This window comes from Zalophus californianus, chromosome 7 (assembly GCF_009762305.2).
Source record: "Zalophus californianus isolate mZalCal1 chromosome 7, mZalCal1.pri.v2, whole genome shotgun sequence".
Classification (NCBI taxonomy): Eukaryota; Metazoa; Chordata; class Mammalia; order Carnivora; family Otariidae; genus Zalophus; species Zalophus californianus.
This window is the reverse complement of record NC_045601.1, coordinates 44,994,511-45,282,868: the sequence shown is the minus strand read 5'-3', so window position 1 is coordinate 45,282,868 and position 288,358 is coordinate 44,994,511. Positions and strand designations below refer to the sequence as shown.

The window sequence follows — 288,358 nt, the reverse complement described above, 5'->3', positions numbered from 1 at the left end:
AAAAGTCTACTAGAAGGATACAAGGGAATCTCATGGAACCTAATTGCAGCATTACAATCTGGGTTTAGAGAAGAATCAATGTTTTCATTAAGCTCCTTTCTGCATTCCTCTCTTCCTGTGACTCTGTGGTTCTTTCCAGCATATCTGCAGTCTCTTCCCTCCTTGTTTGCAGACCCCTCAAGGCTGTTTCTGCTCCCTCCTCCATAAACTTATGTGCTGTATTACCTTGCTGTGAGGCAAACTCTGGTCCCAACTCGATGCCATCTTATAATCCAGGATTTCCCATCTTTTTACTAACTATAGTTTCTCTAAGTCCTTAAAAGTTGTCAAGGGAAAGAATATGATTGCCATTGGCTAGCTGTGGTCAGATTAAGACACTTAGGCATTTTAAACACTGAAAAGATTATTATGCTCCACATATATAATGAAAATTATTCTAAACAGATAAGTGTGAGAAAGTCTATAATATTCTGATTTTTTCCCCAATGGCTACTTCAATTTAAAAAAATTTCCAATAATAAATTTCCATAAGAAATGTGGTTTCCTCCATTTTCTTGGAAGCCCAATCATTACCTGCTGGGTAATCTGCCTTGGAGTCTATTCAATACTTTGTCTCCTCTGGCTCAGGCTTGCATCTGTGCTTCAATCAGCCTTGACCAAGAGACAGGGCCACGTAGTGAGGAGGGCTGCCCCTCCAAAGGCTGTGAATCAGGGATGTTCATTTAAAATTTTTTTAATTTAATTTAATTTATTTATTTATTTTTAGAGAGAGAGTGAGAAAGTAAGAGCATGTGAGCAGGAGGGGAAGGGTAGAAGGAGGAGGAGAGAATCTTAAGCAGGTTCCATGCCCTGTGAGGAGCCCAATGTGGGGCTCAATCCAACAACCCTGAGATCATAACCTGATCCAAAATCAAGAGTCCCACACTTAGCTGACTGAGCCACCCAGGTACCCCAGGGAAGTTCATTTAAAAGGCAATCAACTGAGACAAACAAGAACAACACATGCACCACATCAAGTGGTTCTTACTGAAGAAGGATGTGTGCCTTAACCTCAGTTTCCTCCCTCTGATTACACAATTCATGGGTAAAATAATTATGTTCATTCCTTTATCAGGTATTCCAAAAATTAAGTACCTTCTTGGCATCATCTGTTCATGTTATGGAATAGGATGCACTTTTGTCTACTGAAAAATATCATCATCAGTTATAATCTAATTTTTTGTATTTATCATAGTGCTTTACAAACTAATCCAAAGGTTATTACTGACTTCTCCTTATGCTTTATATCTGTAACCTTCAAATTGACCTCCATGAACACTAGTCTTCACATTTTCAGACTAGACTTTCATTGCTTACATTATCCTCCCAGTTTATAAATGTTATTTCTCTCTATATTTTTAACTAAACAGAAGCAAAACCTGTCCTATCTCTACTGCAAATATGATATTCCTGGGATATGAAATCCCTCAACAAATATTTTTGGAAACAATGAGTATAATGCTATAGATTTGAAAGATCATGATAATAGGTGTGGTAGGCAAAAATTATAAGATTCATGGTCTCTCTCATTCAATTAAACACTAACTTAGGTGCTCTTGTGAAGGGATTTTACAGATGTAATTAAGTCCCTAATTGGCTGTCCTTAAAATAGGAATATATGCTGGGTGGGCCTGACTTAATCAGTGGAATCCCTGTAAAAGAAGGCTTAGGTATTTCCTGAGCCAGATTCCAAATAGCAGCTAGGTCTACAAGAGCTGGGTTTCTCCTTTATCTTGATATCACTTTTGGACTAATGCCTATGGACAACAGCTTTGACCTGTGCGTCCATGGCACTCCATCCTGCCTGTGATCTTCCCTTCCTATCTGCTGCCAGTCCTATCAAATGCAGACTTGCTTAGCCAGCTCCCATAGTTATTTAAGCCAATTCTTTATAATAAGTGAATGAATAGATATATGGATATATGAAAATATATATACATATATGTATATATATTTCTCTATTGCTGGAGAGAGCCACATGATGTGTCAAGGAATTAAGACAGAGTCTAGGAGCTAAAAGCAGCAAGCAAATGAGTGTCACAACCACAAATAACTGAATTCAGCTAATGACTTGACTGAGTTTGGAAGCAGGCTCTTCCTTAGAGCGTCCAGATAAAAACTCAGCCCATCCGACACCTTTATTTCATCATGTGATACCCCAAGCTAAGAAGCCAACCATGCTTCTGACATGTATACCCTTGAGCTTATAAATGGGGTGGTTTTAAGATGCCACATTTGTGGCAATTTATATCATATCAGTAGAAAACTAATACAGAAATACTACAAATACTGTGTTTGATCATCATGATTAAAGTTCAAGAACAGTTCCAGCATGTAGTAAACAAGTGTGTTTTTGTTTGTCCACCATCCATTTCTTCTTTTTATGGTTATCCTAAAAGATTGGCCCTTCCGCGGGCATTGTGATTGGTATGGAGTTGACCCCACCCTTTACCTCCAAAAGCTAGCACATGACCCAAGTCTGGCTAAAAAGATTCCACTGGAGCTTTCTTTGGAACTATTGGAAAAGAGAAATTCATTCAAGGAGAAAGTCCAATAGATAATAAAGCTATCACCAGAAAGTAAAGACTAAGATATGGAAAGAGTCCTAATCCTAATAATATCATTTGCCCCAATATCTAGCCATACAAGCAAGTAGAGTCCCAGAGTTATTCAGTTATGTAAATCAATACATTTCCCGCTTTGCTTAAATCAACACTGAGACCCAAAAGAAGCAACCAAGTGAAGTCTGCAACGAGAAGAAGTCTGGGGAAAGCACAGCTTATTACCAGAAAACTCAAATCCTACATTTTCTAGTGTACAGGTGTCTGAAAGAGCACTATAAACCACAGTTCAAAAATAAAAGCCACACTGAAAAACAAACTGAGGGTTCTAGAGGGGAGGAGGGGAGGGGGATGGGTTAGCCTGGTGATGGGTATTAAAGAGGGCACATTCTGCATGGAGCACTGGGTGTTATGAAACAAACAATGAATCATGGAACACTACATCAAAAACTAATGATGTAATATATGGTGATTAACATAACAATAAAAAAATAAAAAAAATAAAAGCCACAGTCCCAAACCAAAGGTAAGCATGGGTGGCTTCTGTTCTAGGAATATCTGAACATGACTTCTTCAGGGAAGCCTTGGTGACATCTCCCACTTGGTCGGGTACACCTGTTACAAGCTTTCAGGGCACGTATACTTCCCCTTCTGTGGCACATTGCTATCATAATTATCAGATATTTACTTACATAATTGCCTACTTGATGTCTTCCCTTCTGAGGCAGTCTAAAGTTCCTTGAGGGAAAGAACTATGTCTTGTTCATCACTCTATTCCTGGGGCTGCTGCAAGACAGGTGCCCAGTGGTAATACTGGTTGAATGAATGAGAGGGCAATAATGTGACTAGAGCTCATAAAGGAAAACTTTTTTTAACCTATTTGAGAGGTTTTGTGTATATTGTATATGTTTGAAGTATGAATCGGTTGTGCTTAATGTAAGTGAATTTTGTTTCATCACCATTCTTGAGATAATCTTATACAGATTAGCTTCAGATTTTGTTCCAGAGACTTAATTGAAAGTAAGAGCTAACACGTGTAAACCATTTTTACAAATTACAAAGTACTTTTCATATACACTAGCTTCCTTAATCCTTACAAAAGTCCTAGGAGTGAGGACCTCAGGCTCAAGGAGGCTAAGTGCCTTGCCCAGGGTCACACGCATATGGTGACATGGAGTCAGGCACAAACCCCAGTCTCTGGACTCCAAATTTAGTGTAATTCTTCTGAAGATAATGAGCATGTGAGTCCACATTAATTCTTTCTTAACATTAGCCATTTCAACATTATTTTAAGCTGTGTGTGTTAAGTAAAATATGACAGAAAGCTGAAAAAACAGGGAGCACACTGAAATTCAGTTATTGTAAATGATATATTTTATATATCATATCATAAAGATAAGTATTATATTTTATATTTTAGCCAAATGCGTGAAGCCAATATGCATTCAAGTGTGAGTGAGTGTGTGTGTGTGTTGTCTTAAAGTGGAAGAAAAAGTCTGCTTAGTTGTTGAGATCGGTCAGAATTTCCCAGTCATATTTAGTCTTATCGCCATGAAAATATTTATTTTTATTTTGCTTTTGTAAAGACTAATGAATTTACTTTCTATGTTATGGGAAAAGTAAATTATCTTCTAGGATGGAATTACTTTTGGATAATAAGCCATTGCTTCCTTGAGGTTGCATGGTTAAAAAAAATTGTTTATGGGGGTGGGACCTGTTTTCTTCCTCTTATAATCATCATAATCCACCAGAAATAATATGTAATTCCATGTAGCTCTACGGCTGTCCCACAGATGGATGGTATAATATGTCTCTGTTTCCTCCAACTCTAATCACAATCCCCTACTTCTGTTTTCTGCACTCACTCACGGTCCCTGTAAATATCACTTGGTAATGTATATGACTGTGCATGGGCAGAGAGGTAACGGCATGCTCATATTCTCCTGCCAGTGATGCACTGCCTTATGTCATAAACAGTAAATCCTTTATGCTGAAAGCCTGTTCATTTTCACACCGTTCGCTTGTTCACTAACAGTTGTCCAGATTTTTAAATTCAGCCTCTTACACTAATCCTGCAACTGCTGGTCCCAGACAGGTGCAGGGATCAGACCGGCTCAGTTAAGTAAAACATCTGGCCTGAAAATGATAACAGGCTCTTTTTACTCCCTCATGTCATAGGAGGAATGTGAAGTTTTCAAATATTAAATCACACAATTAGGCTTTAATATTCACATAAACATACACATTCCCCTCCCCTCTGTTCTGTCTCTCTCTCTCTCTCTCTCTCTCACACACACACACACACACACACACACATGCATGAGAACAGCAATATTCCACCACTTATTTTATAAAACAAGACTTTTAAAGGACAACCAAGGAAACATGAGGATCTAACGCTGGATGGACAACCTTACATAAGCTTTGTCTCTAGGTTTCAGCAGGTATTGTGGTACTGTTCTCATAAAGGCCTAAAGATAACTTTTTGCAAGAAGCACATCATAAGTTTCAATGACATTCTCAAGTTTTATGACTTTATGAGTTCAAAGCAAATTATGGATGATTCAAGATGAGAAAGATGATACCTGAGGATGGGGTTATTTGACAGAGGCCTTTTACCTCACCGCTCCCACTTAGAATCCAGGCATGGGCTGTAGGATAAACTCCTGACATTTACTATTCCTCCCAGCTCTAAATGTGTGTGGCTTTTATGATTCCACTGCTGGATGGTGGCAGGCATGCTGTCTAGTTTTCAACAGGAAAATGTAAGTATCATAAGGATTCCTGGCTTTCAGCAAAGTTGAGAATTCTTCAGAAAACATAAGGTGATATCCCCAGGTATACTTTCAGGGCTGAAAACAAAATTTCTGCATTCCTGCCCAGAGCCACCCGCTAGAATTTTTACCACCATCTTTGCCTAGTGAAGAACAGTGTTTTTTTTTTTTTTTATGAATCCAGGTTAGCAAAGTTTGATTAGGCTCAATTGTCAGGGAAACGTTGGATAAGGCATTAAGATGAAAGCTCTGAGCAGGGTCAGTGTGAGGGCAATAGAAACTGAAAAAGTAAATTTGCCTAGGGCTGGACTTCCTGACACCAAGGACTGGTATCTAACTGTGGGTCCCAGTGCAAAATGAGAAGACAAGAGTTTCAAGATGGCAAGAGCAGAGCATTAAACCAAGCATGGGGCCCATGTGAATGCGTAAGTCACATGCCATGGAAGCTGGCCTTCTGCCACCTACAACCCCATGGCATAGCCACCAGATTGTACACTTGGAGGTAATGAGAGTTACTTTTCATCTCTGAATCCACAATATCACCCAGTGCAGGTCCTGCCTCACTTTCATTCTCTGTAAATGGAGGATGAGTTAGATATTGGTAGGGAACTTAGATTTTAATGGTTAAGTAATTGGTTAACTATTCTGAAGAGTATGTGGCTCTTTGGACAAGCAACCTCAGCATCACCTAAGAATTTGATAAAAATGTAAAATTTGCTGGCCTCACTCTAGACTTACAGTATCAGAAACTCTGGGGGTGAGACCCAAGAATCTGTGTTTTAACAAAGCCTTGAGGTGATTCTGATCACAGCATCATTTGAGAATCATTGGATCAAGGAACAGATGAAGGCAACTTTTAACAGGGCAGTGGTAGGAAAAGGTAGGAGAAGGGCTGGAGGAGAAAGAAAATATCCAGAAACATTTAGGAGGCATGACTGTCCAGATATAATGACTAATTGTTGGCAAGGAAAGGACAATGTAAGAAAACGCCCAAGTTTCTAGCTGTAGTGACTGCTTACTGACAGGAGAGGAGAAAAGTCAGGTCTTTGGAAATAGGAGGAATTTAGTTTGGGAATAATTGAAGACCTAGAGTGGGATCCTCCCTCTCCATTTAGACCACTTGATTATTTCAATTGGATATAATAAGGTTAGTACTACCTCAATCTACATAGACACCCTCATTGCTTTTGGGGTACCTAATCCCCTACCACACAAGGAAATAAAACACCTAGAGTGGCAAGTGTTGAGAAACGTTGGTTGGAACCAACTGTAACTGGAGGGGAAAGAAGTCAAGAAGACAGACTAGGCTGGGGTGTAAGTGAAGAGGAGACAGGAACTCTGTAGGCAAGGTGAACAGAGTATATCATCATATATCATATTGCATCATACCATAAGTTATTTATATATGTTCTATATAATATGAATAAAAATAGAAAACAAAAATGAAATAGTAGACTAAGAGAAAATATTTGCAAATATATATCAAATAAAGAATTTGCATCAAAAACATAAAGAACTTTCAAAATAAAATAATAGAATAAACAATCCATTTCAAAAATGGGCAGAAAAATACTTCAAGAGAAGAGATACAGATGACAAATAAGCACATGTTCAGCAGTGCTAGTTACTAGTAAAATGCAATTAAAATACATTTAGATATCACTACAGACCTAATAAAATGGCTAAAAATAAAAAGACTAATAATACCAGATGATGAGGTGATAATACCAAATATTGATGCAGAATAAGTGAAGTTCTCATAAATTACTGATGGAAATGCAAAATGGTAGGGAAAATACCACTACTTTGGAAAATAGTTTGCTAAAGTCCTAAAAAGCTAAACATACAACCCAGAAATCCCACTCCTAGATATTACCCAAGAGAAATGAAAATGTGTATCCACACAAAGACTTGCATGTGACTACAGCAGCTTTATTCATAATTACCCCAAACTTCAACCAACCTAACTGTCGATCAACCAGTGAATGTATAAACAAATTGTAATACATTCACACAATGGAGTACTACTCAGCAATATACAGGAGCACATCTACTGATACAACAGAGATGATGCTCAAAAACATTTTGTACTGGCAAAAGCCTGCTCTCTTTAGACAAAGGGCCAAGAAAGGGGAAGCCTAATAAGACAGAAAGACTTTAGACAATAAATGTTCTACTCCAGCCCAACACCCAGAAAAAACCTTGGTCCCATCTCCACCCATGCTAGCAAAGGTCGAGTAAAGAGCCTACACTTTGACCTTCACCAGACTGTAATGAAGTACTCCCTCCAACACTCTATTAGAGTGGCATCAGAGAAGGCCAAGACTCTCACCTCCACCAGGTAGTATTGTGGTGACCCCTGCCCATGGTGTCAGTGGAGACCACATGGAGAACCTGGACTTCTATCCTTAGAGGGCATTACTGAGGTATTCTTCCCTCTTCCTGCTAAGGTATTGTAAGAGAAGGCTTGGTGGTGAGTCAGGACTTCACCATCACAGGTGACAAGGCCACCCCCATCATGGGATCAATCAAGACCAAATAGGGAGGCAGAACTCCCACTCCCACCCAGCAATAGTGAGGAGACTTCCCCTTGGAGGCCAAGTGGGAAACCTGAAATTCTACCTCCACCTGACAGTAACAAAGTGGTGAGCCCTGTTTTCCTGGCAAAAGAGTGTCAGAGAATGCCAACTAAAACAGAAGATCCAAAGTCTCATAACACTATACAAAAAAGTCAAAGTTTTAATTTCAAAAACCATTTGTTATACCAAAACCCAGAAATATATCTAAGAGAATGAAAAAAAGACAATTCATAGATGCCAACACCAAGGTGACATAGATGTTAGGGTTATTAATGACTATATACACATGTTTAAGTTCATCAAGCTATAAGGAAACGGAGTGAATTTTATATAAATTTTACCTCAAATTGGACTTAAAAAGGCAAACTCGAAATGCACGATATTTAAAATTATTTTATTTAACAGTTTAAAAAAAAACTTTTGCTTTCCTAGTAAGAACTAGCTGATTGAATATATTTCATTACCTTTGAAAAATTTTGGTTTAATACTTTGTGATGTAACAATTCAATGCATTTTATTGAAATCTCTAGTTTTTATGATGGTTAACATTTGTCAAAACTAAATATAATCATCAACTCTACCACTTCACACTTGTACTTGCATTGTCAGTATCATCTTCCCCCCATAGTTGGGGTTTTTTATTGGAAGCAAGGACCTTTTACGACCATTTTATTTACTGACAATTCATTAATACAGTCACTACATCCACTTAATGCAACTATAGCTAAATGACCTACTAGTGAATAATTGAATGAGAGAAGCTCTACTCTCAGCCTCTCTGTTGATGGAACTCTGGTCTTTCCCTTGGGATAACCTTGCATACCTAATATAACATAGAGACTGAGCAAGTGTACGGGTGCCATTTTGTGCATTAAATACTAGTAAAGCATATTTCTTGTTTTTAAATAAGATTTTAACATAAATACAATATGTTTTTTCCACACCTCAATGGACTGTCTTACACACCCCCTAGGTACACGCACTGCCACACTGGAAACTACTAGATTAAACCATAAAAACAAAACAAAAACCAGATATTGGTCACTCTCCGACTTACTAGAACATTGATCAGTTTGAATTGGATGAGATTATGTTTTGAAGGGGAGGACTTTCTGTCCATCTCTTTTCGCTTTGAAAATTTATTTCTTTGAACACTCTTCCATGGGGACCTGAGGTGTCTGTGTGATAGATTATGAGATGAATCTTTACAGCATCTCTTTCCACATTTAGTTGTATTCTATTAAGACTCATCACTTCTTCAGTCAGAAGAATATGGCCTCATATTATATCTTCCTGAATGATGTGTGCATATTCTGTTCCACAAAACACATTGAAGCCATACAATATTCGTAGCCATGAAACAGCAGTAGAATCCTGGAATCCCCAAGCATTTAGAACTGGAACTAAATTTAGGGGTCAGGAGTTTATAGCACTTTGTCATTGTCCATGTCCAAATTCTAAATGATGATTTTGAGGTGAAAGGCCCTTGTTTAAAGGAAAGTTCTCAAATAACCCAATCCTCACACATCATGAACTTTTAAATCATCCACAATCTATGCATAATAAGTAGTCTAATATTGTACATTTGTCTCTGTTCCTGTATTTATTTCCATGAAATCAGAATATATGGATTTTTCCCCTTTGGCAAGTCAGAAATTGAGAAAAAGAGAAAAGGCAGTCAGGGGATTCCAACCTCTTAGTGTTATGAAGTATTTTAACTGGAATGTTTCAGTTGTGGCACCCTGGGGAAAGCTGGTCTCCAACTTGAGAGTGTGAAGTATTTTATGAACAGTGTAAAGAAAGCAGATGTATTGGCAAGAAAGCTTCTGCTTCTCCCAGCTGTGTTTTTTTTATTCCAAAACAAGAGAGATACCCCAAAAGCAACTGAATTTTTCAATGTGAGATATAATATTATTCATCTATTAATTAATATACACTTTATATATTTTCAACAAATATAATACTTATTACATATTTCAAACAAATAAATATGTTATTTCTAATGGTGGGCATATTTTTTTTTCATTTTCATGTGTATTTACCTTAACAATAAAAGATAAACTCCTACTAAACAATAGTAACATAAAATGATCACATGTATACGACCAAGGCAATCCTCTAAATCTCTGATTTTACAAATTGGTAGTCCAATTTTTCTGTTATACATAATTTATTTACCTCATATCATAATGTATATGTGATTCTGAGTTCCATTTTTTAAGTGTAAGTTATTTCATTCATCTACAAATTGATATTTTTAATGAGAACATGGTGGTCCATTGTCTCAACACCAACAGTTTACCCGAAAAACTCTTTACTTTTGGGTATTTAGATTACAAATCCCTTTGTTTCCTACTAAATACAATTATAAGCAACATTCAAATATTCCTTTACTGCTTCCAGTCTTCTTCTAAGGTGGAAGTCTTCAATTTCCAATCAGCTCCAGGCCTTCCACCAACATGGATCTGCTGGTGAGGGGAAAACCCAGTGTGTATAGCCACAAGCCAAGTTCTGTAAGGGAGACCTGACAATTGTCCCAGTTCCTTTGTTTTTACCCCCTTAAGGTAGACATTATGGATTCTAGGTATCAATCTAATTTTGTTTAAGAAAACAGCACAATCCACACATATCTTTTGATTAGCCTGCCACTACCAGCCTTTATCTCTCGGTTGGGTCACTGCCTACCACCACCCATCCCTTTCTCCTGGGTGGGCAATGAGATTCCTCAAGCCAGCTGAGGATTGTGCATTATTTTGGCATGTTTTGTGGATCCTGGACTGCTGCTGCTTCGGAAAGGTGATTATAAGTAATGATGAGATGTCAAAGTGAGAATATTCTGGACATAGACAAATATGGAGCCAGAGCCTGTAGGAGAATACAGAGCTAAAGTTCTGAGACATGTGAACACAAAGGCATGAGTTCGAGGCATGAGAAAGTATTAAATTGCTGAGGGAAAGAGCAATGTCTGGGTATGGGAGGAGAGAAAAAGAAAGAGAAATAGAAACAAATAAACTGGAGAGGTTGGAGTATAACTAGGAAAATCCAGTGTCATTTGAGCCCAGAGAAGACAGCCTTGAGATGATGGTTCACCCTGTCAAATAATTTTCAGATAGTCCACATCAAATCAAATGACTTCCAAAAGGCCACTAAATTTAATAGTTGGAACATCTACTAATGACTTTATGTAAATTTCAGTGAAGTAACTTGTGAGTACTCATGTAATATTCTCTTCTACATAGGGATGTTGAAGGAAAAAGAACGACAATTTTTTATTCTTTCTATGAAAGAAAAAAAATAACATCCAAAAGTTAGTTATCTGAGTGAAGGAAAGAAAGCCAGAGTTGGGAAAACTGATTGAATATTTGCTCTGACTTGCCTTTTCTAGAAAGCCCTCCCTGATACCCCAGGGACACCACTGGACCTGTTCTTGAGCCCTGTGGCACATTACACACTGCCCTATAATCAATGATTGACTGGACTGAGTTGGACTCTGAATCCCTCAGAGGCAGGGCCTGGGGCTCGCTTCTCTCTTTTGATCTAGGAGTGGCTGATCCAGAGGAGTGCATTAAATATTTATGTAATAAATGAATGAGTGACATGCCTACAGATTGGCATGGGGGAAAACAAAGGTGTCAATGCTTACTGGCAAATCCTAGTGTGTTTTATGCAAAGCCTTTTTAACCATAATATACACATTGCCAGGATTATTACAGTTGCTCAAATTTGATAGGCTCTTTTATGAAAGATTTTCATTTGTACTCACCCACATAAAAAAAAACAAAACCCATACATCAGTAAGAGCTAAGACTAACCAGTCTATTTTCACCTTTAACTGGCAGTATTCACAGTCACTTTATTGTGTGAAATAATGTTGTTTCCTCCTCCCTTTATGTTGCTTATGTCTGACCTTCCATTAAAAGTTGCTTAGAAACTGCTCAGCAAATAGTCAGGGGTGCTGACAACTTCCTTTTGTGACTTCTCAGCTATTCTATCAGTCCGTTCCCTTTCCATAAGTGTTTTTAGGCTTCTTTTCATCTTCTTTCAACAGACAAGACTAAAGCCCAACATTTTCCCTCCATTGAAAGGAAACATTCACAGCTTCTGAGGCTTTGCTTTGCTGCATACAAGCAGCCTCCATACACCTGCCAGTTAAGGGAAGAGTAGATTAGCAAAGCTTCCATGGGCTTTTGATTTTTATTAATGGCTTTGTACAGTGTGCTAAACAAATCATAAAGTTAAAAAAAAATCACAAAAATGTAAAGTCCATTATGCTCACTGAAATCAACCAGCCTTGGAGGACATGGAATGGGAGGCCATGGGGCTTCCTTTCACAAACAGCAAAGATTAATTCACACTCTTCTGTAAATACAAGCCAAGCTATAATCTTAAAACAGAATTCTACAATGCCCAAGGAATGGGACTCCCCCAAGATTGCAGCAGGCAGAACAAATCACTCCTCTCTGCTTTCTTCATTCAACCCTTTTATTGATATAACTGATCAAGTTGAACTGCACACCAAGGACAACTCTGAACAGGAAGATGATTCAATGCAACCTTTATTATATGCCTACTATGGGATAGGTAATATTCTAGAATCTAGACAGTGGGTGGCAGTGGGAAAGGGGAAATAGAATATGAAATAAGAAAGGCACAGTCCTGGGCCCCAAAGAATTCACAACCATGGGTGAGGCAGGGACTCAAGATACATTGCACAACTCTAAAATCCTATCTGTGCTATGCTGGCCCTATGAGCAAAGTATTGTAGGAGCATTGGGAACAGTACTGTGAATTCTACCTTGGAAGGGGAAGAGGAAGTGGAGGGGATCACAGAAAACTTCATGTAGATGAGGAACTCAAACTAAGCTTGCATAAAGGGGATTCTAGAGGTAAAAGACATTGTGGAGACTTGACAGGTGAGTGTGGAAGAACAGAGGGGAAGCACACCATTTTTCTCTTACTGCACACCATTTTTCGTTAAGCGCCTGCCTTCGGCTCAGGTCATGGACACCCACGGCGGGTTCCTGCACACCTCAAGGCTCTGCACAAGAATGGTCACTAGTGGGGTGGGGGAGTCACTTGTAGTGGTAACGCATTGATTATCAGCCTTTGACTCAGCCAGCAGAGACAATTTTTCCTTTACCTGCTGCCTTCCTCTGTGGCCTTGTGGGACCTGGGTAAATCATTCAGATGATGTATATTTTGCTGGTAATTTCTGATCTCCAAACCAGCACAGATAATATCACTGTGAAATTTTTTCAGACTTGTGAGATCATGGATCATGTTTACTGAAAATAACTATGTTCAATTAAGTCATAATTGCCCAGAAAAACTGAAGAGATATAATAATTGGTTTAAAGCCCAGCTGTTGAGAAATTGTTACACAAGCACACCTCACATTCTTGATGTCACTTTGTTATTACCCTAATATAAGCAAAGTTGGAAATTCAAGGTTAAACATTGGCTTTTTGTGGCTATAATTCCAAGTCTCTACCATTTATAACAGAACTTTAAATAACTAGGTATTCGTGAGAAGAGTTATCTTCAGAGAATAATTTTCAGCAACCTCTCTAAGAAGAAAATGAGCTTTGAGAAGCCCTGTTATTTTATTCTGGACATTTTATAGAAACCAATGCTAGGGAGCCATTATTCCAATATTTCCATCACGTATTAGTGTTCTGCTATTTTGTCAAATACAAGCTAATGCCAGACATTTGTCTATCTAAAATTGAAGACAGAAGTTACATAAATTTGGACAAACACAGCATTCTCCAGAATGAACTGAGGATTTTTTTTTCCAAAATGCTCATGTTTTTATTTAAAATCCTGCTTTTTCCACATTAAAAAAATGCGATTACTTCTCAAATATTTCTCTTCCCTTTTATTTGCCTATATTCAGGACAGCCACATATTAAAAAATTAGAGCGCTCCATAATTTCCAGAATCAGAAGCAGAAGAGATTGTCTGTGCAGACCTACCCTATGTATACAGATTACCAGTGCTTTCAGTTTTTTCACTTTCTTGCTGAAAAAGAGAAGGGAACAGCCATTCATTAAGCACCTACCACATGGCAGGTGTTTTGCCGAGTGCTTTGTATACATTATCTCTCTTAATCCTCATAGTAACCCTATGAGGAAAGCAGTTTTATCCCTATTTTATAGCTCAGGAAACCCAAGCTCAGTGAGGTTAAGTAACTTGCCCTGGGTCACCCAACCACTGGATGGATTATGACCTTGGCTCTGTCTGACTGCAAACCACTTGGCCCGTCCACAAAACATGCCACCTCCTTGCATACACTTTGTAAGACCTTTTCTCTTTTCACTCTGATATTTTAACCTTGTTCATAGATTTTCATTTTGAATTATCCAAATCTTCAGTCAGGGTCCTTTTCTGGTGAGTTTCACAGTCTTTTTATTTATTTAAGCCATTTTTTTTCCACTGGGGAGACAAGTTCCTCTCCTTATGGGAAATTTTAGATCATATAGTCACTATTAAGTACATTTCAAGGGTCCCTGTAATCTAATTTAAAAATTTCAACTTTTAATAACAATTAGCATCAAGTTAAGGGAAAAAAATTACACAGCAGTAGTTGAACAACTGGAGAACAAAAACAATTTTGTTTTTCATTTTATTCTCCTTTTCTAGATATCTATTGCTACATAACAAATTACTCCAAAACTTAGCAATGTAAAACAACAACTACTTCATTATATCTCAAAATTTTTGTGGCTCAGGAATTTGACTAGGGCTTGCTTCATCATTCCACTTTTCTGTTCCACATGGCTTTGACTGAAGTCTCTGGGTGGTATTCAGCTGGGGGACTGGCTTACCTAGAGGTCCAGGGCACTTCACTCGGAACTGGATCCAGGTGGGACGGCTGCAGGGCTGGGTTGTGTCAGATGGCCAACTGAAGCATCTACACTAACCCCTTGCACTTGGTGGTCTTGGTGTTGTCTGACATTTTACAGGGTGACCCAGGGCTTCCAGAGTGAGTGTTGCAAGAGACGGGAAGCAGAAGCCACTGACCTCTTAGGACCTAGGCCTGGAAACTAGCACAGCATTTTTTCCCACCTTATTCTATTGTTTAAGAGTCATATCCTATCCCAGTTCCAACAAGAGGGAATGTTCACCTCACTTCTTGATGGAAGGAGCATCAAAGATTTTTGTGGCCAACCTTATCACAATCACTTTTGATATGTAAAATATCTATGCCAAGAGATTGATAATATTGTGCAGACTTTAAAGTCATCCATTGAGGCAGCATTGTGAAAGCTTTATTGTAGGGCTAGCCTAAAAAGGAAAGGTATTCAAATTGTCAAACGAGACAAAGGAAACATTAATTTTTTTTAAAAAGCACGAAGTTCTTCAACATGATGAGGCCATCTGGAAAAATCCATGAAAATAAAAATAGTCTCCGATTCCAAACTCAGGGCAGTTTGAAGAAACAGTAAATGAAGCTTTCTGAGTCTCATTAAATACCACAACTCTTGTACTAGTTATTCATTTATACTCTCTTTATCTAATTTATAAGGTCATTTACAAACCAAGTATTAGCCTGGTATGGTCCTTTTTGTAGATTTGGCAAAATGCTTGTTACATAAGAAGCATTAGGCTGATTTTTAAAATTTGTTGCTGCTGTGGCAGAGCTGCTGGCTTTGCACAAATGTCTCCTTGCCACTTCCTTCATGGTAATAAGCGTGGTGGGCATGTAACAGTCTAAGTAAAGGGTTGGCAGGCTGCTGCCTATTTTGTAAATAAAGTTTTATTTAAATACAGCCATACCCATTCTTTTGTTATTGTCTATGACCACTTGCAAGCTACAGTGGCAGAGTTGAGTCTGGATCGTAAAGTCTAAAATAGTTGCTATCTGGTCCTAACAGAAAAAGGTTCTTGGTTGCTGTTCTAGGCTGTGGCTTCCCAGCCTCTCTTGTAGTTAAACTTGGCCATGGGACTAAGACCTTGCCCATGAGTAGAAGTGGTGTGCCACTTAAGGCTGGCTTCTTGGGACAATAAGGAGCCTTCCTCTGGCCAGCTGCACCCTGATATGACCCATGAAAACAATCCCCTAAGGGATGGCAAAAAAACAAAATGAGAAAAACTTTGGTTCTTGAAAACCTTGTGGAATAAAAAGATCCACCAACTTGGATCACTTTCCCTGAATTTTCAGGTGAAAAGTAAATGAACTATCACCTGTAAACCCCTAAAATAGTGTTAATTTCTTTATTAAAACAATCAGGTCTTAAGTTCTATCTAAGCTTCACATTTGAACTACCAATAAATCATACAAATTAACCCTCTAAAAATTGATCAAAATAGCAGTCATTAAGCCCAGGAAAAAAAAGTTTCATTCAACTCATTATTTTCATATATCAAGTAGGTAAAGTTGGGGGTCTTTTGTCTTCAGAAAATGGTTTATATAGTGAAAAAAAGCACAAAAACCAAAATTGTAATTAAACATTACTCTGAGCCCCACCACTTCGGAAAAGCAAAAGAGGCTTTTTCACTTGGTTATATTTCATAAAGAGGCTTTTATAGAACAGACTCACACCTTGTTTTAATGTGACTCTTCCAGCTACTTTGTAAATATAGGAAAAACAGAAATCCAAGGCTAATCTGTTTGGGCACTTACAACTATGCATTGACATCAGCTTCAGTGTCTTCATGTTCAACTTTCCCAATTTTTTCCATCTTTTCACATAAGATTAAGGAATCCATCTCATCCATAGATAATTAGAATGATTTTGACACAAGCAATAAGTAATATTTTGGACATTTGTGCAAATAAGAAATGATGATTATCTACTCTAGCCCGGGGTAAAGTCAAAAGCTCATCTCCAAATGGTTGCTGAAATGGCAAATATCCCATGTTCCTCTAAAATTTTTTATTTGTAACAATTTAGTACATAAATTTCCCCTCTTTTTCCCATTCCTGGCTTGGTTCTTTGCTCTTCTGAGGTGTTGAAAAACCATCAGAGCAAATATATAAATAGATCCTAAGAACTCCACTATCAAATCTAAATGGTTAACCAGTAATTAGAGATCCAAATGGAGCTCAAAAACCTTGCTGGGTTAGTCAGGAAGAACCTGGACATCCTTATGGTCTATAGATTTTGTTCTTTATGCCTTTATTGTTAGACTTGTACACCATTTCCTTGAATGCCAAATTTAGGCATCCTTCCTAATTAATGATCTTTTCAAGTCCTTTTCAGAAGCCATTGGATTTTGATTAGCCCACAAAGGAAGGTTTTCTCTCCTGGGCACATAGTTCTCTGTCTCCTTAGCAGTTAATTGAGTAGCAGAATAATGGTTTCCTTACAGGGAAGCTTACCGGCTGCACAGAAGGGTTGATGCCTCTTTAGTCTCTGGGAACTGTAGTGACATTCAATAATGCTTGGTAAATTTACACTGAGAATTGGAGACCAAACTGATGTATTTGGACATATCTCAATCTGATGTTTCCTGAGCAGCTGGCTCAGTGAAAGGATATGTATGCTGCTCAAGACCTGTTTTTTTCCTAGGTGAATTTTTCATTACACTCCTATTCCTGTGCCTCATTACCACATAGAAAGAGCCAGAAATAGCTGCTTCTTTGAGAAATTAGATAATTTCTATTTTTACAGATCAAACTTTCCTGTGCAAAGCACATGCAACAATTCCCAAGTTCTCGGGAAAAATTGGTTTATGTGCACACGTGTGTGCACGCGCGCATCCCTCCTCTTAATATCATATAGTCATGACTATATGCTTTCTTAATATTATATAGTCATCCAAATATTAGTGTTCACTAAGTGATGAGAATTAAAGAAGTCAAGTATCTCTTTGGTGTATACTTTAGAAAATATGAGGAGTCTCTGGCTTAGCACCACAGCAAAGCTTTTCTCTGCCTCTTTACGTATGTCTATTTCTACCCATATGTATATCTATCTATGGCTATATCTAAATATTCTGTCTCTGCTCCCTCCTTAAACCCTACTGTATAACAATAAAAGGGATTTTAAAAATTAATCTACAAATGGGAAAAGACACAATAGTGAAGATGTGCCAACAACATTTGAAAAATGAGAAAATGAATGGACAAATGGGCATTGTCTTAGAACAGCCGAAAAAGCCTGACTGAAGTGCTAAGAGTGAAATGCTGGTGGAATGCAAACTCCAGGAAGGCTCAGAATTTGAATCACCAATGTCTGGGGAAGGTACTACAAGTGAGTGATGGAGTGGAAAGTTGAAGGATCTGGTAGAATATCTGTACTGACTCAGTCCCTTCCCCTGTCAACCAGGCATCCAAGTACCTCCAAGTACTTGTGTCCTTCTTTACTTTGGCAGGAGAAGAGATTTTATTTTATAGAGACTTGAAACAGGGAGTAGCCACCTTAGTGAAAAAGAACAGGATTAAGCAAAGCTTCAATAATATTAAATTCGTATACCAAGGGAAATAAAAGAAGCGATTGAAAATATGGAGCTGTAACAAAATACCATAAAAAGCATAATTCGAGAAGGATATTGACATTTCTATCTTTAAGGAAATAATTATCCAAATATTTTTCAATTCATATACTCTTTTCCCCAAAAAAGGGTGAAAGTATTATCAATAAAAGAGTTTCAACCATGATTATAACAGTTTTGTTTGTGAAGACCAATATTTTCAATACAAACCTATAATTAAAGTAATAAATATCTCAGGGGTCATACTTTTTCAAAGGTTTTTAAGGGATATGTAAGCAAAACATTTGAAGATTAACCTTTGAACGCTAATCCCTAAGGTGGATGGAATTGCTGACCTAAGAGAAAATAGCCCAAGGGGCGCCTGGGTGGCTCAGTCAGGTAAGCGGTTGCTTTCAGCTCAGTCCATGACCCAAGGGTCCTGGGATCAAGACCCGCGTTAAGCTCCCTGCTCCGTGGGAAGCCTGCTTCTCCCTCTCCCTCTGCCTGCTGCTCTGCCTATCTGTGCTCTCTCTCTCTCTGTCAAATAAATAAATAAAATCTTTAAAAAAAAAAAAAACAAGAAAATAGCCCAAATTTTCTTGGCAGTTAGTCTGAAGGACACTGGCCATCAGTAACACAGAGTTTTTTTTTACTTAGAAACTTCATTTAGTTTTCAGGGAATGGTACAAAATCCCCCCCAAACCAAATTAACCTTAACTTTTTCTAAAAATTTTCTGATGCACTGAAAATTTATTTTTAATATTTAGCACACATACAGATATATGTTTAATACACACATGTTACACATGTGCTCAAATACAAATTTTATCTAATAGGAAAACTTGATGTAATCTCCTAGAAGAAAACAATGTGTTTTTTCTCTACAAATTACAGCATTCTCAAGCAAAATACAAAAACAAATAAAACCATCTCATTTGACTTAATGCACTGATAGCTTCTGCATCTGTAGGAGGTCCCATATATTCCCAGCCCTTCTCCTACCAACACTCACCATCCCAGTGAATGTTAACATTATCCTACTGCAACTGGCTGTCTGTGAGCTTTCTCTCAGCCAGTATACAGGGCCCCTAAAAGTACCAGAGGTGATACTCCCAGTAGCAATGCTCAGCCATTGATAAGAATTGGAGGATTAAATTCCCCAATTTCCTTGTTCTTCAGGTGGAAGAAGGAAGGAAGTTCGGTCCAGTCTCCCAAACTGCCCAAAGAGTACTGAGCCCCAGCTGCTCAGTTACTGCTCAACAGGTACCCTTTATTGTCTCCTTTACCTTCCCTTCCCTGTCTCACTTTCTAACTTTCCAGCTGAATGGGAGACATTCCCCAAGATCAACTTCCAAATAAGCTACATGCACTCACTACTTGTCTCAGGGTCTGCTTTTACAGGGCCTCACCTAATACCAGTACTTTACCGTCTGAAGGAAAATATCTCTTCGTTTGCTCATTTTTAATTTGTACCTTACAGTGACTCTTTTTTTTTTTGATGATACTTTTATTTTATTTATTTTATTTATTTTATTTTATTTTATTATGTTGTGTTAGTCACCATTCATTACATCATTAGTTTTTTTTATTATGTTATGTTAATCATCATACATTACACATCATTAGTTTTTGATGTAGTGTTCCATGATTCATTGTTTGCGTGTAACACCCAGTCCTCCATTCAATACATGCCCTCCTTAATTCTCATCACCGGGCTAACCCATTCCCCCACCCCTTTCCCCTCTAAAACCCTCAGTTTGTTTCTCAGTGTCCATAGTCTCTCATGGTTCATCTCCCTTTTCAACTTGTACATTTAAATTTTATGTTTGACCTTAGTATGGTTAAAACGCTAGTCAGAAGAGGTGAACAAGTCTATAACCCTACAAATCCATTTAAAAATGTAAATGAGCATGGAAATAAGAAAGAAAAATCCCTTTAAAGGGAAGAGGGTTAATGCGTTGCACGACTGGGAAGATTTTCTAGGACCCCTTCATCAAGGTAGCCTGCCTCCCTTGTCGTTACCATTAGCAAAGCTCTAATTGCCTAGAAGCAAAGCCTAGAGGCCTTTAAGCCTGGATAGGAGTGTGGGAAAGGTAACTTCCTGCCCTAGGAGCTTTGAAGATATGTGAGATAGAGTTTGTGCTCTCTATGAGCTTGATGTCTGTCCGAGAGGGTATCATAAGACGGTGTATGATTAAATCTTTATTTTGTTTCAGAAAAGCTGTAAGGTCATCAAGGAAAAAAATGAAATTTCAGAAGGTCTAAAAGTATGAGTAGATCTTTTTATGTCTAATGTTGAAGTAGGGAATAATATTCTAAGAGTTACAGAGATCACAAAGTCACTGAGGTAGCTAAGCACCATATGGTTGAAATACCAGTCATGTCATATTTTATCCAGCTGGCATCCATTCCCATAGCCTCCCACTCCTATTCATTAATTTGAGAAATGATCCATTCCCATTTTGTATCATAATGGTGGAATAGTAAAGCCACATATTTGCCATCCCAAACAGAAAAGAGTCCCAGGTCGTATCTCTGCCAGATCCTATCTCCTGCCAACACAAAATGGCATAAGAGTGCAAATGAAACCAAAGCTGGTCAATAGATAATTACAGTCATTCAGGATTATTTTGTCATAAAGCCAAGCACATTTTTATCAACCAACCATTCTCCTATTGCAAAATAATTCCTAGCTGACTCCAAGCCTGTTGTGGAGATTGAATACCTGAACAGAGGACACAAGGCAATTGTGATATGCAACATAGTTACCATGAATTAGGAGTTTTCTAATTCACTGTCACAGAAGTACTTCACCATCACTGTTTTTAACTGACCTGTACAATGAAGGTCTTTTCTGCAAGCCTTCACATACCCAGTGCCCAGCACAGTAAAACTGACACTTAAAGGCACTCAATAAACATTCATTTAATTGAATTAAATGCATGAAAGTCTTATTAATAGTATCATTTATTAATAAGATTGAATACATGCCCAGTGGATTTCTAATATCTTTTATAAACAAATATATAGGTATTATTATTCCCTTTGACTTTTTTGGAGGGGGGCTGGGTACAGTACACTTTATTGATGGTATATGACAAGGTAGGGCTTCCCAACCACTCCCCTTCTTCGGGGGATCTGGGATGAATACTATTCAATGACCGCTTCATTGATCCCCTTTGACTTTCAGATTAAATTTTTTATTAACTAGACTTTCTATAATTGTTGCTAAACTTTGAACAATCAATATCCACTCATTTTGAGCATTTATTATGTCTTAAATAAACTGCAAGATACCAAACAACGTAAGCTATCCAACCTAAATTTAATGATAATTTAGATTTGCTCAGCAGATAATGTTTCAAGTTTAAATCATGTGTTGTAGATAAAAAGCTGAAACGAAGGAAGAATGTTGAGTCTATTGACCTTGAGTAAAATTTCCCAGTTTCATACCAAGGATATAATGGTGCTGACCTGAGTTACAAATGCCTGACATAGCTTTCTTGTCCATTCTCCCTTAATACGAGGTTACTAAGCAACACCTCCACATAAAACAAAGTACGTGGGATCAGATTTATGCCCACAACTCCTGGCAAAGACTACGATATGTAATAATGATGAATTGTGCTTTTCACTGATCTTATACAATATGAGAATTTTCTTTTCAAGACATTTCAAGGTGACACTACCTCTGTATGTCTAAGTCAGACGATTCATCTCTGAAATACTCTACTGAAAATTTTCTCACTAGCCTCATATAACCTGGTTAAACAATGAAAAACTCAGAGTGCTTAGTAGTCTAGAGACAGGAGGAACATAGAAAAAAGAAATATATGTGTGTTGAGGATGACTTTGTGCCAAGTATGGTGAAAAGGCTGCATATTAATTATTTCACATAATTTTCACTAAGTCTTATGCAGTAAGTATTACTATCCTGATTTTACAGATGAGAGAAAACAGGGATTAAATAGGTTTTGCTAAACTGGATTGAGTTTTTAATATGCCTTTGGAGAAAAGCACCATCTTCTCTTTACTATATTTCAATGTGCAAAATATAATTATTTTGTGTTAACTAACATATTGATTGCTTTATTTTTTACACCCTTGTATCCACAACCTTTGGTAGTGTCTTCCCAAACTGAATCTGACCTTGGTCATTTATTTGCTTTAGCCAATGGGAAAGTAGCAAACATTTTGCAAACAGAGATTTGAAAAATAACTTGCACATTTTCTTTTCCTCTTTGGCAGCAGGTCATCACCACCAAAACAAGCCTGGACTAACCTGACACTACATGGAGTAGGGCCATGATATTCTAGACAGGGCCATCACAGAGCATTCAGCCCCCAACAAGTCAACTAGTATGTACATAAGCATACCCACCCAAGATCAGTGGAACTCTCCAGACAAAAACGTAGACTTGTTGTTGTTGCTTTAAGCCTCTAACTTCTAGGGTGTTTTGTTATCGAGCACTAGCTAACTGGTACAAGCACCCACATTATATAAGATACTTTCCAAATTGTGCACAAAGAAAATTACAAAGACATGATATCTACTTTCATGACTCTTCACTTAAAAGCACAGAACATCATTTCCCAAGCAAATATTTAAAAATATAAAAAATTATATATACATACGTGCATGTGTGTGTATGTCTACACATACTGAATGTATTAGGGAATTAATATTTATAATTACCTTTTCAAATATTTAATGCACTTCTGCCATGTTCTAAGACTCAAGGTAGGCACTAGGGATGAATAAAGCAAAAACTCTTCCCTCAACAAGCTCATAGTCAAATAGTGGAGATAGACAGGTACACAGTTCCAAAAGAGTATGATAAGTGCTATTAGACATGTACTCAAGGTAATATTAGAGCCCAAATGTGAAGCTTCAAAAAGGAGATGATCTGAGACAGACCCTGAAGAATGAATAGAATTTTGAGAGAAAAATGAAAGGAATATTCCAGACAGAACAAATAGTACACACTAAAGTACATAATGATGAGAGGGTTTGGAAAGAAACGAATATGCCAGTGGAGTTATGGGTCTAATGTGTCAGAAAAAGCAGTAATGAATGAAACTGGAAAGGTAAGTCAGGACCAGACTGGAAGAGACCAGAGTCTGAACTTTATCCCAGCAGGAGTCATTCAGTGGTTTGGAGTGGGGTAGGTGACATGATCAGACCTAGATTTTAGAAAAAAACTACATTGGAGAGACTGAATGTTTCCCAATTCTTTTTTCCAAAACTAGTCACAAAAGACTGGGTTAAGAAATCATCTCTCTAAGAAAACACTCTTGAATAACATTATATTTTTAGGATTGTTTTCTTCTTTGTACTCAATTCAGTGTTCTATTTAATCTTAGACATTCCATAAAAGTGTGATAAAAGAAGCACTGCAAGACTTAGTTGGCCTGAAACCAATGATGTTAGATAGTCAACCTTGGCTTGTGAATGAGGGCAAATAAGTCTCTGCCATACTGATTGAATCTCTGCTTTTTTGCACCTCACTCACTAATTTATACTCCGTTATCTTTCCTTGTGTAATGCTTTGTCTTCTGTGAAGTGCTCTCTCTAACCTCAGAAAAGAGAATAAAATCATAGCAAAGTTTAAGCATTCCCATAATCGATGTTGATGTAATTGACCTGGAATAAAGACTAACTAGAAAGAGATTCTCAGAAAAGAGAAAGAAAGAAAGAAAGAAAGAAAGAAAGAAAGAAAGAAAGAAAGAAAGAAAGAAAGAAAGAAAGAAAGAAAGAAAGAAAGAGAGAGAAGAAAGAAAGAAAGAAAGAAAAAAAGAGAGAGAGAGAGAAAGAAAGAAAGGAAAGAAGAGAGAAAAGAAAGAAAGAAAGAAAAGAAAGAAAGGAAAGAAAGAAAGAAAGAAAGAAAGAAAGGAAGGAAGAGAGAAAAAGAAAGAAAGAAAAGAAAGAAAGAAAGAAAGAAAAGAAAAGAAAGAAAGAAAGAAGAAAGAAGAAAGAAAGAAAAAAGAAAGAAAGAAAGAAGAAAAGAAAGAAGAGAGAAAGAAAGAAAGAAAGAAAGAAAGAAAGAAAGAAAGAAAGAAAGAAAGAAAGAAAGAAAGAAAGAAAGAAAGAAAGAAAGAAAAAGAAAAAGAAAGAAAGGAGGGAGGGAGGGAGGACGAAAGAAAGGAGTTCTGAAGTTCATAAAACAGTTATTTGAGTAAAGTGTAGTAGTATTTTAAGAAAAATAGCTCCAGACTCTCTCTCTCGTAATTCAAGGTTTCCATTGGCATTATAAGGATTTCTGTCAGGTTTCTCTGCTCTCTACAATGACCCAAGAAGAATTCTCTGGTGTTTTCTTAAAGTGTTCTTGATTTCTGAGGCAGGCTGTGCTGAAAAGATTAAAAGGCTCTGCAATACAACCAGGGAAAAATTGCCTTCAGTCAAGAGGAAGTTAGTGGTCCAAAATCCTGCCTCAGAAGTGAGCAGGCATGTGTGAACATATTGCCTTTGGTTTACTTGTCAGCTCCTTTCCATTACTATAGAGGGCCTGCTAAAAGTTCTCTTGAACTATTGCATCAAGGAACTACAAACAATACTGTCATCAGAGAACTCACCAGGGACTGTTCTTTAGAGATCGTGAGGATCCCAATGGCTCCTAGAATGAGGATCTAGAGAAGATAAGATGGGAAACCTATAGCAGCCAATTCAGTTTTAAACGGGGAGTGAGGCAGTGAAAAATGAGTGAAATTGAGCAGGTAAGGCCAGTGGCAAAATCTAGTGTTCACACCCAATCAAAGGGAGAATCTGCTCCCCAGCCCAGCAGATATAGCCAGGCAGGAATATAGGTTGCCAGATATTCCAATTTAGGCGGTGGGGGGGTTGGATAAATGAAAAGTTTTGAATTTTTATGTAAAATATTCTAGTTTTTAATGTTGGAGGTTAATTCCATTATTAAACATAATGTACCAATTAAAACATCTGTGAGTGAGATGTGACCAATGGGCTGCCTGATTTCCACCTTTCCCCTCAAGGGACAGATGACAAATAGGAGATACACAAGGAAGAGAGGAAGCCCTATTTATCTCCAAGGTATCCAAGATAATTAAAGACCCCTGAGTTTATGAAAGCCAAGCCCCTGCCCCATGGTAAAGTGAGGCACTCTAGACAACCTAAAGTCGCAGAAATTTAAGCAGTGATTTGAAAAGCTACAGAAGAGTTGTCCAGTGGAACTTTCTGAAATAATGAATGAAATTCTCCAAATTTGTGTTGTCTAATATGGTAGCCACTAGCTACATGTGGTTATTGAGCACTTGAAATATAGCTAGTGTGGCTAAGGAACTGGATTTTAAATTTCACCTTATTTTAAGTAATTTAAAAGTAAATAGCCACAATATGGCTAATGGCTACCACATTGGACAGCACAGCTATAGACGCTCCAGATGAATGGTCCTCAAACTTTAGCATGCATCAGAATCATCTGGAGAACTTGTTAAAACATAGATCACTGGGCCTCCCCAGCATTTTAAATTCAATGGGTATGGAGTGAAGTTTCCAGAACTTGCACTTAAAACAAGCTCTCTGGTGATTCTGATGCTGCTGGCCTATACCCGGAGAGCCAATAAACTCTTACCCGACTTTTAGATTCCCAAGACAGAGTGTGGTCCCAGAGAGAGAACCACTGACACCCATATAATTACTGCTTTACACACACACACACACACACACACACACACACACACACACACAAAGGCCATGAACATTTTTGCTCTTTCTTGGAAAGGATGAGGTTTGCTTTTAAATCAGAACATAGTGCATGACTGCTTGTGTGGCCCTGAGTCTTAGTTCCACTCCAGCAGGGGGCAAAAAAGAAAATCCTATATCATCATGACCAAACTAGACACCTGGCAGAACCCATATGTCAGGAAATTTGATTAGTTTTTGTCTTGCAAGGCGTAGCATCAGCAAAGCACCTAATTTATCCTAGGAATGTACTACTAAATATCAGTGTCTGCAGTTTTCATCCCTGGAAAACACATATTTCAGGCCGGGGTCGGGGGGAAAGAGGATTCTTATCCTCCTTCTATCCTCTTTTCTCATTTAAAAAGAGCAGAAATAGTGGGGTCTGCTATTGTAATACATCCAAGGAATTTCAAAGACATGACCTTTGTGGCTTAGTCCTAATGTTATAAATGGACTTACTCTAAGTGGAAGAGTAACACCTGACAGTTTGGGGGCATGGGGGTGGGAAGGGGTCTTTCAGACTGCCTCCACATTTCTTGATCAGTGTAATAGTTTACTTCCTTGAAGGTTTCTCAATGTTAACAGAAGCAAAGTGTTTTTTTTATCTTATTATCTAGAGTGCATTATTGGTACTCTTTTCACCTGAAAATTGATTTTTTCATCCATTTTGGATGACTCATTTTCAAGGACAAAGACTATAATAAAATACTTTAAAGTAAACCATAATCATAACATTATGTTGTATCAATAATTCAGATGGAAAGTTTACGCCCTTACCATGTGTGGGAGACTGATTGCATGTATATTCCCAATGTTTCATGTCTCCATGTATCCACACTCATCGGCATTCTCTTCCCACGCTGACTTTGGAATTCGCCATGAGTTGCTTCAGCCAATGGGACGATAGCAAACTTGATGTAAGCAGAGACTTTATAAAGCTTTTGCACATTTCCAATTCTCCTCATATTCCTATGCTTTCATAATGATTATATGCTCAGGGCAGTTTGCTACAGGTGTGACATGTGGAACAGAGTCAAATCCGCCTGATCACCCCAGCTGTAGTCTTAAATACTGAGAGAATTCAGCCCAGATTAGCAATGCTGCCTGGTAGACCTGTTATTGACTACAGATTCTCGAGTGAGTTGAGCTGACTGCGTGGACTAACAGAACTGCCAATCAGACATATAGACCCATGAGAAATAATAACTGGTTGTATTATGATGATAAGTTTTTGGGGTGACTTGTTTCATAAAGTTAACTAATACATCATGCTTCCTTATTCTGGTAACAGTTATGTAATATATCTAGGACAGATGATGTGGAAAGGAAGTTACTCATTGTATACATTTACATTGTTTGGCTGTTCTTATATTTACTTCAAGCTTTCATCATGGAATTTGTTGGAGAAGAAATTTTAAGAAAGAAGGAAATTAAAAATCCTTATTCCATATCAGAAAGGCATCACCAGTCTTCGCAAATCCAGTAAGTTTTTTCTTTTTTAAAATCCAGTAACTTTTTAAAATTTCAGTGAGGATGCTGAATGGGAGTTTATTTTAACCGCATGATCATGGTCCTAGAGATTACCCTAAAAAGGAAAGAGAACCTTCCATTTCAGATGCATCCTTCCATTCTCTCTGCCAGCAGGCTATTGCTTTCCACTTTACAACCTCTACTCAGTTTGCAGTACAAATTGGACAAACTGTCCACCAGCATCAGGTAGGTGCGCCTTAACAGAACCCCTGCTGATATGCATCTCTGTTCTCTACTCAGCTGTCCCATCCTGCAGCTACAGTTCTAAAGTTACAGGACAGTTTCTAACTTTGTGCCTGTCCCAAGGCATCAGGACCAAGGCACATGATTTGTAATTTATGAGGACACCCACAGAGCTGTCACTTGCAAGGCAGGTGTTGAGAAAATGGCAACCAGCTCTAGGAAAGAAAAGGACTCTGATCTCACTCCTGAATAATGGTGGCTAACCTAGTCATGGATAGAAAGCGTTGACATAAGCGAGCTTTAAAAATAAAGCGATGGCTCATCTTGCCGGAGGCACTCTATTTGTCTCTACGCAGTTGAATATAACAGGTTTTAAGTAATCTATGAAAAAGTTAGTTGTAGTATTCATTCTGAGGCTGACTGTATGCTTTTGAACTGTCCTTTGCAATTTAAACTACCAATTTCAGGAATCCTACAGATACACAGGCAAATCAAACTTCAAACTAAATAATCCCAACAGGATGCAATGAATAATAATCTTCCAATGTCCCTAAAAGAAATGACACAAAATGGAAACCAAAACAGTTGAACTCAAAAGTTAGATGCAAAGGAGTTGCAAAATATATATATATAAATATTTACCCAGCCAACTAATATTTTGAATTTGAATAAACTGTATCAGTGTGTTAGCCACATAATATTTTTGTGCCAACTGAGTTTGGTCTCATTGCAGCTTATTTCACATTTCGATTTCTGGTAATTTTTCAGAGACTAATACAGAGTGACCTAATCTTAAACTGATATAGATGGTAGTAGAAGTCTATTTATAAGTAAAAATAGAGTGAAAGTCTCAAGGCATTTCCAAAGCGCCACAAGGCGCACGTTGCAACTCTGGATGGAAAGAATATCAGGTAGGAAGCAATATGAGCTGCGAAACTAAATAACGTCATGGTGAAAAGGCTCCAAGATTTTTAAAATACTGCTTACTGATAGGCAGCTCAACTTTCCATCTCAAGTCTGAGTGTTCCAGGGGGATGTCTGTGTTACAATGCAAGTCCAGCGACTTCACACCATGCAAAAACCACAATGAACATAGAGACTCAAATATCAGGCTGATTACTGGTTGCAATTGGAGCTTTCACACTGGCAAAACTAGAGGATTTTTTCCCTTCCTTTGGTGAGGACAGATCAAGTTGGCAGGTATTTCCCATTACCGCATTCTTAAAATCTCCCTTCTAGATAAAAGTTGCATGCTGGCACTGACAGCCCACATTCTGCTTATAGATTTCTGTATGTTGTCTATTAATAAACAGTCAGCAAACCACTAAATGACATAAGCCATTGTGTCCTGCACCCTCCCACCTCTGTAATAAATGATCAGGCTGAAAAGAACAGTTAAGGAGGTTCTGGACAACCCTAAGCCACTTTTTTGGCATGTAGCCTGGAAAAACTCCTGACATAAAGCTTGTCTGGTGCCCTTGGCAGAGACCCACAAGATCTAGTAAAATGCCAAAGAGGAGGCACCATGACATCAAGAGGGAAACATGCTATAAGGCAAAAAGGCTATACCTGGCCAAAGGCAACTTTAGAAAAGTATTATTACTGGCTTGTTGGGTGGTTGCAACGCAGGTGTAAAAACATGGACATTGCATTCTCTTGTTGATTTTTGTTTGGTGGTTTCATACCAAACATTTCATTTGGCTCTTTCTAACAAGTGGGAAATAGACTCTTGGTGGAAATTGAGGGATCTCCCTACGCTGTCTTTTCTCTTCTTTGCAAGAATCCAAGCAACCCTTAATCTGTATATTAGTATGAGTTTCCCATTACCAAGTTCCCAGTCACTTCTTGGTTAGCCCTTCAGCCACATCACAAGAAAGAGTCTAATGGAAAGACAAAGGGTTCAGAAGTTCAAGGACGAGGTCACTAAAATAGCTGGAGATCATCAAGTACTTCACATCCAATCTCAGCTCAGCAACTGTGCCCACCAAATCGATCTCTGCCATAAGGTCTTCTGAAATTAGATTTCCTCCATTGTTGCTCTTCTCTCCCACCCACCTACACCATCCCACAGACTGGGCTGAACCTGGAAGTGCGACATACTAAGTGGGGACTGAAGGGAGGGAGGTTTGTCCCCAGCACCCAGCTGTTGGAAAATCTCGAAAGATCCACTGGCAAGCAAGTATTTTAGAAAGCTTCGAGTTTCATCAGGATGCATGTTTTTGAGCAAATATCAAGAAGTTTCAGCTCATGGGAATGAAGAAAGAATAGAAGATGATGGAAACAGTCATGAGCTTAGACTCAGACCTAAAATCTCTGGGACCCATGTGCAATGTCTGTTTTAGATTAAGCACTAAAAAGGCACATTAAAAACCAAATTTTACAGCTTATTACATTCTTCACTTGTACAGATATGATGATAAGAACATAGCTCAGATATTTTGATGTGTCAAGGAAAGGAGCTAGAGACAAACAACTTTTAAGTTTTTGGTCTTATAAACCTGGGCATGAATCTAGAACTTACTGGTTGTGTGAATTTGGGCAAGTTACTTCATGTCTCTGAGCCTGATTTTCCTCATTTGAAAATAGGGGGATTGATTTGATATTGCTACAAGGAATGAATTGAGATAGTATATGTGAGGCACCTAACACAATGGCAGTCTATTTTTATTATATAGATTGACTTATTGCCGGTGGCAAGCTGTCCTTTAACATGGCTAGGTATGGGCGCCTGGGTGGCTCAGTCGTTACGCGTCTGCCTTCAGCTCAGGTCATGGTCCCAGGTTCCTGGGATCAAGCCCCGCATCGGGCTCCCTGCTCAATGGGAAGCCTGCTTCTCCTTCTCCCACTCCCCCTGCTTATGTTCCCTCTCTTGCTGTGTCTCTCTCTGTCAAATAAATAAATAAAATCTTAAAAAAAAAAAAAACATGGCTAGGTATATTGATTTAACAAATATTTATTTCCTATCTGCTATACATTAGGTATCCTTTAAAATAAGTTCTCCCCTTTCCCCAAAAAAAGAAAAAGAAAAGAAACCTAACATTAGAGAAAGACCCCAAGAGAATTTCTGGCTCCATCCAAGACATTTGGGGAATACATGAGTGGAATGATTAAATGGGTAGATAAAATATATCCATAAAGGCAATGTGAAAAAGGCAGTATATGCCTAGATGCCAAAACCAGAAAATACAGTTTTAAATGTTCAGTATTTATTCACTATAGCACTCTAAAAATATGACAAATTTTTAGCTTTCTCAGAACAGTATGTGTTAAAAGATTTTCCCAAGAGTCCTAGCCATTTCTAGTGTATCTTATTTCAGGACTTAAAGAATTCGCTCATATTCTATCAGAATGGTAATACTTCCATTTGAACTTCCATAATTCAGATTAAAGATTTTCCTCAGGCTTTGCCTCCGACATTTATGTTAAAAAGAGCAATGCTAGAGGCACCTGGGTGGCTCAGTCAGTTAAGCATTATCTGCCTTTGGCTCAGGTCATGATCCCAGTCTCCCTGCTCAGTGGGGAGCCTGCTTCTCCCTCGGCCTGCCGCTCCCCCCTGCTTGTGCTTGTGCTTCTTCTCTCTCTCCCTCTCTGCCAAATAAATGAAAATCTTTTTTTTTAAAGAGCAATGCTAATATGCACATTAATACTTGGATTTGGAGCCAGAAGTAACTGGATCTCAAATTACTTAAATTCTTTTAACCTCAGTTACTTTAATTCTAAAATAAGGATAATAATGATCTCAACAATATTGTTGTAAAAATATACGCTCAATCACAGTGAGAATGAGGAAGATGCTACATAAATATAAGCTATTTTTGTCATTGTTTCCATTGGCTCATACTTTTCTCCATGTTATCCATATTGAAAAAAAAAAAAAACTCACACATTCCCAGTGATTTATGTTGTACAGAAATCTCTTACCAGAGACCCATACAACTTGGTTTAACTGCCATGGATTTAAGTTTTATTTTATTTGAGCAAATTATCTTTAATCATGACAATTTTATGAACATCTAATATCTAGAAATTAGCAGTCATTGGGTTGAATAAATGAATTACTATTTTAAGTAAAATTTTCAACATTCTTGCTTTCTAGATCTTTTAAGTGATCTTTCTTTCCAAAAATTAGCTTAGTCATTTCAATGAGAAGCCTGAAGATTTTTCAGACTCCTTCAGACAGCATTCCCTTCACCATGTACTGTGCATTTGTTCTATATGTATTTTTTCAATAATATGTCTAACTTACCTTACCTTTGACTCATCCTTGTATATTTGAAAGTGGACTCTAAATATTTTGTTCATTTTGTTCTCCCTTTTCTGAAATCCCCTTCCTTTTACTGCTGAAATATCTTTTATGCAGAAATGTATGACATGTTGCTTTCAGTTCTCCATATAATCAGTTTCTACTTCTTTTTTTCGTCACATTTTGGTGCTATCTTTGGCATCAATAAATGAATATATCAGTTGGCTATAGCTGCATAACAAACCATCCCAAGACTCAATGGCTTAGAACAGTAATCATCTATTATAGTTTATGCATCTCTGGATTGGTCAGAGATTAGCCAATCTAGTCTTGGCTCAGCTGGGTATCTCTGCTGACAGCAGCTAAACTTGCGCATACATCTTTTGGTCACCTGGGAAATCAGGTGAACTAGGCTCAGCTTGCCCATGCATCAGAGAATTGAATGGTGGCCCGGCTGTAAACTGGATTTGGCTGATACAACTTGGCAAGTGCAACTCTAGTCCACTTGTCTCTTATTCTCATGCTGGGACCCACAGGCTAACACAGACATGTTCTTTTCATGGTGATGGGAAGTACAAGAGGACAGGCCAAAAAAAAAAAAAAAAAAAAAACCAGCTCTCTTGAGGCCTGGGTTCAGAACTGGCACACTATCACCTCTGCCCTGTTCTATTGGCTGAAACTAGTCACACGCTAAACCCAAAGTCAAAATGCAGACAGAGACACTCCTCTCATATTTAGAGGACACTGAAAGTGGCAAAGGTTATGAATACTAGGAAGGGTAAAGAATTGAGGCCAATAATTCAATCTAGCATAAGATCCCAGCAGATGTCAAAACAGCAGCGTTTAACCCTTCCAGAACATCAAAATAGTTAGCCTTTTGTTTTCAGTGGCCATTTTGTAATGCAAGGTGAGAACAGGAGAAACAGCTGCAGGCAATTGTAGGATTTCATAGCCAGTGTAACACCCCTCATCATGACTGGCAGAATATTTACAGCAGAAATTGTGGTGCCATGCATAGTCTTTTCTATATAATAATATCATTTAGAAATTGATATTTCTAATTGAAATTAGATTGAGTTCTAATTGTTCATAGTTCGTTTTCAGTGAATCAACTTTGGGTAACATTTGAGAGATAGAATCTTCTGGATGGCAAGTCATTTAGCTAGCGAACTTAGGATAGATGAGGTTGACCCTAGTTCTGAGTGAACCCAAATAGTAAATGTGGTATACAGACAATCTTATTAACATTATATAATTCTTTTATCAATACTGGTGTCACATTTTAGATGTCTGCTCCTTCCAATAACTGTCCTACTACTTGCATCCTCAGTGTGGATATACCATAAGCAAATATGGGACCCTACAATATTTAAACAATCAGCACCATCATGCAAATGAGTACTCAGAAGAGTTAAACAATAAGAGTTCTAGAGTACTAGGTGGTTATGGCAGTATAGTTTTTAAAATTCAGGCATAAACATCATGTCTCCTGATGAAATTTATAACAAACGGGAAGAAATTAAAAGGATGTGTGTGTGTCTCTGTGTGTGTGTGTGTGTGTGTGTGTGTGTGTAAGAACAGATATAAAGTAAGAACAGTAGAGCAATTCAGCATAGACTGTATCATCTACTCCTAGGATACAGTCAATAAGAGAGATCCTCTAAACAATTTCCTAAGATGTACGGATGTGATATGACTGTCAGTCTCAAAGGGAAGTGTGACTGTGACTGTGACACTCTTCATAGACACTTGAAGCATCCAAAAAAGCCTGCCAAATGTGGCTACCCTTGGCATAGGCAGTCCTCCATATTCCCTCACCCAGAAAAGGCAAGGTGACTCCTTACCCATCAGCTAAAATAAATTCTGGCTTCCAGCCTGGAGTCTTGCAAACCTATTCATCTTTTGCACATCAGCCCTTACTCTCAAGTAGGGGTTCACAAAGTTCTCAAAGTGCACCAGCAGTACCTTGGAATTTGTTAGAAATACAAATTCTAGGCCCCACCCCAGACTTCCTTAGTCAGAAACTTAGGAATGAGTTTCTCATGAGGGAGATGAAGGAGAAAGTAATTGCATTGGGAAAGAAACTCGTGATCCCAAAAGAACATTTTGGAACTCAATTTTTGGAAATGTTTCCTTCACAAAAATTACTTACCAAAAATCATTTTATCACCTAGAAAAATCAGGTTAAAAGAATCGCAGTTGAAGAGTTTCATTGGTCTTTGAACCAATTTGTTAACGATATAAAAAATGCAGTATCTTCCCCAACATATGCCATTAGAAGTCAAGATGGTAAAGGGTACCTGGGTGGTGCAGTTGGTTAAGCGTCTGACTCTTGGTTTTGGCTCAGGTTGTGATCTGAGGGTCCTGAGATTGAGCCCTGTTTCGGGCTCCACGCTTAGCATGGAGTCTGCTGGAGATTCTCTTTCCCTATGCCCCTCCTGTTCATGCTCTCTCTCTTAAATAAATAAATAAATAAATCTTAAAAAAAAAAAGTCAAGATGGTGAGGTGAAAGAGGATGAGGGGGACTTCGGGGATGCATTTAAGTTTTGCCTCTTGAACTCCATGTGGTGTCTACTTTGCGAAATTTCACTACGCTGCCCATTTTATAATTATGTGTAACACACCAATACATCATTCAAAGCTTGATACAACATTTGATACATCAAAGTTTATGATGTGAAAGAGAAGGTTCCTTATCCCATCTCTCAGCCTCAGGGGTGGGATTGGAGATGAGCTGAGGATTTGGGTTGGATAAGCCAAGAAAAGTCTCTCCACACATTACCATTATCAGTGTTTGAATGTTCTTGCTGGCATCAAATGTCATTCTCCCTCCCTAATTCCACTGATGCCAATGCTCCTGCTGCAACCTACACTTCTTACAGACATTCTAAAGTTCTTACACTCTTATTCTGCCACCCTGGATCTTTTCCCCTTCCCCAGCATCCTCACTACTACCTCAGAATTCATGCACGATGGTACAGGATTAGGCTGGAGGGCTAGAGAGCCCTCAAAGGAAAGCCATGAAGCTGGTTGGGGTTACATGTCTTCCCAATGCTGATCACCGTCCCTGACCCAAACTGTTGTTCCTTGAAGCTTTCTTCCCTTTGGATGACTTCTTCCCCCATTGCCAGCTCAGGGTCTCAGTGAATATCCTCTGGATATGCCCATAAAAACTTACTGTATTTTCAGTCTTACAGTGAGCACAGATTAGTTGGGATCTGTTTCTATATAAACAGCTGTGGTCACTGTCAAAACTTTACTTATGTTTATAACTTTGCTTTTACTCATTTGTAATAGCACAAGAGTTAAGAGTTCAAATCCTCCCACCTACTAGCTCCCCCCCTTACCAGCTGTATGACTTTGAGCCACTTAATTAACTGTTCAGTGCCTCCATGTTACTATATGTAAAGAGGGGGTAATAAGGATTGCTGGAGGGGAAGTGAGCAAGAGGATGGGTTAAATGGGTGATGGGTATTTAGGAGGGCACTTGTTATGTTGAGCACTGGGTGTTGTATGTAAGTGATGAATCACTGAACTCTATACCTGAAACTAATATAGCATTATATGTTAACTAGCCGGAATTTAAATAAAAACTTGAAACTAAAAAAATAAAATAATAATAATAATAAAATAATAATAATGAAATAATAGAGCCTACCTCATAGATAATGCTTGAATACAGCTTAGTTCAGTGACTAGCTCATAATAAAGGACTCCACTGAGGTCAACCATTATTATTTGATATATGAGAAGAGCAAAGCAGGATTAGTAAAAGAGTTTTCATTCTTCTCCTTCAAATACTAATTCTCAAACAAACAACAACAAAACTCAGAAAAGTAGCACAAACTATCTTCATGAAACTTTCTCTTCATTGGACCTCAAAGGATAAAATAGGGAGGTAATAAGAGAAAAGAAAAGTCCCAAATGACTCAGCTGAGAGGAGGAAGGGTAAATCTATTTCATGTGCTTATGGGAAAGAGGGAAGGGAGTGGGTCACTGAGTGAGTCCTTCCCCTGGAATGCTCATCCCCCAGATCTTGCCATGGCTAATTCCTTCCAATCACATCTCCATCCTTGTATCACCCCGTGAGACTTTCCCTGATATCTTATTCCCTATACCGTGTCGTCATGCTCCCATCACCCTCCCATCACATCATCCTATTTTGTTGTCTTTAAAATACTGGCTGTATTTTATCCCATCAGAACTGTAGGAGAGCTTTTCGTGTATTTGTTTACCACCCAGCCCCTCTGTTATGTCAACTCAATGATAACAGGGAACTTGACAATCTTGTTCAGTCTTCGATCTCCAGCACCTACAATAGATCTGAGCACATAAGTGCTCAATAAATATTTGTTTATATTTTTATATTGCCCACACATAGTCTTCTAGCACTTTTATGTAATCCTTTAGTGCAGAAAGAACTTTTTGTGACTGTAAGCTCGGTTTAAAAGATGATTTTCATCTTCTACGGGTCAGACAGACCACATGTAGTTTGTGAGCACATTTTTTTAAAAAAGATTTTTATTTATTTATTTCAGAAAGAAAGAGAGCACAAGCTAGGGAGATAGGCAGAGGGAGAGAGAGAAGCAGACTCCCCACTGAGCAGGGAGCCTGATCTGGGGCTCGATCCTAAGACCCTGAGATCAGGACCGGAGCCAAAGGCAGATGCTTAACCTACTGAACCACCCAGGCACCTCACTGTGAGCACATTTTAAGAGGCACATTAAGACACTAGATAGTGTCTAGAAGACAACAGAGTTAGAAAGACTTGGGAATTAGATCATCTGAGAAATGGTTGAAGGAACAGAGCAGGTCTCTCTCTCTTTTTAAGAGTTTATTTATTTATTTGAGAGAGAAAGAGAGAGCGCACAAGCAGGGGGAGGGGCAGAGGGAGAGGGAGAAGCAGACTTCCCGCTGACCAGGGAACCTGAGGCGGGGTTCCATCCCAGGACCCTGAGATCACAACCTGAGCCAAAGGCAGACGCATAACCAACTGAAATACCCAGGTGCCCAGAGCATGCTTTTCCTGATGTTGAAGAAAGAATTACCTTGGAAAGAACATATGAAACTATTTTCCAAAATTTAAAGATATATAATTCAAAGGAAAAATGAACTTACTATATGTATCTCCTGAGGACAATACCGAGAATTTGGGACATGAAATCCCACTCAATAGGTGAAGAAATTAAAGAAAATTAGATCAGATTTTAAATTAGAGCTGCTTCCAAAAGTAGTTCCATAATTCAGATCAATCAACATTTTTGGGCATCAAAATTGCCCAGAGTACATGCTAATGGGCCCACCTGGAATATGAAACAAAGTTATCAAATTGTCTAAACTTTTTACTTTTTTATCTTAAAAGAATGACTGTTTTAAGCTACCATAATTTGCCATGCTTGGCCCCACAATATAGAAACATGCTTGTTCTCTGTTGGTGAACTCTGTCATGAATGGCTTTTTTTGTCCTACTATTGGTATTTTGGCTCCAACTCACTACCTGTTCTTCTATTTTTATCACTGTTACTTCCTTTCACATTTCACCACAATGTTGTCTTCCCATTTAGAACCCTTTGTTTTTGTAGAAACTCTGACTACCTTTCCGTTTATGCTGCCTTGGGCCATACTGGAAATGTCTCTCCCAGGTAGTATAGGATTCACAATCCTCTTTCTGTATCATCTCATAGGTAATGGCCCTGTCTAGCTCATTCTTGCCTCTCAAATGGGTACATTTCAGGTCCTTAAAATTTTGCATAAATCAGTATAATGATAAAATATGAACAGAATTTTCCTCCATCATTTTAGAACTGTATACAACAGGTAATTATCACAGATATGGCTAAAAAAATTGATGTATAAACAATGGTCCTTTCCTCAGCATTACACTGACACAAGACCTGGCTAAGGAAGAACTGCATACACACACAAATACAGGAGAACAGAAGTTCTATCTTAAAATGGTGCACACATAAATTTCAATTCTGATTGGCCAATTAACTTTAAATATGCTGTATTTGGGAATTTTTAATGCAAAGGTGTTACATTGTATTTGCTCAACCATATCTGGATTGTAGATGACTCTTCTGTATTTCTTAGACCAAAGTTAGGTCCCCTTGCACAAAACACTTCTTCTTCCTGACATTTACCTCACCTGTAAACATTACCTCACCTGTCTCCCCCACTATACTCTAAGCTTCATGAGTCTGGGATAGTAGACACTACACTTTTCATTAACATTAAAGCCAAACCCAGACCCAACACGTTCTAGGCACTAACTAAATATTTGCTGAGTGAATGAAAAAAACATAGTGTAGCACAAACATGGTATAAGATATTATTTAAATATAAAGTCTGCTTTTAACCAACTCCATATCATTGAGCAGATCACTAACCTCTCTGAGCCTCAGTATTTCAGGAGAAACGTAACTGTCCTGCATCTGATGCAGGGAAGTCATGATGGCTGAATAAGGAAATACAAGTGAAAATACAATATTCATAGGAACTGCTCTATAAATATGACATCAAAGGAATGTGTCTGTCTTGTGCATCTTGGTTTGCCTTAATACATTGTGAGCAGTGTAAATCAGGTGAAGAGAAAAATGCGTTTACATTCCAAAATGTATTACTCCAAAACTGCCTCTCTATTCCTTTAACACTGTATTGTTTTTTCTCCCTACTATTTATCACTACTTATCATAGAATATTTGTTGGTTGATTGATTGGTTGGTTGGTTTATGGTCCATCTACTACCTAGAATGTTAGATCCTCACAAGGAGGCATTTTGTTTGGTTCACAGCTGCACCCCTGGTGCCTACAATAGCACCTGGCAACATAGTGTGTTTTCAGTGAATATTTGTTGAATGAATGGATAGAATCAATAGATACATGAGAGTAGGTGCCATGAAAGACTAGCAATTAAGGATCCGCAAACTTTTCCTTGGCTCTTGCTGCTGCATTTGCAGATTGTGAATTATGGTGTTGCTGAGGCACAAGTCGACTCCTTGTTCCCCATTTGATTTCCCTTTCAGTTGCTTAGAACCTTTCAAATCCCGAGTCACATAGGCATCCTCTTACTCGGAGCCTTACATTCTTGCAGAGAACGTCAGAGCAGGTGTCTTTGCTCTCCTCTAACATTTCTCTGCAATGCCTTTATAGCTCAAGCTCCAGTGGGAGCACTCAACCCTCCTCCAGGCACTCAAAACTCTTTGGGAGACAATTTCTCGCTCTTGCTGAGTTCCAGCCACCCAGCTGGGTGGCCAAAAAACAATACATTTGATCCACAAAAAGCAGTGGGTTTGGAATGTCTCCCATTACTGGGAGTCAAACACAAAATCAAATTGACTAAATCCTTCTGGAATTCCACAAGACAGCAATTTTCCTAACTCCCAGCTCTACCACATTTGCTGTCTTGTAGGGCTGCAAAATGTAAATTCTTTAACACCTCTTCCCATTTGGTCACTCAGTCCTTCAATCCAGGTCTGAGGGGTGCCAGGGACTTTGAGAAGGAGAGAGAAAAGAGCTGCATAATATTGAAACAAAACTGTAATAATAATTTTTGAAAATTTTATTGCTTGAGATACAAACTTAAATAACCTATTCTGGATGAATATGGTTATATCATACATCCTTAATTTAGCCTTCTTGTCATTTTAGATTTGGTCATCTTGTAGAAATGATCAAATATTTTCTACTCTCTCATAGTTTGACATTAAACTCTCGCTCTATCCTCACACTAACAAACAACATAGCTCAGGTTTTTAAAAAAATATTTTCCTTGACCCAATTTTTAATAGTGTAGAATAGCAACTGTTACAGTCAAAAGAAGATTCTTTAAATGGAAAGTGCTTTGTCCTGACTAGGGCAGACAAAATTATATTAAAATTATAGCTGGCTTTTGCTAGGGTTGTGGCTTGGGCAAAAGGTCCTTCACTACTCACCTGCTACTCCTTACCCATCTTCCTTATCCTTGCCTTCCTCTCGCCTTCTCCAGGCAGGGACTGGGGCTGCAGAGTGGGTACATATCAGCAGTGAATGGATGTGGATGAGTGGATGAATGAATGCCAGCACTTGCAGGGCAGCACCCATCAGTAGGAGAATGCGAGGCACATGTGAGTTTAGTGTTGGATTTGCTAAATGAGTCAGTTCATTTGCCACTCTGATTGAGTTATTTGAATTTACCTCAAATCTGGATCTTACTATGCTTAAAATACCTTTAAAATATTACAATGTGGGGCACCTGGGTGGCTCAGTTGGTTAGGTGACTGCCTTGGGCTCAGGTCATGATCCTCGAGTCCCGGGATGGAGTCCCGCATCGGGCTCCCTGCTCAGCAGGGAGTCTGCTTCTCCCTCTGACCCTCCCCCCTCTCATACTCTCTCTCTCTCTCATTCTCTCTCTCAAATAAATAAATAAAATCTTAAAAAAAATATTACAATGTGGTGTAAAATGAAATGAAAAGTACTATGCATTCTAAAGCACAGAAGTAGAGTGATGGAGAGGCGCCTGGGTGGCTCATTCAGTTAAGTATCTGCCTTCGGCTCAGGTCATGATCACAGGGTCCTGGGATCGAGCCCCGCATCGAGCCCCCCATCGAGCCCTGCATTGAGCCCCGCATCGGGATCCCTGCTGGGCGGGAAGCCTGCTTCTCCCTCTTCCGCTCCCCCTGCTTGTGTTCCCTCTCTTGCTTTTTCTCTGTCAAATAAATAAAATCTTAAAAAAAAAAAAAAGAAGTAGAGTGATGGAAAATATTTATGGGGGTACAAGGGAAATTCACATTTTCTCAGAAAAGCTACAAAAGATAGAAAACACAAAAGAAAAAATGATGTTGGATTTCATAAAAAGTTAAAATTTTTTTCTCTTCCAAAGACACCATCAAAAAATAAGAAGGCAAGCCATAGGGTGAGAGAAGACATTTGAAATATATAGGTGTGTGTGTGTGTGTGTGTGTGTTACTTTGGATAAAATTTTTTCAGATAGATGATAGATAATAGATAGATAGATAGATATAGATATCTCAGAAGGACTTTTATCCAGAATAATAAGACAAAACTCCTAGGAGGTTTGAGTAAAGAAAGGAAGATATACAAAAGGTTAATAGACATTAGGGAAATGCAAATTAAAATCACAATAAGTTACCACCACATACATAATAAAATGGCTAAAATTAAAAATACTGACACTACTACATTTCAACAAAGAGATGGGGCAATTCAAACTTTCATATCCTCCTGGTGGGAATGAAAAATGGTACAATCACTTTGGAGAGCTGTTCTACAATTTTTTAAAAAGTTAAACATATGTGCCAGCCATTCCACTCCTAGATATTTATCCCAAAAAGATAAGAATATATGTCCACACAAAGATATGTGAACACTGATAGCAACTTTATTTAAATAGCCAAAAACTGGACGTATTAGTTTCCTGGAGCTGCTGTAACAAATTGCTACCAGCTGGTGGCTTCAACAATAGAATGTGTTTTTCTCTCTCTGTTCAAGAGGCCAGAAGTCTGAAATCAAGATGTCACCAGGTTGGTTCTCTCTGGAGGCACCAGGGGAGAATCTGTTCCATGACTCTCTTCTGGGGGTTGCTGGGCAGTCCTTAGTGTTCCCTTGGATTATAGCTATGTCACTATAATCTCTGCCGCTGTTACCACATGCCTTCTTTTCTTTGTGTGTCTGTGTGTCTGTCCTCTTCTTTTTTTTTTTAAAGATTTTATTTATTTATTTGACAGAGAGATAGAGAGCACAAGTAGGCAGAGAAGCAGGCAGAGGGAGAGGGAGAAGCAGGCTCCCTGCAGAGCAGGGGGCCCAATGCGGGGCTCGATCCCAGGACCCTGGGATCATGACCTGAGCCGAAGTCAGCTGCTTAACCGACTGAGCCACCGAGGTGCCCGTCTGTCCTCTTCTTATAAGGACACCAGTGAATAGATTTAGCGCTCATCATTATCCAGTAGGACCTCATGTTAACTAATTATATATCTGCAAAGACCTTATTTCCAAATATTTCCAAATATTCTCAGATACTAGAGGTTTGAATGTGAACACATCTTTTTTTTTTTTAAGATTTTTATTTATTTATTTGACAGAGAAAGAGATAGTGAGAGCAGGAACACAAGCAGGGGGAGTGGGAGAGGGAGAAGTAGCCTTCCCGCTGAGTGGGGAGTCCGACGCAGGGCTCAATCCCAGGACCCTGGGATCATGACCTGAGCTGAAGGCAGTCGCTTAACCAACTGAGCCACCCAGGCACCCCTGAACATGTCTTTTTAAAGAACATAATATAACCCACATCACTGGGGGAGAAATGTCCAACAACAGATTGATAAGTAAAAAGATGTGATATATCTATATAATGAAATTCCTACCTAACAATAAAGAAAAAAATTGACACAAACAACATGTGAAGAATCTCAAAATCATGATGAAGTGAGAAAAGCTGGACCCAAAAAAGTACATATTGTATGATTCTATAAATTCTAGAAAATGCAAACTAATATATAGTGACAGAGTCTGATCAGTGGTTGACTGCAGCTGGTGGCTGAGGGAGAGATTGCAAAGAATCCTAAGGAATCTCTTGGAGGTTATAGAAATGTTCCCCATATTGATTGTGGTGATAGCTTCATGAATGTATACACTGTCAAAACACATTAAATGTTCGCTTTAATTTGTACACTTTATTAGATGTAAATTGTACCTCAAAAAAGAGAATTGGGGCTGCCTTTCAAATGAAGGAGTTTAAGTTCTAGTTATAGGTAATTTAACATGTAAGTAAATAAAATAAAGAAGAACTTATCTTAAGTTCCTTTAATTTATGCCTATATCTGAAGTAGTCCAACAGAAGCAACTTGAGAAAATCTATATACTTACACCCAGATTCCAAAATAGCTACTCTATACAATGTAAACTGGTGCTCAGTGATATACACATACATACAGAGAGCTCATGTATAATGTGTGTCCTCATTATCTCTGGTTTTGCAGGGATGTATATCCTATATCCTCCTTATTTCTTTCCTGAAATGCTAAACTTCTAGTTTTAAATTTTAATTCAAATACTATCTCATATTGGAGATTCCCCAAAATCAAGCCTCGAACAAGCTCTAAACAGCACACACAAAGGCCATCCTATTCAACAGCATAACAACTCTTAGAAATAGTTTTCTTTCCAAGTACATTCATGAGTATCATGAAAGCAAAGTAAAAATTGACTTTGACCGAAGAAATTTATTCTTCTATGCAAAAGCTCAGTGAAAGACAGTGAGAAAATCTGGGTCCAGACCAACTGGAGCAAACCAGATTTCATCAAACAAATGCACATCTGAATCCAATCCAATATTTTACTTCATTTATTCTGGCTTCAACTTCTGCTTCACTTCTGCACTCTCCCATTGACTCTCTTCCCATCAGATACCCAAAGAATGGGCTTCCTTTGCATCATAGGGCACTGGTGGCTTAGCTCACTTGGTCATAATTTTCGCTTCCAGGGATCAAAGAACCTGTTTGACATCGCTAGAAGGCTGACAGCATCTCAGCCCAAGCACTGAGGGACTGAAACATCTATATGTGTCTCAGATGCCTCTGGAGATCTGGGTAACTGGCATTCCGATCCCTCGTAGATATTCAGCTGCTCAATCAGAAGCAAGATCATATATGTGCAATACTAATTGAATTTGTGCTTCTTTATTCTGTGCCCGTGGTCCACAAAATATTTTCCAAATTGCAACTGGACACTTTATACAAAATTATTTTATATTATTGAGATTACGTCTCAACAGTGGTACCTATACTCGGGTGAAGTCAGTTTACCCCAATCTCCTAGGACTCCCAAAAGGCCCTTGATCAAAAGAGTCTGCTCAATTTCAATTTAAAACAAACAAACAAACAAAACATGAGGCTAAGAGGGTCACACTCTAAGTGTAAGCAAAGAAATAAATTTACATGAAGGCTTACTTGTTTAGGTCCCATTTTACTTTCATGAGTAAAAACCTAAGTTTTCTGGAGACAGTGGAAGCTCAGATTTCACAATCCTGTTTCCCCATTAATTCCACTTAGGCAGGTGTGTTGTGTCACCCACTAAAATGGACTATACGAGTCCTTCCTCCAATGTCAATATTTTTGAGATGAATGTTGCCATTATATTAATTGTGTTTTATTAAATTGCATAATGGCTCTTTCCCCCAGCTGAGTTTTCCTAAAGTAGAGTGTAAGAATGACAGAAATGATTTTATAGAGGATAGAAATGTCCACATTAATTTATTGATCTTCACAGTGGTAACATTATCTTCATATTGTTATGCAGACAAAATTTGCCAGCTTAATATCAATAGTAGTAATAACAATAATAAATTGTGCTTCAAATACTTATCTCTCTGTTTAAAAATTTTGTCACATTCTGGGGCACCGAGGTGGTTCCGTCGTTAAGCATCTACTTTGGGCTCAGGTCATGATCCTAGGATCCTGGATCAAGCCCTGCGGCGGACTTACTGCTCGGCGGGGAATCTGCTTCTTTCTCTGCCCCTGCCTCTCCCCACCTCCTCTGCTCATGCTCTCTCTCAAATAAATAAATAAAAATTTTTAAAATAAATAAATAAAAATAAAATAAAATAAAAATTTTGTCACATTCTCTAGGGAAGAAAACTTGCTTTAATAATAACCCTGTCATTAAAAGACACTCAGAAATGCAAATCACAATCTTTTCCAAAAGTATTTTGAGATAGTATTTAGTATTTTATTTTAATGTCTTGACTGTACTGGAAATTTTAAGGAGAGGTTTCTCTTTATGTTCACCAGAGCAGAATGGGAAGTACACTGCTCTCCTGACATCTAGAGAGCAACTGGCCTGGACAACTTATGGATTAACCAGTTAAGCTGACAGTTGCTGCTTGTCTTGGTTTTTATTTATTAATTTATTTTTTTAAGACCCAGGAAGTACTGACATCATTCTGGAAGTATAGAATTTAATTTCACCAATAAATCAAATCAGGCTCAAGCTGTAACACTGTCATATCTACTGAGTTAGCCAGAGACAAGTGCCTCAATGAACTGATAACAAGATATAAAGCTTTTCATCTCCCGGTCCATGCTTTTAATCAGACCCGATCCAGCACAGGAGAGATCAAAGCTGCTCACATTGCTGCCCAAGTCTTTGCAGGTCCAGTGCCAGGGGTCATTCTCAGAATCAGCCTGATAAAAATCCACATCAGCAGAACCATGCAGACAGCAGGGCCAAGTGTTGTGCCTTCATAAACAAGTAAAGATCTAAAGAGTTGGGTGTGGTCAATAGAGATCGTCAAAGAGCCAGGAATAGAGGATTTGAAGGTGAAAAGGAAGCTTTAAAATGGCCAGCCTATGGCATGGCAGAAAAATGGCTATCCTCACAATAGAAAGCCCTATTTGTTTCTTCTTTGACACCAAGAGTTGGTGATAAGCATCTAAACATAGGTATTAACAGGTGTGATGGTTATGTGTCAACTTGGCCAACTTGAACAAATACTCAGCTATTTGGTCAGGCATTATTCTAAAGGTTGCTGTGAGGGTTTGTTTTGTTTTGTTTTGTTTTGTTTTGTTTTGTTTTAAATAAGATTGGCATTTAAATCAGTAGACTTCAAATAAAGCTAAAGGCCTTAATAGAAAGATTAACCTACCCAGAGGAGGGAATTCTGCAAGCAGATGACCTTACCACAAGGTCAACTCTCCCCTGGGTCTCCAGTCTGCTAGCCTACACTTCAGATTTTGGACTTGATACCCTCCACAATCATATGAGCTAATTCTCTAAAATCAATCAACCTTTCTCTCTCAATATCTACATCTACATCTGTATCTATATCTCCTCTTCTGTTTCTCTGAAGAACTCTAATAATACATCAGGGTATAGATATTTAAAGCACATGTTAATTCTGTGTGCTTTTCTTCTCTTGGCTTCTTCCTCCCTTGCTCACAGCATAGCTCACTTTGTTTGGTAGAAAACAGAACTGTTAAAGATGTTTTAGATGATGGGACACCTGGGTGGCTCAGTCAGTTAAACATCTGCCTTCGGCTCAGCTCATGATCCCAGGGTCCTGGGATCGAGTCCCACATCAGGGCTCCTTGCTCAGCAGGAAGCCTGCTTCTCCCTCTGCTTCACACTCCCCCTGGTTGTGCTTTCCCTCTCTCTCTCTCTCTCTCTCTGACAAATAAATAAATAAAATCTTAAAAAAAAAAGATGTTTTAGATGAATCACATGACAAGAGTCATACTTCAGGAAGCTAACTCAGACAGCAATGTGGAAAATGGACTAGAAAAAGACAGATTGGAATAGTTAGAACAGAAATGCCAAAAGATCATGTTGTCCAACATGATAGCCACTAGCCACATGTGGCTATTTGAATTAAATTTTAAATTAATTAAAATTACATAAAATTAAACAATCATTTCTTTACTTGTACTAGCCAACATTTCAAGTATTCATTTAGCCATGCAAAGCTAGTGGCTACCTTATTGGAAGTATAGATTATAGAATATTTCTATCATTGCAAAAAGTTCTACCTGAGAATGCTCATGTAGCAAAATCAGGAGGGCTTCCACTCTGGCTGTGGCAGTAGAAAGGGAGAAATAAGAGAAAGTAATTTTCATTGGGTGTTCAATATGGGCTCAGCAATGTTCTGTTTGCTTTACACTTCTTGTCTCAGTTCATCATGAACTATACCGGACACACAGTGTTATACACATGTTCACAGGTGAGGAAACTGAGTTTCAGCAGTTTCCTGCCTAAGAAAAACAACCAGACAGTGACAGAAATGAGATATAAATCCAGGCAATTTTGACTCCAAAACCTCTCATGGACAAAGACAACTGTTTCTCCGGAACTGAAAAGAGAACATTTTAAAAATAACAGACTATTATGCCAAATTTCCAATTGGAATCCTAAAACTATCACACCCCATTCATGGGCTTTCTCTCTGACAACCACCTTTGAACCTCCCTAAACCTATAACACAAAGAGCACTTCACAAGTCCTCTGACACTTGGAATTCGGAAAGTTCCTTCTCTTACTATAATTTGTTATCCTTCCATTTCTTATTTCTTCAAAACTGCTGTACTGGTGTCTTGTCCTATTAGGGCTGCTATAACAAAATGCCACAGGCTGGGTGACTTTTAAAGAACAGAAATGTATTTCTCACAGTTCTGGAGGTCGGGAATTCCAGAATCAAAGCACCAGCATAGTTGTGTTCTGCTGAGGGCTCTCTTCCTTGTTCATACCTGGCACCTTCTTGCAGTGTCTTCCAAGGTGGAAAGGGCTAGGGATCTCTCTGGAACTTTTATTTATAAAACACTAACTGCACTCACGAGGGCTCTACCCTCATGACCTAAGAACTTCCCAAAGGCCTCACCTCCTAATACCACCATCTTTGGCAGTTAAGATTTCAAAGTATGAACTACCGGAGGACCCAACCATTCAGACCATAGCAACTGGCTAGTCTGTCTCAGCTGCTACAACAACCTCCCCAAACTCAGTGGTTTAGACCAATGCAATTCTAGGTAGCCAGTCTACTTAGTAGTGTGTTGACTAAGTACCTTAGTAGTGTGTTGGCTACCATTCTGTGACAACACAAGAAGCTTGCATAAGAATGTAAAAGAACATACCGTTTCCAACATCATTGAGAAAGTCTTGCCAAGGAAGAAAAGAATTGGTTGAACTAACCAGAGCTCTCAGTGATACAATTGATTTGCATTCTGGTGCAAACTCCTTCTGTTGTCTCAGACTGAGAACAAACTGGTTTTGGAGAGGGAGGGGCCAGTGGACCATGAAGATCACTGTGTATCTTCCAGGCTTTATTACTCTTACAAAGGCTGTGATTCTATGGCCACCACCAATGCTCTCCATTCTGAGCCTTCTCAGAGTCGACTAGTCATGATTCTGTCATGTGCTCTGTTTTGTGCTCTGTTTCTACCACTTCCAAACTAATGAAATATTTATCCATCCTTATAGAGCTTCTCTTTCTTTCAGAGTAAGAGGTATTTCTGTTCCTTTCCAATGATAATCTTTGCTCTTGAGAGCACATCTACCTTCTAAGTCCTTCAACAATTTGATTTACAACTTATTCCTTTTTTTTTTCTTGAATAGCATGTCTTTAACTTTTTGAATCTACACTCATGTTCATGTTCACTTTTCTTTCATCCTAAAAAAAAAAAATCCTTAATTCAACCCCACCTAAGCCAAAAGTTAACACTGTATGTAACTCTATCTTCCTTCCCACCTAGATTTCTACTTCCTTACTTCCCATTCAAACTCTCTCCATTACTGAAAATGCTCTTAATAACAATTATGATAATTAACATCTTAAAATGCCTATTATAAGCCAGAATCACAGTGCTGATCATTCATCTGTTTTTAGTCATACCTTGGAAAGCAAATATTAATATTAACCTATCATTTGTAAAAGAAAATTTAGGATCAAAGACATTAAGTAACTTGAAGTTGGCACAGCTACTGAGCTTTGAACCCACTTCTGTCTGACGTGTTTTCACATCTAGTTCTACTTGAACTTCCAGATATTCACTGACTTTAGATTCCCTATTTCCCCTTCTTGACATTTTTGTAGGCTCCTGTTTGTCACACTGGGGAAGGCTGCCCTCTCCTCCTTCTCTGTTGGTGACCCATAGTTGTTGCCTTCAGGGCAGATCCACCAGCAGAAAAAGTTTCAAGGAGTCTGCTCTTAAATTGCCACACTGCTGATGGGTTGTCTATGAGGCACAAGTATATGGCCATCTCCCAGAAACCTGTTTGAAGGGAAGGAAGGCTGCCTGCATCTGCAATGGCACTCTTCTGTCCACCCAGGCTCTAAGCTGTGCAATGAGTCCCCAAAAGAAAGTGAGGAAAGCAGAGGGGGATATGTGCATCAACCTTCCACACCCTGCAGGGAATGCAAAGAGAGAAACCAAGACCAAGAAAGAATAAAGCCAAGCCTGGAAGAAAAGAAAGGCAATCCCAAATACCATCCTAAGAACTTAGCTTTATGAAGAAAGCATGTGACCCTGTAACCACACTTAGTAGGAGGCTGACTCACTCCCCAGAAGAGGCTGTGGGTATGCACAGTAGTTCTAGCCCTGAGAGAAGAATGTTTTTTCTCACACACAGCTGCAGCATACCAAATTTCTACGCTTTCCCTTACACTGTCAGATAAGAAGGTCTAATTCTCATGAATGCTCTCAATTCGGAAAAATGTCCAGTTATCCTTCCCTGAGAACATGTTTGCCATTTAACCTAAAGAAGTAGTTATAGTGAAACCTTCAGACATCCTGACTGACCAGTGACAGGATACTGGGAGGCATCAAATTAAGCTAGACAGTTGTCTTCCTCCCTGAGAAATAAGTCCTGGTTAAGGGTGGGATGCAAGCATTCCCTGATTCCACGTCGGATCCATCATCCATGAACTAATGTGCACTCCCTTGATACCATTTGTATTTCCACATTCCTCTTAGTATCCAAAGTCTAACCTTCCCATGCCCTGGGAGGAGGGAGTGGAGACGCCATTACTGCATCGATTTGGCTGCTTCCATGGAAGCCATTACACTCCTGATCCAGAGCTTTGCGGTGCCCATTTCCCCCACTTATGTGAAGAGGCTGTCAAAAAGCTTCTCTTAGCAAAGCAGTGTTGGGTTACCAACAGCTGGTAGCTGATCTCTGCAATCAGGTCCCGGGTTTATGGGCGATTACAGGTTAAATGTGTGGCGGTGTTGCCTATGGGTGGCTGCACTGTAGCCCGGGCCTTCTAGAGACACAATGCTCTTTTAACTGGATGATGGCTCTTGTGGTGGGAATTACAGAGCCTGGCAAGATGGCAGGGAGAGATATTTTGGGGCAGGCAGTCTTTCCAGCGCCAAAAATAACCACCAGTAGGAGGCTGCCTGGTGGCCCCCAGAGAAGGTCAAGCCACCCCTGCTCTGTCAGCACAAGCTCTTTGAATCATCTCAACACTTTCCATTTAGCCAAGCTCTTCCCCTTCCCCCCACCAACACTGTCCTTCCCAGGCTTTAGAGCTATCTTTGAAATGGAGAGGCAAACAGGGATCACTTCTCTTTGTATTTGGATTTGATAGAGAACGTAAAATGAGTAAGGCACAAGCAACTGGGACCCAGCACCCTCTCCCGATCCACAAAACCACAGAAGCTCAATACTGGGGCAGCCAGATCTGGCTAGAACTCACTTTGCCCAGATTACTCCCACAAATCCAATTATCCAAGGGATACCAAATCTGTTCCTTGACACTGCTTCTTTTCCCTCAAAATGAGAGATGTAAGTATGACAATCATTTGCACACATGATTCCTCCAGCACCACTCACTTTTCCATTCCTCCTAGAGGCACCAAGGCACAGCGAGTTAAGCTAAAGATTCCCTGGATTCCCCACAACATAGCAGCCGTGCTTTAGAGAGGTGCTGCAGCTTGTTATGAGAGATGCCACGCGTGGTTCCTGGAGGGTATATTTTCATTTAGTCTGGATGTTTGGCACACTCAGACCATAAACAGAAGCCCAAGGTAGAAATAGATGGCGTGACTGGTTTACTCAGGGAGTGTTGAAAATGTTTAATCAATTAATGGTGATAATAAAGTGTCTCATTGGAAGATAAAATGACAATTCCTCAAGCTAGAGCACATTTGTGTCCAGCCTAACAGCTTACAGGCATTTAGGGTGACTGATGGACAAACACGAGAGCTATGCAAATTATGAGTGTCTCCTTTTATGTTTACATTTGTGCATATTTCTGGCTATTTTTGCAGATAGGCAGATTAGCAGCCTTGCTGATAATTTGATCTCTCTGACAGAAGTGAAAAATCATTCACTCATCCCAAAACATGTTCCCCATTTCCCCAGCATATGGATGTAATAAACTGTCTGGGTGTTACCGCACAGATAGCAGCCGCACTCGTGACCAAGCATGGGGATTTCTAGGGCAAAATCAATCTATAAAGGGACAAAAATAAGCAGTCAAAGCACAAGTAGCATCTGGTGAAATGAAATTTCAAATATTTCATTGAAATAATTTAAGGCCACAAGAGTTTGTGACATGACCGCAAAAAAATGTTATAGTACTTACTCATTCATTCATCGTCCAACTTCATTTACTAGCATAGAGGCTCCATAAGAGCAGGGATCTTGTCTGTTTTTATTCACTGCTGTGTTTCCAGCTGTTTACTACATAGGAGTAACCCAAAAAATATTTGTTGAATTGAATTAATGAGTCTATTCATCATTCAGAAAACATCTAATAAATAATGTGGTGCACAGGCTCTCCATTCATCTGCATTATTCTAAACCCTAATTTATATTGTGCTTAATTATTTCACTTCCACAAGATTTTCTTTTTTGGGAGAACATATAAATATATTGGCTTCCCCTTCATGAGTTTGATCTTTGAAAAGAAATTAAACTTTTTCATATAAAAATGAAAAATAATTTAAGCGCCTCTTAAACTAAACTATCAACATACCATATAAGAAAATTAAAAATCTTTGCAATAATTGTGCATTTTATGAGGCAAATAATCTAAATACATTTACATAGAAGAATGATCTTTTCCCTACTATAATTGTCATGAATGTTTATGTTTCATTAAACATGTATAGATCTTCAAAATAAGTAGGATATTCTTAAAAATTTAGTCAAGTTATTTTAAAAACAATCAAATATTAATCAGCTACATCCACTAATCAACTAATACAAATGGTTATTTGATTTAGTTCACCATTTTAAAATTATTTTAGGACAATAATGAAATACCACTACACACCTATTAGAATGGCTAAAAAAAAACTGACACTACCAAATGCTGGCCAGGATAGAAAGCAATAGGGACTCTTATTCAGTGTTATTGTGAATGCAAAATTACAGTACAGGCATTTTGGAAGGCAGTTTGGTAATTTTACAAAGATAAACATAGTCTTACCATGCAATCCAGCAGTTATATTCCTGGATATTTCCCCCACTTAATTTGAAAATGTATCTCCTCACAAAATCCTGCACACAGATATTTATAATAGCTTTATTCATAATCTTCAAATACTGTAGACAACCAATGTGTCCTTCAATGGGTGAGTGGATAAACAAACTATGTTACATGCATATAATGCAACATTATTCAGTGTTAAAAAAAGACACAGCTATCAACAAACAAACAAAAAGACACACATGAACCTTAAATGCATGTTGATAAGTTGAAGAAAGCTTCGGAAAGATTATGTACTGTATGATTCCACCTCTCTCATATTCTGAAAAAGGCAAAAATGAAAACATTAGTGGTTGCCAGAAGTTTGGTGGTAGGGAGTTTGGGTTGACTATGAGAAGCAGAGGTGACTTTTAGGCAGTGAAACTATTCTACACGATACCATAATTACAGATACATGATAGTACGCATTTGTCAAAACCCACAGAACTTTACAGCGCAAAGAGTATACCTTAATATATGTAGTTTTTAGAAATTATTTAATTTAGAAGGTGGAGAGGAATCACAAGAGAATGCATAATGTGACAAAACAATCTATTTGCAAATGTATGAAACAATCTCACTGGAGTTGGGGGGCTGGGAGGAGAGGTGCTGCCTCAGTAGCTTTAGAAATGAGTTGTGATGAGCACTGGCTGATGTATGGAAGTGTTGAATCACTCTATTGTACACCTGAAACTGATATTACACTGTATGTTAACTAACTGGAATGTAAATAAAAACTTTAAAAAAATTCAAAAGAAAAGAAGTGAGTGGAGTCTGTAAAACTAAAGGCGAAAGGAATAGCACATAAGTAGTATACTCTAGTTGATAAAGTGGTTTCCCATGAAGAAACAAATGAACAACTCTGATACTACTGTGTATGTATACTAGAATTAAATAAATGTGGCAAATGGTAAGAGCCAGATTTCTTAGTCTTGGACTGCTAACTTACAGATAAGCAAGGGTAGGAGGCCAGAATGATCCAATTTTATAGTGGATTAGAACTGGAGACATCAGTCTAAACTCTAATTTAATATAGATACAGATGGTTACATATACAAATACTTAATAGATACATGTATATGCATGGGTTTGCATACACACATATATTTCCTTGCTGAAAGAAAACGCCTAGAAGTAATGACAACCTGGTAGCAATGAGCACACCTGGTGCCTAGATCCATTTTCCAATAAAAGGAAACAGGGCTTCTTTGGGAAATGACTGAGACTAAGACTGTGGCATAAAATATACAAGATAAGCATGGAGAAGCTTATGGTACCAGAAAGTAAGGTAGTGTTCAGAAATTTTAAAACTTAATTAGAAAATTATAAACCTACATTGATGGGGGTATGCTAAAGGGACACCAGAGACAACTTAAAAGACCTCCAAGTAGTCAATCTCCAAATGACCAAAGATGAAAAAATTTTGAGAAAAAAAAAGTAGGATTGTATTTTATAACCCAAACTGTGAAATAAATATCCTTGAGTCCATACTGAAACAAACTAATAAAAAGATAAACACCTCCCATGAAGAAGAATCCCAAATAATATATGTAAAAATTCTGCACTCAAGTAAGGGAGCATAATACCCCACTTTTAAGGATGGGTTTCACATAGTGGCTTTCCTCTAAAGACTACAGTATGGGAAAGAGAGAAAAAGAGTAACCCTACAAGTGAGAAACCTGACAAACTCTGTCTCAGCCAGGTGATCAATGTCAACATGGACAGTGATAAATCATGTTGGTAGTATGTATACTTATTATGATGTGATGAGAATGATACTTTACTATGGTCTTCCACCCAAAAACTTAGAACTCCAGTATAATCATGAGAAAAACATCAAACAAATTCCAATATAGGAGCATCCCACACATGACCTGGCCAGTATTCCTCAAAAGTGTCAAGGTCATGAAACAAGAGAAGTCTGAGGAACTGTCACAGACAAGAGAAGTGTTAGAAGACATAACCACTAATGTAATATAGTATCTTGGATGGGATTCTGGAACAGAAAAAGGACATTAGGTAAAAACTAAGAAGATCTAAATAAATTATGAACCTTGGTCCACAGTAATGTATCAATACTAGTTCATTAATCATAACAAAGATACCATACTAGTGTAAGATGTTAATAGTAGGAGAAGCTGGGTGGAGGGTACATAAATACTATATGTACTATTTTATATTTTTTTTCTGTAAACCTAAAACCGTTCTAAAAACTAAAGTTTATTTTTACAAAAATTTTTATGGTGTAACCATAAATACTTTATATAAATACAAGCGTTTACATGTGAAATAACATGATGTCTTAGATTTGCTAAAAATATATTCAATTTTTTAAAAATGGGTAAGTATGATGATAATTGTATGTGTCAACTTGACTGCGCCATAGGGTGCCCAGACATTTGGTCAAATGTTATCTTGGGTGTCTCTCCGAAGGTGTTTTGGATGAGATTAACATTTGAGTCAGCCAACTGAGTAAAGCAGATTGTCCTTCCTAATGTATGGGTGGGCTTCATCCAATCAACTGAAAACCTGTATAGAACAAAAAGCCTGAGTTAGAGGGAATTCCTCCTGCCTGACTACTAGAGCTCAAAAATCAATTTTTTCCTGCCTTTGGACTCTGAGACATCAACCTTCTTGGGTCTTACTCCCGCTAACCTACCATTGGTTCTCCTGGTTCTTAGGCCTTTGCACTTGGACTAGAACTACACCAAATTTTCTAGGTCTCCACCTTGCAGACTGCAGATCTTGGGACTTCTCAGCCTCCATAATTACATAAGCCAATTCCTTATAATAAATAATAAATAAATATATTTATAAATAAGTAAAAATAAAACTTAAAATCTCCTGTTCTGCTGCTCCAGAGAACTTTGAATAGTGCAATGAGAATAAATAAAACAAGACTGGAAAAATGGAAAATTTTGATACAAAAGAGGGGTCCATTATACTATTCTGTTTACTGTTGTGTGCCTGTCGAAAAATTTATATAAGTTTACAAATTTAGATGAGTACATTAAAAGAAAAACAACAATAAAACAAAACTAGAACCACAAGGGACCACCATCACCCATGCTCTATGTTTCTCTACTTATTTGCTTTCCTGGCACTTAAATGGTAGCCCAGCCTTCCAGGACAAATCCCCACCACCACCATCATCCACGTCTACGGGCTTAAATTCATCTCCATATTTCTTTATCCTTAGTTCAGTAGAAACAGAACATTTTCTAATTGTCTTTTTTATGAACCTAATACAAACAAAAAGGCAATAAAAGCAACATGGAGAAAGGACCAACACTGGCTTGCACAAAGCAGATATTCACATTCTTAGGTCTGGCCCCAGATGAGTTGGTGTAACTGACAATGATTTGCCTCACCCTATTCAAGTTATTCCCCAAGGAAGCCCATCTCTTTTGATTCCTTATAGCTCTTCTTTCCACATTTATGTCATTCATTTATTCATTCACTCACTCAAGAAATAACTGAGTGTCCACCTTGTTTGAAGACATTGGAAAATCTATGGGAACCAACAGGAGGCAAGGTTTGTGACCACATGAGGCTTCCAAAAGGGAAAACAAATGTTAATAAAATAAGTATGTAAAGAAATGTAAAACTGTTATTTTTGTTATGAAAGCAGTCATATGGTGATAGGAAAGAAGAACTTTAACCTGATACAGAGTTCAAAAACCAATGATTAAAATGGAAAAGTTAGGAAGTAGCGGTTACAACATGTCATTTGGAGTCTTGGCAGTATCAAAATAACCAGCTAAAAGAAATGGAAGTAATTGCATCAGGGAAGGAGGAAATGAGAACAAGGAGGCAGGACACTGCCACTTTATAAAAATTAAAATTTTAAACTATTTCACTCTTTAAGTTGTGTACTCAGAAATTTTGATAAAATAAAATTTTATTTTCAAGAAAGGAAACTTCAAGAAAGGACAAATAAAGCCAAATGTTGGGTGTTTGAAAAGACTAATGAAATTGACAAATTTCTGGGGCCCCTGGGTGGCTCAGTCGTTAAGCGTCTGCCTTCAGCTCAGGTCATGATCCCAGGGTCCTGGGATCGAGTCCCGCATGGGGCTCCCTGCTCAGCGGGGAGCCTGCTTCTCCCTCTCCCACTCCCCCTGCTTGTGTTCCCTCTCTCACTGTGTCTCTCTCTGTCAGATAAATAAATAAAATCTCTTTTTAAAAAATTGACAAATTTCTGGCAAGTTTGATTGAGAGAGAGAAACCAAAATTACTAGTATCAAAAATACAAGTTAAAAAACAAGACATAGCCACATATACAATAGAGATATAGAGATTAAAAGATAAGAAACTACTACAAATTCATTCCTATAAATTTGAAAACTAAGATAAAATGACTAAATTCCTATTTTAAAATCAAAATCGACTCCAAAAGAAATAGTAAATCTGTATAATCTTTAAAAGAAAGTCCTATTCAGGAAATTTTATCATACTTGAAAGCTATTCTACAAAGAAAATACCATTCTATCAAATGTTTGGGTAACTTACAGGCAAGTTTTATCAAAATTTTCAAGGAATGAACCGTTCCAACTTTTTTCAACTTCTTCCAGAAAACAGCAGAAGAGAAAATATACCCCTATTCATTCCAAGTGGCTAGCATAGCGTGGTATCAAAAAAACAAAAACAAAAGCAAAAACAAAAACAAAAAACAGACAAGGAAAAAAAAAAAACTTTCCCAGGCCATTCATAAACATGAATGCAAATCTAGCGAATGCATTGAGGTAATTTATTATATTATGTGACTCACTAAAGGGGGAACACCTATGATCATCTCAATAGATACATAAAATAGATATGAAAAAACTCAGTACCCATTCTTGGTAAAAATTCTAACCCTATTTAGACAGGAAGAGAAAGGAAATACTTAACCTGACAAAGAGTTAACCTCCAAAAACCAAATTATTTTAATGGTGAAATATTGAAAACATTGTTTTTAAAATAAGGAATGAGACAGGAAAATTGACATTATTGTTTGTATTTAATATGGGACCATAGATAATGTGTGACAAATGTAAAGATAGGAAGAACAAAAAAGTAATATTATAAAAGAAGAAACAGAAATATCATAATATTCAGATAAACAATATAGAAAACTCCAAAATAACCAAGAAATCATCAGAATTAATAAGAGAATTTAACAAAGGGAGCTGGTTATTAGAAAGAATAGGCTATCCAACCAGTGAGGCTGTTACAATTGATTAACAATAGAAAAATCAAAGGAGATCCCTTCCTCGTCTTCTACACAAAAATCAATTCCAGATTTAAAAAAACAATAAAAAATGTGAAAGTCAAAATACTTAAACATTTAGAAGAATATATAGAAGAATAGTCTTATCTTAATGAGCTCCATATAAAGAATGATCTTTAAACAGGGCACCAAAAGTACAAACCATCAAGAAAAACTGATCAATTCAAAATTAAAATTAAGATCCTTTTATCAAAACATACCATAAAGAAATGAGAAGGCAAGATATACATATGACCAATAAAATTCATATCTAGAATATAAAACCTGCCTTTAAAATTCAGTAAGAGGAACATAAGGATTCTAAAAGAAAAATAGGCAAAGGTCATAAACTGGCATTTCACACACACACACAAAACACAAATGCCCATTAAGCATATAAAATACTTTCAATCTCAATGGAAATTAAGGAAATGTACATAAGACCTATATAATATAACATTTAAAACCCAGTCAACTGGTAAAAATTAAAAATTATGGAAAAAAACCCAAGTCTTGGTAAGGAGGTAGAGCAAAAAGAATAGTTATTTATTTATTTATTTATTTATTTATTTATTTATTTACTATTAGTTTCAGGGGTAGAGCTCAGTGATTCATCAGTAGCTTATAATACCCAGTTCACATTACATCAAGTGCCCTCCTTAATGCCCATCACCCAATTATCCCTTCCCCCACCCACCTCCCCTCCAGCTATCCTGTTTGTTTCCTAGAGTTCAGTGTCTCTTATGACTCTCAATTTTCATCTTATTTTATTTTTTATTTTTATTTTTCCTTCCCTTCCCCTCTGTTCATCTGTTTTGTTTCTTAAATTCCACGTATGAGTGAAATCATATGGTATTTGTCTTTCTCTGACTTATTTTGCCTAGCATAATATCCTTTAGTTGTAACCACATTGTTGCAAATGGCAAGGTTTCATTCTTTTTGATGGCTGAATAATATTCCATTACACACACACACACACACACACACACACACACACACACATTTTCTTCATCCATTCATCTGTTAATGGATATCTGGGATCCTTCCATATTTTGGCTATTGTGGACATTGCTGCTATAAACACTGGGGAGCAGGTGCCCCTTTGAGTCACTATGTTTATATCCTTTGGGTAAATACCTAGTAGTGCAATTGATGTGTATTTATTCATTCCTGGTACAAACTTTGAAATAAAACTGGGATTATCTTTTTAGTACAAACATGTGCACACTCTATTCCAAGAAATTCTGACTATCCTAAAGAAACTCCTTTGAATTTATACCATAAGACACAATATGAAAATGTACATAACAACAAAAATAAAAGAAAATACTATATAAACAGAATGGATAAATAATTTGTAGCACAACTTCCCCACCAAAAAGGAATGTTACATAGCAGTGAAAATAAGTGAACTACAGCTCTGTGAACAACTTCAATGAATTTTAGAAAAAATGTTGTATGGGGGAAAAAAAAGGCCTAGAAGACTAATTGTAACAATTTTATACAGCTCAATAACAAAAAAAAATTTTTTTTAAATATATCTTTAGGGAGGTATGTATATGTGTTAAAATATTATGGAAGATGTGATATACACAAAATCCAGGATTGTGTTTATTTCTGATTTATGGAGAGGAGACAGGGAAAAGGGTGTTTGGAAAAGACACATATGCATATTCAAAGGTCCTGGTAATGTTGTGGTCCATACATTAGGAATTAGAATCTAAAAAGCTAATTTTATTATTATTCCTGAAAAAAAAAATATATCTATACACACATACACACACACACCCCACCTGAATTTTAGTGGCAATTAGAGTTGATGCTCTGTGGATGCTTTTCTTCTCCATTAGATAATACTGTTAATAAGATTTTTGTAAACGAACTTGTAAATATTAGCAACTGCCATTAAATAATTCACACTGATGGCTATTTAAAAGTGTATACATTTCCCTATTAAAGGAAAAAAAGAAATCTTTGATTCTTTTTAGCTCCCTCATGTGGCCACCAGAGAAAAAAGCAAGCATTCTTTCTAATTAGAGATACGTTACCTTCATAACAATGTCTACACTGGGATCCCCATAGATCCCCTTGTACTTATTTGGTAAGTTAGAGAACAGAGTATTTGCAGAAACAAACTAACAAGAAAGTTCTGGATTCTCCTTACAGTCTATTACTGAAGTATCTAAGATGAAAAAACAAAGCATGTTACGTAAGACAGAAACAAGAAGAAAGTAATTCTCAAATAAAACAGCAGTGTCAAGTATGTTCTGTGGGGGAACATTAATGCACATTTCTCTCCCTTGGGGGAGAAAAAAATACTTATTGATGAAATAAGTTTGAGAAATTTGGCATACTATCCCCACTAGGGCATTAACAATGAATATTAGTTCAGTAAAGTCTCTGAAAAGTCCTGTAGTCATGAAATCTGTTTCACTTAGCATTACTCTTTAAAAGGAAAATTCTGTGAAAGTACTGTTTGACGTGATTCATTTTAAGGCATGCTGAAGCAAAGCTTTAAATTCTAGTAATTTTTTTTTACTTATTCAAGAAATTAATAATCACTTGCATTGTGACAGCCGTCATACAAGTGTAGAACTGCTGTTTAGTGAGTATTTAACATTAAATGTCAGGTAGTCAGTTGAGTGGATTGTGGTTAAATGAATACAAGAATGAATCAATCAATCTAGTGCAGAGAATAACAAAATTATTCATCTAGAATCCAAGTAACTTTTCTGATGACATTTCTAATGATTGTATGTGGTTTTGGTAAGAAGGATATTTCAGTCTGAGCCCCAAGTGCTCTAACTTTAAAATGATTTTGCTCATCTCTGCCATGGTAGTTATCAGTTAAGCATATCAACAGCAATATATTTCAGATTTTTTCAAATTAGCCAGAATAAATGATATTATGGGAAACTTATGTACACTATGACTGAAAGTTTATAGTTGTTACTGACTGTCTAAGTTTAAAATTGCCATCACACATATCATATAGAAATGATTACACATCTATTACTGATTTGGGGGAAAGAAAATAATTACAGTGCCATCTTAGTCTTCCCCAAATCATGCTTTCAAAATGTTCTCTGAATGTCTTACTGTTAAGAACACTTGAGTGAGTTGACCTTTCAGAGAAGTGCTTATACAAATAGTACAGTAGATTTAGTTCCTGTCTTGATGAATAAAACTCGAGTTAGTAAAAACTTCCCCTAAACCAATACCAAAGAACAATAAGAAATAAGAATATTAATACCACCTGAAAAACCTACCTTCTTTTTTCTGCATATGGAAATATTCATATTTTGTTTTATATAGACATATATACGGTAATATAGAATAAAATATATAATGTAAATAAATACATATATACACATAAATACATAATTCTCACTAAAGGATTTTGTTAACAGATGACCATTCCCAATTTTCACACTGGTTTCTAAGAGGTAATCATACTCTGATCCCTTTTTGGAAGTATAAACTTAAAGGTGCATTGGCCAGATACTGACAGTAAGAAGTCAGTCATTGCAGTCAAACACTGACATTGCATTTTAAAACTTTAAAAAATTTATTTAATATTTTTAATCCTTTAAAATTTATTTTTACAGTTTTTTGTTTTTGGGGTTTTTTTAAAAAGATTTTATTTATTTATTTGACAAAGAGAGACAGACAACACAAGCAGGGGGAGTGGCAGGCAGAGGTAGAGGGAGAAGCATGCTTCCCTCTGAGCAGGGAGCCCAATATGATCCCAGGACCCCAGGGTCATGACCTGAGCCAAAGGCAGACACTAAACTGACTGAGCCACCCAAGCACCCTATATTTACTGTTTTTAAGATCAAAGTAGTATAAACCCATTTTCAAATAAGAGTAAGTATAGGAACTTAGCTCCAACAGGTAGGGTGAAGCTCCAACTAGCAGTTATACCCAGAAGAACAGGCAACCCTCACTCAGGGAAGATATAAACATCTGTTACCACATCTACCCACACCCACAAAACTTTTTTTTTTTTGTACACAGAATGAGGACCTATGAACACATGAATGAGAATTAACAAATAAAGTTGAGTACACAACCAGAAAGTACCAAGTGTTTGAAGAAAACAGAAAGTCTGATAATCTAAGGGAAAGATATTAAAATAAATATACTTTTTAAAAAGCAGGACAAACAAAAATAATTTAAAGTAAGTATTACTGACATCCTCAGAGGTTTGAAAGGACAGGGCACCCCTGAGAAAGAAACTACTGAAGACTTTGGAGATGAAAATTTGATTTTTGTCTTTTAAAATTCTCAGTACATGAGTTAACTAGTAGAACAATCACAGATTAAAAGTAAATCAGTAAGCTGACCCATCAAATTGGCTAATTATTCCAGAATATTATGCAAAATACAAAGTCATATAAAAAAATAAAAGTTTCAAAGATAGATCCAGAAGTTCTAACATCTATACCTGTATTGATAGATGTTTCCTAAAGAAAAGAAAGAAAATACAGAATTACTCAAAAAAAGTCTAAGAACTATAGAAAAGTATTTCAGTTTGAAAGTTTCCCTCAATACAACCATAAAAATAAATAAATAATGAATAATAAAGATTTATAACTAAACATACCATTGTGAAATTTCAAAATACCAAAGATAAAGAGAAAATTATTTAAAAAGAAAAAGATTCCAATTGGTATAAGACATCTAAACAAGCAATAATGGATGTCAGAAGACAATAGAGTAATATTTTGAAGACCCAAGGGAAAATAAATTTTAACCTACAATTCTATGCCCAGCAAAACTAGAATCAAGTGCAAGGGCAGAAATCATTTCAATATGCAAGAATTGGGAATTTTTATTCATCACAAACCTTTTCTTGGAGAAACTCCAAAGAAGAAACTCTAGTGAACAAAGACACAAATCAATCATATAATGAAGTCTAAATAATGGTTGACAAACACTGTTTAATAAAATGATTCACAAGCTGAATCTAAAAATCCCAATGCCTGCAAGGTGTGAGACAGGAATGGTGATGTAGATAGATAATTAAAGCTATGCCAATATATTTTGCTTGTTTATAGAAAAAATATAGATATAGATTAATATTACACATCAATTTTTAAAATACGTATTAAAATATTGAGGGTAATTACCAGAAGAATGAAAATAAGATCTAAAATCAGAGATAACAATATCCAAAACACAAGAGAAAGAAAGAAGCAAAGATAAAACTCAACAATAAGGAAATGAACAATCCAATTAAAAAAAATGGACAAAACACTCAAACAGACATCACACCATAGAAGCTATACAGATGGCAAATAAGAACATGAAAAGATGCTCCACAACATATGTCACCAGAGAAATGCAAAACAACAATGAAACACCACTACATACTTTTTAGAATGGCCAAAATCCAGAACACTGACAACACCAAATGCTGACAAGAATTTGGAGCAACAGAAACCCTCAATCATGATGGAAATGCAACATGATACAGCCACTTTGGGAGACAGTTGGCAGTTTCTTATAAAACTAAACATACTGTCATCATATGATCCAGCAATTGCCCTTGTTGGTATTTGCCCAAAGGAGATGAAAATTTATTTCCCACACAAAAACCTGCACATGAATGTTTACAAAAGTGTTATCTATAATTAACAAAACTTGGAAGAAACCAAGATGTCCTTCAGTAGGTGAATGGATAAACTGTGGTACTTCCAGACAAAGGAATATTATTCAGCACTGAAAAGAAGTGAACTATCTAACCAAGAAAAAACATGGAGGAAATTTAGACGCATATTATAAAGTAAAAGAACCCAATCTGAAAAGGCTACACACTGTATAATTCCAACTATCAGACATTCAGTGGTTGTCTGGGATTGATGGGGAAGGAAGGATGAATAGGTGGAGCACAGAGGATTTTTAGGGCAGTAAAACTACTCTGTATAGTACTGTAATGGTGGATATGTGTTATTATACATTTGCCAAAACCCATAGAATGTAAACCCTAATGTAAATTAGGGACTTTGGGTGATAATTACATGTCAATGTAAGTTCATCAGTTGTAAAAAATGTACCACTGTGATGCAGGATTTTTTTTTTAAGATTTTATTTATTTATTTATTTATTTATTTATTTATTTATTTGAGAGAGAGAGAGAGAGAGGTTGGGGGCAGGGGGGCAGAGGGAGAGGGAGAGAGAATCTCAAGCAGACTGTGCTGAGCACCAAGCCAGACGCAGGGCTCAATCTCATGACCCTGAGATCATGACCTGAGCTGAAACCAGGAGTCAGATACTTAACTGACTGAGCCACCCACATGTCCCTGTAGTGCAGGATTTTGATATTGGGGTGACTGTGTATGCATGTGGGGCTGGTAGTATATGGGAAATCACTCTACCTTCTGCTCAGTTTTGCTGTGAACCTAAAACTACTCCAAAAACTAAAGAATATTTTTAAAAATTCTATAGTAGTAAATAAAATAATAAAAATAATACAACTGATATTGTTTGGAAGATTTTGATATATTTAGCTAAAATGGGTATCAATCATATAATGAAGTCTAAATAATGGTTGATAAACACTGTTTGATAAAATGATTCACAAGTTGAATCTAAAATCACCTTCAAGCCACTAAATTATAATAAAAGATAAAATTTTTCATTTTGTGTTTGAAAATGCAAAGAAAACTATCAACCCAACATAAAGAGAGAGAGAACAAAAAACATATGGTAAACATCTAGTTGAATATAAAGTAAACATTAAAGATCCCTTTACCTCCCATTATGCTACTATCCTCTCCAGAGGTAATAGCTGTTAACAGTTTGGTCTGTGTGCTTCCACCCACTTTTTATGCAATTACATAGATATATTAGATGGTAAACCGATAAATAGATAATAGATAGGTTTTTCTTCATTTTTAAAAATTTTCCTCTGTTTTTCTAAACAGCATAATTAAAAAATATTTGTTATGGAAATGTTCACATTTTCTCTACCAAAAGTAGGGAGACTACTACAATAAATCTTATATACTCATTATTCACTGTTGTTATGGGCTGAATTGTATCCCCCGGAATTCATATGTTAAAGACCTAACCCCCCAGGATTTCAGAATGTGACTGTATTTAGAGATAGGGTTTTTAAAAATGATTTTGTTAAATGGGGTCATTAGGGTGAGCCTTAATTCAATCTGATTGTTGTACTTGTAAGAAGAGGGAATTTGGACACCCAAAAGTGATACCAGGAATTGCACACACAGGAAATGTGCAGACACAGAGGAAAGACCATATGAGGACACAGCATTAAGGTGGACATCAGCAAGCTGAGGAGATCTTGGACTTCTAGGCTCCAAACAGTAAGAGAATAAATTTCTATTGTTTAAACCACCCAGTCCATGGTATTTGTTATGGCAGCCTTAGCAAACTAATACACCTACCTCCAACAATTATTAACACTTTGTCAGTCTGGTATCATCTATCCCATACCCACATTTTTTTTTTTCTGGAGTGTTTTTGAAGCAAATCTTAGGCCACTTTGTCATTTCACCTATAACTACTTCATTTTGCAGCTCTATTAAGAACTTTTTACATATTTATAAGCTATACCATGCCTAACAAATTAACAGCAATCCCCTAATGCATTGTAATAATCAGCCCGTGTTTAAAATTTCTCTAATTGTCTCAAAGACTTTCTTTTACAGTTGGTGTGTCTTTTTAAAGTTAGACCAAAGAAGGTCTTCATAATACATTTTGTTATTTTTCCACAACCTAACCAATACTGAATGTAGGTTTAATACATTCCAAACAATGGGAAAAATTATCTTTTTGTTTTTTATTGGAATTTTCCCAATTACTAATGAGGTTAAACATATTTTCATATACTTATTTGCCTTTTACTATTCTTTTGTGAATTGCCTGACCATTTTCTTTGCTCAATTTCATGTTTGTTTCATTTTTTATTTTTGTAGGAGCTCCTTATGATCTGAGAATTTTTTTATTTCTGTCACACTGTATTTTCTCCTAATTTGCCTTTTGTTTTTATAACTTTTTAATTTTCATCTTTCTTTCAATTTTTCTCTATGACCTGCTTCTCTATGATTTGCTGATATATTAAACAGTCATCTAAAACTCTTTGTTGTGAGAACTGTTTTCTCAACAGCTAAAATCAAGCATACTGATTAGTAAATTTCTTTCCCAGATTGGAGTTTAGCCTAATTTCTAGCCTGAATCTTAAGAATACATTTTGCAAGTGATCTAGGCATACAAAGCTTCATCTTCTACAGCACACACACACACACACACACACACACACACACACACACACAGAAAAATTGAATTCCTAGTCCAAGTTTCTAGATTTTGCCTCCTCCAAAATCACAAAGACCTTTTTCCCCCCAAGAAAAAGTATCTCACTTTTTATGAGCAGCATTGGAGATGATAAATTTCCAGAATAACCAAAGACAATTCCAAACAGGTTATTGAATTCTCCCCAAAATGTAGTGTTAGTTTTCCAGGAATATTCGCAATGACCTCATGCTCTTGTATCAGAATAACATTTCGAGGAGATTATTTTAAATGTATCTTTGAAATCTAACCACATGAAACCTAGACCTCTAAAAACCAAACTTGAGTACTCTCTAGCATCAGTGCAAGCAGGAGGAAAATAGCATGACAATTCTGATGCATATTTGTAGAATACTCTTTTTATGCATATTATTTCTAGTGAGGGTAGAACAGCTGCAGGAGAGAGAGGGAGAGAGAAGGGGGAGAGAGAGAAAGAGAAAGAGAGGGAGAATACTGGGACATAGGGAGAAGAGAATCTTGTGGATCTTGTTATAAAAAAAGAAAATCATCTCAAACTAAGGTGCAGGAGAGTTTGTGTTTTTGTCCTTTCTCAAGCTTTCAGGAACAACCTCTTAGCATCTCCTTCTACTTACTCAGATAACTGTTCCATTGTTTACAAGCCCCAATATATGTGGATCAAGAGTTATGCCCATACAATATAGGATTTCAAGACAAAACGTAACACCAGTAAATAGAGCAGTTTCCTTAAGTAAGGCAATGTCTCTCTAACTTTTCATCTACCTTCAGCTTATCTACAAATTCTTCTGTTTCTCTTTCTCCACAGATTCTGCATCATAAGCCTGAATCCTTGAAGTTATTCTCTTAAAGCCTGTCATACACCCCATGTCCAAGTATGGTCACTATGAGAGAGCTGTCACTGAGAGCCCTTGTGGAAAATTAATGGCTGACTACAGAGGGCATAACGATAGGACAGATGGCTCTGTCACCACCGCCAGCCTGGGAGGCTGAAAGAAACCCAGTGTCTGGGCAAATAACGCTGTGTTTCATGCACTTGCTCCTTTGTTAATCCAATCTCCCTGTCAGCAGCTGTCCTTCATTGTTCGGTTTGGGAGGGAATGTTGTTTCATTTTCTACAGACATTTTCTATATTTCAATTTGTTAATGACTCAAAGAGCACATTTTAGAAATTCCCTGAGACCCCCAAACCAGAAAAGAGTATTCTCTGTCATTTCTTTAAAGGACAGTGAAATTTCTATTTTGCATAATCTAAGAAAATATTGGTCTTCATCCTGCGATGGATTACTAGATTTAAATTCATTCAAGAATTCCTGCAACAATCAGCTAGGGATATTTAATATCCTAAGGTTGCATCCAGCTAATACCAACACATAATTAAATTAGTGCAATGAAGGAAGGGGAATGGTCAATATGGAAAAGTCAGTCACATTAGAATAACTGCATGATTCATAAATTTCGCACTGTTCAACAGTGTCTTGGAGTCAGTCAAATGTCCCTTATGTTCCAATTACCTTCTAGTCCAAGAAAAAGTGATGTCAGATGAAGTCATAAGATGTTAAAAAAAATCTTTTCCCTCTTACTCCATCTTGGCCTGCCTTCAATCTCATTTGCCCTTTGTCAAGACACTTCTGGTGCTAACAGCTGGCTTCAGAAAAGCAGAACAGTTTGGTTTCTCAATATCAAGGCCACATCTGAATTGAGCAATACAAGAATATGCATCAGGAGAGAAGCTCACCTGCATTCTAGTTTCTTTATAAAAGGCCAACTGTAAATTCTTTGATCCTTAAGAGTTTCCAACAGAATCTGACACTCCTTCTTTCCCATTATTGATGTCAGAATTTTGACCAAAAAATGACTGTCATTCCTGTGACCCTGCACAAGAGCTGGCCATCAATTTCCCTGCAAATGTCATTGGTGCTTTAAGTTTTCCTCCCTTGTCTTTTCTGATATTTTTCTAAAGTAACAGTCCTGGCACTTCAGGGGGTCAACTGGAACACTTTCACACATGGTTTTAAAGCTTAAGGAGGCCTAAAACAAATATTGTGAAAATGTCAATGCTACCTAGAGCAATCTACACATTTAAAGCAATCCCTATCAAAATACCATCAACTTTTTTCAAATGGAACAAAATAATCCTAAAATTTGTATGGAACCAGAAAAGACCCCGAATAGCCAGAGGAATGTTGAAAAAGAAAAGAAAAGCCAGTGGTATCACAATTCCGGACTTCAAGCTCTATTACAAAGCTGTAATCATCAAGACAGTATGGTACTGGCACAAAAACAGACACATCGATCAGTGGAACAGAATAGAGAGCCCAGAAATGGACCCTCAACTCTATGGTCAACTAATCTTCAACAAAGCAGGAAAGAATATCCAATGGAAAAAAGACAGTCTCTTCAACAAATGGTGTTGGGAAAATTGGACAGCCACAGGCAGAAGAATGAAACTGGACCATTTTCTTATACCACACATGAAAATAGATTCAAAATGGATGAAAGACCTAAATGTGAGACAGGATTCTATCCAAATCCTTGAGAACACAGGCAGCAACCTCTTTGACCTCAGCCGCAGCAACTTCTTCCTAGAAACACCACCAAAGGCAAGGAAAGCAAGGGCAAAAATGAACTATTGGGACTTCATCAAGATAAAAAACTTTTGCACAACAAAGGAAACAGTCAACAAAACCAAAAGACAACCGACAGAATGGGAGATGATATTTGCAAATGACATATCAGATAGAGGGCTAGTATCCAAAATCTATAAAGAACTTATCAAACTCAACACCCAAAGAACAAATAATCCAATCAAGAAATGGGCAGAAGACATGAACAGACATTTTTGCAAAGAAGACATCCAAATGGCCAACAGACACATGAAAAAGTGCTCAACATCCTTCAGCATCAGGGAAATCCAAATCAAAACCTCAGTGAGATACCACCTCACACCCGTCAGAATGGCTAAAATTAACAAGTCAGGAAACGACAGATGTTGGCGGGGATGTGGAGAAAGGGGAACCCTCCTACACTGTTGGTGGGAATGCAAGCTGGTGCAATCCCTCTGGAAAACAGTATGGAGGTTCCTCAAAAAGTTGAAAATAGAGCTACCCTACGACCCAGCAATTGCACTACTAGGTATTTACCCCAAAGATACAAATGTAGTGATCCGAAGGGGTACGTGCATCCCAATGTTTATAGCAGCAATGTCCACAATAGCCAAACTATGGAAAGAGCCAAGATGTCCAACAACAGATGAATGGATAAAGAAGATGTGGTGTATACATCTATATATATATATATATATAATATATATATAGATGTATACACACACACACACACACACACACACACACACACAATGGAATATTATGCAGCCATCAAAAAAAAGAAATCTTGCCATTTGCAATGACGTGGATGGAACTAGAGGGTATTATGCTAGATGAAATAAGTATCATATGATCTCACTGATATGAGGAATTCTTAATCTCAGGAAATAAACTGAGGGTTGCTGGAGTGGTGGGGGCTGGGAGGGATGGGGTGGCTGGGTGATAGACATTGGGGAGGTTATGTACTATGGTGAATGCTAATTAAGGGGGGAATCAGAGGAGGAGATGAACCATGAGAGACTATGGACTCTGAGAAACAAACTGAGGGTTTTAGAGGAGAAGGGGTGGAGGAATGAGTTAGCCCAGTGATGGGTATTAAGGAGGGTACATATTGCATGGAGCACTGGGTGTTATACACAAACAATGAATCATTGAACACTACATAAAAAAATAAATTAATCAATTTAAAAAAAAAGCTTAAGGAGGGCCTTTACTTTCACATGTCCTCCCTATAAACAGTGCAACTAAAACCCTCCAATGTGATGGAGCTTTTCTTTTTAAATTTTATTCAATTTATTTATACCAAAACCAAAACCAAAACAGTTTACCTATTTCTCCCACCCACCTAGACCCCCAGCTCTTACAGCTACCAACCTGTTCTCTGTATCTGTGAGCTTGGTTGCTGCTGTTGCTACTGTTTTATTCCACATTTAAGAGAGATCATATAATATTTGTCTTTCTCTGTCCGACTTATTTCACTTAGTATAATCCCTCAAGGTCACCCCATGTTGTCACAAATGTCAAGCTTTCTTTCTTTTTTATGCTAACCAACATCCCAAGATATATTATATATGCATATATGTGGATAACAAGTTTGTGAGATTTATAAAATCCATTCATTATCCATTCATCTATTGATGGACACAGGTTGTTTCCATATCTTGGCTATTATAAATAATGTTGTGATAAACATAAGGGTGTATATACCTTTTCTAATTAGTGTTTTCATTTTGGGGGGATAAATACCCAAAAGTGGAATTGCTGGATCATATGGTACTTCGATTTTTAAATTTTTTGAGGAACCTCCACTGACCTTCCCATTGTAGTTGTACCAACTTATACTCCCACCAACAGTTGCACAAGGGTTTCCTTTTCTCCACATCCTCATTAACACTTGTTAGTTCTTGTCTTTCTGATAATAGCCACTCTAACAGGTGTGAGGTGATACCTCACTGTGGTTTTGATTTGCATTTCCTTGATGATTAATGATGTTGAGCATCCTTTCATGTACCTGGTAGCCATCTGTAGATCTTCTTTGGAAAAATGTTTATTTAGATCTTCTGCCCATTTTTAAATTGGATTGTTTGTGTTTTTAGCTACTGAGTTACGAGTTCTCTGTGTATTTTGGATATTAGCCCTTACCAGATATATGATTTGCAAGTATTTTCTCCCACTCAGTAAGTTGTCTTTTCATTTTGTTGATGGTGTCCTTTGCTGTGCAGAAGTTTTTAGTTTGTTGTAGCTCCACTTGTTTATTTTTGCTTTTGTTGCTTTTGCTTTTGGTGTCATATTCAAAAAAATCATCGCTAAAACCTATGTCAAGGAACTTACATTTTCTTCTAGGAGTTTTAGAGTCCCAGGTCTTATATTCAATTTTCTTTAAAGATTTATGTATTTATTTTATAAAGAGAGAGAGCAAGAGAGCAAGCAAGCACAGGGATGGGGGCCCTGAGGGGCAGAGGGAGAAGGAAAGAGAATCCCAAGCAGACTCTGAGCTGAGTGCAAAGCCTGACATGGGGCTTGACTCACAACCCTGAGATCACGACCTGAGCCGAAACCAAGAGTTAGACACTTAACTGACTGCACCACCCAGGCACCCCTTCTATTCAATTTTTAAATCCATTTTGAGTTAATTTCTGTGTATGATGTAAGATAATGGTCCAGTCTCATTCTATTGCATATGGCTGTCCAATTTTCCCAACACCATTTATTGAAGAGACTGTCCTTTCCCTCTTGTATATTCTTGATTTCTTTACCATAAATTAATCGACCATATGTGTTTGGGTTTATTTCTGGGATCTCTATTCACTTCCATTGATCTACGTGTCTATTTTTAATGCCAATATCATACTGTTTTACTTATGGAGCTTTTCATTACTGTTGATAAAAATTTAGAGAAAGTTCCTTCAAAGCAACTTATCCAGTTAGCAAGTCTTTCATCTGGATGTTAGAAGAAGCCCTTGCTGAGAAGCTTCCTCCAGGGGCACAGCTCATACTGTCAAAATCATCATAACCCTTCAGTTATATGTGATTCTTTGTCATTGCCAAATTGGATTAGTAAGCTCTTCTGCAAAGATAATTTGTAAGGGGGCTGAGGTATGCCCAATTTCTTGGCATCTTTCTCCATATGCTTTTCACTAAACCTTGTTAGATACTACACTCTTTGCCACGCAAAGTATGAAAATACTTTAATAACAAGTCCTATCATGTGAGGTTTATGAGTTATTAGAGAAGAAATTACTGTCTACAAGGTTTCATCTCAGCGTGGCAAGTGGATTTTTCATGACCCATGAGACATCATCATCTTCTACTCCATGCTCTAGAGCATTAAAATCACATTGACTAAGTACCTCTTGTATTAATAAGCCAAGCACTGGCTCCACATCAACTCCTCTGCACTCTCTCAGGTTCCTGAAATTCCTGCAATCCCAACTTTCTCCTGCCCAAGTATGCACTGGCGTCCCCATGTGACACAGTGCAGCATATGTGTTCCGTATTCTCCCCACCTCTCCACATGCTGATATTGCATTCCTTCACAAAGTAAACCATTATAATTCTGAATTGGCTGAAAACTGGTGGATTTCTGTATATTTTTATGTGCATGGATAACTAAATAAACAAAATTTCAAGCAGAAAAAAGTTAAACAACTTTCAATTTCAATAACTAAATAAGTATATATCGAGCATTTACTTTGTTTCCAGTACTCTGGGAGAAATAAGAGAAGCATAAGGAAAGAGTTCTCAAAATGTGCTTCAGAGAACCCTAGGGTTCTCAAACCATTTAGGGAGAGACCACTAAGTTAAAATTATTTTCATAATATTAGTAAGATATTATTTGGCTTTTTTACTTTTACTCTTGTAAAAGAAACAGTAGAGATTTCTGGAGGGTATAAACACATGATATTGCAATAGATTGAAATCAGAAACAGCTATGAAAATCCACCTGTCTTTTGTTAAGCCAGATATTAAAGGGACTTGAAAACTATAGAACAATGCACTCTTCTCACTGAAATCATTATGTTTTGGAAAATACAGTTAAGTTTTATAAAAATATGTTATTTATGTTAACATGTAATGGATTCATTTTTTAGTAAATTAATAAATGAATATTATTTAATTTATCAGTCTTCATTTCTAACATGATAAATGTCAACAGATATAACTACATAAACAAACCTCTATAGGGTTCATGATATTGTGATTTATGATAAGAAATATATGTTTTTGGTGTTTGTCTTCATTTTTGGCACAGAGCTTCTAAAACCCTTGTAATTGCTTAAGTGATGAGAGTGACAAAGATGTCTTTTGTTATATTAATGAGGTAACTTTTGGACCTCACCTAAGGATAGGGTAACCAATCATGATTAGAGGGTTGGAACTTTCAGTTCCACCCCTGATCTCTGAAAAGAAGAGAGAGGCTGGAGGTTGAGTTCAATCACCAATGGCCAATGATTTAATTACTCATGCCTATGTAATGGAGCTTCCATAGGAACCTAAAGGACAGGGTTCGTAGAACTTCTGGACTGGTGGACACATGGAGATCTGAGAAGAGTGGGTACTGAGAGAGAACATGGAAGCTCCACATCTTTTCCCCATAATTTGTATGCTTCTCTTCCATTTGGCTGTTGCTGAGTTATATCCTTTCATAATAAACCAGTAATCTAGTAAGTAAAATGTTTGCCTGAGTTCTGTGAGCCACGCTAGCAGATTAATTGAACATCCAACCTATAGCTGGTCAGTCAGAAACACAGGTGATAACTTGAAATTGGCATCTGAAGGTAGGGAAGGGAGTCTTGTAGGACTGAGCTCTTAACCTATGTGATCTGATGCCATCTCCAGGTAGTGTCAATTAAGTTGGACTGTAAGACACTCAACTGGTGTCAGAGAATTACTTGGTGATGTTGAGAAACCCCACTCCACACACTGGAATTGGTGATCAGAATTGTTAGGTTCTTAACAGCATATGAGAATATAAAGGAGTTGGGGTGCCTGGATGGTTCAGTTGGTTAAATATCTGCTTTCAGGTCAGGTCATGATCCTAGGGTCCTGGGATCAAGCACCATGTCGGGCTCCCTGCTCAGTGGGGAGCCTGCTTCTCCCTCTCCCTCTGCCTGCCCCTCCCCATCTTGTGCTCACTCTCCCTCTCTCTCTCTGTCAAATAAATAAATAAAATCTTTAAAAAAAAAAGAAGAATGTAAAGGAGTCTTGAAATAGAAAAGCTAGAGGACCACCTGAAATTGAAAAACTAGAGGACCAACTATAAGGCAAAGTACTATAACTTATAGCTGAACTGGGAGAATGAGCCAAAAACATATGAAACAAGAAAATAATTCAACGCTATGTGACCAAGTGCTGATCAGTGTGCTATGGACTCAAAGTGAAGAATTTGATAGAAAAAGAAGATGAGGAGGAAATGGAAAAAAAATGGGAGGAAAGATTATATTGAAAATAATTTACTAACCAGTTTGTCATAGGCCCTGACTGATCTGGTGGACTCTAATTTATTAGCCATGGTTGGGAAGGCTCATAACGGCATTGTGTTTGAGCAGAGCCTTGTGGGAAAACCTGGTTTTTAGTATGTGGTAAAGATGGGGGCATATCTCCTGTGATGGAGAAGCAGCATGAGCAATAGCATCAGGGAAGAGTCAACACAGAGCATGTGGGGATTAGTGAGGAAACAGTCCTGACCACAGGGAAAGTCACACACTGGCAAGGAAGAGTAGAAAACAGGACTTGCGCTAACAGAGTTGGTATATGCACGGGCAGGAACAGGCCATATTCCTAAAATCCACTTCCCTACACTGGGGATGATAACATCTTCATTCTGCCCATTTGAATTTCCACTTGCAAGAGTCTTATTGGGATTACCAATATTAGTTTCTTTGAATATCAGTTCCCTGAGCTAAACAATGGATATGAATTTACTGCAGAGAGGGAGGTTTAAATGAGCCAATTGATACCAGAAGGCCTCTGGGAAAACTCTGAAACCTTGGACACATCTTGAAAAAAATTCTCCCTTTAAAATAAAAACACATATTTGTTTGTTTGTTTGTTTTTAAGTAAGAGCTTTCACTCACAACTTTGTAAGAATTCAATTAATCAGATTGTTTTTCTCTAAGATTCCTAGCTGAGCTCCAGCGTAATAAAGGAATGGGAGCTCCAAGGACAGAGGAGACATGGTAGGAAATCAGAGGCAATTTTATGTCACAGGACACTTCAGTGTGACAGAGAGCAGCCAAAGGCCATCCAAGGACCCTGGTCATAAGGATATGGAAGTGCCAAACCAGTGGCAGCAGCACAGGCTGGTGGTGAAATCAAAGGCTCTCTAGCTTGGCTGTGACATTTGTTAACTACATGATTTTGAACAAATTACTTAACATTCTCTAGGTCTCTGTTTCCTTATCTATAAATGGAGATTTAAAAATAATACCTTCCTCTTTGGGAAGAGGCCTTGCTCTTGCCTCTGCCTGGTCTTCCCTAATGTCTTCTTGTCTTTCAGATCCCAACTCCAACACTATCTTCTCAGTTAATAACACTGTAACTCCCCCCTTCTCTACTATAGTGCCCTATTGTGTTTTATTCATTGCACTTATTTAATAAAATTTTCTCATTTATATTTATTAGTTTATTTCCTGTCTACCCCAACCAGAATGGAAGCCCCATGAAAGCACAGATAATAGTTACTTGAAAAATCTTATTAAGTTCACTTCTGTTCCCCAGTACCTAGTAGAGAACCTGCATATGCGGTGCTCACTATAGAGTCTGAATAAATGAATACTATTGTTCAATGTGGCAAGATCACTAGAAGGAGTTAACACCTTATTTGGTGACTTGATAAGATTATTTTAATTATTATGTTGTTTAAAATACCTTACAGAAGTCATTATAGGGTAATGTCAAAGCACATCTAATATGGTCTACATTTTCTTGACCATGTAACTAGTGAGAACTTCCTTGGATTTAGTAGAATAAGTGTTCATTATTCATTATTCAGGAATCGAGCTTAGTGAGTAAGATATCATGAACTCTGATGTCACAGATATTATAGGCTAGTGGGGAAGACTATTTTAAAAATTAATTTAAAACCAAGTATGGGTACAATGTATGGGGGAGGGGTTGAGTACAAGTTGCTATAGAAACAACATCATCTAATCTAATATGGGGCAGGGAGTGGGAGGTATTAAGAAAGTCTCTCAAAGGTAGTTACAGAAATATACCTGATAGATGAGTTGCAGTTGGTGAAGTAAAAACAGGGAATTGTCTTCTGGGTTAAAAAAAGGGAAAATATTGAAAGTCTCTGAGAAGAGACAGAGCACTTTTGACAACCTAAGAGGAGGTCAGAATGTACTTGATCTAGAGGGTGGCAGGAAGCTACAGAAGAATTTCAAGTATGGGAATGGCCTGATCAGAGGTGGTGGTGGCTGTCCCATGGAGAATAGTTTCAAAGGGATCAAAGCTAAAGGAAGTGAAGCCAGTTATGACGTTGTGACAGGAATCCACATGGAAGCTGATTCTGCCTTAGACTAAGAGATTGTTAGTGTGTATTGCAAAGAGTTGGACTGTTTCAAAAATCTTTAAGAGAAAGAATTTATAGATTTTAGTAGCCAATTTGATGCTGAAATGAGGATGAAGGAAGGATCAACAGTGACCCAGAGATTTCTGGTATAACCCTGCTCTGACATGTTCCCTGGGAAGTTTTGGGAAGTTAAGTAGGCTTAGTCCATTACCAAAAAGAAACTAGCCTTACTGAGTTAGTCATCTGATTGAAGTCCAGAGCAGGGTGAAAAAACTTTTTTTTTTTCTGTTTCAAATCAAAGTTAACCTCAGATAGATGTCCAGCACCCTTTTCCTTTATCTTCCTATTGTGGCTAAGGCCAGTGAGATTCCAACCCCCTTTGTCAGAAGCAGTTCTGGCTCCATCCTGGGGAGCAGTCTTGGGTGCTGGTATTTCTCAGAATATTGCACTCACATTGTAGGCACACCTCTTTCTTTCCAATATTGTTCCCTTCAGGTTATAACTTTGGTGTTATTCTGCTAGATCTCTTCCTCCCCCCAGATACAAGGACTGAAAGTGACAAGAAACCAACAGGACAAAAACTCCATCCTGACATAGGGGCTTAGGTGACTGGCTAGATAGTAACACAATTCCCAGGGATAAGGAACTCTGGGAGAGCAGAAATGGGAAGATGGCCATGACGAAGTGCATGTGAGACATCCAAACAGAGACTTCCAGTGGAATGTTAGATAAATGGGTGAACTAATGATAAGTATAAGGAGTTGTGGGCATAGAGACGTTAATTTAACCTTGGAAAAAGATGAGCTTGTCCAAGGAAAGTATGCAGAATTATAAGAGAAAACGCCCAGGACACAATCCCAAGTGATCCAAACATTTAAGAGATGAGTAGCAGAAGAAGACCCTGGAAAAGAAACAGATAAAGAGGACACTGACTTCATAGAGCTTATAGGCTAGTGGGGAAGACTACCTTCAAAATTAATTTGAAAACAATTATGGATGCTATGTCAGTGGGGGGAGGGGGATGGAACCAGTTGCTATGGAAACAGGGACATCTAATTTAATGTGGGGCAGGGGGTGGGAGGCATTAGGAAAGAAAGTCTCAAAGGCAGTTTCAGGAATATATCTAGCAGATGAGTTGGAGTTAGTGAAGTAAAGGTAGAGGGAATTGTCTTGTAGGCTAAACAAAAAAGTGTTGGAAGTTTCTGAAAAGAGGAAAACAGAGTGTGGTGTTATAGAAGCCACTGGAAAAGAACATTTCAAAAAAGAGGGAGTGACATTAGTTGAACATCAAATAAAATATAAAATAAGGATGGAAATGTGTCCGTTGGTTTTAGCAACAAGGTCCCTGAGCCTTGCAATAAGCAGTTTGGTGGAATAAAAATCTTTTTCTTTTAGTCTGGGATGTAATAAAACTATGAAATGTTGATTAATGAAAGATGCCTGGTGAAACATTTCTCAATTTCTTATCCATATATTTCCTCATGCAACTAGAAATACAAGGGGGCTTTTAAACATGTTGTTTTGAGCCCAACATATTTAAATGTTGTCTTTCTTTGTTATTCACTGCTGAATATGAATTAAGTCCTCTAAATGATAAAGTGCTGAAATACTTTCTTGCAGATAGAAGGTGTCTTCAGCCTGAAAGTTGCAGTGAAACAGAAGTGTTGGGCACCTTCCCATAAGTGCTCATTCTAGAAACCTAGCCATAGAAAGCACTTGGGCTGTCGGATCACAGTTATGTCTGAGAGGGAAGAGTCAAGCTAGCATTGCCAGGGAGAATGGTTTCCTTACCTATAAAGTGATTATATGTGGAGGGGAAGAGAGATGTTATTTGGTTGATTTGGTTTGGTTTATTTTTGTTTGTGTTTTGGCCCTGGTTTTAAGTATTGTGTGAGGAAAAGAGCAACAGCCTCATTGGTTGCCTGGGCCAGAGTCCAGGTAAAGAGCTCTGTGTCTTTAGGTTTCCTCTGGACCTATAACGGCTTCATCTCTCAGTAAGTGCTCAGTTATGTACCTCCTATACCCAAACAACTGCTGCCCTATATAATCCCCAAGCTTCCACCAAAAAAAGTATACCTAGCACCCGCTCCAATCTTTCCTGCGCTTGTAGTCTCTGTATTTCCTTCATATCACTCTCTCCATAATCACCATCCATATATTCTTCAAAATCTCATCTCCATCACTAAAACCAGAAATGATTATGTCCCTCTCAATTCCTCAATAGAAGGCATGTGACAGTTAATCACTCACTATCTTATAAATATCTCTTCTACTATTATCTCAAACGGCTATGGTATTCCTTTCTGTTGTTTCATATTCCCTGCATTTTTTCTTGTCCCTGCAGAGATCCTATGCCCCTTAATGGGAGAAAAAAAAAATCTCTGATTCATCTCTGAATTCCCCCACAATACCACACCCATAAAGTGGGTGGTCAAAAGATATTGACTGAGGTGTTTGGAAAAGTATGTGTGAAAATATTTTTTTACAGTCTCTTCAACAAATGGTGTTGAGAAAATTGGACAGCCACATACAGAAGAATGAAACTGGACCATTTCCTTACACCACACACAAAAATAGACTCCAAATGTTTGAAAGACCTAAATGTGAGACAGGAGTCCATCAAAATCCTAGAGGAGAACACAGGTAGCAACCTCTTCGACCTCAGCCGCAGCAACTTCTTCCTAGAAACATCGCCAAAGACAAGGGAAGCCAGGGCAAAAATGAACTATTGGGATTTCATCAAGATAAAAAGCTTTTGCACAGCAAAAGAAACAGTCAACAAAACCAAAAGACAACCGACAGAATGGGAAAAATATTTGCAAATGACATATCAGATAGAGGGCTAGTATCCAAAATTTATAAAGAACTTATCAAACTCAACACCCAAAGAACAAATAATCCAATCAAGAAATGGGCAGAAGACATGAACAGACATTTTTCCAAAGAAGACATCCAAATGGCCAACAGACACATGAAAAAGTGCTCAACATCCTTCAGCATCAGGGAAATCCAAATCAAAACCTCAATGAGATACCACCTCACACCCGTCAGAATGGCTAAAATTAACAAGTCAGGAAACGACAGATATTGGCGGGGATGCGGAGAAAGGGGAACCCTCCTACACTGTCAGTGGGAATGCAAGCTGGTGCAACCACTCTGGAAAACAGTATGGAGGTTCCTCAAACAGTTGAAAATAGAGCTACCCTACGACCCAGCAATTGCACTACTGGGTATTTACCACAAAGATACAAATGTAGGGATCCAAAGGGGTACGTGCACCCCAATGTTTATAGCAGCAATGTCCACAATAGCCAAACTGTGGAAAGAGCCAAGATGTCCATCGACAGATGAATGGATAAAGATGTGGTATATGTACACGATGGAATATTATGCAGCCATCAAAAGGAATGAGATCTTGCCATTTGCAACAACATGGATGGAACTGGAGGGTGTTATGCTGAGCAAAATAAGTCAGTCAGAGAAAGACAAGTATCATATGACCTCACTGATATGAGGAATTCTTAATCTCAGGAAACAAACTGAGGGTTGCTGGAGTGGTGGGGGGTGGGAGGGATGGGGTGGCTGGGTGATAGACATTGGGGAGGGTATGTGCTATGGTGAGCTCTGTGAATTGTGTGCAAGACTGTTGAATCACAGATCTGTACTTCTGAAACAATGCAATATATGTTAAGAAAAAAAAGAAGAAGAAGATAGCAGGAGGGGAAGAATGAAGGGGAGTAAGTCGGAGGGGGAGACGAACCATTAGAGACTATGGACTCTGAGAAACAAACTGAGGGTTCTAGAGGGGAGCGGGATGGGGGGCTGCGTTAGTCTGGTGATGGGTATTAAAGAGGGGACATTCTGCGTGGAGCACTGGGTGTTATGCACAAACAATGAATCATGGAACACTACATCAAAAACTAATGATGTAATGTATGGTGATTAACATAACAATAAAAAAATTTCAAAAATACTTTTTTAAACGTAAGGCATTATTGTTACTCTCCTTTGCTTTAGTTTTGATGACAATCTCACTTTTCTTTTAATGTTCAGTTAGCCAACATATAGTATATCATTAGTTTTTGATGTAGTGTTCAATGATTCATTAGCTGTGTATAACACCCAGTGCTCATCACAACATGTGTCCTCCTTAATACCCATCACCCAGATACCCCTTCCCCTCCACACCCCTTCCTTCTGTAACCCTCAGTTTGTTTCCCAGAGTCCAGAATTTCTCATGGTTTGTCTCCCTTTCTGATTTCTTCCTATTCAATTTTCCCTCCCTTTCCCTTCTATCAGATACTTGTCAAGTGAGAGGGGATCCTGTAACCCTCAGACTCCAAACACTTTCCTCTCATGATGCAAAAGACTTCCAACTTTGACGTCTTTGAAATCATAAAACTACATTAATCCAGAAGATACGGCCAGATCTATTCACTCTTGCTTTTCACCATTTATGTCAATAGTGTGTTGCTCCTCCTTAAACCCTCCTCCAGCTAAACGAGACCATTTACAACAGAACTGGACTGCTGTGGTGATAATAGAGGATTGGAAGCCAGAATGCAGTCTAGTTAGTTGGTCTATTTTAGTTCAGATTTTGTTTGATAGAAACAGACTGCTAAGATGCATGTGACTAACATTAACCCATGGATAGATCCAGTCTTTCTTAAATAGACATCTCTCCTTTGTTGGAGACAAGTATGTCTTGTCACAATTTGGCTGTCTAATTTTAGCTCCAACTAGGGTTTGCTTAGCCACCAAGCTCTAAATCCGGGCCAGAAATAGGCAGAAGAGTGATGGTCATGTGTTTAACAAGATCCCAGGCATCAGGCCAACACATATTGGAGCTAGGGTGGAATTTCTTGCCCTGTGAAAATGCAGTGCTAAATCTTCCTCTCTCTCTCTCTCTCTCTCTCTCTCTCTCTTTTCTCTACAAGTGGATCTCTCCTGTACAGTGAGCTGAGCTGTCACCTGAAACCAATGAGGAAGATGTGTCTTTCAGCAATCTGAGCTACAGTCAAAATTGCATGTCCTACCAGCCTTGACATGCCAACTTGGACTAAGATTTCTGGAATGGTTGAAAAAAGTATTTTAATATGGTTTACTTTGGTGGACTATTTCATCAATGACTTCTAAAATTTCACAGGATACATCTTTAAAGTCCTTAGACATCTTCAGATATAACACATACTACATTTTTTACTGTAGGAAATGAACACCTTATTCTTCCTCTTTCACTTACTCTCTTTCATGTGGACTTTTTTTGGTGTGTATCAAGTATGAACCCTCATATTTTCATCTCTCTTTCCTTCTCTTGATTACAAGTGGTAGTTGAAGCATATTGACAAAGAAAATTATTTATAAGCTTGTAAACATAAGTTGTACTTTAAGGGTATCTAAGTTTGGCTGTATGTTCATTTCTGGGGCTTTCATACTCTTTCATAGAAAATTTGCTATATGTTAAGTTATTTATGGAGTGAAAGTAGAAATAGCATATTTATAAATTTGGGTTTTTATTTTTCTAGGACTGATTCTTTAGAAAACTTAAGAAAGAACGTTTAAGAACAAAACAGTTTCAAGGATCAGAAAAGACAGAGAAGTCCTTGACTTCATGCAGCATAAAATCCTTAGGTTATTTTCAGAAGAATTTTTTGGAGTTATTAGTTACCTATAGTTGTTAAAATCAAAGAATTGACACATAATACAACCAACTACCATATTTTAAGGTGTAATTAAAGTTCTGAACTCTAATAAAACATTTTACTCTAGGGAAACTCTTAAGGCATGTTAACTCTGTCCCACCCAAGGGAATATATGACCTTCACATTGGATTTAGAAAAACAGGCTTGGATTGTCCTTTGTATGCAAACAGCATGGACTTTAAGAAGTATTTTCCTGTGCTGGTAAAAATGGATTTGCCATGATCCTTCCTTCTTCCCTGTTTCCCATTGTGAACTAGATACCGAAGGCAGGGACACCATATCTCACTACACACCGTCATCCCCTTCTACCCCATACCCAGGAATGAACTTCTCTGATACAAGCTAATTAATTTAGTGAACTATACAATTAGACCAATAACATCACTAATTAGCTAATGAGCTGGTAGATGGGGAGGATCCAGGAACATACCTAATGATCCAAACTTTAGTGATAAGGAAAATTCTATGTGTTACATTAAATACTTTGTTAAATATTTGACTATTACTATTTTTGACCTAGAGATAAATCCTAAAAGCTTATTTGGAGGCCCTGGAAGGTGAGAACAATAGTCCTATAATTCTTTGTCAAAAAACATTCCTTCTGGGGAGACTGGGTGGCTGAGTTGATTGAGCATCTGCTTTCAGCTCAGGTCATGATCTCGGGGTCCTGGGATTGAGCTCTGCATTGGGCTCCCTGCTCAGTGGGGAGTCTGCTTCTCCCTCTCCCTCTGTGCTCTCTCTCTCACTCTCGTTCTCACTCTCTCTTAAGTAAATAAATAAAATCTTTAAAAAAAATTCCTTCTCCTTCTATGGAAGCCATCCTTTCAGAACAGCGATGCATCTTTTTTTTTCTTTTCAACTTTGTATTTAAATTACCGTTAGTTAACATACAGTGCAATATTAGTTTCTGGAGTAGAATTCAATGATTCATCACTTACAGACAACACCCAGTGTTCATCACAAGTACCCTTCTAATACCCATCCCCCATCTAGCCCATCCCCCACCCACTTCCCTCCATCAACCCTCAATCTGTTCTCTCTCTTTAAGAGTCTCTTTTGGTTTGTTTCCCTCTCTCTTTCTTTTTTTCTTGTTCCCATATGATCATCTGCTTTATTTCTTAAATTCCATGTATGTGTGAAATCATATGTAATTTGTCTTGTTCTGACTTATTTTGCTTAGTACATAATACATTCTAGCTTCATCCATGTCATTGCAAATGGCAAGATTTCATTCTTTTGGATGGGCTGAATAATATTCCAGATGGTACCATCCCTTTTTTATCCTTTCATCGTCGATGGACACTTGGGCTCTATCCATAGTTTGGCTATTGTTGATAATGCTGCTATAAACAATGGGATGCTTGTACCCCTTTGAATCTGTATTTTCATATCCTTTGGGTAAATACCTAGTAGTGCAATTGCTGGATCATAGGGTAGTTCTATTTTTAACTTTTTGAAGAACCTCTGTACCATTTTCCAGAGTGGCTGCCCCAGTTTGCATTCCCACCAACAGTGTAAGAGTGTTCCCCTTTCTCTACATCCTTGCCAGCATCTGTTTTTTCCTGTGCTGTTAATTTTAGTCATTTTGACAGGTGTGAGGTGGTATCTCATTGTGGTTTTGGTTTGTATTTCCTTAATGATGAGTGTTGTTGAGCATCTTTTCATGTGTCTGTAAGCCATCTGGATGTCTTCTTTAGAAAAGTGTCTATTCATCTCTAATACCCATTTCTTAACTGGATTATTTGTTTTTGGGGTGTTGAGTTTTATAAGTTCTTTACAGATTTTTGGATACTAACCCTTTATCAGATATGTCATTTGCAAATATCTTGTTCCATTCCATAGGCTGCTTTTAGTTTTGTTGACTGTTTCCTTCACTGTGCTAAAGCTTTTTATCTTGATGAAGTCCCAATAGTTCATTTTTGCTTTTGTTTCCCTTGCCTATGGAGATGTGTCTAGTAAGAAGTTGCTCTGGCCGAAGTCAAAGAGGTTGCTGCCTGTGTTCTTCTCTAGGATTTAGATGACTTCTGTCTCACATTTAGGTCTTTCATCCATTTTGAATTTATTTTTGGGTATGGCGTAAGAAAATGGTCTGGTTTCATTCTTCTGCATGTTGCTGTCCCGTCTTCCCAACACCACTTGTTGAAGAGACTGTCTCTTTTCCACTGGATGTTCTTTCCTGCTTTGTCAAAGATTAGTTGACAATATAGTTATGGGTCAATTTCTGGGTTTTCTATTCTGTTCCATTGATCTGTGTGTCTCTTTTTGTGCCAGAATCATACTGGCTTTGTAATATAGCTTGAAGTCCAGAATCATTTTACCTCCAGTTTTGCTTTTCTTTGGCTATTCAGGGTCTTTTGTGGTTCCATACAAATTTTAGGATTGTTTGTTCTAGCTCTGTGAAAAATGTTGGTGGTATTTTGATAGGGATTGTATTAAATGTGCAGATTGCTTTGGGTAGTATAGACATTTTAACAATGTTTGTTCTTCCAACCAATGAACATGGAATGTTTTTCAATTTCTTTGTGTCCTCTTCAATTTCCTTCATTAAGTGTTCTATAGTTTTCAGAGTACAGATCTTTTACCTCTTTGGTTAGGTTTATTCCTAGGAATCTTATGGTTTTGAGTGCAGTTGTAAATGGGATTGATTCTTCGATTTCTTTTTCTGCTGCTTCATTATTGGTGCAAAGAAATGCGATCTGTATTTTGATTTTATACCCTGAAACTTTGCTGAATTCAGGTATTAGTTCTAACAATTTTTTGGTGGAGTCTTTCAGGTTTTCTACATATCATGTCATCTGCAAATAGTGAAAGTTTGACTTCTTCCTTGTTGATTTGAATGACTTTTATTTCTTTCTGTTGTGGCTTGCTAAGGCTAGGACTTCCAGTACTATGTTAAATAGTGATGGTGAGAGTGGACATCCCTGTTGTGTTCCTGACCTTAGAGGAAAAGCTCTCAGTTTTTCCCCAGTGAGGATGATATTAGCTGTGGGTCTTTCACATATGGCCTTTATGATGTTGAGGTACGTTCCATCTATCCCTACTTTGTTGAGGAATTTTATCAAGAATGGATGCTGTATTTTGTCAAATGCTTTTTCTGCATCTATTGAGAGGATCAAATGGTTCTTATCCTTTCTTTTATTAATGTGGTGTATCATGTTGATTGGTTTGTGAATATTGAACCAGCCCTGCAGCCCAGGAATAAATCTCACTTGATCGTGGTGAATGATTCTTTTAATGTACTGTTGGATTCGATTTGCTAGTATTTTGGTGAGAATTTTTGCGTCCATTTCAATAGGGATATTGGCCTGTAATTCTCCTTTTTAGTGGGGTCTTTATCTGGTTTTGGAATCAAGGTAATGTTAGACTCGTAGAAGGAGTTTGGAAGTTTTACTTCCATTTCTATTTTTTGGAACAATTTGAGAAGAATAAGTATTAACTATTCTTTAAATGTCTGGTAGAACTCCCCTGGGAAGCCATCTGGCCCTGGACTTTTGTTTGTTGGGAGATTTTTGATTGCAGATTCAATTCCTTTGCTGGTTATGAGTCTATTCAAATTTTCTATTTCTTCCTCTTTCAGTTTTGGTAGTTTGTATGTTTCTAGGAATTTGTCCATTTCTTCCAGACTGACCAGTTTTTTAGCATATGATTTTTCATAATATTCTCTAAAGTTGTTTGTATTTCTGTGGTGTTGGTTGTGATGTCTCCTCATTCATTCATGATTTTATTTGAGTCCTTTCTCTTTTTTTTTTTTTTTTTGATGAGTCTGGCTAGGGATTTATCAATTTTCTTAATTCTTTCAAAGAACAAGTTCTTAGTTTTGTTGATCTGTTCTACTGTTTTGTTTGTTTCTATATCACAGGGATGTATCTGGATGAGGAAATCTTCTTCAGTTCCTGGGACTCACCTTGTTCTCTCCTGCTTCTGGGCCTTTGCACCTGGCATCCCTTCTGCTTTTGATGCTGTGCTCTTGTCTCCCCCCACTCTCCCACATCTCATCCCTACCCCCATGCTCCTTCTCTTTTGTCTGGCTAACTCTTGTTAATCCTGAGATCTTAGATTCTGTGTCACTTTTCCAGGAATAAAGCAAAAAAGGGAAAGGACCCTTGCTGATCAACTGGAAAAAACTCTAATTGATGCCTCAGCTAAATTGTCAGCATCTCTTTATTATTCATTTTGTTGACTGGTGTTCTCAATACTCTGTTTAAGCATATTCATTAAACATCTAAAATATGAAAAGCACAGTACTAGGTACTAAGAAATGGTATCGGTTAGAGAATGAGAATCTTTGCCCTCAAGGAGAGCAGAGTGTAGCAAAAGCAAGAAACATACAAACAGCTAATGACGGGACAAAGTAGCAAAGCTGTATAACCAATGTATATGCAATGTACTGCAAGAATGTAGTATTTTTACAGATGGAGCTGAATATGAAAGGGTAAATGGAATTTTAATTGGTGAGAGGGCAAGAAAGTCATTCAAGCACAGGAAAAACAACATAACCAAAGGAATGGTAAGATGGAAGGACACTGTGGGTTCAAATATTGGACAGAAGTGTGTTAGGTGCCTAATAGGAGGTGAGCGGTGGTAGAGGGGATGGGCAGGGGCAGCTATGTATTTTGTGGAGCCCTGAACAAAATGAAACTATAAGGCTCTTGGCTAAAAAGGAGGGGGAAAGTACAGTTAAAGGTATTTAAATACAAAGCTTTCTTCCTTAAAAGAGAAAGTAATGAAGTAATAGTGATATATGAGAGCATAAACTTATAAATTACAAAGAAAATTATATTGTTGGTATCATAATTTTATGTAATACATTGAATAATAGTTTGATAATGTGATATCTTGGTCTCTGGCCCATTTGTCTACAAATTCCTTTGCAAGGAAAAAAAAGAATTTGTATATTTAGGAACTTAGTTTTCAATTATATAATTAAAAGCAATGTCACTCACTCCTAGCTAATGCAAGATCACAAATAATTTTTGATAATTTTCAATTTTCAGAAGGATCTTTCTGCTGATGCAAATCTACTGGAAATGTTAAGGGCATTTGCTAAGCTATGACAACATTGGGATACATTTCTGATAAATTATTATAAAATATAAATTTTAGCATATCTACAGCTGATGACTCTTGCAGTACATTTTTTTTTAAAGATTTATTTATTTGAGAGAGAGAGTGAGAAAGCATGAGCAGGAGGAGGGGCAGAAGGAGAAGTTGAGAGAGACTCCTTAAGCTGACTCCTCCCTGAGCATGGAGCTGGAGGTGGGACTCAATTTCACAACCCTGAGATCATGACCTGAGCCGAAACCAAGAGTCTGTCGCTTAACAGACTAAGCCACCGAGGCACCCCATTTTGAGTTTAATTTTAAAAGGAAATTTATACAATGACATTTTAATGTTTCCTCTGACATTTCCTGGAAGATGTGTAGGTTGTACAAGAAACTAGAAGTAGTTTCATGATTTGTATGTTAATTCAAAATACCTGTTTCTGCATTCCAGCTCTATGCCTTTAATTACAAGGAAAAATTGATTAGAAATTTGACTTCTTTTTAATGGTTCAGTTTAGTGTTATTTGAAAATGGCATTTGTTTCTATCAAATGAGATTGACTTTAAATCTAACTTCTATTGCTCAGCCTGTGGGTATTTGTTTTGCAATATTGCAGCAGTTTTCAAAACCAGAAATTCAAATCTCTTTGAAGAATTCTAATAAACTCTTGATAATGCTTCAATGCAATATCTGTTTGACTTAGTAATAATTTACTGACAAAGTTTACTGCCACATCTCCAGCTTCATATTTGAGCAGTTGCACAAGGATGCACTCAAGGGATGGACAGGAAGCCCACCTCCCACCAAAGTGCAGGCATTGACCTAATGTAAAGTCCCTCCTTTGTCCCAAAACTACCACAGCTGCCACTGCTCTGCCTAGAATTCTGCCTCCTTTGCTCTGCAAATCTGGGACCAGGTTCTAAACCTGAAGGCCCCCTTGGGGACTCAGGGCATCCCAGACTGTCCCAGGTACATAAGTGCCAGGAGGCCTGGCCAAATGCTCAACCATTCACTGCAGTGGATCCGAGCCTATGCACCTGCAAGCTACCACCTCACTACTCATACCCTCACTCTATTGTTACATGTGACCTCATTTAGAAAACACAAGTTCAAAGATAAAATCATGAAGGATTTCAAGTCCATAGCAGAGCATTAAACCAAGGGTGGGGTCCCTGTGAGAGCATGGCGGGACGTGACTGCACAGGAGCTGCTTGCCTAGGCAGCCTGCCTAGGGGATGAAGAATGCAAAGTAGAAAAGAAAGTCTTTTAAAATAGTGGGTACAAGGGGTGCCTGGGTGGCTCAGTTGGTTAAGCACCTGCTTTCAGCTCAGGTCATGATCCCAGGGTCCTGGGATCAAACCCCACATCGGGCTCTCTGCTTAGCCAGGGAGCCTGCTTCTCCCTCTCCCTCTGCCTGTCTCTTCCTCTGCCTGCCGCTCCCCCCGCTTGTGCTCTCCCTCTCTCTCTCTGTCAAATAAATAAATAAGACATTTTAAAAAATAAAATAAAATAGTGGGGACAAGTTTTAAAGCTCTTTTAATGCTTTAAGAAAGAGCCCTAAGGATTTAGGCACTAAAGATTTTGAATTGGGAAAGGGAACATTAAATTTGTATTTTAGAAAGATCACTATGATGGCTAATCAGATAACAAGACCAGCAGATCAACTAAAAAATTTATATAATCTAGGCAAGCAGTTTTGAGAGACTGGATTTAGGAGTGGCAACAAATTTAAGGAATAACCATAGTGTTTTGAATAGTAAATATGTGCTAGGCACTTTACAAACATTATTTCTAATCCTCTAATAACCCTCTAAGGTGCATATTAACCTGATTTTGCACCTAAGGCAGCTGAAACCATTGGAGTCTGGTTACTTAAAGTCACACAATAAGAACAGCAAAGCCAGCATTAAGCCCTGAACACACCCTCCCTTCACTGGGCAACACACCTCTTCTGAGCTCAGGGAGAATGCCCCAGAATGTGGTGACAGATCTATCCAAAGCTTCAGGGAAAGGAAAGGGTCAGAGATTCCTTTAAAAATTTCCTCTCTCCATCCTACACCCTCCAAAGTCCTCCAGCTACCCATGTTTATTTCATGTGTATTTCAAAAGGTCCGATGAAATAAAGAGGACCAAGGTCTAAATAGTGAGACTTTGTGATAGATTCTGTCCAGGTCATGTGTGTATAGTGCCTAATACACAACTGGCATTCTATAAATACTCCTTTCCTTTTCTTACTACTTCTCTAGTAATGGTCCCACAGTGCTCAAGTTTGATTTGGTTAGACCAGGTGTTTCCTTTTCTTTTTCTACCATGCTTGTACCCCACTTAACCGCATCAAGCTCCGATGATTGCAAATTTGGCCAAAAGTCCATGGAAAACATGTGTATTTTCCAAGCTTTGGAAACTGAAAGAGGTTTCAGTTCAGGAATAGCCCATGGGAAGGAAGGGACATGGTTGGGAGAAATGAAAGAGATAAAGATGTGAATGAGTGAGGTGATTAACACCCAGGCATCATCCAATAAATGTCAACAGCCTGTCAACCACAAGAGAAAGATCTTGAAAGAGCTCTTCTATTACCTATTACAGAGCAGTTGAGAGCTCTTGCATAATGAACATCCCCAGGCTCTACACAGGAAACAGAGTCACTGCCTCATTCTGAAAGTCACTATGCATTCATCAGTCAACAAAAAAAATATTGGATGTTTACTATGACAAAGACACCATGTTTGATATTTCCCATCCATTTAACCATTAAGGTCTTGGAAACTGATGATGTTGGAATATATTGTATTTGGTCATATATGTAAAAACTAAGAGAATGAGACCCATTGAACTATTTCATCAGGTCTTGGGCCAGCTCTCCACAACTCATGACATTCAGTTACTATCAGTTTGAGCAAGTCAGAGATTGTTTTAGAACAGAAATTATTTTAGAAATTATTCAAATGACCATTCTATTTCCCATTGTACCATTCCTTGTGGTATCATTCCTTAAGAAATGAACACTAACCAGTTTAGTCATTTTCAAAGATTAAAACAAAGTTCAACTATACATTCAAGTCCATATAACAGACATTTATTGGTGGGGGAGGGACATTCACATTTGCTGAGCAATAATCTTGTAGCATACACTGGGAAACCCCTTTACACATGTCCTCATTTAATTTCACAATGACTATAATTATCTCCCTTTTACAGAAGAGAAAACTGAGACTCAGAGAAGTGAAGTAATTGATCATATATCACGGCACTAGTAGAAAGTTGAGCCAGATATTTATTTTCAAGTGACCTCCACACATCAGAGATCAGAAGTTGTATAGGCAGGGGTGCCTGGGTGGTGCGGTTGGTTAAGCGTCTGACTCTTGGTTTTGGCTCCAGTTGCAATCTCAGTGTCTTGAGATGAGCCCCGCGTCAGTCTCCCTACTCAGTGTGGAGTCTGCTTGAGATTCTCTCTTCCTCTCCCTCTGCCCCTCCCACTGGTGCACGCTCTTTCTTTCTCTCAAATAAATAAATAAATCATTAAAAAAAAGAAGTTGTACAGGCCTACACAATTTACTTCAAGTCTCTTGGTTAAGTAGAACAAAAAGCTACCAATCCAAATATGTGGTCTTATTATCTAAGACAGGCTTAATGCCATCTATTTCTATCTTTTATAATAGCTTTATTGTGCCATAATTTATATACTATACAATTCACCAATTTAAACTGTACAGCTCAATGGTTTTTAGTATACTCACAGTTATACATCCATCACACAAACAGTTTGAAAACATTTTCATCACCCCAAAAAGAAACCTGATAACTATTAGCAGTCATTCCCCATTTCTACAAATCCCCCAAACCTAGCTATGTATCTCTTTTGTGACTTCTTATTCCCCTGCTGGGTTCATCACTATGCTGCAAATGATATAAACTAAATAAATGGTGCTCCCTGGGGTTTGAGTAAAAGTAGTCACAGAACATAACTATCATTTTCATAATAGGTCATCAAGATACATCCACTTTTGTAGTAAACTGGGAAATCATTGTTTCCCCCACTGATAATCCAAGCAAACTGAGAAATATCGTGAATTAGCTTGAGTTAAACAGTTGGCTACAGTTGTGCCCTGTATATTCTGCTTAGCAACAACCGCCTGGTCTTCCAATGATGAAAGAGCCCTGCAAGCTGAGTACTGACCCAGTGGAATGTGTGGAGCGCTGGATGTGCCGGGTGCTGGAAGACAGGAGATTAAGGAGGGCTGGCAAGTGTGGGCTGGAAGGCGAGGACAGCACTGAAAGACATGTGTGTGTCCTATGCAGGGAGGAGACTGGACCACACAGAAGGATCAGGAAGACCAAGTCCAGGGAGCGCCTGGGGGGTGCAGTTCGTTGAGGGTCCCACTCTTGGTTTTGGCTCAGATCATAATCTCAGGGTCCTGGGATCGAGCCCCAAGTGGGGCTCCCTGCTCAGTGAGGAGTCTGCTTGAGATTCTCTCTCCCTCTCCCCCTACTGTGCCTCTCTCTCTCTCTCAAATAAATAATCTTAAAAAAAAAAAAAGGACCAAGTAGAGCCCAAAATACCTGGTTGATTTTTTGAAAGGCAGACTGGAATTGTGGGAAGTATATCCAACCCCTAAGCCACATATCCAGGTACATACCCTCTGTTCACTACTCCTAACCGTTCATTTCTCACCAACCCTTGTGGAACGTCTAGAAGATCATTTTCATACATATTGGATCCCACATCTCATTGTATCATAACTACTCCTGCTGATCTGTCATGGCTCTGAAAATTGTCTTTCATCATCCTGCCCACTCTACCCATCTCCTCCTCCGTCTCCTCACCTCTCAGGTGCTTCCCTCAGTTACATGGGCATGGTTGCCACAGCAGGCATCCAAGGTCTGACAGTGACCTTGGGCTGTGGTGCGTGAGCCTCCATTTTAGGCAGGTACTCTCTTCAAATGAAAGCCTGCAAAAGTGACCTCCTCCCACCGAGGCGGGAGCCCTGTGAAGACAGTAAACATTGCTTGTAAGCCCATCACCTAGAGACAACCAATGTTAACATTTCAGTGATTTTCTTCCAGACGATTTTATGGGAATATATATACACACACACACATATACATATATATGTATTGTATGCGACTATAGCTGTGTCTATATATTTATAGCTACAGATAGTTCTATGTCTTTTTTCATTGAAGATTATATAATCACTATTATCTCACATCAGTGAATATTCTTAGGAAACAAGATCTTTTAAATAGCTGACTGACATGTTATCTCATAAATACAACATAACTGATTTAAGCCTTTTCCTATTGCCAGACATATAAGTTGTTTCAGGTTTTTATCAAAACAATACCATAATAAATATTTTGTATATAAATTTAGTTGTGCATTTATGTTTATTTTCATAAAATAATAACAGCTAACATTTGCCAGTTTCTTATTCTCTGGGTAACCCTGAGCTAAATGGTTTATATGTATATTATCTCATTTAATCTTCACAAAAGACTCTGAAGTAGGTTCTATTATTACCTCCATTTTCCAGATGATGAATGGCATAGAGAAGTTAAGAGAACTGTCCACACTCACCCAAGAAGAAAACAGAGGAGTCAAGGTTCAAATGCAAACAGCTGTACTCCAGGGTCTGCTGTAATTTCAAAGACATGGAATTACGTGGAATCACAGACTATGGAGATCTCATTTGTGTGTTTGCTATATAAGAATAATTCCTGCAAGTAGTAGATGAAAAGTCCAAACTGCACAGAGTGGTATTAAATGGAAAATAAAGGACTTCCACACTCTCCTCCCAAGTCCTACTCCCTAGAAGTGGTAGTCAAATCTTCCTCCTCCTCTCAACCCCCTTCTTTTTGTTGTTATTTTGATGATTACCACTATGATTTTCAATAAAGTAGAAGCTTTTGGACAAGTAGTGGATTGTTTAATTGCAAAGTCAGTTAACTTGCGGAATTATAAATGACATGTACAGACCATCAATGCCTGCCCAAGGTCTTGTCTTCTATTAGAGGCAAAGCTACCAATTTGAATGTTATGTGGCCTGTCATATATCAATCACAACTGGAATGCCTTGTCTCTGATTTCTAATCTTCATTTCTTTAAAGCAGGGTGAAGAGTTAAAGCTACTTACAAAGCAACTGTGTGCAGACTTAGTGTAGATTGCTCTTCATTTTCTTCCAGTCTTTAAATATTGCCTTCCCATACCTATTGCAACACCAGTATTTGTAGTGACTTGCCTTCACAAAGCATCCAACAAAGCATTTTCAATGTATTCAACTGACTTTTCAGACAAAAACACCTCTTATCTCACACATATTTTAGTAGTTTACTTAAAATTTAATTTAGTTAGTGACAGTATGTACTTCATAATACACATTTATATAATAATTGTATTAGTCTTTTTTTAACTCTGTTAAGACCTTGTGAGGCAAAAAAATAAATAAAAATAAAACAAAATAATAAAATGCCAAAAAAAAATTGTATTAGTCTGCTAAATCTGCCATGACAAAAACCACAGACAGAAGGATAATTAACTAATTAATTAAAATAAAAAATTAAAATAGAAATAATTTAAAAACCGTGGATAGGTAGCTTAAACAATAGAAATTTCTCCCACTTCTGGAGGCTGGAAGTCCAAGATCAAAGTGCCCTCAGGTTTGGCTTTTGGTGAGACTTCTGGTCCTGGCTTGTAGACAGCTGTCTTCTGGCTGTCTCCTCACATGGCCTCTTTTCTGCATGCGTGGAAAGATCTCTGTAGATCTTTTGGTGCCCTTTCCTCTTCCTATAAGAACACCAGTTCTATTGGCTGAGAGCCCCACTCTTATGGCCTCATTTAGCCTTAGTTACTTTCCTAAAGACCCTATGTCCAAATACAGTCACATTGGGGGTTAGGGCTTCAACATATGAATTTGGGGAGGGGGACACAATTCCAACCATAACAATCATATATGCATTCCACACATCGGTATGGGATTTTTCTCATCATGGAGAAATGTTTCATCTCACCTCCTTCCCTTCCCGGTTTGCTACTAATATTATTTCAATTCTTTTGTTATTTTCCTTTATAACTTAACACCTGAATTTCTATTCCTCGTTTCATTATTCTTAGAGAGTATATCTTGACACCAGAATCTGTCAGATGAGCAAATTCATACCTTATCATTGCCTCGACATTTCTCCCCACCTCCATGTCCCAACATCTGAAAGCTATGTTAGTATTTTTACAATGTCTAGGTTTCTAATATTTGTTTTCCAATCTGCAGCTATACTTAACTCATAAGTGTTTGGTTTATAAAATGATTCTAAAAACTGGGGGGAAATAAGCAATAAGAGTACCTAAGTATTAACAGTAAAAACAAGAGTATGGTTGGACCCATACAGAAGGAAATGTCATTTCTATCTCCCTAAATCTGTGTTGCTTAGAGAAGAATGATACAAATATTACAGGCAAAGGGATTTTCATTTCTTATATCCATCCAGCTTGATAGAAAAAAGCAATGGATGCTGGTCTGATTCACATTCTGCTTTGATAACCTCTTTTTATTTTAAAAGCTTCTATGATCTCTTTATTTCCAATGTTCTAAAATTGAATGATGATGTGTCTAAAGGTGAGTTTTTTTTCCATCCATCTAGATGAGTATTCAGTGGAATGTTTTCAATCTAAAGATTTGCATCCTCCAAGGAATTTTTTTTTTCTATTTTTGTATTACTTCCTCTCCTTTTTTCTCTCCTTTTTTCCACAGTGGTGGATGACATGGAACTCAGGGCCATCTAATTGTTTGGCTCATGTGTGCCCTCTAGCCCCGCTCATGCCCAATCCAGATGTTACCAATTCCATTTGCCATGAATTCTGCTAGGCATTCCTTACCTTATAATTTGGTGCGGTTGACAAAATGTAGTTCATGATGGGCAATTTAATGGTCAAGCGCTCCATGTCTCCCAGGGCTCAGTAGCATTATCAGAAGTGATTTTTTGAAAGATGCCAACATGTTATGTGTCTGGCATTGTGATTTTTCTGTTGACATTTGACCATAAACCTGCACATTGCATATTTTCTTACTTACAGATACATTCTAATAAAGTCTGCCAAGTTGTATGGCCCAAAAGACGTTGCTGCTTACAATATAGTCTGAACGTGCTAAAAGCCTTTTTCTGTTCTGGGCCCCACTTGAATTTGGCAGCTTTTTGTGGTATCAATATGTAATTTGGAGCAGTATTCACAGTATGGGACTTGCTATCTCCAGAACCTAAAAAGCATTCAAGACAATGTCCTTCCTCCTTAGTGGTAGGAGGTACCAAATGCAATATATTTTTTTCTCTATCTTGGAGAGGTTGCCCAACAAGCCCCATACTGGGCTCCTAAAAAGTTTAATAATGTGGTATTGCCCCTGCATCTTCATAGGGTTTATCACTGCCCACCCTCTGGAGCATAGTTGTATTTGCTGCTTCTTGCTGCTCTGGTCTGATTAAAGTAATATTATCAGTATAGTGAACCATGTATTGTTTTGGGGGGTTTCTAGATGGCTCAGATCCCTTCAGACTATATTATAACTGAAAGCAGAAGAATTAACATAGCCTGAGGCTAAACTATAAATATGTACTATTGTTCTTCCCTTATCCTTTCTGATAGGGATAGAAAAGATCACACCCATCAGATCAGTGACCACGTACCATGTACCTGAGGCTGTTTATCTGCAGTGGGCACAGATATTACATCTGATATAGTGCTGCAATCAGGGCCATTAATTGGTGAAGTTCACTGTTACCTTCCAGAAGCCAACCTGATTTTTGTAGAAACCAGACTGGTGAATTAATGAAGATGTGATGGGAACCACCATCCCTTGATCCATCAGGTATTTAAAGATGGCAATAATCTCTGCCATTCCCCATGGATTGAATATTCGTTTTAATTTACTCTCTTGACCAGAGGTTTACTTTTGTCCTGTTTCACTATGATACTCTTACCCCACATGCTAAGGAACAATTTCAGAACTGTAAATACATTTCAATTGTACTTCATGGGACAGGGGTTTTATAATCCAACCTCCACTCTAACAAAGGATCCATCACAATGCTTCTGGTCCCCTGGGATCAATGTCACTTAGGAAACTCTGTCCAGCAATTCTTGGGAAATGAATACATTTCCCTTTCCCTGTTGTCTGATTACATGACTGAATAGCCATAGGTTCCTTTGAGGAAAGGTTAAGTAACCACATATGATATAATGTTGTAGTCTTTCCTCCTGGAGACCTGACTGCTCCTTCACCCTAATGGATTCCAGGCCTGAAAAACTAGCTCATGGCTAGCAACTGGGCAAAGGTTTATGATTTTTTAATTGGGCCAGTTTCCTTCTACTACCTGATCATCTATCCTCAATTTATTTTTGTTGTATAGATTGAGCAAGATCCTTGGTGGCTGCCCAAATATTCTTGCTCCTAGGAACACTGTGCTCTGTGAAACTATCTTCTTAGTTCTCTCTTGGCCAGCCCCCTTTGGCTGCCAGTTTGAACTTGGTGCTCCATTGTTTGAATAGCACCCACCTTGCATCTGATGGTTAAGTGCCACCACCTGACCTCTATTATTTTAGTACCCTATCATTTCCATTGCCATTAGTGAGTAGGGGTTCTGATACCATATCTTCCACCGTTCATCTTGGCCTACAAAGGACAGCTATAACTGAGCTTCTTTGATGCCAGTGACCTTCCCACTGATGCCAGACTTTACAGCTTTGGTGGCAGCCTGCATCCAGATTGGTCAATAAAGGAGTGTACAAGACTCGGCTTCCTCCCTCCTGAACAATTTTGAAGGGACATCCTCCAGAGCTCCTTCTAGGATTCACTGAGGTCTTTGTTAACAAATTCATCACTCTACCTTTTCCCTCTGTTTAATCCTGCTTCCTTCACTTCACTCCCCTATAGGCACTGACCCTATGAGACTCCCCAGTAATTTCCTGAATGCAATCTTTGCCTCAAAATTTTCTTCCCAGCAACTGAGAATGCAGACCCTAAAATGAGATATTGGCACTGAAACCAACAGCTGATTGACTAGCATAGAGGATCCCATCGTGATCTTGGACCAACTAATTCTCTTTAGCTCAAGTGAGGGCTCAGAGAACTCATCTAAGAGCTATTGGCTATCAACATGTCCTAGAAGTTTGGGGAATGAATGTTACAGTTCTAGGAGAAGGAATCTGGGCAGTACACCAACAGTATCTACTACCTTTATGTTCTCCAATTACTCCTTTTTTCATAGTAGACCACTTTGTTTTATGTTGCAATATATATTGACTTTCTCATAGAATGCTAATTAAAATTTTTAAAAATATTCTTGCTGTTCCTTAAATTAACTTTTTCCTTTAAGTTCAGTGACCCTAATGGTCCATTTTGGTTTTGCCATTTTTTTTCTTTGATATTGCTGGTTTTCCTCAAAATATAGAGCTTCTTGGTTTGTTTAAGAATGAAGACCATGGCAGTGCCTGGCTGGCTTAGTTGGTAGAAATTACGAATCTTGATATCAGGGAGTTGTGAGTTCTAGCCCCACACTGGGAGTAGAGTTTACTGAAAGAAGGAAGAAAGAAAGAAAGAAAAGAAAGAAAAGAAAGAAAGAAAGAAAGAAAGAAAGAAAGAAAGAAAGAAAGAAAGAAAGAAAGAAAGAAAGAAAGAAAGGAAAGATAAGAAGGAAGGAAGGAAGGAAGAAAGAAAGAAAGAAAGAGAGAAAGAAAGAAAGAAAGAAAGAAAGAAAGAAAGAAAGAAAGAAAGAAAGAAAGAAAGAAAGAAAGAAAGAAAGAAGAAGAAGAAAGAAAGAAGAAAGAAAGAAAAGAGAGAAAGAAAGAAAGAAAGAAAGAAAGAAAGAAAGAAGAAAGAAAGAAAGAAAGAAAGAAAGAAAGAAAGAAAGAAAGAAAGAAAGAAAAAGAAAGAAAGAAAGGAAGAAAGAAAGAGGAAGAAAGAAAGAAACTATGTTGATTTGCATGGGAGTCTACTGCTCTTTTATGTCTGTTTCCCTAGCCAGCATGCCTTTCTCCTAATTGGGAGTGCTGACCACAAACCAGTGGTGATATTAACTGGCAGGTTTCTTTTTAGGTGCTCTGGAGGGATCCACATGAGCAGTCTGGGTGCCTTCATTACAAATTTCAAAATAAGTGCGGGTTTACTCTGGAGCACTAATTCCCACTTAAAACCCTCAATTTTCCCATGTAAAGAGTTCAGATTCTTTAAAGAACAGTCTTCTGTTTTTCTGGGGGTAAATAGTGTTGCTACTAGTCACTATCCATGTGTATGGGAGTTCAGAATATTTTTACAAATTTTGCTACTTATTGCTAAACTGTCCTCCATAAAAGTCTGCCAATTTATTCTCACCATTTTACCATACTCTTAAAAGCCCAGGTATTACTGATTTTTAAATGTTTGCCAGTTTTATAAGTAAATATTATATTATCATTTATTTTGCCTCAAACTCTTTTCATATATTTATTTTTTTAAGATTTATTTATTTATGTATGAGAGAGAGAATGCATGAACAGGGAGAGGGGCAGAGGGAGAGAGAAAACAGACTCCCTGCTAGTGTGGAACCCACCCTCTGCCCCAGGGCCAGATCCCAGGACCCTGAGATCAGACCTGAGCTGAAAACAAGAGCTAGATGCTCAACTGACTGAACCACCCAGGCGCCCCCTTTCATATATCTATGAGGTCCTAGTTGTCAAACCTGTAGGAAGACTAGGAGAAAAAGACAAGCTGCAAAATTCATAGCATTGCATTTTTCTATTCACTTGCACATTTCAGAGAGGTCATGCCTAGAAAAAAAAAGTTTATTGCTATGCCATTTTAAAAAATATCCACTTCTTAGCAGATTTATAATCCACTGAAGGGTAAATTAATCCTGTACTGTTTTTACCAGTCAGGTATATTTTGTAACACTTTGTGTCCTGTCTCAAATCCTTAACGTTAAGGATATATTTTGGCAGTTGTGTGAGCTATGTCATTTTTCCCAAAATCACACCCTGACCCTAAATCATGCAGTCAGATAATAAGGGATTACTGTGCAATGGCACACTGTAAACAGACATAATATTTCTGAACGTGAAAAGGGTTTGACCCATTGAAGGAGCACTGTCATATTCATATGTTCCATCATGACATTGCTGGGTTTCTCTCAAAGCCTAAGCAATGATTTCTTCATTTGTCAGTCAGCAATCAGCCTTTCCTGCCCACAGGCAGGTCCTGCCTCTTCCTATTGGCCAGGGAGAGAGTGATGGACAGCCACAGCTGTGGCCTCTGGCAGGCCCAGGTTCCACCTTCAGCCTGCAGACATCACTGACTGAAATGCATCAGAGACCTCTCAGCTGTTCATGAACGAGCCCACGGAGAGGGCCAGCATCTCGTGCACTTACACGTGAACTGACTCTAGGAGGGCTGGTTCATAGAAAAAAATGGTACCCAGCCCTACCCTCATTTCCCCCCATTACAAACACAGAGCACGAACGAGGGCCTCGTGCTGCAGGCCTATCAGACATTCGTGTGCAAACTGGCAATTAGTAGGCCAGCCTTAGTTCCTGAGAGAAAAGTAGGCAAAACAAAAACGGTTTGACCAAGCATTCTGGAGTTGGGTTGGCACGAACCTGTAAACAGTGTTTCACAAACAGGTGACTGCAACTCTTGCCAGGTGTGTCTTAGGAACTCACAGTCACTAAATCTAGAAGTAGAGTAACGTGATCAGGAGGAAATGGGATAAGAAACAGGCAACATCCCATGGTCCTAGGATCTCTCAGGGGCCCCAGAAGGAAAAGTTCAGTGAATTTTACCCAGCTGCTTTTCTGAGAGTGCAGATTTGGGGGTGTATACTTAGCCTCAAGTTTTGAGATGATGACTGGATACTAATATTCTTTGTCTACAGCTGAGGATCTACTGCCTTCTAAGAGCTCCAATATTCTGAATTGGGGACCTATATTGACCCTAGGGCTCTTCCACTGAACAGCTGACTGGCTTCCATTGAGTATCAATAATCTCCGCAGGTTGAGTGACAGAGCTAGGCTCACAGCAGCATCTGCTGCTCGTCCATCATCTCTTCTGGCCAATAGAAACAGGGCATGGTCCCTATGGCCCGGGAAGGCCGTCGATCTCCTTCTCCAGTGGTTGCGCCAGACGAAGAAGTCATTACTGCTCAGGGCTGGAAAAGAAACCAAGGATGCCTGGAGGGAATAAAAGAATGAGAGAACAGGATACAGTCAGCCAGTTGGTCACTGGGGCACATTACAGCCTCTGCGCACTCTTTGCAGATGCCTTGCATTTTGCAGCGTGCAGCCGCTTTCTCCATCCCTTCGCTGGGGAGTTCAAGGTTTCAACATCTTTGTATACTGTGGCATTTGGAAGAGTGATAGGGAGGTCTTCAGAAAGAGAAAGCAATGTGGCAGCCCAGGAAGAGATTCGACGTTTCTCCTTGTTTTGAGACTAAATCAAGAAGTTCAGTGAGGAGACATGGGTCAATGTGTATCTTTCATGGTTGCCTTTCATCCCGATTTTCATGTCCTGTTTCTCAAAAGCCTTATGGTTATTATTAGTGATAATACTACTACTAATATTTCCCTTCTGAGCCATGCACAGCATTTACAAAGATTTTTCACATTCGTGACTTCACCCAAAACCCTAAGAAATAAGGAAAGCATGTCGTATCATTCCCACATTTTAGAGATGAAAACCGAAAAGATCGAAAAAGGTGAGAGCAGCCCCAGGTAACAGAGCTGAGAAGAGACCAAGATGGAACTTGACCTCAGATGTTACGCTTCCAAATCCAGGGCCCTTTCCACACTCATGGCTTACATTACATTGGCCCTGTCTGCAATTCAAGTAACACCAGTCAGCTGTGATCCAGAAACAGGGACAAGGTGAACTACATAGCACCTAAAAGTTTCTCTGGGGTATGTTTCTGTCATGATGTCTTTTCCATAAAGGAAGCCACACCCATGCCACCAGTGTGTGTTGGTGTGTGGGTGTGTGCACACGTCCATGTCATAACTTTATAATGTTCTCATCTCCAGATCAATGACTCCTGAAATGGAGCAATTAAGTAGTTTCAGTGCTTTGATGAAGAACATTACCTCCCATTTGAGATTCGGTATCATTTTTTCAAATCCTTAGAAACTGAAAAAGGAACAAAGTAACTGACAAAGTAAGTCAGTTGGTTTATATTGAAATCTGAAAGGTAGAGTTCTGCATGCTTATCTGTGTGTGTGTACATATATATTTTAAAAAGCAATATGATTCACTTTACTAACCCAGAGAACACAATCTCTAACATTTAAGAGTAGAATTTATGCAGAAAAACATTTTGATATGGCAGAGCATACACAGAGCAGAAAGTTAGCTGTCCTCAAACTATTGCCAACTTCCAATAAATGAAGTTTCAGTTTCTCTTCCTCAGGATCCATACTTTTAAATGTTCTTTTCTTTGTCCCTTACCTCTTTACATTGAAACAGAATATATGACAATAAAATCTTTTCCCCCATCCCTCAAAAAATATGTAAGAAAAAAAACTTCTTTGCTAGTTTAAAATAAATAAAGTAAAACAGCGTGACCAACAAGTATCTCATTATTTGGAGGACAAATAATGTCTTTTTGCTGTTTTGACTTTCCACACTAATTAAGAGATTTGGATTAGACACTGAAGCTTGGACAGACTTTCACAAGCCCTCAGAGTAACTCTTAACAAGCAACTCGTGCCAGGTGTGTCTTAGGAACTTAAGGTTTGATTCATAAACCCTAGAGTGCATGACACCCCACAAAAATGATCCACAAAGCACATTAGTTAACAAAGAATTCTTGATCTTTTTTAAATAGCTGTCATAAAGAGTAGGGATATGGGATGAGCCCATTAAGAGTGTATAAAACCACTAAGAGTGTATAAAAATGGAAATTCCACTAAGATCCTAATTATTTTCTCTACTAGAAAAGCAATGATAGCTCTGATGTTTTTTCTAACTTCCTCCCAGGACAGACTTTTTCTCCCACCCGCAAATCCATCTACCTCTCAATCCGTAGGAGCTGAAATAAAGAAGGGAGGAATAGGAAAAAGTAGGGAAAAATTAAAAACCGCAGTCCTGAAGCAGACCATCCCCTCCTACAAGCACAAATAAACTATAAGATGTATTGAGACAATTACATCATTTACTCTCCTATGAAGGAGCAGGCAGAAGTTATAATTCTAAACTATTCCTTGAAGTATAATCAAAGATTGTCTTCATGTTTGATTTTTGAATAAAATTAAGTAGGAGTTCTAGAGTAATGTACGATCAGTATCATCCAAATTGCCCATACTAAAAAAAGAAGAAAAAACATTCTAGCATTCAATGTGCTTTTAATGCAAATTTCACAGTGGGGCTGTAAAATTTAAAAAGTAATTCACAGCACCATCTCCTATATTACATACAGCACTGGTTCTCAAACTTGATCATGCATCTGAATCACCTAGAGGGCTTATGAAAACAGATCACCGGGTCCCACCCCCAGAGCTTTTGATTCAATAGGTCTGTGAATTTGCATTTCCGATAAATTACCAGATGCTATTAATGCTGCTGGTCTGGGGACCATTCTTTGAGTGTCATTGCTATAGAGAAATTAGGAAAACAGGAAATAGTAAAGGGCCTTTGGCTTTGGGCCAAAGAAATTTATTGATGAACTAGAGGAAGAAGTTTCAGAATAGATAGTATATTCACTCAACAAATATTTAAGTTCCCACTATAGGCCAGCAACTGTTCTAGATACTGGAGATACAGTGGTGAACAAAACAGGTAGGATCCCTGTCCTCATGGGGTTTACATTCTAATGGAGGCGATACATGATAAGCAGGTAGTCAAGAGTGCTATAAAGAAAAATGAGGGGTGCCTGGGTGACTCAGTCGGTTGAGCGTCCAACTGTTGGTTTCGGTTCAAATCCTGATCTCATGGGTCATGGGATTGAGTCCTACTTCAAGCCCTGCATGGGGCTCTGCACTCAGCGGGGAGTCTGCTTGAGATTTTCTCTCTCTACCCCTCCCTCTAAGAGCTCGTGTTCGTGCACTCTCTCTCTCAAATAAATAAATAAATCTTTTAAAAAATGAAAACTGAAGTGGAATAAACAGGTGAAAATGATGGAGGTGGGGTACTATTAGACCTGGTTTTTGGGAAGAGCCTCTGTGCAAAGGCTTGAATTAAGTGAGGAAGAAGCTGTGACCAGGAAGACTGCAGGCTTATTCTAGGCAGAGGAATAACAAAGTCTAAATACGTGTTTTGCTATTGCTGCTACGTGTTTCACAACCAATCTTCATTCAACAAAGAAATTAAATGTCAATGTAGAATATTAATGTAATATTATTAAAAGAAAAATGTCATGTGAACATTATTTAGCCAAATGCTAGAGCTATTGGTATGATATATACAGAAATCAGTGGAAATTTTCTAGTTTGAATAGAAAGGACTTCAAAAATTTGTGTGAGAATGGCCAAACATTTAAGACAGGTGAAAGTAATAAAGCAAGGGATCACCGTCTAGTGTGAAGATTTCAAAGTGGGGTTAATCTAATGAGTAATAAAATGAAAAAAAGTTATAGATAAAATCTGAAAAAGCAAGTGTTATTCATTTAAACTACATTTACCAAAAACAAAGCCACATTGAAAAATTAACGTTGATTTTATGTATTGTTGAGCTATTAGAGAAGAAAACAAGACTAACACAATTAATCAGTGTTTCCTTGGTTTTATACCTAATGTAAATAGTAAAGTTTTATGTTTTTGTAAAGGTTTTGACCAGGTGAAGAATGAAACAATAACTTCAAATTTTAGACATTAATTTTAAAAGTTGGAGAGGAGAAGCCTAAGATAATGATACTGAAAACCAGAAAAGATTCTTTCTGCCAAGTTATAATGCATACTTTGAATTTGTTCCTAAGAGACATAGCCTCAACTATGCAAATAATAATGACTTTTGCACAACAATTTAGTAATTATAAGCAACATATCCTGGATCCACTCAAAATAGAACATCTTGATGAAGCATACCAAATGTGATTTTAAAACTACTCATGGACACACAACAGGAATCCTGACTAAATGTTGTCAAAGCAATGAAATTTAATTTAGTCAAGATATGAGACGCAGACTGAGAGTTAAGCCAAACCACAAAAGATCCTCAAAGAGTGAATCATGGACATTGGCAGGAAATGAAATTAATTTTGAGCTTGTAGTAGCCACAGTGATTGGTATGAATTGTTGCTTGCTATTAATAACGTTAACAATATTTACCAAAAAAAACCCACAAAAAACCAAAGATATAATTTTAGCAGTTTCACTTTGTAAAGGTTTTTTTAACTTTTTAAAAATTTAAAGATAATTAAATATATATGTAATATGCTACAAAAGTAACATTCTAATAAATTATAAGGAAATTAAAACATGAACAAAAAGTTCACATGACTGTGAAGCTGATGATTCACATATAAATAATTCTGAAAAGAATTTCCATTTATACTATTTTTTGGCCATTGTAGTTATAGTTGATCAATATACTGCTTTTTTTTCTTTGGAATATATTGATATTAAAATTTTTGAAAGAAAAGAGCTTAATAAATATTGTGTTTGACCTAGATATTGCTTTAATTTTTTAATTTTTTAATTTTTTTAATTTTATTTTATGAGGTTATGTTAATCACCATACATTACATCATTAGTTTTTGATGTAGTGTTCCATGATTCATTGTTTGCCTATAACACCCAGTGCTCCATTCAATACGAGCCCTCTTAAATACCCATCACGAGGCTAACCCATCCCCCACCCCCCTCTCCTCTAGAACCCTCAGTTTGTTTCTCAGAGTCTCTCATGGTTTGTCTCCCCCTTCAATTTCCCACCCTTCATTTTCCCTTCCTACTATCTTTTTTTTAACATATAATGTATTATTAGTTTCAGAGGTACAGGTCTGTGATTCATCAGTCTTACACAATACACAGTGCTCACCATAGCACATACCCTCCCCAATGTCTATCACCAGCCACCGCAGCCCTCTTACCCCCACCACTCCAGGAACCCTCGTTTGTTTCCTGAGATTAAGAATTCCTCATATCAGTGAGATCATATGATACATGTCTTTCTCTGATTGACTTATTTCGCTTAGCATAATACCCTCTAGTTCCATCCATGTCATTGCAAATGGCAAGATTTTGGGGTTTTTTGATGGCTGCATAATATTCCATTGTGTATATGTGTGTGTGTGTGTGTGTGTGTATTCCATTGTGTATATATATATAAAATATTCCATTGTGTGTATATATATATATATATATATATATATATATATACACACACCACATCTTCTTTATCCATTCATCTGTTGATGGATATCTTGGTTCTTTCCATAGTTCGGCTATTGTGGACATTGCTTTTAAAGGTGACAGACAATTGTGATATAAATGATAGCTTTTTATATGAAATTAAAATCTTTTAATATTTTCTGTAAACAATCATTTCTCATATGCTAACCCATAACAATGTCTGAAGCTGATTTACAAAATTCATGGTTCATTTTCAAATCTAATTATTCCTTTCAGAACCCTATTGATAATTCCGGTAGATACTGCCTTGGTAGAGCAATTTCTCTCCAAATCAAAATTAATAAAAACTATCAGAGAACTATAATAACGTAAAGAAATTTGTTTAGTTTGACATGATTGTTAACAGAAAATAAATTATGTTAAAATCTTCATGATAACAACATAATTAGTAATTTTGCTGAATGAAAGCAAGAAAAATATACGTATTGTCATATTTTGCTATGTTGTTACTTATCCAAACATCACCAACCCATCAACAGAACACCAGAATAAACACAGGAGAATAAACATGTACAATAATAATTATATCCAGTTGTCATTTATTTTTTGCCTAATTTAAGTCATATAAATATATGACTTCACATATGTTTATCTGTCATAAAGTATATTTTCAAGGTCAGATGAGAGCTTGTTTGTCAGCTTGATTTTTTAACTCTTAAATATTTAGACAAATGGTATGTGGGCTTCCATTCATGCTCTAGCCCTGGCCCTCACAAGTGTTGAGAACAGACATAATTTTACCCAAAGAGGGGGTGAGATCTGGGTTTTGCTCCTTCCATTCTTGCTGAGGCTTTAGATTCTGAGGGATCACATCAATAATCTCCCCAGATTTTTTCTCCTATTTATCCTCCAGATACTGCTTCTCAGATCACCCAACTTCATGTCCCTCCTGCACCTCTGTACCTACGTTCCCACCCACGCTCCTGCTTATCTCAAGACTCTTGGGGCTCACTCCTGGCTACCCGAGAGTGCAAGGAGGATCATACTGGGAGTGATGACTCCTGGTTGATGGGGCATTGTATACTTCCAGGGCGAAGGCAAGCCATAGTCGGAGGGAAGGGAGAAAAAGAGAAAGAGAAAACTGAGATGATTTAAAAAAAAAAAGGTACTGAAGGAGTGAGGGACAGTGGTGAGAATGGTAAAGGAACAAATGAGAGAAGGGATTAGTTACAGAGGGAATGATAGGCATTTCTTCCTCTGCAAAAAAGATGATAGATCGATGTTAGATGATAGATAGATAATAGATAGATAATAGATAGATAAATGAGTAGTTTTGAGATGTGGAAGAGATTAACTCAATTTTCTCAGAAATTCATGAAGGGAAATCATCTACTTAGAGTAACATTGCAAGTATTAGATTCCAACAGTACATATTGAGAGCCTCCTGTGGGTTCGGTATTGCGTTAAGTCCTGGGGTGTTAGTGGTCAGCCAAGGAGACCTGGTTCTCCTCTTATGGAGTCTAAAAGCAAGAAGGAAGCATAGAAATTGGTCAAATATTCATACCACAGACTATATTATTTCAACTTGAGTTCTGAGATAAAGTCATGCTTCCATGAAAAGAAGATTAGTGAATTTGGGAACATATGGAAAGGTTTGAAAAAAAAATCTCAAGTGCAGCACAATACGGAAACTATTAAACTTAGTAGAGAACCAAAGAAAAGCGCGAGAGTAAGGCTCAGCACCATATCCAAAGGCAGCTCACAACTCAGGCCTAAAGGAGACCCATCATGTGACTGGGAAATCACCTGTCAGATGGTTTTATTCTTGTACAAATTGTGGCTTACTTCTTGATCTTCAAAAAATGGAAAGTAAAAAGGAAAAATTCAAAAACCAGAAAAAAACTCAAATGTTCTTCAACAGATGAATGAGTATGCAAATTGTGATACATCAATACAATGGAATACTACTCAGCCATAAAAAGGAATGAACTATTAACTCACATGACAATTTGTATGAATCTCAAATACATTTTGCTAAGTCAAAGAAGCTGCACAAAGAAAAGCTACAAACTGCATGATGCCATTTGTATGCTATTCTGGAACAAGCAAAACTACAGGGACAGAAAAGATACCAGTGGTTGCCAGAGTCCGGGAGTGGGAGGGGTCAGGAGGTGACTACAAAGAAGTTTGAGAGGATTTTTTTCTTTGAGTGATAAAACTCTTCTATATTTTGACTGTGGTGGGGTTTATATTCTTGCATGCATTCATCAAAACTCATATAATTATACACTGCAAAGGTAAACTTTTTTGTATGCCAATTATACCTTAATTTAAAATTTTTGTTTTAATATGCCCAAAGAAATAGGGTAAAGAAAGGAAATATAAAGAAATCTTGTGATGCTGCAGCTTGGTTGGTGATTTTTCTCCATCTTATAGCGTCTTCAATCTTGGAGACACCACTCACTGCCTGTGAAATTTAGTTAAATCATAACTGCAAGTTGCAAGTTAAGAGTAAGTGTAAATAGTTATCTTCAGACTCTCTTGACAAATCTTAGCAGGTAGAGGGAAAATGCTAACGTAAGGTAGGGCACTCTTGGGCAGTTCACTTTTTTATTCCACTCCACTTAAATTCTTTTTTTTTTAAGATTTTACTTATTTATTTGTGAGAGAGAGAGCGCGCACAAGCAGGTAGAGGGAGAAGCAGGCTCTCTGTTGAGCAAGGAGCCTGATGCAGGACTCGATCCCAGGACCCCAGGATCATGACCTGAGCCAAAGGCAGATGTTTAACGCTTAACCTATTGAGCCACTCAGATGTCCCTCCATTTAAATTCTGAAGTGCACTTGTGTCTCAGAGATAACCCAGACTAGAAAGGCATCTCACTCGAAGACTATCTTGTTGGCATAGAAATGGAATGTATTAAGTGAAATGTTTTAAAGTCCTTGTTATGAAACTGAAGAACATAAATGAGAAGTTACTACAAACAGTAACCTAATCTTCTGGCAGTTGTAAAGGAGCTGAACATTTATAATAAAGGTTTTATGGGAAATGTGTCTGGAATTGGCTGCCATAATAATCCATTGGAATAAATTGGTATGGTGACCCAGTTTAAGAACTGTGGGCTCCAACCACGCAATAGTTAAACAAAGAACAGTTGTTCCTGAAGAAGACAATTATTTTCAGAGAAAACTTCAGATTTTTCAGAGGAAAATGTATTTGATTACCTTTGGTAAAGTAGATTTCCTTCCTTTCCAGCAGCTGAGGATCATGAGTTGAAATGCAATTATTTCCCCAAGCCTCTTTCCCAAAGAACTTGCAAGTCTACTCACCCTCCCCAGGAAGGAAATCCCTGAATTTTAACAAGCAGACTTTTTTTTCTCAAATCGCTGAATACTTTCCAAGATGACAGACCAGTTAAGAGATGGTGAATTAGTATCTCACCTTTCCCCTGTATCTAACTTTTATTAAACATCATTTACAATTAATATCTTCCTATTTTCCCTGTATCTAACTTTTGTTAGAGTCTTTAAACAAATGTGAACTACCCTATAGCACAGATGTGAATTAGTTCCATCATAAAGAAGAATCCAGATAACAAAAAAAAAAGGGAAAAGAATAAGCAATACTAGATCCAAACCATGCAAAATACTTTCTTTACTGCTACAATTTACTGCTCAAAACTTGAATCTTTTAAAGATGAAAAAGATTCCGATTTCTTTTAAACTGACACAGGCGATGTCTTTCTAAATGACTTTAGGGATAGGTTTGGCTGCTTTGGCATTGGCATCTCCAAGCAGTATTTGCTAGGATAAAAAAGAATGAACATACTGATTTCTTTTTATGGGGCTAGCATAGTCCTGGTAACAAAATCAGCTAAATATGATACAAGACAGGAAAATGGCAATACAATTCTACTCATGAACATAAATGAAAAGTCCTAAACAGGGTATTAGCAACCAAATCCAAAGAAGTATGAGAAAGATGAGATATCACATCAATTGTGGGTTAATATTAGGAAATCAATTAATGTAACTCATCGCATTCACAGATTAAGAAGAAAATTTGTCTGGTCATCTTCAGTGTGAGAAAAAAGTTGGCATAGTTTACAGCTGTTGTTAGTGTTCACATAGAATATACGAAAATAATTTATAAGTAAATTATTAGTATCGATAAGCAAATTTATATAAAAAGCAATCAACATACAATTTATCTCTCTTCACTAGCAAAAATAATCAGAAAACGTACTTTTAAAAATACCATTAATAAGAGCAATAGGAAATGTAAAGTGCCTAGGAATACATCTTGAAAGACATTTTCAAAGACCTAAATGAATAGAGAGCTATTTCATGTTCTTTCACAGAGAAAGCCAATAGCAAAAGGCTATCCCAAATAGATCTAGAATTTTTCACGGAACCTAGCAAGCTAATTAAAAAATTTATATGGTAATTCAAAATCCAAAAATAGCCAGTCTACTCTAAAGATAAAGAAAAAAATGTGGGGACACACCCTACCATATAGGGAGACTTACTAAAAAGCATACTTGTTAAGACCCTATGGAAATTTCAAAGGAAGAAATAATTTAATAAAAGAGAAATACCAGAAATAAAATCATCCATATATAAAAACTTGATTCTTGTCAGATATCAGGTAGGTAAGGAAAGAGTAGACTATTCAATAAATATTGCTGGGACAATGGATTATTCATACAGGAAAATATAAATTAGAATCTCTACCTCACACTCTATTAAAAATATTAAAAATCAATTTCTGGTGAATTAGACAATAAATGTGAAAGGAAAAATTCAAAATATTAAGGAGATAACATAGAACAATATTGTTATGATCTCAGGGAAGAAAAAAATTCAGTAAGCAAAACATAACAAAACCATAAAGGAAAGATAGCAGGAGGGGAAGAATGAAGGGGGAGAAATCGGAGGGGGAGATGAACCATGAGAGACGATGGACTCTGAGAAACAAACTGAGGGTTCTAGAAGGGAGGGCGGTGGGGGGATGGGTTAGCCTGGTGATGGGTATTAAAGAGGGCACATTCCTGCGTGGAGCACTGGGTGTTATACGCAAATAATGAAGCATGGAACACTACATCAAAAACTAATGATGTAATGTATGGTGATTAACATAACATAATAATAATAAAAAATAAAATAAAAAACAAAAAATGACAATTTTCAACATTAAAATTAAGAGCTTCTATTCATCAAAAGAAACTATAAAGGAGTGGAAATACAAGTCACAAATGGGAGAAGATACTTACATCATTTGTAACAAAGGATTAGTATCCACTATGTATGTGAAACTTCTGTGAATCTGTAAGAAGATAAGCAACCAACTAGAAAAAACATGAAAAATACGTAACAGACATTTCACAGAAGAGTAAACATTAATAGCTCATTGTCAACAGTAATCAGGAAAATGAATATAAAATTCCAACACACACATAACACATTGGCCAATTTCAGAGTAGCAAGACCATCTGCTGGCAAGAACACTTAGAGGGTGGGAACCTTCTCGTCCCTTGTTAGCGGGAGCATAAATGATACGATCAATTAGAAAAAACATTGTGGCATTCCTGGGTAATACTGAACATGCATAAACCCCATGACTAGCAGTTTCATTCCAAATGTATACTGTAGAGAAATTCTTGTGCATTTTATGTGCCAAAAGACATGTTCATAACTGCATTTTTCAATATCAAAAAAAATTATAAGCAACTCAGATGTCCCTTCACAATAGAATGAATAAACTATCATTTTATTCCCTGCCCCACACTATTACACAACAATGTATACAGCAGAAAATGGACTATAGCTTTACGTACCAATATGGATGAATAGCAAAATCATAAATTTGAGTAAAAAAGCAGGTCACAGAAGAATACATGCAGTATGAATTAATGTACATGAAGTTCACAGATGAAGCTAAACAATGTATTGTTTAAGAAAACCCACCACAATGGTTAAAACTGAGGGAAATGGACAAAGAAATGCTTTAAAATCAGACACTTTCCTCACTCTGTTAAATCTCTAAATTTTATAATCAGTTCTTTATTTCAGTGTCTCAGGACTTAGGTTATGAACTGTACACTTATCCCCATGGGACTCTGACCCATAGTATTGTTTACAAAATATAAGGATATCTGTTTCAAAATAAACCTAGGAAAAGTGGCCAGTAGCCTCTAGCCTCATGTAGTTGAAGTAATTTCTAAATTTCCAGTTTCTTATTGTCAGACTCTAATGAGGGCATACTGGTTACACATAAGAAAAAAAATAAATACAAAAAAATAAAAATAAATACAAAAAATATGCTGTTGTGATAAAGCATCGGGTGTTATATGCAACTAAAGCGTCACTGACCCTACACCAAAAACTAATGATGTACTTATATGTGGGCTAATCAAATTCAAATGTAAAAAAAAGATAATAAAAAAACCTAGTTAGTACTTTCAAGTTATTTGTACAGGTCTGGGTTAATCAAAATGTAAAATATTAGTAGATGTTTAAGTCCCAGACCTCTTAAGTAAATATGGGACCATTATACAACCATTAAGCTTTTAACTGAGCATTTACGTAGTCATTCCCTAGACAAAACCTAAATCTACAGTAAATCCTTCTTGTGACTCTGAGAAACTCTGCTTACCCGCTTTTAGAGAAGAGGTCACAGAGTTAGTAACATGTGTGAGAACCGGCTATCCCACTTTTTGGCTCTGTGACCGACCGCGGAAGGGTTACTGAACTCCTAAACATCAGCTCCCTAATACATAAAATGAAGATACTAACAGGGCTGTTAGAAAGACTGAGTAAAGCATATGTAAAGTGCCAATGAAGTGTGAAAAAAATGTCATCTATTATTAATGCAATATTAAAATATTATATCAGTAACATCTAAATTAATCCTGGAGACCTTAACCATTTAGAATGTCCTAAAAACATTTTTGCTATTGTTTGAGTTATAAAAGTTTTTCTTACTTGAGCTCATTGGCCTAAAAGTTCTTTATGCAAAGAAAATAGAGGTACAAATAATTTATTGATTAACTGGAAAATTGAACTATTTCTTTTGCTCCCTAAGTAATGTGTATGTGCAGGTATAGCTTGAAGTGGAAGAGTGTAAGTTTTCAGAAACTCCAAGGGACACATAGCTTTTATCCATCTCTCAGAAAGATTCATTTCAAACCTTGAGGCGCCTGGGTGGCTCAGTTAGTTAGGCGTATGCCTTTGGCTCAGGTCATGATCCTGGGGTCCTGGATCCAGCCCCTGCATCGGAATCCTTGCTCAGCCGGGAGACTGCTTCTCTCTCTCTCTCTGCCTGCTGCTCCCCCCTGCTTGTGCTCTCTCTCTCTCTCTCTCAAATAAATAAATAAAATCTTTTTTAAAAAATCTTAAAAAAAGAAAGATGCATTTCAAACCTTTATCAATACTTAAGAGAAAAAAATTACTTCATCTAAGGAAGCACCCAAAACTTGCCTCTAAAGAAATGTAATAATTGTTGCGTATACTTTTTGTTGTAAAATATTTCAAAGGACAGAGAAAGAGAAACCATAATAAAACACTCTGGGGCGCCTGGGTGGCCTCAGTAGTTAAGCGTCTGCCTTCCGCTCAGGTCATGATTGCAGGGTCTGGGATCGAGCCCCGCATCCGGCTCACTGCTCAGCGGGAAGCCTGCTTCTCCCCTCTCCACTCCCCCTGCTTCTCCCTCTCCCACTCCCCCTGCTTATGTTCCCTATCTCTCTGTGTCTCTCTGTCAAATAAATAAATAAAATCTTTAAAAAAAAAAGAAAACCATAATAAAACACTCATACTCACTCCCCAACCCTAACAAATTTTGCTAATTTGCCTCAGATTCTTTTAAATCATAAAAATCCCGTGTATTCTTCTCATTCCCATGTCCCAGTGGTAGCCTTATCCTAAAATTGATGCGTATTTCTTTTGTGGTTGTCATATTATTAGCACATATTATAGACACCCATAAAAATAGACAGCATTGTTTCACAGGTCTTCAAGTTCTACAGAAACAATATCATCCTATTTTGGCAACCACCTTCTGTTTGTTGACAATACTGTTAGATTTAACCATGTTGATACCTGTAGTTATAAGTCATCACTTCTATGTGCATTGTATTAATATATCACAATTCATTTATTCTTTTCACTTCTGTAAGTTTGTTCGGTTTTTATTTTACATTGTTTGGGGGTTTTTTTTTGTTATGTTTTGTTTTGTTTTGTTTTCCTATTTCAAAATACGGGCATACCTCGTTTTATTGAGCTGCACTTTATTGTGCTTCACAGATACAGCATTTTTTGCAAATTGAAGATTTGTGGCAACCCTGCATCAAGCAAGTCTATCGGCGCCATTTTTCAGCAGCATTTGCTCGCTTCAAGTCTTGTGTTATATTTGGGATAATTCTCACAATACTTCAAATTTTTCCATTATTATTATATTTGTTATGGTGATCTGTGATCCGTAATCTTTGCTGTGACTATTGTAATTGTTGTGGGGGCACCACAAACCATGCCCATGAAGAGGTGAACTTAAGAAATGTGGTATGTTTCTGTCTGCTCCACCAACTGGAGCAGTCCCCTGTCTCCCTCTCCTTGGGCCTCCCTATACCCTGGGACACAATCATACTGAAATTAGGCCAGTTAATAGCCCTACAATGGCCTCTGAGTGTTCAAACTAAAGGAAGAGCCACACATCTCTCAATTTCAATCAAAAGCTAAAAATGATTAAATTTAGTGAGAAAGGCGTGTCGAAAGCCAAGACAGGCTAAAAGCTAGACCTCTTGTGCCAAACAGTTAGGCACGCTGCAAGTCCAAAGGAGAAGTTCTGAAGGAAATGAAAAGCGCTACCCCAGGGAACACATGGATGACAAGAAAGCCAAACAACCTTATTGCTGATATGAAGAAAATTTTTAGTGACCCGGATAGAAGATCAAACCAGCCACAACATTCCCTTAAGCCACAGCCTAATCCAGGCAGGGCCTTAACTCTCTTCAATTCTATGAAGGCTGAGAGAGGTGGGGAGTCTGCAGAAGAAAAATTTGAAGTTAGCAGAGCTTGGTTCCCGAGATTTAAGGAAAGAAGCCATCTCCATAACAGTATAACACAAGGGGAAGCAGCAAGTGCTGATGTAAGCTGCAGCAAGCTCTCCAGAAGATCTAGCCAAGATCATTAATGAAGCTGGCTGCACTACACAACAGATTTTCGGTGTAGACCAAACAGCTCTCTGCTGAAAGAAGATGTCATCTTGGAATTTTCATAGCTGGAGATGTCAATGCTTGGCTTCAAAGCTTCAAAGGACAGGTCCCCATGTATCTTTCTAAGAGCTGCTGGAACCAAAATGCTAGTATTCTCTTTAGAATTTTTGCATCAGTGTTTCCAAATGATACTGGTCAATGACTTTATTCTTTTGTTGTTCCTTGGTCCAGCTTCCTTACCAAGACTTTTACTACTCTCTCAAACACTCTGTGAAACAGAAAATTAGAAAATTAGGTAAAGCTTGTCTTCAGATTCTGCAGAACAATATTTTATGTTATTTTTTGAATGAAATAACATAATTTTTAAATATCTTTTTATTTCATACAAAATACTTTTAGTTGTCTACCCAATATGGGATCCTCCCTTTTCTTGCTGAGAGAGCCCTAATCTGTGGGAGGTTGATATATATATATATATATATATATATATATATAAAAAATGTATATATACACACATACATTCGCACACACATATATACATATGCACATACATTATATACATACATACATATACTATGTATACACATATGTTTACATATGTATTACATATAATATACGCATACATTACATATACATGTGTTACATATATGCATATACTATATATACACACATATGTTTACTTATGCCATATATATGTATATGTGTTTATCACATAAGGCTTGACTAAATAATAATAATGTATTTTAGTATATAAGCATTTTCTCCCTTGCCCTCCCTAACACTTTCCAGTCGCCTCCATCTGCCCCTCCCACCATCTCTGTACACATCTTAGTCCACATCCTGTTCTTATGTGTATATTTCAGAACTCCTGCTCCATTGGGATAGCAAAGATGACGCAAATCCAGGCATGGAGTCAGAAGGCCATCTAGCCAAGTTTGGGGTCATGAAGCTATTTACCTGCCAAGCCAGGATGGGAATTTTAATAAAGATATAGCCAGGGCAGCTAGTCCAAAGCCATTTTTTTCAGCTTCCTTTGTGGGCATGAGAGTCCCAGAACAAGCCTTGGTTTTAGGTTATGGGTCCAGCTCAGAACTTTTCGTTCCATTCCCCTGCAGGAGCCAAGAGCCTGACTGCCACTATCCAGTCCAGAGCCCAATAAGCCATGACAATCAACCTGCTCGTGGCTTTGAGTTTCTGTTTTATTTTTTGCTTTAGAATGTTTATCCTACTTCAGAGTCCAGTCGTATTTTCTGGCTATCTCTTTCTACATTTTCTTTATCATTTCTATGGTGTGAAACAAAAGGGGGTAGTCTAGTGGTAAACTTACTGTCATCTCTATAGGAGGTGATTTTCAAACATTCCTAAGAATAAACAAGCGTCAAAATTCTTATCAATGCTAAGATTCCTAACATAGTGTGGGATATTGCTCATGTTCTTCTAGAAATCTATTTAAGCATTCACCAGTCCTGGGCAGGAGAATTGCAGTACTCATCACCAAACAAGATGTTATGACTAATAATTCTAGTAAGTTCAGTTCTCTATTAAATAGGCTACATATTACTACACGTTGAAATATGCAATGTGAAAAAAAAAAAAGAAAAATCTCCAGTTTCAAAACCCCAACCTTACAAATTAAAAAATGGTTATTTTCTGTTCTTGGTCTCATGGAAGCTCAGAAAAGTTGAACTTCTATTTCCCAAGGAGCAGACATCAGATGTACACACATGCACTGGGGCCCATAGAAAGCAAGCAGAAGGGCAGTTTTGCTTCCAGTCCTGCAAACCAGACATCTCAACTTCATGTCCTCAGTGTGCTTGAAAGACACAACTCCCCTTTATATTACATTTCCCTGAAATTCTAAAGAATCTCTGGCTAATTCTATCCAACCGTTAAGATTAGGCCTCCATTTGGTGAGAGTTGGGGAATGTAAAATTATTCATTTTCAGGTGAGGTTTACAATGTGCGACTTTTCAAGAAGGATCTTAGGTTGGAAATAACATTCATTTCGGAAATGCTTATAAATATTGTGCCCTATTTTCAAATCAAATGTAAATTTGTTCTGATTACAGTGTTTGGAGCCATAAGCACGTTTAGATAGAGATTATCTGGTCCAGTTTCTTTTCTGTATAAATGAACAAACTGAGGGCTGAGGGGGGTGACAGCATTTCACACCATGGGTCAGAACGCTGTGTCTTGATATCCAGCCCATCACTCCTTCCCATGCTACTCATCAGCCTTCTCCATTCTTAAGAAAGTGACTAAGATAATGTCATCAGGATGAGGCTGTATTGCTTTCACAGAGAAGGCAGGGCAATGTCCCAGGAAATGTGGTCAGTAGGCTGAGTTCCCAAAGTATGTGACCTTTAGAGCTCGAGGCACCCAGCAGTTAAGTATGCCACCTCATATGTTACAAAGGTGGCAATCAGCAGCATGGCCTTCCACCTTTCCCCTCCTCTTTGAAGAGTGGATGGTTCCCTCCAGTTTCTCCAGCTGCCTACCTAGGTAACTATTTGACAACTTGTACTTTGAGATATCTTCTTTTAGACACCTACTGTTGGGATTTTCCTTCTGATAAAATAACTCTGCCTAAGGTTTCGGGCCTACTACCAGAGGTGAAAAAGGATCTTTGTTTCTCTTCAACTTGTTGGTATGGTCGCTTTAATTTAACACTTTATTTTAAATGTACAGATACAGGCTATTTTTCTAGATACAGTAACTGTGTAGTAGTAGAGTAATTACACTGCTTACCGAAAGGCTGTTTTAAAACATCCATTCCTAAAAAAAATTACAGGCAGTGCCTTGCAAGAACCTCTCTCTCAAATACTCAGGGGCAAAGCTATAGATAGATAGAAAGATAGATAGATAGATAGATAGATACATATGAGGACTTCAAATTTATTTTGCCACTGAGTACCCGCAAAGAAAAAGAAAGCTACAGGGTAAAAATATGTGTTCATTTTGAACCATTTCAGAATCATTGTCTTAAAATATTTACAAAATCAACAGATATTATTAAGGTCAAGGCCAGATTCTGAGCACACATACATTTGGAGAAAGAATTAGCTATGCTTAGGAGTATGGGCATTAGTTTACTAATATGGGAAGAAGTTTCCTTGGTGAAAGCCCACTTTGAGACCTGAATTTTCACTTTGATTTATTACATGGTCATATTTAGCTGGTTTTCATTCCAAATTATCTGGACAACTGCCAAATTTCTACTTTGATTCACTGTGTGGCAATATTCTGCATGAGACATATAAAATTATGTATTATTCTTTAAATCCTACATTACAAATTTTAAAAAAAATTTTAGAAATCTTAGGTAATGTTACAGGTTAGATTATTTTACAACTTGATTGGTTCATGCATCTTGTGAAGAAATATGAAAAAAATAATATCAGCCACTGAAATTTAAATTTTATAGTCAACAACCAGACTTTTACTTTAAAATATAATGTCCAGTATTTATAGTATAGAGTTAAGAACAAAAATAAAAAATATAGTCAGCTTTGGGTCTGCTTAAGTGTCCTGATGCACCTTCAAATATCATACTATGTGTTGTACTTGAAGCATAGCTAAACCTAATTTATTTATGTCATCATGGAAATCTGCTTAAAAATCAGTCACAACAACCAATGAAATTAAGACAGTCAATGCCAGTCTAGCAGTCTGTGCTAAAAATTCTTCCACACATGCCACGAGAAACTCCCTATGAGGGAATTTCTAAGAAGCTGTTTCAAGACCTCTTGAAGCATGTGACAGGACGTCACACTCAGATGGATATCCTCACCTTCTGTCTCTTATTGCTGTGGTGTCCTTTTAACCCCTTTAGCATCCTGCTGAAATGAAGTTTATAAACAGAAGTTTGGGAATGGATCAACACCAATACCGTCAAATATCTAAGTCACCAATTCAAATCCTTCAGTCTACTTCCACCTTCTGAATCTGCAAATTCCTCTATGTCCCTGTATGTCACAAAAGAAGTTTCAGTTATGTTAGCTTCTAGGATATCCCCAGATTGTGTGTCTTTAAAAAATAATTTTTTTCACTATAATCACTATACCAATTAGAATGACTTTTCCAGGCAAGTTAAGATGAAAACTTCTCCCTATTAAGAAATAATTGATATGTGCTCTGACTTAACTCTTTGTGTCCAAGTCAAAAGCAGAGAATGCAAATTTCCTTCTCTTACTCTCTTATAAAAACATAGCAAGCCAAAATATTTCACACACGCCTATTCCAAATCTCTCTTCTTGCCATTTGTACATTATCATTTTGAAAGGTTTGAATCATATGAGTTTGTGTAATGATATCTTTATACTACGCATTTCATAGAGACTCATTAAAAAGAACTTACTTCTAAAAGATGAATGTGGTATTAAATATATTTCTCAATCTTGGAACTGACCATTAACATCAATAAGAAGTTAAGAGAAAACTAAATTCAGAACGTTGTGATGATTTCACCTAAACTGAAGGTGACTTGTATGTAACATGAAAATAGTTTTTAAAATATGAAAGAGGAAAAGTTTAATATATAGTAATTAAATATATGTCAATAGTTACAAAGTAGTCTCCTCTATTCATTAAGATAGACCATGAAGGGTTTTTACTTGAAGACATTAAGAGCTATTCTAAGTCTGTATGAAAATAATGGAATTTAGGGGCATCTGGGTGGCTCGGGAGGTTAAGCATCTGCCTCCCGCTCAGATCATGATCCCAGGGTCCTAGGATTGAGTCCCACATCAGGCTCTTAAAAAAAAAAAAAAAAAGAATTGAATTCTCTTCTCTTTGGTTTTTCACTAAGTCCAACTGGAATTCCTCTACTTAGCTTTTAGGTGAGCTTTCAGCTTTTCTCTTTTTCTTTTTCTTTTTTTAAATAAAATCACCATTTGGATTCCCCATTAGTCACCAGAGTACCATTGTTAAATAACACACGGTGCCCCCAAAACCTGACTTTTGCAGACATGTTTTCAACTAATATTATTAATATTTGGAATCCACAAAATCTTGTCAGTTACTCTCAAATTCCAAATATATCTCTGCTCTATAAAACAGGCCAGGTTGGGGTTAGGGGTTAAAACAATGTCTATGAGATTACCACTGTGTTCATCTCCTTTGGTTGGCAGCATAAGGCAACATAAAATGCCAACAGTCAATGATCCAAATAAATCATGGGTGAGGGAGGGCCTGGGCTGGCTGCAGGTCAGTTCTCCAAATTCGTCTATTCCTACATCCTTCCTTTAAAGTTGTTTCTTTGCCATTTTCAGAGTAAGATGCCACAGGTGGACAGAAAAACTCTGAAGGTATTGAAAATTAGCTTAGGAAAATGATAAATAACCCTCCTGAAGACAAAATAAAATATTTCATTGTGATATCTTGAAACATGTAATCATTCAAAAGTAATTAACTTCACTTGTTAACTTCAAGAATAAAGGCACCTTTTACTTTCACAGTTCTAGACGTTGTTAGAATTGCACACTAGAAAAAAAAATGGAACCCTAAAATGGGATACTAAAAGGAAATTTTGGCGGAATTAACTACTTTCATTTAGCAAATTCCCTCCTCGCAGCTCAATAAATTGCCATGAAGCTATCATAAAGTGGAATTCATTCTAAAAGAAGTTTTGATATTCCCTCTGTCCAATTAGGAAGTTAAAAGGCAATTAACTTAGCTGTCATGGTAATAGTTGACATTTCTGGGGATGTTGACACATTTGTCAGGGGAGCCAAATTCAGGGACATCTGTCTGGTGTGCAGTCTCTTCTAAAGTAACTGGGGGAAGGGGAGAGAGAGGAAGGAAGTGAGAGACTTTTCTCCCAATTTTCTGTAGTCCATTCCCAAGGCTCTGAATCAAAATCTCACTTCTCTGACGAGTTCAAGTCCTGGTGGTTTGTCACTTCTTTGATCAGTTCGTGTCCTGGTGGTTTGAATATCTGTGAGAGTACAGGAGGTAGAGGGGATTAAATTTGTTTTACTTTCTACTTCAGCTTATAATCAAGGCACAATCTCATCTGATTGAGAAATACCACCTTTGTGTAAATGACACCTTTCCAGATACACGGAAAATACTGACCTTGCTCCAATCAGTGGGCATATTGTAAAACTTCGGACTCTTCATTTTTCCTCCTTTACCTTGGACTTGGAGGGAGACAACTGTTTTCCTGCCTAGATTCAAATCAATGCTCACTGGCCCCAATTCCCTGTGTTGCTTTAAACTCCTGTGCGGCCAGTACCCTTACTTAGCTTGAGAAAGGTTTCAAAAAACTGGTTCAAGTAGAGGAGATTGAGAAATGTGAAAAGAAAGCAGACTTAGGCAACTGGCATCACCTTCTCTTCCTTGTCTTTGTTCGAAACGTGGGATGTCACCGCTCGTGTCATCCTTTTCAAACATAATTACCATTTTGCTGGGCCTCGCTGGATGCGGAGAGATTGTTATTTTCTCCTGAATTTGTGGGGAAAAAATCAAAGTTCCTTTGGTCCCATGGTCAAAGTCAAGTAAAAATATCAAAGTGAGTGGGTACAGGGGATAGGAGGTGGCTACTGCGAGGTGAGCAAGGACGAGAATTGAGCTGCTCAGCCCTCGCTAGGCGCGCGATCCGGCGCTCACGCCCCAGCGCCTTTACCCACGCAGTACTGCGGGCCTCCAGCCACGCCGCGGAGCCTGGGTAGCGCGGGGAAGAGCGCCCTGCGGCGAAGGACACTCAGTACCGGAGATGCTCTAGCTGGAGGAAGCCAAAGTAGAACCTGTGTCCACAGATAGACAGCAGGAACTGCGCAGAAGGGCAGAGTGTGACCCTCCGTGGTCGCGCCTACTGGCCGCGATCTGTCCTGGGCACCTCGGCTCCCGCTCAGACCTGACTCCGGGAACGAGGGCCGGCGGAGCCAGAACCTGGCGCGGGACAGGGCGGAGCGGCCCTCGGCAGCTAGCGCGCTCCTAGGCGGCGAGAAAGACTGGGACCTACACGCCCACCTCACGCCTCCAGGAGGGCACTTTGCGGCTCTTTGGATAAAGGTTCGCTCTTTAGCCTCCAGAGAAAACCAAGGCAATTGCTCTTCTCCGAAGCACCCTGGGCGGGAGGGTTGGGGTGGGGGCGGGAAGGATATTCTGCACTACCTGTGCGCCTAGATCGCCAAAGGATCTAGGGGCCTGCAGAGCTCAGCCACAAGGCAACCTGGCCCCTGAAAAGGCATGCGTAAAACTGGACTGAGTGGTGTCTTTATTTTTTTTTATTATTTTAATTTTCTTTAAAGTAGACATCGTACTTAAAGAAACTCTTCGATCGCTCGGGACAATTCACCATTTATAAACCGAACTGGAGACTTGGAGCCACTTCGCATTTATTATTCGGGCAAAACCAAAACCTCACCCCGGAAACAATTTGGCTTAAATATTCACGTTTTGAAGACAAATATTTCTTTAAGGGTGCATACAGCCTGGGAATCGATGTCAGACTTTTTTTTTTTTTTAATTGGGTAATAACTGGAGTTCGTAATGCACGCTGCCTCTTCCTTGGTTCTGGGCTCTCAATGTTCCCAAGCTCTGCCCCCACCTACCTCTCAAGTCAGGCCCACGCCCTTCCCACCACCTGACCCAGCCATACCGACAGTGTTGTCTTGATTCATCCCTAAACTTTGACTCCACTGTGACACCCTCCTCCCCAGGGGACTGTGTTGGGAGTGGGGAGTGCTTGGGGAAGAATGAAGAGCGTGGCCGGAAGCCCACCCGAGCCGGTAAAACTCTCAGGGCAGGAAAGAGAACAGCGATGCACGTTTCACAATTGAAATGCATCCTTTCAACTCTCTAAAATAAAGCAAAAAGTCCTGTCTGACTTCCTGCATTCCCTAGCATGACTCCTCTTGCAGTCAACAAGTCCTCGTCCCAAGAAGTTACCGCAACACTGAAGGACCCAGGCCGAGGAAACCCGGGGCTGCCGGGGGCTGGGTAGGGCCTCCTGGACTCCTCGAAAGCAACTCGCACCGGGAGGAGCCAGAGGCGGGGCGCGAACAGCGCCCACGGAGCGGGTTTGGGTGGGGGACTTCAAAGAGAAAGTGTCGGGATCGAACTCTAAAGAGGCAGAAGGGACCGACCCCGGAGAGCGGAACTGAAGTGTGGGAGCTGGCGGCGGGGGGGCTGGGTCAGAGGAGGTGCATCAGGTGCATCAGTCCTTACCGGCTTCGCTACTGTCATTTCTCCCCCAGAGGGAGCTCCTACGCGCCAGGCAGGAGTCTCCCGACTCCCTCGACTTCCTGTCTGAGGTGCCGCGGATCCCCCAGGGGATTCCTGGGGAGCGCGCTATCCCTGCCGGCACTCACCAGAAGCCGAGAGCAGATAATCTGCCCCACCTGGCCACCCCCGGACTCGCACACTCTCAACTCTCCAGTTTGAGGCCGGGGCTCTCCCACGGGACTTTTGCCACCACGCATCAAACTTCCTTCTCTCCCCAAGTGTGAGAACCCCCCACTTTCCCCGTCCTGCACTCCTCCCTCCCTCTCCCTTTTCTGTCTCTCTCTTGGTTTGCTTCTCTGTCCAGCATTAGCCTGGGAATCCTACTCCTCTTGGTGCGAAGCCTCAGGGCCCAGGCTCGGAGGCGCGCGATTCGCCGCACCCTTGGCTAGCAGCTCAAGGCGGGGGAGCTCGGGGAAACACGCCGGTAGCCCCTCGGGCCCAGTCCCTGGCTCCCCATTGGCCCCCCGGTCCCCGCCCCCTCCGCGGCCCGGAGTGGCGTCAGCACGCCAGTCCGGCGTGGGGTTTAAATGCCCACTAGCGGGAGCTCGGGCGCTTCTATCCCGGAGCGTGGTCCGGGCTCAAAGTGCCGGGGTGGGAGGGGAGCCTGAGAGCGGGATCCCGAGCCGCTGAGCGCGCTGCCCACCGCTCCGCCGCCGATGACTCGGGAGCTCGGGTCCAAGCGCCGCCCATGCAGAATCACTGCGCTCCACCGACCCGGAGTTGATGAAAAAACACTTAGCCGTCTCCGCTGCGGGGAGCCATGAGCTGTCTGGATGTTATGTACCAAGTCTATGGTCCTCCCCAGCCTTACTTTGCAGCCGCCTACACCCCCTACCACCAGGTACGTGTCTCCTCCGGGCCGGGACCTTGGAGACGGGTGGCGCGCCCCCGCTTGCCGAAGCACCGCCTGTACCCCGAGGTCCGGGACACCTCCGCACCGGTCCGGGGCGTCCTGCCAGCGGCGGGAGCCCGGAGGATGCGGGGATTGCCGGCGCTGCCAAACGGTAGGTTGAGCTAACCCCTTTAGCTTGTCCACTTGCTCTCTCGGGAAGGCAGCTAAGCCCGCTAATGCGTGCCCCGTCCTTCCGGGGAACCATCACACGAGGATCGCGCCAGCGATCTGTCGGACTCCAGATTCTTCGGTGCGGGTGAGGGGAGATGCGAGCAAAGCTCACGCAGGGAAAACCAAACTTTGGTCTCAAAGGTGAGAGTGACAAGAGAACAAAAGCAAAGACCTGTCTCTGTCTTTCTGCCTAAAACACAAAGACCTGCGTTCTCATCTCTGCAAGCTTATCTAAGGAGTGACTTTTTCCCGTTTCAATTCTCAAGGGATCAGGCCAATTAATTCCGGAACCAGAGAATTCGTTACAAAGAGAACCGCGTGAAGGCGTGGGTTTGATAATCTTTGCAAAATTCTAGGGATTATTATTGGGGTGCAATTGACCTGGCGGATGCGAGCTTCAGAGATAATATTTCGCCTTTCTAGAGCCTGAGTGGCTGCATCGGGCTATCCTGCGGTCCACAAGCCCACCTGTAAGAAGACCACTTAACCCCGTTCGGGCAAACTCTTGAAGTTTCGTTTAATTATTCCAATTTCTCTCTTCTCCGGGCGGAGTCTGGTCGATCAGTTTTTCTTTCCACGTCCTCAGCTGATATTGTAGAAACTGAAGACTGTAGTCCAGTCAAAGAATAAGATCACACACCCAGGGGGCTGTAGGAGTCAGGAGCAGGTTCCAAAGTGAGGGCCTGGACTCCTGTTCAAGAGAGACTGAAATACTTCCGGACCGCTGGTCCAAGTTTTTGCCAATTTTGATTGCAAATTCAGAATGTCCGTTCGAAAATTTCCGGATGAATTAATGATGGAAGGAGTAGGTTTTGCTTTTCTCCTTCTACCTCCCCTCCCCTTTTAAATTTTCCATCTAAGAGTTTGTTTAGTCTCACAAAGTTAATTTGGGGAATCACCAGAGTCCCTCATTATAAGCCAAGCGGGAATGTGGTAGAAGTGGTCATTCTACTAAGTAACTACAGTCTTTTGGCTTCAGGGTCTGAGATGACTCCTTCCCAGGTTGGCACTATTGCAAAGAAGAGAGAGGGGTTGGTTTTCTGTCTGTTTGGTCCTTTCTCCTCCCTGATCCTGGACCAACCCAATCTATTCCATTAAGTTCTCTGTTCATTTTTGTATGATCAGCCTGCTTCAAGGCCATCTCTGCCTGCATAAATGCGTTAACACGGCATTCAGTCTATTGCTCATTTCTAAGAGAATATTTCAGCAGCTACACTTGGTTTTTTAAAATCACTACCAGACAGCCACAATTTACCCATCCTCCTGGCCAAGATCTTCTTCTTCGGTTCCTTGTTATTACGTGTTTCCTCAATGTGCACAGAGATGGTGAGGGTCGAAATGCACACAGCCCTCTGGTTTTTCCTTACTCAAAAGAAGATCTCTTTAAAAACTGAGATAGACTTTTAAGTGGACAGTTTATGGGCGACCAAACAAATATCAGCTTGCATTTATTCATATCCATGTCGGAATGTTATTCCACATTTTTACCCCACATGATTCTTTCCTAGATGGAACTATATCTTACCTCTGTGGCGGTTTTTCCTCTACATTCCTGGCTGCATGGAGTGGGTTTTGGCATTTTCACGCTCTATCAGGACGATGCTTGAATCTTGCATCTTGTGCATCTGCCCTGGATTCTTAGGCAGGGGACAGTCAGGCTCTAACTGGACTTGGGTGCCCTTCATCCTTGGAGCCTGATTTTAAAAATATATCTGCCCCGAATCTGGGTCTGTGGCTCAACTCAGCTCATAGCCTGGCATCTTCTGGGACTTTTCCCCTGACATCTTCAGAGAGCTTTCCCTGGGGTCTGGCAGGAATTCTGGGGAGCCAGAGACACCAAGCAGGGCAGTCTGCCTCTCAAGGAGCTCACGCGTGTTACTGAGCACAGGGCTTAGGCCTGGATGCCAGTTTTCCCCTGGATACCTTAGGAATCTGACGGAGTGAGATGGGAACCCAGTTTGCCATCTCTTTTGAAATTGACCTCTCTGTTCTTTCTCTCTTGGAGCAGAAACTAGCCTATTACTCCAAGATGCAGGAAGCGCAAGAGTGCAACGCCAGCCCCAGCAACAGCACGGGCAGCGGCAGCTCCTTTTCCAGCCAAACTCCAGCCAGTATCAAAGAGGAAGAAGGCAGCCCAGAGAAAGAGCGCCCACCAGAGGCAGAGTACATCAACTCCCGCTGCGTCCTCTTTACCTATTTCCAGGGGGACATCAGCTCTGTGGTGGATGAGCACTTCAGTAGGGCCCTGAGCCAGCCTAGCAGCTATTCCCCAAGCTGTACAAGCAGCAAAGCACCCAGGAGCTCCGGGCCCTGGCGGGGTGAGTAAAGGGCTCGCTTCTAAGGGCAGATAGAGAGCCCTCTAGGCCTGGGGCCCCCCTACTGGGTTCAAAGAAAGGCAGCCAAAAGAATACTAGGTGTCAGAGAGGAGGTGAGGAGGGGCTTGTGGGGAGTGTAAGTAAAAGGAAGGAAGGAGAAACAATCTCTCCTTGAAGAGGCAGAGCAGAGCAGGGCAGTGACTTAGAAAAAACACTAGCCTTGGAATTGGGAGACCTGGATTTTCCTGCTGGCCCTACCACTTCCTAGCAATATGACCTTGGGCAAGTCTCTTAACCTCTTTGGGGTCACTCTATTTACTGGTCTCTAAAATTAGAATAATACTTGCCCTCTTAACTGTCACTGGAGATGGCTGTAGGACAAATATGAAAATGTATGTAAAAGTGCTGTGGGAGTGTGAGGTTTCAAACACTGTCCCAAGCCACGTGGAAGATCTTCACCTACAACAACCTCCAGGGCTCTTAGCAGTCCCTGAAAATTTGCCCAGAGGAGAAAGTCCTAGACCCCACCGGAAGCAAAACCTGCTGATGAATGTCTCTTAAAACCTATGTGTGCTTTTTGCCAGGCTTCAATTACTTAGGAAATCTTGAAGCAAAAAATGTCTTTCAGTAAGCAAGTACCAAAGAAATAAAAGTTTAGGTACAGCCAAAACATCTCTAGGGTTTCCCCCCCAAACACCCCCTCTTTATTGTTCTACCCTTCTCACAGAGCATTGCTTTATCTAGCCTGGGACAATGATTTATTGGCCAATCTCCCGTCTATTAGGAAATCTCAATCTCTTTTTATTCCCAGGCAAGGGTGGGGGTAACTATTTGGTAAGCTTTCTCACTAAATTTAATTTTTGATGTGTTGTACCAAGATGAGAAAGGAGGACTTTCTTGTGAAGGAAAAACGAATATAACATTTGGGGAGGGGGATGACAGCTCTCACCCTCCCTTTTTCTCTTAAGAGTATCTGACAGTTTGTGCAATCCTTGCCTAGATAAGATCTCAAATCATTAGTTTGGAATACAGAACATTTTTTTTAAGTCTCTCTTAGAATGCATTTTCAACACATGTTTAATTCTCTAGTATGTGGGGCAGATGCCTTCCCTAGAGGAGGTGCTGGATCAAGTCCCCTGGAATTAAATATCTTTCCTTCCCTCCGTTCCCACCAGGGACAACAAATTTGATCTAAATGCTGTTGTTCTCTTAAAAGGCTTCCCGGCACTAGGGGTCAACAGTGATACTGGCCATAAGAATTATTATTATTCCTGGCGTCCACACTTTAAGGAACAAATATTATTAAGTAAAACTTAAAAGATCTGTCCCTTTGCGTCCCTCTGCAAATAATACAACTGCCCTTTTAGTATGTCCAGTTTACTCTTTTGCTTGAGTTCTTGGAAAAAAATATTTGAAAGTAGGTTTCTAGAAAGGAGGCTAATAATAGCAAGACTTTGAAATATGTCGATGGACTTCCAGTCTATCGGAGGCCTTGGAGGGGCACATTTTCTGGAGCTGGGGAGGCTGAAACGCGAGAGGGGCTCGTGAAATCGCTAGGCTGCTGACCAAGAGTGGGAAGAGGTATCTTTAGCTTGGGGCGAGGCTGCGGGCTGGGACCGGGAGGCCGAGTCTACCCCGAGGCCGCCGAGGCAGCGCAGCCTCGAGTCGGAGGGAGCTCCCTGCGCCGCAAAACTGGAACGAAAGGGAGTGTCTCTCCTCTCTTCCTCTCCCAGTCTAGTCTGTCCTGGGGTTTCCGCACTGAAGACGCGTCTGCAAATTCCGAGGAAGCGGCCCTCCTTCCCGAAGGGTTTCCCCCATTTTGCGGTGCCTCAACCTCGAATTCGCAGGCTGCAGCCCCCTCAGAAAGGCGCCGCCCCCGAGGCCCGGCTGTAGGTCCGCTCCCCGCCGCGGCTTGCCAGCCCTTTGCCCGCCAGGCGCGTTCAGCTTTCCCGCCGCGCGGGGTTGGCGCTTCCACCTCCCCCGCGGTGACGCGCTCTTTTCCTTTCCTCCCCTCCGCCTCGCCGGCCTGCAGACGCCTCCTTCCCGATGAGCCAGCGCAGCTTCCCCGCCTCCTTCTGGAACAGCGCGTACCAGGCACCGGTGCCCGCGCCTCTGGGCAGCCCGCTGGCCGCCGCGCACTCGGAGCTGCCCTTCGCTGCCGCCGACCCCTACTCGCCGGCCGCGCTGCACAGCCACCTGCACCAGGGCGCGGCCGAGCCCTGGCACCACGCGCACCCGCACCACGCGCACCCACACCACCCCTACGCGCTGGGCAGCGCCCTCGGCGCCCAGGCCGCCCCCTACCCGCGGCCTGCTGCCGTGCACGAGGTCTACGCGCCGCACTTCGACCCGCGCTACGGGCCGCTGCTGATGCCCGCAGCCTCCGGGCGCCCGGCCCGCCTCGCGCCCGCCCCGGCGCCAGCGCCGGGCAGCCCGCCCTGCGAGCTCTCCGCCAAGGGCGAGCCCACCGGCGCCGCGTGGGCCGCGCCCGGGGGACCCTTCGCCAGCCCCGCGGGGGATGTGGCCCAGGGTCTGGGACTCAGCGTGGACTCAGGTAAGCGGGAGAGGGAGCTTGGCCTCCCCGGGCCCCTCCTGCCCTGTGTCCGACCCTGGGCTGAGCCCCGGATCCCCCTTAGTTCTCCTTGGAGACCCCAGTGACGTTGTGGCCCAGAGGTCTGCATGGCAGGGTTGTGCTTCAGCAGACAGATGACCCAGTGTCATCGGTGTGGGCAGAATGAGAAAGAAGGACACTGCCCTAACCTGGCTGGTAGATATAAAAGGGGCTTTTTTTCAAATGTAAATAAATAAACAAATAAGTAAATAATTTGTTGAAAAGGTTCTAGCTCTGCGCTGTTCAATTCTGTAACCGCTAGCCGCATGTACTTGTTGAGCACTTGAAATGTGGCTAGGACGAATTGGGATGTGCTGTACGCGCATAATACGCACTGGATTTCAAAACTGTGTACAAAGAAAAAATGTAAAATTCATCTCACTAATATTTTTATGTTGATTGCATGTTGGAATACTTTCGACACATTGCATATTGAACATATTGGGTTAAATAAAATATATTACTAAGATTAATTCTCATCTGGTTCTTTTTACTTTTTTCCAATGTGGCTGCTAGAATATTTAGAATTATGCCGGTGGCTCCCATTGTGTTTTTATTGGACAGCGCTGATCTAGAGGACCTAGAGCTAAGAATGTAGTTCAAAATCTTCTACAGCTTGGGCGGAGGATATTGTCTCTTAGTGACAATTATAAGGAAAGAAAAATGTGCTTCTGATATCAACCTAATTGCGAAATTAAATAGGTCTCTTAAAATGTAAAACTTAAAGAGAATGTGATTTCCATGACTATATTAAGTTTCTGGTTCAGTGAGTTGAATTTGAAAGGTACATTCTTCTGCTCCCTTTATTTTTAGGGCATAACCAAAAAATGGTTATATTATAAATGCAATCATTGGCTTGTGGTCTTGCCCACGCACCCTTCCTTCAGGTGAAGATTTGACATTTCTGTTTGCTTTGCTTTTACTTTCATTCATGCCCTTTAAATGAATTCTGTGACATTCACAATAAAACAGTGGTGTTTGTCTTTCTCTTTCCTTAAATACCTGTGCCTTCCCACCCCCAACCCCTTCTCTCTCCCTCTGTTTCTCTTCTCCCTCTCTCCCTCTCTCTTTCTTTTGTTTTCTCTCTGTTTTCAGGTTTACAGGCTCAGGACAAAGGCAAGGATCTGTACCGGTTTTAGACAGCCAAACTTGTTCCCTGTAGGTCTCTGCATAGAGCAATTGCTGACTCTCAGAGCTGAAATCGAGTGGGTTTGTAATGGCTTCTGATCTTGGTTTGCAGCTCGTCGTTATTCCCTCTGTGGTGCATCCCTCCTGAGCTGATCAGATGACCCCGGGTTTCCCCTTCCCTTTCCCTTCCGACCAGCCACGGAGGCTCAGCATCTGGGCCTCTCACTTCATGGATGACGACGTGGGGGAAGGCAGAGACTTCAAACATCTCCACGTGTTGGGAAAACCAAAACATACAGCTACAGAAATTTTGTCTAACAATAATTCCTTCTGCGGAAAGAGCAGATCCAAAGACTCTGAATCATGTTTAATGACTCTTGGGCAAATCACTGGAAATAACCAGCAGTGAGCTCACTTAGATATGATGTCATAAGTTTTCTTGGAAAGAGGAGGGGAAAAAAAGACATTTTGGTGTGAATATTTTTTATGCTGATGTGAATTATATCATTAAGTAGTGTGACCATAGCACTACTGATGTCAGTATCCTCACATTTAAAATGTATTTGTATTTGCATCGAAGACTGTGGTAGGGAAGTAAAAGAGGCCAACTCGCAATGCCTTCTTCCTCACCTCATGGCCTCCAGCTCCCTTCGTGCCCACTCCTTCTCTGCAACACCCACTCCAGACACAAAGACACACTCTTTTCCTTTGGACTGTGAACATGGAAGCCTCAGCCTAAATGTGAGTGGCAAGTGGCTTCTCTGGAGCCACCTGCCCAAGTCTTGCTGAAATGCAGCTGTTGTAGGACAACTGTTGAAAACTCCAGAAATACATCGACCAAGGTGGCGCTTCCCAGTGTTTGGCACAACAATTGCAATTGCACTGGATCTATTTTGTATGTGTGTGTGTGTGTGTGTGTGTAGATATATATCATATTTTTTACAAGGAACATTCTACAATGAAAGAAGAAGCCCTTCTCTGCCTTCTCTCCCACAAATTCCGTCTCTCCTTCCATCCTCCTCTGGATGGAAAAAAAAAAGGCAAGAAACCCCAACTGTCTCCGTGAAGAAGAACCAGGAATCGCCACAAGGGGAAGAAATGTCCACAGAGTCTCTAATACCTCGAATATTCCTCTCAGTCTCTGTGGTTGCAATTTGGTCACTTTCGTTTTGGCACAGGGGAAGGGGTCTGTGCGTGGGCAAAGCTGAAGGTGATGAGGAAGAAGAAATGAACAGTAAAGATGTCTCTTTACTACAGGGTCGCTGTGTTATTTCATAAAAAGAAAATAAATGTCTTAGTCCTTCCCGAGTAGAATAAAATAATTTATAGTAGTACAATCTGTTGTCAGTAACCAATATTACTTTATGTATATAGTGCTGTTTGTTTTTCCAAAGTGTTTGCCATTCTGTGAAACCCATTAACCCTTTTCACTTGACATCAACCCCAGGATTGAGAAGTTAGGTATCCCACCTCTGTTTCACAAATGAGAAAACCGTGGCCTGCAGAAGCCCAGGCTTACTGGACGGCATTCACTGGGTTGAAGGTAGAGATGCTACGGAAAGCACCACCTGGGCACCATTCAGTGAGGCACACGTTTATTATTCTCCAGGAGAGAATTATTATTACTTCTTCGATTCTAGACTCTTAAGACAGTAGTCAGTTAAAAAGTGTTTTTTGAAATATTGGTGATATTACAGTTTAGGAAGCTAGGCTAAGAAAACAAACCTACCACTAGCCGCCCCCCCCCCGAAAAAAAAGAAAGAAAGAGGAAAGAGAGAGGTTAATTATTAAGAAATGAGTGGTCTTTTCTCTTAATTTTCTCTTGATGCTAAAATTGTGTTCATTCACTAAAGTGCCCGAAAGAAATATTCTGTGTTATTATCAAATTGCCCTTCTAGATTGTTAAAGCATAAAAATATTAGCTCAAATCTTGACCTCCGTTAGAACATGAGGAACAAATACAATTTATCTTGGATAATAGTCTGAAGAGTTGGGGGCAGTAAGGGACCTTACTCAGAGTATGGCTTAGCAGAGGTACCCATCCCCTCGTTCTGTCATCTTGGCCGCTGTGAAGTAGATTATGATCATTTCAAGAACCTATTACTGGTTTTGCTTCTATGGAAGGTACTTGATTATGCTGCATCAGATGTGATAGCACTCACAACAACTGATGTTAATTATTCATCAGGCGCTGGTCGGAGGGCTTCATATGCAGGTTAACTCATTTAAGTCTGACAGCAAGTCTATGTGTATTTATGATGGTGATCCCCTTCTTACCCATGAGATAACTGAGGCTCACAGAGGAGAAATCATTTGCCCAGTCACCCAGCCAGTAAGTGGCAGAGCCAGGATGCCAACCCAGGCAGCCTGGGTGCAAGAGACCGCACTGTCACCCACTGCACAGGCAGCTTGTGATTTGTCTTGGGTGGCTCGACTTCTGATTTGTCTTGGGTGGCTCGACTCTGGGTTTACTTTCTCCTCCATGGCAGATGAAGAAGGAAGGGGAAAGAGGCAGGGCACCAAAGATTGACATACCACAGACCTTATGGAATCCCTGGTCCCAAAGGAACTATCATAGGACATTTTTACACCTCTTCATCAAATGATACTATCTATAGACCATTCAGTCAGATGCAGATTTCCATTCTTCTCCAGGAGGAAATTATTATTGCTTCTCTTATTAATTCATTTCAGTATTTAGCAGACATCCCTGCCCTGAAGCTCTTCACACCCAACCCGACCGAGTCGTGTAAAGAGTTAGCCTGAGGTTTGGACATTGAGGCAATAACTAAAATTAACTCTGGACTTCTCTGCGGATTTTTTTAATCCATGTTCCATTGGCACGGATCACTAGTATATACAAGCCTAAATAAAATGCATTAAGTCCCAGCTCGCTTTTGAGAATTTGCCGTTGAGGAAGAAAGCACGTGGTGCATTCTTTGCTGGACACTGTCTCCAAACAATCCCCACCGGAAGGGACTCTGCCCATGCTCCACTGCGTTAGCACCCACAGGATCTCTGCTTGGAACCCAGAGGGAGCATTTGCCCAGCCACAAGGTTCTGATTACTGAAGCCTCTCCCCTGAGCTGCATCTGACCTGAATATCAGGTTGCTGGTGAGGAGACTCATTCACTGGAACTGGCCTTTGGGGCAGTCCTGACCAGACCATCCAGACTGCTGAGCCGGGCTCCAGTGACCTGGCACACAGGACACTCAGATGACAGCATTTCCCTCCATGTTAGACGTTCCCCAAGTAGAAATGCAAGACGACATAGAACTATAATGATCCTGTCTGTGTCATAAGAGCATCAGAGAGAAGTTGGGTGAATTAAAAATCCTAACAGACGTGCTTTAGGCGCACCAAATTCATGCAAAATATTAATTCCCTTGTCTTGCTAATATTCATGAAATGGTGCAGATTAGAGAAGGCCCCGGTCATTGATTAAAGGACATTCAAGGGAATGAAGGATGACACGGGGAAAGGCCAACATGACGTTTTCACACGTGTTCTACCTGGTTGGGGGGCTTGAGAGAAAGACAAGCTTCTCCTCTACTCATCCCTGCTGGCAGCGGTGGTCTCCCAGTGCAGTGTTCCCTGTGCACTTGGCCTCGATTGAGGGAGAGGTGATGAAAAGGGGAGAGACAGCTCTCCGCCACCAAGTAATCCTTCTGCCGATTGCCCTCTGGCTGAGAACTCAGTCACCCAACTTCAGGGAACTCTATCTGTTCTACTCCTTTAGTTTAAAAGGAGTTGCCATCCTGTCTCATTTCCCCCTTTGAAGTTCTATTTCAACATGTGGCAAATTCTAGCAATGACTTAAGATTGATTTGGGCCTGGATAGGAAGGAGGGCAGAGGTGGTGGAGGTTAGGACTTAGATCCCTTGACTGCAAGCTTCTCTTGCCACTCTTTCTGGGTAAGTACTGCTCTTTCTGTGCCCTTTTTATCAGAGGAAACAAGTCTTAAGATCAATTTAACCTCCAATTTGCTCAGAATCATAAACCCTGGGTTTATGTGTGGTCACCCATACCCTTTCTATCAAAAGAAACGGGATTTTTTTTTTAACACTTAGTGATTGATCACTTTGGGGTTGGAGGAGATAAAAAAAATAAGAGACAAACTGCTTTTCATATAAATGCTATTTCTATAAATTGCATTTTAAATGTAATTCCTATGGTGTCAAAACATGAAAGGAAACTTGAAAGATATTTGAAAAGACTTTAAAATTAAATGAAACAAAAAAAATAAGATTCCTTTATAAAATTGCCTTAACACTCTGTTGACAAGATGCCTGCAAATAATTTACATTTTGATCATACTTATCAAAGTCCATACTCCATATATTCCATTTTCCTTGCAAGATTTTTAGGATTTATTATTATTCATTATCTATTACATAATCCTAAAATCTGGAGTAAAGGAATAAATGTCCTGAAGGCAGTATCATTATTAGACCTTCTGTTTGTACATAACTGAAGTTTTGACATTTTCACAAGCAATGGGATTAAGCAAACGTAAATTTCACATTTCCTCAACACCACGTTTCCCTTATCTCTCATGAATAAATGAAACTCTAATAATATAAATATGGTACCCTCACAATATGGAATCTATCTACAGATCTCTCTCTCTCTCTCTCTCTCTCTCTCTGTTGCAGGCCTAAAGGGAAATCAGAGACACCGTGCCCTCAGACAGGCACAGACAGAAATGATTATTCTCACTTGACAGACCAACTGTACTGCTCTTTCCTTGTATTTCACTCCAGCCCCAGAGGGCTGGATCAGGAAAGAGACACTTGATAGCTGCTGGTTCCGTGGTTGAAATATTTGTGAAGTTAACGCATAATCTGAAAGCAGAAGCTAATAAATTATAGGGTGCTAATTGGAGCTGGAGTGGAGCTGTCAATCATGCTATCCTAAACACAGGGAGACCACCCTCATACCCTAAAAAGGCAAAGCAGCCTTCAGGAACAGCCCCCAGTTGTTTCCAGCCTTGACCTGCACTCCAGCAGAAACATCGAGCCCAGGCAGAGTGACCTCCGGCGGAGTCAGCAGAGGTGGTTCTGCTAATCCAAGCTCACTTTAAGAAGAGAGACAGATTCTCTTTTAGGGGGAAAGAGCAGAATATTTTTACTAAAGAATTACTGTTTTGAGAAACATATTGTTTACAGAAATACATATATCAAATTTACTGGAATAATTATTACTTTGGTAAAACATTACCCTTTATTTGGAATTTTTCACTTTACAAAACAGGTTTAACTCAACGAGAGAAAAATCTAAAGGTCTCCACTGTACTGTCATGTCTACCTCAGGTTACAGTATCTCTCAGAGTTTTCCAATGCACACTTACAGAACTAAGCTCCTCTAGAACAAAAATAAGATGTCCAAATTTCCATTCCCTTACTGGAATTCATTTATTTCCCTCTAAAAAAAGGAACAGCAGCATATTTCTTATTCCTGTGTTTTGTTCTTAAAAACTCCCAGTAATCTCTGATTCTATTTATCTCGCACTGTGTCAAATGGCGGACGTGATTTTGCTCAAACTATCCTCCTCTGTTCCATTTCCCATCAACGCTGTAATTATTACATACGTAATATGTAATTATTACATATGAGAAAATTTAGGTTAAGGGTAAACCCAACTTTTGGAAAACAAAACTAAAGAATTAAAATTTTTTTATTCCTAATCAATATTTGCATGACTCTCACGATCGAGTTAACTAGGCAGAAATTTTTAGCAGCATTTATTTATGGAGTATATGCTTTGATCTCTATGTGTATTTACAACTACTAAAATACTCTTATAATTTGGAAACTTCTTTAGCACACTTCAAATAAAAATAGTTCTCACTCAGGAAAAGCAAATTACATATCTTAAAATTCTGTACACACAATGGCTCAAAACAACAATCATAATTGATGGGAATGTCGTAAGTTTGTTTCTTTTCCGGCTAATTCTCATTGCTACAGCCTTGCCCTTATTTTCGGCAACTCTATAATTGGCCCTGTGCCAATAACAGCACTATCAAGAAATGGGATGGAAAACAAAAACATATATTTTGTTGTCATTGCTGTTTATTTTCACTACGTACAGTCTTATTTCTTTTTTCTTCATCTACCATATTTTACGCAATGTGTAACGCATCCCAGAAAATAACTGGACATTTTTTCATCTAGTATCATATGACTTTTTTTTAATATTGTACCTGCTTTTTTAATGGAAGTTTCTGGTATCTTCGGAAGCACTGCTGAAAAGTTCTGTATTATTAGTGTTATCCCACCTTGCTTGGTGGAGTGTGAAATCTTGTTTTTACTTCAGATAGTTTCTCCTCCATACCCAGAAACTGACAGAAAGGCATTGACAGACTTTTGGTAAGAAACACGGAGAACATAGCTTATGATATTTGTTCTTCCTTGTTCAAAGATCCCTAAAAACAATTTTTTTTGCTTGCACTTTTTTTTGTGGGATTTTACCTAATTTTAATACAAAGTTATTTTTATTACATACTTCATACATTTGAGGGTATAAGAAATATTTTTCTTGATCGCACAAAATTCTTCATGCAAAATACTTAAGTACAGCTCTCTAAGAACATTTCCACAGTGACTATAAGGTGAATAGAAAGCATTTTTCAAGTTTTCAAGTGGAAGTGTAGGGGAAAGCAGGATGAAAGGTGAATGAGATCCAGAGTTTGGTGACTTGGCAAGGCAAGGTCATCCAATTAACAGGTTGCAGAGGTATGGATAGGACCCAGGATTTTCTTGTCTAAAAATGCTGTAGATTAAGGTATTCAAGAAGAGGAAGAAAATCGAATTATAGTTGAGACCATTTTATACCAGAAAACAACTGTAGAAACTAACTTTTTAATTTTTCAAAACTCAATTAGGTGTGTGTATGGCCCATTGGTATCCAGCTGTAACGCCTGCCTGTTCCCGTATGTACCATGTTCCACCACAACCCCAGCTTCGGCACACTTGCTGGTGGCAGCCAGTTCTTTTTCACATAGAGTCACAAATTGGGAATAAAGTTCCAAGCCTTCTTCTTTTCCAGAGTTAGAGTGATACTGCATGTTTCTTCCTTTTACTCTCCCCCCAAGGGTGGTTTGAGGGATGATTAGAACATTGCCAGGGAGGTCCAATATAGACACGTGCTTACCATTTTCTGTTTCACTTAACTTCACATTTAACAGTGTATTAACCATTTTGGGAAGAAGTTCTTTATTAGCTCCCTTGAAAAAACACACGTAGATTACTAATCCTCTCTGAACCTCCACCCACTGGCTCTCGGCGTCTCCCTTGGCTGGACGTACTTGCAGCCTCGCGTGCAGGCACTGCTGCAGAAGCGCCCGGGCCTGAGGTATCCGGCCGCTCTCAGACATGGTTTGAACCCGCGTTGCAATCCGATTCGTTCCTGCTTGCACTTTTTTAAAGGAGTAAGAAAAGAGGCTAAGGAAATGTCAGATTTATACCCTGGGGGAAAACAACAGTGAAGGTGTATTCATCGGAATTGGTGAGAAGGAAAATTATTCACAATTTTAGACTTAACAGTTCCAAACTATGTAGTTAATTTTAAAAAATGGATAATACTGACACCTTCATCTTGCATTGATGTTTGAGATGTCTGGTTATTTGATGTTTAAGGAATGGTGTTATTATCAATAAGACTGAAAAATTTAAAAATCCACCGCTGGGATACTGCCGTCTCCCTTTTTTTGGCTTGAGATATAAATATAAAATGTTTGAAACTGAAAAAGAAACATAAACAATGCTTCCCAGTCATGAATCAGGCTGCAGGTTAATATGGGCTTTAGGTATTGCGAGAAAGAGAAGGTATAGGTACCACTGAATCTCCCTATGTTACGGAACAGCAATAAGGGCAATATGTTAAGTGTTAAAATAAAACAACAGTTTAATAATGTATAATTTTTCAGGTCCTAAAAGCCTATGACTAAGTTTTTAACTGCTATTTTAGAACACATATTTCACTTTTGTCACCTTTTTATTAGAGGTATTCTTAATGTGAACTCAATTACACACCCTTTATTCTTTTTCTCCTTAATATAAACAGAAAGGTTCTGAAAGTGATGGGATAGAAAATACTTTGTATGTTGTCTTTTCATTTTCTGATCTAGTTCTCGTGCTTTCTTGTCCCATATATCCACATCAATGCTCAGAATGAAGCTAGAGCTATCTAGTCTTGGTTTTCAGGAGGACATCAAACTCACCATCAGATGATTTCGGCTCAACAGCACACAATCTGGAAATTAACAGGGTGCCTAAACACAATTCTGGTTGGCTGTTCTTCTGGCTTAGAGCAGTCTGCAATGATTTTCTCATATTCTGCAGAAGGTTCTTTGTAAATTCCTACCTCCCGCTGTATTAGAAAACCTTCACTCTAACTACCCCGTTACCCGAATGTTATCTATTCTCCAAAGTCTAGCTTCAGCTCTGCCTCTTCCACGAAGCCTTGTCTCCACACAAGGCCCAGTGCACATTCTCGCCTTTATTGGGACTCTTACCACCTAAGGTCTGTGCCACTTACTTGGCATTGATGTTATAACCTCTTGGGACAAAAGTTCAGCATTTAAAAAAAAAAGTTCAGCATTTAAGAGGTTGCAATCACCCTAAAGATCATCCCATTCACCCTTGATTTATAATATTCTTTACCCCCTTAACTAGATACTAAATACATTGAGCAAGTACCACCAACGACTGTGAAAACACACACACAAAATATTGCATTAGTTTTTTATATTTTGTTATGTGCAAACCAATTTAAAAATATAAGTTGAGCTGCGGTTTGGGGTAAAAGTTAAAAAAAGGAAAACTGTCTGGAAGCCTGCTTCAGTAAAGAAAATCCTCTTATTAGAAGGAGTGAGGAGAGACTCTCCACCTGTAATGGGAGCCAGTGAGTGTCAAATATCGTCTTCGTGCACTTGCACCACACTCCTTGTGCGCCAGACATCCCTGCAACAATCGGCCTCTCTTCTTCCTGCATCATCAGTTTGCCTGCTCTACTGGGTCATTCCCACTAATATAAAACAGGATGCAATATTCTTGCCTTTAGAAACAAACTCCTTTGACCCCTCTCCTTCCAGTTGCTTCTCTGTTCCCTTTAAATGACGAAATGCCTTACATGAGTCATCTTCTTGCTCTCTCCGTTTGCATATTCATTTTCTTTTTATCCTCTCTAATTTAGCTTCCACTACACACACACTTGTCAAGGCCATCGGTTAGCTCCATATGTCTAAACCTGAAGATCGGTTCTCGGTATTCCTTGTATCTGTCTCATCAATAGGGGGATACCTCAGTTAAGATCCTCTGATAAGCAGATGTCAAGACACATACCGTGTACTGGCGGCCTTACCAATACGTTCCAGTAAAGACACTACATCTGGCATAGCAACTGTAATTGGGGCTCTATTTAGTTTAACTCGTGGTATGTAAGCCATTCTCCAGGATCCATGCAGTTCCTGTAGGAGCTCCGGTGAATTAAATGGAGATATGATAGAAGCTGCGAACTCTGCAACCTTCAGATCTTTAATGATGGCGCTAACCATTGTCATCCCCTGGGTTTCAACTTTACAGTTGGCTTTGTTTTGACATGGCTAGGGGAGGGAAAGGAGGAGGGCAGCAGTTTCAGGGGTTTCAACTTGGCCAGATACCTGTGAAGGAGAGAGAGAGAGAAGGGACAGTTGGTTGGGAAGAGCTTCAGATTACAGTGTAATTCTGGAAAAGTCACAGCTAGACCGAAAGGGAGCCCCCAAGTCAAAATGGTCTGTTAGTAGCCAATAACATCCACATCGTGTAGGAATGGCCCATTTCTAGTAATTGTCTGCATTCAGTCATTGGAAGGAAATGGCCCAAGGGGAGCACGATCTGGCATAAATGTCACAGTAGATCTGAAAATACAGCCACTGGAGGTGTCAATTAGCCACGCTCCCCACAGCAGTTTCTCTCGAAAGATGATCTAAATAACACATCTCCGTGTCCACCACAGGGGACCATATAATTTATGGTCTGAACAACATGACTTTTAAGTGTGAAAGGGGCACCGGTAGTAATTAATCCAGGACAAAGGCATAAGCTGGGACGATCCTGGGCGAACGGGTGCACATGGCTACCTTGCCTGTCAATCATGTTTGACACAGTTTATAATTCCATTCTTCTTCAAACATGTTGTTCCCTTGGTTTCCAGGATTCCACTCTCTTGATCTTCATACTACTTTTCTGAGCCCTCCTTCTCAGTTTTGCTAGTCTTTCCTTAGCTCCCTAATATCTAAACATGGAGTGTCTCTGGCCTCATGCTTAGATGTTCTCTCTTATTTATAGGCAGCCCTGGGTGAGCTGAACCCATCTCATGGCTAATCTCAGCCTTCTGTACAAATGGAATTCTCTTCAGCCTGAATCCCTCTCCTTCCTCCCTCTCCAGCTGCACACTTAGCGTCTCCCCATAGACATCTAACAGCCATCTCAAAACTAACACATCCCAAACTGAACCTCTCATTGCCACCCTGCCTCTCAACATGAATCGTCTCTCCTGTCTTCTGCATCTGAGCAAGTGATAACTTCCATTCTTCCTACTGCTCAGGTTAAAATCTTAATCTTTCTTCTCTCATATCCCATACTTAATTTGTCAGCAAAACCTCTCCCAAAAAACCCTCAAAATCAACCACTTTCATCACTTCCACCACTGTTTCACCACCTTCACTGCCAAGCCACCATCATCTCTTGCCTGGTTGATCATAATAACTTCTACTTGATTTTCCTGCTTCTACCTCTCACCCAACCCTACTCTCAGGCTCCTCTCCACACATCTGGAATGATCCTTTCAAAACCTAAGTCACATCATATCTCATTTGTTCAAAACTCTTTGGTGTTTTCCCATCACACACAGGGAATAGGCCAAAGTCCTCCTAATGGCTTACAATGGCCCGTATGATGTAACCACCACTACCACGCTCCCCTCCTTCAGTTTACTCCTGACCTTGGTGCTCTTCCTTTCCAAGGCCAGTCATGCTTCCATCTCCGAGGGCTTTTGAACTTGCTTTTCCTTCTACTACATATACATATGGCTACTTTTTTTTTTTTTTTCAATTTGTTTCAGGTCTTCACTAAGTATCTCTTTATCAGTGTGGCCTTCCCTGGCTATTGGACATAAAATAACAACTGCTCTCATTCTCTCTCTCTAGCTATCCTTCAACCCCTGATTCAAATTTCTATTAGCACTCAGCATCCTCTGACACATCATATGTATTGAGCCACCTATATATATTGAGTAGATATTTTTTTAAGCTCTTATTTACAGGAGGAATGTTCACCTCTATATATATTGAGTAGATTTTTTTTAAGCTCTTATTTACGGGAGGAATGTTCTAGACCTTGGGACTATGCTCAAAGATGGACCAAATACGTAATTCTCTGCATAACAACAAAAAATGATTGAACTTTTCAAAGATGAATGTGGAGAAGTTAGAATGAAGTCTATTGCAGTTATGGAGGTTTGGCTCAGAATATCTATTCTGATTTTCTTCTACCGTGACTTCCCTCTCCTGTAGAGAGCAGAAGGCTAAGACAAATGTTTCCCCAATTCATGTTCAGCTGGTGATCCAAGTTTGATTCAGGTTCTGTATCAGATGCAATCACATGAGACTTGAAATTTGAACTGAGATAAATGGGATGCTGGGCATGTATTTTATCAATGGTTATTATAGCAAATGCAGTGTAGTTCTGCAGCCAGACTCTGTCTCCGAGGCTTGTTGATTTGACAGAAATGGCTTCTTGCTACTAGAAAAGGGGACATCATGTGAGATCCCGAAGCTTCCTAATTTTGCACGTGAGGTTTCCTGATTGGGGCATAGTGGTGCTGTTCCAGGACCAATAACAGTAGCTAAATGAGTGGCTCCGACTGAGGCAGCCCTATATTTATATATATAATAAGGGAAGCCTCCTGATTTGACAAACAGCTTCCTGATCATGGCAGGAGAAGCAGCTCCTTTGGCAGCCCGGTTCTGCAGTACAGACTTGAAAATAGATTCTGGAATTTCATCTTACAGATTTACCTTCGACCATTTCAATAATTCTGCAAAGCCATCCGACATGCTGTAATAGATCCTTTTATTCAAATTGTCTAGAGTGGAATCTGTTCTCTGCATCAGAATATTGACAAATATGAAACCCCAAAGAGAAGATACTGGAACATAAAAGGATATTTTTAAAGGATATTTTTAAAGTAAATCAAGTAATTGATTGAACGATAATAATTGACCTTGATAGTAGGTTTCCCACTGTGACTTCTCTCTTTTTCACTCCCAGTTATTTTCTCCTTCTTCACTCTACTCCTCTCTGTTGCCTTGCCGTTTAGAGGAAGACTATACAGTCAGCTATAATATCTGCAAGGAAATGTTCTTTTGAAAGGCGATGTTATATTTTTAATTTGCATTTTTGACTCTCTTCAATATGGTTCAAGATCTCAATTCAAATCAAATTTATTTCCCATTTTATCATCAAGTGTACATTCTCTTAGATTTTTCTTTACTTAAAAAAATCCTTAAGGCTAAACTTGCTTCCTTTTGGTCCTCATTCGTTTTTTTGAAAAACTACATTTAAAAAAATTTTTTTTCAATTTCTTTAAACCTCTCCCATAAAAAAGAATAGTTCACTATCTCTCCTGCTCCCCCAACCCCACCTTTTGCCCACAGCAAACACCAATCTGTTCTCTGTATCTATGAACCTGGGTTTTCTCTCTCTTTCTCTATTATTCTTTTTTTAAGAGTTCACATATAAGAGAGGCCATACAATATTTGTCTTTTACTGTCTGACTTATTTCACTTAGCATAATGCCCTTGAGGTCAATCCATGTTGTCAAAAATGGCAAAATTACGTTCTTTTTTATGGCTGAATAATAGCCCATGGTATATACACACCACAAATTTTTTATCCATTCATCCATTAATGGACATTTAGGTTCTTTCTATATCTTGGCTACTGTAAATAATGCTGCTTTGAACAAGGGGTGCATACATCTTTTCTAATTAGTGTTTTTGTTTTCTTCTGATAAATACCCACAAGAGAAATTGCTGGATCATATGGTATTTCTATTTTTAATTTTTTGAGGAACCTCCATGCCCTTTTCCATAGGGGTTGTAATAATTCACATTCCCATCAACAGTGCACGAGGGTGCCCTTTTTTCCACATCTTTGCCAACACTTGTTAGTTTTTGTCTTTTGACAATGGCCATTCTAACCGGTGTGAAATGATACCTCATTGTGGTTTTGAGTTTCATTACCCTGATGAGTAATGATTTCCCACCTTTTCATGTACCTATTGGCCACCTGTATATGTCTTCTTTGGACAAATGTCTATTCAGATCTTCTGCCAATTTTTAAAAAGTTTTTATTTTAATTCCAGTTAGTTAACATACAGTGTTACATTAGTTTCAAGTGTACAATATAGTAATTCAACAATTCCATACATCATCAGGTTCTCATCACAACAAATGCACTCCTTCACCCCCATCACCTATTTCACCCATCCCCCTACACCCTCCTCCCCTCTGGTAACCATCAGTTAGTTTGTTCTCTATAATTATGAGTCTGTTTCTTGGTTTTTTTCTCTCTCTCTCTTTTTTCCCCCTTTGCTCACTTGTTTTGTTTCTTAAATTCCATGTATGAGTGAAATCATACGGTATTTGTCTTTCTCTGACTTATTTTGCTTAGCATTATACCCTCTAGCTCCAACCATGTTGTTGCAAATTCTTCTGCCCTATTTTTAAAGATTTATTTATTTATTTGAGAGAGAGAGAGAGAGAGAGAGAGAGAGAGAGAATGAGCAGGGGGAGGGAGAGAGAATCCCCAAGCAGACTCCCAGCTGAGCAGAGCCTGAGGCAGGGCTTGATCTCACAACCCTGAGATCATGACCTGAGCCGAAATCAACAGCAGGATGTTTAACTGACTGAGCCACCTAAGCGTCTCACTTTTGCCCTTTTTTTAATCGGATTGTTTTTAGTTATTGAGGTGTATGAGTTCTTTGTATATTTTAGATATTAGCCCCTTACCAAATAAATGATTTGCAATTATTTTCTCCCATTCAGTAGGTTGTCTTTTCATTTTGTTGATGGTTTCTTTTCTTGTGCAGAAGTTTTATAGTTTCGTGTAGTTCCATTTGTTTATTTTTGCTTTTGTTGCTTTTGCTTGTGTCATATTTAAAAAAATCATCAACAAGACTTACGTCAAGAAGCTTACTGCCTATGTTTTCTTCTGGGACTTTTATGGTTTCAGGTCTTATATTCAAGTCTCTACTCCATCTTGAGCTCATTTTTGTGTATGGTGTAAGATAGTTGTCCAGTTCCATTCTTTTACATGTGGCTGTCCAATTTCCCAACACCAATTATTGCAGAGACTGTCCTTTCTCCATTGTATGGTCTTGGCTTCTTAGTCATCAGTTAATCAACCATATATGTGTGGCTGTCTGTTCTGTTGATCTAAATGTCTGTTTTTATGCCAACACCATACTGTTTTAATTACTGTAGCTTTGTAGTATAGTTTGAAATCAAGAAGCATGATGCCTCCAGTTTTGTTCTTTTTCAAGATTCCTTTGGTTATTTCGGGTTTTGTGGTTTCATGCAAATTTTAGAATCGTTTGTTCCATTTCTGTGAAAAATACCATTAAAATTTTGATAGGGATTGCATTGAATCTATATATTGCTTTGGGTAGTATGGATATTTTAACAATATTAATTCTTCCAATCCATAAGTACAGAATATCTTTCCATTTGTTTAGTCTTCTTCAATTTGTTTCATTAATGCCTTGTAGCTTTAAATATATAGGTCTTTCACCTCCTTGGCTGAATTTACACCTAGTTATCTCACTCTTCTTGATGCAATTATAAATGGGATTTACTTAATTTCTCTTTCTAATAGTTTGCTATTAATGTAAAAAAACACAACAGATTTTTGTGTATTGATTTTGTATCCTGCAACATTGCTGAATTTATTAGTTCCAATATTATTTTGATGGAGTGGTTAGTGTTTTCTATATATAATATCATGTCATCTGCAAACAGTGACAGTTTTACTCATTCCTTTCCAGGTTAGGTGTCTTTTATTTCTTTTTCTTGCCTAATTGCTCTGGCTAAGACATCCAATACTATGCTGAACAGAAGTGGTGAGAATGGACATCCTTGTCTTGTTCCTGATCTTAGAGGAAAAGCTTTGGCTTTTCACCATTAAGTATGATGTTAACTGTAGGCTGGTTATAAATAACCTTTATTATGTTAAGGTACATTCCCTCTATACTCACTTTGTTGTGAGTTTTTATCATAAATGGATGTCAAATTTTGTCAAATACTTTTCCTCCATCTATTGAGATGCTTATGTGATTTTTATCTTCCATTTTGTTAAAGTTGTGTATCACATTGACTGATTTGTGGATATTGAAACATCCTTGTATCTCTTGAATAAGTTCCATTTGATCATGGTGTAAGATACTTTTAGTGTATTATCATATATATTTTTGCTTATTTATTATGTCTTTTTTCTCACCTGGAATGCTAGAATGTAACCTCCACCAAGGCAGAGACTTTGCTTTATTACTCCATTCCTAGTGCCTATAACAATGCTTGCTATATGGCAAACACTCAAAAAATATTTACTGAATGAGTGAATGAATGAATAGGTAGATCTACAAAGGAACAGTAAACCACAGCATATCCATCCTAAGAGATTTTATGTAGCCATTAGAAACATTCCCAAAGGCCATCCTGAGTATAAAAGGTGGGTTTGAGACAGGGAAGAAACTGATAATGGTGAAATAAATTATTGCCTCCTCTATATATGTTCTCCATCATTTCAAGGGCTTCGAGAATTTCAGGCCTATCTTAAGTCTGGCCTGAACCTCAAAGCAGTCTCCTAACTTCTATAATTTATCTAGGTCTTAGGAGATGACTCAGGATCAAAAGAATCCTCTTGAGCTCCCCTTGGCATTAGACCAATTTTCTGACATCCGTTCTAAGAGCTACAAGTGAATACTTGTTGTGAAATGTGTTGTAAAAAGATGATGAGAAAATCAGCCAATTAATCCATTAAACATTATTTTGGCTGAGAGAAGATCCAAAGGGTTAAAAGATGTTCACCTTGTCTTCAGAGAGCTTGCTATTTATTCAAGTGGGTAAGATACATAGAAATTGGATGGAGATATATGTGGTTACTGCTAAATAAGATGTAAGGACAAGAAGGGCAACAGTAATTCTGAGAAGGGAGAGGAGAGGCAGTTAGGGACAAGCCTCTCCAAACAGTGGGAATATGAGCTGTTCCTAAAGGATGAGTGTGATTCAGACAAGCAGGGAATAGATAAGGAGTCCTACAAGGCCAGGCAAAACCAGTATGGGTGAGCAACAGAACGTATCTGGGCCCAGGGACAGGCTCTTTTCTCAAGGGCATTTTAAGTAAAACATTTTCATCAGAATTATATCAACATATTGATTTTATCTAGGTAAATCTTTGGTTGGCAATGTTAAATTTTAAACAATGTTTCTTTCTTTTCTTTTCTTTTTCGTACCTCTTAATCATTACCCTTCACCTATTTCACCTACCCCTCTAGCCCCTTCCCCTCTGGCAACCACTAGTTTGTTCTCTATATTTATAGTCTGTCGTGTTGTTGTTGTTGTTTATAAACAATATTTCTCATTTGCAACTTACTTTTCCTTATGAATTATTTCTTTTCCTTGAGCAATTTAAAATGAAATTTGGATGGATAGACCTAGAGTGTATTTTGCCAAGTGAAATAAGTCAGACGGAGAAAGGCAAATACCATAAAATTTCACTTACCTGTGGAATCTAAAAAAGTAAAACAAATGAACAAACAAAACAAAACAGAAACAGATTCATAGGTACAGGAAACAAACTGTTAGTTACCAGAGGGGGAGGGTGAAGGTGAAATCGGTGAAGAGGATTAAGAGGTACAAATTGCTAGTTATAAAATAAGTAAGTCGTGGGGATGTAATGTACCTAGGGAATATAAGCATAAGGAATATAGTCAATAATACTGTAATAACTTTGTATGGCAACAGATGGTTACTAGACCTATTGTGGGAATCATTTTGTGATGTATAAAAATATCAAATCACCATGATATATGCCTTAATCGAACAGGATATTTTATGCCGATTATGCTTCAATGAGAAAAAAAATAAAGTAAAATGAAGGTTAGATTTATTGATTGGCTTTTGTATTATTGTGCTTTAGTCTTACCAATTGTAACTTTTGCCTTTGGGAGCCATTGTTTTTCCAAGTCACATGTTGCAGATAAAAAGTTTATCACTAAGATTATATTCTTCCATCAATTTTTAGTGGATTTTTAAAACATCTTTTAACAGTTTATTTATTGATTGGGGCGCCTGGGTGTCTCAGTGGGTTGAGCGACTGCCTTCGGCTCAGGTCATGATCCTGGAGTCCCGGGATCGAGTCCCGCATCGGGCTCCCTGCTCAGCGGGGAGTCTGCTTCTCCCTCTGACCCTCTTCCCTCTCGTGCTCTCTCTCTCTCATTCTCTCTCTCTCAAATAAATAAATAAAATCTTTAAAAAAAGAGTTTATTTATTGAATGATTGATTTAGAGAGTGAGAGAGCACAAGTAGGGGGAGCAGCCGAAGGAGCAGCAGAGGGAGAGGGAGAAGCAGGCTCCCCGCTGAGCACAGAGCCCAGAGCCGGTTCCCAGGACCCTGGGATCATGACCTGAGCTGAAGGCAGATGCTTAACCGATTGAGCCACCCAGGCGCCCCTTTAGTAAAAAATATTTTAACAAGTAGTATTTTTAACCATTGCCAATTTTTCCCTCTTGATTATAAGGTCTAATTTTTCCAGAATTAACTTATATAGTTTTCAATATTACCAGTCATTTGTATTTTATCACTTTATAATAAATTTTACCCATGAGATTTTAGCCACTATTTTATTTTGTATTAAATATTTCTACCAATATTACTCATTATGAATTATTTAAAAAACTACTAATTTAATTTATAACCTCGCTGAAACATGATTTTTTTTTAAAGATTTTATTTATTTATTTGACAGAGAGACAGAGAGAGAGGGAACACAAGCAGAAGGAGCGGCAGGCAGAGGGAGAGGGAGAAGCAGGCTCCCTGCTGAGCAGGGAGCCCGATGCGGGGCTCAATCCCAGGATCCTGGGATCATGACCTGAGCCGAAGGCAGTCACTCAACCAACTGAGCCACCCAGGCGCCCCTGAAACATGATATTTTATGGGCTCTTCCCCTTCAGATATTCTGTAAGTTTCTCTATCGTCCAAATTGTAATGCAAATGTACTGAAAACCCAGTTCTTCTACATACTTTTCATTTCTTTGTCTATTCCAAAATAAAGGTCCATGCCACTGGCAGAGCGAAAGTCCTGGTTGCAAGCAACAGAAACTGACTCCAGCTGATTTAAAAGAAAAGCATGTATTAAAAGGATACGAGGGTAATTCACAAAATCCCTGGGAGGGCTTGAGAGCCAGACTGGAGCCGGAGCACTGGCTAAAAGCAGACAGCAGAACCAGTCTAATCTGGCTACCCGGACTTCGAGAGGCACCAGGCTCCAGATCTACTCTGCAGACTCTCTTGGCCCTGGACACTGGATGCCAGGAGTCAGACCAGCTACAGTCACTGCTACCACCTGGGAAGACTCACTGTGGGCCCTGTTTCTTTGCTTCCTTACCTCTCAATTAGAAACCTGTGGTAGGTGTGTCTGAGTGGTGGGGGTCACATGCCTGCCTTCTTGCTGCAAGAGATCTTGGGGGAAGCAAATGGAATGTAGCTCCCGCCCAGAAGATACAGGTGGAGGAATTCCCCAGCATGGCAAGGGGCGTCATATGCTGGGCTATTTGAGAAGAATGATAAATGTCCATTAGAACATCAGAAGATTAGAGAGAAAATATCCCGCCTCGTTCCATGGAATCACAGTTATAGCAGAGGCCACAGGTCCTGGACGTTTCCTTGGGGGCCATCCCCCACAGAACTCACACGCTGACTTGCCTGTGTCCCTCACCATGCAGCCAACCATCGGTGCAGCCTCTCAGGCAGTAAGCAAGTTAAAAAAAGAACCAAATTATCCCCGGTGCAAATGGATATGTGGTCCTCTTCCAGGAGTAGTTTTTAGCAAATTTTATAATCAAAGTCTTTTCTATATCTAGCAAACATCCTGTATACTGCAACTGATAACACACAGAATGCTTTCATTAGCGTTGCCCTTGGAGCAATTGAGGCACTCAGATTTAAATGGGTGACTGTAAAAACATGATTGGCTTTAAATCAGAGCATTTCTCTGAAGAAATTTTTTTAATAGTTCTCATTTAGAAATCTATTATTTCATGTAGTTGCTAAAAAATCACAGAGCTTAAATTAACATCATACAGTCATTTATATTTAGTTCTAAGGAGAATCGATACTAAGTGTAATCTTAAGTATTTTATGTATAAGATAGATATGGCAAATGAAAATGATCTTTATATTAGCTAAATTCCATAGCAGCACACAAGTCACAGAGTGATTTTTATATAACCCAAAGTTCGTGGAATGCTAAACTTTAGGACTTAGAGCTCTCTGAAGCTGCTCTTCCAAGCCTCCAAAATACAAAGTTCTTTAGAGTAGTCATTAAAGAAAATATTTTATTGTAGTAATAGCATTCCAAATGATTTCTCATGTCCCAAGTGCTGGTTCCTTCTGTATGTGTGGAGTTACTTAGTCATTTCCAGATATATATATCTGTAGCTCAGTCGACCCCCTGAGCATGCTCTTCATCCCCCTCCTTCAGGTTCCTGAACATACCTCTTATGTCTCTCACCATCTAACCAAGATGCTTCTGGTACAGCCCAGACTGAAAGGTGGGCAATGGACTAAGGGGCCTCAAGGGAGGGGAGGGCAGTTTCCCTTCCAGATCCTTGAGTCTTCCTAGCTTTCCCAATGTTTAGTGGTTCACTTGGGAATTCTGCTGAAGGTTAGGCAGTTGTTACGGGGATTGTCACAACTGAAATCATATGGCTCTTGGAACCAAGAATTCAGGAAGTCAGGAACTTTTCGGTGTTAATTTGGAGTCATAGAGTACCACCACATCTTTCATTCTACTAGGGTTTTCTTTCAGTAACTACTTAATGAGAGTGTTTATCTCAACTCTGCATTTCCCAAACAGAGCTATTAATCAGAGCCATCTCTATATCCGCTATGAGTGAGACGGGCATAGTTCAGGCCTTCAGCCTTGCCAGGAGGGCAGTAAGCCACTTGTTTTTCTTGGCAGAGATCTTGGTCCGCATGTGGTTCCTTCTCTTCTTTCCTCAGACCACAAGATTCAGATTCCTTGGAGCCTAGAGGACCCTCAGAATTTTCTTCACCTTGGCTACAACCTGTGGCAAGTACCATATAGTTTAAGCCTTCTTGGTTCTTGGTTTCCATTAAGGCTATTGACATAACATCACCTGAATTCAAACAGATCACACTGCCATCTTCATCTGTGAAAAAAAAAATGTAAAAGTTATAGTAGTATCTATTTGACTTTCTGTATCTCTAATATACAGACTGTACAAGAATTATAACAATACCAACCATAAACACTGGATCAGCAAGCACTTATGAGAACCACCAGGGAATACAAAGAAACAAGATATGCTCCGTGTCTTTGAGGCTACTGTCGTCTAGTAGGGGAGCAGAAACATTACTATAGAAGGACAATGTGTGCTGTATATAACAAAGGAATATGCAAGATGTGAGGAGAGCGCAGAGAGGATAACTCTGCCATAAGTGAACATTTCACAGCCTCAGAGGTAGGAATTAAGTGGCCTTACAATGGCCCTTTTTGTCTAAAGTGCTTACCTTTTAGTCTGCCCGCTAAAATATCCACCTTGAAAGATATATTCTTTTCGATTGAGTAATTTAATCATATAGTAAGATATTTATTGGATGCTCAACACATGCCAGGCTGTGTTCTAAGTATTGATGAGACAACAATGAACAAAGCAAAGTTGTTCCTCTTTGGGGTTTACATTCTAATGGGGGGGAGACAGACAATAAACTAGCAGCCAACTAAGTCTGTGTTGGGTGGTGACGAGTGGCAGCAAAGGGAGGCAAGAAAATAACGGTGGGGGTGGAAGGGGGTAGCTACTTTAGATGAAATGTCAGCAAAGTCCTCTCTAACGAGGTACATGGCAGGGAGGGACCGGAACTGAGTGAGAGAATTCAGCACTTGGGTATCTGAGGAAGAACGTTCAAGTTCAAGGGAAAGAGAACAGCAGAGAACAAGGACCCTGAAGCAAGAGCGCCCTGAGTGTGAACTGGTGTGAATGGTCCCCCTCAGCTGTCTATCTCCCTGGGGCACATTGCATTGGTACTACTTAGCAAATAAACTGGCACGCTTATGACCTCATAAGGCTGACAGGAAATGGAGAGGCCTGGCAAGTTTTGATGACAAAGTTGAGGGAGAAGGAAAATGTCATGAAATATAATAACAGTGATCATTATTGTTGTTGTTCACACGGAGAATGTACTATGTGCCAGGCACTGTTCTAAACTATATACGTATATTAACTCACTCTTCTATTAAGTAGATGTTGGTATCATCCCCATTTAACATTTGGGGAAACTAAGGCACAGAGGGCTTAAATAACTTGCCCAAGGTCACACAGCTGTAATTTGAACCCAGACAGTGTCCCCATATTCACCCTCCCCGATGGAAGGGCAGAGCTGCTGTGCTCTGTGAGGAGGAGCCAAGTGGGTGGGCAGTGTGCCCCATAGGAGTTCTTGAGAGGCACAGACTCTGGATGCTCATGTGTGGGGTCAGGGTGGCTGGGCAGAAAAATGGGCAGCTAGAGGGTAATTGGCCTTCTTCACAATTACGCTCATTATTAGTTTGTCTTTCTCTACTTAAAGACTGACTTTTTTCCATAGAAAAGTAGAAGAATTCTTGCAGAAACCTAATAGCAGAGCTTCTGAAACATTTCACAAAATCTAGGTAATCAAAAGGGACAAGTACACAATATAAACATAAATATATAAATGTGTATTATGGGAATTGTTTGTTGGTGATCAGTGCTTTCCAATTGCCGAGTGTTATTACCTGGATGAAAAATTTATGATTAGAAATATTACTGTTCTTTCAAAATGGACCATATTTTACAAATCAGAAACATTTCAGTCAACAGAGGGTGGTCCTTCCTTTGTCTCCATCATTCTTCCAGCAAGAAGCATCCAGATGGGTGTCACTAAGGAGGGTGAGGTCGGCTGTGTTGCCAACCCTCTGCCCTTAGCCCTGATGTACACCCAGGTTGGGTTTCTTTGGAGTGAATTTAAATGGAAATATGGGGGAAAGAAACAACTTCAAAGGACTGAAGGAGGAACCACTGTAGCTACTTTTTGCCAATGGAATTTAATGGATCTGCCTGAACTACGAATCTTATTTTATTGTAAGAGCACATGAACCACCGGCCCTGCTCTGTCTTATGAGGTGCGCATTTGTTTGCCCACCTTCCCACACTGCTGAGGGACAAGATGGCGGAGTGACAGGCTCACAGACTCCTGGCCATCATTTCGTGTTCCTCTTCATCATTCAAACATCATGATAGGCCATTGCAACCACACAGATAGTCACGTAGTGTTATAAAATATCAACCCCATAGAAATCAGATGCCAAGCTTGGTTAATGCCTAAGTGCTTTAATCTTTGGAAGCGTCCTGCTGTTGGGATTATGGTCAACATGCACTAAGAGCCATTGAGACACTCATAAGAACAGTTTTCTATATATGATGATAGCAACCAAAAATATCAAAAAGTGATAGGAAGAAATAAGATATTTAACTTTAAATTGTCCAGGGGCCCAGATTATTGAGGAAATTAGGATGTTCCTGAAAAGGCTTAAAGAAACGAGGCTAAAGGAAAGTTGAGAAAATTTCAAAACTTAAACCTATAATAAAGGTCTAGCTACTCATGTTATCAGCAGCTTCATTTTCATACCTTTAATCCATTAAATAGCATATTTGGAAACGTTCAACCCATACGTGATTTTATTTTATTTTATTTTTTTTGCCCCTTGTTGAGTTATTTGAAAAAAAAAAAACTTTTCTATAAGGCAGATAAATTCTTTTGACAAATTCTGGCACCGCACATCAAAGAAAAATCATTAGCTAACTTCTTCATTGGTTTAGAGTACTTAGAGCAATATTTAGTAACTTGACCCTGGCAAGCTTTCAGCAATTAGTACATCTTCTTATTGCATAAAGAACTTCTGAGAGATGGTGGGGAGGAGAGTGTTTTGTTTGTTTATTTTTGTTTAAAACTGAATAGAAAGCCTGCAGGTCAGACCTTAAGGCAGAGATCCTGAACAAAGATAGCATGTGCTCAGCAATCCTTTCTTTAAGAGGGAAATATTAAAATAAAGACTTCCAAGCAAGACAGGGTATTTACAGACGAGACATATGCCGGCTGACTGGCTATGTTTAGAACAGCAGAGGAGCATTTAGATTTGTTTCCTGTAGAACTCTCTGGGACTGATGAGGTGATGTTTACAAAAATGTTTGGATGAAGTCACTGGGATATTTTTACTAGATGCCCAGATATGTTACTAATCTCTCTCTATCCCCTCTCTACCCCATTAGGTCAGTGGGACCAGAGAGGATAAGCATGGTATTATTGCTCCCTGCAACCCTAATGCCCACCACCCCCAGCTTTTTTTTCTCTTTTAAGAAAAGTCCTTCCAATGGCTTTCTTACCCTCTTATGTATCTCCAGTAGTAACAGTCAAGACAGACATCTTACTCCTTTGCTAAATATGCCCACCAGTCTGCAGAGCGGTGAACTATTATTAAACACATTCTCTCTTATTAAAAAGGTAATTAAGCCTAGGCTTCCCTTGAAGGGATTGTTTTATGATTTCTATCCTTTGCAAATATGCAAACTCTGCCTGTCAGTCCATTTCTTCTCTCTGCCCCTTTTGTTCAGTCACATCTCAATAATCAAAATTTTTAGTGACTCCCATATCTCTTTCTATTCCTTACCTGCAGGATTTACATTCATTGTAAATAACAGAATGAGAATTTCTCTTTTACTAAAATTGAATTTCTGTCATGGCACAGAATTGCTTGTTTCTATCTAAATTATCCAAAGTTTGAATATATTCCCTGTTAAACTCTTCCTGCATCGTTACTCTGCATGTTTGTCTGCTTCACTATTTTTTGAATTTTGCTTAGAATTTTAATTCAGCCTGCCAACAACTTGGCACCTAAATGACCAGGACAAATCGGGGTATCTTTTCTAGCAAGCCAGAAGTAGTAAGTTCTTTCACTATGCCTAGCTGCACAGCACACTACTGATAACAAATGGGGGAAAGCGTGTGGGTATTTTCCTTATGACAGCCATGTTTCTGTGAAGGCTGAGAGTAGAAGCCATACTCCAGCCCCACCTCAGCAGTATGGCCACTGGCAAACTGCTAAATCTCAGTCTTCTCATCTGTAAAATGGTGATATAATACCCATGCCATAAGACTATAGAGTATTTAATGAGTTAACCCACATAGCACAGTAAAGGGCACATAAAAAAGGGCTACAATAAGATTAGCTGAACTAGAGGGTATTATGCTGAGTGAAGTAAATCAATCAGAGAGAGACAATTATCATATGGTTTCACTCATATGTGGAATATAAGAAACAGTGCAGAAGATCATAGGGGAAGGGAGGGAAAACTGAATGGGAAGCCATCAGAGAAGGAGACAAACCATGAGAGACCCTTAACTATGGGAGACAAACTGAGGGTTGCTGGAGGGGAGTTGGGTGAGGGAATGGGGTAATTGGGTGATGGGCATTAAGGAGGGCACGTGATGTGATGAGCCCTGGGCATCTGAAACTAATGATGTACTATTTGTTGGCTAATTGAATTTAAATTAAAAAAAAAAAGATGAGAAAAATAAATAAAAGCCATTCACAAAAAGGGTTTTGTTCTCTATATTTAATGTGAGCATTGTTTGTTACTTATCTCAGCCTCACAGATGAACTAGGTAATGCAACATAGTGAAAAGATTGTCTTACGGGTTCACGGAGACTTCTGGTAGAGGCTAAGGTAAAGCTCAGCTCTCAGGCCCTCTTAAACCATAAGGGGGCAGCCTCTGTGATGTTTATAAAATGTCTGCACACATTAGAAGGAAAGGACTCCATGAGCAAAGAGTTAGATTTTAAAATACATTACATGTCAACTGTAAGATCCTTGCACCCCCCTGGAACTCTCTACCTCTGCGGCATTTGACCACTCCCTCCTTCACGAGCCTCTCTCCTTTGGATATGACAACACTCTCTTACGACCTTCCTGTCCCTTTCTGGCTTCTCCTCTCTGTGCCACCATCTTTCTTTGCCAATCCCTAATATCTTGGCTGTTCTCTAGGTCCCATCCACCATTCACTCCTCTTCTTGTTCTATACACTCTAATTGAATGATCTCGTGTACACCTTTGACTTCAGCTACCTATATTTATAGGACAGATCTTTCAACTGAATATGAGGTTTCTCCACTTAGCCCACAGCCAGCTGAAACCAAATCTGTGCCAAGCTATTCTTCCTCCTATGCCCCGCCTCTGGGAAGAGCACCACTTTTCACCTATTTTCACAAATCACTAGGATTCACCATTGTCTCCTCTCTCTGTCACTCAAGTTAGATGCCAAGTCCTACAACATCTACCTCTGGACTTTGTTTCCTCCTCTCTGTACCTGTTACCATTCATTAATTCAGCTCCCACTCATTTTCATTGTTTTACCTGATTTTTTTTATGTATGACTACTCTCCCTCCAATTTCCTCCCTTGCCATCTCCCAGCCTCATATGTGATAAACTACATGCAGTTCCGTGTACACCCCATTCTCTATTATCCCCTGCTTTTCTACATACTGTGCCTTCTATCCTGAAATACTGTTTTTCTCACCTCCCTGCAAAACTCAGCTTGGAAGTAACCCCTTCCCACTGGCTTTTATTGACTCTCTGACACATGATATGGACTTGGCGTCCTTCCTCTGGACTCCCACAGAACACGAACTCCCTCTCAGTGGCAAGAGAAAATGCTTCCTGCTCCCCAAATCCTTACACATCAGCTCACTTACTAGAAAAAAGATAGTATCGCCCTGACCAGAGAATCTATATCCCACTCAGTCCTCTAGATTACATCAGTTTTATCTCTGAATCCAGCCAATACACACATAAACATACATAAATATTTCTATAATTGGTTGTATATGCATATAAAATATCTAAGAGCGTATAATCAAGTTGCTAACTATGGCGAGCACTGGAGAGTAAGGGTAGAGAGGAAGTAGGAGACTTTTGCTTTTTATTCTGTTTAGATAATTTTATACGTTTTTTAACCATAAACATAAATTACTTTCAAACAAAGATCTTGAAAATGTAGATGCAGTTATGAAATAGAATAGCGAGAGCAGTGACAGATTAATTATTGGAAAAATTCTAAGGAAAACTGGAAAGGAATCAGGAGTCATTTCGATGACTGATGTCAAATAACATAGAAATTCTTTCTTAAGGCTTTAAAACGATAATAATTGTGCTTAATTTTATAAGGTCTACAAATGGGATAGTCACAAATTTGAATCAGGGTCTTCTCAGTTAAGTGCTGCTTGCAGAGATAAGAGCAGTGATTTAGTAAGAAAAACATTCTTTCAACGCCAGGCACGCGAAGCCACACTCTGCTTGCCATTCACGTGTCTATACAGTGGGCTCTACTCAGTTACTGCCATTTATTTATCTTAGGAACAAAAGATTTCCTTTACATATTGGTAAACAACCCCGATTGCAGTTTCTCTCAAGTTTCTGTATGTGTAGTTACCACAAATAAGAACCAGGCCAAGAGGAGCAGATTCAAATGGCTTCAACAGAATAGTAGGGACAGAGATGCAGTTCTGGGACAAGGACAGCCAATAAAAGCGGCGCTCACTATTAAACTTTATATACAAAATTAAAGAAAATCAAGGGAGTTTAATTGTTCAAGGGAAAGAAATATTCTTGCCTCCTTTTTTTTTTTTTTTTAAAACAGCCTAATGGAACACATTAAACTTAGGTGCTTAACACTATGCCTTGCAACAAGTCAATACCTGCTGAAATAATTTTTTTTAATTTTATCAAAATTCCATTTAGAGAAATACATTAAGTAAATGCCTAGAAAATGAGGAGGATTTGATAGTACCTAGAATGGCTTCCGGTCTGTTTTTCCTTATCCTGTGTGGTCTTCACGCAGGTACCTATATGCACAGAACCCTCCACAAGGGCTGATGCCCTAGTTGGCACCCCTCAGGGCTCGGCTGCTGACAGTCAGAATCAGCGGGGTTCCGAGACCGGAAAGCAGGGGGAGCCAGTGTGGGGCTGTTACCAAGGCTTATCTGATGAGGGTAACGAGGCATGCTCAAGACAAGCACAGCCCTTTCCAGTCTGTCACTGACTGTTCATTTAAAGAAGCGATGCGATCCATGTTATTTCCATGCATGTCATGGAGTCTGAGTTACCCCCAATACATATTCAGAAATACAGCATGCAAGACAAGCAGATGTTCATCATGTGCCTTGTCGTCTTCCCTGCTATTAGTCAAGAGCATCACTCCAGGCAAAGGTCTCACTCTGGACTCCGCGACGGCCGTCAGCCTCTTATCATCAGTCACTGCAAAGACTGAGGGGCCTGATTTCTGAGAGATTCTGACTCGTGGTCCATCTTGCCAGCTTTATTTCTAAGCAAAAATGTCTGCATTCACAAAGGGCCCTGGGAACTTTTAATAGCCAGAAGGAGTTCTAGAGCAAGTGAAGTGGCTCATTTTAGAATTCATTTCTCTACAGCCAAGGAGGTGAACATATTACAAATCTGATTTTAGAAATGAAAGTGACTACTGGGTTTTAATTCTATTTTGTACTTTTCATTGAACTAAAAACGGTTAGTTTGTCCATCACAGTAGAATGGTTCCAGAAGATTATTGCCTCATTTACCAAATTACTGAGGTTGTGGACTCAGACTAGACCTTAACAAGGCGTGAGCCACTCCAATAATCATCACAAAATTACTCAGCAGTTAGAAGCAATGATTAGATACATACATAGCAACACGGATGGCTCTTAGAAACAGGGCTCAATGAAAAAGAAAAGAAGCTTTACAAACACAGCAGCATCTGTGTGTGCAAAACAATACACACTCTGCAGCAAAACATACAAATAAAAAGATACACATTAAAGACATTAGAATGGTTGCCGGGCCAGAGGAGAGAGGAAGTAGAACAGAAGAAGAATATGGAGATAAAGGGACAAAACAAACAAGGGAGAAGCCCTGCGTAGACCAATGATCATAATGTACCACCAACTAACCCTCTATAATTAACTCAACTCTGCACTTGAGGTTGAAACTCGTATGAGGGGTGGAGGGGAAGGAAAACAGATTTCTAACATGTTAATTCACCTCCTTACTATCTTAGATGATAAATCCAGGGGCCATCTCACAATTCTTCTTTTTTTAATTTCGTGCACAAATAAAAATAATTTCCAAAGAGGAGTACAATGAGCACTTCATTGTTATGAGGATGGTGCCAGTATATTACTCTTCTTACTCACCATAAATGTCTTCTATGTATATCTCGTTTTAACCTCTTCAGTTCACCCTGGAAAGAAAACCAGAAAATTCTGAAAAAGAATCAAACTTACCTTCAAAGCCTTCATTTATGACTCCACTGGGGTCTGCTTCTTCTCTGCATTGAGAAATATTCTTTAAGGAAACATTTCTGAATAACTGAAGCTGGTCTTGAATTTTGTGGAAAGTAGGTCTTTGTTCAGGTTCTTGAGCCCAGCACTGGGTCAATAAATCCCACCTGGATACACGGGTAAAGACATGAAAGTAAACGGTGATTGGAGATCATCAGGCAACCAGTACTGATAGTCCATGTAAGATCATTTCAGAAGGCAACACATTTGACTTATTGCCAGTTTTCCATAATTAATATAAATAAACCAGAACAAAATCTTTGGTTTCTGATTTAATAGTGCCTTGCAATATTACTACCTTTGTTACATAACACCTTTCTTTTGAAAAGCTATTTCTTTTGAAAAGCTATTATTTTTAACAGTTATTAATCCAAATAAACAGATAAATAGATGGCTGGAGAACAATTACTCAATGCATAAGGGAATTGACAGCTGTAAAAATTACTGAAGACTAGGAAGATTTTTACATTCATACACTGACATCTAAAATAAAATCTAAGGGTGCCTGAGTGGCTCAGTTTGTTAAGCGACTGCCTTCGGCTCAGGTCATGATCCTGGAGTCCCAGGATCGAGTCCCACATCGGGCTCCCTGCACAGCAGGGAGTCTGCTCCTCCCTCTGACTCCCCCCTCTCGTGCTCTCTCTATCTCATTCTCTCTCTCAAATAAATAAATAAAATCTTTAAAAAAAAATAAAATAAAATCTAAGATTACTCCAAGCCACATAGATCTTGAATGGCAGAACCTGAGGTAGAAACATCCAGGTATAATGCTTTTACTCTTCATTATACCGTCAGGTTAAGTAAGAGACTCAGTTTCCTCAGACAGTGATAGCTGGTTTATTTTTCTTTTTAAGATTTTATTTATTTTTTTGACAAAGAGAGACACAGCGAGAGAGGGAACACAAGCAGGGGGAGAGGGAGAGGGAGAAGCAGGCTTCCCGAGGAGCAGGGAGCCCGATGCGGGACTCGATTCCAGGACGCTGGGATCATGACCCAAGCTGAAGGCAGACGCTTAACAACTGAGCCACCCAAGCGCCCCAGTAATAGCTGGTTTATTAAACATTATTTTTTCCTTAACAGTTGTCTAAGAAATGTCTGTGTAGCACTCTTAATTGTGTTCATTCATTCAGCAAAGAATTGTTGGACACTTATTATATACCAGCAGTATATCAAGAGCTGGGGATGTGGTAGTGTGGTTCCTGTCCTCATAGGGCTACAAACAGTAAATGTAAGAAGGTGACAAAAATCTATCTCACTACAACTCCTATGAACAGGAAAAAATGTAGCTCTTTTACATTGTCTGCTATTAATTAGGTCTTTTTTGGAGCCCCCACCTAAGAGGAAAAAAATTAACTTCATTAAATACAATGCAGTTTAAAACCTGGTGTGATTCAATATTTTAAATGATCTTTTTGAGTCATGCTCAGTCTTCTCTGCTTAGTAACTCAATCTCTATTTTTATGCTATTCCTACTCCCTCTGTCCTGTTCTACAAGATGGTGGCAGCATAGATGTTGGGTGAAAGTCCTGTGTGACTTATAATGGCAGTGAAGAACCCTTTGGACCCCTCTGTGTCCTCCGGATCTTTGCTTGTATCAGAGTAGGATGATCAGGAATTCAGTGAGGAGTGACTGGTCTGGTCCATTCCTAAGACAGGCAGCCCATGGTTTCCTTACATTTTCTTTGCACCCAGCTCCCGCTGAACTTCTCCCTTTCCTCTCTCTAGCCATAACCTTCTCTGAGACTGCATCATGTCCTGTATATGCTCACAAGGCCCAGGGGATCCATTCCTGTTTCTGTTGTGTCCCTATAGGATGCTCCTTGGCTGAATCTCTAGTTCTCAACAAAATGTTCACGCTGCATGGGAAACAAAGGAGGCTTGGAAGTGCAAGCTTGACCTTCTCTGTCTGGACATGCCTTACCTTATTCCTGATGCTGGGTCTCCATGTCAATATGGGGGAGGGGTCCCCTGCTCAATGATCAAGTTGCCATCCTCCCAAATTGGCTGAGGTGGGCAGTTGCCCATACTTGGTCTAACTGAAGCCTGCAAGAGGTTTCTCAGAACCTGGATAGCCAACATCCTCACCCTCCCACCTCCATCCGTCAAGGTCTCTTCTTCCCACTTCCCCCAGGGCTCAACGGCGGGGAAGGAATGGGGTTTCTACTGCTCCCTCTTTTTAATTAGATTATCCTTACACAGAATTATAGGTTTTAGTCACTCAAACCTGGCATTTGGCATACCAACAAGGAGCTAAAGGATTCTAGATAACCTCTCTCTCCTCCGAACCTGGCTTTTGAGTCTATGACTTACTAAAAAGGTCAAGTACCTGCTCTTCTTTTTTTTTTTTTTACTTCCTGGAGCTAGAGGGCAGATTGGTGGCAGGGAGAGAAAAACTGATAATGAAACATCAGTTGGGAACTATCTAAAAATATTGGTACTACTGAGGCACTTTGGTGACCCAGTCCGTTAAGCATCTGCCTCTTGGTTTTGGCTTAGGTGGTGATCTCAGGGTCATGGGATGGAGGTCTGCGTGGAGCCCTGTGTTGGGCTCTGTGCTCCTTGTGGAGTCTGCTGGAGACTCTCTTCCCCTTTGCCCTGCCCCTCCTCCCTCTCCACCCTTGGCTTACTCATTCTCACTCTCTCTAAAAATAAATAAATAAATCTTTAAAAAATATTCGTACTACCATATCAACAGATTAATATACAATTACAAATTACAAGTTCTAAAAAAATGTACTAAAGAAAACAAATGTGATCTCTAATAGAGATGGAACATTTTTAGTAAGTTGCTCTCAGAAGTACACTCAGAAGAAATGACATTTAAGCCAAGGAACTTGGTAGGAAAATAAGATGCTACTCATGGGAACAGGGTGGGGATAGGATGCAGGGAACATACTAGAAGACGAAAAAGCATGTGTAAATTCCTAAATTTGGAAAGAGCTTGGCTCATTTTAGAAACTGAAAGAACGCCAGTGTGGCCAAAGAGCCATCCTTGAGGGGGAGAGTGTGAAAGGAGATCAGAAGAAGAAGGGGAGATCATGCAGGTCTCATAGGCCAGGCTAGGAGTTGGATTTTATGGCACTATGATGGGAAGCTGTTGAAGTTTTTTAAGAAGCCATGATCTTCACATTTTTAGGGAATTACTCCAGCTGATATATGTGGAGAATGAATGGATTGTAGAGAGGCAAGTGAGAAGCAAAGAAGTTATTAAAGTTATTAAAGAAGATGAGGTGAGAGATAATGATGGCTTGGACTAAGGTAATGGCAGTGGTGCTAGGGTAAGGTATTCGATCACTGGATGACAATGACCAAGAAATCACGATAGGTATCGTATTTAAAATAGCTAGTATCTATGTTAGAAATTATGATGGAAAACCTCCGTTCCATTATAGTATGGCCTGAAAAGTCCACTTTCATCTCTTTCATTTCTTGACAAGCACCTCAGGTCAGAGTTGGTACTCAATATCAGAGTATTATGGGGAAACCTAATAGTGGTCTATTTCCAGTATTCATCGGGATAACTTCAGATACATGACAAGGAATTTACGTTCTCAATATAAAGTGCCAAACTTAGCTCTACTTCTTAAAAATGAGAATCAAGGCTGAGAACCTATCTTTTACATGTTTCTTTATAACCTCTCATTTAAAAACAGGGGTGATACAAAGATTTGAATGAAGGATGATTAGACTCTTTATTAGAAATAAAATATCATAACTATATTCGATCATGCAATTTTAACCAATAGTTAAAGCAGAATCTTGATGATTCACCTAAGGGTTGTCCTAAAAGTTGTGAGGAGAAAGTATACTTTGCCATAGGAATCATATCCCTTTTGAAAATACAGCTGCAATTCAAAGATATTGCCAAAAATAATTAGAATCTCTCAGGACTTGCCATATGTTAACTATGAAGTTTTTTTATTTATTTACCACCTGCTTCATTTCTTTTTTTAAGATTTTATTTATTTATTTAAGAGAGAGAGAGAGAGCACAAGCATGGGGAGTGGCAGGCAGAGGGAGAAGCAGGCTCCCCGCTGAGCAAGGAGCCCAAAGCAGGGCTGGATCTCAGGACCCAGGGACGATGATCTGAGCGAAAGGCAGCCGCTTAACAGACTGAGCCACCCAGGCTCCCTAAACTGCTTCATTTCTGTAAAGGTCTCAAGATACTTAACAGAGATGATTCAGAAGGAGAGAAAAGAAAAAGTGAGAAGGTAGAAAGAAGGGGAGAAGGAAGGAGGTGCAAGGAGGAAGAAGCCATTCCTAACAGTCACCACTGTTTCTCACCCACTCAAACGACCCTCCAGATGTTCAGCCTCTTGTTTAATCCCTGTAACTTATTTCAACAGACATCCCTATTGTCTTTTGTCTAAGGGGCTTTCATTTACATTGAACCCAATCATTATTCTTAAATTTCTGATGGCAAATACATAGACCTGAGAGTATACCAAATCTTTCTCTCCCACCATCCAGGAGCAAAGGAGCAGGGAATTGCCCTGGATTAAGAAAAGAGGAGCTCTTCCAAGATGTCCATCGACAGATGAATGGATAAAGAAGATGTGGTATATATACACAATGGAATATTATGCAGCCATCAAAAGGAATGAGCTCTTGCCATTTGCAACGACGTGGATGGAACTGGAGGGTGTTATGCTGAGTGAAATAAGTCAATCAGAGAAAGACATGTATCATATGACCTCACTGATATGAGGAATTCTTAATCTCAGGAACAAACTGAGGGTTGCTGGAGTGGTCGGGGGTGGGAGGGATGGGGTGGCTGGGTGATAGACATTGGGGAGGGTATGTGCTACGGTGAGCGCTGTGAATTGTGCAAGACTGTTGAATCACAGATCTGTACTTCTGAAACAAATAACGCAACATATTTTAAGAAAAAAGAAAAAGAAGAAGATAGCAGGAGAGGAAGAATGAAGGGGAGTAAGTCAGAGGGGGAGACGAACCAGGAGAGATGATGGACTCTGAAAAACAAACTGAGGGTTCTAGAGGGGAGGAGGGTAGGGGGATGGGTTAGCCTGGTGATGGGTATTAAAGAGGGCACATTCTGCATGGAGCACTGGGTGTTATGAACAAACAATGAATCATGGAACACTACACCAAAACAAATGATGTAATATATGGTGATTAACATAACAATAAAAATTTAAAAAAAAAAAGAAAAGAAAAGAGGAGCTCTAGAAAGCAATAGTCATTTAAAAATAAGGAGTGCAACTTGCACTCTTAAACAGCATTGAGGAGGCAGTGGAACAAAAAGGAGTTTATGAATATAACAACTCCTAAAACATGCATTTCTCCTATCTTTCAGGTAAATTAGTAACAGCAACTATACCTTTGGCATCGGGTCTTCCCTTACAATCCTGCACTTGCCGCAATTCAATATCGCACTCATCCTACGTTATAGTTACAAATATTCGAGCATAGTACTCTAAATAAACTTACAGGTCATTCGCTTTGTTAAAATTTCCCTAGGCTGGTTTTTCTAGCTCTACAAAATACTCACTCATACTTGAAATATTTCACTTGGCTAAGTGTTCAGGTTCAAATTCCTCCATTCACCATGCCAACCCTTTACTCTTCTTTGCCTCAATGTTCAGTGTTTTTTTAAAATAGCCTGAGACTCATTAGCCATGTTCATTATTGGTCTCTGTGAGTATTAAAGTCCTTGAATTCATAAAGCAATTGAAATTTAACAGATGAAATTTTCACAGCATCTTTCAGTATGAAGGGGATGAGTTTCTATAGGTATTGAAACAAAGCACATAAAATACAGATTTTCCAGAACTCCCTTACTCATTATAACCAATCCCAAAGAGGCCCAATTAGCATCTAGGTGTACATATTTTCTAAGAGGTAAAAATAAGATGGTGAACCTTCATGCCCTCCCATTGTCACCTCCTACATTTGAAATTCTCTCCAGTAGTTTCAGTTACTGCTGTGACACATCTGTCAGAAAACCCCCAAGAGCTCTCACTTGAAGTAGATTGCCCTTTGATCCCGTTTCTTCTCAAGAGTGGCGTGGATGTTGTGCAAACTGAAAGTTGAAGAGAATACTGAGGACCGGGCTTTCCACCATACATCCCAGGCTATGGAAAGAAGGGCAGGAATGCTCTGAACTCCTGCATTCCATTAATAGTTGAGCACAGCGTAGCCATCTATGGGCTCACCTGACCCAGAGTGCATCCAGGTGCTGAGCATTTAGGCAGTGAATAGAAGGTGCAGCGCGGCTCAGTGCAGACTTTCAACCCTCTAAGCTGGGCCTGTGATCTCAGAGAACTGCTTCAAATAAAAATCAGTTTCCTCTGTACTCTAAGGAGAGTAGTTAATCTTTATCATGACAACTTAAGGCCGTGGCCAGATTGAATGGCATGGCTGAGAGCTCCATTTCCTAGCACACTTGTTTTCCTGGTTGGCCATGGATCCTTAACCCTTCCCAGGGCTCTGAGAGCATGCAACCCTTAGGGGGCTGAGAGCATTGTTCACTCTTTAGTGACCGGTGTTCAAATGAACTTCAAAGCCACCAATGGAAAATCTGGGCTTTAAGGGAATGATATTTTTATAAAATTAGGGCAATAATATATCCAACCAATGAATTATTCAACATAGAGTTATATAGAATATTAAGTTATATATTTGGAGAAGTTATATAAATGTATGTTATATAAATATAGAACACAAGTGTTACATAGAATATTTTTGTCTGCCCATAAACTGGAATGTTTTTCTCGCACTTTTCTAGCATCCTGTCTTCCTCCTCTTTCTAGTTGCATATCTGGATACACCTTGGTAGAGCAAAGTTCAACATACCTACATTTTTCTGCTCCACAACCACCCAGTAATTATCCACCTCCATCCTCTCCAAAATAAATGAACACATCAATCAAAATGTACAATTCAATGATTGATTCCTAAAATGCCTATCCAAAAATATTGGGTAATTGTGATGAGGTACATGGTACCTCCCAGTGGGAAATGGGCCAGATAAAATTCTAACAGGATAATAAAAATTTGGTACAACTGAAATTCTGAGGGAAACTTCTGAGTGTTTGATAGATATGTAAGAGATGCAGAGCAGTGATTAGTTTGCTAGCCAATAAAAATATATTTCATGCTTAGGCATGCTGGGGTTTTTCCTCAAACCCTAGACCAAAGGTTTTCAAATTCTGTTTAATTTCTGACTTCCCATTTCCAGAATTTTTTCCATCTCCCCCAAAAGGACCATGAATCATTTTTAAGCACGGTCACCAAACTTGATCAGGTATGTGTACATCTGATCTCCCTGTAAATGTCCCAGAGTCTGTAAAAGCCCAATGAGAAACAAGCAGCGATTCAAATCTTCTTCTTCCGGCCGCAAGATTTAAATAATACAAAATGTTCACCAGTAGAACAGCCAACCAAGGTGCCCAGTTCTTAATCATCCATTGGCTCCAGTCTGAATAATCCTCTAAAATAACACAGCATAGTCAAGGCAGTACAGCCGTGGTGCGTACCCGCATACTGCTAATTCCTTTTGCACTTGTCTGTACCACACAGTTTAGCACTTTATTACATGTTGGCTTGTTACCCAACTGTTCCATGTGTGTTTCTTTTCTTTCAAAATACATTCTGAGATGCTGAAGAGCTGGCGCCATGGTTTAAACACCTATGTATTCCATATAATACGTGGCTTGATATCGTGCACGTAACAGAGGACTTTATACTTGTTTAGGATTTGTTTCTTTTGAAGTTTCTTGGGGCAAACATCCCTTAGAAAAAGTTTTAAAACTTGTTATTTCTGCTGAGGTTTTTCACAAGACAGATTACTACTCAGCAAAATAACTGGGCTTATTTTTCTTTACAATTAGATCAAAATCACTTACTCTCCTGGGAATCACGAATTGATTAGTAGCCAGGATCAGTTTAATAGAGTCACTAATTCTTAGTCACTTTGTGTTAAGTTCATAAATAGATCACAACCTGTGTAATTTTTAATAGTACCATGTCCCAGTATCAGCTGCATCAACAAAGGCTATCTAACTTTTAAACAATATATTCCTCTTTAATAGGATCTCCTAATATGCAAATTAAGGTATTAGCCAAATTAGATCTTCCAAAATTAAAAGAGTATGTGTGTGTACACACAGTGCTTTTATTTCTTTATTAGAATTCATCTATCAAGAGTATAAATATATTCTGCTCTTCTAAATTTTGTTTCTGAAGTGAAATTTCATGTATATATAAAAAGAGACCATCGTGTATTTAGTAAATTTAATGTTATAATCAACTTACATTCTATGTAGACAACACAAATATATAAATTCTGGTTTTATTTTAAAACACCATGCCAGTGAGGCATAAAATTGCATGGGCACATGTTTTTGGTTTTTAGGTGTTTATATTAGCATAATTAACTTACAGATCATCAGGACAATTTCTCGGTGGCTCCAGTCTCCCTCCTGTTTGCACATAGTTTAAAACATCAAGGTTGGAATGAGTTGGATAAGGCTGATGACCAAGAGTTAAAATCTCCCAAATCAGAATTCCAAAAGACCTAAGGATGTTAAAGAGTTTACTTTAATTATACTTATTACAAACACCACGTTTAGAGTAGTTTGTCCAACGTAATTATTCCTGGGGCTCTTGGGATCTACTATGTGATTGGCATTATTGGCCCCATAAAACGCAAATGGGAGACTTAAAAGCAAGTTGACCTCAAGAAAAAGTAGGAAAAGCAACTGCCTACTAGCAACACTTCAAAGGTGATAGGAAGGCTTAGGGAACACACACACACACACACACACACACACACACACATACACACACACTTTGTTCCTCCCTCTCAGCTGAAACTGCACTGCAGACCTCCATTACTTAAGGCTTTCATAACATCAACATGCAGACTAATGTAGGGGTAAGCAAGAAAGCATTTCACCTTTTTCCCCTTGCTAGTAAACATGAAGGGGAAAGGCCTGAAAGTGAACTGGCAACACTCAGGCCTAATTTTATCTCGTTACCAATTTTGCCTGGGTCCAGTCCAGCTTAAAAATTATTGAACAAATCTTTACATTTTGAGTAGCTCTAATCAAAATTTGGGGTCAACAAGCAAACACGAGTGGCCCTATCTTAATAATAAAGAGATGCCCAAATCTTCCCAATGTCATATTGTTTTGAGATCCATGATTTAAACTCTACCTATAAATTAATGACCACACATCCCAAAAGAGTAGGCATTTGGACACACACTTGGACACTGAGTCATATGTACCAATTCCTCTTAGTCCTAGCCACTACGCTTTTGGACAGTGATAGAATGCTTGAAGTAAATGTATCTATTTCACATATACTAGTAAGATAACGGATCAAAACTGACGAGGGTGAGGGGTGAAAATACTGAGACCCAAGAATAGTCCCACAAGTTTAGATGACCTTTTATATTCCCTTCTGGCTCTGACATTGGCTGGTTCTGCCTGAATTCCTCTGTGTCCTGTTAAACTCACCATACGTCAGATTGAGTAGTGAAGATTCCATCCATCAAACTTTCTGGAGCCATCCACCGAACAGGGAGTAAGCCTTCCCCTGTCTTTCTATAGTAATCATTTTTATAGATGTCCCTCGCGAGTCCAAAGTCCCCAATCTTCACTACCCGTGATGGACTGGTATAGTCTTTCACAGAGACAAGGCAATTCCGAGCTGCCAGATCCCTATGGCAGAAGCTATGTTTAATAATGCTAATAATAAAGTTCCAGAGATCAGACAAAGAACCCTACTAGGTCTCTAGAGAAGAGAGAGCTTTTACAAAAACTTTTGCTATTTTGGGGCGCCTGGGTGGCTCAGTTGGTTAAGCGACTGTCTTCAGCTCAGGTCATGATCCTGGAGTCCCTGGATCGAGTCCCGCATCAGGCTCCCTGCTCAGCGGGGAGTCTGCTTCTCCCTCTGACCCTCTTCCCTCTCTCCCTCTGACACTCTTCCCTCTCATGCTCCTATCTCTCATTCTCTCTCTCTCAAATAAATAAATAAAATCTTAAAAAAAACTTTTGCTATTTTGAAGTAATGAAATGTTTAATTATCTTGTATGTTTTACCCAAACCTCAGGTGATTATTGTGTCAATGTCCATTAAGAACCTTGCATCTAGACTATCACCATACCTGTGAATGAAGTGCATCTGCTCCAAGTAGACACAACCTTTTGAAATATCTACACACAGATCTACGAGGTCAACCAAGGTGAGTAAAGGACCGTGAAACTGTAAGAAATGAAAGAAAAGTTACAAGTACTTTTCCAGTTTGTACAAAACATACATGTGATGTTTTAAAGGTATTTTTGTTCTGGTTACAAGAATTCAAACAAAGAGGGAAAGAGCTAGATTTACATACTTTCTACTGAAATATACATAAATAAGACTATTTTTAGTAGGCAGAGGCAATATAGGATCATTACTGGAAAGATCTCAGGGTGTCAGTTCAGACAGACCAAGATTTGAAACCTAGTTCTGCTACTTACGAGTTGTGTGAACTTGCTCACGTTGCTTAATTCACTAAGCACCTTTCTCATATGTAAAATGGAAATAATAATACTGGCCATATAGGATCTGAGATAAGATATGGAATCTGGCTGGTATATAACAGATACTTAATAAATAGTAGCTGCTGTCATAAGATGTAATAATGATAATTTAATCAGCACTAGCTAGTTTAATTATTGGCCCAATGTCACACTGTAATGTCAGTCATGACAATGGGCTTGTTCCTCAGATGAGCCCCCACATAAATTGTTAGCAGCACCCTATTTCAAGGTCACAGATGACTCCTCTCCTCCTTGAGAGCCAGCATGCATATTTAGTTGAGCCTATACCAGCTGCAGTGATTTCTACATAAAAAAAAAGCCAGTGGAAGATTTTATTGGTACCATATGGAAAAAATTCAAAGTTCCTTCCCCGAGGTTACATTCATATATTGTCTTTCTTTGCCATTTCCCTGCAATTACCCTCATTATTATCCTCCCTGTCTGACACATCCCAAACTTGTCTCCAGCCTCTGGTGCTTTAATGAGCCCGCTTCGTTGTGACCCACTGCGTGTGGAGTCTATTACAGATTCCTAAGCACAGCCTCCATGGTGGCCTCAGGCTGCTCTTTTCCTCCACTGAGGTCCCCTAGCGTTTCCTCTCCCAATCTATGCTTCAGCCACACTGGGCCACCTGCAGTTTTTATACCTGCTCTGCATTTCTCAACCGCTCCTCTTTATTTCTGCTACCATTCTGGAATGCTCTCCTTATTCTTGATTTCCATTCACATCCTTTACTGAGCATCTCAAATGATTCCCAACCTTGAAACCTCTCAATTTCTCATAGATGAGTGCTCTTAAGTGCTGCTCCCCCTGCTTGCCCAACAAGCTCATGTCTTGTCCCCAAACTAGGAAGATTCTCCACGTTCTCAGACTCAACATCGCCATGGTCCCGCTCTTCCACACCTCGGTCCGATAGCGAGGCTTGATCTTACCCCCAAGAATCAATCCTCCCACAACACTGTTCAGATCCAGCAGACACCAGACACCGGTCTCTTGGCCTGTGTCTGAGTCCCTCCTGGGTCTCCCGACTGGTTCCTCGGTTCCTCTGTGAGTGGAATCCTGCTCTGCTTTTGGCAAAGCCCACTCTACTGAGGATGCTCCTCACTTAGAATCTTGCTTCTGAACTACAGCCTGGTGGCTAGCATCACGTTCCCTGTGGACAGATTTTAATGCTGCCTGCCTGTGTATGTCTCTAACTATCCCTTGCTCCTGACAGACCCTGTGACAACCTGTTAGGATACCTCATCACCCCACGTTGGGGCTTCTTGACTCCAGATGCTCCTGCCCTGGGCTGTCACCTGTCATCACTTGCCAAACCCCCCAGACATACCCCAGACCTCCACCTGGGTCTGTTCCTGGTCAAAACTTTTCAAGACTCATGTGGGAAGGTGTTGTTTCAGAGACTGTTCTATCCCCTACTTTAGTTGTGTCTCAAATGGAAGACCTCTTCTGTGAAGCCTTCCCAGTTCTCCCGAGTTGGAAATCATCTCTCTCCTCTGAGCGTCTACAATATAGTCTCTACTGCACTCTGATAGGCCCTCCCACTTTCTATCTTAAATAAGTTATTTATATGTGACATACCTCCCTACCATGTGGCAAAGTCTTTGAAAGCAAGAGCCACATCCTTCACTATTGTATGATAAACATGCAGCAAAAAACTGATGAACTGATTGTATCTGGCTATCTATACTATTTTTTTTTTTTTTTTTTTTTTTTGCCCAGCTGGCACATTTATTAGCATTAAACACAAGATCGTTCTCTTCCTGGACCCCAGGAAGCCACGCCCACAAAGTCCCAAGCTCCTGAAGCAAGAGTCCCTCTGCCCCAGATCTGAAACAAGCTCTCAGGCCTTGGCAGTAGCCTGAGCTGCCCCGAGGGCTGTGAGCTGCTGAATCTTCTGGCTCATCATCTCCATGACAGCCTGTTTCATGGCATGCTTCTCCTGCAGAGCTGGCTGGATTTTCTCCATTTGCTTGGTAAGGAAGTCTATCTTCCTCTTGAAAAAGTCCTTGGCATCCTCAGCTGTCTTTTCTACATAGTAGCCTGTTCCCTCATGGATGAGTACATGTTCCACATCATGTAGCTTCCCAGGGACATACATAGAACTCGTCAGTGGGACGAGTAATTCTTTCCCCTCGTTGTTCTTGTTCAGCACGTTCAGACAGTCCTTGGCTTCCACATACTTGGTCTGTACCACCTTGAGCTGGGCAATGGACGTGGACAGGAACTCCACTTCCTGGTCCAGCTGGTTCTTGAGCATTTCTAGCTGCGGCAGGTTCAGCTCGGTGATGTTAACTGACTGCGCCATGTTGGGCTATCTATACTATTTTGTTAGGTTGGTTTTTGGTTTTGTTTTTTACTTTCTTCCCTCTTAATAGAATCTTAGGATATTAGAGCTAAAAAAAAAAAAAAAGAGTCTGAGAACATTCTCAATTCAATATCCCATTTTATAGGTGCAGAATCTAAGGTCCTGAGAATGAAAGACTGGACTAAGATGTATGAGGCTAGATGCAGTCAATCCTGATGTATTCGACCCAGCACTGCAGTATTGAAGCTGGGGTAGGGAGAAGGACGCTTGGGGCTGTTCTGGAATGTTGCCTCTGAGCACTCCCTGTAGAGACTCGGCTGGCTCCAAATGAACTTAGTGTGATGGGGACTTAGAGCCTGTGGCGTTCTGGCACTCAGCACCTAGCAGCAGCCTGCCCACTGGTTGGAGCGAGGGCAGTGAGGCACGGAAGCTGTCCTGCTCAGGAAAGGCAGCGGAAGAACCCTCGAGAACCAATCAGTGTAACCATCAGGATCCCGACTAAATAGGAATAAATTGGAAAGAGCTGGCCCATATTTTCATTTCATCCCCTCTTCTCTACCCCAAAGCAAACAAAACACAACCTACAGATAAACACAGGTTGTTAAAGATGGGGAGCTGAATGTGTGCATTTTTAGTCCCACTGTCTCCCCAAACCTTACTAAGATGACAGTATAAGGGAAATGTTTATAATCTCATGAGGACAAATACATCAGGAAAATAAATTTAGTGCATGAAACATTTTGGGGAAGTGAAGTGGATGGAGGATGGTCCTTCAGCAGAGCCGAGAGACAGTTTAGCTGCCTGCAGGGGGAAAGGCAAGAATCAGACTGTGTTTCACTAGAAAACCCCCTACAGGCATCTCTGAATGTAGGGGTGAGGGGCAAGCCTGGAAGCAAGAGGAATGTTTGGAAGTTTATTTGGGGAGCTAACTAGATCCCAGGTCCTCCCACCACAGCAGGAGGCTTTCCACTGCAGAACACACACACAGAACCAGAACAACTCCAAGTTCAAAGATACCAGTCACACTCAGACACTGTGCTGAAAATGGAGAGGAAAATTAAATGAGAGCCCCTATACTCAGCCTTCGGACCTCCAGCCCCCTCCTCTCTCACCTCCCTGAACTGAGGCTTAGGCATTGATGGCCTAGGCAGGACACCATAAAGATTCCTCTCTGGGGAAAGTGGGGTGTGCCAGGTAAGACACCCAGATATTGTCATTAGAGGATTAAGGGACCCCCCCAGTGAAAAAGCAGGGTCCACAGGACAACCAAAAGGAAGCTGCCATAGACACACAGGTTCCAGTCAGCTTCTTAGGCCTCCCTGTTAAATAGGAAGATCAACCACAAATCACCAAACATTTGAGAAAAGCGTCTCACATTACAAACAGATCCCACAACAAAGAAGATAAAGGAAATCAGGACAATGCAGGAAGCAAATTAATACTTTAAACAACCATAATTAGTGTCCTAGGAAAGATTAGATAAGATTTTGCCCATATGAAAAAAAAACAACACAATATTATTTCAAGAAGCGATCAAAATATAAGAACAAGTCTGTGGAAAATTAAAATTTTAAGTTCTATTTTAGAAGTAACAGGAATCTGCCACAATTGAGAGCACAAATACAGAGTTGGAAAACAGGAGAAAATGGCTAATAGAACAAAAGGGTAAAACAAAGCGGTCCATTATCCAGCTAATAGAGTTTTGAGAACAAGGAAATAGAGGAGACAAAGAATTTTATTTATTAGTAAAAAATAATATAAAAAATCCCAGAACTGAAGGGGTGATTTTCCAGGCTGAGTGTCCAGATTGGTAAAAAAGTACCACAGATAAGAAGTTCCTAAAATTTTCCAGAGAGGAGGGGCAAAAAGCAGGTCACTGATCATAAGTCCAGGAATCAGAATGGCCAAAGACTTCTTAAAAGCAACTGTACAAACTAGAAAACAAAGGCAAAGGGGTTTTCAGCCTAGAATCCAGCCAACTTACTCATCAAGTGTGAGGGAAGGAAAAAGGACAGTTTCTCAAAAAGAGGGGAGAAAAGGAGACTTTTGCCTCACATGCATGCTTTCTCTCTTCTACAACAGAACAAAAATTCATGGAATAGAGGAAACTAAGGTCCAGCAAGAAAATCAGCAGGGTAAGCAAATGTGAAGGGAACTCCATGGAAAACAGCTCTGCAGAGAGCCCAGAGGACAATCACCCACATTGGCTCTGGGAGGAGAGAGTGTCCAAGAAAAAAACCTGTTAGGTGTTAGATCAGCTGATCTATTTAACCACAGTGATAGAAGCGCCACAATTCTGTCAAAGGGTTGAGATATATAAAAAGTGAAGCAAATGGGGGAAAATAAAAGAGGTGTTTATTATTCTCACCCAAGGGGGGGGAGAAAACCATAATCACAGCATTTGAGTAGCTCAGCTGCTAGTAGTAGTCATAGTAATGTAAATCTGCACTATTGATTTATCTGAAAATTGTGGTAACTGTCAGAGGATGTGGGAACAAACTTTTCAATGTGTAGGGCTCGTGGGGTTTGGGCTGGTACTGAGTCAGTCTAAGAGAGTTAAATCCTCACCTCTCACAGTAGGGGAGTCAGGAGATTTCCCTCAAGATTGAAAAAAATCAATGCGCAGCCGTATACAGAGTGTGTAGGAACATGGCGGTAAATACCAGAAGAAACGTGTAGATGCCTGGCATGTGGGGAGGAGACTGTCTTTCACCATAAACCTGGTTCTGTGTTTCAGTGTTTTAGCCGTAGAACGCGCACTTTGATAGAAATAAAAACCAAATTTTTAAAAAATCTTTAAATGGTAGTGTCTTGTTTTGTCTCGTGTGTTTTTCGTCTGAGATGGAAGGTAGTTTCCCACAGGTGCTGTCACAGCTGGCCCTGATCCCACAGACTTTGCAGGTGAGCACTGATGACAGAAGACAAGGGAAGACAAGATGGAGTCTTGCATCCTGTAGGCAGAACTGCAGAACTGGCTGGACTTGTTAGTGTGGTCGTAGAAGAGAAAGCAAGGAACTGGATGGATGGCTTGGAGGAGGAGCTATGAAATCAAGATTTCTGTTCTGGCCAACACAAGTTCGAGACGCCTATGAAAATCCAAACAGATATGCCAACTGGGTAGGGACATAGAGTAGTCAATAAAGACATGAGGGCTTGCAAGTATCAATTTGGGACAGACAGGCATACAGATTAAGTACAGAGAAAGATGTGCCTTTCCAACGCCATACCATCTCTGTTCTCCAGAAAAAATGATTTTGGGAGTGAGGAATTCCCATTAAATATGAAAAACAGCCTCAAATAACCAGAAAATGCCAGAAGTTAGCCCAGGAGGGGCGCCTGGGTGGCTCAGTCGTTAAGCGTCTGCCTTTGGCTCAGGTCAGGATCCCAGGGTCCTGGGATCGAGCCCCGCATCGGGCTCCCTGCTCAGCGGGGAGCCTGCTTCTCCCTCTCCCACTCCCCCTACTTGTGTTCCGTCTCTCACTGTCTCTCTTTCTCTGTCAAATAAATAAATAAAATCTTTAAAAAAAAAAAAGAAGTTAGCCCAGGATTCTAATTGTCCTAATCCAACTGAAGGAAATACAAGAATTCTTTCCACAGAAGTCTTCTGAGGTTTGACCATCAGCCCAAACTGCAGTCTACTGAATTTAAAGAAACTTAGTGGGAAGTTGTAGGGCATTTGCATTACAAAACCAATACTGGGACCCCATTTCCTACCTTTGTCATCCGGGCTTTACGCAAATAGGTAAGAAGGTCTCCTCCTTCCATCAGTTCCAGGATAATGTATTGAGGTTCGTTCAGCAGACAAACTCCAAGCTGCTTCAGAATGTTGGGATGGTTAAACTTGCTACAAGGTGGAAAGAGACAGGCAGGATGACATGACAGCAACAGGCGCCCTGGCTGAGGGCCTTTGGGAAATAGAGCAATTCTTTATCTCCAGTTTCCTTCAAAAGTCCTGTTTGCGGGGGGCGGGGGGGAGGAGGGTGTTTTGCTTTTCTCTAATAAACCCAAGTCTCCTTTTCCAAGTACTGGTCCACGTGCTTGCCTTAGAGAGATGATACGGCAACCCCTAGTGGCCAGTACATATGGTTGTAATAGGTGATCTTTAGAAGAAACGTTCACAGGAAGTATTTTATGTTTTGGTAAAGAAAGTAATCTTAACCACTATCCTTCAAAAGATATTTGAAAGCGTTACACTTTCAGTCATCACAAGTATGTAATATTATTCTCTTCCTTTTGGAGAAACAATTCAGACACGCAGGTATGGCTTCCACCATTTTCTCAAGACATCAAACCAAGGAAACCCCGATCTAATGATTAGAACCCTCAGCTGGGACCGCCCCCCCCCCCCCCCGGACCACCGTCTCAGGCCCTCCCTTTAAGATGCCTCTGAGCAGTTTTCTTGATGAGCAACTGACTCTAACCGTGAAGATAAGTTTACTAAGACAGAGGATATTTTCATTGACATCCCTGTACTTAAAGCTCTCTCCCTCTCTGAAAAACAAACTGAGGTTTCTGGAGGGGAGGAGGGTGGGGGGATGGGTTAGCCTGGTGATGGGTATTGAGGAGGGCACGTTCTGCATGGAGCACTGGGTGTTATGAACAAACAATGAATCATGGAACAGTACACGGAAACAAATGATGTAATATATGGTGATTAACATAACAATAAAAATTAAAAAAAAAAAAAGCTCTCTCCCTTACTCCGGATATTCTAGCCACTATCACACGTTTAGAAGAACATACGGATGTTTAAAGCTGAACAGCCTCAGACGTCACTTGCGAAACACGCTGCTTGTTGAAGGTCAAAGAAATGAAGAACTTTTGCCTGAGGACTGCCTGTTGGAAGACTGGTTTCTATAGAATACTTGTCACCACAGACATATTTATGTTTAAACTTCAGCCATGTTTGTTTGGGGCATGACCTGTGATGCTGGGTCATTTTGAATGTTAACAATTTACCAATCAGATATAAAAGCTTTCTACTCCTATCAAGGGAAAATGAAGCCAGAGCTGCCCCGATACCTCATCAGATGTGCCTCTTTCAGGAACTCAATCTTCTCCTGGTCTGTGGAGCCCTTCTTCAAAGTCTAGACAACACAAAATAAGCCAGCAATCAGTATAGCAGACATTCTGTGAGCTCAGTGGGTTAATGGAGACAATCTTTGATTTGTTTTGTAATATTCACCCTGAAAGCTGGAAATAGATCATGGCTAATACATGTGCATGTGCTCTGCAAACTCATTCAAAACTTAGCCTGTGTTAGAACTAGTGTCCAAGTGGGAAAGCCTGAAAGACAAAAGATCTAGTAATATCTACACAAATTCCCTCCAAATATGTAGACATTTTATTTTTTTTTAAGATTTTATTTATTTATTTGACAGAGAGAGACAGAGCGAGAGGGGGAACACAAGCAGGGGGAGTGGGAGAGGGAGAAGCAGGCTTCCCGCGGAGCAGGGAGCCCGATGCGGGGCTCGATCCCAGGACCCTGGGATCATGACCTGAGCCGAAGGCAGACGCTTAACAACTGAGCCACCCAGGCACCCCAAAATGTAGACATTTTAAAAAGAACAAATTTGGTGTGTAGGCCAGTTTCTTAATTTTCAAAGTTTTCTACTCAATATCTGTTTCCCCCTGCTTCCGTGCTAATGATCTCCTAATTTGTCTCTTAGAGGCAAGATGCCCAGTCCCAGACAATTGGTTGTAATGAATCAGGAAAATTGTGTTTTGTAATTCTCCAGCCTCCCTTGCAAATAGGGGTGGTCATCTTGAGTCAATTCTGGTCAATGCTGTGTAAGGGGAAAACTGCTGAAGGGAAGAGAAGCTTGTGGAAAACTTTCACTTTTTTGAACATATACACCTAACATCATTCCTTCCCCCTTGCCCTGACCTGAATGAAGATGTTATGCCTGATCTTTGGCAACCATCTTGGGATCATGAGGCAACACACATGTTCAAAGTCAAGAGAGTTTCAGATACACTGGCTCTGACCTAACACAGTACTGCACCAAAAACCCGCAGTCCTCTCGTTATGTGAGAAAAATAAACACTTGTTTACACCAGTGAGGCTAGAGTAGTTTAAAGCACTTTTAGATTGCATCATTTGGCAGTGGAGAGGATTTTGCCAACCTCTCTGGTTGTATAGCCCTCTCTCAAAGCAACAAATTCCTAACAAGCAGTGGTCAGGATGTTGCCCAGTTACATAAAAGATTCATCATCCCTCGATGAAAAGGTTTTAGACAAATATGAGAGTCTACTCAGCACTTCCTTAAAACTACATTCCATATACCATGCGAATAACTGTGTCGTACAGGGGTCAGCAAACTCTAGCTTGGAGACCAATACCAGCCTGCAACTATTTTTGTCCAGCTTGAGCTCTGAAAATAGTTGCTCAGCTTTAACTTTGTGTTTTTCCAGCTTTCCTGAGGTATAAGTGACACATTACATTTTCAAACGGCTGGACAAAAGTCGAAAAGAGGGTATTTCTTAACACGTGAAAATGATATGAAATTCATATTTCAATTTTCATAGAGTTCACATATGGACTAGGGCCGTTTCACACTGCGAAGGCCAAGTTGCATCAGTGACAACTGCCCTCAAACCCGAGACATGGAGAACGTGCTTTCCACCCCTGGTCCTCTTATAGTATATTCAAAGGGAAAAACTGCCTGCCCAGTCTTAGCTAATCAGTTACCTTAGCGGTAACTATGGATTACAGAGCTTACAGAAGAAATGGAAGAAACATTGTCATTTCTCTCGTCATGCATGGACTCCCACTTTCAGCTGTCTTTTCAATTAAGATCACTCATATGTTACTATAGTTTTATCCATTTAAATTCATGTAAACGTGCTGACCCGACATGTCAAGGAATTAAAAGATCTGTATTACCTTCACTGCTACTTTGGTTTCTCCACTTCTGGCTCCTAAGATGTCCACTGCTGTCCCTTCATACACTTCTCCAAAGGCCCCACTTCCCAACAAGAGGCACAGAGTCAGTTTTTCCCGAGGGAAGGCAGGAAGACTTTCAATCTCCTCTTGGGTTGGAAGAGTACTGGAAAATAATATTTTTGTTGTCCCAAAATACATTGGTTTACAAGTTGGTGTTGGGTGTTAGTGTTTGAGAAAGAGTATGAGAAAGAGAAATCTCATGATTTTGCAACACTGTTCTATGTAATATAGTGGCAGGGAATCTTGTGTTTCTATTCCTTCCCTATTCCACCTTCCAGAATATTCCTTCCCTATTCCAAAACACAGAGAGCGTGTCACGTCACTTCTAGGCACCATAATCTTGATAGAAACATGCCTGTGTGTGCATTGACTCAAGAGTTTTTACTGTAGCTTGTTTTGTTAAAAAGTTGTGAGTTACTAATTTCTTCAGGTAATCAATTTATGTAAAAAGCCATTGCAAATTAGTAATAAATATATATGGGTTTATAAGCCTAAAAAATTTCACTTCAACTATTTCACACACCTGATCCTTTGTGTAAAACAAAATTTAGTGTGACTACAAAAATCAGCTCCTTCTCCATAACTTTTAGAAGCCAACTCTCGGAATATTATGAGAGGGAAAGAATTGTCTAAATGCTTTGAGTTTTTAAAAGAGAATCTTGACTATCAAATGTGCTGAGTATTTTCTCAAGGAAAATCACCTCTGAATCACTAAATTAGATCACCCATGTCTACTTCAAATCTTCCATTTCTATATCTCGGATTATAAATTTCAAGGCCTATGACTACATAATTCCTTTTGGCAAGAGGCCGTAATACAGTGTCTTGCATAAACCGCAATATGTGTCTTGCATAAAAAGACATTTAAATATTTTCTTTAATTATTTTGACTACATCAAAAACTCACGACATACTCTATGTTGGCTAATTGAATTTTTTAAAAAAATTATGATGACAACGTAAGTTTAAATCTCAGCTATACTAAAGAGATTTTGTAGGCAATCACCATACAACCTCTGAAAACAGACTCAGATGGACTTAACAGCACAGGCATGGAACCCTTGGAATTCCTCTCTTCTGGATGCTTCCAGTTGAACCAATCATGCTACCGTCTGTTCTTTTCCATTCAGTACTTATGTCCTTGTTTCATTTACTTTATAACTATATGATAAAACACTGGAACACAATGGAATTTTGCTTATTTTCCTTAGGATAGAATAACCACATAATTTGCCATCCATCTCAGGTCACATTTGAAAATGGAAGGGGATGATATTAATAATCAGGCTAGAATAATGAGCATGGACCAGCACAATCGTGGGCAACACGGGACCCATGGGCACTCTTTTTATAGTTGCCCACTCTTCATCTATGTGCCCCGTAGTGATGGTCCAGGTTACATACTGTATGGCATAGCAGGCATTAGCCAGCCCTATTCCAGCTGCCAGACCACGGAGCTCAGCCAACTCTTTGTCTTCGTTTATGAGACCCGTCAGCCCTTCCTTGGGAGTTTTTTGATTCCTTAATTTTCTGTGCCAGACTATAAAGAGAAAAGGACATAATTGACAAAACAAAACATTGCTTTATTTTTTCATCAAGAAATATTAGCATTTTAAATGTTTATATATAAGAACACCATGAGTAGAATAACAGACTTTGATTGAAAAATGTGTCCATAGTAGAAAAACGAATTAAATCTTGGTACAAAGACTTATAAAAACACATAACTTAGAACACATCACCTATTTCATGTCTCAAACCAAAGCTTCATGCATTTCTTATTGCTGTTATAAATAAGTTGAAGGATCTTAATATCAGAACTTATTTCTCAAAATCACCCTTAAACTAGAGGCAACAGAAACCAAAACAAATTTGCATTATAATTACTACATAATTATTTGCATTATAATTAAATTACAAATTTATTTCTGAGTCCAGATAGCTCCAGGTTATGCTCCTATAGTAGATCTGAGGAGTGCTTTCAATTATAATGGCATGCTCCCTTTTTTAAAATGCAGAATACAGAAGTTTATACACATACTCAAGCATACAGAAAAACTATTGGAATGAAACCCACCAAATGTTAGTAGGGGTCTTCTCAGTTGTGAAATCATGGATGATTTATATTGTCTTCTTCATACAATGAGCAAATACTATTTTCATCCTCATAAAAATAAGTGATTTTTGGAAATTTGAAATACAATTATGTCAACCATCTGTACTAGAACATTGGTTCAAAAGTTGAAAACAGCAGGGTGTTTTGTAAGATGATCGTTAAAATTTGAATTTTATTCCATTGTATATTCTCTATCCAACAGTTTAGCGTTTTATTCAAGGGAAATTCCATCTGAGGGACCACGCAGGGAAAGATCTTAAATACTTGTGCTAGGGCGCCTGGGTGGCTCAGTTGGTTAAGCGACTGCCTTCGGCTCAGGTCACGATCCTGGAGTCCCGGGATCGAGTCCCGCATCGGGCTCCCTGCTCGGCGGGGAGCCTGTTTCTCCCTCTGACCTCTTCCCTCTCGTGCTCTCTATCTCTCATTCTATCTCTCTCTCAAATAAATAAATAAAATCTTTAAAAAATTAAATAAATAAATAAATACTTGTGCTAATGCAATTTTTCAAACTTGAAAAGCTGTCCCTACCCCTCTTCATTTTTTTAAAGGCCCAGCTCCCAGTGATGCCTTCCAAGACCCTGACACTCTGCTGATCTCTCAGTTTTCAATGTCTAAGACCAAGTGTAGCTCTCGGTCCGCATTTCTATCGCAGTGTCCAGCACATGTCATGTCCTCTTGCCTTTTATTTCTCACATTTATATTTTCACACAGGTGCGTCTTACCTCCCTCATTAAATGGCAAGCTGCCAAGGCCAGCAATTGTATATGCTGGCTTCATATTTCCCTCTGCTCCCAGCATGAGGCTAACGTTGCATGTTAGATGCGACCACTCACCAAAGCCAAAGCTGCCGGTGTTTATTTTTAAATCACTGTTTCAATTTTATATTTATAAGTAGTTCTGCTGAGAGCCCCCAGCACAATACAAATATGTTTAAACAATTGCTACTTTTCCTTATTTTAATAAACTCAATCTTTTCTCATGCACTCACCCACTTCTCCTAGTAAAACCACATGCACTGCTACTAAAAGCAAAGGAGCCAATTAGCTTAGCTATACTAAAAAATTCGTAAGTTCCAAATAGGATAAAGACCTTTAAATTCTGAGAAAGTCAGATATCCATAGGATGTCTTGAAAGCACGATAGGTTGTCTGAAATTACCTCATGCTCATCCACTAGAGTTATGGGTTTGAACAGTGGTGATGTACACGTAGGCAAGCAAAGGTCAGATGAAAGATTCTTCATGTAATACTCCTTCCCAGTAGGAAAGCAGACAAGCAGTCAAGCCTATATGCCAACTGCCAAATATACTACAGTCATACGTGTAATTCTGGAGGGGCTGGCTTAGCGGCCCAAGCATCAGCTGTGCAATGCTTAGACTCCCTGGAACCACAGGTTAAGATCCTGGCAGGGTCAGCTGAAATTTTTAGCTTTCCCAGTTAGCTAAAGGAGTTCCATATATCATCTGGGTGGAATCTGTGAAAAGAAACCTCAATTCAAGTTTCAGCGTGCTCTCTGATAGTTTACAACTCCAATCAGTTTGGGGAAAGAATAAAGATTGAGACCACTTAGTAACATAGTGGCTTTCTTTATCCTGAGAGAGTTTAGCTTTATGTTTGTAACTTTCCCTTCTATATGAAAAAAAAAGGCTGCAATTTCCTAAATATGTCCTTGAGTATTCTTTTCTGGCAAGTATCGTGTCTGTCTTTTTCTTTCTTTCTTTCTTTCTTTCTTTCTTTCTTTCTTTCTTTCTTTCTTTCTTTCTTTCTTTCTTTCTTTCAAGATTTTATTTATTTGAGAGAGAGAGAAAACACGAGGGGGGGGGGTCAGAGGGAGAAGCAGACTCCCTGCTGAGCGGGGAGCCCGATGTAGGACTTGATCCTGGGACTCCAGGATCATGACCTGAGCCAAAGGCAGACACTTAAATGACTGAGTCACCCAGGTGCCCTATCATATCTTTCTTATAATGCTTTCTTATTATGTCAGGGACTCATAATATCAGTAAGTGATAGGATGATCAAATACCTTATAATCCAAACCAGGACATTTTGGGCACTGAAAGTCCTATTAATGTTTATGCTGAAACAACAGGAATGAACCAGGATGTATGATTACCAAAATAACACCACAGGCCCAATATTTGGCCCCAATATTTCTGAGGTTGTCACAGTATTATCTCATCATTAAAATAAATCTTTAAAAAAAAAGACTTCTAGGCCCAACACATTAGTATAAAATGAAGAGTGGGAAATAGCTACCTTGCTATCTACCTTTCAGACATCTGAAAGCGCAAGTAGACCCCATAAGCCAGAGATGGGTCATCTGCAAAAGAGGAGCTGCTCCTTCCAAACCGGTCTGTCTGCCTGCCTAGAGACCCAAACTATCCCAATCGAGGACTATCACTGGTCTCCTATTAATCCTTTTTTTTTTTTACATCCAGAGTTATTTTTCTTTTATTTACTTAAAACTCTAAGCCACAAGGCACTTGTTATGTAGCCAATTTGAAACAAATATTGGTTTAAAGAAAGCCAAAAGTTGGTGCCTTTGTAATTAGTTTTATCCAAAGTACACCATGAAGTGTAAATACAGATATATTTTTCATAAAATAGTTACTCCAAGATCAAAAACGATTCATAGAAGTTAGTACTTATGAGAGTACAGTCAAAGGTAACTGTGAAATTTATGAATTTATTTCATGTGGGAGGTTGAATACACTAAGTGGTAAATCTACTAATATGATCAAGGTTACTACCTGTAGTTTTAAAGCTATTATACTTACCAAAGACCACTGGGATTGTAATAACCAGAAATATTCCAATTATAATAGTAAGTACAAAGCTTGTTTCTGGTATCCAAAAACCATCTAATAAAATAAATGGGAAAAAAAAGTTAATTTGCAGAATAAAGCTAGGTAGTTTCAGGGGTATGCCAGATATGCCTGAACTAGCTCCTACTAGATTTCCGCAAGCCAGTTGTTAAACCACTGGTAGTTTGAGATCACCCATAGCCATAGCGTTTAACATCATAGGACATCAAAGTCAAGGCTTGGTTTGGTTTGGTTTAGTTTTCCAAAGATCTGGCTTACCAATGCACCATTGTGATATACCCACCCAGGCTTCTACTTCATAATAGCTGAGGAAACATGTATAATCTTTTTTTTAAAGATTTTATTTATTCATTTGAGAGAGGGAGAGAAACTAAAGCTAAAGACCTCGCGTCATAAGAAGCTTTTACCAGTCTGATACGACTATAGCATAGGAACAATGAACTACAATTGGAGGACAAATCATGGAAGGCCTTAAATGCCACACAGAAGTTTGCCCTTGATTCCAAAGGCAGTGAATGGAGAGTCATCTCGGGGATTTCAGAAAGGGGGTTAAGTAATCCAGCTTATGCTTCAGCTAGATCAACTGTCAGCAGTGTGATTAAGCCAAGAGCACAGGCAAGAAATGATAAATTAGGAAAGCCAAAGTGAGAATAGGAAGATGAGCTCTCAACAGACAGAATTCAAGATGGTAAGTCAACAAAACTTGGAGACTGAGTAGAGGGAGAAATTAAATATGGTATTGAGATTTCTAGTCTATATGATTAAACAGATGATATATCATAACCTAAAATGGGATACACAGTGAAAGATGTAGAAAGCATCATTTTAGGACAGTTGAGTAGAAGGTGAGAGTATGGGGAGCAGGAACATAAGGCTGGATCCAGACCAGACTGTGGACAGCCTGGGAAGCCTATCCAGGAGCACTGACTTGATGTGTTAGGCATGAAAGAGTAGCTGATCATTGCTGAGGAGAAAAATGACATGAGGATTCTGATGTTTTAGGAAGGTCACATCAGATGAAATGAATAGTTCCATAGTCTGGATGATAAATTACACAGTCATCCAATTTATTTCTAATGTTAAGAATTTACTTATCTTTATCTCCAAACCTTTGTGTAGTCAGTTAGCATATAGACAGACATGGTAACATACCTCCAACTAACAGAATATCCTCACTGATTCCACTATAATCACCAAATCCCAGATTATTTGCAGCTACTACTCTGAACTGAAATCTTCCTTTCAGGTTTTTGGACTTCCATGTGCAAATACTACTGCAGGATCCATTAAATGCCATCTTCCATATTAAATTCTGGTTCTGTGAATCATTTGAAATGCCCTTTCTACCAAAAAAAAAAAAAAAAGCAAAATGGTAAATATAGAAAATATGAGACAATATATGTATTATTTCTGGACACTCATGTATCATTTTAATGACAGAACTCCAGAGCATCTCCTAGTACACACTTTACCCTTGATCTCATTTCTCTCACATGGTTTGGCTACAGAACACTTAACTGGCTACAGACACTTAACTGACTGAGCCACCCAGGCAGACACTTAACTGAGCGTAATCTCATAAACCCATCCTGGCAATGCATAGGAGCCCACCAACTCAGCCATTGGGAAAATAACAAATAATCAATAGCCAAGAGAAAGCTAAAGAGGTTTTTCCTGCTATTAGAATGTGTAAACTTTCTTCAGAATTTCAAACACATAAGACAATTAGCCCATAGTTTCTAACCTGGAGTTTTTTATTCTTTCTTAATTCTCAGTCTCTTATGCCATCTGTAGTTTATGTATACCACAGCTGGATAAAATAAAATACAGGACATAAAACTGATAAAGAAAGTATAATAGTTCGACTACCAAAATTATCATTATACCTGAGATTCCAAGGTGTATTCCTTCCATTTGTATTGGCCTACACGCCACCTCAAGTCAACCCACATCATTCTATGTGTGACACATGGAAAGAATACAAAAGTGGGGCTCAAAAGATGTAAATGGAATGTCTTTTAATAGAAGCATAAACTGAAGGCAAGCTCAAGGCCTTCTAATTACCTCTTTTGTGATGGGGAAGAACTTTTCAAAGTCTGGGACTTTTCAGACAACAACAGTTTTAGGACCAACCCACAGTAGGTTTAGGGATAGCTAGTTCTGCTCCTACAAACTGAGTGGTCATCCTGAAAGGAATGGGTAAGCTAAGACTTTGAGGGACAGGGAATGGGCAAGAACATCTGGAGGGTCAGGGCAGCGGAGTTGCTCACAACTGTTACCAGGAGCTAAGTGTCCTAGGGACGATTTGGCTCCTAAGACTCTTTATACAATGTTTTTGTACATTTTGTGAAGTCTTGTGTTAGGCATTGGCACTTTCATTGTTCAACCCAAACAACTCTGATCCAAAAGAAAGAGACCCTTAAAAATTTATAAAATGTCTCTTCACAGTTACTGGCCACCGAGGAAGACAAGAATTCTGACACTGGTTGAGCATCTTCTATTTATAACCCACCATACTGGTGCTTTTCATTTTGTTTCATTTCACTGAGTTTTCATAACAACCTAAGGAGGTAAATGTCATCGTCCCATTTTACAGATGGGAAAACTTAATTCAAAAAAGGAATAAAGCAAGTGTTTAAACATGGCCCTGGGTTGAAGAACTCAACCAAACTCAAAACTCATGCCTACTCAGGGCGCCTGGGTGGCTCAGTTGGTTGAGCGACCGCCTTTGGCTCAGGTCATGATCCTGGAGTCCCGGGATCGAGTCCCACATCTGGCTCCCTGCTTAGCGGGGAGTCTGCTTCTCCCTCTGACCATCCCCCCTCTCATGTGCTCTCTCTCTCAAATAAATAAATAAATAAAATCTTAAAAAAAAAGAAAACAACTCATGCCTACTCAGACTTTGTGAATGTGACCTTGTTTGGAAATAAGGTCTTCTTAGATGTCATTAAGTGAGGAAGAGGTCATACTGGATTAGGGTAGGCTTAAATCCAAGACCAGTGCCTTCTTGAGAAGAGAGAAATTTAGGCACAGATAAACACAGAGAGCACTGGGTGATGACAGAGCCAGAGACTGACATGATGCATCTACAAGAAATACCAAGGATTGCTGGAAAGTCTGAATCCCCAGAGGCTAAGAAGAGGCAAGGAAGGATTCTTCCCTAGGACCTTCAGAAGGAGCATGGTCCTACTGATACCTTGATCTCAGACTTCTAGTCCCCAGAACTGTGAGAGAATAAATTCTTGTTGTTTTAAGCCACCCAGTTGGTGGTACTTTCTCGTGGCAGTCTTCGGACACTAACACAGTCTGCTCAGCTCCCAAGTTCACACACTTTGCACTACCATTACCCCTGCACCATCAGCAAGAACCCGGGTGTACTAGTGTCCTGACTGAAGACAGGACTTTGAGATACCGAAGGTACAGCAATTCATTCCATTATCCCATCATCCCTGTCCTGACAGTAGAGGCTTGGGGCAAGAGAATGCAAAGAATTTATGGAGCTATGGGCTTAAGGCATCACTGAAGGAAACATGCTAAGGAGTCCTAGAAGATGGTGGTGTGGGCGGGCTGGTGAATATAATTACAGTCACAGACCACCAAGACGGCTCAGCAGATTAGAATGTATATGACTCTGCATGAAAACCAGTATTAGGAATTTCGAGGAGGTTTCAGTTAGCAATGCGGCCAATGTAATTCTCTGCCGTGCACAGGAAAATTTTTTAAGGTTATGGGAGTACCAGAGCAAAATGAAGCAAAAATAGATCTAAAGCTCAAGTTGCCAGGACTATAATTATGTAAGTGACTTTTGTCCTTGGAGCTTCTTAAAAGATAGCTTCATGGACCTATGAGGGGAGTGTCTGTGGAATTTGGAATTCTCCCCTCAAGTTGGCATGAAATCAGTCCATCTGAGCCAGTTACCATTTACAGAGCTCCCCATACTGGCTGGCTCTGAGGTTGCTTATGTTCATCAGCAGCACGGTTTTCATTGAAGGCACATTTTCAGACTCTTGGGAGCACACTGGAAACTGTAATCTTCACAATGGATAAAGAATCCTGTGTGACCTATACAGGTCAGACCATTTCGGACCTTGACCTACTTTTACATTCTGAAAAATACCTAGTTCACTGCCGGTTCTCACTAGGCGTTATTCATCTTGCTAAAACAAATCATCATCAGAAATTTACATGCGTACCATCATCTAACATCAAACATCAGCTCAGCTTCTTGAACGAAATAGATATTAAATAAATATTAGTTGCATGTGTCAATGATTGGATTATTTCCGTGAAGTTCAGACAAGTAGTTGCAGATTTCCGAGAACAATGATGTGATCCGCCTTATAATTGGAGTGCTGAGGCTGACTGCTAGGAATTGAGCAGAGAACATAATGGTGCACTCAAGGTCCTTCAACTGAAGATCCTTCATATTTATTTATAAATACACATTCATAAATATTGTTAATTTCGATCTAATAATACCTTACAATTAACTGCTTAGCTCTTTGTAGTTTACAAAGCACTTTTGCAAACAGACGTACCTGATCTCAAGGATATAGTACATAAGCCCGCTTCCGTTATCTTCAGCTTTTTCCCACTGTATTGAATCTTTGCTCCCTTCTAATACTTTTGGAATGCCTGGTTTACTTGGGACTCCAGCTTTGGAAACATAAGAAAATGCTGACTGATAAGTCAGAAGTATAAAATATTCTGCATACCATCTTTCTATAGGATACATTTCCAAAAAGAAAAGCCAAATACATTAAAGAAATATTCAGAAATCCTCTCATATGAGTGTATATTTTTAAATGAGTATCCGAAGTTTTTATTAATGATGGATTAGATGGATTAGTGATAGGAATAATAATATATTTTAGCTCACTACAAAATAAGTTATGCAAAGAAAACTATGTAAATTTTGGAGCATTTTTCCCTTGATAGGGATCACTAATTAACCTTCTTTCTGGATTTTTTTTTTATTTTTAGCATCTGGAATATAGTAGTCAGTGAGTAAATATGTGTTGAACACTCGGTAACACTGTTTTCATTTAATTCTCACTGCAAAATGTCAGCCAGACAAGAAAGCAGAGGATACTGAAAGGCAAAATAATCTTGCCCAGTTCAGGATTCTGCAAGACCAGGCCAGCATTACCTCGTTAATGCCTGTAAGGACTCCTGGTTCTTTTCAGTTTCTTCACTCAAGCTCTAGAAATAGTAATTTACATCTTTTAAGAAAAGGTTAACCTCTAGGATTGGTGAAAGAAGTGGTAAGAGAGGCACTGAGAAACTTACAGGAGTTTTTTGAGTACTGAGGATGTTAGTACTCACCTTTTGTCTTAAAGCTTTCCGGGAGGGAGGTACTATTTTCTCCCGTCCTATAAACCACCACTACGCGGACGCTATAGGACGTGTAAGGCTGTAGATCTGTGATGTTACACACGTAAGCCAGGCCTTGGATGCATGAAGCGTTAACACGGGAAAACTCATTGTCTTTCCACTGGAAAAAGAAGTCTCAAGTAACATCTTTTTGTTTCTTTAAGAAAACCCTCTTAAACATAGAAATTTACAGGTCTGTGGCAAGCAATTAAAAACTTATTCAAATGTATTTTCTCTTAACAAAATAAGAGCTTCTTCATTAATGTTTGATCCCAAACATTATCTCCACCACTGATGGCCATTTTATGGGGTTTTTTTGTTTTTAATTTTTCTGTTTTTTGTGACAACCTATAACTGACTTAAATAACGGTTCTTAGGATTAGTCCAAGGTGGGACATGAACCTCTTACTATATATATATTATTATGGAAGATTTGAAGCTTAGCTTTTTGTTATCCCTAACTGGAGACACCTACCTTAAATCAGGATGGCTGAGAATGCAAATTCACAGCTGAGGGACCATGATGGATCAAAAGAACAATACTTTTAATGCCGTGTATTTGCTAATGTCAAATCAATAATATTTTACATACTCTGATTCTTTCAAGAGGTCCACAGTGACTTATAAATTAAAACATTTAGTTTCTTCCTCCAAAACTCTTTCCAGCCTTCTAATCAACATTCCTTATTTTTATATATACAAAGCCTAGTTCCCTAAAAGGGGGAAATTTCTACCCACCATCACTCAGCTACCAATTAGTAAGGTTAGAAGTTAAATATAGGAAATCTTACTTTCATTCCACTGTAGATACTGGGTCTCTATTTATAGCTATTTTACACTTTCTTTGTGCATGGCTTTTAAAATATCTGTGTATTTGGAACTTTAATATCTTATCTGAAAATGGAGATCTTTTTTTTCAATGTACAAGTAGGGAAAGACAAAGGCTGTGGCATTTTGTCAAGGGTTCTTAGTGTATTTTCTCCAGTAGAGTTTCCTAAGAAGGTCAGTTTCCATAAATAAACCCTACTTTACATCTCGTTTTTCATTTCGTGCTCACAAGGTCACATCATTTCGTTGGATGAACACTTTATATTAGTTTTCTATTCAATAAAGAATGGTTCTGATAGCACCTTTGGGGAGTAGACCACCTTGTTACAAAAAGAAAGAGGCAAAGGGGAGATGGAAGGAATGGGAAAAAAATACAGAAATGCCGATGTCTGGGCCATTGCCTACTAAATTCATAAATGGATCAATCCCATTATGACATACAGGCTAAAGAAACAGATGCACTGGGAACCATGGGAAAGAGAGAGAGAGACAGAGATAAATATTGATTTCTGGCTCAAAAATTTTAGCCCTTTGTGGCCCTGCCTCCTTAATAACCTGCTATAGAAACTACCCTAAGTGAATAGTCTAGATGACCTAACATTCCATATCATCCAGAAATGATCAAAGCTCCTTGGAGGGTCAGATGTGTGACCAAAGGTTCTTCTGGAAAACTGTCGAGTACTGGCCTCACCACAGCAATGAATGTTCTGGGCAGACCACCAACTTGGAGAGGTGTCATGGCTACCCCAGTAAATCACAAGGGAGTCAGGACCTTCCACTTGTCAGAGGCCAACAAGTGCAGGGGTGATTTTTCAATACCACTGTGGGATTTTCAAATTATTTGGGCGGGGGTGTGGAGGAAATGGTGCAGACTATCATGTCTCAGAGACCGGAACTTCAGAAATGTCTGGTTCTGGTAGGAATTTTCCTGGACAGTTGAGAAATACTCAGCTTTTAATGGGCTTCCATAAAAATAATTTACCAAAGTGAAACCACTTGTTTCTCCTCAATCTTAAAATAAATATGTTCTTCTTCTATACACTGTTGTGATAAAAAAAAAAAAAAATCTGTGGAATTTAAGACCTAGATAGAAATTTAGCCTTGTAATCTAATTCCTTCATTTTCTGTAGAAGGAAATTTTAACAACAAAGATGAAAACTGTAAATTTATCCTTTTCTCCTTCTTTCCTAGAAAGAATTTTTTTAAATTATTAATTAAAAAGATACATATTCACCCTTACCACTCACCCCTCAGAGTTTCAATCTGGAGTTAGAGGATCATTCCTAGCTGTCCTATCATTATGAGGTAGGTTCAAGTTACTCAAAAGATACAGAACTTTCTGACTAGATGGACTCATCAACCCTCTCAGGACACAGCCTTCTACTGTGCTCAGCAGTTAGTGCTGGGACATGGTCACACCTGTGAAATTACTGTACCCTACCTCCTCAGCTTCAAGATTTTCTAAGTGGTATATCTGGAACCTGTTTTCAGCAAGTGTAGAGGAAGTTTTGAAACGAAGAGCACTGCATGAAAGTCACAAGGACTGAACCAGGCAGGCCCAGCCTGCTGTCCTTGTCCCAGACTTTGAGGAGCGGGGTGGGTGTCTTAGTGACTCATATTCCTTCCATGGATAGTACCCAAGTAGGGCTGCTGTAGGATGAGTCAGCCCCCAGGGCTCTTCCCTGCCTGGCTTGTGATATCTGACTCACTATGGCACCTGTCTGGCTCTCCGACTTCTCGTTGGTAAAAGGAGGGGCTTAGAGTCACCAGATGTAACGCCCATCCCCATCTCATTTCTTTGACCTAGGAAATAAACTTTTTACATCCCCCACCTTGCCTTTAAACAGAACTGCATTAAGCTTCCTTAAATAGATGTCCTAAAAAAAGGTGATCCTCCAATTTAACTGCATTTTTATAAGATGATCATTTGTTAAATAGGCAACAAATCATCATAAACATGCTCAGTGGAAGAAGTCCAACTAAACTACAGACTTGGGTTTTATCAACTCGGCATTCACTGTTGTTACACAGTTTTCATAGATTTTATCTAAAAAGTACAAGATCATAGAAAATATCTTACATAGTAAAATTTAAAAACATCCAGGGGAGGAACTCCATTTAAAAAAAAAAAAAAAAGCCAGGCCATGACTAAACTGCTTTGTTTTTGTTAAAACTGAACAAAAGATTCCTAACCAATCTTTACAAATGTGGACACACAAAATATATACTACTGAACATGAAATCTAGCAATTATTAAAAATAATCCATTTTAAGTGTATCAATATAAAAATCAACATAGACTCTCAGCAGCAGTGACTTAGATTAATTAATGCTTTCATATTCAGTGGATGTTTTTATCTTGGAAGAAGTATGAAGATTTTTGGATGAGGAAACTTTTAAAGTTTATAGCCCAAGATCAAACTAGTTTAGAATAAACTCATTTTATATTTTACTTCTCTCTTGTTGCTACACAGCCCTTAAGTGGCAGAAAGAACATTTCTTAACAAGGTTTTGGGTGTTGTTTGTTTGCTTGCTCATTTCTTTTATTTTTTTCACAGAAAACACCAAATTACTATGGACTTTAAACTAGACTGCCATGCTGATAATATCTAAACTAAGTGAAATATTACGAAAACCAGTAAACCATAGCTTATACCCTTTTCCAGGGAGCCTTTTTAAGAGCAAACTAATCTCTCTGGAAATTCTTTGCATCAGAAATGAGTCTAGATAGCTTCTGTATATGACAAACCTAAATCAATGAATGTTGTCAAATATATTGTGGATTTATACAAGAGGAAAAGGTCTTCTAATTTATCCCATAGCATAAAACACAGATTTGCCTGAAAGGTGTATGGTGAGATCTACCTTCTGGAGTTCAAACCAAAATCTGGTGAGGTTAACATCAGACGGAGCCTTCCAATCTAATTGCAAACTAGTGTTCTCTGGAACCAAGGCATACGGTTTCTCCGGTGTGTCAAACATTTTGACAGCGACAGGATGACTCTCAGCACACCACATTTCCTCAGCATGGCAGGCCAGAACCTTTTTGTAAAAAAGAACAAATGCTTAACCTTTTCAGAGCCTTGCACTTGAGAACGGCAATAAAAGCGCCCAAGACACTCACTGTACCTTTAACACATACAGTTTCCCACCGGACAGTCTAGTAACATGGAGAGCGAGTCTTCCATTTGGATATTCACTTGGTCTTAGAGGGGTCTCTGGAATTAGAGCCAGATGTGAGATTGCCAACTGATAGCGGACTGACTCTTTAGGTCCATTTGGCTTGTGAGATTCTCTCCAGGATATCAGGAGGCTGGTGTCTGACTGCACAGTTGTGTTAATGAGCCTAACTGCCTCAGGCACTGAAACAAATAGCAACAAATGATAAGGGATGTTGCATCAGCACTGAACAAGGGAAGAAGGAACAGGGTCTTGGTTGCGGAATAACCACGTCATGTGAGCAGAACAAATGACAGATGTTCCAAAGGAAAACCAGTCTCTCATATCACAGTATCATAGAAAGTTAAAGGGCTGCCTGAAAGGCTGTCGCTTATTTTTGCCTGAGGACTAACTCAATCTCTGACTCCAGCTCAATGATACGGCCAATGAGGATGAATAAACTGACTCAGATTTGCCTGGGGAATGTCATCAGAGACATCGGAAAGAAATGGCATCCCCTCAAAATCACTACCACCACTTAGAATGTCTCTTTAGATTCTAGATCCATTTTCTTCCAGGCAATGATGTTATTTACTTTCAATCTCAGTGGTGGCCTTGGTAAAATTCACACAGAGAAAAGGCTGACTTCTGTGTTTCCACGCGCACAGAGACCTGTGAATACGTGGGGAGAGGGTGACACTCTGTGGTGAGACCAGAGAATGTGTTTCTTGGTGAAACAGTATTGACTCTGATGTTTCACCTTCTAGTTGATTTTCATTCCGATGGAATAATAGTCATCTTCTGTTGTAAGAGCACAAATCAGGTCATCAGGGTATTTTCAACAATACATTTTTCTTATTAAGCTTAAAAAGCTCACATAATCAAGATTACTTAGCATCCAAATTTAAAAAAAACAAATACAGATATATATGTCACCTATATCACAAAATGCCACTCTAGAAACCCGCCCCAAGCCCATAACTCACCTCCACTTTTAGTTTTTCCCCAAATCTTTTTTCCCAGAGGTAACCGTTCCACAGGGTCTGAATAATAATTCTTTATCGCTGTCTGTATCACATATGTTGAAAATGGTTGTAAACCATCAATAAGGACTATCCTCTCCTGAAACTCCTGTAATTAATTTTTAAAAATCAATGCCTAATTCTTATTTTTTTGTACAGAGGAGGAGAAATATTTAACCAAAGGGAGAAAATAATTAAAAGATTTTTTGAAGTTAATTTATTTTTTGATATTGGATCATGAGAACGATCATGTTCACTGTCCTAATCTGCCCAGACCTGAGTTGCCTAATACCTCCAAGAATAAATACAAAATGATGGGCAGCCCTTGGTCAGTTCTGTGACATGCTCATTTCATGTATGAAGCTCAGTTCTCAGAAGAGGATATTATTTTCTAGCACTACAACAAACATTCAGCAAGATGGTCTGGTAAAGATGTGTCCAACCTAAGTGAATATGATGAAAGATGAAGCTGGATTATCTCATCATTCTTAGAGGTAACGCTTAAGAAAGTAAAAATGCTTTCCTTAGACCAGTGGTTCTCAACTTCGGTTGTACTATGGAATCATCTGGAAAGTCTTAAGAAAACACTTGTGCCTGGGTCCCACCCCCCAGAAATTCTTATTGCACTGGTCTGAGATGAAGTGCGGGACCAGAGATTTTTTAAAACTCCAATGTGCAGTCAGGTTGCAGAACCACTGCCTCGGACCCATATTCATCAGTGTGAAGACAACAGGATCGATCCGCTGCAGTAACAGAACTCTCCGGTACCAGCGGCCCAATCTTGGTCAGCCAAATGATCCCAGCTGTCCCTGATATATTGAAATGTGTAAAGAAAGGTTAAAATAGACAAAATAAAGGAAATAACAAGAATCGTGTGTCCTTTCTGGAAAAGTATATAGTGTTTAACTTCCAACAGGTGATGGTCAATTTCACCTTTTGACTTGGTTAAATAACAAGCATAGAGCAAAATATTGGATACATATGACTCCATCACAAGGACAACTGAAACACCAATGCCAATGAGGGAATGAATTGTGCCAATTAATTCATCCATTCAAGAACTATCGAGTGAAAGCCTCTACAAAGCCAACTACTACACTAGGTGTTAAGAATACAATGACAAACACAGACATAGTCCCTACATAATAGCACATTTCACAGCATACAGGAAATAACAGACAAAAATAGAACATACCATTTTTATATTAAATATGTGCTATGGAGGAGGGGTATAATGTTCTTTCTGTCTAATCATTTCTTATCCCTCAACTTACAATCTGCCGCATAGGCCCCCAAAACACATCTCTGTCACTTTCTGGGGATAATTAGTCAGGGAGGGCAATAAACCCAGTTCTTCCAGGACACTCAGGAAACTGTCACTATGGCAATCCACCACTGGTCAGGGTTAATATACTTCCCTGAAGCTTAATTCCCAGACAAGACTAGAACACCATCTGCTCTGATGAATCAGCTGTAAGTCTGCAGAGTTGCATGTTTCAGAATATATAAAATACTTCACTGCGAGTGAGAATTTTATTTTTTAAAGATTTTATTTATTTATTTGACAGAGAGATAGAGAGAGAACACAAGTAGGCAGAGAAGCAGGCAGAGGGAGAGGGAGAAGCAGGCTCCCCGCTGAGCAGGGAGCCCGATGCGGGACTCGATCCCAGGACCCTGGGATCGTGACCTGAGCCGAAGGCAGACGCTTAACCCACTGAGCCCCCAGGCGCCCTGAATGAGAATTTTATATCAGAAACAAGGTATCTTGTGAAAAGACAAAGACCACCAGCTCCAATCTTACCAGCATTTTATATTTCAGCTCAGAGCTGGTTTTCCTGTCATTAACTTCTTTGTAATAAACCAGGTATGTTGGAGTAGGTCTGGTGATGTTGGGCCACAAGAGGTTGGTCCTGGTGGGCAGTACTCTGATTGTGAGGCTGGTGTTAGTAGTGTTAAGTATAGTTGGCTCTGCTGTATCTGAAGCTAGATGCAGTAATGCTTTATCTAAAATAATAAGAAAAGATTAAAAATATGCACATATATGTATAAAAGAGGAACAGCGGATTTATTTAACATCAAGGATAATAACGTCTTTTTTTTTTATTTAGCTGACAAGGTATGATATAATGAAGTGTTGGATATGTTTTTCAGGAAAGGAAGACAAGGTTGTTTCTTGGTTTTGGTTTTTTTGGTTTTTTGGTTTTTTGGGTTTTTTCCCATACATTTTGAAGTCCTTAAATGCATCAGAAAGGAGCAAGGTAACTGATCATTGCTCAAAATCTCCAGCAGGTGGAGCGAAAGAACACTGAATAATGTACACAGTAGCAAAATCAAGTTGCCCCTTTTTTTACTTCAAAGAAAGTAATGACCGCATTATATTAATCATATTTTTTAAATTAATTCCAGTTACAAAAACTCATGCTAGGTTTAGGGCTTTTATTTTTAAGGATGTACGTGTACATGTGTGTGTTCAATTTCAAACAGATGTTGCACAGACTTACTAAATTTCTTTTTTTTTTTTTATTTTTTTTTTTTTTAAAGATTTTATTTATTTATTCATGAGAGACAGAGGAGGAGAGAGAGAGGGAGGGAGAAGCAGAGGGAGAAGCAGGCTCCCAAGGAGCAGGGAGCCCGATGTGGGACTCGATCCCAGGACCCTGGGATCATGACCTGAGCCGAAGGCAGACGCTTAACCATCTGAGCCACCCAGGCGCCCAGACTTACTAAATTTCTTAAATTTCTCAAAGTGAAAAATGAATTACATAGCTAGTTCTGCCATAGTACCATACAGACATCCCTAAAAGTCATTGCATTATACAAAACTGCATAATAAAGTCCACAGGGTTTATGGGGGAGATAGAGTTAGAGGCATGACACTAAAAAATGTAATGAGTGACACATTACCAAAAAAGATAGGAACTTAATAAAAATGCTAGCACACATGTACACATGATAAATGGTTGATATGCAAATTACTACAATAAATACAGCACTTTACTCTGAAAAAGACCTGAAATTTAATGCGGTGCTTTTTGATGGGCTGGGAGGTCTAAAATGTTGTCAGAGGAGAAAAGACAGAAGAGAAATTATGGGAATGAGAAGAGAAATTAGAGGACAAAGAGAATGACAGACAAGGGTTTCCACTGTCTAAAGTTGTCTACCACAGCCCGAGCCACGTATACACATGGAGATAACTTAGGATCCAGGGCAAACAGCAATCACAGTGCGCACCAATCCTGACCGATTGGAGTAACGCTGAGCATAACGAAGGGCTTGGGGGGACAGCCTGGAGAAGGAGACATTCTGAGACTTTTCTGACCCTAAACTGGGAGAACATGCTGATTAAGGGGGTGATCTTATTACCTGGCAAAGGCTGCAGAACTGAACTGTAAGCCAAGATATGCTTACTCCTTTCGGCCTTCACCTGAGAGACAATGGCCCCATTGCTTTTCTTTGCTTGATAAATCTGTGTGCAGTCCTTCGCCGAGGAGATCCAGTATAGAAATTCCCCATCCACAGTTAAGCTTTCAGGTGTTTTTCCTGCTCATGAAAAACGCAGAATAAAGAACATAAAGAACAAAATACATAGCATATGTTTCTACTCTACACAATATGTGAAATCCTTTTTCTGCATTGTAATTGCTAAATTTTCAATGGAAAAAAATACCACCTTTATTTTATGTCATGAAGCTAAAGGTTTTATAGATATTTTCTCATTTTAGCTCCATCCTAAGTCAATAAGGTAAATACTATTATTATTAGCCTCATTTTGTAGGAGTGGAAACTGAGGCTTTGAGGAGTTAAATAATCTCCTCAAGGTCACAAAATTAGTAAAGGGCAGAGCCAAGATTTACAACTTAACTTGTGTGACTCCACCTCAAGCAATGCCTATTGGAAGAGAGGTGTTGGAAGATAGGCCCAGGGCTCAGCGTCTTGCTCAATATTTTTTATCAATGATTAGGAATAAATGCAGAGTAAACATACTTATCATATTTGTACAGAATACATGATTCTACTGACACTAGTATGTTTAACCACTGACTTAAAATTTGAAAATATCACAACAAAATCAGGAAATGGATTGAAATTTAATAGGAATAAATGTGACATCCTAAATTCAAGCTTAAAATCAACCCTATAAATAACAAATGAAAGAAATCTGGCTTAATAATAGTTAACATGAAAAGGCCTACAGGGTTTTCAAATGACAGGCAACCTAAAGACATAAGGCCATGTTTACCACCAATAAAAGAAGACGGAGGAAGTCAGAGGCTCCCTGCACTAACCAGACCACAGTGAGAGGACAGGGAGTCGTTATGGGGGTGACATTTAAGAGGATATCAAGCAGCTGGAGTGAAACCACAGGAGGGTTACTAGGGCAAAGAATGATCTAGAAGCCACATCATGTGAGGAGTAGTTACAGATACATGAATTTTTCCTTCAATAGAAGTACTTAGGATGAGCTATGACAGTTGCCCCAACATATTTGAATGGTTATTGTGTAGAAAGTGATTGACTTATTCTTTTTAAATTAGAGGTCAGAACTCAGACCAATGAATGGGAAAAATGGGGAGAAAACTTTGGCTAAATATAGGGGGGGGAAATCCAATATTTAGAATTGTTGCAAAAAATTTAAAAACTTCCTTATAAAAGAAGTAGATTTTTTTATAAGCAGGTGTTCAAGCAAGGGTGTTTTCGTAGGGCGAGATTTCTTCCAACATCATGCCAAGCCAAAGGATCTTTAAAGTCATTTAGATATTCTAATTTTAGGGTTATAAATTTCAATTATGGATTCTTGTAAGACTAACCAGTTCTATACCTGTAAGATAATGGCCCACTAGATAATTCTTGTGTATCAAATGATAAAGGAAAATTATTCTGACAATTCTGACACTTGTTTAAAATGGTAAGGAAGACGTATGACTACTGCAATACTGCAATGGGGGAGAGAGGTGCGCTCAACTTCACATACAACAAAGTCAGCTGGGGATGCGGCGCCAACAAGCAGAGTGAGGGCATGTATGGACAGAGAAAACTAAGAGGAGACATCAAGGATAGGGAGATTCTTGCCAAACAGGCTTACTATGATTTTTTGCTAAAGGCAATTCAAGAACATCAAGGGTGGGGGATGAAGAACTTCATCAGATACCAAGGGTGGGGGATTATCTCTAAAGTGATTTAGCAAGATTCTTGCTAAAACTAGACTCAGCAATGACAGACTTGGAAGACCAAGGCCAAGGCCTAATTGAGGAAAGATTTTGGAGGAGCCTAATGTTTGATCAAGGAAAAGTCTTTGTCACAGATTGAACAGAAACAAGTAATTCTCTTGAGAAGTTCAAAAGATTATTTCTAAAGCCCATTGAATGTATATTGGAATTGTTTCTAAAAGGCTCTAGGTAACATGTCAACAAAACCATATGTGCAGTTATAACACAGACACACATATACAAACTCATTTGCAATTTCAAAACTTTACTATATAGACCAGTAATGTCCAATAGCACTTGTGATGATGGAAATATTTTATATCCATGCTGCCCAACACAATAACCATGTGGTTTTGAAGCACTTAAAGTGTGGCTCATGTGACTGCAGAATTAAATTTTTAATTTCAGTTATTTTTAGTTAGTTTGAACTTAAATCACATGTGACTGTTGGTTACTACATTGGACAGTGAGGAGTAGACTCTTAAGAATATTTGAGAGTAGGGGTTCCTGGGTGGCTCAGTCGTTAAACGTCTGCCTTCGGCTCGGGTCATGAACCCAAGGTCCTGGGATGGAGCCCCGCATCGGGCTCCCTGCTCGGCGGGAAGCCTGCTTCGCCCTCTCCCACTCCACCTGCTTGTGTTCCCTCTCTCACTGCTGTCTCTCTCTCTCTCTGTCAAATAAATAAATCTTTAAAAAAAAAAAAGAATATATGGGAGTAGGGGCTCCTGGGTGGCTCAGCTGGTTAGGAGTCAGTCCAACTCTCGATTTCGGCTCAGGTCATGATCTCAGGGTCGTGAGATCCAGCCCGGAGTAGGGCTTCAGGCTGAGTGCAGAGTCTGCTTGTCCCTCCCCTCCCCCCCCTCCTCTGTCCCTCCCATACCCTCTCATGCAAATTCTCTCTCTCTCTCAAATAAATAAATAAAATGATTTTTTTTTTAAAGAATACACGGAGGTATTTAGAGTGCATTTTTTTCCTATTGCAGTTACTCCTAATTAGAAGACCTCCAAATCCTTTCGGACATTTAAGTATTTCCTCCACAAGCATGTGCATTTCACAAATAGACCTGTCAAATATCGACCAACTCATGCTGAATATGGAATCAATGGGACCATCACAACAGAAGCAAAGTAGGGTGCTGGTAGTAAGATCATGGATGCTATAGTCAGGCCCAGCTTCAAACCCCAACTCCTCCACCAATCATGGCCCTCTGGATAAGTACCTTATCTTTCTCAGCCTCAGTTTCCTCATCCACAAAATGAGGACACTAGCATCTACTTCATCAAGGTGCTTTGAAAATTAAATGTGGTAGTACATTTGGTAGCTTGCTTAGAATATATAGTTAAGCTCAATAAATTGTAGCTCTACTGTTAATTATAAAATAACAACAAAAACAAGAAAGAAACCCACAGATCCAACAAATTTTGTGAATGTCTATACAATTTTCCTGGAAACAACTTGACTTAAATTCTACAGGAACATTTGGCAGGGTCCAGAGCAAATACCATGTGTAGATTCTTTTGAATATACTATTTTTAATGGAACAGGAGGGACTGCCATTACTAATGAGCATCTATGTACACATATGGATATCTTACCAAGCAGAGTGGGCACCGTGAGAACTTGCCAACACCGACATCCTTCCAGATCCATGGCCCAGATCTCTTGTCCTTTGACAAAATATATCTGCGGTTTCTTTAGGTCAGAGGTATCAATCGTCATTGTTCCACTAAACTCAAATTGGGAAACACCACAAAAACACTGACTCCTTCCATTTGAATGGTTTGTAGCTATGGGTGGAAGAATGTGACTCAAGGTCTGGTTGATAATACTGTAGTAGAACATCTGAGAGCCAAAATCGGAAACTTCTGTCCAATACAGGCGACTATAGGGGGAAAAAAAGACCCTCCAGCTTAATGAGTAAAACATATCATTGTAAATGTTAGGTTCCAATGAGGATTAATCATTCCTAATGACTAGAGAGACAAATACAGCCTTTGAGAGAACATGTCCAAGTGTCCAATAACCTTCTGAGATGGAGGTGGCCATAAGCAGTCTAGTCTGTAGCAGTTTCCCATGATTTCTCAATAACTGTGTTTACAATTAAAGCCTTGGACTAAAATGACCTTGAGGTGCTATATGCAATGAGTCATTAATGGCTGTATATGTGACATATATTTGCACGCTCTCCATCAACACCCATCTCAATCCCCCTCCTCTCAGGCTTGTTTGTGTTTCTCAATACTGGTTAACCATCTAGTTTCAAGACTATAACCATGCTTATGGCACAAACAAAATATATCTTTCAGCCTGAGAAACTGCTATTCAGTTGCTGAATGGAGGCCTTAAAACTCATCTTACAAGGACATTAATTAAAGATGGCTGAGCCCAGAATAGCTTTCGCTGTGCCTGACATGTAGCCTATCTCCTATTCATCTCTTGCCACTGTCTCAGTCGCCTTCTCATCCTTATCATCCGAGGATATTAGGAAATCCACTGGTATAAAAATCTGCTTTGGTTTCCTGTTGGTAATTACTGTAACTTTTAGGTTAGCCAAGCTGTCAGTATGGTTTAAATTTACAAATTTGTGGCTGTGGGCTCATAATTTATGTGTAGAATTACTTACAATGAATTAATGTAGCTAGTCAAGAACACTAAGTATCTTATTTTCCCATCAATGACTTCTAATATTAAACCAGATATTATATTAAATGTCTCTATTTCATCACAACAGAAACAGATACTCATACTTTACATACCTTAAAAGAGGATATACTGAAAAAGAGACTATTGTCGAATTTCTATCACAAATTTTCAGCTTTCTGGGGTATTTCACCTTGTGTTCAAGGTCAACATCAAATATTTGCATTCCATTTTGTGATGCTTTTCGCACAAAGTAGAGATGCCTTGAAATCCAGTCAATTGTAATAATTGTGATATCAAAAACCAGTGTATCTCGGAAAATCTTAACAATAGGTAGAAAACACAGCCAAGGAGACAGTGGTCATTTTTTTTTTTAATTTGAGGACTTTTCTGTAATCTACCATATTACTTATTTACTGCACTTCTTTGTAATCCAAAAATCTCAATAGCTCTGGACTGTGTACCATTGTAACACTGGTCCTCTTCCCACATTGTATTCTTTCTCTTGGTTGATTTCAACTACCATGACTTCAACTAGAATTCATAGACCAGTGCTACAAGAACAGTAGCAAGATCCCTCATTGAGTTACTGATTCAAACTGACTACTGAACATCTCCATATGAATGATCCCGGAAAACAGAATTCATCACTCCACCCCCAAAACCTTCTTTTCTCCTGCATAGTATATTTTTATGGATTTCCAACACTCACCTGAGGAGCAATCCTGACAAATGTGGTTCATCCTTGACTTCTTCCTATCATGACTGCCCATCGTGAATCAGTCCCATTTTAAATATGTCCCAGATTTGTCCTCTCCTTTCTCATCTCACTGCCTCTCATTTCCTGCCTAACATTTCCTCTGGGTTTCTATGATAGCCTCCTAATTGTCTAAGACTTAACCTTCTCTAAGTCATAATTCACACCACTTATAGAGAGAGGTCTTTCTATAACATAACTTGATCATGTGAATGACCCCCTAAGTTTCTTTAATGGCTTTATGTGATCTTCAGGATTGGCATTCCACACCTTAACATGGTGACGGAGGCCCATTATATTGAGGCTCCTGCCTACTTCTCCAGCTTTACCACCTACCCTTCTCTCACCCTCACCCCCATCTCCATTTCAAGCTCACTCTATTTATAGCCTCCTAAATGTGGTACGGCTCTCATTTCCCCGTCTTTACTCTTACTATCCCTACAGCTTTTCCCACTTTCACCTGGCTCATCTTCTTTGTACCTAACATGTCTTTCCATTCTACCACCACCACCACCACCACCACTCTAACCTGGATTGATCACCCATTTTCTGTGATACCACCACATCCTGCCCTCAGCATAGCACAATGCTATCTTCTGTCTGTCTGCTCTATTCAGTGAATGCCACCACATTCCTGGCATCATGTTCAGTGCTTCACCTAGATTATCTCATTTAATCTTCACAGGAGTCATATGACCAGATACCACATAATCAGTAGTTAAATAACTTTCTGATGGTCAGATCTAGTAAGTGGTGAAGCCAGAATTAAATTCTAAATTTCAGATCCCAAATCTCACCTCTTAATAGCTACACAGGACTGTTTTCCTAGTGTTAGACTAATACCTGACTGGGTTTGTTCAAGGACTGTGATTTTTTTTTTCTTCCATCCCAGGAACTAACACAGTGCCTTATACCAAATAACTATTTACTAAATTAATCCTGAATGACATTTGCCCAAAATCTAATCTCTATTCATTTGTGACTAAATAATTATACAACATCTGTCCTTTTCAACCATTCTTATCTTAAGGGCTCAACCACTGACCAGTCATTTTAATTACAGGGTAGTATGATATGCAAATTATCCACATCCTTCCCTCCAGAATATTTACATAGTGAAATACCTCGGAAGTGGACCTGTTGTGCATGTTCAGAAGGCAGAGTGAGTCTCCTTGAGCATAATACCCCATTCCATCATCAGCTGTGTAGCCCATGCTACTGATCTCTCTTTCTGTTGAAAACGTCCATACAATTTGATTTTGATCCATATCTAATAACGCTATCTTGCTGTCAAAAAGAGTTATGAGGTATGGAAATGGGATGATTTCTGAAAATAAGAAACAAAACACTTATAATATGTATAAGGGGAATAAAAAAAAACTTTGGTTTGGCAAAATTCCCTGATTCACTCGAAGGCTATTCTGAAATCCATAGGTTTCCTCTGGGTTCAGTTATCATTCCAGTCTCAGTCAACACTATCCAGGCGCCCTATGCTTAAGTTTATTTAAGTGTGTTCAGTGATGATAAAAATTTATTATTCGACTTTAACTTTAGCTCAAAGACAGCATTCATATCCCTGAGAATACCAACAGTCAAGAATGTTTTTAAAACACTGTTTCTTGCACAGGTTTTAGGTAACAAATACCTGATGTTTTGGACTTTACTATTTCAGAAAATGGTCCAGGTCCTTTGGATGTGAAGACTCGAACCTGAAGAAAGAAAAGGATACCAAAAAAATCGCATTCAACAGAGTTCTCAATGATAATAATTACATTCTGAGACTGATAGATTATTGAAGCTTTCATTTCACAATTCTGATATCGATTATGAAGTTTCTTTTTTTCAAATTTTTATTTAAATTCCTAGGGAGTTAACATACAGTGTAATATTAGTTCCAGGAGTAGAATTTAATGATCCATTACTCACATACAACACCCGGTGCTTATCACGAGTGTCCTCCTTAGTACCCATCACCTATGTAGCCCATCCCCACCCACCTCCCCTCCGGCAACTCTCAGTCTGTCCTCTGTAGATAAGAGTCTCTTATGTTTTGCCTCCCTCTTTTTTTTCCCCCTTCCCCTATGTTAATCTGTTTTGTTCTTAAATTCCACGTATGAGTGATATTATATAGTATTTGTCTTTCTCTGACTGAATAGTTTCAAAATAGTTACTTCCATCCGAGTATAAAGCAACAAATCACTAAGAGGTAAATATTGCCTCACATTCATGCTGGTGGTTTTTTATTGTTGTTGTTGTTTTTGTCTAAAAGAGTACAAAGTAATGGCACAAATCTCCACTGCAAAAGATTTGAATTTCTAAGAAAGGTTTTTAACTATTTTCACAATTAAATTATGTAGAACATTTTACAGAAACAAAACTATGCATATTATGGTAAACTTCCACTTACTGTGAAATAAACCACTAGAAGCTTAAAAAACTAAATTTACTATACTTTTAAAAAAGGAGGTTTTTAGAAAAGGAAAATAATCATTAAAACTTATATTTGAAAAAAAGTTGTGCATCTCAAACCACTTTTACATACATTATCTCTTTTGATCCTCATGACTACTAAGAGCAGAAACTGGACAAAATCACAATTAAAGATAAGTAACTCATCCACAATGACACATGCGAAAACCGGCATAAAAATCATCTCTTCTGAGGGTCGTATACTTTCTTCCCACAGTGCTGCCCTGCATCCTAGTACCAAAGCTTTTTAAAAACAGTTTTTATTACATGTCTTTTATTGTGAAGTAAATTATTTCCATTGCCAAACCTTGCATATGTACAACAGCCTATAAAGAAAATTGACAACCATAATGATGGACCCAAAGGGTAGATCCTCAGGTGCCCTCTTGATCAACAAAGCATTAGATTATTTTTATTATACTTCTAGTGTTAAATATATTTTACCATATTATACATACTAATATCTGTATATGGGGTGTGTGGGGGTGTGTGTGTGTGTATCATGGTACATACATATACCAAGATGTCTTCACTTTTGCACAAGACCATGTTAAGTGAAGCTCATGCATATCCATACATATCACTTTGCATGGTCCTGTGGTGACTGAGATCTGAAACTCTATGTACATATAGACAGATAAAATTAACCAAGATATTTATTTAACCAGAATACACATAATTCTTAACAAATAGGAATGCGTATTATCTTTAACTTTTATGTACAGCTTTTCTGATTCATGTAGGTAGACCTAATATATTAACAAAATAATTATTAAATTAGGATTTTACAAAAAGAAAATAGATCCTTAGGATGCTCAAATCTCTAAAACATTCCCCAAAGCCTTATGTTCCCAAAAAAGAGATAGAAAATGGCTCTAAATGTGTACAACATTGTCACCAACTTGCTATTTAATGAAGATATGAAAATCATCAAGCCGTCTATCATAAGTAGAAAGCTATTTCACATTAAAGTTAAAATGCACAAATGGGGTGGCAGTAGCTTTTTATTCTTGACTCCTATTCTCTCTCACTTTCTCCTCTATCGGCTGCCAGACAGTAACTTTGAGATGTCAACTACCTAGCCCCTCAGTTTTTATTTCCATTGGTAGCTCCAAGTTGGGGCATCCAGAGGATTCACAGTAGTGATGTGATCTGGTGGAAAGGACTCTAGAAGTTGGACTATAGCACAGCACTTCCTAGCCATGCAGCATTAGTAACTCACTGATAACCCAGGGACATGGCTTTTTCTGCACAGACCGTAAGAGGATCAAATGAGATAAGGAATATAAAAGTATCTTCCGTGGTACATGGCCTATAGTGATCACGGGAAAAAATAATGGTCTGTTCTGAGTCTGAAAGCCAGAAAGTTGTCAAGATGTCCTTTACCTTAGCTGTCCCCTCTCCCCTCTGTATCCTTGATACCCACTTGACTTCCGTGATCACAGTGGACCTCAAATTATTGACACAATGGCCGAATTCTTAACCCAGTCCTTTAATCAACCTTCTGTTTGCACTGTTGAGACCCTCGTCATTTCCCTGTTTTCACTCTCACCTGGAAGGCGACTGTGTACCCAGGACTCATGCGTTCAAGCTGAAAAGACATCTCCGGGGGAGCCCCATTGATAGCGATCCAGTCTTCAAAAGTTTCATTTGTGTCTGTCTGGTTGGATATTTGGTAGAAAATTTCAAATCTTGTAAACACACCATTTTCATGCTTAGGCTTATTCCATCGAAATTCCACCACAACTTCATTCTGGTTACGGTATTTTCCACTTGGTAATACAAATATCCTAGGGTTCTGTGGTGCCGACGGAACTGCAAAGCAGAGACACAGATAGGGTAGACAAGAATAAAAGGTTGACTTTTTACCATTCATGGTAAGGGTGTGGAGAAAGTTAGTAATAAGTACTTCTCATTCCAGACCATTGAAGTGTATCTATCTTGTTCTTAAAGATCTTCAGGAGAGACTATTCCACAGATTTCTTCAGGAACCTATCCTGATATTTCAGCAAATCTTTCTTATCTTCAACCCAAATCCTTCTTGCCAGCACTTGGGTCCATCTTTCTCATCTATGCCCTGTACAGATGGAGGGTGGCTGGTTCTCCTTACAAAATACAATATTTAGGGACACCTGGGTGGCTCAGTTGGTGGGGCGACTGCCTTCGGCTCAGGTCATGATCCTGGAGTCCCGGGATCAAGTCCCGCATTGGGCTCCCTGCGGGGAGTCTGCTTCTCCCTCTAACCCTCCCCACTCTCAGGTACTCTCTCTCTCAAATAAATAAATAAGTCTTAAAAAAAAATACAATATTTACTCTCATCCTGACACAGTGATTCAGCTGGTGGTGGAAATGGCTGTCACAGGAAGCAAGGCAGGAACTTGGTCCAGCCTTCAGCCAGTTCAGGATATAACATGAGGCATATCACGGATCCAGGCACTCTCACCTTGAACCCTCCCCATCAGGGAGTACCCCCCAGGAGTATGGTTTGTGGTTACCATTAATCCTAGAGTCAAACCAAGCAATTTAGTCTCTCCCAGTCCTTCAACGAATTTCTCTTCCTCTTAATCAAGAGAAATTCCTCTGCCTGATGTCTATGTCATTTCATCCAAGATACCTGTCTCCTTTCTTCAGACTCCTCTACAAGCCCCCCCCCACCCTAATCGCATTGCTGCTTGATGTTCAACACTCACATCATAATACAATCTCCAGGCCTGCTTATGCTGTGCTCACATGGGATACCTTTTCTTGCATCATTCCTCAGAGCCCAGCTAGAATTCGCCCTTCCCAAAGGCCTTCAGCGGCCATACCAGTCCACAAGCACTGCGCTCTCCTAAGAGTGCGGAGGCTGCTTGGTATAAATGAAGCTTTCCGTCTTGTCTATTCGCTCTATGTCATTGCAACTCAGTTCCCACGGCCTCATTTCTACTACCGTTGGAAGCATGTGTTTATCTCTACTGTTTTATGAGCTCCATGAGAGAAAGCACACGTTCTTATTCTTTGTTAAATCCCCTCAAATCTAGTATAGGACTGGCACACAGGAAATGCTTAATAAAGATTTGTCAATTGGAATAATTTCCCTACTATACTGTAAATGTCCTGAAGGCAAAGGCCAGATCTTTTCTTTTCTTTTTATTTTATTGTCCCCAATATCCAGCAGAGGGCTGATGACTCTAGTCCCCAGTGCATCCCCTGACAGATGCAGACAAAGCCATTTCCACAGAAGAATCCGACCACAGCTGACATCCCAAGACAATCTCAAAGAGAGCATACCTGGATCCAAATGCTAACTGCTCCAGAACCTGCCCAGGCTCCACTATGTTCCTGTTATGAGACTCATGGATAAAGATCATTGAAAGAATCTTAGCAGTTAAAAAACCACAGTGGTGAATGGATGTCTACGCTTACTGAGCCCCCAACACCTGCCGGGTCCTGTGCCAATAAGTTGCTATTAAATAAATCAATATGATACTATCCTTGGCCACCATTTGCAGAAATGACTGAATGGAGATTTGATCAAACTACAGCGAAAAGTCTGGATTAAGTCCCAGCCCTGCCACTTAATTGGCTATGTGACATTGGGCAGACACTGGGCTTCTGCTTTCTCATTTGCATAGATGAGATAGTAACACCTGTCCTACCTTCCTCAGAGCAGGGTGAGGGTCAAATGAAAGGATGAAATGATATTTCTGACACATGATAAGTATGCAATAAATGTTTAATAAAGGAGTGATACATATAAATGTGCTTTGCACATTTTATAGCAATATGCATGTAAAGATATGACTAGTATCCTTTTTAAAATATATATACCAAAGAGAAACATTAAATTTAGACATCAGTTATTCACCTATGGAAGATTCTGAGCTACCATCGTGGGAACATCTACCGACATGCCTGCCTTCCATGAAATTGTCTCTGCTGTTATATTCCCATTTTCCTTATCAAGGCTTTCACAAATTTCCTGAAACAGGTTTCTGCATCAGATATATTATGATAATCAAGTGAGACAGTCTCTAAGAAATCCTTGAAATATGCTTTTGGAATAAATTATGCAGATTTATTTTAATGGTGCTATTCTTATCTCCGAAAAGTCATTGAAAGGGTCTTGAATCTAAACACATCTACAAAACTGACAGTTATTTTTAAAAAAATTATTAGCTATTTATTCTAGATCATGGAAAGTGAGGTTTTGCCTTTTGTAGAAGAGATTTTGACCCATGTACCTGTTTCAGGTGCTCGAAGTGACAGAGCTGTTTTGGGGCCTTTTCCCCAGTACGTATAAGGAGTGACAGAGAGATTAAAGAAGGCATAAGGCTCCAGCCCTTCCACAGTAAATACAGGTAAAAGCTGTTGTTCACTAGCCAGGAACTAAAATATAAGAATAAAGCATTATTTTCTTAGTAAGGGAATCATAAAATCCTTTACTCCTGATTAGCTAAAATCCCAAACTCTGGTTCACATGTAAAGTCAAAATGTGCAATTTTGGAAATGCTAATGTTGGTAAGGTCCATGTGGCTCCACATAAACCAGTTAAAATGTATCTAACAAACCAGTTGTTACCACTAACCACAAAATGGTCAGAGACTGGCTATAAACAAGGGTTCTTAGGAAAAATCTTAATAACCAAATGCTATGGGAACAACAAAGGAAATAGACGGCCTTGGCTAAATGAAGGAAGCACAAATCAGTGCAGGCAGGGCTGATGCAGATGGTACAGACTGCTTGAAAAATGGAAGCTACTAGAACCAACACTATACCTTAGAATGAGAACTGAATTCCACACTGTAGAAAATTACACCCCAATCCACTGCAGGGGGAGCATTCCACAGGATTTGAAAACTTGAAGCATTCCCTTCGATTCTAAATGAAGACTCTTGAACAGAATCTGGGATGACCTTGGGGGTAATGGAAAAGTTGCCTATGGGATGAAAAGAAAGAATAGAGGGGAAAAGAATTTAAGATTCTCAATCATCAGAGAAAACATGGAACATTAATAGAAATTACTAATAATTGGGACCAAAACAAAGTTTCCCTTTCCTTTAATATATCCTGAAATTTTTCTTTTTCTGACTGTTACATGCTGCAAATTTGGGTTAAGAGTAAACTGACTGCAAGCAAACCAATGGAAACTACTAAAGCCTTTTTCTTTTAAAAACATAATTGTTAAGAAAAAATCCCACCAAACATTTGTTTACAAAAAGTTTGGAGGAGAGAGGGTAAGCAGGAATAAAATCTTGTACCTGGCAGAGGCTTGAGGGACGTCTGAATAATCGTGAACTGATTAAATTTGGCTGGTTCCAAAACAGAGACACTGGCTCTCTGACTTATTTCCTGAGCTGTGATAATCCTAAAGCCATTGATCCAGAAGAGTCGACCACTATAGTACATCAGTGTATTTTGGGAAATTTCCGAAGTACTCCAGGCTGCAAATTCTGTGATGTCGGTCTCCCCAGAGCTGTGAAAACATGACACCAATTACCATGTGTACCTAACGTGGGGAGGGGGGAGGGCTGGTACATGCTAGTACTGGAGAGATTATGTGTTTGTGAGAGTGTGTGTTTGTGTATACAAGAACAAAAATCATTATCAATGACAACAATAGAACATTATCAATAATCATTGCTATTTTTAGTTCCATAGAAAGTTGATTTTTTACATTTTTGTTAAAGTATACCTAAAGCAAATTTTCTAGGACTTTTCTTATTGTGATATTGCAATGGCAAGAGGATACACAGATTTTAATACTTTTGATTCTTGGAAGTACCCTGAATATTGACTGCTTTCTCCTCACCGAGCCGTGCCTCCCTCCTATACTTGGTTAGTCACCTTCCCTATTTGCCATTCATCATTCTAGCCTGTTTGGTCCTTCACTTTATACTACTCACAACTGTTGCTTCAATGATACTTATTAAGCTCTTCAGCTTATTCAAAATGCTTCTTTTCAGACTGGGGGATTCAAGTTAACAGACTATTACTTAAACTGATTTTATAGTTTTTTCTTGATGACAGAATTTTACAATGATTTTTATTTAAAAATCCACTTAGTGGTTTCTCAAATTACTCCAGTTGCCTAGTACTCAATAAATAGAAACTATCTCAAAGATGTTCAGCCTTTTGAAGCAGTGGTTTGACTTTTTTTTTTTGATTATTTCTCTGAAGCATTTTAGAGTGTTGACATGTCCCTCTTTAGAAAAGTATGAAGTATGGCATTTAAAATGAAAATACATAAAAATTTTGATTTGTAAATTTCATAATACCTCCTTGACAAAACTGAAACCATTCGCTCTAAGAGGACCATAACTGGAAATTGGGAACCTTGTAAAGAAGTATATTCACGAAGACTATTCCCATCATCCTTTTTCTAGTAAAATACTCTATTCATACCAACACGGTTCTGAAGACAGTATCTGATTTGCCTTTTGGACTTTCACCCACTTGTCTAATTTTACACCTTGTTATTTCTATTTCTCATTAGAACTTTCCAGTAACCTTGTGAAATGCATAAAACCAAATTCCAAATGGAAGGAACCTCACCAGGCAGGATGCATGTGGTCTGAAGAGGCTAGCCTCTTCTGGACCACCCACAGAGCTCCTGCAGCCTGTATCCTGTGAACCCGTTTGTGTTAGTTTTGCTCACCAGGTTGTTCGTTTCAACATTCCCCAAATAGTCTCCAGGGCAGAGGATTTCCCCATGGGGTGAGACTGGATATCCCTTAGCTGTTACTGGCTTGGATTGCCCCTCATTTCCAGCTGAAGACTCCTCCCCTGTAAAAATCTCCTGAGCTAACCAGAAAATTCTTGACCTCCAATGTTCACAGCACAACTTCAGCAAAACCTCTTCACTTTCAGGAGGTCAGTATGGGGCTTCTTTCCATGTGGAATTTTAAACCTTCAGCCCTCAGCAATAAGTGACGTTGGATTTAAATCAAAGCTCAACAAAAAAGTCATAAAAAGACAAACTCTTCCATGATGCTATGAGGTTGTGTATAGAGGTCAGCTGAGGTTACTAGGCTGAGGGTTCACTCATTTACTCATTCATTCAACAAATGTTCTGTGCCTGCTTCTGTGTTAGCCACCAGGAATGCAGTGGTAAATAAGACAAATACAATCCCTGCCCTCATAGAATACACAGGCTAGGAGAAAAGGCAGTCTGGTAGACACTGCTGAACATCACGGTAAGAAGAAAGGTAGAGTGGATTCCTTAAAAGGAGACATACTGGAGTCTGGTCAGAAAAAAGTGCTTCCTAAAGAACAGTGTTTAAACTGAGCCATGGAGACGGAATACCAGTTAACCAAAGGAACAGAGTCTGTGTCTTAAGATGTATTTGTCGAAACTGATACACTGGAATACTGAAGAATCTGAGCATCTCGTATTATGTATATTACACTTAATTTTATTTTATCTTTTTTAAAGATTTTATTTATTTATTTGTTAGAGAGAGAGAGAGAGAGAGGCAGGCAAAGAGAGAAGCAGACTCCCCACTGAGCAAGGAGCCTGATGTGGGGCTGGATCCCAGGACCCTGGGATCATGACCTGAACCGAAGGCAAACGCTTAACAACTGAGCCACCCAGGCAGCCCTACACTTAATTTTAAAAAGCAAAAATGTGTAAAAAAAAAGAAAGTATAGGAAAAAAAAAACAAACAACCTCAACAGCACTATTACGGAAGACGTGGTGACGCCGAGAGAACTGGGGGCTTAGTTTGAGGACACAGATTGAGAGAATAATTCATGTGCTTCTTTCCACTCCAGTTTTCATGTGTGCCAGACAGGATGATTTCTGCCTAACTCCATCATGTACACTCTACTTTGTTAAGAAGAGGAAAAAACACATCTATCCATTTCCTGAGCTCTCGAGAAGCATTCTTCTCAGTGTCTTCACCGTACTTTTTCTACCCCATCACAGGATTCACCATATTCCACTGTAAGTAGTTGTTTACAAACCTATCTTACTCCACAAGCACCATGTCTGTAGAAACAGTGGGTAATTAGTAAATGTTTATTGGAAGAATAAATGAATTTCCATGCATTATCACATAACTGAGGGGGTAAGTCATTCTCATTCTTAACCAATTGTTTTCAAGGGCGATTACTCACCTCTGCCCCCGAAGAACAGCTGCGTACAGGTGAATACACTGACTGTCTTGAACCAACCAATACAGGAGCCCATCGCTAAGGTCTAAAGTTAAAGCAATTACCTAAATAGAAAATAAGGTAAGAAAAGGAATCAAATACATGTTTGGAGGATCCCTTTGTGAATAAGTCACACTTAGGCTATAGAGTTCTCTTTAATATCCTCTTTGGAATAATAAACTCAGTGATTTTTACCTTTCACTGAATATCAAAATTACATGAGTGTGCCTGTTGCTATGCAATTTGGTTATAGACACTGGTTTCCTAAAAATCCTCAAGAAGCAGGGACTCTGGTGGTTCTCAGAGTATGATTCTTGGACCTGCAGCATCAGCATCACCTGGAAACTTAACACAAATTCTCAGCCACATTTCAGGTCCTACTGAATCAGGAACTTTGAGCCACTGTGTCAAGCCTTGCCTAAAGCTAGCCATAACTTTGGACTCTGGCCGCCTCAGCCAATGAATTTCATTGTTGTTTAAATCTGTTGTTCTCAAACATGGATGCACATTAGAATCACCTGTTGAGTTCTTTAAACCCCCTCAATGCCCAGAGTGCCTCCTATTAAATTATAATCTCTGGAGATGGAACCCAGTTTCCAGTGTGTTTTCAAATTCTCCGGATAATTCTAATATGTCATCAAGCTTGAGAACCAATGTCTTAAGCCATTTTAAATTATATTTTCTGTTAATTACAACCAAAATGTCCTGACACATTTAAAAAAATATAATACACACCGGGTTTTTATGTGTTATAGTTAAATAGAGTCATGTACATATGAAGTTCTATTTCCAACTAACACCTGAAAACCACTCCTTACTAATCTTCCCTCGTCTTCTTGTTACAGTGCCTGTCTTAACTTTATGTCTGGCTGTCTAGGTGAGGCCTGAGAAAAGTCTGCTTCTCCTATGACATAGACTAAATGGGTAGAAGTTACAATCCAAAGGAACACTTTTGCTTTCTTTGGCGTTAGAGGTAATTTTCAAATAAGCTGAGATTGCCAGGTGCCTGACCTCAGTGATGGACTGTTTCTAGAGCAGACCTAGAGGCTAAGAGGGATCAAGGATTAAAGTTGACAACTACAGGGCGCCTGGGTGGCTCAGTTGGTTAGGCGACTGCCTTCGGCTCAGATCATGATCCTGGAGTCCAGGGATCGAGTCCAGGGATCGAGTCCCGGGTCGGGCTCCTTGCTCAGCGGGGAGTCTGCTTCTCCTTCTGACCCTCTTCCCTCTCATGCTCTCTGGCTCTCATTCTCTCTCTCTCAAATAAATAAATAAAATCTTAAAAAAACATTAAAAAAAGTTGACGACTACATCTTTAACGAGACACTGCAGCATACAAAAATAATGAGCCAGTGAAAAGTGTACAAAAAGAATACAGCAAGCTATCCAAGAACTAAAAATTCTTGCTGACAGGTGCCCCAAGGCCTGCTACAAAGGCACATTCACTGCAAAAGCTCCAGCTGTCATATACATCACAGCCTTCTGTCTTCAAGGAAACTCAACCTACTCCTTTCCCACAAAATAAAAATAAATAAATAAATAAACACTGTTCTAGCAATCCCCAGCCCTTGGGGAGTGGTATCACGGCCTTGCCTCAGGCTAAAAGAAACGTATTGACTATTGTTTCAGTTAAAGTGAAATCGGGTTAATCTTGTTTGGTTATTTATAATGAGATGCACTCGAGTTTTCCAAATTATGAAGGCTCTTTTATCTCTTAGAGAAGAATATTTTACAACTCCTTGTTCTGGAATACAACAAACTATTTGAGCTGTAAGTAAAATTCAGGTGTTGGTTACCGCATTCTTTTGCATCAGTCATTTGGGCCCCTATTTAAACAGAACCAGAGGATGTTCCGTTAGTCTTTGGTAACCATTGTTATGTCTAATAACGCCCATGCCTTGGAAATAATCCCTTTGATCGAAACTAAAAGCTTGAGGTTTAATCCTGTGGTAAAATGTACTATGTACTAGGCGCCCACCCAATCCATCAGATGTGGCGAATGCTATCTGTTCACTTTAGAGGAATATCTCACAGCATTCCCCCCTTGAATCACATAAAAATCAGGTCTTTCTCTAAGGATTTGGCTGACTACTTTATTATACCTGTTGAATGCAAAGTATCTCATGACTCCATGATAAATCCATGAGTAACATATGAAGGAATGACAGTGAAATGGAGAGTTTTGCGCTGTGCAAAATGCGTTACCTTCAAAACACCCACTAGCTTTAATGGAAGCAGATGGGTAAGACATCAAACCATGGACCCAGAACGCAGATTTGTACAAGCAGCAACACTCACCAGCCCGTGAGAGGATTTGGAGTGGGGATTTAAGGAATGGTTTGTTTCCCCAAACATGATGAGTAATCCAATTTTTCACTCATTTTCAGGAAAGTCCCCAGCGCCACTACAGAACTTTCCTGAGTGATGATGTCTCAAATGACCAGATTGGAGCAGTGAGGGAGATTACTGACAAAGCCCCAGAAATAGATAGAAAGTTACTCCTGAGATAATATTAACTTTAATATGCTTTTACAAAAATAAAAGTGCTCTGCCCTAACACTTACTATTGAGACATAAAAAATATACTCTCCTGTATTCAGACTCAAGTGGCTCCAAAATAGAATTAAGGAATGTTTTCATGATTTGACAGGAATGATTAATCTCAGGATATGTGTATAAGTCTTTATTTCTTTTAAATATCTGTGCTATAATCTGTATATGCAAATAAGGTCTTTGAAATACCCTAGGAATTACAGCCCACGTATCCTGAAATTGGAGATCATGTGACTCACAATTTGTTTACAAATGATCTGGCATATCTATAGTATGTGTATTTTGCCTCTATTGGCAGACAAAAAAAATGATTAAAAAAATAAGAAAAATTGTAAGGCATATCTTAGGTTGAAATAGTATGAATGCTTTATTTCTTTTTCATGATTTTCTGTGATTTCTAAATTCCTACAGCAAACATATATTACCGTTATGATCAGGAAACACAAAATTCAGATATTTCGATGAATAACTACAGGGTCTCAAGAATATAGGTATTGTTTCTAGAAGTTGAGGATCAAGAAAAATATGTATTGCTTCTAGAATTTGAGGATCAAGAAAATGAAAGTAACGTGTGTTTAGATATATTCCTATATTAGGTGTGTTTTTCAGATTTAGATACGGTGATAAGAACTTAACTATTGAGTGGTTACCATGTGCCTGGAACTATTCTCAGTACCTCCCATTAATTATCTCATTTAATCTTTGCAACAACCCTAAGAGGTAGGACAATTGCTAATATTCCCATTTTTCAGATAAGGAAACAAAGAGAAGTCAAATACTTTGCCTAGGAGTCACACAGTTTTTAGAGCAGTCAGTACCCAAAATTGATCGAATATAATAAACCATCTAAGCAATCTGTACCCAAAATTGATGGAAAATAATAAAACATCTAATTATTACCCAACAAGAAGCTCTAAAATATTCAATACAATTCCTAAGGACTCTAAAAACAGTCAGAAATTAAAATGCTTTTAAGTGCGGGTCCATTCAAGATAAAGCAAATTACAAAATTCTCCATATTGTATTTTAATTTATTTAATCCATTATGACAATTAAATGAGACTTAGAGAAATTTCGGTTATACCGACATCCTGACAGTATTTCCTTTCAGATTCTACCAGAAACAGTATTGTCCTAACTATACAGTAGCACGACTTAATATTAGTAAATGATCAGATCTTATTTTTAATTCATCACCTTTTTCCCAGAAATCCAAGGCTGTGCCTGTAGTACCAGGGAACTTTCTCCATTTAGCCTGGTGCTTTCCACTGAGTATAGTGTGGTCCAATAGAGATAACCTCCAATTGAATCCACCACCATGTCATTCACCAACAACTTCACATGAGTCACAATGTCTGTGTGCCCTGTCAACAGAGACTGCCTTTGTATCTATAAAACATAATTATACGGTCGGTTAATAATTTTCACATGCCATGGTTATTTCTGAGTAGTTTTTTGCAATCATTAGTAAATTGCTGCATTCATCCAAGCATGAATATTTATTAGCACTATCTGCTGGGTAGTGTGCATACCCTTGGGAGCATAATAGTCATGGGGAACACCCTCGTGGAGCTCATCTCTTTTCATGACTCTAGAAAAAAGGGAGGCGAATTGATTTTGAGTTAAAATACTTACTTTGCCTAATCATACAACCAGACAATTGAAACACTGCCAGGTAAGAATGCATTGCATTGGACTCTTGAGGAAATGTATACATCCTGATAAATGATGACCTCTCTCCTTGCTCATCTCTATCAGTATATTTCTCTGATATTAATTACTGCCATTACCGCGTACCTATTATGTATCAGGCAGTGTATATTTTTATCTTTAAAATATTAGCTTTTGTAACCCTAACATTATAAAGGATTTCTATCACAGGTTAACTGGGTTCAAAGAAGCTAAGTAATTTTTCCTGAAGTTAAGCAGTTTTGTTAGAGATAGAGCAAATTACTTGAAAGCAGTTTTTTTTACATCCGCTTTTCCACTTCCTCCTTCAAAACTATTTTTTTTTTAAAGATTTTATTTATTTGAGAGAGAGAGAATGAGAGATAGAGAGCACGAGAGGGAAGAGGGTCAGAGGGAGAAGCAGACTCCCCGCTGAGCAGGGAGCCCGATGTGGGACTCGATCCTGGGACTCCAGGATCATGACCTGAGCCGAAGGCAGTCACTTAACCAACTGAGCCACCCAGGCGCCCCCTTCAAAACTATTTTTAAACTAATCCACTTCAGGGAGTATTCTCAGATTTACCCCACTCAACTCCATTCCACCTGGATAACATTGGCACTTATGAATTCAAGCTATACCACATTGCTTTGTCTCTAAACACATTGCTTTGTATGCTTCTTCTATTATCATATATAGGTATTTTATCTCATCAAAAGAACAAGGACGAGTAGCAGTGATTTACACAACACTGAACATACTAAAAAACAGTGTACTTTATACAATAAAAGGGTGAATTTTGTTGTATGTGAATTGTATCTCATAAAGTTGAATTTTTAAAACAGATACATGTCTACTATTTACTTTATATTCCCTACTATGCCTGTCCTCACGGCTCTCAACACATTGGTAATAGATAAATGATTGTTGAATGAATAAATGAATGGACAATTAGTGCCCTTCTGATTAGAAAATGATTCCAGTACCATATTTCTGGATCTGTTAGACCAGTATTCTCATCATTAACCATCCTTCTCTTAGAAGTGTACCACTACACAGATGTGCAGGATGTCTTCATTTTGCATCCAGCCACACTTTCCACTCACTCCACCTGACTCTGTGTGCCCGGAGCCTGGTGCTCTAGACTGCATCAGTCGGACTCATTCTCTGGCATCCAGTGACATTCAGCCAATGGAAGCACTAGCAGAAGATCGGAGGGCAGAAAGAAAGAAGGATTGGGGTCCTTATACCCCCAGGTCACTCCTTGGCAGACCGTACTTTCTGACAGTGGCTGGGTTTCATGTCAGCAGCTTCTACAGGTATAGCCCTCACCAGATTCTTCCCCTACAGCCCCTTGCCCTCATATGCCTGAAGGTGGTTATATACTCCCACACTTACTAGCCCGGGGCATGCTTCACCATCCTTTGCTCATTTTCCTTAGCCCTCTCCACACCTTTGAAAATAGTCCCTTCATTGGGTTTCCTTTAATCATGCCTTTGGAGTGTGTCATCTTCCTCCAGGACATTGACCCTCAGGTGAACATTTTCATATATTGAAGATATTGAAAATCTAGAACTAGTATACCAAAACAGCAACATAAAGCTTCCTTCACATATAAATCCCTTTTAAATAAAAAGTAAGTAGGTTTGAGGACAAATATTAAATAACAGCATAGGTGGTATACAAATATGAAAAAAAATCATGAAAATGACATGTAAGTCACTGGAGGGTGGGTATTGTGCTAGAGCATCCAGAATGCTGAGCTTTAACTTACCACATATGTCTTTCCAGCCCAGTAGAGAAATTGACCCAGCCAATCAAAAGCTAAAGCCCCTGCTCCTGCAATGTTGGATATGTGATAATTTTCTGAGATATCCGTCCCATTCAGCAGCCACACGTAAACATCACCTTTCATGTCGCTGTAGTAGAGGCTGTTGTTATACCAATCCATGTCTCAAAACAAAGTGAATTGGTAGCAGTTATTTCTCATGCATGCCAGCATAAACGTGGTGAGTCAACAAATCACACATGCACCTCCATATAATTTTAGAGTGCATACTAACATGACATTCATTAGAACTTCAGGGATCTGTCAAGAATGTTTCAATAATGTTCTCTCAACATCTCAACCCCTGGGACTAGGGAGAGGGATTAATATTCACTGAGACCCTCCTCTTTGCCAAACATTTTCCCAGGCACTTAACAGATAACACTTAAATCTGATAACAAAGGTTGAAAAAAGGAATTATCCCCATTTTTGACTTGGTGAACCTGAGACTCAGTGAGATTATCTATTCTGCCCAAGGCCTCGCAGATGAAAACAGTAGGAGCCCAGATTCAAGACAACTCCAAAGCATAATTCTTTCTACTATGACCACACTACCTCCTAAGTCCGAGTCCTACGTTGGTCAGAAATGCTGCTGTACTTTCAGCGGCCCAGCAAATCTAACAAATAATTCACATAATTATAGAAGATGTCATCTGCAGGAAAGCTCACTGATGCACCATCTCACAATGAAAACTTTCCTTCATCCTAAGGTCTTCTAGGCAAAATTACCCACTTATTACTTAATAATCCTCTTTGTCAAGAAATTATTTCTTCCACTTTACTTAGAACTTTGTGCAACCATTCCTTGCTTCAGTCTTATAGCAAACATAGTAAGTTACTTAAGTGTAGCTATGTTAGTGGAACCAGATAGGCTGTTATCTCGAGCTAACATTGAGAGGTTCAAATACAGAACTATATCAAAGCCTTACTGAAATGGGCATAAATCAATAAATAGCCTCACATTTTGTGAAATGATAAATAGCATCCATACTGGAGAACTGATATTTTCTTAACGGCATCACTGGCAGTGTAGTTCAGTCCATGTTTTTTTCCTTTCATTATTGCCCTAATACCAAAACATTCAATTCTTTGGATGTATTGAAGAGCTTAGGAATTCTTATATGTAGAAACCTGACATCCAAGTGAACAAGGATTGGGTGTTTACCTGACACATTTCCTATATCAGAGGATAAGAATTTTCCTGGGCCAAAGCTATTCAGTGGCTTACTCCAAAGACCATCTTCTTTCACAGCCATGATAAATGGTGGTTCTGAAGCTGTTTGGTGAAAAAGAAATTAAAAGAAATATCACAGAAAACACATGTTTTAAGGTACACATCTTATACCCTAAGATTTCCTTTATAAAGTAAAAGACTATCGATAATTTAAAAAATACCATGGAAGGATATGAGTGATTACAACTGCTTAACAGAATTCTCTATCATGTTAAACATATTTCCTGATTATTACACAAATAATTGAAATTGAATGTGAAGAGAAATGTGTGGTGATGCTACCTCTATAGCAATGTCATGGTCCTGGCATGATCTCCCCTCCCCCTTTGGCTATCGGTTGCCATGATTTCATGCAGAGCACCCGGAAGTCATCATGATAACAACAGCAGCATAAATGGTATAATTCTCTTTCCATGTTCTTTCAGCCAAGAGGGTGGAGTTCAGCATAACTCACAGCCCCTCAACTTCTCTCACCATGACCTTCAGAGTTCAAGGGGTATTATTGCTTCATAAACCATGAGAAAGAAGAAAGCCATAAAGAAAAGGAAAATTATATTGTTTCCTCAAAAATATCTTCAAAAGGTTAAGATAACAATTTAGAAACGTAAATTAAATATCACACAATGCTTTATTTGCTTTCTTCATCCAGATAATAAACATATACTCCAAGAAATCCATGCATCCTCATTCCAGTTTCTTTACCACATTGGAGTTGAGGAACTCTTAAGGACACAGGGAATAAACCTATGTTGTCAGAATTACTCCCTAAATCAAGAACATGTTCTCACCTGGCACCAGGGTAGTACCCACCGAAGGCTCTGACCAAGGGCCTGGCCCCTTGGGAGAACTGGCTCTCACAGAAATCTTGTATCTTGTAGCACTCTGCAGCTCAGACACATGAAGCACGGTCCCACTGATGTTCGAGAAAACGTGAGTGATTTCAGGAAAATCTTGGGTTGATACTTTTACCTCATAAATCCAGTTCTGCCAGGCAGAAGGGCCTAATCAGAAGAGTTAAACCGTATTACTCACCAGGATGAGACAGGCAAGGGCAAACAAAAGGTTGTCAGTGAATTCATCTACAGCTTCATCTTGAGTAGAAGGGTAATTGGGCAGTAAAACATGCTACCCTGCTAGTCATCAGGGTTGGTCTGACGACACGACTAGGACTCTGTCCATTCCAGCCATGCCATAGTTTGTGCTCCATCAAAGGAGACATCATTTCCAACAAATCAGAGTCAAAGCAACATGTGTGGTTGTATAAAATTATCAGAGCCGTGTCAAATAACACCCAGGTGTAACCAGCCTCCGAATAAACAAATGTTTAATGATGAATCTCTAATATAACTCTCAGTGTTTGTACAGTATCTTCCTTCTAGAAGCCCAAACTATACAAAACCAAACAACAACAACAAAAACTGCCTCTAGAGCAGTGGAAATATACAGCAAATAGGCATAATTAGCTTTGTCTTCAAGTTAAAAAATAGCCCATGTTTGCTAAATACGCTAGGACCAGGAGTTGGCAAACTACAGCCCACAGGCCAAAACTGGCCCACTGCCTGTTTTTGTATATAAAATTGTACTGGAACGGCACAGTTCCTCATCTACATATAATCTAGGGATATTTACACACTGCAACGACAGACTTGAGTAGTTGTGACAGACCATATGGCCCACAGAGCTGAGCATATGTACTATCTAGCCCTTCCTTTATACAAAACGTTTGCCGACCTCTATGCTAGATACTGCCCTAAGTGTTCTACTGATGCATCTTAATTCATTCTGTGTGACAATCCGAATGAAAGATATAATTAACGCTCCCATTTTCTAGGAGTGAAAACCAATGCACGGAGCAGTTAAGTAATAAGCCCAGGATCATTCTACTAATAAATGACAAGACCAGCCTTTGAACCCATGCAGGCTGGCTCCAAAGTCCACCTGCTTATCCTCCACACACACTGCCTGTCCGGAGACAGAAGTTCAAGTTCAGAGAGTTTTAGGAAGTTGCTCCATTCATGCAAGGTCTGGATGGATACAAATCTCAACCCACCTGCTCTATCCCTCTGGCTACCATATTCACCCAGACCAGAATGTCAGTGCCTGGCTCCCAGTAGACATTCAGTAAATGTTCCAACTATTGTGTTGGGATATACACAAGAAATATAGAGATGCTCCTAGTGCAAAACTAATAAATGCAGAACAAATGTCTAAGCACTTTTTCTGGAGCTAAATAACACTTCTGGTTGATGACTGAATAATCACATACAGGTTCTCAAAATTGAGTCGCGATGCCAAGCAATTCAAACTTTCCTCCTTCCAGCAACACTGGGGAGGGGGCACTTACTGGCTCCGATGGCGAAGGCAGGGGGCTTCCACTGAACCAGGGCCTGGTGGGAGCCAAAGAGCACGGAGAGCTGCTGTGGGCGGCCCGGCAGGGGGTACGGCTGAGCGTAGGAGCCGAAGATGACCAGGTTACCAAATCCAAACTCTTCTATGTGACTCAGGTCACATCCCACGATGAACTCATTAAAAGACAGAGAGTCCTGCTGGAAAACGGCCTTGCCATCTGTGACAAGGAAGTCGTTGTTTTCACAAGCAAAGCTCTTCACATCAGCAAAGGAGACATGAGCTAGGACAAGATGGGAAGCAGAGCCGTCCAGAAATGTTGACATGAAGACATGAGCGGTGTCATTGAAGTAAATGATTCGTTTGGACTGTGGCTTCACTGCAAAGTCCTTTAACGTGCAACTCTCCACAATATGTAGGGCTTCTGAGTCCCGACCGGATGGCACGGGGAGATCTACTCTATAAATGCCGTCTTTCAGGAGATAAAAGACATACCTGACATGGGATCAAAAGAAGCCTGGTGTGATCCAGTGCAACCTGCTTTGTCCTGTGATGCAATAAGAACCATATTTCTCACCAGTCGCTAAGCACTGGGTGTCCCAAGGTACACAAGGGTAAAGGTACTCACTAAAGCTATGTACTATTCATTTAAGTTAGAAGCTGGAACATTGGAAAATTTCAGCCTCGCTTACAATGCTTTGTCTTCCAATTATATATGTGACTATAAGGAATCAGAATTTAAGAGCAGAAAAGGTCTTTAAGATTTTCTAACAAAGCCTACTTTTAAAGGAAAGCATAGTATATAAAAATGACATGGCTAAACATGTTATTTATTGAAAACACTTTTCTCCAAAATGCACATATTCTTAAATCTAATTCTTTCTATACATTTTCCCATGCATTGTGAAGGATAAAATAGAAGAAAGCAAAAACGTTTAACCCATTTTTCGAAACCACTTATTATTTCACTATAAATATCTAGCAAAACTACCTTGCACTTTGTAGTGGACTAGGTTTTTTTTTTAATATTTACAATTAAGTGGGACAATAGAGCTACCATTTTACAAATCATGAAGAAATATCCCACAACACAGCAAAACAGCTGGGATGGACCACCCAGCAGTTAGAAGAAACCAGTGAAAGAATTTTGTATAATAAACCACCTAACTTGGAGCCAAATCTCATGGTAACAGTACACATGGATTTTTAATAATGAAACAGAAAACACCACCAAAATATTTCATTGATAAACCAAATCTACAAATAGAATTTTAACTAAAACATAAAACTGTTAATTTGGATGAAGCTAATTTAGAATTTGTGATCATGGAGACAGATGCTAACACAAGTACACTTCTCCTGGGTCATCTGGGGGCTCAGTCAGTTAAGCATCTGACTCTCAATCTTGGCTCAGGTCATGATCTCAGAGATCAAGTCTCGAGTTGGGCTCCACATTGGGCACGGAGAGTGCTTAAGATTCTCTCTCTCCCTCTCCCTTTGCCCCAGCCCATCCCTCTCTCCCTCTCTCAAAAAAAAAAAAAAAAAAAGTATACTTCTGCTTAGCAAATCTTTCTTATCACAACCCCATGGATTGACAGGATTCCAACCTCTCATCGTCACAACTGTCAAATTATTTTCCTTGTCCTATTCAGTCCCACCCTTGTTCTCTTTGACGACTATTCCAAATCTTAATCAATATGCTCAACCCCTGTGCTACAATAATATCCTGAAATATAAACTCCATGTTGAGATGTGAACCTATGTTCTTTTTCTTAAGAGAGAGTTGTAGCAGGCAAAAAGCAGAAACAACTTGGCTCTTAACTGTCTGCTTTAATTTCCCAAGTTCAAAGCTATTAATGGAACATAGAGGGACTTCAGAGTAGACAAGAGGAAGAAGATTACAATCCTTGGACTGCAGCAGAGAGAGGACAGGTTTTTAACCCTCATTGCCACTTTGGAGCAGAAAGAAAGGAGAGGGAAGGTGCACAGAGCTGGGCTGTGGAGGAAAGAGGGCAGAGGTGAGTAGGAGAAGAAGCAGGATAGGGGAAGAAGGGAAGGTTCAGAGTAAGTACAAACTCAGTGAGTGAATAATTCAACGGTGCAAAATAACAGCAGAGAGGAAACCACTCCTCATGCCAGTAGAATAAGTGATTCACACATCTGACATTCCTTAGGGACACTATATACAAAGTGCTGCTAAAAGGTATATGCTGTTTTTTTTTAATTATGTTATGTTAATCACCATACATTACATCATTAGTTTTTGGTGTAGTGTTCCATGATTCAGTGTTTGCATATAACACCCAGTGCCCCATGCAGTACATGCCCTCTTTAATACCCATCACCAGGCTAACCCATCCCCCCAACCCCTCCCCTCTAGAACCCTCAGCTTGTTTCTCAGAGTCCATAGTCACTCATGGATCATCTCCCCCTCCGATTTTCCCCCCTTCGTTTTTCCCTTCCTACTATCATCTTCTTTTTTTTAACATATAATGTATTATTTGTTTCAGAGGTACAGATCTGTGATTCAACAGTCTTAAACAATTCACAGCGCTCACCATAGCACATACCCTCCCCAACGTCTATCACCCAGCCACCCCATCCCTCTCACCCCCCACCACTCCAGCAACCCTCAATTTGTTTCCTGAGATTAAGAATTCCTCATATCAGTGAGATCATATGATACATGTCTTTCTCTGATTGACTTATTTCGCTCAGCATAATACCCTCCAGTTCCATCCACGTTGTTGCAAATGGCAAGAAGGTATACGCTGATTTTTACAGAAACGCTATTAGTGTAAGAGGAGATGATTAGAAGACAGGCCCTGGAAGTCGAATACTGGCTTCACAGCAAAAGAGCTGCATGATCTTGGGCAATCACTAAGCTGTGCTTTACTTTCCGATCCATAAAACTTAAGATAATAAAAGTACCTACTTCATACAGTTGAACAAGAATTAAATGAATTTTTGGAAGTAATACACTTAGAGGCACCAATTAATATTATCATTATCATTTCTAGTCACATTTCAAAATCTGAACACAAATCAATTTTATCTGATGGAAAAAAGAGCCACCAGAGACCTCACTGAGATGCATTCTGAGTGACTGATTGAGTGGGTGAAGTTTATTATCCTTGTTATAGTTATTACATATAATATTATAAATATATTTACTATTATTTATTTAGTGGGTGAAGTTTATTTATAAAATGAATCATTTTGGGTAAATGCCAGCAGCAAAGTTCCATCTCATAGGATCTTACACTTTTACAAATGAGAAAAATAAGATCCAGGGAGTCCAAAGGACTCACCCTACAACACAGTGTTTGTAAAACATATTCTTGAATCAGTGATTCATGCAAACTTAACTATCAAGACAAAATAAGACAAAGTAAGACAAAATAAGTACCTAGTAAATTATGAATGAATGTGAATAGAAAACTTGATTTCAGATCAATAATGAGCAACCTTTTTTTTTTTAGATCAATTCATCGGGGCACCTGGGAGGTTCAGTCAGTTAAGCGTCTGCCTTCAGCTCAGGTCATGATCCCAGGGTCTTGGGATCGAGCTCTGTGTCGGGCTCCCTGCTCAGGGGGAGCCTGTTTCTCCCTCTCCCTCTGCCTCTCCCCCCAGCTTCTGCACTCTCTCTCTCTCTCTCTCTTAAATAAATAAATAAAATCTTTTAAAAAAAGATCAATTCATGAAAAATAAAAAATGTTGTGGGCTATATATATTTTTTTTTTCATTCAAAAGGGAAACAATTTTATTCCAACAGGAAAGAATAAAGCTTCATCTTATAAACTTGGCCCTGCTTATTAGTTATTACTCTCTGGTCACATTTAAGAAATAATATCGCCAAAATAATTTTCTGTGTTTTCATCCTTCACATTTATGTATGTTTGGAGATCACACAATATATTCACAGGGAATACTTCATTTCACCCTCAAAATAACGCAAGTGGGCAAGCTTTATTATGTTCCACGTGCAAACGGACAAAGGAAAAGTCACAGGCACAAAGTTATTTGCTCCAAGTCAGACTGCAATTTAAGCAGGACAGCTGAGCTAAAATATGTCCATTTTATTTGGGGTGGGGGGGAATAGTTATTTAAAATGGGAAATTTTCACTTGTCATTAACCATCAACACCTATGTCCGAAGATGGGCAAAAGCAGCATTCTTGGTAACCAGCCTCCTCTGAGAGGTCTGAGAACAGGACCAGGGAAATGAACTGGTGCTGAATTGCTCAGCAAAAGAAACAGTAAAATGGAAAGAGGTCTCACAGGCAGGAAGGACTCCATGGGGAGCACTAAGGAGACAATGAGACCCAGAGTCATGCCATAAAATAATGACAACTCCAGGGGCGCCTGGGTGGCTCAGTCGTTAAGCGTCTGCCTTTGGCTCAGATCATGATCCCAGGGTCCTGGGATCGAGCCCCACATCGGGCTCCCTGCTCCGCGGGGAAGCCTGCCTCTCCCTCTCCCACTCCCCCTGCTTGTGTTCCCTCTCTCGCTATGTCTCTCTCTGACAAATAAATAAATAAAATCTTTAAAAAAAAAAAAAAATGACAACTCCAGGACTGGAACCTAGATCCCTGAGACCCAGAGAAGAGATCTTTCCCACCTACCCAAATTTTACTGTGAAGGAGAGGAAAATGTACTCAACTTGAGAAGTTATGGATCAAGTTTGCAAGAAATTTCCTTGTGGTTCTATAGAACGTAAACTTTGCCTAGATTTAATTACATTTGAAATGAGATACATAGGTTGGCTCCTCTGGTTCTATCAAGCAAGTTTCCCAAAGATTCTTGCCAAGGAAGAGAACTCATAGTTATAAGGCTAACACTTACCCATTGTACGAATCAGCCACAATTTTCTGAGGTGCGGTAATTGAGGGAGGAGTAATTTCCTCAATGTTCGAGCAGTTTCCTAAATCACAGACATACACCTAGAGAATCAAGCATGCATCTGTAGATCAGTGTCCGTATTCAGTTTGACCAACAAGTATTTCTTTTTTTATTTTTTAATGCATCCCCCACCCCCACCCCCTCTCTAAGAGTAAGTATTTCCTGAGCATCTGTTCTGTGCTTAGAGTTGTGCTAGTCACTGACCACTTTTCAAAGTATAAAAAAAACCCCACAAAACTCGTAAAAGTCAGTTTTATATCCCATATCCTAATGAATGTGCATCCTGTTTACATCAATGAAATACAAATACCTATTTTACTGGCTTGTGGAACTAATCAAAATTTTTTTTAAGATTTTTTACTTTTTTTTTTTTTTAGTAATTTCTACACCCAACATGGGGCCCGAACTTAAAACCCTGAGATCAAGAGTCATATGCTCTACCGACTGAGCTGGCCCACCCTTCAACTATTTTTTAAATGTAAGCTGTATCCAAGTTTATGGGCTTCCAGCCATGGTGATTGTAATAAGCTTGTCCTTTTGAAAGAAGGAGAGTTGAAACACAGCAGGACTGTTTTCTCAAAGATTTCAATAATACTGTATTTTCAGAGACTACTAAAGTTACCCTTGGTTATTATATAATTTAAAATGCTTACAGCTGATTTTAATCAGCTAGTGATAGCACAGACACCACCACTCTCTTATGAAAAATGAATTATCATTAATATAATAAACCCATGGCTTTGAAAAATCACAAATAAAGATGATTTAACAGTAGGTCAGGACTGTCTTAGGTAAAGTCCAGCCCTTCCTAAAGACCAGATCTATGACTCAGTGCTAACCTAGTGTCTAAAACTTAGTAAATACTCACTGAGTATTTACTGAGTGAAAGAATTAGGTTTACCTATAGATATATCAAGATATGCATGTGAGTGTTGATATCTAATTATTCACTTTAAATCCTCAGACTAACCAGTTCATCCATGATGAAATACATTCTCTGATAAAGCCAGTCTACGGAGATGGAAGAAATTAATCTTGAACCTTTGTAAAAAACTCTCAGGTCAGACACATCAGACATGTCGACAGCCTCTTTCATCCATATGAGAGTCCCTTCCGAGAAATAAACAACTTGCTGGTGGACATTAACTGATATGCCTAGAAGAACCATGCAAATACATGTGTGTTATGATATCACAACCAAAAAGAACCTTACATGACAAAAAATTTATTTCTTTAATTTTTAATAAGGAGATTAAAATAGAAGTCAGTCTGGGTCTTTTTTTTTTCCGCACTAAGGAAACATTTCTTCCGATCATACTGACCTGTAATATTATGGTGTATAGCATCTGACTGAAGGCAATGCGCTTCATCTACTAAATGTTTTAAAGATCTCTTTCTTAGAGAAGCTTTTCTGGATAAAAAGAGCCACTGTTCCTCTTCTTGAACTAAAACAATAACATGATTTATAAGAAGACCAACCACATGCACATCGACACACAAAAAAAACCATTACCATCCTTCAAAGCAAGGCAACTAACAATCGAACAAGGCTGGTCAGATTTTTCTCTGAAGGCACCGGGGGCTTTTCAACTGCAGCATATATCACATTATTCCACAATTGGGGGTGGGAAGTACAGTGTCAGTCAAGTAGGCTTTATATGTATGTGCCCCGAAAGGCCCCCAAAATAACACCACATAAGAGATCACCATTCTCAACAGCCTTGCACCCGCAGGAGCTCAGCTCATTACCCACAACCGTGAGAATGTGGCTGCTCGGTGGAGGTGGCCCAGCCCAGGCCAGACTGGGTTGTTGCGTAACACCAGACAGACACTGGTTGTCTCTGTTTTGTCTTTTATTCTCTCTCCCTTTGAGGCCAGAGAAAAGTCCTTAGAGCAATGAAATCTGAGGACTGCAGGACTCTGCTTGACGTCCCACTCAGTTGGAGACTGGTGCAGGGTGCGTCGATGAAGGGCAATTAATGAAAGTTATGCAATAATTGCAGTAACAACAACCTTAAACCTACTCTATATTTAACTCATCCTTCGGATGCTTCTTGCATAACAAAATGCCTCTCCTTTCCTAGAGTCCAGTAACAGCCAAAAAAACCAAAGGCTGGTGATAGACAACACTCAATACACATAGACATGTGCAGATTAGAGAAAGGGGCAGTCCATTCAGCAAATGGGATTCTGGCGAAAATAGAAAACAGACTCCTAGAATTCTGAATCTTTCTGTGTTGTTCAAGACTCCTACTCATGTCCCCAGAATATTTCCAGTGCTTCTTAGAAAGCATTTTCATTTATTATTTTTCCCACACAGTATCATACAGTAAGTATTTAATCTCTCAGGCAATCATTCAAATGCCAAAATGAAAAAAAAATAATACTTCAAAATAATAACCAAAGCTAACTTGGTAGATTGAATATTCGAAATGGTAAAATGTAAATTATTAAGTCCAGATATATTTAAAAACCTGAAGGAGAATGGAATAAAAAGATATCTGATATGTATTAAATGATGATACATAATACAAAACGGGGGTGAGGGCAAAAAGATTACATGTATCCCTACGCATTTAATGTGAGTCACAATCACTAGTGATTTCATCTGAAACTAAGGCTTCGTATGAGGCCATTTTTTTTAATCCCTAAATTTTTCATTCTAATTTTGAAATTCCTAAATTCTAGTTTAAAACCAATAACTTCTATTTGTCAAATACTGGATGGGATTCATTTAAAATCGGAGCTTACCAAGTACCAAAAGACAATGTTGATTTGGGCAGAAGAGGTGGAGTTCTTGGGATCAACCAGAGGAGCCAGGACTCTGAGATCTGAACCCACCCTCGCCACCCCCTCAGTTCCCGAGTAACAGAAGGGGCATTCCCAGGCTGTACCTGCTGAGGATAAAGTGGTAATACTAGATTCTGCTTCGGGCCCCTCACCAACTTCATTTACTGCTGCAATGGAAAACCTATTCCAAAAACAATTTAGAGAGATGTGTTTCACATGGCATGGTGTGAACATGAGATAAAAAGAGAAGGAGCAATAATATTTCTATTTAAAGAACAATGTGGCAATGCACGTATCTAGTTACTCAGTCGCACTGCTCAGCACTGAGATGACCATCAATCACATCCTTGTTTGCATTCCACATAGAACAGTTCAGGGTCACAGAGGTCAAAAACTGAACTCTGCTATCTGCATGACCCCCATCCCTACCCTCATTTAAAGAGGCCTTTGTAAATGCTGGAAAAGTTAACAATAATAAAATAATCCCCCTAATGGTTAATAAAAAAATACCACTAACAGAATTTCACTTCCTTACTTTTTTCATGTTGGGTTAAATGAAGAAATGGTATTTATGGTGTTTATGATGTTTTTATTGGTGTCTATTTATAAGGATCCTCTGAATATAACAGAAATACTTCAGAATGTTTTTGCTTAGGACACTGTAGTCTAACAGACACAAACTTGAGGAAAACTATGATAACGTCAACCCAACAGCACAAAGTCAGTGGGAGTTTTCCAAATACATTTAAGTGATTTTGGGGCCCTATGTCTTAAATAACGATTATGCCTACGGCCATGCTGGCTACATCTTCCTTGCACCACTTAATTCTTACCTGTAGGTGGTATTTGGCAGAGTGGAGTAAAACTGGAAACTGGTTCTCTGTGTCCCTGAATCTAATTGTTGATTTTTGCTGATCAGTCTTAAGTTATAACCCAAAATAGGTCCTCCTGGGAATTGGGGTGGAGCCCAACTGACTTCCACGGTGTCGGGACTCGAGCTCTCAATATTTCTAATGGAAGGAGCAGTCTCAGGAACTAGAAGATGTAATGGTGACATGGTGAGCAGGAAGATGTACAAGCAACAAATGTAAATAGCATGGGCGAAAAAAGTCTTGTTTTTTGAAGTGTAAATTAAATATTTTCATTAATATTCAAAATAAGTGATAGAGAGAAGGTGGTAAGATATCTTGATCCCTAAATGAGACCAGCTGGCTACTTTCCTAAAGGACTCTACCAAGTGTTGTTTTCCTTGCATCTAATTTATGAAGGTGCAGGTATGCAAATAGGATAAATGTTCTAGAAAAAAGTTATCAAAAGTCTCCAGAGATCTGAGTGAGTTGAAACTATGGGGTGGAACCCGGCTAGGAAGGAGAAGAGAATCTATAACAAAATGGGAGTCAATGATTAACAGGAGTTGAAAAAAAGTAAATCCTGGGCCTTTTCACTCACTGGAGTGCTTGCTATAGCCTGACCAGTTCCAGTTGAAGATGCAGGCTCAGATAAGCTGGACTTAGAACAGTGTGCTTCCCTCTTGCTGACACCCGATGTATGTTCCTTCCCACGGTGCCCAAGATCCCTTAGAGTCCAAGTTCACTGTGCTTTAGCACTACCCTCTCCCTTGAGAAGGACTAAAGGAACATGCATTCATTAATTAAGCATTCACGCATAGGGAGGGACACCTGGGTGGCTCAGAGGGTCAAGTGTCTGCCTTCAGCTCAGGTCATGATCCCAGTCCTGGGATGAGTCCCACATCGGGCTCCCTGCTCAGCGGGGAGCCTGCTTCTCCCTCTGCCTGCTGCTTCCCCCTGTTGTGCTCTCTCTCTCTCTCTCTCTCTCTGATAAATAAATAAATAAAATCTTTACAAAAAAAAAAAGCATTCACTCATAGACTTGAGAAGCTACCTAAGTAGCAAAGAACAGAAAGAAAAACAAATGATCTAACAGCCTGTCTGCCATTCCGCCTCCACCTACTTTTCATACCTCCCACCCCCTAAACCCGCCCTTTCATTTCCTCTTCCGGTAGAAAGACACACTTTGATGTCACTTTGTTCTCGTGTAGACTTCCCTGCCTCTGAACACTTTTGGCAAATGTTCTGCATCACTCCTGACTCGGGAGAGTTGGTAGAAATTAAGACAGTGCAGCCTTCGCACTGGATGAATTTTTAAAAGGCTGTTTATTGATCTCTCAGCCTTTCTCCAATATGATTCCTCCTCAACTCTCAGACCAGTCTTTGGCAAACACAAACATCACTGTGTCTACTCTTCTGCTCCCTGCACTCAGTCACCTTGGTGAACGGAGGGGTACAAATCATCTTTCACTAATTAGAAGCAGGATGCCAAAAAACCTAATTCATTAGGGTCAGTGCTCAGACACAGACATGATCTGCTCCACTTCGAGCAGGTTGGATGCCACCTACATGGTAAGCTGTGATTATTGTCCAAATCTCTCCCACAAAAATCCTCCCTGAAAGGCCAGAGTGGGCACGATATTCCTTGCCTATTAACCATTCTACTTGGTTAAGAAATTATCTTCATAAGGGCCTTGATTAAAAGGTAATAATACCATCTAAATCATACATTTCCCATCACGAAAGAAGAGGGCCATGAGGCATGGAACACAAAACAGGTAACTGTAAGTTTGAATGTGGCTAGAAAAGTGAGAAGAATTGAGGAATGAGGTGCTGCCCATGGAAAGGATATCCGGTGTAGGTCTGGAATACATGGAGGGCATGAGGGCTTGCAAATCCACGAGAAAAGCCCAGAACTGGAAAGCAAAATTTGCCTTCTTCATTATTTTGATTTGACTAGCCATGGGCCACCATGGGCCCTGGATCATATTATCTCTCCAGCATCAGAAAATGTCCCAGCACTATTGGAATACATGAGGCATTGCTTTGAACAAAGAAGGATCCACATATTCCACTCTGATCTGGAACATTTCAAATATTGCCTTAGCCAATGTCTGACCCAAGCTTTGGAGGATGGTCAGGGAGTAATCAGCAGAGGTGGCCACACACAGACTAAAATCTGATAAGCAGTAAGCCAGCACCAATCAGGGAAAGGGTAAAATGCCATCACCAGCTTCATCAGCTGTCCAACTGTGCTTAGGTCCACAGCCTAGTTCAATGTGAGGCTCTGTGCACACTGCCGAGTCTCCAGAACTAAGGGGTTGGGACATCTAACACTTGGTCTGGCGTACAACCCCGCAGGTCCAGTCAGCTAACCCTGAGGGTAAGGGCACCACATAACTCTCCCTTCAGTGTCTGCCCCGCACATGCACTCCCCTAAAATGCCCTAGGTTAGATCCCTTTTCCCAGCATGGAAGTCACAACTTCAAAAGAAGAAATCAGAAAATGCTCCAAAATAGGTACAATTTTTTTTTAAATCATGTCTGATAAAATGTCCAAGTATTATCATAACCTCCAGGTTGACCGCTCTCCCTCTGTGCTTTCCAATCTGATTCCCTCATTCCTTCAATCCATCCTATGCGTAGCTGCCAAAACTATCGTTTTCAGAAGCATGTGAAACAATTACTTCTCTGCTTAAAAACTGTCCTTAACTGCTAACTGCTTATTGAGGCTTATTGTGCAACCTGACTGTCCTTCACCCCTGCGCTCTATTTGCGCCCCATTTGCAAGCCCCTAACGGACAGACCCTGTTCAAAAAGTCCCTCTTAACATTGTACACAGCACTTTCCCACTTCCAACGTGCTTTCCTTATTTATTATGCTTACTGCTTGGAGTATGTCTCCTCCACCAAAAGGTGAGCTGCACAAGACCAGGGAGTTTGGTACTGATCATAGAGACATGCTGAGCACCTAGAATGCTATGGGGCATATGGTTAGATCAGTTACTGAATGGATCAATTGACGAAGGAATAATTTATTTCATTATTTAAAATAGAAACAAACTAAACTAAAGCTTTGGAATAATCTCCTTATTTCATGAGCCACAGGGACACAGTGTACCTCCATAAGGCTGAGTCCTGTAACTGGGACTTGGCAGAGAATACAGCTGGAGCTGGGCTGTGAAGATCCAGACCACTCGAAAAATATACTCAGTGAAGGGATGCAGGGGCTGTACCACATATGAGAGCTTGGACATGGCCTACGTCAGGGAGAGATTAATAATTAGTGTTTACAGAATCACCACCACACAGTGCAGCTCAAGAGCACAGATTAGTTTGTAAGAGCTTCAGAACTTCTTGGATATGGGGTAACCCGGGGCCTGCCAGCCCAGAAGAAATGGGCCCGGAGCTCGGAGCTGAGCCGTCCAGATGTCAGTCTGCATAATTCACACCCAAAGTCTCTCCTTCTTCAAATTGGCAAAATTATGGATTCAGTTATTTGGCATTTACCTCAAGGCTTTAATAATTTCTCTATGTTAATATACAAGTGGGCACGTTCTGCATGGAGCACTGGGTGTTATACGCAAACAATGAATCATGGAACACTACATCAAAAACTAATGATGTAATGTATGGTGATTAACACAACAATAAAAAATTAAAAAAATATATACTTAGTGCCTTGGGCTATTTTCCTCTGAACTTTCTCATGCTTTCTTAAAAGAGACAGTCCTAGATGACTTTCTTGCCCTCCATCCTAGTTAGAATCCTTGTAGGTGGGGTGGGCAGAAAATGACCAAGGATATGAGTAGTTGGTTAGGTGACACTGCACTGAAGGAACAAGATGTATTTCTAATATGTTTTCCTAAAAAATAAAGGATTTAGCATCAACATGTTACGGAGTAGCACAGATTAAAGTTCATCTAACCCAACCATTCATCTTACACTTGAATCTTCTCTAGAATGTCTTTACACCTATAATAATTTGGAAAAAAAAAAAACTTGTGTGTACGTACACAGGCAGCTTTTCATACCTCAGTATAAGTCCAGCTTCCAGGAAGTTGTGCATATTTCCACTGAATGATGTATTTTACTCCAGAGATGTTGGCAGATTTCCATCGTAAGGTCACACCATGGCTTCCAATAGAAGAAGCAAAGGGTGCAGTGGGGAAATCAGCATTTTCTGGGGAGAAAACAGGACTTCATTCACCATGCACTTCTGTCTGTCAAGTCAGGAGAAAGGGTGTCTGTTTCATCTCGGGCTCTGAGGAGTCTCTTGTCACAACTACATCTTGCCACAATAACTTACCTGAATAATAAATGATGTACATATTCAATTGGCTTATTTTTATAAATCAGCTAGACAGTCTGACATCTTGTTTTCCCCGTAGAATTCACTATTATCATTTTTTTTATAGGCAAGCAACATGGAGTATTGTACAGTTTTCTCTTATGATAACACTTCCTTACAGGTGGGTGCCAGGGGCGTGTATGGTGCATAATAGAACCATCTATTGTTCCAGAACATGTATCCCAAGACATTTTTAAAATTTTACACTACAAACCTGTTGCTATTGCTCATCTTCTCAATAAATTATGTTTATATGTACAAGTAATTCTACTCCAAAGGATTCTATATTCAGTTGTTCCATATTGTAAAGTATTTTGTGACTTCTAAACATTAGTAACGTTGATATGGGAAACAAAAGCAGAAGAAAAATTATTAAATTTCCTTAATACTTACAGCCCATTGGCAAGTCCTCTAAAGAGGCAGAGTGACATTCCTCTAGGGACCCAACTGCCTCAATGCTGACACTTTGCCAAGGGCAAAAGGCAATCTTAGCCTGACCCCCAGGATCCTGTAGGTCTTCTTTAACAAAGAAAAAAAGTTCCTTTAGAAACTTTCTTTATCTCTACTCCCCAAAATACATGTTGGCAATCATCCCCCAAGCATATGACCCACTGATATACATCTGGAGGGTCTCATAACTAAGGTTTTAGTGGACAGTAATAAACGACCTTTTTCCAACAATAGTTAACCCCCTCAAGGTCCTGGAAACCTTGCTTCTAAAATTCTGGAGTGACTTACGCCATCCCTAGCCCCCTCCTCACTTGAAAGCATATAAATCGCCACCTCTCAGCTCTTTCTGCCCATTGTTCCTGTGCCTGTGCTTAATAAAACCACCTTTTTGCACCAAAGGTGTCTCAAGAATTCTTTCTTGGCCATTGGCTTCAAACCTTAACGTTTTTCCTACATCAACGTTACAACTGGCAACACACATTTATTGTTGCTACGTCCAGGCCCCATACAAAAGGCTAGAATTTGGAATGGTATGTTCCACTGGAATGAAGTTATTTTACTTTACTTTTTCTATCTTCCAAAATTGTGAGTGATATCATGCTTCAGCTTGCTTTTTCCCCCCAATTTTTAACTGTGGTAAAATACACATGACATAAAAGTTACTATCTTAACCATTTTTAAGTGTGTTCAATGGTACGGAGTATATTTTTATTGTTGTGCAACCATAACCACCATTCATCTTCAGAACTCTTCTCATCTTGCAAAACTGAAACTCTACCCAGTAATCATTAACTCCCCATTCTGCCTCCCCCCAGCCCCTGGCAAACACCATTCTACTTTTGGCCTCTATGACTTTGACTACTCTAATACATCATGTAAGTGGCATCAAACAATATTTGTTTTTTTGTGACAAGCTGATTTCACTTAACATAATGTCCTCAAGTTTCATCCATGTTGTAGCATGTGTCAATTTTCTTTCTTTTTAAGGCTGAATAACATTCCATTGTATGTATATATCAAATTTTGCTTATCCATTCATTTGTCAATGGACACTTGGATTGCTTTCATGTGTTAGCTATTGTGAATTCAACAAGAAGCGTATAACATCAGTGTATAAATATCACTTCAAGAACCCGCTTTATTTTGAGTATATACACACAAGTGGAATTGCTAGATTCTATGGTAATTATGTCTTTAATATCTGAGGAAACATCATGCTGTTTACCACAGAGGCTATATCATTTTACCTTCCCACCAATGGTGCACAAGCATTCCATCTGCTTCACATCCTCATCAAAACTTTTATTTTTCTGGGTTTTTTAAAGGTAGCAATTCTAATGAGTGTGAGGTGGTATTTAGTTGTAGTTAGGATTTGCATTTCCCTAATCAGTTAGTGATGTTGAATATCATTTCATGTGCTTATTTACCTTTCGTATATATTCTTTGGAGAAGTATCTATTCAGGTCCTTCGCCCATTTTTGAATTGGATTGTTTGGTTTGTTTGGCTGTTCAATTTTAGGAGTTTCTATATATTCTAGATATTAATCCCTTATCAGTTATATGATTTGCAAATATTTTCTTCCATTCTATTGTTGCCTTTTTGCTCTCTTGATAGTGTCTGATGATGTACATATTTTTTTTTTAATTTTCATGAAGTCCAATTTGTCTATTTTTTCTTTCATTGCCTGTGCCTTTGGTATCATATCCAAGAAGTCATTGACAAATCCGAAGTTGCAAAGCTTTTACTCTATTTTTTTCTTCCAGGAGTTTTATAGTTTTAGGTCTTACATTTAGGTCATGAATCCATTTTGAGTTAATTTTTTCATATGATATTATGTAAGGGTCCAATTTTATTCTTTTGCATGTGGATATCCAGTTTTTCTAGCACCCATTGTCTTTTCCCCATTGAATAGTCTTGGCACCCTTGTCAGAAATCATTTGACCATCTATACAGGATTTATTTCTGGAGTCTTTATTCTAGTCCATTTGTCTATATGTCTGTCTTTATTACTGTAATAAGTTTAAAATCAGGAAGTGTGGGTCATCCAGCCTTGTTCTTATTTTTAAGATTTGGGGTCTCTTGAGATTCTATATGAATTTTCAAATAGATCTATCTCTGCAAAAGATACTGGAATTTTGATAGGGATTACATTTATCTGTAGGTTGTTTTGGGTTAGCATTGACATCTTAACTGTATTGTCTTTCAATCCATGAATATGGGATTCTATTTAAGTCTTTTTTTAATTTGTTTCAGAAATGTTTTATAGTTTTTATTTTACAAGTTTTTTACCTGATTGGCTAAGTTAGCTCCTGAGTATTTTATGCTTATTGATGCTATTGTAAATAGAATTGCTTTCTTAATTTCCTTTACAGATTATTCATTATTAGCAAACAGAAATGCAACTGATTTTCATGTGTTTACTTTGTATACTGCTACTTTGCTGAATTTATCGGTTCTAACAGTTTTGTGTGCTATCTTTAGCATTTTTTTACATGTAAGATCATATTATCTGTGAACAAGGATAATCTTCCTTCCTCCTTTCCAATTTGGATGGCTTATTTATTTTTCCTGCCTGTACTAAGCTAAATAGAAGTGACAAAAGCAGGCATCCTTGCCTTGTTCCTGACCTTAGAGGATAAGCTTTCTTTTCTAAAACAACAATGACTACTCTGGTCGAGAAAACATAATAAATTCTTGTAAGAAGCTTAAAATGGCTAAATACAAACTTCCATGACCTCTCTCTTTCTGGTTAAAAGTTGACACCATTCTGATTGCTATAGATACTGAATCTGAACTAATTAAAGTCCATACTATCAGAATACTCTGACCCAGAAAAAAGAAAGCCATTGTCCTCTGAGGTTCTAGCCCAGAGAGCCTTAGCACAACACTTCTCTGCTGATTCTTCTAATTATGGTTCATTTTTAGTTGTTATAACTATACAAGCAAAGCACAGTTCCATTTTTTCCCCTGTTTTATGGTGTAAGATAAATAAAAAGATAAAAAGAAAAAAAACCTAATAGCAAAGATTACAATAGTCTGTGGGAAACCTTTGTCAAAAAATTAGGGACACCTGGTTTCAAATGGAGTCAGGAAGCCCTGAAGGGGGAGCTCTCTCACCCACTCACCACTGGTTTCAGCCTGTAGAACAAAGAAGGAAGTTAAGAATTATTTTGCCAAGGAGGACATTTTTCACATGGGAATTTCATCGTTTTGTGTTTTGTTTTTTTTTTTAAGAAAAAGAAGGAAGATCCCTCCGTGCTCCAGCAACAATGCACTAACCATCACTCGCAGCAGATGAGAAACCACCACAACCTCGAGCTCTTTTTCTTCTCCAGTGAACTTTTGTTCAAAACAACCCTCCCCAATTTCCTTCTTTCTTCTATAAAAGCTGACCTTCCCTTTGTTCTCCAGACTTGCCTATGGTTTGCCTTAGTTTGCTTGTCCCGAATTACAATTCCTTTGCTATTCCCAAATAAACTCATTTTGCTAGTAAGATAACTGGCTATTTTATTTTTAAGGTTGACCCTTTAAAGAGGGGTCCAGTGTGGAGCTGTCAGCAGAGTAAGGAAGAAGATCCAAAAGAATCAGAAAGAACATAAGTTGAGAACTTGGCAAAAGGAACCAGAGTTATATGAGTAAGTGCAAGTAAATGTAAACTTCACAGCTAACTGGAGATATGTGTTTCAAAGCCATGGCAATGTGTATGGAAAATCAGAGGTCAAATAGGTTTGTTCTAAAATATCAGGATAAGAATTAACTAAATGAGAAAGAGAAGCTGAACTGATCTGTATACTACTTTCAACACACTGCTGAATGGGCAAGAAAAGGCTCTGGAATCAGATCAAACGGTTAAAATCAAGTCACTCCCTTTCTAGTTCATCTTCAAGTTCATCCCTTTCTATGTGGCCCCAAGCAAATATATATATGCTTTGTGCCTCATTTTTCTCATCTGTAAAATGGGGATAATAATAGTATTTATCCCTTTGAGCTCAAAAAGAGCTAATACCTATAAATTACTTTTACCAGTGCCTGACTCATAAATGCCTAATAAATAATAGCTTTTTTCCTTTAATATATTCTTAACTATTACCATTTCCACTGTGGAAAAGAGACATGGATGGTATCTAAAATAGAATAATGTAACAGACTCACAGATAAATGGACCAGGTACCAGATGTGTTAGAGACAAACACAATCTTAGGTGTATGGGCAAAAGGATTCATTCTAACAAACTAAAGATATGGTCTATAAGCATATTATTTATATGCCTTTATTTGGCCTTGGTATATCTCATTTGTTAATGGTCTATAGACATTAATCCATAGTCGATGAGAAATTTTAAATAAAGCATTGATTACACTTGTATTCTAACAGAATGTATAATTAAGATGGTAGTGTAACTTTGGAATATAAGAAAAGAATGTAAATCAAAGTTTCCTAAACTTTCTCGGTTCTGGCATCTTTAGTTTCTCAGTAATTTTTTCATAACTCCTTGGACCAAAAGAATTACCTAACAGCTCCGTCCGTTAATTAAGTATTGTAACTTAAGTATGCGTGTCCTTTCAACTTAGTAGATGTTTGAAAGAAATAACACACATAAACTGAAAGACAACATATATATTTAATCCTTAAATAAAAATAATTGCACACTAATGGGATCTGTATGCCTACTGGGGATCGCACAATTTCTCAATATTATAATCAGATTGGGCACCACCATCCCCATCTCCCGTTCCACACTGAGTTTTTTATGGTACTTTCTTTTTATCACAGCAATCACCAAAAAACTCAGCATTGCAAAGATATACTATAGAAAGGAATGTAGTGCATTTCATTATTTATACCATGAACTACCTCCAACTACTACTTCCAATGATGTCCAGAAGATGTCAACTATCCTGTGTTTCCCTTGATTGTTCAAAATGCCCCATGCCTTCCTATGAGGTAGATATAATGCACTGGGGTACCTCAGTGCACAGTTTGGAAACCATAGAATATAAATTTTATCCATAGCTAACTCCCACTACACAGTAGGAAAAGAATGTAATATGTCTCTCTACAGAAATGTCAAGGGGTTCTGTCTAAAAGACAGAAGCAAATCAGGTCAGCAAGGCAAGATCCCCCCATTTTCCATCAGCCACTGAGAGCAAGGTGCAAGCCATCAAAACAAAGACTACAACTATGGAAGAATTGATTATTTCCCAGTCTGGAAGGAACTCTCTATCTCTTAGTGGGAGGAAGACCCTGGAAATTCTGGAAAAGAAAGCTTCTAACATCGAGGCTGTGACTTATCAAAGAGTTGGTCCTTCAGAAACCACTAGAGAATTAACACACTAGGACAAAGCCATTTAGACAACACCCAACCTGCTCTGAAATCAGACAGAGGGAGCTGGAGACATACAGCTTAGTACCCTACTTACTCAAAATCTAAAAGCAAGAAGCCTTGTAGGGAGCCATGCATATCATAGGTACTCTATTGACTAGCTAGTAGCTGAATAATTAAATGCACATTAAATAAAATATTCTTATGCTTTCAGTTCGTTAAAATAGTGGCATTTCCTGACATCAAGTCTGCTTAAGAGCCATAGTCGTCTCTTTCATTAAGACAGAAGTAATTTCACTTACTGAACTGAGGGCAAAAAATCTCAAATTCTAAACCTCAGTCAGGTGCTATGTTCCCCCTGTTTCGCTCTGAAAGAAGAGTCTTGCTGAGTTTCTATCACAATGGCTTCCACATCTGAAATTATTATATTATATTATATTATATTATATTATTACTATATTTATATATTTTTATAATGTTGAGATATAGAAGTCTAAATATTTTAAGAGATGACTCATTCTCCTTACATGAGCACGGGTCCCTAGAGTGGTGTCGAGTATTGTTGCATTTAATAATATGTCTGCTTACCTAGCACTTCCTCCTCGAATGCACCTTCAGCACTCCTGCAGCCAACCTCACATGATTCTCGCTGTGGAGACAGGTAATATCCCAGTCAGGGCCGCCTTGCTCCTGCTTTTCCTGATACATTTCAACTACACTGTGACATTCAAATGCCTGGTATATAAGTATACCTGTATATCAATTATTTCAACTGCAATACTTTAAGTTTCCTTTTGTTAGTGGGATTAGAACAGCACCTTTCAAACTTTTTTGACCATGTCCCAAATTCCAAAACACATTTAACAAAACAACATCTTGAAACAGTACTTTTTTCCTTTTTTAACAGTTTTATTGAAGTCTATTTCGTATACCATAAAATTCACCCATTTAAAGGTGGCTCAGTCATCAAGCTTCTGCCTTCGGTTCAGGTCATGATTCCAGGGTCCTGGGATCGAAACCCACATCGGGCTCCCTGCTCGGAAGGAGGACTGCTTCTCCCTCTCCCACTCCCCCTGCTTTTGTTCCTACTCTCTCTCTCTCTCTCTCTCTGAAATAAATAAATAAATAATCTTAAAAAAAAAGATTTAAAGTACACGATTCAGTGGTTTTTAATATATTCATGGAATTGTGCAATCATCACTACAACCTAATTTTAGAACAAATTCATCCCATTAAGAAATCTCACACCTGTAATGCAATCATAGCCATTCTGTTCTAGTCTATTCTTTCATTTTGTTTGTTGTGACTCCTTATTCACTAAGTTGATTTCATAATCCTCTAACGAGTGACACCCCACAGTATGAGGAAGCATTGAGCTCAACAATGCAATTATATGTTTGCCATCTTGGTCAAAGGTTTAGTGAGTTAATAACCTAAAACTCTAGCCTAAGATGATGCCTATTTATTTTAGATATCTATGTTTTCTTCAGAAATTAAAAACTGACTAAATTTTATAGTAACTTGAACATTTTAATGAATATCCTAATACTAACGTTACATTTTAAGGTCTACAAAAACCTAGCAATGATTAGCATTTTACTTCATTAACTTAAAACAGTAAACATTTTCATGACCTAGACATAAATCTCCTGCAACTCTTAACAGATGCATTAGCATTCATTACAAAGAGAGAAAGAGGGCGCCTGGGTGGCTCGGTTGGTTGGGCGACTGCCTTCGGCTCAGGTCATGATCCCGGAGTCCCGAGATCGAGTCCCGCATCGGGCTCCCGGCTCAGCGGGGAGCCTGCTTCTCCCTCTGACCCTTTCCCCTCTCATGCTGTTTCTATCTCTCTCTCTCTCAAATAAATAAATAAAATCTTTAAAAAAAAAACAAAGAAAGAAAGAAGAAAGAGAAAGAAAAAGGAAGGAAGGAAAAGGAAGGAAGGAAGGAAGGAAAGGTACAAATTGTAAGACTCTAACACAATCATGATCCATCTTCCTGCTTTCATTCAATTTGCAATTATAATACCTAGGACAACGTGCTATTGTTTCTCATGGTGATAGTGGAAACCATGACACAATACATTTGCCCTAAATATCCCAGGTTATTTGCAAATACCAGCTGCACAATGTTTGACCTATTCACTCAAGGGAAGTGCAGACTGATAAACTCGGGTTTGCTTAGTTAAAGATTAATTTAAATACCTCAGTCTGGGCTCAGGATTATTTAATTTAAGGGCTTAGGATACTTTTCACATTCTTTTTGCAGATTTCAGTAAAATACATTCAACATGTTTATTAACTGCAGAGAATAAATATACCAAGTGGCAACAAAATTATCATGTAACATGGAATTTTTTTCCAAGAAGTAAAACCAAGGAAAGAGAAAGGAAATAGAATAGTGTTTATTTGGAAATATTGCTAGTCCTGATTATCCAGTAAATTGTGGGTTTATTTTTCCTGCATCTTTTCGGAGGAAAATATATAATAAAATTCTGATCGATCTAGGAATTTAAATATTTTGTTACTTTGTGAAGCTTGTATTTTTTTCAACTTTATTGAGATATAATTGACATATAAATTGTCTAAGTTTAAGATATACAACATGTTGATTTGATACATTTATATATTGCAAAATGATTACCACTATAGCATCAGCTAACAACTCCATCCTATCACATAATTGCCATTTCTTTTTTGTGGTGAGGACATTTAAGATGTACTTTCTTAGCAACATTCAGGTATTGAATGCAGAATTATTAGCTATAATCACCATGCTGTACATTAGATCACCAGAACTTGTTAATATTAAAACTGGAAGTTTGTATTCTAAGGAGTTTAAATGTTATATCAAGTGGAGGCAACACTATAAATTAGATTCTCTCCCTCTCTCTCTCATCTAACATTGGGCTTAGAATGACATTATCCAGTGCTCAAATTGCCTGGAGAGAATCTAAAGGTGGTCAGATTTAAGGAAATCACAGAATCTGAGCCCAGAGCACCCGGATGAGACATTTATACCAGTGTATCCCAGGCCACTGAGCTACCATTCCCACTGCAGAAGCCAAGTTCATGCTTCCCAGGGGCTAGCCACATCCGTCTGCTGTCTCTCTCTAGTCCACACTCCCATTTCTCCCACAGTAGTAAAACCACCTTTCTCATCATCCCTCTGGCTCCACCCCTGTGTTTATCAGACAGGCACACGTGCTGGCAATGCCTTTCCTTACTCCTGTAACACAAGGAGGACATACCCACTCCCCTCCTGGGATGCCCCTAGTACAGCCTCTCCGTAAGAATTGTGTCTTCCTTTCCTTAAAAACCATTCATTCATTCATTCAAAAAATGCTTATTGAGTACATATTTTGTGTGTGTGCCAAGCACTGGTGTAGGCTTTAAGCATCTGGCAGTGAGAAAGACTGGTAAGTTCCCCACTGTCATGGAATTTACATTCTCTAAGAAGAGGACAGACAAAAACCGAGTAAAAAAAATTTTAAGTAAAATACATTCAGATAATGAGAAGTGCTATGAAGAAAATAAAACAAGTTAAAGGCATAAGGCATGACTAGGCAGGAAGGAGGCTTCATCTCATCAGGGTGCTCAGGAAGAACCATGCAGAGAGGAGCCTGGAGCAGGACCTGAGTGATTGCAAGAATCTGGGCTCACAGAGGTCTTAAGGACAGAAGCTAGCAGGCAGGAATGTTCCCCCTATACTCCAAAGAGGGAAAGGCCAATGTGGCAGGCACAGAGAACAAGGGAGAGGGGGTGCAAGGTGAGGCAGGGGAGCCAGCAAGTGGTAGTTCCGTGAGCTTTCTCAAATGGCAACACAAAGGCATAGAAAGGTTTTTAGGAACAATATGATCTAATTTGTGTTTTTAATTATCAGGGATAAGCCATCTCACTGGCTAACATCATTTTCCAAGTTATAGTTTGCTAAGCTAGCTCTTCCAACACTATTTCCTCCAAGGAACATGTGCAGAAATTCCCAGCTTCATAGGTTGAAGCATTAACGGTTGAAGAGTTTGATTTCCTGCAGGTGTATGGAGATGGTTCAAACATCTATGTATCCATATATCTATCTCGATCTCTATATAGCATGTATGGCTGCTCAGTTCTACTTTATTTAAAGTGTAAAATAGCCAAGTATACAAAGAATAGACAGAATAATTATGTAAGTTATAACACCGAGAGAAAAGCTGGACGTCATACAGATGCAGACAGCGGGTCAGCTCACTGACCGCCAGGGAGCTACCTCATTAGAAATCCAATCTCGGGCTGTTTCCATGCTTGAGAGGCTTGAACCATCCCTGATTTTCTTAACACAATCTTCCCAGCGATGGTTTTGGTGGGGGGAAGAGTGGTAATGTTACTTTAATCACATAAAAAGATTCTAAGGCAGTTTTTGGGTTTTTTTTAAATCTCAATCAGGAAAGACCTATAATTGTTTTTTTTACATATGGAGTGAATCCACCCCCTGCCCCGTTTCACCTCTTCTTAGCCAGCCCTGACACCCTCCCCCCACCCCCCGCCCCGCCATCTCCTCCCAGGGGAAAATCACTCAGGTGCAGAGTAAGCACAGACTATTGAGAAAATGTTCCAATGTAACTTTTTTTGTTGTTTAGTTTTATTCTCTAGTAAAAAGAAATTTTTCTGTTTTACTGATGCATGGTAAGTTATAATCCTTTCCCAGGCAGAATAAAATAGTTCTGTTCTTTGGTTTCAAGGACATTTAAATAGAATACAACCTAGGTTTTAAACTGAGAAATAAACCATAAACCTCTATGGTCAACCTAAAACTAATTCTGAGGGCCATAGAATCTAGAACAGTTAAAGAAGATCAAGTAGGAAAAAAATCAAAATCCCTAAGGTCTTTCTGAAAAAGAGGAGAAACTCCAGTGCAGGGGAGGGGCCAGCATAGGGAGGAGGAGCTGAAAAAAGAGACCTGAGCAGCCAAAGTCAGCATGAAGACACTTACTATCGTAGCAGGGGAAAAAAAATAAAAAATAAAATATCTTAAAAGCTATGCTTTAAAAGTGTTATCAAAGGAGTTTGTTGAATAAGGAAGAAAATTGCAACTACAGTGTTCTTTTTTAATATACATATTTAATGATAGATTACTGTGATTTATGGGGAAGAAGATGAAATCAGCAGAGGTAAGTGTATTCCTAGATGGATCCCCTCCTCTCCCCCCCCCCACCCTCTCCCCACTGGGCTCCCAGAATTAGAACCTGTCCAAGCAGATTAGAGTAGTATATATGTATCTATATGAATAAGTGTGTATACACATACACATATATATGCACATGTGCATTTAAAACAGCAAGTATTTGTGTCAAAAATGGAATCTTACAGTCATTTTTATACCCAGATTAATAGCACTCCCATGAGGAAGATTTTTGTGCACTGAGATTAGTCAGGCTTCTTCATTCTTATTTTAATAGCTTTTTAAACATAAGAGATAAAGACACGGGGATTGATGACATCTTTTTTGTGATGGCCAACTCACCTCATAAACAGTGCCATAGGTGTCGTTCTGCATAAGAGCAAAGAAAAGTGAAATTACTTAAAATCCTTAAGGTTGTAAATAATTTTAATGACACTTGGCTTTATATTTCTTTCAAATTAATTTCTTGCCCCGCCATTGACAAATAACCAATAAAAACAATCAACATCAAGGAGCCCAGAGCTGGGCCTTTCTGTCCAGGCAGGCCACTGTATGAACAGCTATAAAAATTATGTTTGCAGGGCACCTGGGTGGCTCCATTGGTTAAGCGACAGGCTCTTGATTTCGGCTCAGGTCGTGATCTCAGGGTCGTGAGATGGAGCCCGTGCTGGGCTCTGCACTGAGCTGGAGCCTGCTTAAATATTCCCTCTCTCCTCCCTCTGTCCCTCCTCGCTCATGTGCTCTTTCTCTCTCAAAAAAAAAAAAAAAGTTATGTTTGCATCACTGGAGAAATGGTACAGTTTGATGTCTACTGGAAACTCCCAGTCAACTAAGAGGTAATCTGTGGTGGACCAGGTTAGAGAATGAAGAGGTGTTGGCAGATGCCCAGTGGAGATAGAACCTGACCTGAAAACGACCAATAACTCTGGCCAGTGAAGGTTTCCCTGCCCAGACTAGTGGCTCTGATGCCCACTGTACGGCCTGGACTGTCACCGTTTGGTACCTCCCACTCATTCACTTGGCAAGTGCTGTCGGAGCACCTGCTCTGTGCCTCTCACGGTCTTGGGTGAAACAGACAGTGTGAGCAAGAAGGAGAGAGACCTGTTCTGAGGGGCTTACAGGCAGGGAGCAAACGCCAGCAAACCCGGACTAGATGAAGGATGATTTCCACTGGACTTCGTAAAAAGTGGCACCAAAGAGATGTAAAAGAATTTTTAGAATGTGTGATAGTTCCCAAATCCAGATAGTGCCGGCACCACTTTCGGTAACTCCCATTCTATGGGGCACGCAGTCATGAACGTGAGAGTAAGCCTCAGCCTGTCATAGAGACCCGAGCACAGACCATTCCAGAAAAGCTATGAGCACCATTGGGAAGGAGAAGTTAACGTCTTATTTAAATCTCAATGATGTAGTTTCACTCATTAATAGAAAACAATATTAGGATTACCCCAAAATACCATGATTCAACCTCAGACTTGAACAACCTGAACAAAGGAACCTGCTTCTAAATGACGAAACTCTTATTCACTAGACCAGAATAATTACGGTGTATCAGGCATTATCCTTAAGAGAGAGATTCTATTATTATCCGAATTTATTGAGGAGGAAAGTAAAGTACCAAGAGGTTAAGTACCTTAACCAGTTACACACTAAGTGGCAAAGCTGGGGTTAATTAAAAATGAAAAATAGTCTGAAAAAAAATGAAAAATAAAGTAGCTGGGGATGTATTTTCTCCACAGAGTGGAGTAAACGTAGGAGTTTGTAATCTCTGGATTGGATTGCTGCCATGTTCCCTGCAGAGAAACTTCGAACGTGATCTAGGGCCTTGCTAGCCAAAGTGTCATCTGGAGACTACAAGCATCACATCATCTGGGAGCTTGTCCCACCCCAGGTCTTCAGAATCAGAATCTGCATTTTAACAAGATCCTTAGATAACCGTACTTTAACATTTGAGAAGCACAGGACTAGGAAATTTGACAAGTGCCTGACATTCTACTAAAAGGCCATTATAGTTTGGAGCAATTGGGCATCCCTGGGTTCCACAGTTTGCATTAACCTCCCTGGGTCTCCAGTTGCATTAATAGCCTTTATTTCAATTTTTCCCCACTATTATGTATCACTCAGGCCATTGAAAACCAATGGAAATTCAAATGGGAATCCTCTTAGATAACGTTTCTTTTGAAGGAAATATTAGTATCAAAACAGAAACATAATTAATACTTACACACTTTAAAGCACAGTTTTCCTCATCTACAGAGTTCCAAAAATGACATCCCTGGATGCACTGCAAGAGATATATTAAGAGACAATGGTGACTAGAGAAGTGTGATTTTCTTCTTGCCACCTGACTAGTGCAACATACTAACAAAATGTATCTACCCAGGAATCTGTGGCCTCAGAAGGATCAGGACCTTTGGAATCCTAAGCAGAACTCTCCTATCTCCAGGCAGAGCAGGGCTTGGTGTGACTCACCGCAGGACAGCGGGGTTGCTGAGGGGAGGTGGCGTGGGCAGGCCTAGAACCCGGAGATCACCCAACCTTCAGGGAGCACACTGTCCCCTGGGTGGCAGGCAGCAGGTAAAGTCCTGGACACCGTGGCATCAAGCATATCGTGGGTCCTGGCCATCAAGCATATCGTGGGTCCTGGCCATGTCCTTACACAACAAGCAAAACTCAAAACTGGGGACTCAGCTGGAAGGCAGCATATCAAAACCTAAATAGATCCACAGTTCTGGAAGTGTGTTCATGTTTATATTTTGAGTCACCAAACACGATGAATAAATGGATACAGGTGCAGAAAAATAATAAAACCATAAATGTCATTGTTAGAAAAAACACTGGAAACCATCTCATCCAACCCTCTCAGATAACATGTAATAAAACTAAGTCTCAGGAATATTAAGTAATTTGCCCCAAGCCACACAGCCAAGTAGAATCAAAATCATGGAGTTGGATTAGTCCTGTGTTCTTTCTTTTTCAACACACTGTGCCTGAGTTCATTTTTTAATATTCCATAATTCAGACTTCTTGCTATTTTCAATTGAACTTCCTCCATCAAGGAAAAATAAATGAGACTTTACTTAGGAATTATTCTTATTGTAGTAAAACCTGACCATTGTCCCATTTTTATCAACGCAAACATTATAAACTTCCTGACAGTGGAAGTGATTACTCACAGTTTCGCTCAGATTATATGGTGTGCCAATGTCAAGCTGCCGGCCCTGAAGTGAAGAAGGAGATCATAAACACCAGCTAATCAATATTACATTCAGTACGACTACCACACTTTTTTTAAAAAAAAAGCTTCCTGGGATACTGTCGCCTCCTCTGTGTTTTTTAATTATAAAGTACAATGTTTTAAAGTCATTAAATCAGTTATGAAATCTGGTAAAATGCCAATGCAAATTATAAGATGGAATGCCTAAGAATTCTGCAGAAATGATCAAGGAGGGGGAACCGTAAGGGTGGTTAAGGGCAATGGACATATAAATTCTCACATGGTATGAAATAAGCCTGTGACTTTAGTCAATTCACCAAGTCAAAGGGCTTGGGGGTTAAAGATGAATTATGGTCAGGTTTGGCTTTTTTTAAGCAGTCTTACTAAGAATAGTGAAAAAAATACAAATTCAGAATTTTTTTTTAAAGATTTTATTTATTTATTTAATTGACAGAGAGAGGGAGAGACAGCAAGAGAGGGAACACAAGCAGGGGGAGTGGGAGAGGGAGAAGCAGGCTTCCCGCCGAGCAAGGTGCCCGATGTGGGGCTCCATCCCAGGACCTGGGGATCATGACCTGAGCCGAAGGCAGTCGCCTAACCAACTGAGCCACCCAGGCGCCCCTACAAATTCAGAATTTTACATATAGTAAAACATCAGATTACTCTGGTTTTTTTCTCATATTTTCACAAACTTTAAGAACTTTTTTGCGCTAGGAGAAAATAAAAGAAATAGGAACTAAGGGGGGAAAGCTATAAATTGTTCACCCTCTCCCTGGTTTTTATGTGACTAGAGTCCTTGATAAACTGAAAGGCTTACAAAGGATGACAATATTGGGCCTATGATGATCAGACATGTGCCTGAATTATGTTATATGGATATGATCCAATCATCAGCCTGCCTCACTGACTGACTTAGAATTACGAGCAGAGGATAACTAAGTGAATACTCCTAGTACCTCTAATTGGTACTGCTCAGAACTTCCCCTGAAGAGTTGCTGGATTTGAACCATTGTATTGAAGAGACAATTAATCCAGCAAAGAGCATGCCATCTGACCTTGGCTGACCCAGTGCTATAAGCAAGGTGTGTTCCAGGAGATGATAGAAAATCCAAAGGAGGTGTTTTGTTTTGCATTCTTTAGATTTATTTATTTATTTGAGAGAGAGCACGCATGAGCGTGCAAGCAGGGGAAGGGGCAGAAGGGAAGAATCTTGAAGCATACTCCCAGCCCAGCTGGAAGCCTGGCACAAGGTGTGGGGCTGGATCCCATGACGCATGAGATCATGACACAACCTGAGCCGAAACCAAGAGCCAGACTCTTAACCCACTGAGCCACCCAGGCACACCCCACTCCAGGTGGTTGAAGCATCTCGAGGGCTTCTGAATAGCCTGCACTTTTCAGAGGGAAGAGAAGATCTGTTTATCACTAAGTTCACTGAGTTCTCTCCCCTTCCAGGTAAGCACCATTCCTTTTGCCCTTCACTCTATCCTTAGTACCTAAAACAGTCTGGAGGGATAAGACGTCTTTAATAAATACATACAGAAGGAATAAACCCATGAACTCAAGATGTCCTATTACATAGGAATGCTACAGAAGTCCTGTTTCTTGAAAGCCTCATCCAATGGCCTGGCATTGTGGGGGTTCACTTAAGTAATCAGACACAGGAACCAAAGAACCAATGTTGCATAAAGTGCATAAAGTTCTGGAGGATTAACTGACTGAGCCACTGAGGAGTCCCTAAACTTATTTTAAATACTTTTTTATATATAAGGATTGGTAAAATTCTGTTCATCAAATGTAATACTTTTTCCATTTTTTGGCTTTGTTTTTCTTGTATTCTGTTTATTGCCAAATAGTTTTAAGCTTCTAAGTAGTTAAATTATGAATAATTTCTTGTAGGGATTCTGTATTTTTGAAGCAGGCTTCTTAAGGCATTGCCACTCCAAGACTGTAGAAATATTCACCCTTAATTTATTGTAATATATCTATAGGGTGAAGTCTTGTTTTGTTTCTGTTATTTTGTTTGTATTTAAATCACAGTATTTTTTAATAACTCCTGGAATCTATGTGAATCTGGTAGTATTGTAAGGAGTTAGGTTTTAAAAAATTTGCCTAAACTTTTTTTATTTTATTTATTTTTTTTTAAAGATTTTATTTATTTATTTGACAGAGAGACACAGCAAGAGCAGGAACACAAGCAGGGGGAGTGGGAGAGGGAGAAGCAGGTCTCCAGCTGAGCAGGGAGCCTCATGTGGGACTCGATTCCAGGACTCTGGGATCATGACCTGAGCCGAACACAGACGCTTAACAACTGAGCCACCCAGGCGCCCCGCCTAAACTTTTTTTAAAGACTTTATTTTTGGGGCACCTGGGTGGCTCAGTCGGTTAAGCACTCGATTCTTAGTTTTGGTTCAGGTCATGATCTCAGGGTCCTGAGACTGAGCTCCGCACTGGGCTCTACACTCAGCAGGGAGTCTGCTTCTCTCTCTCTCTCCCTCTGCCCCTCCCCCTTCACTCTCTCTCTCTCTCTCTCTCTCTCTCTCAAATAAATAAATAAAATCTTTTAAAAAAAAAGACTTCATTTTCTTAGAGCAGTTTTAGATTTACAGTGTAATTGAGATTAAGGTACAGAGACTTCCCAAATACCTCCGGCCCCCCACACATGCCTCTCTCATTATCCACATCACTCAGCAGAATAGTAGTTTTTTACCAAGGATAAATCTACACAATAATAATCCCCCAAAGTCCATAGATTACCTTAAGGCTCACTCTCGGAGTTGTATATTCTGTGGGTTTGGACAAAGGTATAGTAACATGTATCCATCACAATATCATATAAAGTATTTTTGCCGTTTCTAACAATCCTCTGTGATCTCCCTATTCATCTCCCCACCACATACAAACCCACTCCTGGCAACCACTGATCTTTTCATCGTCTCCATAGTTTTGCCTTTCCTAAAATGTCATATGGTTGGAATCATCCAGTATGTAGTCTTTTCAGATTGGTTTCTTTCACTTAGTGTATGCCTTTAAAGTTCACTCCATGTCTTTTCATGGCTTGAAAGCACATTTCTTTTCAGCTCTGAATAATATTTCGTTGTCTGGATGTGCCACAGTTTACTTATCCATTCACCTACAGAAGGAAGGTGATATTTTGTATTCTAAAGGAACAGCCCCACTTTGGTTTGAACTGCCATCTTTATCATACTCCACACTCCCTTGTGTGCATGGCTTAACTCCCATACTGTATTCCATTTTACTGATCTGCCCACTCCTATACCAATACAAACTGTGCTCATTCCTGGATATTTTATGGCATTTTTTGGATTCTGGTTTTGTTCTATCATCTTGCTATAAAGTTATATATGGATACACAAGAAAGGTATCCCTGTTTGTACCTTTTTTAACAGGATAACCTCTGAACTCTTGTTTCTAATAGTCTTGCATTGAATTGATACTTCTTTTTTTTTTAAAGATTTTATTTATTTATTTGACAGAGATAGAGAGAGCAGGAACACAAGCAGGGGAGTGGGAGAGGGAGAAGCAGGCTTCCCGCTGAGTGGACTCGATCCCAGGACCCTGGGACCATGACCTGAGCCGAAGGCAGACGCTTAATGACGGAGCCACCCAGGCGCCCTTGAATTGATACTTCTAACAGAGAATTTCTCAATGCTAGTTCCTCGGTCTCTTTTGTTTCTCTTTCATGAAGGATGCCATAATACTAGTGTTCTGAAGAACACTGATTATTTTTTGTTGTCTGCAGCACAGGCACATGTAACTCAAAAATATTAAGTCAATTACTACATTCAACTAATACCTACAGATCTGTCAATGGACGTAAACTACTCATGCTCAGCACAGAACTATGATCTGTGCACATTTGGACAGCAATTCTAAACATTCCTTTGTATAAGACTCTGTGTTTCTTTTTATAAAAGCAAATATGCCTCAGGATCAAGAACCACCCAGGGAAATCAAAGATGACCTTTGCAGCAAGTGTCCAGGCTACAAAGAATGGCACACACAAAAAATGCAAACAGTATCATAAACTCAAGCATTTTACATATCCTTTCCCCTGATCCATGGCTATATTCACTGTTCATTCACCTAGCTTTTTCCCTCCAGGCCCTGTGTGGGAGGCCCAGATGGAGAACATTGATGACAGGCACTAGGCAAACTGGCAGACCCTGTCTCTCCCAGTGGCCACCACATGGGCTGAGCCTGTGTCTGTGGGTGGTAAGCGGAAGGAACATGCTGTCTACTCCTACTGCCTGAAACCCAGGAGCCCACATAAAGATAAGACGAAACTAAACGTAACTAAAAACCGAAACAAAATAAAAAAAAAATAAAATGGAGACTACAGTAATGGAAACAAACTGTAACAGTTTTGACAGTAAGGGGAAATTAACAAATTATGGTGATACATTTATAGGATGGAAATATTCTAAATAGACTGAAGATCCTGTTTCCATAAAAACGTCAGGGTATAGGATAAACCTACAACGTCATGTTACATGAAAAAGACGGGTATAAAACTGTATGTAAAATTATATACATATTTGAAGAGAAAATGCTTTTTTCTTTATCCTTCGCTACTTCTCTACCTTTTAAATATTTTACAGTGAATATATGTTCTTATTATAATCAGGGGAAATTTTTAAAATATTCAATAACGAATACATCTAATAGTCTTAATTTTCCATGTTTAAGTTTGGATGACGACTGTAAAATCCTAAGGCATACAATTCCACATTAATGGCAATGAGGTCTTCAACAGTGATTTATATAAAAGGCCAAACTTTTTAAAAAAGTGCTACTACCCATAGAAAGCTTAAGTAGTGTTTTTTTTTTAAGATTTTATTTATTTATTTGAGAGAGAGAGAATGAGAGATAGAGAGCACGAGAGGGAAGAGGGTCAGAGGGAGAAGCAGACTCCCTGCTGAGCAGGGAGCCCAACATGGGACTCGATCCCGAGACTCCAGGATCATGATCTGAGCCGAAGGTAGTCGCTTAACCAACTGAACCACCCAGGCGCCCCTTAAGTAGTGTTTTAATCTATAGTTTAAATTAAGCCAGAGGCATGCAACACAGATAATTATCTTTTTTAACCACCACGCGGACATCTGCCTCCAATACTTTAGCATAACAATGAGTACTGTATTGGGTACTTTTATTATTCTAAAAAGTAGGACTATAAGTATCCTAACGTGTAAGCTATCAGGCTATTTCCTTTGTATCTAGATAAGAAGAGTGCTTCTTTCCCTGACTAGAATGTATTTGGTTTTTACAGTTGATTCAGGGGCTTTTTGAAGCACGACAATGTCACAGTAACTGAAAGATATGAAACAATTTATAGGGGAAGGATACCCAAAAAACCCATTACTGAAAAAACTACAAATGCACAGGTAGAAGGAAAGGAACTTAAAAACAATTCTTGCTTTTCAAATAAAACATTGTTCTATATGGCATCTGCATCTGCTTCCTTGGCATCCACCTCCTGATACAACCATCCATCCACAATATAAATGCTGCTGCGGTCTGCAACCAGTAGGCATTGCCATGTGGCCAAACCTATTTCTTGCTTCAAGACAAACATAAATGGTTTTGAAATAAATGAGTTTAAATTGGCATTTTTATAGCATGCAAAATTTATTGCATGTAAGCCTCTTTAACCCAATTCCTACACCCCCCCACACACACAAACACACACACACACACACACACAAGCTATGAACAGATAACTTAAAGAAATAAAACAGCCTTCCCCTACCTTCTGTAATTAAAAACATTTCTAACTTATTTGGGGGGAAAAATCTTTCTTGCCTTGCTACCACTTCTCATGAGAAAATCATTCACTCGTTTATAACAAGCTGAATTCTACACGTTCCAGTTCCTGCAAAGACAAATATTAGAGCAGCAAAACTTACCAGGTTAGTTACACATGACTTCAGGCAGCTGTGTAAAACCGTACACTGTACCACAGAAATCCATATGTGGCCAAGAGTCGCAACATTGACAAGTTTCAGAATAAGCCAGCAAATGTTCTTCATCACTTCACCAATGGCGATTTTTAGATGACTGTTCTTCTCATTTTCTCCATCCCACTATACCAATTCTTTAGGTTTCCGTTGAAAGAGTGGCTGGTGGAGTTTGGGGGAGGTTTTTTGACATGTGAGAATATCTTTGCCTTTTAAAATAATATTTACACCATTTACTCGAGAGCTTTGAATCCTAGATAGCGTGTAATAGTCACGTAAGAGCTATTTCATAATTTAGTTTCCTTTTACTCTCAAAGAAAGTCACCCCCTGTGTAAAGGTTAGATCCTAGCAGCGCGCTTCGCATGGGAAGTGAACAACGTAGAAAATGCAAGTTGCATTTCAGCGAGCGTGTGTCACTTGCACCGTCTGAAACTGGAGCACTTCGGATCATCCACCGTTTCACTTCTCTGAGCTTGGTTCAGCTCTGCAGGAAACTGGGTTTTTTACCATCTCTGCCTGAGCAAACTGAAACCATTATAATGAAGAACTATCAGAAAAACAGAGTCAAACGATGCTGCAGAGGGGAAAAACAGAACCCTTTGAAACCCAATACATATTTCAGAATTAAAAAGCAAACAAAGCTGAAATTAATAGACAAATACTCTGAGGGTGAGTTAAAGATGAGGAAGTTTGTTAGAGTACTTTAAGAACTTCACTACATATTAACCAAAATACTGCCTTATCAAGTCTATTGAGACAGAGAGCTGAAACTAGCCACCACAGACCTGAGATATGTACAAGTGTAGCTGTGTTGAAAAGGAAATATTGTACAAATTTCAATTAGCCTGGCATCAAGATAAAGTTAAGAATTTGAAATCCGCAAGGTACAGAAGTGAGTCATTCTGGAGAGCTACTTTTTGGATGGCTGAGGATTAACTCTTTCAGGCCAGATAGTTTTGTGTTGGTGTCCTTTTTTACCATTTAAGTATCAAATAAACTTCCATGTCTTCTTAAATAAATTATACTAATGAAACTTCAGCTTTTCTTATTGGCATGAGGTTCTCATTGTGAGCAATACAGGCATGGGTTTTTGTTTTGTTTTGTTTTGTTTTTGAGCTGAACATCTTTGGGCAAATATTGACAAAACTGCTGTATAACATAAAGACAAATGGTACTGACTCCAGAATTGACCCCTAAAACTTGGTCTTTTGAAAAACTTCCCCATTGTGTACCTGATCTTTGTTCATTTTCTGTATTTTTAAGATTGTAGATTAAAGAATATACAACTCTGATTTCTTGGTCAGAGGAATATGACCATCTTTCTACAAAATATACATTTAAATCAGAGAATACATGACCTTGCCTACAGGATTTCCTCATTCCAATGAAATTTATCTCCTTCACTGTGCTATCAATGTCTTTTGCCTTATTAGCACAGATAATGTTTATAACTTTGCTAACAAAATGGACCACTAAGTACTTCCTTGATGATCAGCTTTATTGGTGGAATGTGAAAAAAAGAAATATCCTTCCAATCAAGAATTTGTGCTTCCTCTGTTTTTTGGAATTTAACTGGCACATAGTTGCACTCATGAAAAATGGCCTGTATTCAAAGATATTTCTCATGGAATTACTTACATCAAAAGATTGGAAACAACCTAACAGTCAAATAATATAATACTGGGTCAGTCATTTCATATATCTCCTCCAGTTGATTTCTCCACATGGGTTTGTTTGGACTTCTTCCCCAGCATGATGGTCTCCAGGCAATTGGAGAACTTACATGGTAGCTTCTAGCTTTGGTGGAAGTGTTCCAGTGTTAAGATGCATTGTCTTTTGAGTCAGCTTGAGAAATCATAGTTACTTTTGCTGCATTTTATTGGTTGCCAGAGAGTCACAAAACTGCCCAGACTGGAGGAGAGGGAAATAGGCCCCACCTCTTGATGTGAAAATAGCAAGGTTTTGAGAAGAACGGGTAAGATAGAAGAAATTGTTGCACTACCTTTGGAAAATACAATCTGCCACCAAATAGGCAGTCATCATTTGCATGGTTCTAAGAGGCAGAAATTCTATTATTTTTTTTAAGTAACCTCTACCCCCAACATAGGGCTCCAACTCACAACCCCAAGATCAAGAGTCACATGCTCTACCCACTAAGCCAGCCAGGCTTCCCTGAAAGGCAGAAATCTTATTTACCATAGTTTAGTTAAATAACACCAGACCTCACACAATACAATCCAAACTTTAGTTACCACGATATAGTCACTGTGAAGAATTTCATTAAGAACAAACTTTTGTGCTATTTCTTTATTAGAAATAATAATTACAATTCATTAACAACAGTATAGATTTGATATGATCAAATATATCTGAGTTCTAAAATTATATTTATTGAAAATACAGAATGTAAATCCTCAGACTCAGTTGTACTCCATCAGTATCCTATAACTCCAGGGAAATTAAATTTTACAGTCATCAAAAGGAGCCCCAAACAATGACCTTTTATACTATCAGACTGGAGAGTGGCCATGCCAACCTTCAAAGCCTGAAGAATTTGCCATACAAGCAAATTCTTCCTCATGCACATACCTCTGCCATCATCCCTTACTGCTTGTCAAGCCCACTAGAACCTGATCATGTCTACCACAGCACATAAGCTGAACCTTGAAACTGGCCAAAAGGTATATATTGGTCATCACCAGGGCAATAATTATTTCTCTGGTGAGATATTTGGTGGTATCAGGGGAGGCGGGGGTGGGGGGGCATTGTCTCTCATTGTCTTTCATTTGTCCCATTGTCTCTTGCACTCAGCGCTTCTCATCTTTATGTCTCGGGGAAGGGATAATGCTACAGTAGGCAAAGAAGGAAAATATTAAATAATTAGCTTTTGAGTTTCAAGGGTCAAGTTTCCAGCCTTAGAGGAATGGAAGCTAAAAGCACAAAGTTCAGTTTCTGGTCTGCAATTTGGTTTCGCTACATTATCATCAAATTAAAATTTTATTTTAGCTTGGGACCTTGGTGGTTGAAATGCAAAAGTGGGCTATTTGACATTCTTGTTCTCCGCGTTGCTTCCCTGAGGCTTGACGATGGAAATGGAATCTATCAGTGCGCACCTTCCACTTGGTTTAATGAAAGATAAAAATCACAATGTAAAGGTATAATTTGGGGTCTTTTTTTGACTCTTCTCAAATATTTATTTACCTCTAAGTGCTCAGGGGATTTCATGACTATTGTTATTACTGTTACTATTGTGGTTCAGAGGCTTTCCCCTGATGCTTCCGTGTCTGGAGCTTTTTCAGAAGCCGTAAGTTCTAGAAGGCTGGTTTTAAATGGTCGCTCTTTCTTTGCATGAGTTATTTAACAGTCATTAAAAATCAGCCCAGGGGCATCTGTGTGGCTCAGTCTGTTGAGCGTCTGCCTTAGGCTTAGGTCATGATCTCAGGGTCCTGGGATCAAGCCCCGCATCGGCCTCCCTGCTCAGCGGGGAATCTGCTTCTCCCTCTGCCTGCCACTCCCCCTGCTTGTGCTCGCTCTCTCTCTCTCAAATAAATAAATGAATAAATAAATAAATAATAATCAGCCTAGATTTCTGCAAGGAGAGTCGACCCTTGAACAGTGTGAGAGTTAGGGGCACCCTAAGCCCTCTGCAGTCAAAAATCTGCATATAACTTTTAACTCCACAAAAACTTAATTCCTAATAGCCTAGTGTTGACCAGAAGCCTTACTGATATCATACACAGTTGATTAGCACATATTTTGTATGTTATATGGATTATATACTGTATTCTTACTATAAAGTAACCTAGAGAAAAAAACATTTTAAAAATCAGCCCAATGAAGACTTTTTAATGGTTTGTGGGAATCTACACCATCATATTAGGCAGAAAGAACATAAAACTGTATTATGTATTTGGAGACCAGCTCAACTATGAAAAATAAAATTTAAAAAAATGGATAGAAATACCAAAGTATTTTTCTGAGTGGTGTTTTTTGTTTGTTGGTTGGTTTTTTAAGAAAACCTTCTGTTTCGTGACACTTTCTCTGTTTTGTATATCGCCTATGAGCCATCCACTAACATAGGGGTGTATTACTCCCACTACCATCTTTAGAGGTTTCTCTGTATGCATTTCACAGCACCCTCCCTTGTCTGCTCCCCTGACTCCCTGTGTCCAGGGCCCCCAACTTCTCCCAGGTGAGTTCTCAATAGCTGACTACCCTGTGTCACCAAGTTGGGCTCTCAGTCCTACCATTGGCTAGAATTTAGGGCACCCTCATTCCATAGATGAGGACTGCATGGAGTCAACTTTTGCTGGATTTCTCCTTGAACTTATGACTCACTTCCCACTTGTTGAGTTTCTGCCCAGATTCTGGGGTTCCATGAACTTCAGACAGACATCTCTAGGTTTGTATCTTCACAAATAATGTGCTACTGGACTCTTGGTTCCCACCATGCACTAGCTGCTGGCTGAACGTCCTCCAGTCCCAGCCACCAGGCTCTAAGGCTCACATTTCTGTTCAGAGTGCTGACACTCCTAAGGTTTGGCCTGACCCTGCTGTCTATAGGTTAAGGACAGCCTACCACCACTCTTTCCAGGCATTGCTTTTTATTTAATTCTCTCAAATGTTTGCATTTTTGCATTTTTGAGACTTCTAATCTGATTGTACATTAAAAGACATTGGGTCTTCCTGGACGATATTTTCAGTGATTGAGACCAGGTATTGGATGACCACTTAGACATTTTACCTAAAGCCAGCCCTGGAGTGAAACCGCTTTAGTGATAGAGTGCAGAGGTTTTCAAATGCAAAGTCGGGCTTCTAAAATGTTCCCCCTCTCCCAGCCTCCCGATGTCAAGGAGTCAGAGTCTACAGAAAGTTTTCACAGTTCTCCTCCCTCAGGAGTGCTGCAACCTTTGTCCTAACTGCAGTTTCTCCATCCCCTGGGGCACTGAGGCCCAGGAGTCCCTTATCACAGGCATCACCAATGACCCTGCAGATACCCCCCACAGATCCCCCACCAACACTCCACCACTGGCCACCACCCTCTGGGGGTAGAATTGCTGCTGGTTCAAACCCTTACCCCAGGCAGGAAATTTGGGACAAAGAAAAGAAAGCAACTGCCCAAGGACAGATGGTAGGCGGAGGTCAGAGGAAACACCAATGCAAAGCACCAAGGCGGGGAACTGATGGGGGTTGGGAGAGTGGGGGGCAGAGGAGGGGGGCAGGGACTCTGACCCAGGAGAGCCAAGTCCCTTGACTTTCTTCTTCTAACGAAGTCACACATTTTAAGAAATGTGTGATCATAGTTGTAATTACTAAGTGACATGGGAAAAACTCCAACATTGGCCTTATTCCAGATATGGAGAAAACAATAAACAGGGGAAGAAAAAAAGAAACACTAGTAATATCACTTCTATTATTGACCGTTTATGACTACGTAGTCCGAGCACAAAACCAATTAGCTTTGAAGACCAACTTCAGACTTGAAAATGTCCTCCCAAGAATACATCAGAGTTCACCCAGGAAAGAGAAGAATGGGAATCTTTCAGATTTCTTCGCTTCAAAAAATTATTGCAGTGGTAAAGAGAGGTTCTTGGTACCGCAGGAAATGGTTCTTGACCCTTAATGCGCACAGAGAGTTATGAGGGGGTAGCCATGGTAACAGTCTACAGCACACTTTCTCTCCCCCAACAACACATCGCTAAAGCCAAGGCCCTCACCCTTTCTGTCTTCTGGAAATAGGACAGTAGTTAGAACATGTGCTCCCAGCTGTGCCGATGTTCAATCCTGGCTCCACCTGTGAGCCAAGTGACCTTGGGAGGTCCTGCCCTTCTGCCTATCTCAATGTCCTCGTCTGAAAATGCAGATAACGGACTCAATCCCAAAATTCTAACACCTGCCACATGGTAAGTTCTTAATCAATTTCTCTGTGTTTAAGAATTTTGTCACGTGAGATACTCAGGTTGTTTCAGTTAAATTAGCCATAATGATTTGTTGAATAAATACTCAACAGTTATTGAGTACCTACTGTTTGCCAAAGATCCTGCAAGACACTATGAAGATAACAGTGAACCAAACAGATAAAAACCCCTGTCCTTATTTGGGTAGGGGCCAGAGGAGGACAAAACAGATGCTCATAGGTCAAACATGTGCTAAGTTATTATACGGTAATAAATTCTAAAGAGAAAAAAGGGCAGGTTTGCAGGGATCGAGGGCTAAGTTTGCAAGTTGCTGTTTTAGATACTAGAGCATTATGTAAACTATATAAATTTGTTTATTAAGTGAGATATAGAATTGTAATTTTAATTGGAACGGTGAACTAGCCTTTGCTAATATAAAAAGGTTATCTGCTCACACATGACAAACATTTGTACAAATGTTTTCTTTAACTATATATAATAAAAAAGGTTTCTCAATCTCTTTACCTACTTTCAATGAGAGTACTTTGATCACTTACAAGTAAAGATTACAGCTGAGGGGCACCTGGGTGGCTCAGATGGTTGAAGCATCTGCCTTCTGCTCAGGTCTTGATCCCAGGCCCCTGGGATCAGTGCCCCACATCGGGCTCCTGGCTCAGCGGGGAGCCTCCTTCTGCCTCTCCCCCTGCTCATGCTCTCTCTCTCTCTCTCATTCTGTATCTCTGTGTCTCAAATGAATACATAAAAAAATCTTTAAAAAAAAAAAAGATTACAGCTGAGAGCAAAGTGCTTTCTTTTTTTTTTTTAAGATTTCATTTTATTATTTATTTGACAGAGAGAGACACAGCGAGAGAGGGAACACAAGCAGGGGGAGTGGGAGAGGGAGAAGCAGGCTTCCCGCGGAGCAGGGAGCCCGATGTGGGGCTCGATCCCAGGATCCTGGGATCATGACCTGAGCCGAAGGCAGACACTTAACGACTGAGCCACCCAGGCACCCCCAAAGTGCTTTCTTGAAGAAGTTCTTATGGCTATTATGATGATAGACACATTATTTAAACTCAGGGAGGGTGAAGAACTAGCAAACCATGGCTTCAGAGCCTCATTAAATCACCTGACCTGCATTTGCAAATATTGTAACACATATGTCAGACAAAGGTTCCAATTGTATCCTTTGCTACAAAGAAAGAAATTTGACAATGCAAAGTGATTGCAAAGCCCCTCTAAAATGGGGTTTATAATAATACAATTTTACATTTAGAATAATTAATATTTATTTAAATTGTTATTAGTCTTAAACAGTTATGTTTAAATTCTTAACTATTGGATTTTTAAAATATTTTAATTATTGAAACATATTTATTACATATTATTAATTGTAACATAATAATATAATATATAATATACTTAAATATTATTAAATGTGTTAAATAGTATAATTTAGTATTAGTGAAAATATATTTAACAACATAATTTAAAACAATATAATATTTACTTTCCTATTTCAAAGACTGGCTTTGGAAAAGGAGATTAGTCCAAACCACAGGCTTCAGAACATTAGTAGCAGACGGCCGAGAGACTGGGACCTGGTGCAGAACCACAACATGACCGAGCAAGCGTGCATGCTGTTCCCTGCCTGGTAAGGGAGGTGACCTGCTTTGGGAGCCTAAATCAGGGTTCCTGATAAAGCTAATCATTAAGGAAAAGAGAGTCTGCAATTAGAGTTTTGAAGATATGCTATTTAAATTTTTTATTTATGTATCTCAGTTTCATTTCCCTGTCTTGAAATATATATATAATTCAAAAGGGTCCTGTTTTCTTCTACTGAGCATTTTGGATTGACACAATCATAGCTTCCATAAAACAGACATAAGGCAGAGCTAAGATCTTAACCCATGCTTAATGGGTAGTATTCACGTACCACACCTTGAGAAATGGTTCAGGTGTATTAATTATCTCATTCTATTATCTTAAGACACAATAAAATAATTATTAGCATACCCATTTTATAGTTGAGAAAACTGAGTCCTACGAAGTTTACAAATTTCTTGGGTTTGCACAGATAGGACGTAGCAGAATTGGGATGAAAATCCATATTTATCTGACCCTAAAGTCCATAACCTTGACCTTGACCTTGACCTTAACATTAACATTAAACTGCCTTTAGCTAGGTAATGTTGTCAGGAGACCATAAGCATTCATCCCTTTGGACTGGAATATCTAACTAGAATTTTTCTAGGAGGAGATATATTTTATATAGCACTCTCAATTTGAATATTAAGTAGCCCCCACCCCCTGTCAAAAACAAACAAAAACAAAAATCAAACATAGGAGAGAAACAATCCCTGAACTACAGGAGATTGCGTTCCAGTTGTTGCTATAACTAATCATTTCTCAATTTTTTTATTTTAATAAAGTTCTGGGGGTAATGGCAATATTTTAAGTGCATTATTATCCATCATAATAGCAATATTCCTTAAAAAATATTTACACTGGGGCGCCTGGGTGGCTCAGTGGGTTAAGCAACTGCCTTCAGCTCCGGTCATGATCCTGGAGTCCCGGGATCGAGTCTCGCATCGGGCTCCCTGCTCAGCAGGGAGTCTGCTTCTCCCTCTGACCCTCTTCCCTCTCGTGCTCTCTAGCTCTCATTCTCTCTCTCTCAAATAAATAAATAAAATCTTAAAAAAAAAATTTACACTGTACTAGGTATTTCTCAGAATATATGAAATATGCTACCTACTTTTCAAAGGAGTTACTAATAGAGGTCTAAGACTGAATAAGGTTTGGGCAGTATACTAAACTTTGGTTTGGAAACTAAAATGGTCCTTATGAACTTGAACCTGGGTTTTCTTATTTAACTAAAGATATGTCATTAGGTGAATAATCAGATTGTTCTTCCCTGATCTCTAGAACTATGAAAAGTTGATCCAGTTAAATCACTTTAACGTGTGTGAAATGACTAGATCGCACTGGTCTATTCTAATCATGAAGACTACCATGTTCACAAGATCTCCCTGCCCTGTGGTTTTGAAGCTTCTCCCTGGGAGAATCCTGACAGCAAAGCAGAATTAATGAGTTAGATGGGGATGACAGCCATCACTGGACTTAGGCTTTGAGTTTTGAACTTTGAGCTTCTCATGAGCTCAAATTTTCTTTGTATCACCAATTTTGGCTTTAAAGTTCATGCCAGTTTCACATTTTACTCCACTATAAGTTTTAACATAAAAAGCAATGAAAAATTGAAATGAACACTGGGCCTACCTACTTCTAGACTTCTTTGAGATCATGCTTATGTTTAAGATATTTTCACTTTCTTAGCCTGTTTCTTAGTCAAGACCTTCAAAATGGATATACTATAATAAACGTAAGAAGAATATAAAATGATAACAGATAAAAATGAAGCCCCTGCTTCACTAGTACCTTGCAGGTGATACAAAAATGTTTGTGGGTGATGACTATGAGTATCATATGGGAAAAGTTTTAATGTCAAAAATTCAGGCTAAGAACTCTATATTTTCCCTGGTTGTTTGTTCCACCCACATGGGAAGGATGGGCTCCAATTATGCCTCAGGAACACAGGGCTGTTATTTACTAGTAGGATTTGTCCCAGATATTAAGCAGTCTTACCGAACCACAGTGCACTGTCTTCAGCCAAGATGCCTGTGTGTTCTAATATTGCATGTAGTGTGATTGCCCAAAGCATATCAGCTCCTGTAGTCATTATTGTGCTTTTCCAGTTGAATTTTTCCAGAATTCTCACTGAAGTATTCACTCCAAAACCCTGGCCCAATTCTTTTCAGGTTTCTTCTGAAGAGCCAAGCAATCCACCGCAAGCGATTTATTTCAAGTGCATTACAAGAGAACTAGATGTCTTCCTTATGCCATCTCCATTCTGAATCTCTACTTCCATATGTTCCTCTGGAAACAGAATAGTCAGAGTTTCTCAGAGGAACAAGAGGGCCTGTAAATGAAGCTCAAGTGACCCAGCTGGGAGGACTGTGGTAAGAGAGCTGTCTTCCTGGTCACGGGGACAAGCGCTGCCCTCATCAGGAGCAGACGCTCTGTCTAAAGGGACAGGTGCACAGCTTCAGCGCTCCAGGGGCGTGGGCACTGTGGTCCCAATTCAGACTTTGGATATTTCATTCCGTTCAGATCTTATTTCAGCACTTGGAAATGTCAACAAGACAGTCTACTGAAACTAATTCTATACCAATACACAGTGTGAAACTCAGTTGCTCCCCCACTTAACCCGTTTTGGTGCCTTCCCCTTTCCCTTAGGATTGTTAAATTAATTAAACAAGGAGGCCATTAGACTGAAGTGGCTTCAACGCTTTAGTTGCCTAAGTAAGCAAACCCAAACCTAAGCCTGTACATTCCTCAAGGTTAAGAAATCAAAACCTAAGGACAACCAATCAGAAACGGCCAACTAGGCTTTTCCCAAATAAGGCAACTGCTTAATCAAATAATTCCCTTGCTTTGCTTGTATTCCTTCTCTGTGAGTCTTTCCCCTAACTCCTTTTTTTTTTTTTAAAGATTTTTATTTATTTATTGAGAGAGAGAGAGAGAATGGTAGAGAGAGAGCATGAGAGGGAAGAAGGTCAGAGGGAGAAGCAGACTCCCCGCTGAGCAGGGAGCCCGATGCGGGACTCGGTCCTGGGACTCCAGGATCGTGACCTGAGCCGAAGGCAGTCGCTTAACCAACTGAGCCACCCAGGCGCCCTCCCCTAACTCCTGTTGGCAGAGTGCTCCTAATCACTTCCAGTATGGCACTGCCTGATTAGAACCCATATTTATTCAAATAAACTCTTAAAAGTGTCAATCTGCCTCAGTTTACCTTTGAACAGTTAAATATCTAAAATCCCTAAAATGTATGTGTTTACAAAGATCTCCTCAGCCTACCTGTTCAGCTTCTCTCCCTCTGCTTTCCTTTTCCTACATCACCCTCCAATCAGCCACAAGTCCTTCTGGTTTCTTCTCTTTCTGATGGGCCAACCACCATCAATCCTCACTGCCTGGAAGACTCAGCTCTTTCTCCATCTGACTTATGCTACCCATTCCTCAGCTCACTTTCCCAGAGGCACCTTCACTGACCCCTAAGACTAGGTTTGGTTTTTTCATCGAATGGTCCTGTGGCTCCTTGCATGTTTTATTTTGTTTGTTTGGTTTTGCTTATAGTTGGCGCTTGCCCTATTCTCAAATCTCTTGAGAATAGGAGAGTTTTTCACTGCTGACTCCTTGAACACTTTGGCCATAGGTTCAACCATGTGGAATTGACAATATTTGAACCTCTTGACCTTAAAAAATGTCAGTTTCATATGCTTCAATCTAATAACCTGTGCAATATTTATTTTAAAATACGTTTAAAAATAATAAAATAAGTAAAAAATAAAAATAAGTTAAAAAGTCATTCATGTGGTCGGTCTTTGTCGGCATCCACCATGGCGTACCGTGGCCAGGGCCAAAAAGTGCAGAAGGTGGCAGTGCGCCCGGCGGTCCTGTGGATCTGATTCTTGCTTCAACAGTGTTTGGACGGAACAGACCCAGGGACGCCCCTCCAACCCGCCAACGACCACTCTCCAACCTCTTTTCCAGTCGCAACCTTGGGAGCCATCTTCTTGGCCACCCGCTGCCTCCGGGACCAGCCAACAGCCAATTTCGAGCTTACCTTACCACCAATCAACCATGAGCTCCCAGATTCGTCAGAATTATTCCACCGAGGTGGAGGCCGCCGTCAACCGCCTGGTCAACGTGCATCTGCGGGCCTCCTACACCTACCTCTCTCTGGGCTTCTATTTCGACCGTGACGATGTGGCTCTGGAAGGTGTGGGCCACTTCTTCCGCGAGTTGGCTCAGGAGAAGCGCGAGGGCGCCGAGCGTCTCTTGAAGATGCAAAACCAGCGTGGCGGCCGCGCCCTCTTCCAGGACGTCCAGAAGCCGTCCCAAGATGAGTGGGGGAAAACCCTGGACGCCATGGAAGCTGCCCTGGTTCTGGAGAAGAGCCTGAACCAGGCCCTTTTGGATCTGCATGCCCTGGGTTCTGCCCGCGCAGACCCCCATCTCTGTGACTTCCTGGAGAACCACTTCCTAGATGAGGAGGTGAAACTCATCAAGAAGATGGGCGACCACCTGACTAACCTCCGCAGGCTGGCCGGCCCCCAGGCTGGACTGGGCGAGTATCTCTTCGAGAGGCTCACTCTCAAGCACGACTAGGAGCCTCTGGAGACCAGCAGCCTTTGAGGGGGCCCCTCTGACAGCCCCCTGGTGCCAGAGCTTGTGCCTCAGCCTCTCCCTGCAGCCACGAGGCAGCTTTTTAACCACCCTGGAGCCCTCTCCCAAGCCGTGGACCAAGTAGAAACAATAAAGCTTTTTGCAGCAAAAAAAAAAAAGTGCAGAAGGTGATGGTTCAGCCCATCAATCTCATCTTCAGATACTTGCAAAATAGATCTCGAATTCAGGTGTGGCTTTATGAGTAAGTGAACATGCGAATAGAGGGCTGTATCATTGGTTTTGATGAGTACATGAACCTCGTATTAGATGATGCCGAAGAGATTCATTCTAAAACAAAGTCAAGAAAACGACTGGGTCGGATCATGCTAAAAGGAGATAATATTACCCTGCTCCAGAAATGATCAGTGAAGTGAAAAATTCTTGAGAAGGCCATGTGGTTTGTTTTTTTAGGTGTCCTTTGTTGTGAGTGTAGTTCTAAAACATTTGTTCGTATTGTTTTGATTACCTTTATGTTATTACCAGAGGACAATAAATGCTGTGGGATTGCTTTTATTAAAAAAAAAAAAAAGTCATTCATGTGGTTTTAGGCTTCCTGTGTGTGTGTGAGAGACAGAGAGAGAGACAGAGACAGAGAGAGACAGAGACAGAGAGACACAGAGAGAGACACAGAGAGAGAGAACAGCTGTTAGCATAACTGTTACTAAAAGAATCTTCTAAGTTACACTAATTTTTAAAAACTCCATTGGGTTTCACAGAAATTTTGCAAAGCTAAATACGATAATAAATTCCGAAATTGGGTCCTGTTTGAAATACAATCAGCAGTTTCCCTCTGCTGCTTTGATTGTAGGTCAATTTTCTATTCATCTGAGTTTTCTTCCTTCCATGAGATTGAGCTCAAATGGTCATCTCTTGCACTCCCTGGGGCCTTGTAGGTGAGTTCTGCATGATTCCCTTCTGACCTGTGGAAGGACCAGGATCTAGATTTTGCACTGCCCCCCACCCCCCAATTCCCATTCTGAGCATCCGGATAGAGAGTGGTGGTCAGAAGCCCTCCTTCGAAATTTTGCCTCCCTGAAACTGATTTTTTTTTAAGATTTTTATTTATTTATTGAGAGAGAGAGAGAGAGAGAGAATGGTAGAGAGCATGAGAGAGAGGAAGGTCAGAGGGAGAAGCAGACTCCCTGCCGAGCAGGGAGCCCGATGTGGGACTCGATCGGGGGACTCCAGGACCATGACCTGAGCTGAAGGCAGTCGCCTAACCAACTGAGCCACCCAGGCGCCCCTCCCTGAAATTGATTTAACTGTTTAAAACCATGACTGATTCTCTCATGCAGGAGTTCCTCTCCAGAAATGCCTTGCAAATTCCGCTAACATTTATAACTCTATAGAATGCCTCTGATTCAAGCACAACACAAACATTCGTGGTACAATGATGCTGAGTCTGAGGCATCTGAGTTAAGGTCATTCTAAGGCATTTAAAAAAAATATCCAGTTTTAGTCCTCTCAGAGATTCACCACTTCAGAGACTGTGGATGAGGGGAATATTGAGGGAAGAAATCATTGAGGAGAATGGAAAAAGGCGGGCGCCTGCGTGGCTCAGTTGGTCATGATCCTGGAGTCCCGGGATCGAGTTCCGCATCCGGCTCCCTGCTCAGTGGGGAGTCTGCTTCTCCCTCTGACCCTCCCCCCTCTCATGTGCTCTCTGTCTCTCATTCTCTCTCTCTCAAATAAATACATAAAATCTTAAAAAAAAAAAAGAATGGAAAAAGGCAGTAACAGGGGACATGACAAATACTGCATAGAAGTCTGCCGCCCACCCCTAAGGTCCATTGTTATAAGTTAAATGGTTGGCTCCCCTCTAGGCTCAGGTCATGATCTCAGGGTCATAGGATTGAGTCCCGCATCTGGCTCCTTGCTCAGCGGGGAGATCCCTCCCCCTGCCGCTCCCGCCGCTCCCCCTACTTGTATGTGCTTTCTCTCTGCCAAATAAATGAATAAAATCTTTATAAATAAATAAATAAACAACAACAACAACAACAAAACCTTTGATAATTGCCCAAGCTTTGGAGTACTGGAGAAACAATCATTTTAAATATAAGGCAAAAGATAGTGGTATGAATCACAAAATAACATCTTATGGCTGGCTGCAAGTAAAAAAGATGAAGAACAAATTCGTGCAAGCAGAAAGGAGCAGGTCCTTTAGGAGGAAGATTCATGAGAACATCACATCCTGTCCATCATCAGGCCTCAGGAGCTGCTCCTCTAGGTCTGGGGCACCCTGGAGCCCCCACTTTCCCACAGAGCTTGGGGTGAAAAGCTCTCCCAAGGACAATCTACTCATTTGAATTTCTGGTGAATAGCAGCTCTGAGGAGCTCATCAACATACTCAGACTGCAGCACCATCCCCCCACCCCCACCCCCAAAGGACAAAAGCACTGTGTGGCCTGAAAGGTTTCCCTACTTCCCCAGGATTCAGCACTTGGTTATACCTGGGCTGACAACAACAGTAGGAAAGGTAGAATGTACACTAACAACAGCCACAGAATCCTGCCTCAGGAGCCCAACCACATCACTCGAGACCCACCCTTCTTTACTCCTTACAACTCCACTCAGCAAACATGTGGTCAAACCCATTTTACAGGTGAGGAAAGCGAGGCTTGACCAGTTAGGTGATGGAGCCAGGAGTCAAACCCAGATGAATCTGATGCTAAATCTCCATACAGGCAAAAGCTGTATCTGAAGCAGATGGCTTCTTTACTCTTTTAAATCATTTACAAGTTAATTGATTCCATAGTTTATAGACTTGAAAGGAGTTAATCTTGGAAACTTTTACATATAAATTGGTTTTTCATATATTTCCATACCACTCATCTTCCTTTTTGCTGATAGTCCCCTGCAGTAGAAGCCTGCAGCAAGGATCTATTTACTTCTTTAAAAAAACAAAAAACCAAAAAAACCCAGCTTTATTGAGGAACGCCTGGGTGGCTCAGTTGGTTGAGCATCCCACTCTTGATTCTGGCTCAGGTCACGGTCTCGGGGTTGTGGGGTTGAGCCCTGCGTCGGGCTCTACACCAGCAGGGAGTCTGCTTGGATTCTCTCTCTCCCTCTGCCACTCTCTCTCTCTAAATTAAATAAATAAATCTTAAAAAAAGAAAAGGCTTTGTTGAAATATGATTCACCTACCATACAATTCACCCATTTAAAGTGTGCTATTGAGTGGCTTTTAGTATATTTACAGAGTTGTGCAATCATTACCACTATCCAATCTAAGAACATTTTCATCACCCAACAAAGAAACCCCTATTCTTTACCCCTTCCTTCTCCCTCCCTCCAGCCCCTTTGGCAACCACTAATCTGCTTTCTGTCTCTGCGGATTCGCCTGTTCTGAATATTTCATATAAATGGAATTATACATGTGTCTTTTTGTGACTGTTTTTTTTCACTTAGAATACTATCCTCAAATTCTTAATCTCAGGAAACAAACTGAGTGTTGCTGAGTGGTGGGGAGTGCGAGGGATGGGGTGGCTGGGTGATAGACATTGGGGAGGGTATGCGCTATGGTGAGCGCTGTGAATTGTGCAAGACTGTTGAATCACAGATCTGTACTTCGGAAACAAATAATGCAAGATATGTTAAGAAAAAAGAAAAAGAAGAAGATAGCAGGAGGGGAAGAATGAAGGGGAGTAAGTCAGAGGGGGAGACGAACCATGAGAGACGATGGACTCTGAGAAACAAACTGAGGGTTCTAGAGGGGAGGGGGGTGGGGGGATGGGTTAGCCTGGTGATGGGTATTAAAGGGGGCACGTTCTGCGTGGAGCACTGGGTGTTATGCACAAACAATGAATCATGGAACACTACATCAAGAACAAATGATGTAATGTATGGTGATTAACATAACAATAAAAAATTAAAAAAAGAATACTATCCTCAAGGTTCATCCATTTTGTAGCATGTGTCAGTAGTTCATTCCTTTTTATTGCTGAATAATATTCTATTGTATGAATATACCACATTTACTTATCCACTCAATAGTTGATGGATTTGGGATTGCTTCCACTTTGAGGCGATTGTAAATAATGCTGCTCAAGACCTTGGTTCCATTGACTTTTAATTCATCAGACTCTCCTTTTACCCTAAAGAGGTTATTGTGAACACCCGTAAGTCTGTGACAAATTACTAGAAACAAAGAAGGCTAAAATCCCTAGGCAAGACAGCAATTTGTGTGTCATACTTAGGGTGATCCATTCTTCCTGGTCTCCCTGGAACTTCCCCAGTTTAAGGCTGAATGTCCTGTGTCCTGGGAAAACTATTGGTTCCAGGCAAACCAGGACAGCTGGTCTTCCTAGACTGGGACTTAGTTCACAAGGCAATTCTAGAAAAGTGTTTTCTGAGATGAGTTTTATGGTTTCTGGTGAAAGTATAGTTATATTTTTTAAAACTGGCTTATGCAGTAACTATCACTTCACATAGTTTCATTTTGCTGGGAAACAATTATTCTTTTAATTCCTACATAATGAACAATGTCTGAAAATTTCACATAAACTAATTTCAAGGGTAAAGCATATATATATAAAATGCAGGAGATATATATATGTGGATATATATATATGTATATATTTGCATATGACATTTTTTAAGACTATTTTTGGAGCCATTTTAGGTTCAGAGCAAAATTAAGAGGAAGGTACAGATTTTTCCCATATGCCATCTACCCCCACACGTGCATAGCCTCCTCCATTATCACCATCCCCTACTAGAGTGGTACGTTTGTTACAACTGATAAGCCCTGCTTATTTTTTTAGATGGAGTACTAGTTAATTATTAAAAGACCTCCCTAAAAGCCGAAAAGCCTCATGTCCACATGGTGGCAGTGTGATACCCATAAACCCAAATAGGATTGAAGTAGAAGCTATGTTAATAAAACCCAATCTTTGCTTTGCACTATGTGGTTTTATAGGAAAATGAATAAGGCCAACCAATTACTTGTGAGATCCATGGCTTTGTTTTATTCTGGCAAATAGCCTCATATGGTTAACCACTGATGTCTCCAAACCATAAGTTTAAGACAAAAAAATACAAATTCAATCAATAGTTCAAAGGCATTCAAGTGTTCTTTAGTATTTTTTTATTGCAGCTGATAGAATCATAGAATTAGCAGCCTTAGAAATCCCCAAATCCAATGTTTTCTGCCTTTTTTCCACACACACACACACACACACACACACACACACACACACACACACACAAAACATTGAATAGGTCACATTTTCAGATACTACACATACTATACATGGCATTTCGTGGAATGTAACTTTACCCCTTTTCTTCCTCTTAAACAAGGATTTTAAAATTCATGTGAATGACAGGAATATTATAAGGATAATATCAAATCTTTTATTTTTTAAGTTAGTCATTCACTAATTTCAATACTTGATATTTAGAAATAAATTACTTTTAAAAAAAGAAAGAAATTACTTTAACATGCTCTATACCCAATCTGGACACAAGTATGTTACCATTCTTTTTTTTTTTTTTTAAGATTTTATTTATTTGACAGAGAGAGAGATAGGAGAGAGGGAACACAAGCAGGGGGAGTGGGAGAGGGAGAAGCAGGCTTCCCACTGAGCAGCGAGCCCGATGTGGGGCTCGATCCCAGGACCCTGGGATTACGACCTGAGCCGAAGGCAGACACTCAACGACTGAGCCACCCAGGCGCCCCAAGTATGTTACCATTCTTAAACTGAGAAAACATGATTGTAGTACAACCTTCCACTGAAGAATGTTCTCAACAGTTACCTATCTGGGAAATAGGCCCCAAAACAATTACCTTTACTTTGCATTGGCTTCAGTAGCATAAATCCAGCACTTACAGGCCTGATATTTATAACTTATATGTATTTCTGCATTCACATTAAAAAAGGAATATAAAGAGGCACCTGGGTGGCTCAGTCAGTCATGCAGTCAACTCTTGATTTGGGCTCAAGTCACGATTTCAGGGTCATGAGATCGAGCACCACCTCCGGCTCTGTGCTCAGCGAGGAGTCTGCTTGAGATTCTCTCTCCCTCTGTCCCTCCTCTCTCCTCAAATAAATAAATAAATCTTATTTTTTTAAAAAAAGGAACATAGAAAAAAATGTATCCTTTTTCCTACAAATAGCAAGAGCCTTGAAATTTGGAAACTGTTCTTTTTTTTTTTTAAAGATTTTATTTATTTATTTCAGAGAGAGAGAATGAGAGAAAGAAAGCACGAGAGGGAAGAGGGTCAGAGGGAGAAGCAGACTCCCCGCTGAGCAGGGAGCCCGGCGTGGGACTCGATCCCAGGACTCCAGGATCATGACCTGAGCCGAAGGCAGTCGCCTAACCAACTGAGCCACCCAGGCGCCCTGGAAACTGTTCTAAAATTATTTGTTCATGTCATTAAAGGTGAGGGTAAAGAGAAGTGTGGGCTAGTTTCTTTTGCATGAAAGAAAAAGACACTTTCTTTTTCATAAAAACACTGAAATTGCTGAGAAAAACAGTTTTCCTGTAACAGTTTCTGACTGGCGTACCAGGCCAGCACTTACCCTCTGTTAATAAGGAGGCACTATAGACTTGGAAGCTGAGTAAACATAACTTAGCAAAGGAGGAAAAAGAAAATGCAGTCGAAATATGAATCTAGTGACATATGTTCAACGGTCTCTTCCTTTTTGATGTCAGGTCACAATGTCAATGGAATATAAAGCAGGCTGATCTCTAATTCTCGGATTCATGGCGGAAATCTGTCTGTCTCTAGGAGTCTTTGGTCCTAACCTTGGTTGTTTGTCTTCTGTTTGCCCATGTTGACTCAGCCATTTATCGCGGTGCTGCTGAAATTCAGACATGTAGACGGTGAGAATCTAATTGAGGAGAGAATAAGATAGCATATGTTTAAATACTTAGCCTGTTCTAGAACTTTTGTTTTGAGGTTCCAAATACCCACTTCTACAACTTTTCTAAACACAACCACCAAATAATTGTAATCAGATTGCACATGGTTGGGGCACCTGGGTGGCTCAGTTGGTTAAGTGACTGCCTTGGGCTCAGGTCATGATCCTGGAGTCCTGGGATCGAGTCCCGCATCGGGCTCCCAGCTCAGCGGGGAGTCTGCTTCTCCCTCTGACCCTCTTCCCTCACGTGCTTTCTTTCTCTTGTTCTCTCTCTCTCAAATAAATAAATAAAATCTTTAAAAAAAAAAGATTGCACATGGTCATTTTTGTTTGTTTCTAATACTGTTTTAATATTAAAAGTGCCCTCCAAATCTGTAATCCACTTGGTTGCGGAAGATCTTCGAGGCCCAACAGGTATAGCTAGGACTGTGAAAGCTGCTTTGCTGAGAAAAATAAACGTCTTGTCAATGTTAATGATACATTGTCTACACCATATTGCCTGACACATGTGAAGTGATGGATTGCTCTTCAGTTGACTCAATTACTCTCTCTTCTACAAGAGGCCAGGGACTTCCTTCTTATAGAGTTTCTCAATAGATCCTGAAGTTTATAGAATAACTTCCTGTTTGATAGACTAGGCAGGACAAGCACTCTTCTGATATGAATGATGCTTTTGAGAGCCGTGTCTTTGAAGTTTCTTACAGGAATGGTAGCTCCCCTTTATAACACATTTCAAAGGCCCGTTAAGATCATTTGCCTGCTGTCTGCTGTTCTGGAATGCAAAGCCAGCCTTCTGAACTCAGCAAGGTTTGTCCCCAGGATCTCCCTCTTCCATCACCTGTTTGGACCACTAAGAGTCTGTGCTGCATTCAGTGAGACCCTGGAGGTCAAGCTAGAATGGCCTGAACTTGTCAGTCATGATAGCTGTCCCTTAACTGAATGCTTGACTAACAAGGCTAGCTTCCTAATCCTCCCAACACTGCAAAGCAGACGTTATCCACCAGGGCAGCGGAAGAAGCTGAGGCTGGGACACTCAGGGACCGACCCAGTGCAGAGCGAGCATCGAACCCAGGCCTAACTCTCCTGTAGCACACGGCCGTCCTGGGGCTCCTCGCACAAGGAATGATGGTGGCTCGTCTGGGAAATATCTGCATCTCTACCCCAAGATGCAGAGTGGCAGAATGACATAGGTCCTGCCTCACAAGGTAGACAGCTGGACAACTGCAGCCCCAGCCCTAGAACTACGGAGACAGAACATTTACTCTCCATGAAAATAAAATCATTGGAGTTTTTGCTGTTGTAACGTATCTGGGTTTCACTTACTTACCTTTTTATGGTGGTGGGGGAAAAAAGCACATAACATAAAATTTACCATCTTAACTGCTTCTAAGGGAACAGTTCGGTAGTGTGATCTGTTGTGCAACAGATCTCTAGAATTTTTTCAATTTGCAGGACTGAAACTCCATACCCATTAAACAACTCCCCCTTTCCTCTCTGCCCCGACCCCTGGCAACCACCATGCCACTTCCTGTTTCTAAGAGTTGGACTACTTTAGATACCTCATACAGTGGAATCATGCAGTATTTGTCTTTTTGTAGCAGGCTTACTTCACTTAGCATAATGTCCTCAGGGTCCATGTATGTTGTAACATATGATAGGATTTCCTTCTTTTTAAAGGCTGAATAATATTCCGTTGTATTATACCACATTTTCTTTTTTTTTAAATTGAGATATAATTGCCATATAACATGGTATATAATTGACATATAACAAGGTATACAACATATTGATTTGATACATTTGTACATTGTGATATGATTTCGTGTTAGCTAGTACCTCTATCATGTCACATTTTCTTTATCTAGTCATCTGTCCATGGACATTTAGGCTGCTTCCTCCTCTTGGCTATTGTGAATAATGCTGGCATGAACAGGGGTGGGCAAAATCTCTTCAAGATCCCGTTTTCAATTCTTTTGGATACAGACTCAGCAGCGGGATTGCTGGATCATATGGTAATTCTGTTTTTTATTTCTGAAGAAACTCCATACTGCTTTTTATAGTGGCTGCACCATTTTGCATTTCTATCAACAGGACACAAGGGCTCCAATTTCTCCCCATGCTCACCCAAACTTGTTATTTTCTGTTTTTGTTTTTTTTTTAATAGAAGCCACATTATTCTTTATTATAGCTATCCCTGACTCTTATCCTTCCTTAACCCTGCCCTATTTCAAGGCTTTTTCTACTTTATTCATTTCTATGTTGCTTGAATTTTTATAAATCTATTGCTTTTATGATTTTTAAGGCAGTAAAGATACTTTGTAAAAAAAATCTGTTGCAAAGAGTTTGGCCAAAACCAACACTGAAGAGGAGTTTGATAGTTTTAAGTATAAATATGTTACCAAGTACAGAGAGAAATGATGACGTTGAATTGTGGATTTTTCTGACCAGTCTGGAACTGAGACTAAGAGATGAGATGTGATCCAGATACCCCTCCCGCCGTCATCTACCTTACCCATAGCCAATCAAGTGAGGCTAGCATTGTCAGGAACCTACAGTCATCTAAGGCATGCATTAGAATGCCAAGTGAAAATTAGAACGGTTTCCTTTGTTAAACAAATACATTCATTAACTGAAAGTAAATAAAAATAGGGGAGGGGGTGGGGGTATTAAGGAGAGCACGTACTGCATGGAGCCCTGGGTGTTATGCACAAACAATGAATCGTGGAACACTACATCACAAACTAATGATGTAATGTATGGCGATTAACATAACAATAAAAAATTTAAAGAAAAAAGAAAGTAAATAAAAATAAATCTTATAACAAAAAAGTAAAAATTTTTTTAAAGAATTTATTTATTTATTTGAGAGAGAGAATGAGAGAGAGCAGGGTCAGAGGGAGAAGCAGACTCCCCGCTGAGTGGGAGCCCGATGCGGGACTCGATCCCGGGACTCCAGGATCATGACCTGAGCTGAGAGCAGTCGCTTAACCAACTGAGCCACCCAGGTGCCCCAAAAGTAAAATTGTAGAACGTGGGATGTAGCCTCCTGGAGAGATAGAGTTCTCACAGAATGAGTGTCATTCTTGGAGAAGCAAGTGTGGTCAACGTATTAGTGTCGGTCACATGTTCTGGCAGCTTGTACCTGAGCCCCACCCACCTCAGCTCCTCACTGATCCCAACACCAGGGTGGTTTGGCCATGGGATGAGCCCCAAATCTGTTGTATACATTATTTTGAAATAAGAAAGGATAAAAGTTGAGTAATTTACTTTTTAGAATTCTAAAATGGCCCCATGTCAAACCAACTTAGGTCAAATTGTCATATGTCCCTGCCACCAACAGGCTATGTGACTTTGACCAAGTCACGTTAACCTCTGGATAGTACTTCCTCTTCCAAAATTGGGAAGACTAGAATGGATAACCGGGCTACCACTGCACCCTCTCGCACTTCCCACTCGTGGTTTCTCACCCTACAGCCCAGCACCTCCTCTGCCCATCCTTCCCTACTCCCTACTTCCTCCCACCCTACTCTTGAATCAAATAGAATAGTTAGATACAGATTTATCTTGACTCAGGAAAATTGACTGATTACCTTGGAACTGAATGCCATTAGCACTTAACAGTGTTTGTGAAAACTAAGAAAAGGGCTCGGGCGCCTGGGTGGCTCAGTCGTTAAGCGTCTGCCTTTGGCTCAGGTCATGATCCCAGGGTCCTGGGTTCGAGCCCCACATCGGGCTCCCTGCTCGGCGGGAAGCCTGCTTCTCCCTCTCCCACTCCCCCTGCTTGTGTTCCTGCTCTTATCCGTGTCTCTCTCTGTCAAATAAATAAATAAAATCTTTAAAAAAAAAAAAAGAAAAGGGCTCCATACCTCTGAAAATGTTTTTACCTCATTGTGTTATATTAAAAGTGACTAATATCTTGGAACTATATTACACTTTGGAATTGCAGAGGCTCTCATGTGTAGTATCTCACTAAATATTCCTGATAAGCTTGAGAGGTAAGTTTCATGGTATCTCTATTATAGATGAGGAATCCAGCACTGAAAAACAGAGCAATCTGATCACGAACTCATAACAACTGGCAGATCCAGACCTGCTTAATCAAGACCCTCCAGAGCGGGGTATATACATTTTTACCTCTAATTTTAATTTCTGAGGCAATTCTCTCCAGGCCTATATAAATCCTTTTTTTTTTTTTTTTACTTCTCTTTTTTTCTCTTTTCTTCTCTTTCTTTCTTTTTTGGAACATTACCCAAAAAAATCCACTCTAAAAATTTTAACTAGAATGTTGGTGTTTAGCATCTTGGAGATGCCATTGATGTTTTATGGGGTTTTGTGTGTGTGTGTGTCTGTTTTTTTAATTCTCTCACAATGTCATCTCCAGAGAAGGTGTTCAAAAACTATTTTTTGAGAAGATGGTAGATAGAAATATGGATAGATGGATGGATGGTTAGAGGCACTAGCCAAAAAACAAATGAGTGAATGAATTAATGAATGAACTTAGAACCATTTGTCTTTTCAGTTGTTGATGAGAAAATATTATAACCTTGTTAGAACCATTTATCCATTTATTTAATGGGCCCTTTTATTCACTTATTTTGTATTTTCTCACTTTAGTTAAGCATTGATAATTGGAAATATAAAATTGAAAATTACCGTGCTATTTACACTCGCCCATTCTCACTTGATATGCCAAGAATTTTGGTTACAAATCAACAGATATCAATTATCTACCTCTCTAATCTACTGGAAAGTATAATATGACAAACTGTTAAGCTTTTGTATCTATCCAGGACCAAAAGAACTAACTGTCCCAAAAGCATTTCTTATTTTGACAATGGCAACTATTGCTTTCATCCAAGTTTAAATAACTAGAACCTATACTAGCTGGCTTTTTTCCTACACATTAAAGAAGTCAAAAAATAACTTATCCTAGAATTATTAAAAGTAAAAACATATAGGTAGTGCAAAAGTAAGTTAGAACTGGGTGTATAATAATTTCTGCACAAAGCTGGATTGAGCCAGTGAAAGATTGTGGGGAGCAAGAAAAAGAGGCCTAACCAGCTCTTCTTGTACAAAAGAATGGGATCTAAAATGAGTCAAATCTAACACCATACAGGGATTTCTCAAAGTCTTGATTGTAATTTTATATATGTTAAACCTAATTTTATCTACATTTAGAAATTTTTATCTATGTGATGGTCAATATAGCCATGATGTAATAATTATACTTAAATAACATTCCTGTGGCAAAATCAAGGCTTAGTTTTGGAAGTTTTTTTTTTTTAAGTGTATTTAATCTTTTTTTTAAGATTATTTATTTATTTATTTGACAGAGAGAGAGAGACAGCAAGAGAGGGAACACAAGCAGGGGGGGATGGGAGAGGGAGAAGCAGACTCCCCGCTGAGCAGGGAGCCCGATGCGGGACTCGATCCCAGGACCCTGGGATCATGACCTGAGCTGAAGGCAGACGCTTAACGACTGAGCCACCCAGGCGCCCCTGGAAGTTCTGAAGAAAGACACATGAAAATGTAACAGTGGTTATCTGGTGAGGAAAAGAAATTAAGACGACAGAAGACATTCTGTGCTATGCTTCTGAAATGTTTTATCTTTTCACAGTAATTGCATCTTTCATTTTCAGAAGAAAAAATAATCTAAAACTTTTGTTTACGTTTGGCTTCTGGAGTTTATGTGGTAAAGCATTCCCAGAAGATTGCTAGTCTATATTATAAAGATGTCTACTCATATTCGTATCAATTCCTTCTCATTCAGTGTGCATAAAGACATAACCATCTCAATGAATACAAGATTTCAGAGATCAGAGCACAGACACTAGAAGATGTGTATTATCACCATAGTGGAAATATTGTTACTAGCCAAAGTTTTCACAAGGTCATGGTTTCCTCAAAATGGAACTGAAGAAATTAAAAGTCCTTATTATTCTAAGTTGGAAAGCAATTCTGCAAACCTAGCTATCTACGTAATACAAATTTATTACAGATTACTATTTAACTGTGTGTCTCTGATCAATGTCTACAATTACATACTACACAACACACATATTTCAAATTCACAACATTCTGTAAGCAACAGAGCATTCAAAATAACGGCTTGAACTGGAGACACTGCTTTGTTTAAAGCACTTACCTAGGGGCGCCTGGGTGGCTCAGTCGTTGAGCGTCTGCCTTCGGCTCAGGTCATGATCCCAGGGTCCTGGAATCGAGCCCCGCATCGGGCTCCCTGCTCCACGGGGAAGCCTGCTTCTCCCTCTCCCACTCCCCCTGCTTGTGTTCCCTCTCTCGCTGTCTCTCTCTGTCAAATAAATAAACTCTTTAAAAAAATAAAAAAATAAAAAAAATAAAGCCCTTACCTGTTTAACTAGTTTCAGAAAAGACCTTGGAACCCATAATAATAACTTGGGTTTATTGCTTAGGTAACTGCAGAGAGGAATAAGGTGCACATTTTTATTTTTTTATTTTTATTTTTTTAAAGATTTTATTTATTTGAGAGGGAGAGAATGAGAGAGAGCACGAGAGGGAAGAGGATCAGAGGGAGAAGCAGACTCCCTGCTGAGCAAGGAGCCTGATGTGGGACTCGATCCCAGGACTCCAGGATCATGACCTGAGCCAAAGGCAGTCGCTTAACCAACTGAGCCACCCAGGTGCCCAAGGTGCACATTTTTAAAGAGTACAAGAACTAGATTTTATAAATTGACTAATTATTTTAAAATAGTAATATCAAATCATAACTCATTTATCAAACACTGGAGAATTAGGTGTGGCACATTACCGATTTTTCAAATAGCTAAAGTTAACCATTTCAAATGTCTTTTTTATTTTTAGCCACAATCTTTGAAAATTGCATCAGATATTTTCTCACCTAAATGAACAGAATATATGGAGCAGAAATTACCTTTGTCCCAAGGGTCAGGGATATCAGTTATTGCACTGCATGAGACATTTCACAATTACTAAGGGGTTTTTTTGTTTGTTTTTTAAGATTTTATTTATTTGATAGAGCGAGAGAGCACAAGCAGGGGGAGTGGCAGAAGGAGAGGGAGAAGTAGGCTCCCAGGAGCCTGATGTGGGGCTCGATTCCAGGACCCTGGGATCATGACCTGAGCCGAAGGCAGACGCTTAACCGGCTGAGCCACCCAGGCACCCCCTAAAGTTTTTATATGCGGTTTGGCTCCCTTGCTACCTCGTCTAAGGTCTGTTTTTCCCAGCATGGCTGCAGCTCCCCCTTTTCATTTTTTTTCTAATATACCACACCCTAGGAACTTAGTAATAAGTGAAAGTAACCAGTGAAACCTGATAAGCAAGCTTGCTTAATCTGTACACTTAATTTTACACACAAACTTGAGTCCAAAGGTTCTGATAGGAAACTCTGATTAGGACTTCATTCCCCTCTGGTGGTATACCTTTACCCCTCAACTCAGTATACTGCTCTTTGCCAAGTCCAGGCTATACCTTGATCTAGGTGGGTGAGATGGTAGGAAAATTGGTTGCCAAATAATAAAAACAACACAGTTCTGGTTATTTGTGTGCCTGTGACAGCTGCAGTCACCGAGAGTGATCTCAATAAGTACCCCCTCCCCCATGCAGCTATACACAAATTGAGTAATAAAGGAAAAATGGAACCATTGCCAACTGACGTTGGTTGGCAGTGTGAGACCCAACTGGGTCTACTGACTAAACTATGGTATTAAGATTTTCCCACTCCATCTTCAACAGCCCTGAACCTAAGCAGACCTGTGGGATAAGGGCTCCCTCTAAAGAAAAGAAGGAAAGAGCTGAGTTGTGCATTCCTAGTGTGTCTTTCTTTCTTTCTTCCTTCCTTCCTTCCTTCCTTCCTTCCTTCCTTTCTTTCTTTCTTTCTTTGTTTCTTTTCTTCCTTCCTTCCTTCCTTCCTTTCTTTCTTTCTTTGTTTCTTTTCTTTCTTTCTTTCTTTCTTTTTCTTTCTTTCTTTCTTTCTTTCTTTCTTTCTTTCTTTCTTTCTTTCTTTCTTTCTTTCTTTTTCTTTCTTTCTTTTTAAAGATTTTATTTATTTATTTGACAGAGAGAGACACAGTGAGAGAGGGAACACAAGCAGGGGGAGTGGGAGAGGGAGAAGCAGGGTCTCCACTGAGCAGGGAGTCCAACGCCGGGCTCGATCCCAGGATCATGACCTGAGCCAAAGGCAACCGCTTAACCAACTGAACCACCCCTAGTGTGTCTTTCTTAATTTACCGTTCTGCCGAGCTGATGTTTACAGCTTCAATGTCATGTACCACCCGCCGTCCATTACTTCATCTTGTCCTCCTTTAGGCACCACAGGTGTGGAGGACTGCACTAATCCTACTCATCCCGAGGCAGAGTCTCATCAGTGTCAAGAGTCCATAAAAAAAAGCTCCTTTTTGCTTATTTATTTATACACTACCCCTGTTTTCTTTCCCACCACAGGCAACAACACTAATATAGTTTATATGTTTTCTTGAGTTTGTATGCAACCGCGTGAAAAGTATTGCTGTTGGAGTATATATTTTGAAAAACTTTATATAAATGTACATAATCATGATCCCATTCTGTGACTTATTATTCTTACCATGTTTTTAAGGCCTGTCTGTGTTATTATATGTACATCAAGTTCATTGCTTCTAAATGTTACATGGTGCTCCGAGATGTGCAACCACGACATTTCACTCCCTATTCAAAGTGATAGACATCCTGATTCTTCTACAACTTCATGCTTATCGCATTATGGTCCTGATCTCATCATTGAGCTGTGGGTGCCTAATCTGCGCACTGCCAAATTACCTAGAGGGGCTGCATCAATCTACATTCCCTCCGGCAATGCAAGAGAGCTCCTATTACCCAAAATCCCCACCACATTTTATATTATCTTTCTATTTTTGCCATTCTCATGGGTGTAAGCTGGTATCTCATTGATTTAAAATTCACATTTCTCTCTGATTGCTGACAAGTTTGGACAGCTCTTTATATATGTGTTAGCCACTTTCTGTGGCTTCTGTAGTAGTTTCTGTAAGTAGTATGTCATATCCTTTGCCCATTTTCTGTACATTCCCTGGAATTTCCTGAATGATTTGTAGATACAAATGTATTCCAAATGTTGGTTCTTTGTCTGTTGAGGAGTTGCAAAAATCTTCCTTTAGTGTTTCATTTACCTCTAAATTTTGTTCAGTATGTCCTTTGCAAAATAGTTCTTCATTTTTTTCAATCAAATTCTTAAATTATCTTCCTTTATGGTTGTACTTTGGTTTTCTCTGCATCTAAATGAGCCCATACTTCTTCTTATGACAGTTTAGGGTAAGCCACTCACAGGTACTGTTTCCCACACCACCAGGTTGAGAAGATTCATATGACCTATTTTATCTATATAAAAATAGCACATTTTGCTTCCAATTGAAGTTGTTTTGTTTTAGCATTGGGATGGTATGGGCAGACAGATTTATTAATGACAGACTATAAATTGAACAAAAACATTCCTCTAATCCTACAGTGAATACAAACCAAATTACTCTGCGCTGTAGGTTAGCAAATGGGAAGAGAGGAAGTGGGCTGTCTACACCTGTCCAAAAACTCACAAATCAAGCCCCCCCACACTTAAATCAAGCTTAAGCCCTTGGGCGCCTGGGTGGCTCAGTCGGTTAAGCAACTGCCTTCGGCTCAGGTCATGATCCTGGAGTCCCGGGATCGAGTCCCGCATCGGGCTCCCTGCTCAGCAGGGAGTCTGCTTCTCCCTCTCCCCTTGCTCCTCCCCCTGCCCATGCTCTCTCTCTCTCTCTCTCTCTCTCTCTGTCAAATATATAATTAAAAACCTTTAAAAAAAATTAAGCCTAAGCCCAAATCTTGAGGGTGAGGGTCCAAACTGAGGTAGTCTATAGACTGACCTGGAGTCGCCACGGTCTTTTACAGTGGCCCTGCCTTATTGTGGGACTTTTGGCACAGGATAAGGTATATCCTTAATAGTTTTTGTTGTTGTTTTATTTAACTTTTTATTTTGAGAGAACTGTGGCTTCACACACAGTTATAAGGAATAATATAGAGAGATCTGGTATATTTTTTCCCCAATATTCCTAATGGTAACAACTTGCACCAACAGCTACAGTATACTTGTGATAACAAGTGAGATAATTGACATTGACTCTATGTATGTATTTCAATGTGTTCTCCACATCTCTAATTTTGTCATTTCAAGAATGTTATAGTAATGAAATCATACAACATGTGGCCTTTTAGGCTTGCATTTTTTTCACTTAGAATCATTTGCAGTGAATCTGGAGATTAATCCAAGTTGGTCCTGTGTCTGTTCCCTTTTTTCACTGAGCAGTATTTCATGGTACGGAAGCTGCACAGTTTGTTAAACCACTTGCTCACTGCGAGACATCTGGGTTGTTTCTAGTTTTTGACTACTATGAATAAAGCTAGTATCAACATTTGCATGTGGGTTTTTGTGTGGTCGTAAGTCTTCATTTCTGTGGGAAATGTGATCGGTAAGTTGTATAGTGGTACATTTAGTATATTAAGAAACTTGCAAAAAGGGGCCCCTGGGTGGCTCGGTAGATTAAGCATTTGCTCTGCCTTCGGCTCAGGTCATGATCCCGTGGTGCTGGGATTGAGTCCCGAGTTGGGCTCTCTGCTCTGTGGGGAGCATGCTTCTCCCTCTGCCTACCATTCCCCCTGCTTGTGCTCTCCCCACCCCCGACCCCCGACAAATAAATAAATAAAATCTTAAAAAAAAAAAAAGAAACTTGCAGATGATTTTCCAGACTGGCTGTACCATTTCATAATCCCACCAGGAATGTATGAGTGATTCAGCCTTCCATGTCCTCACCAGTATTTGGTGTTGTCACCATTTTTACTGAGCTGTTCTGATAGGTGTGTATGGATAACTCATAGTCTAAACTTGCATTTCCCTCATAGCTAATGACGTTGAATATCTTCTCATGTGCTTATTGATCATTCCAATATCCTCTTTGGGGAATGTGTCTTCATGTCTTTCCCATTTTCTAACTGGAGAGTTTAGGTTTTATACTGTTAAATATTATGAGTTCTTTATTCACTCTAGATATTAACCTTTGTCAGATATGTGGTTTGCTAGAGTTGCTTCTACTCTGTAACATCCCTCTTCATTCTCTGAGCTAGTTTTTTTCCCCCTCCAGGACAAAAGGTTTTAATTTTAAAGTAGTTTGACTTATCAATTTTTCCTTTTAGAGATTGTGCTTTTGATGCCAAGTATAAGAACTTTCTACCTAACCCTGGATTCCAAAGGTTTTCTCTTATATTTTTTCCTAAGATTTCATGGATTTTATGTGTGACACTTAAGACCATGATCCATTCTGAGTTAATTTTTGTATACACTGTAAAACTTGGATTGAAGCTTTTTTTAAATTTTTTGGCCTGTGGGTGTTCAGTTGCCCCAGCACATCATTTGCTGGACTCTCCGCTTATTTAGATCCTCTGATTTCTTTCACCAGTGTTTTGTAGTTTCCAGTGTACAAGTCTTATACATGTTTTAAGAGATTTACCCCATGCATTTCATTTTTGAGGGACTGCAAATGGTACTGTATTTTTAATTTTGACATCCACATTCACTGCTAGAATATGGAAACATGATCGATTTTTGTATGTTTATATTGTATTCAGCAATCTTGCTAAGCTTACTTATGTGTTCTAGAAGTTTTGGCAGGTTTCTTGGGACTTTCTTACATAGACAGTCATGTCATCTGCAAACAAGAATAGTTTTATATCTTCCTTTCTGATCTGTATGCCCTTTATTTTCCTTTTCTTATTTTTTTGCCTGATTAAATTGGCTAAAGTTCTCAGCATTATGTTGAATAAAAACAGAAGAGCAGGGAGAGCCGACATTCTTATTTTGTTCCCAATGTCAGTGGGAAAGCATCAGGGTTTCACATTAACTGTGATGTTAGCTGTAGGTTTTTGGGTAGATGTTCTTTATGAAGTTGAGGAACATTCTATTTCTATTTTCCAGAGTTATTTTTATGAGTGACTGCTGAATTTTTTAAATTAATTAATTAATTTGTTTTGAGAGAGAGAGGGAGAGAGAGCAGGGTGGGAGGGGCAGAGGGAGAGAGAGAATCTTAACCAGGCCCCATGCCCATAGTGGAGCCCTATGTGGGGCTCGACCTCATGACCCTGAGATCATGACCTGAGCTGAATCAAGAGTCAGATGCCGAACCAACAGAGCCACCCAGGAGCCCCCTTTTTAAAAATTTTTTATTTATTTTTTGAGAGAGAGCTGGGGGAGGGGGACGGGCAGAGGGAGAGAGAGAATCTTTTATTTTTATTTTTTAGAGAGAAAGGGGTGGGGGGGTGTGTGGCTGGGGTGGGGAGAGGCAGAGGGAGAGAGAGAATCTTAAGCAGGCTCCCTGCTGAGCACGGAGCCCAAAGAGGGGCTCAATCTTATGACCCTGAGATCATGACCTGAGCTGAAACCAAGAGTCAGACACTTAACTAAGCCACCCAGATACCCCGTGACTGCTGAATTTTGTCCAGTGTCTCCCCTTCATCAGTGAATGAATGGTATATAATTCAAAGTCTTACTATTAAAGAGGAAGAGAGGTGAGTGTGTTCCAGTCTTCTGGCTATACCTCAGAAATAAAGCCAACTGGGTTTACCTTCAAGTAGGGACAGAAAATACTGGCCGGAGAAAGTTGATGTTGTTGTTTTCCAAGAGCCCCTCTGCTATGGACCAACAAATACAGACAGGGTAGAAAGGGTAGAAAGAGTTTAGCTAGTATTTTAACCAAAGTCTGCCAAACCTGTATCCTTCAAGATTTCCTTTGGCAAGTTTGAGAAGTCAGCAGAGTGGCTAAGGGCAGGGAAGGGGCGAGGAGGGTCAGACAAGGCAGCCTGGTGTCCAACTGCCTGGTTCTCCATGGCACTTCTGCTAACAAAGTGGCAACTCTTTTAGATTCCTTTTAACCTGCCTCTCAATCTCATTCTTTGCTCTCTGTTCAAATAAAAATTCCACTAAGAGTATTGTCTAAATAAAGACTTCAGAATCAAACCCATAAAAGGCTCTCTGTTTACTAAGAAATTTCTGTGCTCAGAAAAGATTACTCAACTTCTTATTTTCAAGATTTTTATCTCTCTTTTTTTCCAACCTATGATTGTCTCCTTGTGGTCTGGAATCATGATTTTTTTTTTTTAAGTCATGTGACATAAACATTCAGATTTTTAGGGAAAAGGGAAAACATCCTCTTTGAAAAGGCAAAGCCTGTCTCTTAAGCGGAAATTTCAATCCTTCACCTATTTAACTGAACGAAGACCTTTTCTTGAGACGAGGCTTGTGAAGGTAGGAGATAAAAGGCTTTAGAAAAGAAAAGTGGGTACTAGTTTTTAATAGGAGTAGTCTACTCATCATCCTACTCATCAGGGCTTTTTATTTTAGACTTTGCCGAGTTTCTGCATTCAAGATGTTTATCGGGGCGGGGGGGGGGGCGCCGGGGTGGCTCAGTTGGTTAAGCAACTGCCTTCGGCTCAGGTCATGATCTCAGGGTCCTGGGATTGAGCCCCGCACCGGGCTCCCTGCTCGGCAGGAAGCCTGCTTCTCCCTTTCCCATTCCGCCTGCTTGTGTTCCCTCTCTCACTGTCTCTCTCTCTGTCAAATAAATAAATAAAATCTTTAAAAAAAAAAAAAAGATGTCTACCAGGATACGAATTGGTAAATTTGTCAGATTTTAGAAACCACTGGGTGGAGACAAGGCTGGAGGGTTCTTAGGGAAGGCTAGCCACCTGGGCCAAGGTTTTTCTGCTGTAAGGCTTATCCTATCGCCTAAGAGAAATGCATCTCCTGCTGAAATGGACTGGTGACTGCAATGGTCTTTGTTTTCTTCCAACTATAAAGTCAGATCATGGAGGGATGTAGGGGAAGGAAAGAAGATAAAAATCAGGACCTAATCTCTTAGCAGAAGTTGAGATAAATGGCCCAGGCTTTTGAATGGAGAGCCCTCATTTGTCCCAAGCTTCCTGATTTCCCTCCCGGTCTTCACTGTGAGGTGTTCGTGGATGCTCTACTCTCACCCCATCCACAGCAGATGCCTGTTCTTTGAAACCCTCAGCCCTCGGGTCTGAGTACGTGAGAGTCACGTGGGCAGGCCAAAGGATGGGGCCAAGTCTCCTTGAAAGTTTGTGTTCTACACTTTCAGCTTCCAAGAATACTTTCCAGGGATCCCAAGGGATCACTGCCACTTCCCATCAGCTTACATTAGCATCAAGACAGCATCCTGGATGTCCAAGCAGGAAGTATCACAGACTGTCTAGTCTAGCCCACTCCTTGTAGAGATGAGTAAAGTAAAGCCAAGGTGGGCAGGCGGGG

General features: G+C 39.4%; 5 protein-coding genes and 1 pseudogene across 16 annotated transcripts; 3 read left to right on the top strand and 3 right to left on the bottom strand.

Moving 5' to 3' along the window:
* Positions 1-122,574: 122,574 nt before the first annotated feature.
* On the top strand, positions 122,575-130,301 carry VGLL2 (vestigial like family member 2). 4 transcript variants are annotated; one of them, XM_027602576.2, is made up of 4 exons: positions 122,575-122,963; positions 125,194-125,503; positions 127,533-128,054; positions 129,352-130,301. In XM_027602576.2, exons 1-4 carry the CDS (start codon positions 122,883-122,885, stop codon positions 129,390-129,392), a joined length of 954 nt encoding a protein of 317 aa, XP_027458377.1. In that variant the 5' UTR covers positions 122,575-122,882; the 3' UTR covers positions 129,393-130,301. The 4 variants fall into 4 exon arrangements, with proteins under 4 accessions (XP_027458377.1, XP_027458374.1, XP_027458376.1 ...); XM_027602573.2 differs by having other exon boundaries at positions 122,575-123,126; XM_027602575.2 differs by lacking the exon at positions 129,352-130,301 and having other exon boundaries at positions 127,533-129,311.
* Positions 130,302-136,112: 5,811 nt separating this feature from the next.
* Positions 136,113-136,622, bottom strand: LOC113927642 (D-aminoacyl-tRNA deacylase 2-like). 2 transcript variants are annotated; one of them, XM_027603632.1, is made up of 2 exons: positions 136,551-136,622; positions 136,113-136,508 (listed from the first exon to the last, which is right to left on the bottom strand). In XM_027603632.1, the coding sequence occupies exons 1-2, from the start codon at positions 136,617-136,619 to the stop codon at positions 136,113-136,115; spliced, it is 465 nt and encodes a 154-aa protein (XP_027459433.1). In that variant the 5' UTR covers positions 136,620-136,622. The 2 variants fall into 2 exon arrangements, with proteins under 2 accessions (XP_027459433.1, XP_027459432.1); XM_027603631.1 differs by having other exon boundaries at positions 136,113-136,619.
* A 10,786-nt stretch (positions 136,623-147,408) lies between these two features.
* Positions 147,409-255,502, bottom strand: ROS1 (ROS proto-oncogene 1, receptor tyrosine kinase). Of its 8 annotated transcripts, XM_027602924.1 has the most exons (44): positions 254,924-255,502; positions 248,956-249,000; positions 248,004-248,063; positions 246,122-246,148; positions 241,208-241,268; positions 234,529-234,677; positions 233,616-233,754; positions 230,482-230,683; positions 229,753-229,829; positions 228,181-228,303; positions 227,829-228,013; positions 226,802-226,899; positions 221,956-222,452; positions 220,400-220,612; positions 219,543-219,653; positions 218,324-218,502; positions 216,081-216,272; positions 212,295-212,395; positions 209,438-209,652; positions 208,955-209,115; positions 208,421-208,565; positions 205,750-206,012; positions 203,374-203,437; positions 202,853-203,055; positions 201,088-201,293; positions 199,927-200,213; positions 196,487-196,663; positions 194,925-195,127; positions 193,088-193,232; positions 192,072-192,304; positions 191,808-191,984; positions 188,067-188,235; positions 187,280-187,397; positions 183,894-184,084; positions 182,694-182,777; positions 179,207-179,342; positions 177,743-177,905; positions 175,879-175,943; positions 174,571-174,700; positions 168,131-168,228; positions 167,482-167,685; positions 166,401-166,535; positions 157,940-158,103; positions 147,409-149,737 (listed from the first exon to the last, which is right to left on the bottom strand). In XM_027602924.1, the coding sequence occupies exons 1-44, from the start codon at positions 255,044-255,046 to the stop codon at positions 149,427-149,429; spliced, it is 7,029 nt and encodes a 2,342-aa protein (XP_027458725.1). In that variant the 5' UTR covers positions 255,047-255,502; the 3' UTR covers positions 147,409-149,426. The 8 variants fall into 8 exon arrangements, 6 of the variants coding, with proteins under 6 accessions (XP_027458725.1, XP_027458726.1, XP_027458727.1 ...); XM_027602925.1 differs by lacking the exon at positions 246,122-246,148; XM_027602926.1 differs by lacking the exons at positions 241,208-241,268; positions 254,924-255,502 and having other exon boundaries at positions 248,956-248,974.
* LOC113927216 (prefoldin subunit 5-like) lies at positions 170,241-170,880 on the bottom strand. The gene has a single exon (XM_035728608.1). The coding sequence runs from the start codon at positions 170,854-170,856 to the stop codon at positions 170,392-170,394; it is 465 nt and encodes a 154-aa protein (XP_035584501.1). The 5' UTR covers positions 170,857-170,880; the 3' UTR covers positions 170,241-170,391.
* A 10,823-nt stretch (positions 255,503-266,325) lies between the features above and the next one.
* On the top strand, positions 266,326-267,653 carry LOC113927291 (annotated as a pseudogene).
* Positions 266,366-267,273, top strand: LOC118357204 (ferritin light chain-like). Its single transcript, XM_035728609.1, has one exon. It carries the CDS (start codon positions 266,570-266,572, stop codon positions 267,095-267,097), a length of 528 nt encoding a protein of 175 aa, XP_035584502.1. The 5' UTR covers positions 266,366-266,569; the 3' UTR covers positions 267,098-267,273.
* Positions 267,654-288,358: the final 20,705 nt, after the last annotated feature.

Excerpts from the sequence above, each read along its gene's own strand:
- LOC113927642 (XM_027603631.1), bottom strand. The coding sequence starts at position 136,619 with ATGTCTGAGAGCGGCCGGATACCTCAGGCCCGGGCGCTTCTGCAGCAG.
- LOC113927216 (XM_035728608.1), bottom strand. The coding sequence starts at position 170,856 with ATGGCGCAGTCAGTTAACATCACCGAGCTGAACCTGCCGCAGCTAGAA.
- VGLL2 (XM_027602572.2), top strand. The coding sequence starts at position 122,896 with ATGTTATGTACCAAGTCTATGGTCCTCCCCAGCCTTACTTTGCAGCCG. Across the intron at positions 123,127-125,193 it reads ATTGCCGGCGCTGCCAAACG|AAACTAGCCTATTACTCCAA; the intron begins GTAGGTTGAGCT and ends CTCTTGGAGCAG. Across the intron at positions 125,504-127,532 it reads GAGCTCCGGGCCCTGGCGGG|ACGCCTCCTTCCCGATGAGC; the intron begins GTGAGTAAAGGG and ends GCCGGCCTGCAG.
- ROS1 (XM_027602924.1), bottom strand. The coding sequence starts at position 255,046 with ATGAAGAACATTTGCTGGCTTATTCTGAAACTTGTCAATGTTGCGACT. Across the intron at positions 229,830-230,481 it reads CTGCCAAATACCACCTACAG|GTTTTCCATTGCAGCAGTAA; the intron begins GTAAGAATTAAG and ends TTTTTGGAATAG. Across the intron at positions 188,236-191,807 it reads TTTGGTTTGAACTCCAGAAG|TGGAAAGACAATGAGTTTTC; the intron begins GTAGATCTCACC and ends TTCTTTTTCCAG.
- LOC118357204 (XM_035728609.1), top strand. The coding sequence starts at position 266,570 with ATGAGCTCCCAGATTCGTCAGAATTATTCCACCGAGGTGGAGGCCGCC.